This window comes from Schistocerca nitens, chromosome 1 (genome assembly GCF_023898315.1).
Source record: "Schistocerca nitens isolate TAMUIC-IGC-003100 chromosome 1, iqSchNite1.1, whole genome shotgun sequence".
Lineage (NCBI taxonomy): Eukaryota > Metazoa > Arthropoda > Insecta > Orthoptera > Acrididae > Schistocerca > Schistocerca nitens.
Window position 1 is genome coordinate 328,944,578 of NC_064614.1, and position 288,358 is coordinate 329,232,935.

Below are 288,358 nucleotides of genomic sequence, written 5' to 3' on the forward strand. Positions count from 1 at the left end.
TCTCTAAGGATCATTTTTTTACATAAGTATTTCGTTTATATATCAATACCTAAGTTTGGTCGAATAAAATAAATTCATTAAATTTTTTGATTTACTGTTTAAGATTAAAGTATCATAACATCAGTATTTTTTTGCGTCTTGGGTTAGTTCGAGCATATGGAACAAAATAGGATTGTTAATGGATGACAATTCTTTTTATATTTTCTTATTTCAGCGAATAAAATGTAAAAAAGCGTCTAGGAGTTTTAAAAGGTCCGTGCATATAGCGCGTCTGGATTCTTATGCGAACAATCACAGATAAAGATATCGCAAAGTACACGATCTCAATCAGGCACAAACGCAATCCACATTAGATACATCACAGTAGGTCCTGCCGAATGAAAACGTAGCCGGAAGAGTAGCTACAATAGATGAGTAACTGGCGCATCGGATAGTAGGATCCCTTATCGTTCGTCGATGTCAGACTATCATGGGCCCTATTTCATTCCAAGTGAGCATCCCCCCGCCCAGTGAGGACACCTCCACAACTCAGCGGTATATATCGTGTCTAGTAGTGCCCTGCCACCGATGTGTTTAATCGCGTGACGGTTTACCCACCGCTATCTTTTGGGTACCTGTAATACTTGTGCTGCATCATCAGTCAGTTGCAGGTACACTATGTGATCAAAAGTGTCTGGACACCACGAAAAAACATACATTTTTTCATATTAGGTGCATTGTGCTGCCACCTACTGCCAGGTACTCCACATCAGTGAGCTCAGTAGTCATTAGACATCGTGAGAGAGCAGAATGAGCAGAATGGGAAATAGCGGAAATGTCTGGGAAGAAGGCCAGTGTTCACTCTGTCTGCTTGCCGTGGGTGCGACAGAGAGCACTGGGTGCACCCGACTGCAAATTGTTGCTCATGATTCCAATGATTCCAGCTGTCTGGGTTCAGAGGTCATCCTCGGTTCATACAGGCGGTTGGCGGTGTTGGTGAAGGGCGAAAGTCTCGCTCGCGGGGTGGAATCTGAGCTATTTGTAGTGCCGTTCTCAGAACCGATAGCGGTCCTCTTGTTTGGAGCCGAGTGGAAGACTTAAACAAGAGGCTCAGACGATTCTGCGGAGATCTGGGGTGCAAATTTCTCGACCTCCGCTATCGGGTGGAGAAATGTAGGGTCCCCCTGAATAGGTCAGGCGTGCACTACACGCACGAAGCGGCTACAAGTGTAGCGGAGTACGTGTGGAGTCCACATGTGGGTTATTTTAGGTTAGAGAATTCCCTCCCTAGGCCCGACCAGACACCTCCTGAGACGCGACAAGGTGTCAGTAGGCAAAACGCAACAGGGAATAACAATATTAATGTGGTAATAGTAAACTACAGGAGCGTCTATGCAAAGGTCCCAGAACTGCTCTCATTAATAAAAGGTCACAATACCCACCATAGTACTAGGGACGGAAAGTTGGCTGGAACCAGATGTAAACAGTAATGAAATTCTAAACTCAGATTGGAATGTATACCGCAGAGACAGGCTGGACAGTGAATGGGGAGGCTTGTTTATAGCAATAAAAAGTGCAATAGTATCGAAGGAAATTGACGGAGATCCGAAATGTGAAATAATTTGGGTGAAGGTCACGGTTAAAGCAGGCTCAAACGTGGTAATTGGATGTCTCTATAGGCCCCCTGTCTCAGCAGCTGTTGTGGCAGAACACTGGAAGGAAAATTTGGAAAATATTTCGAGTAGATTTCCCGACCATGTTATAGTTTTGGGTGGAGATTTTAATTTACCAGATATAGACTGGGAGACTCAAACGTTTATAACGGGTGGCAGGGACTAAGAATCCAGTGAAATTTTTTTTAAGTGCATTGTCTGAAAACTACCTTGAGCAGTGAAACAGAGAACCAACTCGTGGCGATAACATATTAGACCTTCTGGTGACAAATAGACCCGAACTATTAGAAGCAGTTAACGCAGAACAGGGAATCAGCGATCCTAAAGCGGTTACAGCATCGGTGATTTCAGCCGTAAACAGAAATATTAAAGAAGGTAGGATGATTTTTCTGTTTAGGAAAAGTGACAAAAAGCAGATTTCAGGGTACTTGACGGCTCAACAAAAACGTTTTATCTCAAGTACAGATAGAGTTAAGGATCAGTGGACAAAGTTCAAAACCATCGTACAATATGCACTAGATGAGTATGTGCTGAGCAAGGTCGTAAGAGATGGAAAAGAGCCACCGTGGTACAACAACCGAGTTAGAAAACTGCTACGGAAGCAAAGGGAACTACACAGCAAACATAAACATAGCCAAAGCCTTCCAGACAATCAAAAATTACACGAAGCGAAATTTAGTGTGAGGAGGGCTATGGGAGAGGCGTTCAACGAATTCGAAAGTAAAGTTCCATGTACTGACTTGGCGGAAAATCCTAAGAAATTTTGATTTTATGTCAAAGCGGTAGTGGATCAGAACAAATTGTCCAGACATTCTGTGACAAAAATGGTACTGAAACAGAGGATGACAGACTAAAGGCTGAAATACTAAATGTCTTTTTCCGAAGCTGTTTCACAGAGGAAGACTGCACTGTAGTTGCTTCTCTAGATTGTCGCACAGATGGCAAAATGGTAGATATCGAAACAGATGACAGATGGATAGAAAAACAATTAAACTCGCTCAAAAGAGGAAAGGCCGCTGGACATGATGAGATACCAATTCGATTTTACACAGAGTATGCGCAGGAACTTGCCCCCCTTCTTGCTGCGGTGTACCGTAGGTCTCTAGGAGAGCATAGCCTTCCAAAAGATTGAAAAAGGGTTACAGGTAACCCCGTTTTCAAGACGGGTCGTCGAACAGATGTGCAGAACTATAGACCTATATCTCTAACGTCGATCAGTTGTAGCATTTAGGAACATGTATTATGTTCGAGTATAATGACTTTTCTAGAGACTAGAAATCTACTATGTACGAATCAGCGTGGGTTTCGAAAAATACGATCGTGTGAAAACCAGCTCGCGCTGTTTGTCCACGAGACTCAGAGGGCCATAGACAAGGGTTCCCAGGTAGATCCCGTGTTTCTTGACTTCCGCAAGGCGTTTGATACAGTTCCCCATAGTCGTTTAATGAACAAAGTAAGAGCATATGGACTATCAGACCAATTGTGTGATTGGATTGATTAGTTCCTAGATAACAGAACGCAGCATGTCTTTCTCAATGGAGAGAAGTCTTCCGAAGTAAGAGTGATTTCATGTGTGTCGCAGGGGAGTGTCGTAGGACCGTTGCTATTCACAATGTATATAACCTCGTGGATAACATCGGAAGTTCACTGAGGTTATTTGCGGAAGATGCTGTAGTATATCGAGAGGTTGTAAGAGTGGAAAATTGTAATGAAATGCAGGAGGATCTGCAACGAATTGACGCATGGTGCATGGAATGGTAATTGAATCTAAATGTGGCCAAGTGTAATGTGCTGCGAATACATAGAAAGAAAGCTACAATATAGCAGGTCAGCAAATGGAAGCAGTTAATTCCACAAATTATTTGGGAGTAGGCATTAGGAGTGATTTAAAATGGAATGACCTTATAAAATTAATTGTCGGTAAATCAGATGACAGACTGAGATTCATTGGAAGAATTCTAAGGAAATGCAGTCCGAAAACACAGGAAGTAGGTTACAGTACACTTGTTCGCCCACTGCATCCGTACCAGATAGGGTTGATAGAAGAGATAGAGAAGATCCAACGGAGAGCAGCGCGCTTCGTTACAGGACCAATTAGTAATCGCGAAAGCGTAACGGAGATGATAGACAAACTCCAGTGGAGGACTGCAAGAGAGACGCTCCGTAGGTACGGGCTTTTGTTGAAGTTTCGAGAACACACCTTCACCGAGGAATCAAGCAGTATATTGCTCCCTCCTACGCATATATCTCGCGAAGAGACCATGAGGATAAAATCGGAAGATTAGAGCCCACACAGAGGCATACCGACAATCTTTCTTTCCACGGACAATACGAGACTGGAATAGAAGGGAGAACCGATAGAGGTACTCAAGGTACCGGCCGCGCGGGATTAGCCGAGCGGTCTGAGGCGCTGCAGTTATGGACTGTGCGGCTGGTCCCGGCGATGGTTCGAGTCCTCCCTCGGGTATGGGTGTGTGTGTTTCTCCTTAGGATAATTTAGATTAAGTAGTATGTAAGCTTAGGGACTGATGACCTTAGCAGTTAAGTCCCATAAGATTTCACGCACATTTGAACAACTCAAGGTACCTTCCGCCACACACCGTCAGGTGGCTTGCGGAGTATGGGTGTAGAAGTAGAATGGGGCTCTCCGCGGCACTCACAGACTTCTAGCGTGGTCAGGTGATTGGTTGTCATCTGTGTCACACCTTTGTACGCGAGATTTCCACACACCTAAACATCCCTAGGTCCACTGGTTCCAACTTGATAGTGAAGTGGAAACTTGAAGGGATACGTACAGCACAAAAACGTACAGGCCGACCTCGTCTGTTGACTGACAGAGGCCGCCGACAGTTGAAGAGGGTTGGAATGTGTAATAGGCAAACATCTATCCAGACCATTACACAGGAATTCCAAACTTCATCAGGATACACTGCAAGTACTATGACAGTTAGGCTGGATGTGAGAAAACTTGGATTTCATGGTCGAGCGGCTGTTCATAAGTCACACATCACACCTATAAATGCCAAACGACGCGTCGCTTGGTATAAGGAGCGTATATATTAGGCGATAGAACAGTGGTAAAACGTTGTGTGGAGTGACGAATCATAGTACACAATGTGGCGATCCGATGGCAGGTTGTGGGTATGGCGAATTCCCGGTGAACGTCGTCTGCCAGCGTGTGGAGTGCCAACAGTAAACTTCGGAGGCGTTGGTGTTATGGCGTGGTCGTGATTTTCATGGAGGGGGCCTACAGCCCTTGTTTTGCGTGACACTATAACAACACAGGCCTACATTGATGTTTTAAGCGCCTTCTTGCTTCCCACTGTTGAAGAGCAATTCGAGGATGGCGATTGCATATTTCAACACGATCGAGCACCTGTTCGTAATGCACGGCCTGTGGCGGAGTGGTTACAAGACAATAACATCCGTGTAGTGGACAGGCCTGCACAGAGTCCTGACCTGAATCCTATAGAACACCTTTGGGATGTTTTGGAACGCCGACTTCGTGCCAGGCCTCACCGACCGACACCGGTACCTCTCCTCAGTTCAGCACTCCGTGAAGAATGGGCTGCCATTCCCCAAGAAACCTTCCAGAATGTGATTGAACATATACTTGCGAGAGTGGAAGTTGTCATCAAAGCTAAGGGTGGGCCAACACCATACTGAATTCCAGTTTTACCGATGGAGGGTGCCACGAACTTGTAAGTCATTTTCAGCCAGGTGTCTGAATACTTTTGATCACATAGTGTAGAAACTCAGCTACACGTCTGGACTTAACAGGCGAAAGTGATTTACATCTAATAAATCTTGGATATACTTTTCCGTTTTTTCTGCACATTATTCTTGTGAGCAACATGAGTGTGAGAGCAGTGAAGCTGATTGCACGTAAGTTCTCACACTTATCTGACTTCATTTCTTTCAGGATTATGTGGATTACATTCTTTCGACAGTCATATAAAATGTCTCCAGTCTCATAGTTTCCACTCAATAACCTTAAAAAAATGTCTCAAAAGCACAGAAGGAAAGTTATCCTTTCATTAGTTGTTCATTCTAAAGTCTTCCAAAGCACTTTCGCACTATGAGTTTAATATTAGATCCCCTATGTCACCAAATCGACATCCATTTCTTCTCCTATGATATGAGCGGACATTTTGCATCGAGTAGAGGCCATCAATAAAATCTCTACACCTATGTTGTAACAAATGGTTGAAATGGCTCTGAGCACTATGGGACTTAACATCTGAGGTCATCGGTCCCCTAGAACTTAGAACTACTTAAACCTAACCAACCTAAGGACACCAGACACATCCATGCCCGAGGCAGGATTCGAATCTGCGACCGTAGCGTTCGCGCGGTTCCAGACCGAAGCGCCTAGAACCGCTCGGCCACTACGGCCGGCTATGTAACAAATGTGTACATGTTAATCATGCTCTGCCAGCTCTGTATAGAACAGGTGCTGTATGTGTGGAAATTTCTTCATTAACAAAAAGGTAGGAGGACCACAACGTTTCACCAAAATCCCCCAATGTTTTGACAGGCATATCGTATACTGCGACAAGAGGAGTCTCTCCATCACTGTCTAGTGGGAGACAATATTTGCACTGATTTACATAATATGTACGATGTTGTAGGTTCATTTATTTTTTTGTCTGTTAGTCTTGTTTCGTCGTGAAAAAATTGCTTTTCGTACACGCTGAGATGGATCTACAGGATCGTCAGAAACATTGTGAAAAGCTTGTAAGGGTTTTCAGGTTGTGTTGAGCCGAGAAGTAATAGCTAAGAAAAAAATTCGATACGATGTGCCGTTTCAGAGTAAATTAGCATTAAAGTTACCCTATCAGGCCGTTGTACGCGCAAATTCAAGTGGCCCGCCAGGGACAATATCGTCAAATGTGTTCTTCGTCTGGTTTCCTAAAAGAGGACGGGAGAGCGATACAAAAATTGGAAATGGGACGATAGTAAGGATCGAACCCGAGCCAAAGGCTGAGCAGTCTCGGGCGCTATCATCTACAATTCTACGCTATGAGAACAACGGACAATGCGTCTGGCGGGTCGCTTGAAATTGTGTACGCAACAGCCTGGCAGACTAACATCAATGCTAATTAACTTGGAAACGGGCAACGTATAGAATTCTCATATTGTATTGAAATACATTCTCATTTTATGGTTTTTGTTAACGCATTTAATAATAAAATCGAATTATGTCCCATTAACAATTTTTTCTGAGCACATCCTACCTGCAACATCCTTACAAGGTTTTCAGACTGTTTTCTGACCACCCATATACAGGAATACCTAAACAGCTCTCCTGAATCCGTTCTCAGCTGCAGGTTGCCTAACTAATGGCTTCTAGGAATAAAAAAAAATGATTTTCACTATTTCGCGTCATTATTGGCCCAATTTAATAATTTGAAATGCTGTCGTAATCTGCACTTTGAGAGGTATAACTTTAAGTTAAAATTTTAACATAATAAGACAAGTGTTCCAACGTGTGTTTTTCTTCAGTAGCATAACTGACTGCGCGCAAATACCATGAATACGTACATCCAGTATTTGAGAATGAGAGCACTTAGCGGATTTCAAACAAATTAACAAGTAATTTCGAACCTTTACAAAAAATTTTGTACCTGACACCCCCACAGAATGGTGAAAGTAAAAATGTTTACCGCTTACTACGTTTTCGCTGTCCATACAGTCAATTTCACCATTTTACTCTATTCATAAAACAATTTACAGACACCATCCACACATAACACTAAATGTACTTGCAAAATATGTCATTGCTTGACACATACTTCAAGAGGCACGACGTTATAAACATTTGTGGCACGAAATGCTAGATTTTGTTAAAAATGTTGCGCAGGAAAATTTCAACATCACGCATAACGTTTTAATTCATTACTTCTTTGCTACTAACTCTATTCGTAGCACACTTTTTGTACACAGTATTTATCTATATCACTGAATGTACCTACAAAATTACACTGAAGAGTCAAAGAAACTCGTACACCTGCCTAATATCGTCTAGGGCCCCCTCGAGCACGCAGAAATGCCGCAACACGACATGGAATGGACTCGACTAACGTCTGGGGTAGTGCTGCAGAAAACTGATGCCATAAATCCTGGAGGGCTGTCCATATATCCGTAATACAAGCAAGTGGAGATCTCTTCTGAACAACAGCCGGCAAGGCACTCCAAATATGCTCAATAGTGCAATAGTGTTCATGTCTGGACAGTTTGGTGGCCAGCGGAAGTGTTTAAACTCATAAGAGTGTTCCTGGAGCCATTCTGTAGCAATTCTGGACGTGTGAGGTGTCGCATTTTCCTGCCGGAGTTGCCCAAGTCCGTCGCAATGGACAATGGACATGAATGTATGCAAGTGATGAGACAGGATGCTTACGTACTGTCATTGTAGTACCTAGACGTATCAGGGGTCCCATATTACTCCAACTGCACACATCCCATACCATTACACAGCCTCCACCAACTTGAACAGTTCCCCGCTGACCTGCGGATTCCATGGATTCATGAGGTTGTCTCAGTACCTGTACACGTCCACCCGTTCGATACAATTTTAAACGAGACTCGCCCGACCAGGCAACATGTTTCCAGCCATCAACAGTCCAATATCGGTGTTGACGGGTCGAAGCGAGGTGTGAAGCTTTGTGACGTACAGTCAGAAAGGGTACACGAGTGGGCCTTTGGATCCGAAATCCCATATTGGTGATTTTTCGTTGAATGGTTCAAACGCTGACACTTGTTGATGGTTCAGCACTGAAATCTGCAGAAATTTGTGGAGAGGTTGCACTTCTGTCATCATGAACGATTTTCTTCAGTCGTTGTTGGTCCCGTCGTTCCAGGATCTTTTTCCGGACGCAGCGATGTTGGGGATTTGATGTTTTACCGGATTCCTGATATTGACGGTACACTCATGAAATGGTCCTACGGGAAAATCTGCACTTCATCATTACCTCGGAGATGCTGTGTCCCATTGCTCGTGCGCCGACTATAACACCACGTTCAAACTCACTTATATCTTGATAACCTGCCATTGTAGCAGCAGTAACCGATCTAACAACTGCGTCAGAACTTGTCGTAGATAGTCGTTGCCGACCGCAATGCTGTATTCTTCCTGTTTACTGTTTCTTCAAATGGTTCAAATGGCTCTGAGCACTATGGGACTCAACATCGTAGGTCATAAGTCCCCTAGAACTTAGAACTACTTAAACCTAACTAACCTAAGGACATCACACACACCCATGCCCGAGGCAGGATTCGAACCTGCGACCGTAGCAGTCGCGCGGTTCCGGATACTGTTTCTTTGGCAGTTCAGTATACGACGTATATTTTAGGAGATATGACTTCATAAACATTGAGAAGCGCAAAAAACTACTTTTTGCTTAAAATGTAGCCCCAATTACCCAGCTATGTTTACCCGTGTTTCATAATGAGAGCAGATAGCGACTTCCAAGAAATTTTAAGCATGATTTCAGATTTTTCATAAACTTTTTTCGCTTACGTATCTGTAGATACGACATTTCTGATCTACATTTCTGAGGGGCCTGTCTCGTAGTGAACCTCCGATGTAATTGAACAGACCTGATTCTTTTCAAATTTTTATCCTACGACCACTACGAAGATCCCACGTTTATTTATAAAATACATTTATATCAAACAGCTAACAGTTTTGAGTAACGTTTTCCAAACATTTCTCAAATTGAATTGACATGCATCCTCATTTTTATGGTTTTTGTTAACGCACTTAATAATAAAATCGAATTGAATAGTACCAAGATATTTTAAATAACTCGAATGTATGCACGCTTGCAGAATGGAACTGGAAAACTTCTAAACGCCATTTTTTTCAAGAACACCATGCGTATTCGATACTCTGTTTCATGTTCTTGTTCTTCTTCTAAATGTCAAATCACGGAGGAAATTTTTCAATCATTACCAGAATTAAAGCAGCGGAGTGGTCGGTGATATAAAACTTCCTGGCAGTTTAAAATTGTGTGCCTGACTGAGACTCGAACCATTGCCATTTGCGGGCAAGTGATACACAGACCTACCTACACAGAAGAACGACTCACACCCAACCCTCACAGCTTTATTTCTGCCAGTATTTGTAAAGTTTGGAACGTAGGAGACGATCTAGAGTCGGTAGAGCACTTGCCCACGAAAGGCGAAAGGCCCGAGTTCGAGTCTCCGTCTCGTACACAGTCTAAATCTTCCAGGAAGCTTCAATAATTATAAGTCGTACTGAGAGATTGGTTTGTGAATTTAATTTTGTTATTCTCTTGTAAAAAAGAAGGTAAAAGAAATGAAAAATGGTTTCTGCTGACTACACACTTACCAGTTAAAATATTTCTGCTGTATCTCTGCACTTATAGTACCACAAACAAAGCATAGTTCTTCTGTATTAATGGCACTTGGAACAAGAACTTCCTTAGTTGCACCTGTCAGTTTCTTGGTATGACACTTAGAACGTTATTTTCTAACGCGTCTTTCTTTTTGCAATGATGGGGTGTACAGCATAATTCTATAGTACCAAAGTAGCTTTTCAATTTTTGAATACAAATAAGTTATGTAGAAAGAAATACATTGTTTTTCGATTCTCCTCCCAAATGTGAGATTTAGCACTTACAACGTTTGCAACTTCCACCCATCAATTGTCTTTCCTCGGTATTAATTTAGTAGACATTCACGTAACACATAACTTGAATGTCATATCCAAACATAGCCGCATGTTTCAACACAATACAATATTAAGCGGGCCAAACGTCTGCATTGCTGTTTAACGATTTTTTTTATGTGGGAAGCGGTACCTCGGTACGGAAAAAATTGGTCTCTTTGTGCAACGAAAAGGAACTGAATGCAGTCGCTTGGATTAAGATTACAGTATAGAACATAATCATAAAAATTGTTTTTTGATTAGTAAATAACGACTGATGTATTGCTAAAAAGCGAAAATATATTGCCATGCTACATTAATCAACAAAACAAAACTGATTACAGTATCAGCGGCAGTTCTTGGTACCATTATTTGTATAAGGTGACGGTAAAAGCGTCACATTGATACAATGATTGTAAAGATACACGATGGGTATCTTTTCAACCCAACAGTAATATCTCGTGTTCTTAATAGGTTAAAAGATACATTTATAAGTTGCTGCAGGTATGGTAATGGACAGATCAACGTACGCTTTGACGACTTTCGCTGCTTGTTCCAAGGCCTAGATCCGGGAAAGCTAAAATAAAAGCAGGAGAAGGTCTGGGTGCTAGGCGCTGCACGAGGCACAGTGACTAGCCTAGCCCATTGTCTTCTAAGCGCTTCGTCACGCCTCCGTCACAGTTCGTGACTGTCTAGGCTCTTTTCACAGCATCTGAAGGACGCCAACCACGCGGTTGGTTCGTGCTCAGTATGAGCCAAGAGAATTTCTTGAAATTGTCTAGCATGTTACAAGCTCTGTATAGTCTCCAACCGAGATAGCAACGTCTTTATTCTATGTTGTTACCAAAACTCTCGTAAGTACTTGATCGATTTGCTTCCTATTTTTACACAGTACTCTAATGAACATTCGGGCGGACATAGACAAAATACCGGGTGATCAAAAAGTCAGTATAAATTTGAAAACTTCATAAATGTAGGTAGAGAGGTAAAAATTGACACACATGCTTGGAATGACATGGGGTTTTATTAGAACAAAAAAAAAGTTTTGCTAGAGGCGTGAAACATCTCTTGCGCGCGTCGTTTGGTGACGATCGTGTGCTCAGCCGCCACTTTCGTCATGCTTGGCCTCCCAGGTCCCCAGACCTCTTTGGGGTTACCTGAAGTCGCAAGTGTATCGTGATCGACCGACATCTCTAGGGATGCTGAAAGACAACATCCGACGCCATTGCCTCACCATAACTCCGGACATGCTTTACACTGCTGTTCACAACATTATTCCTCGACTACAGCTATTGTCGAGGAATGATGGTGGACATATTGAGCATTTCCTGTAAAGAACATCGTCTTATTTATTTATTTTATACATTTATTTATTTATTGTTCCGTGGGACCAAATTAAGGAGAAGTCTCCATGGTCATGGAACGATTCAATACATGAAATTATAACACGATAGTAGAAACAGATAAAATTAAAATACGGAAACGTATTCGGGCGACAATTCTTAAATTTAAATAAAGAAAATCAACAATGTAACACTGGAATTTGCTTAATTTTTCAGCTCCTCCAGGAGCTCCTCGACAGAATAGAAGGAGTGAGCCATGAGGAAACTCTTCAGTTTAGACTTAAAAGCGTTTGGGCTACTGCTAAGATTTTTGAGTTCTTGTGGTAGCTTATTGAAAATGGATGCAGCAGAATAGGGCACTCCTTTCTGCACAAGAGTCAAGGAAGTGCATTCCACATGCATTAACTGAGTGAAAGCTGATAACTCTTGGGAATAAGCTAATATTGCTAACAAAAGACGACATTAAGGAAAATATGTACTGTGGGGCAATGTCAGGATTCCCAGATTATTGAATAGGGTGGGTCGGCAAGAGGTTCTCGAACTTACACCACATATAGCTCGAACAGCCCGTTTTTGAGCCAAAAATACCCTTTTTGACTCAGAAGAATTACCCAAAAAAATAATACCATACGACATAAGCGTATTAAAATATGCGAAGTAGACTACTTTTCCTGTTGAACTGTCACTTATTTCAGATACTGTTCTAATGGTAAATAAAGCAGCATTTAGTTTCTGAACAAGATCCTGAAATTGGGCTTTCCATAACAGTTTACTATCTATCCGAACGCCTAGAAACTTGAACTATTCCGTCTTGCTTATAATATGCCCATTCTGTCTGATCAAAATATCAGTTCTTGTTGAATTGAGAGTTAGAAACTGTCAAAACTGAGTCTTACTGTGATTTAGCATCAAATTATTTTCCACAAGGCACGAACTTATTTCATGAACTACATTATTTGATAATGTTTCAATATTACACAAAAGATCCTTCACTACCAAGCTGGTGTCATCAGCAAACATAAATATTTTTGAATCACCTGTAATACCAGAAGGCATATCATTTATACACTCCTGGAAATTGAAATAAGAACACCGTGAATTCATTGTCCCAGGAAGGGGAAACTTTATTAACACATTCCTGGGGTCAGATACATCACATGATCACACTGACAGAACCACAGGCACATAGACACAGGCAACAGAGCATGCACAATGTCGGCACTAGTACAGTGTATATCCACCTTTCGCAGCAATGCAGGCTGCTATTCTCCCATGGAGACGATCGTAGAGATGCTGGATGTAGTCCTGTGGAACGGCTTGCCATGCCATTTCCACCTGCCGCCTCAGTTGGACCAGCGTTCGTGCTGGACGTGCAGACCGCGTGAGACGACGCTTCATCCAGTCCCAAACATGCTCAATGGGGGACAGATCCGGAGATCTTGCTGGCCAGGGTAGTTGACTTACACCTTCTAGAGCACGTTGGGTGGCACGGGATACATGCGGACGTGCATTGTCCTGTTGGAACAGCAAGTTCCCTTGCCGGTCTAGGAATGGTAGAACGATGGGTTCGATGACGGTTTGGATGTACCGTGCACTATTCAGTGTCCCCTCGACGACCACCAGTGGTGTACGGCCAGTGTAGGAGATCGCTCCCCACACCATGATGCCGGGTGTTGGCCCTGTGTGCCTCGGTCGTATGCAGTCCTGATTGTGGCGCTCACCTGCACGGCGCCAAACACGCATACGACCATCATTGGCACCAAGGCAGAAGCGACTCTCATCGCTGAAGACGACACGTCTCCATTCGTCCCTCCATTCACTCCTGTCGCGACACCACTGGAGGCGGGCTGCACGATGTTGGGGCGTGAGCGGAAGACGGCCTAACGGTGTGCGGGACCGTAGCCCAGCTTCATGGAGACGGTTGCGAATGGTCCTCGCCGATACCCCAGGAGCAACAGTGTCCCTAATTTGCTGGGAAGTGGCGGTGTGGTCCCCTACGGCACTGCGTAGGATCCTACGGTCTTGGCGTGCATCCGTGCGTCGCTGCGGTCCGGTCCCAGGTCGACGGGCACGTGCACCTTCCGCCGACCACTGGCGACAACATCGATGTACTGTGGAGACCTCACGCCCCACGTGTTGAGCAATTCGGCGGTACGTCCACCCGACCTCCCGCATGCCCACTATACGCCCTCGCTCAAAGTCCGTCAACTGCACATACGGTTCATGTCCACGCTGTCGCGGCATGCTACCAGTGTTAAAGACTGCGATGGAGCTCCGTATGCCACGGCAAACTGGCTGACACTGACGGCGGCGGTGCACAAATGCTGCGCAGCTAGCGCCATTCGACGGCCAACACCGCGGTTCCTGGTGTGTCCGCTGTGCCGTGCGTGTGATCATTGCTTGTACAGCCCTCTCGCAGTGTCCGGAGCAAGTATGGTGGGTCTGACACACCGGTGTCAATGTGTTCTTTTTTCCATTTCCAGGAGTGTATAAAGAAGAAACAGTAGTGGCCCCAGCACCGACCCTTGGGGAACGCCCCACTTAACAGTGCCCCATTGGGACTGAACATCACTACCACTCTCAGTATTGCGTAGAATTACCTTCTGCTTTCTGTTCTTAAAGTAAGAGGCGAACCAATTGTAAGCTACTCCTCTTACTCCATAATGGTCCAACTTCTGCAGTAATATTTTGTGGTCAACACAGTCAAAAGCCTTCGTTAAATCAAAGAAAACACCTAGCGTTTGCAACCTTTTATTTAATTCGTCCTAAACCTCACATAGAAAAGAGAATATAGCATTTTCAGTTGTTAAACCGTTTCTAAAACCAACCTGTACATTTGACAGCAAATTATGTGAATTTAAATGCTCCAGTAACCTTGTATATACAACCTTCTAGATAAATTTAGCAAACACCGATGGCATAGAAATAGGTCTATAATTGTCAACATTATCTCTTTTATAAAGTGGCTTCACTACCAAGTACTTTAATCGGTCAGGAAACTGACCACTCCTAAAGGAAAAGTTACAGATATGGCTAAGTACTGAGCTAACATACATAGAACAATACTTCGGTATTCTGCTAGATACCCCGTCATATCTATGAGAGTTCTTGTTTTTTAGCGATTTAATTATTAACTCAATCTCCCTCTTGTCAGTATCATGGAGGAGCATTTCAGGTAACAGTCTCGGAACACTTTTTTCTACGAGCGCTTTATGATTCCCTGTTGGGAGTATTTTCTGTTTAGTTCACCTGCTATATTCAGAAAGTGATTATTAAATACTGTACATGTATGCGACTTATCAGTAACACGGACATTCCCACTACGCACTGATTCTATATCCTCGACCTGTCTCTGCAGACCAGCCACTTCCTTTACGACTGACCATACGGTTTTAATTTTATCCTGAGACTTAGCTATTCTATCTGCATACCACACACTTTTTGCCTTCCTAATAACTTTTTAAGCACTTTACAATACTGTTTGTAATGTGCTGCTGCATTTAGATTTTGACTGTTTCTAACGTTTTGATATAACTGCCACTTTGCTCTACAGGATATTCTTATCCCTCTTGTCAGCCACCCAGGCTGCCTGTTTGTGCTAGTACCCTGTTTTGAACGTTCTAACGGAAAGCAACTTTCAAAGAGCACGAGAAAAGTCTTGAGGAAAGCATTATATTTATCGTCTACTGTATCAGCACTATAAACATCTTGCCACTCTTGTTCCTTGATAAGGTTTAAAAAGGTCTCTACAGCAACTGGATCAGAGTTCCCAAAAAGTTTATAACTATATTTAACATATGTTGCAGCAAAAAAATCTTTTAGAGTTAAAACTTGTGCATCATGATCTGAAAGGCCATTCACTTTTTTTCTAACAGAATGCCCTTCTAGTAATGAGGAATGGTCAAAAATGTTGTCTATGGTTGTTCTACTGTTCCCTTGCACTCTCGTTGGAAAGAATACGGTTTGCATAAGATTATATGAATTAATGAGCTCTACCAGCATCCTTTTCCTTGCACAATCACTTATACAATTAATATTGAAGTCACCATATATAACTAACATTTTGTATTTCCTATAAAGTGAACCGAGAACCTCCTCTAGCTTTCGCAAAAATGATGTGAAATCGGAGTCTGGGGATCTATAAATAACAACAGTTAGAAGTTTAACTCCATTAAATTTAACCACACCTGCACAACATTCAAACACCATTTCAGTGCAGTACTTTGAAACATCAATTGACTCAAATGGGATACCGTTTTTCACATACATGGCTACTCCCCCACACCGCAAAGAGCTCCTAGAAAAGCTGCCAGCCAACCTGTATCCTGGTAAAGGAAGCCTCTGAATTATCTCCTTATTTAAGAAGTGTTCAGATATACCAATAATTTCAGAGTCAACATCTATAAGCAGTTCACTAACTTTATCTCTAATACCTTGTATATTTTGATGAAATATACTAATTCCCTCATTAGTCGGATACCTAAGCTTTGTCGAAAGTGGTTTCTTAGAGACTTCCCTTAAGCAGGAATACCTATCATCTGACTTCAATCTAAAAGAGGTGCAGCTCTAACACCCACTAGTACAGGAATTTTACCATGAGTAATCCCACCACCCCCACCTATGCTGTCACCTGTAAGCTTTGCAAACCTCCCCTTTCCATACCTGTTGAAGTGCAGGCCATGTCTAGTGAAACCCGTCCTGCTGATAGACTCCACCGACACCACTGAAATGTGAGTCATGCCTTCTGTCATCAGCGCACTCTCAAGTCTCATGTCACATCTTTGCTTTGACTTACTTTGTTATGCTAATTATTGCTATTCTGATAAGATGAAGCACCATATCTCGGACATTTTTTGAACTTTTGTATTTTTTTGGTTCTAATAAAACCCCATGTCATTCCAAGCATGTATATCAATTTGTACCTCTCATTCTATATTATTCCGTGATTTATTCAGTTTTCAAATTTATACTGACTTTTTGATCACCCGGTATTTTTAACGCACATAAAGAAAAATATAATATATAAAGAGGAAACTTCAAACAAATCTTTGGAAAGGTTCTTGACCGATTTAAATCGAATTTTTACACGATACTCTAATGAACATTCGAATTGACATGGGCTGTATGTTTTTAATATGTGTAATGTATAAATACGTATGTAACATTTAAGGGGGGAACGTTGTTACCAAAGATCTAGAAAAGTTCTTGACCAGTATACTTGAGTTTTTTATGCGACACTGTAATGTACATTCAGACATATAGAGGCTACATATATTTAATACAATTAATATATTAAAAATATATGTAATGTAATTCGAAGGCATTGCTACCAAAAACCCCGAAAATTTTTGACAAATATACTTTAAACTGTTACACAGTACTCAAATGTACAGTGATATGGAGATGGGCTATATATTTTTATTGTGTATTATGTATAAATATATACATAATATATATAAAGGATAAACGGCGTTATGAAAAATCTCGAAAAGTTCTTGACCGATTTACCTCACATTTTTACATGATATTCAAGGAAACATTCAGGACACAGGATTTTTCTCACTCCCTTCCCAACCACTGCTTCCCTTTCATGTCCCTCGAGTCTTATAACTGCCATCTGGTTTCTGTACAAATTGTAAAGAGCCTTTCGCTCCCTGTATTTTACTCCTGCCACCTTCAGAATTTGAAAGAGACTATTCCAATCAACATTGTCAAAAGCTTTCTCTAAGTCTTCAAATGCTAGAAACGTAGGTTTGCCTTTCCTTGATCTACTTTCTAAGATAAGTCGTGGGGTCATTACTGCCTCACGTGTTCCAACATTTCTACGGAATCCCAACTGATCTTCCCCGAGGTCGGCTTCTACCAGTTTTTCCATTCGTCTGTAAAGAATTCGTGTTAGAATTTTGCAGCTGTGGCTTATTAAACTGATAGTTCGGTAATTTTCACACCTGTCAACGCCTGCTTTCTTTGGGATTGGAACTATTATATTCTTGAAGTCTATTTCGCGTGTCTCGTACATCTTACTCACCAGATGGTAGAGTTTTGTCAGGACTGGCTCTCCCAAGGCTATAAGTAGTTCTAATGGAAAGTTGTCTACTCCCGGGGCCTTGTTTCGATTTAGGTCTTTGAGTGCTCTGTCAAACTCTTCACTCAGTATCATATCTCCCATTTCATATTCATCTTCATCCTCTTCCATTTCCATAATATTGTCCTCAAGAACATCGCCCTTGTACAGACCCTCTAAACACTCCTTCCACCTTTCTGCTTTCCCTTCTTTGTATGGAACTGGGTTTCCATATGAGCTCTTGATATTCATGCAAGTGGTTCTCTTTTCTCCAAAGGTCTCATTAATTTTCCTGTAGGCAATATCTATCTTACCCCTAGTGATATACGACTCTACATCCTTACATTTGTCCTCTAGCCATCCCTGATTACCCATTTTGCACTTCCTGTCGATCTCATTTTTGAGACTTTGTTTTCATTTTTGTCTGCTTCATTTACTGTGTTTTTGTATTTTCTCCATTCGTCAATTAAATTCAGTAATTCTTCTGTTACCCAAGGAATTCTATTAGCCCTTGTCTTTTTACCTACTTGATCCTCTGCTGCCTTCACTATTTCATCTCTCAAAGCTACCCATTCTCCTTCCCATTGTATTTCTCTCCCCTGTACCTGTCAATCGTTCCCAAATGCTCTCTCTCTTTCAGTTTATCCAGGTCTCATCTCCATAAATTCCCACCTCTTTGCAGTTTACTCACTTTTAATCTACATTATATAACCAATAGATTGTGGTCGGAGTACACATCTGCCCCTGGAAATGTCTTACAATTTAAAACCGGGTTCCTAAATCTCTGTCTTACCATTATATAATCTGCCTGCAACATTCCATTGTCTCCAGGCTTCTTCCATGTATACAACCTTCTATTATGATTCTTGAACAAAGTGTTAGCTATGATTAAATTATGCTCTGTGCAAATTTCTACCAATCGGCTTCCTCTTTCATTCCTTACCCCCATTCCATATTCACCTACTACGTTTCCTTCTCTTTCTTTATCTACTATCGAATTCTAGTCACCCATGACTATTAAATTTTCGTCTCCCATCACTATCTGAATAATTTCTTTTACCTCATCATACATTTTATCAATCTCTTCGTCACCTGCGGAGCTAGTCGGCGTATAAGCTTGTACTACTGTAGTAGGCGTGGGCTTCGTATCTACGTTGGCCACAATTATGTGTTCACTATGCTGTTTGTAGTAGCTTACCCGCATTCCTATCTTTTATTCATTATTAAACCTACTCCTGCATTACCCCTATTTGATTTTGTACTTATAACCCTGTATTCACCTGACCAGGAGTCTTGTTCCTCCTGCCATCGAACTTTACTAATTCCCACTACATCTAACTTTAACCTATCCATTTCCCTTTTTAAAGTTTCTAACCTACCTGCCCGATTAAGGGATCTGACACTCCACGCTCCGATCCGTAGAACGCCAGTTTTCTTTCTCCTGGTAACAACGTCCTCCTGAGTAGTCCCTCCCGGAGATCCGAATGGGGGACTATTTTACTTCCGGAATATTTTACCCAAGAAGACTCCATCATCATTTAACCATACAGTAAAGCTGCATGCTCTCGGGAAAAATTACGGCTGTAGTTTCCCCTTGCTTTCAGCCGTTCGCAGTACCAGCACAGCAAGGCCGTTTTGGTTAATGTTACAAGGCCAGATCAGTCAATCATCCAGACTGTTGCCCCTGCAACTACTGAAAAGGCTGCTTCCCCTCTGCAGGAACCACTCGTTTGTCTGGCCTCTCAACAGATACCCCTCCATTGTGGTTGCACCTACGGTACGGCTATCTGTATCGCTGAGGCACGCAAGCCTCCCCACCAACGGCAAGGTCCGTGGTTCATGGCCGGGGTTGTGTTGTTATGATCACTTTTTCCCAATCCCCATATATATGTTGCCTTTATGAGTGATTTTTATACAACAATTTTGAAGTGTAATTAGAACAGTGATGCATTTTTTTTCATCGGTTCTGATAGTATGTATAGGCTTTCATTACTTGGGCTGCAGGAAGATAGTCGAGCAGGTGTCTGCAGCGAGAGATACAGTTCTTAGCTGAATGATTACAGGTAATACACTTATTAATCTCCTGTTCGACACGAGCATCTCGTCATTGAATATAATTCCCAACAAGAAGAAATGAAGGTATTTCCTTACATCCCAGCCTTTTTTCTCGCCAGTTTGTTGATGAAGGGTACAGTTTCAGTGCGCCTGTCACTACTTTCGAGTGGCATTGTGAAACGTTTCCCAGCAAGATAACACTAGTTGTATGGCATCATCAATTTTGAGCTGTATTGCGATTTTAGCCAGTCCTTGTGTAGCGCTATGCACATGGTTGTGTCATTAGGACCAATCCGTATGATTAATTATGTAATTAGGACCGATTTTTACATGAGTTTCCCAACCAAAATAAATAAAGTACACTAACCTAACTTTCCTCTCCTGCTTCTGGGCAGTTTCCATGTGTTGGTGGGTACACTTGAAATCTCCGTCCAGAAGCACCAGGGTTCAAGTTCCAAAAAGGGTACCACCATTTTTAATTTGCCGCCAATTCCAAGCGCCTCCGGTGGTATAATTATGTCAGTGAACTTGCGCTTGCTCTCCAGGAGGATCAGGTTCGAGTCCCAGAAAGGGCACCCCATTTTTAATTTCCCGCCAATTCCTGGGTGGGAGGTGCGGTTGGGCGTCAATATCAAATTGATATCAATTAGATACCAACACCAGCACCGCCAGTACCCTACTAAAAACGTCAATATTGGTTAAGAACGTCATGTGACTTGCAAATTGACAGTTGGAATATAAACTTCATTAAATAAAAAGTGAATATTTAGAGTTAATTATGTCAATAACTGAACACATGCAGCCGAACCTGAATTTTGGTACACAATAACATTGTGCAACTCTTATAAATTAATAGCTGGGATACATATTTCATTGAATTGGAAGTGCAAAATGAGTGTTGATTATATGCCTGTCAATACATGGACACAGCTGTAAAAACACAAAAATATCAATAAAATCCGGATATCTGCTGCCAGAGCTAGAATCTGAGCGCACCCTACGTGAAACATCATGATCGTACTGTGGTTTGAGATTAGAGAGCTAGAAAGTAGCATCGATTGAAAACTGAGGCTTCTGACGACAAACCAGTGTCATAAACTGCCGTGGTATCCCCTGTGCTGCACTTCCATATGATAAGTGATTGTTGCAAATCTGTATGGATGATAAAAAAATTTCTCGTGCCGCACTGCATCTGACATTATCACTGTGTTTTTAATATATATTTTGCATAATAACTACCCTACTTTATTTCCCGATGCCTCACATCTGGAGAGGCCACGAAATCAATGAATTGCCCACTGATTTTAGGAAATAATCTTTTCTGGTGGTAGAGGATCCTAGAAGGAATACTTAAAGATTAAGAACTAAAGATCGGAAATGAACACTTCTTTGTTACCATTTACATTTTAGAAGAAAATTTTGTAACAACTGTTCAAAGCAACGGCCATCAGTCTCAACGCACGCTTTACAACGCCTTATGTAGCATTTTGCTGCACTTTGCCAAACATTTCTTTTGTCTGCTGTACAACCATACAGCCAACTAAAAATCCCACCAACCATTTCTTTATTTTCCTCTCGGATTTCCATTGATTACCTATAGTGAAACTTTCATCTTTACATTCGTTTGGTTTCCCAGACAGTTCATCTGCTCCATTATAGATTAAATGCATACCTATAATTTTGGTATCAGTTTATGCTCTACTTCTTTAGCAACCGGCCATGAGCTGTAGACAGTGGTAAACTGACTGTAGACGTATGTCAGTCGCTTGAGTATTGCTATACACAGTAACAAAATAGGAAGACGGACCTCCGGACAAAGGATGATACGCAGGCTTCCCCCCGACTGCAGACATCAGGCCCAACTTGAGGACGGGGAAACAGGTCACACGCACCATACTCTGCACAACTAGCCCCGTCTACCCCACATAATCCCCTTCCTTCCACCAGAAGATTGTGATTTTCAGATTTGACTTGTGGCGGACATAACGCCCGTCATGATCTTCACAGGATAGGTATCACACACACCCCACCTTGTTCACATGTTTTAAATCATACGTAAATAGTACACTACGTGCAGGAAGATAAACAATCGTCAATTTCCGGCTAATATCATCTGTTGCATCAGGAAATGAAACAACGTAAAGAATCAACAAGAGCTTTTTGAGGTATTTTAACTTGTTGTCTTTTAACTTGTCCATATAGCTGAGAGTATTTCTATGGGGAACTTTTGTCCTATATAGTCTGTACATAAACATCATTCTTTCAAATAACAGACTTACTGCCTATGTACAATAATATGCTGTAGCTACATGCTATGACCACCAAAGACGTCTCCACTCTTATTGCTCGTTCACAACCTGTACCGCGTTAAACATTTTACGACAATGGGTTGTGTATCTCAACACACTCGGTTAAGTTCCCCTATTGCCTGCATAAATTGTTTGTTACTTTTGAGGTTTAGGACACCCTGTGTACAAACTGTGAAAGATACTTTATTTATTTTCGGCATGACTACGTGAAGAGACTCAGAGGAGAGGCAGCACTTATAATAGGCAAATTATAAAACGTACTCATATTCTATCATGTCAAGCGGAAAATGTCCAACGTAAATAGAAGACACAGCTCCTGAGACGAAAAGACTTCTCGAAAACAAAAGTGAAATTAAGTGAACATGTCACGTTTCTGATGGTGATGGAAGCAAATCATTTTTTATCATTCACTTATTTCTTCTTTGAATCACTAGTTCTTCCCAAAATACATCTTTCCGCTACTTATAATTTATTTTGCCTAGTGCGTGAAACCGTACATTATTTGAGAATGCAATACCAGTAGCTTGTAGTGACTTCTTCCGGTCGCTCTGCAATACTGCTTTGCATACACACACACACACACACACACACACACACACACACACATCACGCACACACACAGCCGCAGGTAATAGTCTGCCGTGACGTTAGCCTCGTACCACATCCGTTCCTAACCTCCGGTAGCTGATGTCAACGCAGCAGCTTTTTTCCGTACTGTTGGTTTTGCCAACGCTACGCATGCGTTGACTGTTTGACTTTAATCCCAGGTATTTGCTAGAGGGCACAAATTCAAATTCCCTCTCATTAATGCAGGAAAGAGATAATTGATCTCGCGCGTAATTTACGTTTGCTAGTTAGGGCTCCGCTTCATTTCAAACGATTTATGAACAACTGTGTAACACGTGCAGAGATTTTTTTGCTATGGTGGGAAAATGGTACTTTTAAATTAATAACGGAAAACACTTTCGCAGTTCTTTAGCTATGATTCCGCGGGTGCCACAGCCACAAATTTATTGAAACACATTTCCATTTTACAGACTTGACTGTATTACGGTCACAGATGTACGTTTGACACCATCAGCCGATTCAGCGATGTACCATTTTCAAATGCTTATTTATATTATATCCTTGTAACTGAACACGGCCACCCTGTGCGGCTGTATGCAATGTACGTGCTGGCGTCATATAAGTACGTACACCGCCTCAAACGTGACTGTGTATAGGTACAAGGACGCAATATAATTAAGCGCTTGGAAACGGCTCATCGCGGAAGTCGAACAGGTGACTGTGATCATAAAACAACCATAGCGTAAAATTAAATAGTCGTTTAATGTTCTGAAAACCTTGATCATTCTTGTCGTCACTACGTGTATTAAAAATACATTTGACCGGCACATGTCGGACTGTAGATATAGTAGCTGTGAAACATCGCTTGTGGTATTACAGCTGTATTCTCTTCGCACAAATATTTCAATGTTATAAGACTGTACTGTGTGACTGGCTATGTTAGTGCCATCCTCCTAAGACTGCATCCTTCTTTAGAGAATGGATATAGACGTATGAGAATAATATGTGTTGGCTAAATACGTACACTGATAACCGCCTAGAAAATTCCCTGACAACAAGTTTCCCTTCTAGTAATTTGGCCTTTTCGTGTTTGCTGTTCAGTTAATGCCCATCATCAACGAACGTCCGTTAAAAGTACGCAGAAGCAGCTGCATTTCCATAAATAGCGTACAGACAATGATGTTCAAGATCGGAGACTGCTACTTTGATGTTGTGAATATAATTACCTGGGGAATTTAGACTGAAACCCAGTAATTAACGTTCTTTACTTGATAGATCAGTTACAGTTCCGGAAAGAGCAGATTGCTTTTTGTCACGATCATTAGTTGATATACTGGTTATTTTTTTCATAATGAAAGATTGACAAATACTTGTTGTTGGTTTCTTGACTTTTAAAAAATTATACAAATGAAGTGAACGATAAAAGAAGCAAACAAATGGTTCTGTTAGGTAAAGACCTGCCCCAACCAACATACCATATATTTCTCTTGTAATATGTGAAAGGTGTCTGTTATATGTTTTTTATTGCTACTAAATAACTGGCAGTACAATGTACAAGACGCGTGTGTGCACCCAGGCCTGAACTACCTATCACGTGAAAACTGCATTTGGGCAATTAATTAGGCTCACCAAGATCAAGCCGTATTGAGGTTGTTGTAGCTGGCAGAAGAGCCAACACCGTGTTAGGAATGGAGGCCGAAATGCACGCGTTTTAGCTCACGCAGGCTGGCGTGAGGAGCGAAGAACTATACTGACGTGAGGTCTGGAATATGCCACGGAATTAGAATTCAGAAATCGGACGTAATTAGTTTCATACTTAACTTTAATCCATTAATGATGAACGTCGGTTTCGACGGTACATGATTCACAATATTATCTGTTCGGAATAGTAACTGAATATGGCGCCTTGCTAGCTCGTAGCAAATGACGCAGCTGGAGGCTATGCTAAAATGTCGTCTCTGCAAATGAGAGCGTATTTTGTCAGTGAACCATCGCTAGCAAAGTCGGCTGTACAACTGGGGCGAGTGCTAGGAAGGCTCTCTAGACCTGCCGTGTGGCGGCGCTCGGTCTGCAATCACTGATAGTGGCGACACGCGGGTCCGACGTATACTAACGGACCGCGGCCGATTTAAAGGCTACCACCTAGCAAGTGTGTTGTCGCGGTGACACCACAGAGGTAATCCCTTCTGTTATAACTAGTGTACAACCATGAATGTTGGGTTAAGATCACAATAATCTGTACAAAGTTGTACACATAGATATTAGAATAAAACAGAGTGACTGTCTCCGGAACCTCCCTAAAAGCATGTATCATATCTTGCAAGTCTGAAAGTGGATTCAACCTATTTCTGAACATGAATAATGTCTACGATACCTAATGTAGAGATAATAAAAATTCATGAAATCGAGGCTTTGCCTTGCATTAATTTAAATTAAAAAGCCTACCAATCAATTCGCCCTTTCCTGACTGCAACAACTGCATCGCAATGCTACAATACGATTATCTTTTAACTGAAAGATATGGATATATCAAACATATCAGTTTAAAGTAAGCTGACGATGTAATGGAAATAGTAGCAGCGGATATCTGGAAAGATTTCCATCTACGGCCATAGTTATCCTGCTGAATGTTTTTTATTACGCCGTTCCAAGCTGGGATGAAAGCCGCAACCTGTGTCTATTTTCATGGATTCTTATTTCTGTCGCTTCCTTGATCGTAGAATCGCGGAAGTATCTAGCCCGACATACCTCTTTGCTTCTTCAAAGATGAAAGCGTGTCTTTCGAAGGTACAAATTTGCATTACTGCGAGAGCGTTCCTCGCCATTTCTTCACCACTCTGTGAGATGCAACGTTCCGTTTGCCCAATGTCGGTAGCCACACTTTTGTGTAATTCTGTACAGCTCAATTATTCTTACTCCGAAAGTATCTTTTATGGAACTTAGCACGTCCCTTAATAAGGCATGCAGAGCGGAATACCGTCTTACGTTAAGTTTGTTCAGGATCGTGGAAAATTTCTCTTGGGCTGTCCAGTGTATGTCAGGGAATCTAGCACCTTACTGACATCTTCTGGTCATCTTGCCTGGGAGCACGTTTTATTTATTCAGAAGACTCGGGCTCTGTGCATTAGTTTGCACAGCAGCGCAGCTCGGCACTCTCCCAATGGTGTACGGAGCCATCTACAAGAAGAGGCGTCCGTCCTATGAGCCACAACTCCTAAGTGAAAGATTCTACATCTACATCTACATGGATACTCTGCAAATCACATTTAAGTGCCTGGCAGAGGGTTCATCGAATCACCTTCACAATTCTCTATTATTCCAATCTCGTATAGCGCGCGGAAAGAATGAACACCTATATCTTTCCGTACGTGCTCTGATTTCCCTTATTTTATCTTGGTGATCGTTCTTCCCTATGTTCGTGTCAATAAAATATTTTTGCATTCGAAGGAGAAAGTTGGCGATTGGAATTTAGTGAGAAGATTCCGTCGCAACGAAAAACGGATTTCTTTTAATGACGTGCAGCCCAAATCCTGTATCATTTCTGTGACACTCTCTCCCATATTTCACGATAAAACAAAACGTGCTGCCCTTCTTAGAACTTTTTCGATGTACTCCGTCAGTCCTATCTGGTAAGGATCCCACACCGTACAGCAGTATTGTAAAAGAGGACTGACACTTGTAGTGTAGGCAGTCTTCTTAGTAGATCCGTTACATTTTCTAAGTGTCCTGCCAATAAAACGCAGTCTTTGGTTAGCCTTCCCCACATTTTCTATGTGTTCCTTCCAATTTAAGTTGTTCGTAATTTTAATACCTCAGTAACTAGAATAATTTCTGATCTACTGTGCATAACTGAATATGCCATGATTAGATATGAGAAATGTGACATATCACAGCTATACAATGCTAACTAGAATAATATTTTAAAAAACCTTAAAAAGTACCGTATTTTAGGGACAATAAAAGCATCTTAAATTTTAAGCATTTCTTTTAAACAACGTTTTTTACCATTTTCATAGTTAAATTGCAAAGCAAGACTTAAAATTTTTTTGCAAAAGCAGACATAATGTCTTATGGGATAACAGCAATCAGTGATTTTATAATGTTACTTAAAATCCGTCTTAATTGCAAAATTTTTTTTATTCATATGACCGGTTTCGGTTCAACCAGAACCATCTTCAGATCTGATATTTAAGTTACAAGAGTAACCCGTCCAAATCCAGCAACTTTCACATGCTACGTCACATGTAGCATGTGAAAGTTGCTGGATTTGGACGGGTTACTCTTGTAACTTAAATATCAGATCTGAAGATGGTTCTTATTGAACCGAAACCGGTCATAAGAACAAAAAAATTTTGCAATCAAGACGGATTTTAAGTAACATTATAACTTAAAAAAATTTCTTAGTTTATAAAACCAAACTGACCTTTAACATCCCTGAAAATCTGAACTTTCTTCTTCTTCATCTCCTTCTTTTTCCTCTTCGTCATCATCGTTATCCTCCTCATTTACAAGACGGTATTCACTGCTATCGAGAGAGTTACTTGTGCAGCGCTCCCTGAAAGATTTAGCAATAATGTCTCCTCTCACTCTAGTCCACGACTGGTTTATCCACTGACACACTTCTTTGAGTGTAGGTCGTTTTAAAGCTCCCTTCGGCGTGAATTCATATTAGGTTTCATCCACCATTTGCTCCATTCCTCTCTCACATACACCTAGAATGGTTTATTTATCGAGACGTCAAGAGGTTCAGCTGTGAAGTAAGTCCTCTCGGAATAACAGCAAGCTCTGTAGGTTTCTCACTGGCGTCGAATATATGGTCATTTTTAAGACTGGCGGGATTTTAAATCAAACACTGAACATTTTCATATTAATTTCGAGTATCAGCCGCACATGAATTTAGGAGGCAATTTTTCGAAGAAAATAGTCCGTCATATGCTCCCTAAAATACGGTAGAAATTTATGAATACTTATAAATGTTATCAATAATGATCCACCGTTCTATAATGGAAGAAATAATATTAAAAAAGCTGGACACCCTTAGGTAATTTTTATTGTGAAACATCGAATATTAAGTTCGAAACCAGAGGAGAATGTCGCCTGAGTCGTCAGAAGCACTGCGCGAGATGTCCATCGCTCTTGTGAGACGTACGCGGGCGCCGTACTCGAGAGGCGCTGATGCACAAAGAGCCTCTAGAGTCTAGACTGTCACGGGAGCTCCCTCTGTGGTGGACACACGGTGCAAGGCGGAAGCGAGGAGCTCCCTGTCGGCTCTTTGACTTGGTGCCAGTTAAACCCTCTCGTTTTGATCGCGTAAATAGAGTTGTGCGGCACGGACACAATAGGGCAAAGGGTTAATGGTTGGAGTATGTGGTCACGTCGTTAATTTGCGGCTTTTGCGACTGTCAATTCCACATGGCTTGTCTGAGTCGTCGGTTTCAAAGGATTGTATTACAATGCTATGTGCAACGGTAAACATAAGTTGTTTTGTGAGTATTAAAGTGATGAACGTCATGAAACTGCACACTCTAAAAGGCTGAGGTCAGGACACAAAGCAGGAGTTTGCGAAAATCTTGGATAGTTTCATCCTGTATCAAGTCACGAGAAACAGAAAATGAAGCCACTGTACGTCAAGTTTTCTTATTTGCTCCTAGTGTGCTCCTTATTCGTCACTTATTTTTACGGTGAGTAAGCCCCAGGGAGGTGTTAGGCGCGTAGTTGATTATAGAGAACTGAACAAGAAGATTATTCTACGTTCCATTCCCCAGCCCGATGTCTGTTCATCTTTTCCTGGTACGGGGATGCTAGAACAGTTAGTACATTACATTTGAACCAGGCATATTACAAGATAACACTCGAGGAGACTTCCAAACTTTAACTGGTTGGTGGCTGGTGTTACCGCAGTCACAATGAACTGTCTGCTTTAGCCTTCACCAGTACTCAAACTTCCGCGAATGAAAGTTTCAATAAACGATATTCAGCGGAACCCCGTCAATTAACAAACCTCTAAAAGTTCGGTCTTTGCTTGAAAGTCGATTGAGATTGAGCTTGTAAGTTAAAACTTGTATTGTAATACGTTCTGATATATTTCAGTATGGGTGCCCGAACGGTATGATATCCACATCTACTCAAAGATGGTGAACTGCGATATCAACTACATATTCGAGGAAACGATTGTGAGGGTGCAGTACCAAAACAACTTAATATGCTTAAGTCATTAATATGCTTAAGTCATTAATATGTTTAAGTCATTGATGTGCTGGTGATGATAACGGCTTGCAGCAGTAAAATGTTGAGTAACACACTGGTGCCTATAAAAGCAGGTAGTCCTATTAGCGAAGTTCCTGAGGTTGGGCCACCATCATTACGCCAGAAGTGAAGGCTGAAGGCCAGTGTGTTGTGCTATCAGAATAGGTTGAGATTGAGAGATGTAAGTGAGTCTACTGGAGGCAAGAAGCTATATCAACAACTGGAACAAATAGAGGATTACTTACGTGACTTAATGGAGTGGCTAGGATCGGGTAGCGGAGAAAGTAGTACCAGAGCTGACATGGGGAAATCCAGACTCAACCCAGTTATACCAATGCAACAGACTGAGAAGGTTAACGTTTTTGCTAAAGTGCCAAATCCGATGTGGGAGTTTGTCGCGATAACTCGATTAATGATGCGAAATTTTTGTTTGAATTAGAAGATACGGGTGAACTTTTGGCATTAGTGCCAAAGATTTACTACCCTTGATTGCAGCTAATGCTGAAGGGAGTTGTTACAATTTCTTAAGGGCGCTATATTCTAGGCCAAATGTTAGAGCAAGTGAATAAACAGATTGTTTTGACATGATACCCGGACACGCCATACAGAAATTAATCCACGTACATCATGGGAGGGAAGAGGAGGTCGATGAGACAATGGGTGATAATGTGTTCATAGTGGAAACGAATTGTAACGCCACTTAGATTAAATTATGTGGAACAACAGGTGATTAGTCACATTGCAGAAGGCCACGGTCTTTCTTATATCAAATGCTCGGAAAGTACCAACAGTCAGGCAAGTTAACCATATATATTAAAGGCGCGACGTATATGGGCTGCAACGTTACGACAGAAAATTTTGGTGCCAGATAGAACATTATGATCTCTGCAGAAAAACGGTAGATATGTTAAGGTTGATCTCGTTTTGTCAAATTCTATCTTTACTTTTAGGTTGAATAGAGCTTCAGCAGTTGGGAGTATTTCCGTTCATTATTTAATAATAAACATTCAAGTGAAGAAACTGGTGAACAAGATTATTATTTTCCTGCGTCCTACAGCATCTTCTACCGTGGAGAAGAAGACGGAGTTTAGCGGCTCTTCGACGCTGTAAAAGGAGGTAAGTAAAACACATTAATTCCTGGCTGGCTTAGACTCTGTCAGAATGGCCACTGGCGCGGTACGAAAAGAATTAAGCACGTATAACTCTTATCCTTTTCAAGAGCTTGGAGCCTTCAGCTTTCCGATTTCAGGTTCAAAACATAAAACGAATAATAGCTTGCTCCAAGTCAGCTTATCAGAGAAGCCCTCAGTCTCCTGCATATCGATCTAAAGCGAAACAGGTATTATTTTTAGATGGTAAAACTAACCATAAATATAAAATACGACACTTGGAAATAACCCGATCGCACCTCTCTCTGTGTGCTAGGACTAACGATTCCATCGAGAATCATCCCCAGATTGCGCGTGTATCTTATTTTTAAAATTATTAAATTGTTTTTCTGTCAATGAGCAGTCAACAACTTTTCTATTCCCATCAGTAAACGCAACTCACACAGAAGAAACTTACACTGGCTGCCCTTTTACACAACGTAAATATACACATATTTATGATATTTCTTATATACACATGTTACATATATGTTTGTTTGTTTCATGCTATATGCAACTGACCGCATGACGCTGATCAAACTGCAGTAACAAGGTAATAATTCCCAAAATTCTGAGACGGTAACATCAGAACAGAAAAATTTGGAAAACAGCCGATTTTGAAATTTTTTGTTGACAGCAGCAAAAGAGCACGTCAGGTAAAGAACATTAGCACTCATTCGTGGTGTTTGTCAAGGTTAAATGAGTCATAAGTTTTGATTTTTTTTTTTTCGAGACCCCCGTGTGCTACGCAAAGAATTAGTTTTCTTGTCTAGTAGTTTCAAAAATTATTATTATTATTGCATTAATTTTTCTTAACGTAAATGTTTCACAACATTGCACAAACATTCTTGCAGGTGCGAGCAAATACGCTTAGCATGACACAATTGATTTGCAAAGAAATGTTCTTCAGCAGTAGAGGTAAGTTACAGCTAAGCATCGTCTGTGTACTCTTTGCTCGGGTGATGTAAGACTAATAAGAAAGATAGGATTACTTAATTTCGGGGATTCATAGACGTTGTTATGGTTAAAACTAAGTTTGAAACAACAATCATGGAAAGTTCATGGGGAGAGAATACTTCAGATACTACACCCGAGACTAGTGTTGGAAATGTTCAAAGTAATGGTAACGATGTCGCACCACCAAGTAACGCAACGTCACAGTCGGTGAGCAATATTAGTTCCGAAATAGCAAACCCTGCACCTGACCCTTCTGTACAGCTAATGCAAATTAAATAAGCTTTACTCAGTCGAAAACTTTATGGAAACATTCAAAAACATTATAAAAGAATTGACGAAAACAAAGACTTGACAACATTTCAGTAAGATTAGAAGCTTTGACTAACGATGTTAGTAATCTTACTCAGATGCAGAACACTTTGAAAACATACGTTGCGAATCACGTCACTAAAGTAGATTAGATTAGATTGGATTAATACTTGTTCCATAGGCCATGAATACGACGCTTCGTAATGATGTGGAACGTGTCAGGTTAATAAAATATGTCTGTGCAAGATATTACATTACACAAAATATTGCATGACACTAATGTTTAAGTTCTTGTTTTTTTTCCCTTAATTTATATCTAAAAATTCAGCCAATGAGTAGAAGGAGTTGTCATCTAGAAATTCTTTTAATTTATTTTTAAATGTTAGTTGGCTATCTGTCATCTTTTGATGCTGTTTGGTAGGTGACCAAAGACTTTTGTGGCAGCAGAATTTACCCCTTTTTGTGCCAATGTCAGATTTAACCCTGCATAGTGAAGATCATCCTTTCTCCTGGTGTTATAGCTATGCACGCTGCTATTACTTTTGAACTGGGTTGGATTATTAATAAAAAATTTCATAAGTGAATATATATACTGTGAGATTACTTTGAGGATCCCTAGATCCTTAAATAGATGTCTGCAGAATGACCGTGAGTGGGCTCCAGCAATTATTCTGATTACACGTTTTTGAGCAATGAAGACTTTTCTTCTCAATGATGAATTACCACAGAATATGATGCCATACGAAAGCAGTGAATGAAAGTAGGCATAGTAAGCAAATTTACTGACATTCTTATCACCAAAATTTGCAATAACCCTAATAGCATACGTAACTGAACTCAGACGTTTCAGCAGACCATCAATGTGTTGCTCTCATCAATGGACACACCTAAAAATTTTGAAAATTCTACCTTAGCTACAGACTTCTGTTCAAAGTCTATATTTATTACTGGAGTTGTGCCATTTACTGTACGGAACTGATATACTGTGATTTATCAGAATTTAAAGAGAGTCCGTTTGCTGAGAACCACTTAATAATTTTGTGAAAAACCTCATTTACAATTACATCACTTAGTTCTTCGTTTTTGGATGTTATTACTATACTTGTATCATCAGCAAAAAGAACTAACTTTCCATCTTCATTAATGTGGAATGGTAAGTCATTAACGTATATCAAGAACAGTAAAGGACCTAAGACCGAACCCTGTGGGACCCCGTACTTGATAGCCCCCCCCAGTTCAAGGAATCAGCTGTTGTTTTAACATTACATGAACCACTTATTTCAACTTTCTGAGTTCTTCCAGTTAAGTATGGATTAAACCATTTGTGCACTGCCCCCCTCAAACCATAATGATTTAGCTTATCTAAAAGAATTCCATAAAGTGATACTCAGCCGCTTAGAAGGAATAACTAATGACATTTCAACACTGAAAACTACAGTAAAAGACATGCCAGAAAAGATTAAAAAAACTGATTATAATTTTGACTCAGTTCGGTTAGAACACACAACACTTCAGTCCACAGTTCAACAGTTAGTCAAAGAGTACATGACATAGCAACCAAACATGGAAAACAAGTTCATGATTTCTACGAGGAAAAGCTACTTTAGCTGCTAACAAGTTAGAGACAGAGCTACAGAAGGCTGCTGAGCAAACGATTACTGATGCGCACGCAGAGCAGAATACGTCATTAAAAATGCAAGATACAAAGAACACCTACACAGGATCTACCTAACTAGAAGGATCATGTGCAAACACAAATAGGAACACAACCGTAGAAATTAGTTGAAGTACGGAACAAGCAACAAATGACAGTAGCTTTACAGATAAGAGTAATGATGAATGCCATAGTCCAGTTTCTCATGCAAATGCCTGTCCGTAAAGAACAATAGCTTTCACAAATATAGTACCACGAAACGCTGTTATACGAAATGTGGGGGGAGAAACCACACTCCCATCAGTTATACTAGAAGGAAGTCTTCCTCAAAACCCACAATCCCAGGTGTTCATCAGATAAAAGAAATCTGTTCATACAATTACTTTCTTCTAAGCTTTTACAAGTATGTTGCCTACAGCTTGGTCTGAACAACAAAAGATCCAGTATGTTTTAGGTTTTATACAAGGTGAGGACGTTCTTCGGGCATCCGGGAGGGCAGACAGCTGTCATGCCTTAGCACAATTTGGAAATGCATTAATTGTGAAATATTGGCAGCGCTGTCTGCAGGAAAGATTAAGAAAACAAGTACTTAGTTTAGTGCCACACAACAGAAGTACATAAATATGACTCGTTTCCCCGATGAACCAAATGGTTCAAATGGCTCTGAGCACTATGGGACTCAACTGCTGAGGTCATTAGTCCCCTAGAACTTAGAACTAGTTAAACCTAACTAACCTAAGGATATCACAAACATCCATGCCCGAGGCAGGATTCGAACCTGCGACCGTAGCGGTCTTGCGGTTCCAGACTGCAGCGCCTTTAACCGCACGGCCACTTCGGCCGGCCCCGATGAACCAGCGGCCGTGGTAATGTTTGTAACACTGTTATCGATACTAACTGTAATGGTCTTATCTAACTTCTTTGTCTGCTTTTACTTAATGCTCTTTGATGTAACATCCATGTAAATGTTTTATGACTAGTTATGAAATTTTATGTAATTGTAATTAATCTGTAGACATAATACAAAAAGTAATGTTCTGTAAAAGGATGAAAATATTAAAACTTTACTTGTAATATTGGTTTATGCATAGGAAAAGTTGGCTTGTAATCATGTAAAACATGGAGGGAAACCTCTGAAACGAAAGTTTGACAGGAATAGAAAATGTGGATCTGGAGGCCAAATTCCAAAGCACCTTTCTGGCGTGATTCAGTCGGTTGCTAGTAGGCAAAGTGTGCGTATCTTGTGAACGGACGAGGTGAGAAGAACTGCAAGAGTATATAATATAGCCGCGGATGTCGACATAATTTGGCCGGCTCTGTACTAAGAAAACTCGACACCTATAAGAGAATTTTCAGAGCGAGTTTCACAGCAAGAGCTATGGATATTTTTACCGCCTTTTTTAAATAGCAAGGTAGCACGACATCGCTACCACCTTCATCGCAAATTACCAGTTGAGTACTGTATAACTGCGTGGACCAGTTATGCAGTTACTTTTTCAATAATAAGTTTGTGTTGTGTAAACTTTGTGTTGAGCACCCGTATTTTATCCTAAGTCGTTTACCTAGACAGGATTCTATCCCAAGCGCTATTATATTTCCGACTATCCTGTATCATTGAATTGAAAAGTCGTTTCCGAAATCTTTGAGTAGTCAGTTTCATAATTATTCAGTGAGCATAAGTTTTGAAGTATTCCGCGTAATTTTCAGAAAAGGTCAGTGAGTTTCATCGAAGTACAGTCACTAAGGGAAGATTCTTCTTATTGAAATAACTGTGTTTATTATTTCATGTATTGTACAGTTAACATTGTTTCTGATACTGTGTTGTGTCTAAAATGTTCACCCTAGATCCGAGTGTTATGCTGGATTATTTTCTGGGTCGGTAATAATTCCTAGTAACTAAACTGACAATAGAACCCCTTGCCCAAATTAGTATTGCTACACCATTAGTATTCACTTACCTATAATGATCAATAGCATAGTACTGAAATGTACAGATAGTAAGCGTTAATGAGAGCCAGTTGTTGCCTAAACGTATTAATACTCCTCCTGTGTAGTTCGTGTCAAGCCACTAGGACATTACTTCCTAAACTGCGCTACTACCTTGTATCTTATTACCATAACAGAATTGCAATGTCAAGTAAAGTCTATCTTAGTAGTTAACTTGCTTTATGAACAGTGCTAGTACTTGGCACAGCTTCGCCTAATTAGGCTGACGACCGTTCGCTTTTACGTAGTTACAGGTTACTTTATTACAAATAGAACCTTCATTCGATTACCGTTTGTTTTGCTATTGTTTTCTCTCAATAGGAAACTTTCCAGGCCGCATGGTGTAGCCGTCTGTTGTCCTTAGCCTAAGTTACTTTAAGTAGTGCGTAAGCCGAGGGGCAGATGACCTCAACAGTTTGGTCCCATAGTCCTAATCACAAATTTCCAAAAAAATCTTTACAGAGACGAAAAACAAACCGATACCTTTTCGTTAGACACAGTCACTGTCACAAAATAAAAATTCTTTCACAGGGGGAACATTATCGGTGTAAAGTATCCGGTACTGTTATATGTTCTACGCATTTCGAAAGAAAACCTTCCATTTCACATTAGAGAAAAACTGGTGCTGGTCCCAGAAACTAACTAAGAAAACTTTTTGTCTGTCTTCGATTCTGTTGACTTTATAAACGAAGATATGAAGGCTAGTAATAACAGTAATAACCAGAACAGGTATTGCGATGGTGGGGGCGGAGGACTGGTTACGCCCACCCGGCCGCGGTATAATGGCAACTGTCACAGGCGAGCACCTGACGCACCTCCCGCGTTTGTTGACACAGAACAAGCTGCGCCGATGTCAGTGCCTGGCACAGCCGGCGGCATCCCTCCGAATCATAAAAGGAGAAGAAGGAAAGATGGCAGGTACAACCCTGGCTATTCGAAACATGGTAACGGCAATTGGAACGACCAGAAGTAGGTGGGGATCACCGACAAATAGTCGCTCACAGTACAGTACGAAGAGGAGTTTTCAGAATGCAGAGTGGCAATACTACGAGGGAAACCAGCCACAGTTTAATCAGGAACGAAACACTTGCCACAATCGAATCCGACCCCGAATCCGCACGGCGAGCCTCAATGGGGAATTCCAAATGCAGCAGCGAATATAATCGAAGTCACCGATAATTCACATTCGGTGGCAACGAATGCACCAAATTAGGCGTGTTTAAGCAGATCGTTAACGACATTCCGTTGTGTAATACACCACATGTACCATCCGGTCTAATACACGAAAACAAGGAAGACAAAGATGGGTTACACTGACTTTGCGTATACCTAGCGAGGAAGTATCTCTTAAAGAAAAGGTAAGGCAAGGCAAATATAATAACAGAAAGTGCCAAGGTACAAAAAATTCACTATGACAAGGAGTGGGAAGATAAAAGTGTTATATGTATATCAAGACCTGAAGCAGTATTTCCAGTTGGAAAACGTAAAGAAAACAAACAGCAGAGACAATGTTTATGTAGATAATATTAAGACCAAAAAAATAGTAAAAAAAAAGAAAGGCTGTACATCGGAGCCCAAGATTATAGGACAAAATCGCAATAACACAGACTTCCTGACGCTATTCTATCTTTTTCACAGAGTCTATGGGCATGGAACCTGCAAAGTATTTTACTACAGGTTGATCAAGATGAGTGGATAAAGGATGGGACAAAAAATTGACCTCCTTAAAGTAATGGTATACATAAATGCATACAAGTAGATTTTTCTTTGTATTTGCATAAATAGCAAATCTTCCTCCATGAACCATAGACCTTGCCGTTGGTGGGGAGGCTTGTGTGCCTCAGCGATACAGATGGCCGTACCGTAGGTGCAACCACAACGGAGGGGTATCTGTTGAGAGGCCAGACAAACATGTGGTTCCTGAAGAGGGGCAGCAGCCTTTTCAATAGTTGCAGGGGCAACAGTCTGGATGATTGACTGATCTGGCCTTGTAACATTAACCAAAACGGCCTTGCTGTGCTGGTACTGCGAACGGCTGAAAGCAAGGGGAAACTACAGCCATAATTTTTCCCGAGGACATGCAGCTTTACTGTATGATTAAATGATGATGGCGTCCTCTTGGGTAAAATATTCCGGAGGTAAAATAGTCCCCCATTCGGATCTCCGGGCGGGGACTACTCAAGAGGACGTCGTTATCAGGAGAAAGAAAACTGGCATTCTACGGATCGGAGCGTGCAATGTCAGATCCCTTAATCGGGCAGGTAGGTTACAAAATTTAAAAAGGGAAATGGATAGGTTAAAGTTAGATATAGTGGGAATTAGTGAAGTTCGGTGGCAGGAGGAACAAGACTTTTGGTCAGGTGATTACAGATTTATAAATACAAAATCAAATAGGGGTAATGCAGGAGTAGGTTTAATAATGAATAAAAAATAGGAGTGCGGGTTAGCTACTACAAACAGCATAGTGAACGCATTATTGTGGCCAAGATAGACACAAAGCCCATGCCTACTACAGTAGTACAAGTTTATATGCCAACTAGCTCTGCAGATGATGAAGAAATTGATGAAATGTATCACGAGATAAAAGAAATTATTCTGGTAGTGAAGGGTAACGAAAATTTAAGAGTCATGGGTGACTGGAATTCATCAGTAGGAAAAGGGAGAGAAGGAAACATAGTAGGTGAATATGGATTGGAGGGAAGAAATGAAAGAGGAAGCCGCCTTGTAGAATTTTGCACAGAGCATAACTTAATCATAGCTAACACTTGGTTCAACAATCAAAAAAAAACGTTGTATACCTGGAAGAACACTGGAGATACTAAAAGGTATCAGATAGATTATACACTCCTGGAAATGGAAAAAAGAACACATTGACACCGGTGTGTCAGACCCACCATACTTGCTCCGGACACTGCGAGAGGGCTGTACAAGCAATGATCACACGCACGGCACAGCGGACACACCAGGAACCGCGGTGTTGGCCGTCGAATGGCGCTAGCTGCGCAGCATTTGTGCACCGCCGCCGTCAGTGTCAGCCAGTTTGCCGTGACATACGGAGCTCCATCGCAGTCTTTAACACTGGTAGCATGCCGCGACAGCGTGGACGTGAACCGTATGTGCAGTTGACGGACTTTGAGCGATGGCGTATAGTGGGCATGCGGGAGGCCGGGTGGACGTACCGCCGAATTGCTCAACACGTGGGGCGTGAGGTCTCCACAGTACATCGATGTTGTCGCCAGTGGTCGGCGGAAGGTGCATGTGCCCGTCGACCTGGGACCGGACCGCAGCGACGCACGGATGCACGCCAAGACCGTAGGACCCTACGCAGTGCCGTAGGGGACCGCACCGCCACTTCCCAGCAAATTAGGGACACTGTTGCTCCTGGGGTATCGGCGAGGACCATTCGCAACCGTCTCCATGAAGCTGGGATACGGTCCCGCACACCGTTAGGCCGTCTTCCGCTTGTAAGGGGTCCGCAGGCCCTTACTGCTAAGTTTGCGCTCACACAGGTCGACAGGACAACCATCGAGTAGTGTGTGCAGGGCGCGAGAGCTAGAGGGGATTCACCGGAGTGCCGAGTGCTGCTTGGGGAGATTGCCGCGAGGCGGGAAGAACTGGGCGGAGAGCAGTCAGAGTGGAGAGTGCGTAGTCAGGGTGTGGTAGGTTCCCGCGAGGCGGGCAGAGCTGTGCAGAAGCCAGCAGTTGAATTAATGCAAATTATCGACAAAGGGAGTGGCCATCGCCGCGGTTTAACCCCTTTGTGTTAGTATTATACGGGAAAGTGAGAAAGTTTAATTATAGAGTGATTTCAGTGATATTAAGTGCCGATATTGAACTTCCGCGTCTACCGCGCCGGCATTACTTGGATTACAGTGATTGGATGTTGCGTGTGACGATTAAGAATAACTAGAGAAACCTGTGCTGAGATTAGCCGTCATTAACAGTGTATTGACGAAGGCAGTGGCTGTCTCCTTATTTTGTGCTTTTGCTAAGAATATAGATCTTGTTTGTGAAACTGTGTTGTGTCCTTCTTACCACCAAACAGTACTTATTACAGTATTTGCGAAGGACAATACGGAATGTAACATCCCCTGAGCAGTCCAATCCGATTGCCAGCCCATTAGGTACACGGTCACATTAATCAATTATCTAATTTTGGGCTGCTATTCCGATCCCGAACGAGCGGATAAATAAAAGGGCGTGTTACACGCTCACGCCCCAACATCGTGCAGCCCGCCTCCAGTGGTGTCGCGACAGGCGTGAATGGAGGAACGAATGGAGACGTGTCGTCTTCAGCGATGAGAGTCGCGTCTGCCTTGGTGCCAATGATGGTCGTATGCGTGTTTGGCGCCGTGCAGGTGAGCGCCACAATCAGGACTGCATACGACCGAGGCACACAGGGCCAACACCCGGCATCATGGTGTGGGGAGCGATCTCCTACACTGGCCGTACACCACTGGTGATCGTCGAGGGGACACTGAATAGTGCACGGTACATCCAAACCGTCATCGAACCCATCGTTCTACCATTCCTAGACCGGCAAGGGAAATTGCTGTTCCAACAGGACAATGCACGTCCGCATGTATCCCGTGCCACCCAACGTGCTCTAGAAGGTGTAAGTCAACTACCCTGGCCAGCAAGATCTCCGGACCTGTCCCCCATTGAGCATGTTTGGGACTGGATGAAGCGTCGTCTCACGCGGTCTGCACGTCCAGCACGAACGCTGGTCCAACTGAGGCGCCAGGTGGAAATGGCATGGCAAGCCGTTCCGCAGGACTACATCCAGCATCTCTACGATCGTCTCCATGGGAGAATAGCAGCCTGCATTGCTGCGAAAGGTGGATATACACTGTACTAGTGCCGACATTGTGCATGCTCTGTTGCCTGTGTCTATGTGCCTGTGGTTCTGTCAGTGTGATCATGTGATGTATCTGACATCAGGAATGTGTCAATAAAGTTTCCCCTTCCTGGGACAATGAATTCACGGTGTTCTTATTTCAATTTCCAGGAGTGTATAATGGTAAGACAGATATTTAGGAACCTGGTTTTAAATTGTAAGACATTTCCAGGGGCAGATGTGGATTCTGACCACAATCTATTGGTTATGAACTGCAGATTGAAACTGAAGAAACTGCAAAAAGGTGGGAATTTAAGGAGATGGGACATGGATAAACTGAAAGAACCAGAGGTTGTAGAGAGTTTCAGGGAGAGCATAAGGGAACAATTGACAGGAATGGGGGAAAGAAATACAGTAGAAGAAGAATGGGTAGCTCTGAGGGATGAAGTAGTGAAGGCAGCAGAGGATCAAGTAGGTAAAAAGACGAGGGCTAATAGAAATCCTTGGGTAACAGAAGAAATATTGAATTTAATTCATGAAAGGAGAAAATATAAAAATGCAGTAAATGAAGCTGGCAAAAAGGAATACAAACGTCTCAAAAATGAAATCGACAGGAAGTGCAAAATGGCTAAGCAGGGATGGCTAGAGGACAAATGTATGGATGTAGAGGCTTGTCTCACTAGGGGTAAGATAGATACTGCCTACAGGAAAATTAAAGAGACCTTTGGAGAGAAGAGAACCACTTGTATGATTATCAAGAGCTCAGATGGCAACCCAGTTCTAAGCAAAGAATGGAAGGCAGAAAGGTGGAAGGAGTATATAGAGGGTTTATACAAGGGCGATGTACTTGAGGACAATATTATGGAAATGGAAGAGGATGTAGATGAAGATGAAATGGGAGATAAGATACTGCGTGAAGAGTTTGACAGAGCACTGAAAGACCTGAGTCAAAACAAGTCCCCGGGAGTAGACAACTTTCCATTAGAACTACTGATGGCCTTGGGAGAGCCAGTCATTACAAAACTCTACCATCTGGTGAGCAAGATGTATGAGACAGGCGAAATACCCACAGACTTCAAGAAGAATATAATAATTCCAATCCCAAAGAAAGCAGGTGTTGACAGATGTGAAAATTACCGAACTATCAGTTTAATAAGTCACAGCTGCGAAATATTAACGCGAAGGGAAGCAGTGGTTGGGAAAGGAGTGAGACAGGGTTGTAGTCTCTCCCCGATGTTATTCAATCTGTATATTGAGCAAGCAGTAAAGGAAACAAAAGAAAAATTCGGAGTAGGTATTAAAAGCCGTGGAGAAGAAGTAAAAACTTTGCGGTTCGCCGATGACGTTGTAATTCTGTCAGAGACAGCAAAGGACTTGGAAGAGCAGTTGAACGGAATGAACAGTGTCTTGAAAGGAGGATATAAGATGAACATCAACAAAAGCAAAACGAGGATAATGGAATGTAGTCAAATTAAATCGGGTGATGCTGAGGGGATTAGATTAGGAAATGAGACATTTAAAGTAGTAAAGGAGTTTTGCTATTTAGGGAGTAAAATAACTGATGATGGTCGAAGTAGAGAGGATATAAAATGTAGACTGGCAATGGCAAGGAAATCGTTTTTGAAGAAGAGAAATTTGTTAACATCGAGTATAGATTTAAGTGTCAGGAAGTCGTTTCTGAAAGTATTTGTATGGAGTGTAGCCATGTATGGAAGTGAAACATGGACGATAAATAGTTTGGACAAGAAGAGAATAGAAGCTTTAGAAATGTGGTGCTACAGAGGAAAGCTGAAGATAAGGTGGGTAGATCACGTAACTAATGAGGAGGTATTGAATAGAATTTTGGAGAAGAGACGTTTGTGGCACAACTTGACTAGAACAAGGGATCGGTTGGTTGGACATGTTTTGAGACATCAAGGGATCACAAATTTAGCATTGGAGGGCAGCGTGAAGGGTAAAAATCGTAGAGGGAGACCAAGAGATCAATACACTAAGCAGATTCAGAAGGATGTAGGTTGCAGTAGGTACTGGGAGATGAAGAAGCTTGCACAGGATAGAGTAGCATGGAGAGCTGCATCAAACCAGTCTCAGGACTGAAGACCACAACAACAACAAATAGCAAATTACTCTTGACGCCCATACGTGTTAACTGTTCGGAATATGTAACACCATAGCTCTAATGCTGTACTGATTTATTTTGCCTTTGTTTCATTTAATGTTACATCATTGAGCTTCTGTAAAGGTGTTTGTTTGAATCGATAACATAAAATTGAATACTCATTTCTTTGTACAAACTTTGATATCATGATTTGATTGTATGCTGTGTAGCATATCTCTCGTTTAAATGCTTTGACCCATTTGGAGGGAACAAAGCTTACTGTATATGATTGTAATTTTGTGTGAATAATTTTTTGTAGATATGTTAATATGTGCAAATATTCTGTGTTATTCAATGCATTTGTTTGCTGTTATGTAAACTGCTGATCCTCACTTAGGAATCTTAGTAATTTTGTGTATAAGAGGTAGTGTGGTTCCCCTCGGGAACGGAACTGTGTAGCGCGCGCAAATTGTGGTTGGCCTAGGTGGAAAAAGTGGAACTGATAGTCAGTTGGGGACGAGCCAGCAGTCGGGGACGAGCCAGCAGTCGGAGACGAGCTACGAGTCCGTGCACTGCCATGTAAAAGGTGCATATGGTGCTAGTTCTGAGAGAGGTTTTTCCTGCTACTTTCCAATGCCTCGGATGGATGGATAAATAGCTGGAACTATTCTGGAATTTGTATCTGTCGTCGCCACCAAGAAATGACAGAGTCCAGCAATTCGGTCTGCGAATCCACCTACCAACATGCAGTTGCCACTACGTTGCGCAATCACTGTAACGTAATAGTATAATGATGTACAGTGAAGGATCGGCTTAATGGAAGTGTTATTGTGCTCAAATATAAGGTAATTTATATCTGAATTTATGTACCAACCTTGATTTTTCTCCTCATCATAACACCTCTCAGGTTCCTTTCCGTTTGAACTAAAGTAATCACCGAGTGTCCATACTGAAAGAACTTTTAGGACCAATGTTATGCTAATTAATGCCTCTTGAACTTAGTAAAAAGAAAGTTAAAGTTAATGTGGCAAGAGAGTGAGTTAAAGTAAATGTTGTTTGCTGGAAATAATTTTCCTATTAAAACTGTTTATTAAAGTGCTGTTGCTAACTGCAAAATTAAAAGTTCTTAAGACTGAGGCTTCTAAAGTTTTGCTTAGCTAATGATCACCTTGATATCTGTACTAAATTCTAAAAGGTGAGCCAGTTTCTTGCAATTTTGTTAACATTGTGTTTCTACACTCCTGGAAATTGAAATAAGAACACCGTGAATTCATTGTCCCAGGAAGGGGAAACTTTATTGACACATTCCTGATGTCAGATACATCACATGATCACACTGACAGAACCACAGGCACATAGACACAGGCAACAGAGCATGCACAATGTCGGCACTAGTACAGTGTATATCCACCTTTCGCAGCAATGCAGGCTGCTATTCTCCCATGGAGACGATCGTAGAGATGCTGGATGTAGTCCTGTGGAACGGCTTGCCATACCATTTCCACCTGGCGCCTCAGTTGGACCAGCGTTCGTGCTGGACGTGCAGACCGCGTGAGACGACGCTTCATCCAGTCCCAAACATGCTCAATGGGGGACAGGTCCGGAGATCTTGCTGGCCAGGGTAGTTGACTTACACCTTCTAGAGCACGTTGGGTGGCACGGGATACATACGGATGTGCATTGTCCTGTTGGAACAGCAAGTTCCCTTGCCAGTCTAGGAATGGTAGAACGATGGGTTCGATGACGGTTTGGATGTACCGTGCACTATTCAGTGTCCCCTCGACGATCACCAGTGGTGTACGGCCAGTGTAGGAGATCGCTCCCCACACCATGATGCCGGGTGTTGGCCCTGTGTGCCTCGGTCGTATGCAGTCCTGATTTTGGCGCTCACCTGCACGGCGCCAAACACGCATACGACCATCATTGGCACCAAGGCAGACGCGACTCTCATCGCTGAAGACGACACGTCTCCATTCGTTCCTCCATTCACGCCTGTCGCGACACCACTGGAGGCGGGCTGCACGATGTTGGGGCGTGAGCGGAAGACGGCCTAACGGTGTGCGGGACCGTAGCCCAGCTTCATGGAGACGGTTGCGAATGGTCCTCGCCGATACCCCAGGAGCAACAGTGTCCCTAATTTGCTGGGAAGTGGCGGTGCGGTCCCCTACGGCACTGCGTAGGATCCTACGGTCTTGGCGTGCATCCGTGCGTCGCTGCGGTCCGGTCCCAGGTCGACGGGTACGTGCACCTTCCGCCGACCACTGGCGACAACATCGATGTACTGTGGAGACCTCACGCCCCACGTGTTGAGCAATTCGGCGGTACGTCCACCCGGCCTCCCGCATGCCCACTATACGCCATCGCTCAAAGTCCGTCAACTGCACATACGGTTCACGTCCACGCTGTCGCGGCATGCTACCAGTGTTAAAGACTGCGATGGAGCTCCGTATGTCACGGCAAACTGGCTGACACTGACGGCGGCGGTGCACAAATGCTGCGCAGCTAGCGCCATTCGACGGCCAACACCGCGGTTCCTGGTGTGTCCGCTGTGCCTTGCGTGTGATCATTGCTTGTACAGCCCTCTCGCAGTGTCCGGAGCAAGTATGGTGGGTCTGACACACCGGTGTCAATGTGTTCTTTTTTCCATTTCCAGGAGTGTATGTAGTAAAAGTGAGAAAGCTACTGTTGTGAAACGTTATACACTCTTGTTTGCTAAGTGTTTGTCTCTCTTGTGTTCATATTAACAGTATAAAGACCACTCAGTTTGTGTAAGCCCTGAAAGTGATAGTGTTTTTCTGTACCTGTTATAATTTTGCAAATAGTTTGTGCTGCTCCAACTGTTAGTTTCACTCTCACCGTAAACATATGAGTGTGTCAGAGTTCATTGCACTCGCTTGTGGTCAAGTATAGGTTGTGTTTACCCATTAGAGTTACTAATAACTATTTTCTTGAACGAGAATGTTAACCATTCTCTTGCCTAGTTAGGCTGGCGACCGTTGTCCATTATCAATTAAACAGTGCAGATAGGAAATATTTTGTTTATCACCGTTTAATTATTTACGTAATTCTGACTTTCACTTCCGGTAAGCCACCCCCATTAGGAATAACACAGTCAACACAACAAAATTCCTCTCAGAGGGTAACACTGCTCTGTGCTTTATACCATAATTACTATAAAAAAAATAATTCTGTTTTGCAAACTGCCTCCAGCTTCGAGGTTATGGTATAGCAGTAGCAGACGGAAGTGTTATACGTGGCGACCGTGACAGGACTATTTGTTCTGTTGGGGCATACTACGTAATGAACCAAACTTGGTATTTCATAGTATAAGCTACGTAAATACGCTGTTGTAGTGTTATAAATGTATAGAGAAGTACGAATACTATTAAGTACAGTAGTTTAATTTTACATTTATTTCGAAGAGAAATATCTGAGTGCTCAAGTCTAAATTGTGAAACTGGAAGGAAAAACCACTTCTAACCTACAGAAGAGTAGAAGTAGAAACTACTTGAGAAGAACCAGGAAGGTATTACGTTTTGTATAGACGGGCAGGACCGAAACGTTTGCAAATTTTTAGCATAAACTGGTGCCCTGACAGAAGTATAGAAATGAATGAAAAAAATATAAATCTATGTAGCAGCGCGGGAAGAGCTCACTTTTAGCAGTCACTAATTTCATTCAATAGGTACGATCTACGCAGCAAGTCGCGGAAAGCTAGTTATTATAAAGGTAAGTAACAGACACAAGGAAATGAACATGAACCACAAAAATAACTGACTCGACCAGATCAGTGGATATGGTGAAACAACTAGGAGAATAACACTTTGATACAAAACTATCTATGTGAAGATGTCACTAACTAAACAGGAACAAGAAAAGAATAGTTAAAAAATCTTCTCTTCTAGAGTTGTCTATTGTATATATTTTTAAATTATTATTAGTATAAGTTACTACCGCGAAAGTAGCCAAACAATCAAGCAAAGTGCATTTGTGACTAGAAAAATTACTACTGTAACTTTACAAGGTGTGTTTTCCAGACGACCCGCGTTTACACACGATTTGCGTTTCAGTACGGTGTAAGCACAAAGCAGTCTCATGTAATCCATTTTTGCTAACTCCCTGAATAATAGTGACAGGAAGCAATAATTTAAGTAATTGTCTTGTTAATAATCAATTACAATTAAATGAGTATGCGGCTGTATGACGTTCTCAAAAAAATAAGGACTGTGCTCATGAACGAGGGGGATTTGAATGAAGATTGCTATGAAGTTACGTTAAGAAATGACTGTGCCGTTGCGAAGGAAAAGTTGTTCCCGACTTTCAGTGGTGGACAGTAATAGTGTCTAAAGAAAGCATGGCTCATGCAAATAAACGTCAAGTGTTTTACTTACCGGGGTCTGGTAGTAAGGAAAGGACTCTCGACTTCTTCAAGAACCCTGTTACTATTCTCTAGGTGTGATGGAGCCCAGTACTCGTATACCACGATGCAAGAAAACATTCGGCAACCCACGTGCGGTTATAAAGTATGCTGCACCGCTCAACTATGATGGATAGAAAGACCAGTTGAAGCGCCGTGGTACCGTACTGGTTGTTGTGTATGCACTCATGTATGCACCAGCAAATTTGCCGCTCAAAGGACATAGAGACACTGCGAATTCAAAAATAGGGAGAGCACATCACAAAGACAATTAAGAAAGTGCATATGGAGGGAATTTGTGCAGGAAAGAATAAATGTATCCACACAACAGCTCTTGTGTTAACAGGAAAGGAAAAAATTCTCGAGACACCCCAGACAGATTACCGAGAATGAAATGATACAAGAGAACGTAGTTATTTTATGTGGTACACGATGTTATCTAATTTGTATTAAAATATTTGTATCATGTCAACTACCATTTGAGAAAGAGGTAGACATTCCTCAAATGTATTGGGAACAATAGGACGTCTCGGATATGCTTTGAAGGCCTTTTCAGGGATGGATCAAAGGGCATATTCCTGACGGGGCAGTCCAATTAACCAACCTATTTCTAACTCATTCTATGACTTCAACATCCAACAAGTCACCCAAAGAGAACATGTATCTATGTAGGAAACTTGCATTTTTTTTTCTTGTCTCCATTTGAGGTGTAAGAAACCGTAACGGTTTTACTTTACAATTATTTTATTGTATTATTGAAATATGAATGTATGAAATATGTACAAAGAGAGAAATCACCTTGTATGAAGATAATGTGATAAGAGGTAAGTTAAGCCATGTAATTTCTGTGTGTAAAGACAATATTGTGTGTGTTACTATAGCTGAAAGAGCACAATGAAAGACCATTCCCTATCACTGCTGAATAGGGTGCCAACTGGGGGTTTTTAACGGACCACAAGTCCACTAAAGAGACCTGCTGGATGGTGAGAGAGCGAGAGAGAGAGAGAGAGACTTCTCTCACTCTGACAAACAAGTGTGACATCACAGACCACACCGCCTTACAGTCAAACATTGTGTTCTGGAACTTTTGGTCAAATTTTGAATCTCACTGGTTCCTGTTGAGGTCCAGACTCCTGTAGAAAACGCACAGCCAGGCGTGCCTTGTAAGCACAAAAAAATTTTCGTAACAGTATCGTAATTTGTTCTTGTAGTAGTAGTAGTAGTAGCAACAATAGTAGTAGTAGCGGTGTTTTGACGTTTATAATTTTATTTCATGCTTGTCCTTGTTACAGCTTACACACAAGGAAAGCAAGCTCGGCTTCAGGCAATGCTGGAGACTGAAAGACACCACCAACAACAGCAACATGCTGTGGAACAGCCTCCAGCAGATAAAACACAGCAACAACAGTCATGTCATCATTAGTGTTGTGCCAAAAGGCAGGTTTTCACAAGGTAGTTCTCCAGGCTGTCCGGTCTTCTGACATCCTCTCCAGGTCCGCATAATTTTCTCGTCCCCTTATGTCTTCTTTCATCTTGTATCTCCTTCTTCCTCTCAGTCTTTTCCCACAGTCATGTAAGTATAAAAAAGGTATCTCTGTAGTATCTGTGTAATCTTTCTTCGTGTTTAATTCAAAGTTCTAAAAAACAATCGTTTCATATTGTTATAGCAACCATTCTAGAGGTTCTTGACTTTATAGACAGGCAGCTACAGACTGTTCACCAACAACAGGAGCTGGAACAGCTTCCAGTATACAATGAGACATCAGAGCAGCCTTGTAAGTAGATAAAAATATTTCTGTAGTGCTAAAATATATTTCCTTTATCGTCCATAGTATAAGAAAAAGCCAGCACCTCTAACAAATCATTACATTGTTACAGCCCACGATTTCGGCATAGTTGACCAGTGGCTGCAGGGTAACTTGGACTCTGAGATCTCGAGATTAGCCGAAAGCCAGGGTGAAACAGCAATCAACCTGCTGCTACCTGAATGGGACCATGCAGTGCCTGAGGATTTGGGGAAGACCATCGCCTCCTGGCACCAGAACGACGACTTTAGCTGCGCTGTTGACTCAAGTAAATTACTATATTCACCCGTTCTCTCTGTTTGCGATATCTGCGTTTTGTTAATGAATGTATTTTTCTTCCTCCGCCTACAGCCTATGTGTTTAATTAATACACTTTTCATTTTACACCTAGACCACCAGCAATATCTGGTGGCGAGGTACATACACAGTTGCGGTTGCCACATGCGCTGCCTGCGAAAAAGCCTGCAGTACCCATAAATGACCGGCCCACTCGTCGCCATCCAGGGAAACAGTTGCGCCACAACCTTCTGATGCAGCTGCAACAGCCAGCATCTCCCGACCCTGGCTGTTCGTTCTGGCAACGGCGTCCTCAGCCACCGCCACCACCATCGCCTTCGGTTAGTTCTAGTAGTAGTAACAGTGGCAGCGAAATGGCTAGTAGCAGCCTCATCCCTGGTGACATTAGAGGACATCAGATAACAAACGTCATGCTAGAACTAGTCTACGTAGTGATTGACAAAGTGGTTGATCAGCACATCTTGTTTACAGGGATCGAGAATCCGGTAGGGTGGTGCAGGGTTGCTACAAGTTTCCTGTTGACGTGCCATCCTATCACGGAGAAAGATGTGAAGGTGTTCCTGCAGCCTCACATTCGACCGTCAACGAGAAACACGTACTGTATGTGCTGATGTACCAGGTGGTATGTGTGGTGTGCGTACTGTAAGACCTTCGGTACACACACCATCAGAATATTTGACTTGTCGCTCTAACGAAGTAGGCGAGTGTCAGCAATAGGTCTCGTGATCTTATCGTGGCGTGTTTATCTTCTGCCATTAGGTCAGACGATAGAAATGCTACTTGCACGCTTAGAGTAGCAGATTGACGGTGACCAACTTTAACCAGAGCTTGATTAATTTTCACACGCATTTATGAAAATAATAACGAGTATAAAAATTACTTAACTTGGTTCTGGATGCTATTTACAATTGACAATCTGAAGATCCTTTGGTATTGGTACATTAATCTTATTCTCACATGTATCTCTGATACTTGACAAAAGTGTCTATACATTTATCTTCATAGCTATGTACAGGAATCTGGTAATCTTATTAGGCGCAGACGGAAACTTGACTATAGACTGGTACAGACAAGTGCAGACTGGTACAGACTGGTGCAGACAAATGCATACTGGTAGAGACTGATGCAGACTAACTAATCGGAGGTCTGTACACTCGTTATAATACATCGCGCGTTCATGTATCACTGCGCGAGTGTGATCCACGAGGAGAAAAGGTTCTACGTTAGCAGCAATCTCATTGGCTGCGTTACATAGTAATACGCGGATCGGCGGAAGCAGAATTTGGTCCATCTCTATGGCAGCACCATCTCGTAGTGCGGAGATGGACGAGCGCTGCTCCTGCGCTGTTATGCTTAGCGGGGAGCGCTCTAGTGAGAAAGTTGTGTACGCACTGACTACGCGGAACTATGTACACAACAGTATGTAACGCTGATTCCAGTCTCAGCGACCACAGTTCATATGCAGAGGATAATCCTGCAATTTGGTTGGTCGCTGAGCTCAAGAAACTTTCATGAGAGGTTGATAACCTTTACAGCGCTAACATTAACAAGATCAAATTATTGAAGAGTATTTTCTGTACAACAAAGTGGTTGACTATCATATTTATGTGCCATTAGATTCGGAAGTGGAAACTCCTCGTAGGGACCATTGTCATCTTACGGGAAAATTTCGAGGTGCAGTTCACAATGCATGCAACGTGAAGTATCAGACAGATACCCGTTCTCTTCCATAAAATGAGGAGGTATCATGCTCACTTTCATGTCGAGCACTTGGCTAAATTCGTTGTGAAGAATGATCAGGTCATTTTCCTGCTTGAGAGCGTTGAGGAATATGTCTCATTCTCCAAATGAATGACGCCTAGAATTTTGCTCCAGTTCCTCGACTCGCTACGTTTTATGCAACCACCACCCCAGAAACTTGTTGAAACTCTACCTCCAAAGGATATGCATATGACACAATCAACATTTGTTGTTGTTGTTATTGTTGCTGTGGTCTTCAGTCCAGAGATGGGTTTGATGCAGCTCTCCATGCTACTCTATCCTGTGCAAGCTTCTTCATCTCCAGGTAACTACTGCAACCTACATCCTTGTGAATATGCTTAGTGTATTCAACTCTTGGTCTCCCTCTATGATTTTTATCCTCCACATTTCCCTCCAATACTAAACTGGTTATCCCTTGATGCCTCAGAATGTGTCCTACCAACTGATCCCTCCTTCTAGTCAAAGTGTGCCACAAATTTCTCTTCTCCTTAATTTTGTTCACTACCTCCTCATTAGTTACGTGATCTACCCAACTAATTTTCAGCATTCTTCTGTAGTACCACATGTTGAAAGCTTCTGTTCTCTTTTGTTTAAACTATTTATCGTCCATGTTTCACTTCCATACATGGCTACACTCCATACAAGACTTCCTGACACTTAAATCTACACTCGATGTTAACAGAGTTCTCTTCTTCAGAAATATTGTCTCCTTGCCGTTGCCAGTCTACATTTTATATCCTCTCTACTTCGACCATCATCAGTTATTTTGCTCCCAAAGAGCATAACTGATCTACGACTTTGAGTGTCTCATTTCCTAATCTGATTCCCTCAGCATCACCTGATTTAATTCGACTACATTCTATTATCCTCGTTTTGCTTTTGTTGGTGTTCATCTTATATCCTCATTTCAAGCCCCTGTCCATTCCGTTCAGCTGCTCTTCTAAGTCCTTCGCCGTTTCTAACAGAATTATAGTGTCATCGGCAAACCTCAAACTTTTTATCTTCTCCATGGATTTCAATTCCTACTCAGAATTTTTCTTTTGTTTCCTTTACTGCTTGATCAGTATACAGATTGAATAACATCAGGGATAGGCTACAACTCTGTCTCACACCCTTCCTAACCACTGCTTCCCTTTCACGCCCCTCGACTCTTATAACTGCCATCTAGTTTCTGTACAAATTGTAAATAGCATTTCGCTCTCTGTATTTGACCCCTGCCACGTTCAGAATTTGAAAGAGAGTATTCCAGTCAACGTTGTCAAAAGCTTTCTCTAAGTCTAGATATGCTAGAAAAGTAAGTTTTCCTTTCCTTAATCTACCTTCTGAAATAAGTCATAGGGTTTGTATCGTCTCGCGTGTTCCAACATTTCTATGTAATCCAAGCTGTTCTTCCCCGAGGTTGGCTTCTACGTTTTTTCATTCTTCTGTATAGAATTCGTGATAGTATTTTGCAGCTGTGACTTATCAGATTGATACTTCGGTAATTTTCGCATCTGTCAACATCTGCTTTCTTTGGAATTATCATATTCCTCTTGAAGTCTCAGGGTATTTTGCTGCCTGCCTGCTTCATACATCTTGTTCACCAGATGGTAGAGTTTTGTCATGCCTGGGTCTCCCAAGGCTAGCAGTAGTTCTAATGGAATGTTTTCTACTCCGAGGGCCTTGTTTCGATTTAGGTCTTTGTCAAATTCTTGACGCAGTGTCATATCTCCCATTTCATCTTCATCTACGTCCCCTTCCATTTCCATAGTACTGCCCTCAAGTACATCGCCCTTGTACATACCCTTTATACAGGGTGGTCCATTCATCATGACCGGGCCAAATACTTCACAAAATAAGCGTCAAACAAAAAAACTACAAAGATCGAAACTTGTCTAGCTTGAAGGGGGAAACCAGATGGCGCTATGGTTGGTCCGCTAGATGGCGCTGCCACAGGTCAAACGGATATCAACTGCGTTTTCTTAAATAGGAACCCTCATTTTTTATTACATATTCATGTAGTACGTAAAGAAATAAGAATGTTTTAGTTGGACCACGTTTTTACTTTGTGATAGATGCCACTGTAATCGTCACAAACGTCACTATCAGTGGACCATCCTGTATACTGTGATAAGGAATACCACAGTAGTCAGTTCACTTGAAGAGGAGTGGACATCTCTAATAAGATTAATCGCAGACGTAGGAAAGACATACATACAGTAGGTTCTAGGTCTGAAACTGTGAAGAAAAATCGGATAGAATAAGAAATACTTCAATTGATAGACAAAATAAGTAGGTACAAAAATGTTCAGAAAGAACAAGGATACAGCAAGATAAATCACATAGAAATGAAATAAATAGGAAGGGCGGAGAAGCCATGACAAAATAGGAGCAGGAAAGGACTGACTCACAATCGAGGAAAGACAAAACAATCTTTGTTGAAATTAATAACAAGGGTGGCAACATTAACAGTGCATTGGCAATTTCACTATAAAAAGCAGAGGGAAGAGCGGTTAGGTGGAAAGAGTACTTTGAAGGCCTCTATGAGGGAGACGAGTTGTTTGATGACTTGACAGATGAATTTGGAGTCCATATGGAAGGGACAGTTGATCCTGTTTGTTGGCTTTCAAATAAAAATGCAGTCCTTAACTATGTACCCTCAGACTATGTACCCTCAACTATGTACCCTCAGACACCGCGTAACATGGAATTCCCAACAACGCAGTCTGCCTGGACCAGGCACCAGGGCTACCTGTCTACCCATCTTGCTCTGGCCGATGCTCGGCACCACGTGGGGGGCCTGCCGAGCGGCCCGCGTGGCCGCGTGGCCACGCCAAATCCAAACTTAGAATATTTTCAGGGTACCACAACCCGTCTGTTACCTCATAAGTATTAGAGACAGAATTTAAAAGAGGTTTGGAAGACTTATGATCAAATAAGGCAGAAGAGGCAGATAACATTCCATCAGAATTTCTAAAATAACCACCAAACGTCTATTCAAGTAGGTGTATATAATCATTAAGACTGGTGAAATACCATCAGACTTCCGGGAGACCATCGTCCACATCCAAATAGCAAGAGCTGAAAAGTGCGACTGATAGTAGAAGCAAGTCTTAAGGAACATCAAGACACGTTCACAGATTTGTGGACCAAGGAAGTGTGCTCGACGTCGTAAACTGGTGCAAGATGTTGAAATTGTTTGAATAATTGGGGTAAGCTATAGGGAAAGATGAATAAAATAAAACATTTACGACAGCCAAGAGGGGACAGTAAGATTGGAAGACCAAAAACGAAGTGCTCTGATTAAAAAGCGTTTAAGACAGGTATGCAGTCTTTCGCCCCTACTGTTCAATCTACATCGGAAAGCAATGACGGAAATAGAGAAAATGTTTGTTGGTGAAATTAAAATTCATGGTCGTAGGATATCAATTATTAGATTCGCTGATGACATTGTTATCCTCACTGGAAGTGAAGAAGAATTACAAGACCAGTTTGAATGGAATGAACACTCCAATGTGTATAGAATATATATTGAGAGTAAACTGAAGAAAGACTAAAGAAATGAGGAATATCCGAAACGAGCTTAGCGTAACATCAAAATTGGGGATCATGAAGTATGAGAAATTAAGGTATTCCACTACCTTAAAAACAAAATACCATACGGTGGACCAACCAATCACGATATGAAAAGCACATTAGCACAGGCGAAGAGAGCGTTCTTGTCCAAGAGAAGTCTGCTTGTCAAACATCGGCTTTAATCTGATGAAGATACTGTAAGGCAACGAATAATGGACTGTAGGAGAACAGGGAAAGAAGAGAACCCAAGCTTCTGAGATGTTAAAGGATTTTGAAAATTAGGTGGACTGTAGAGGATGTACGCCGCAGAATCGGAGAAGAAAGGAAAATATGGAAAAGACTGAAAAGGAGTTTGAACAAAAAGTTGGGGTATGTGTTAAGACATCGGGAAAAACTTCCAACTGAAGGGAAGGAAGTCAAAGATTTGAATATATCCAACAAATAATTGCGTAAGTTCTGTTCAACTGGTAGTCTGAGATGAAAAGCTTGTCACAGGAGTGAAATTCGTGCCGGGCTGCATGAAACCATTCACAAGACTGATGACTCAAAACAAAACAAAATATCGTTAATTGGTAAATCCTCGGCGAATCAACACTATTTATGAAGCAGATAACTTCTCAAAAAATGAGTAAAGTGTTACAACGACTCAGCCTTACAACTATTAGTATCTTAGAATAAATAGATGAAATTTTACAATATCTGTTTGCCATTGTCTCTCACTGCTGGCCTTTTGTAAACTGTGAGCCTGAAAGCGTTTTTACTCTCGTTTTAGCTGGTTGAATACGTCCTACGTATTACTCGTGCTTCAATTAGCACTGTACTTTTTACGCACACGTTCTTCTACATTTGCTCTTTCTGTTTCTTTCATAATGCCACCGCCTGTTTCTTACTACAATCTTGGTCTGAAAAGTCACTTTAACCCTGTAGGAATTAAATATTTTCTTCGACTTTTGCGAATTCCTGCCATAATATGGCATAGCGACAACTTTCATTCTATCACAGACTGATCCCATTTTCTTTTCTCTTCTTCTTTCGTATAATATGGTTATCTACCACTATTTTCTAAATGTTTTGTTCTGTTTAACTTGATTAACCATTTGTACGTTTACTGTTACCGACTAATAGGTTTCTAAATGAAATTACTTTATAAGAACAACGGCGGCGTGAATAAAGTTTGCTTTAAACATTAATTATATGCTAGCAGTATGCCTTTTGATGTTGAGATTGAGTAACTGTTAATGGCGTTTTCTAAGATATCTTAGATTTTTCTGTGTAATGCATTAAATATCTTCACTATTTCGTTGAATCTTCATTCCTACCTACAAGAAAGAGTTTATCGTCCAAGTAATGTTTAGAATAAAAAATTTTCTTGATTTTATACTGGCCAGACTTTAAAATATTTTACTGCACGCTATTAATACCAACATCAGCCATAGTCCTGAGTGTAGCCTTAAGGACAAGACATTCTTATGATTACAAAACTTGTCATTAGGAGCGAAATAAATGAAACTTGTGATCAGGCGCAAAAGTTCGTGCATTCAATTAGCTCTTGCCTTTATCTGAGCTGTTGTTGGAGACGATTAGGCATCTTCTCTTTTCGACGTCCAATAGCAGAAAACACGTAGCTTTTTGCTACGTTTATAAACTTGCCATTACACACCTTGGGCTCTCTGTGACGTCAGTGTCAGCCGAAGAGAAAGCTAAAGTTTTCTCTTCGAGAATCTTATCTACCTTGATAAAAATGATATGTCCATCAGCACGATTTTCCTTACTTGATCTCTTGCCTATCTGATCATTTTTAACTGCCTAGTCACTGTCACTCCTACTCCTTAAAATAGAATAAAACTAAAGTATTTTATTTAATTTTTTCCTTGCAATTCTGACAACTTTGGGTGATTTGTGACCTACGTAATCTATTTCGTTACGATTTAATTTGCTAAGCCTGCTGTTATTTTTGTGGGAACAACCAATTCCTCAAAAGTTCTTTAATTAATTGCTGGATCGTTGTAGAACCTAACACGTACAACATTTAATACATATAACATTTAACATATCCTTTATCGTTACTCTGAACGTAATGGCAGTTAGGTTATCAAATCCTGGATGCAAACTGAAATACGTGGACTGTCGTATCTCGCTTTCACGCTGTTACTAGTTACCTGTTCTATAAAGTTTCTTATCCTGAGGTATTGAATAGAATTGGAGAGAAAAGAAATTTGTGGCACAACTTGGCTAGAAGAAGGGATAGGTTAGTAGGGCATATTCTGAGGCATCAGGGGATCACCAATTTAGTATTGGAGGGCAGCGTGGAGGATAAAAATCGTAGAGGAAGACCAAGAGATGGATGTAGGTTGCAGTAGGTACTGGGAGATGAAGAAGCTTGCACAGGATAGAGTAGTATGAAGAGCTGCATCAAACCAGTCTCAGGACTGAAAACCACAACAACAACATCCTGTTTCACTTTCCTCTCAAGAAACACCTTCCGCAACGCTTGCTTTATACATTTGCTTTATACATTTGCTCCCGAACCACATTTTTAATTCCAGTCTGCGCTTGGGATAATTTTCATTTAATTAAAGTCTTCTTTTTACGTTGCAGTTTCATTTCAGTGAGCACTCAACTTTGTTTTCTTCTTTTTCAGCCTGAAGATGACTTAGGAACACACAATTTTAGCTGAATGTAATTTTGCACGCAACATTCCTTGCACAATTCAGATTTCAGAATTTTTTATTCTTTTTTATCTTTTTTTTGTACACTAACCTTAATGCCCTCCCTTTGACTTACACTTTAAAGTTATACATTTTCCGAATGTTAGGTAAAGTTTGTTTTACGCAAAACAGCGTTTAGGAGTAAGGCTGCAAGAACTTCGATAACATTAAAAACCTATCATGGTCCAAAAGTAAAACTAGCACTGAACTCAAGTTACTCGTGTAACTTTTAAAAACTTTCGCCCCGATCTCACTGGAAGCTCAGCAGTATTATGACCCCTTACTTCCCCTCTAGCACAGAAGGGCCAAGTGCATGTTTACTTAGCCTTTCTCCAGGCATCCTTTTGTCACTCCACGCCGTTACGCTATGTCGGAGCTTATAGCTATACATTCGCAGCCACTCGCCTGCGTTTTAATTCAGTTGTTCAGCCTTCATTTCTTTGCGTAAGAGCTCCCGTTGTACGTATCCCAAAGAGAACTATGAGCATGTGGACATGTAAGAACCTTGACATCACACTTACGTCCTTGGTTCCAGTTTCTAAAGTGATTCGATATCTAGTCTGAAAGTTTTTCCCTATGTTGGAGGCAGAGTGGTACTGAATCGAGAACCTTAAAGAAGATAGAGCCATGGGGAATGTCAATTTTATTCCAGACAGATTTTTAGTATGAACAGGGGGTAGTTTTTTGCTTCAGTTCTGTTTCCATCTGATGATGTAGCTACACGGATGTCTTCAGAGCAGCTTAGAACCCAGTCTTGCTCGATGATGTAAGGAGCGTAGCGTGGAACTGTGGAGGTTTAAGTGAGAATCATCTGTCGAGAACTTCGCTGCCTTTCGGATAACAAAGGCAAAATTCCTTTGTATTATGAGGAAGATGAGGTTACTGCAATAGTTTCTAAAGCTTTACACCTAACCAACATGTTTACGGTGAGCCATTATGGGGATCTGTAGTACAACGCTGTAGCTGATTCATTTCAGATACTCATTTTCATACTCATTTTTACGTTTTAATATAGTTCTGCATCATTGAGATTTATTTTTTTCAACATGTGCGCCATATCTGTATAAGCAAAGGGATGAACTCGTGCATAACACTCGGCAACATGACTTCTGGGGCAGCAGCATCCTTCTCGGCCGTCATCACTCCAGGGTGAATGGCGGACAGTGGTGGGCTCGCGCGAGCCTGGCCGAAAGGCGAAGGTGGGATCTGGCCGCGTGGCAGCTGCCTTACCCCTTTCCAACAGGTACGGGGTGCTTCCTAGTGGTGATGACATCGTTTCCGAGCCACCACAGGATGCCTCGCCTGTTGGGCCAGTGGCCGATTCTCCGGCAAGGTCCCGACAGTCACAGAGGGCGGGCCTATTAGTTATAGGGAGCTCCAACGTTAGGCGGGTTATGGAGCCCCTCAGGAAAATAGCGGGTAGGTCGGGGAAGAATGCCAGTGTGCACTCGGTGTGCTTGCCGGGGGGTCTCGTCCGTAATGTGGAGGAGGCCCTTCCGGCAGCTATTGAACGCACTGGGTGTGACCGGCTGCAGATAGTAGCACATGTCGGAACGAATGACGCCTGCCGCTTGGGTTCTGAGGCCATCCTTGGTTCCTTCCGGCGGCTGGCTGATTTGGTGAAGACAACCAGCATCGCGCGCGGAGTGCAAGCTGAGCTTAATATCTGCAGCATAGTGCCCAGAGTCGATCGCGGTCCTCTGGTTTGGAGCCGTGTGGAGGGTCTAAACCAGAGGCTCAGACGACTCTGCGACTATAATGGTTGCAAATTCATCGACCTCCGTTATTGGGTGGAGAGCTGTAGGGCCCCCCTAGACAGGTCAGGCGTGCACTACACACCGGAAGCAGCTACTAGGGTAGCAGAGTACGTGTGGCGTGCACACGGCGGTTTTTTAGGTTAGAGGGACCCCCCCTTGGGCGAAACGATAAAATACCTGACGGCTTACCAGGGAGAACATTATCATCGTTGATAAAGAACGTCCGTCCTCAGAGACCAAAAACAGGAAAAGTTAACGTAATATTGGTAAACTGCAGCAGTATCCAGGGCAAGGTTCCTGAATTAGTATCTCTTATTGAAGGAAATAGTGCGCATATAGTATTAGGAACGGAAAGTTGGTTAAAACCGGAAGTGAACAGTAACGAAATCCTAGACACAGAATGGAATATATACCGCAAGGATAGGATAAACGCCAATGGTGGAGGAGTATTTATAGCAGTAAAGAATTCAATAATATCCAGTGAAGTTATTAGCGAATGCGAATGTGAAATAATCTGGGTTAAGTATCAAAGGTGGGTCAGATATGATAGTCGGATGCTTCTATAGACCACCTGCATCAGCAACCGTAGTAGTTGAGCGCCTCAGAGAGAACCTGCAGAACGTCGTGAAGAAGTTTCGTGATCATACTATTGTAATAGGGGGAGACTTCAATCTACCAGGTATAGAATGGGATAGTCACACAATCAGAACTGGAGCCAGGGACAGAGACTCTTGTGACATTATCCTGACTGCCTTGTCCGAGAATTACTTCGAGCAGATAGTTAGAGAACCAACTCGTGAAGCTAACGTTTTAGACCTCATAGCAACAAATAGACCGGAACTTTTCGACTCCGTGAATGTAGAAGCGGGTATCACTGATCATAAGTCAGTGGTTGCATCAATGACTACAAGTGTAATAAGAAATGCCAAGAAAGGAAGGAAAATATATTTGCTTAACAAGAGTGATAGGGCACAAATCGCAGAATATCTGAGTGACCACCATCAAACGTTCATTTCTGAGGAAGAGGATGTGGAACAAAAATGGAAAAAATTCAGAAACATCGTCCAGTACGCCTTAGATAAGTTCGTACCGACTAAGGTCCAAAGCGAGGGGAAAGATCCACCGTGGTATAACAATCATGTACGAAAGGTACTACGGAAACAAAGAAAGCTTCATCATAGGTTTAAGAGTAGTCGAATCATAGCTGATAAGGAAAAGCTGAACGAAGCGAAAAAGAGCGTAAAGAGAGCAATGAGAAAAGCATTCAACGAATTCGAACATAAAACACTGGCAAACAATCTAAACAAGAACCCTAAAAAGTTTTGGTCATATGTAAAATCGGTAAGCGGATCTAAATCCCCTATTCAGTCACTCGTTGACCACGATGGCACCGAAACAGAGGACGACCGAAGAAAGGCAGAAATACTGAATTCAGTGTTCCGAAACTGTTTCACTGCGGAAAATCGTAACACGGTCCCTGACTTCAGCCGTCGCACGGACACCAAAATGGAAAATATTGAAATAAACGATATCGGAATTGAAAAACAACTGCTATCACTTAGTAGCGGAAAAGCATCCGGACCAGACGAGATACCCTTAAGATTCTACAGTGATTATGCTAAAGAACTTGCCCCCTTTCTATCAGCAATTTATCGTAGATCTCTGGAAGAACGTAAAGTACCTAGCGACTGGAAGAAAGCGCAGGTCGTTCCCATTTTCAAGAAGGGTCATAAATCAGATGCGAATAATTATAGGCCTATTTCGCTTACGTCAATCTGTTGTAGAATAATGGAACATGTTTTGTGTTCTCGTATTATGACGTTCTTAGATAATGCAAAACTCCTTCATCATAACCAACATGGATTCCGCAAACAGAGATCATGTGAAACTCAGCTCGCCCTATTTGCCCAAGAAATTCACAGTGCCGTAGACACTGGCGAGCAGATTGATGCCGTATTCCTGGACTTCAGGAAGGCATTTGATACGGTTCCGCACTTACGTTTAGTGAAAAAAATACGAGCTTACGGAATATCGGACCAGGTTTGTGATTGGATTCAGGATTTCCTAGAAGAAAGAACACAACATGTCATTCTTAACGGTTCAAAATCTGCAGATGTAGAGGTAATTTCGGGAGTACCGCAAGGAAGCGTGATAGGACCTTTATTGTTTACAATATACATAAATGACTTAGTTGACAACATCGGTAGCTCCGTGAGGCTATTTGCAGATGACACGGTTGTCTACAAGAAAGTAGCAACATCAGAAGACTCGTACGTACTCCAGGAAGACCTGCAGAGGATTAATGAATGGTGCGACAGCTGGCAGCTTTCCCTAAACGTAGATAAATGTAATATAATGCGCATACATAGGGGCAGAAATCCATTCCAGTACGATTATGCCATAGGTGGTAAATCATTGGAAGCGGTAACGACCGTAAAATACTTAGGAGTTACTATCCGGAGCGATCTGAAGTGGAATGATCACATAAAACAAATAGTGGGAAAAGCAGGCGCCAGGTTGAGATTCATAGGAAGAATTCTAAGAAAATGTGACTCATCGACGAAAGAAGTAGCTTACAAAACGCTTGTTCGTCCGATTCTTGAGTATTGCTCATCAGTATGGGACCCTTACCAGGTTGGATTAATAGAAGAGATAGACATGATCCAGCGAAAAGCAGCGCGATTCGTTCTGGGGACATTTAGTCAGCGCGAGAGCGTTACGGAGATGCTGAACAAGCTCCAGTGGCGGACACTTCAAGAAAGGCGTTACGCAATACGGAGAGGTTTATTATCGAAATTACGAGAGAGCACATTCCGGGAAGAGATGGGCAACATATTACTACCGCCCACACATATCTCGCGTAATGATCACAACGAAAAGATCCGAGAAATTAGAGCAAATACGGAGACTTACAAGCAGTCGTTCTTCCCACGCACAATTCGTGAATGGAACAGGGAAGGGGGGATCAGATAGTGGTACAATAAGTACCCTCCGCCACAAACCGTAAGGTGGCTCGCGGAGTATAGATGTAGATGTAGATGTAGATGTAGTAGAAGAGGACACGGCCTGGAGACGTGATGCATGGAAGATTGGCAGATACTTTTAAAGTAAGACAAATAAGGTAGTAGTGACTTTTAATGGCGTGATATAAGCGCCGTCAACCTCATATAATGTAAAGTGAATGATATTTTACAGAATGGCCGAATGCTACAACATTATTACTGTCTGAACAGTATGTGTATAACCAACGATTCTAGGTTGTGGAATGAAATTCAACACAGTATTTATTTGCCATCAGCTGGAAATTATTTTCTTCCGGATGGCAAAAGATCAACCGAGAAGAACCGTGTAGTTACATGATTTATCCCGAACAGAATCATGAAAGTAGGCAGAAAAAGACTATCGCTATGAAAAATGCGACATGAGCAGAGCAATGTTTTGAAACAAACACGAACAAAACAAACTATGTGGAGGAAGCTAGTTCCAGTTGTCTATATCTTTCGGTACTAAATTTTCCACCAATAAGCACACGCTGCTTTGGCATTTCTAAGTATTCTCCACCTGTGCGGCGTACGTAATACGCCAGGAACTTCTCTTTGCGAGGGGTCTAAGCTAGGGATAAGCCCGGTTATCTGGTACAATTTGTATTCTGTTTTATGCTTTTCGTGCAATTGTAAAGCTGAATGCAAGTTAACATTCACAACGTCGAAAACACACAGATTTCAACTCCGTAAGTAGAAAGGTTGGTAATATAATGAGTTATCAGTTTTTATTCAACTGCGAAGTACTTCATGAATATACACTAGGGTGGTTTTTTCTCGTTCAAGAAGAGTATCTGGTTAAAGAATTCATCAGTTCAAGAAGAAATAAAATGTCTCTGTCTGTCCGCGGGGAGGTCGTACCAGTCAGCTCTCTAATCCACTGACGGAGAAAAATCGCAAGAAGGGCCTGTGCGACACAAACGAAAGTTGATAGGCGTGTTTCGACATTTGAAAGATGACGTCAGTCGCGTAAGAGTGACACTAGAAGCGCCGCTTTGAGGATGGTGAACAGGTTTGCCTTAAACGCACGCTGTAACGGTCGTAAGCGTTAGTGCTACAGAAGAATGCTGAAGATTAGATGGGTAGATCACATAACTAATGAGGAGGTATTGAATAGAATTGGGGAGAAGAGAAGTTTGTGGCACAACTTGACTAGAAGAAGGGATCGGTTGGTAGGACATGTTCTGAGGCATCAAGGGATCACCAATTTAGTATTGGAGGGCAGCGTGGAGGGTAAAAATCGTAGAGGGAGACCAATAGATGAGTACACTGATTCAGAGGGATGTAGGTTGCAGTAGGTACTGGGAGAAGAAGAAGCTTGCACAGAATAGAGTAGCATGGAGAGCTGCACCTAACCAGTCTCAGGACTGAAGACCACAACAACAACAATAAAAACCTTTGAGATTGGACGTGGTGAGTTGAAGTTAGTCAAGAATGCTTTTAAGGTGACGAAGACGTCATTATCAACGCCTCAGAGTGTTTGAACGAGGTCGTGTGATAGGGCTATCAGAAGCCGGATGTTTCTTCTGTGATGTTGCAGAAAGACTTGGTAGGAATGTAGCCACTGTACATGATTGCTGTCAACGGTGGTCACCAGACTGTATGGTCATAAGAAGACATGGCCCCGGACGGCCTCGTGGGACTATCAAGAGGGAAGACCATTGCGTTCGGCGTAGACTCTGGTTCGTCATAATGCATCTGCAGCAACAGTCTTAGAAGCAGTTGCCACCACACTGACGCAACGAACTGTTACAAATCGGTTACTTCAAGCGCAACATCGAGCCAGACGCCCTGTATCGTGCATTCGACTGACCCCAAACCAACGCCATTTGCGACTTCAGTGGTGTCAATGGAGGGTTCTGCCTTGGTGCCAGTGATGGTTGTGTGCTGATTAGAAGGACGCCTGCAACCAATTTGTCTGCGTGCTACACGCACTGGATCTACATATGAAGTTATGGCCTGCGTGCAAGACACACTGGGTCGACACCTGGAGTTATGGTCTGGGGTGCGATTTCGTATGACAGCAGGAGCACTCCCGTGGTCATCCCACTCGCTCTGACTGCAAGTCTATACATCCATCTGGTGATTCGGTCTGTTGTGCTGTCATTCATGAACATCATTTCAGGAGGTGTTTTTCCAACAGGATAACGCTCACATATCGCTGTCGTAGTCCAACATGCTCTACAGAGTATCGATATGTTGCCTTGGTATGGTAGATCATCATATCTGTCTCCAGCCTAACACATATGGAACATCATCGGACAACACCACCAGCATCATTCACAGCCAGCATAAATCATCCCTGTATTGACGCCGACCTTGTGGCCGAGCGGTTCAGTCTGGAACCGTGTTGCTACTACGGTCGCAGGTTCCAATCCTGCCTCGGGCATGGCTGTGTGTGATGTCCTTAGATTAGTTAGGTTTAAGTAGTTCTAAGTCTAGGGGACTGATGACATCAGATGTTAAGTCCCATAGGGCTTAGAGCCATTTGAACCATTTTACCCCCGTATTGACCAACTAAGTGCCACTGGCATGGAACGCTATCCTACAAACTGACGTCCGCCGCCTGCACATCACAACGCATGCACATTTGTATGCTTACATTCAACATTGTTGTGGTTACAACGGTTTTTAATGTACCAGCATTTCACATTTTCAATGACTTACCTCTTGCTTACATAAGCCTGTGATCTAGCAATTTTAATCACTTAAATGTCTTATCTAGACAACTGTATTCCAGATATTTCATTACTCTAATTATTTTTTGGTGTTGCAGTTTTTTCCCGTCAATGTATCTTATACAATTCCTAATACAGTTGCTGAGTTCCGGAGGATATGAAACAGTTTAATAAAGAGCCATTTTCTACGTATTTTACGTGGTGTTCCTCAAAGTCAGCAGGCAACATTTTTCCCTGAACAAAGCGAATGACATATAAATCACTCGGGACTGCTTTCGTCGCCAAGTCCAACATGTGATCATGAAAGTCTTAACAGAATCTCTATCTATCAGTGCTCCTCAGTAGTACTTTACTGTTTCTAAACTACATTTTATAAAAGATTCATTTCTTATTTCATCATTTAGACCTAACAACAGTAATTCTACTGTGGGGTCATAACATAAATGTTTCCCTGTCATTCTCAGTGTTCGCTATCATTGCCTCGCCAGTCGAAAACGCTGAAGAGTAAAACTCGGACTGATATTACATCTATGCTGTTTGGGTAGTTTATTCGCTGGTTCAGAAGGAAACTCCGTTTCTCTTTAAACATACATTCACAGCTGCAGAACTATATATAGTAGATAAAAACGTCCTGCATTTCAGCCCATCATTTTACAACCAATTAGCTCATACAAGTATATCTGTCTCAAATAGCCCAGACACAGTTTCGCGATACAATTTAGTCCTCCGCTACGCCTTCAAACGAGAAGTACTATCACTTCACCCTAGTGTATCCCTCTTGCAGCTAGCCAAGTGTCTTCACAATTATATTTGACTCTTCTCATCTGCTCATATCCTTGTCAATGGCATAGGTACAATGAACACGTAGAACAAGTCATCGACGTATATATTCTCGAACAAACTATGGTTATACATTTTCTCAACCCACTATTAAAAGTAGATTCCATTCACCGGTTCTGACCAAGTATTCGGGAAATTTCCCTTTGTTATAATGTAAACAATGGAACTGGCAATCTCTTCCCAAGTGTTCCTAACTGGAACTCCCTTCACTTCACTAACAGTTTGTCTGCAAAGTCCTTATTTTTCTATTTTCCAAACAAAATAAGAAAGCCGGATGCAGCAAAAGGCATTGACTATGGTTAAGAACAAGGAGTCCGATTTGTAGAACATGGACTGCACAAAGGTTAGCGGGAAAAATTGAGAATGTAATTAAATAAATGGAAGGCCTAAAATGGATGTCTTGGCAATGAAAGAAACAGAAAAGAATGGATGTGGACAAAAAGTGGTTGGCGACTATGTTCTGTTTTGGAGTGGAGTGGAAAAACTGAAAGAGCGAAATCAGAGGTAACAGTTCTTATAAGAAGAAAATGGAATAATCAATTGGAAGTGAAAAGGGTAATCAGTCTCATAATAAAATTGGAGTTAACAGGAGCGTATGGTCATAACGAAGAAATCCCTGATTTAAAAAACGGAACTTCTTCGGTAACCGACAAAAAGTGGTTGATGAATGCCCAGAGTGATTCCGATCATTTTATAGTTGCTTCATAAACTTATTTTCCTATTAAGACCGAGATAAAACAGAAGGGGAAAGAGGAGGATGCTGAAATTACAACTATAGAGGATCCAAAGTAAAGGATACAAGAAGAAAGTGCGGAAAGATTGTATCAGCGAAGGTTAAATCTGAGATTGGATGAAGTGGAGGCGAACTGGAGTTCCCGTGAACTATATGGTTTCCTGAAACAGTCGATAACGGAAGCAGTGGAGAAGGTTTTAGGAAGAAAAAGAGATAGAATAGTAAGTACTTAATGGGTGACCACTGAGGTTTTGGAGATGGCTAAGGGAAAAAGGAAATTGTATAACATTTGTTGAAGCTTTGGGAGTGAAGCAGATCGAGGAGGTACAAGTTACATAAGTGATGGCTAAGAAATTTACAATAAAGATTAACGAAGAATCATGGGAAGTATTATCTGAAGAAATAAACCATTCTCTTGGATGTAGGAGATTGACAGAGGAGTGAAGGATGGTAAGGAAGATGAAAATGGCTAGCTAACCCGCACCACCAACACAAATTATATTGATAGTGGAAAAAACACTTTGAAGAAATCGTGGTGAAAAGAAGAGACCACATAATAGAAGTCTACAACAAAAGCAGTCCATTACGTAATACAGAACCTATACTAGAGCAAGAAGTAAAAGAGATGCTGAAAAAGGCAACAAACAGAAAGACAAGTGGACTGGGAGTAACTGTGATGGAATTATGGAAATATGGGCCCCGTTAAATGGTGGGATTTATATGTAAACTTTTCATTCGGATTGTGGAGTGAGGGGAAATACCAAGAGAAACGTTTGTGTCGTCCACATCTGCTATCTATAAGAAAGGAAACATGAAGCCCCCAAGTAATTATAGAAGAATTAGTGTTACAGCATTTATCAGAAGACATTTTATCGCCATCCTGAAAAATAGGTTGGAGACTGAGATTGAGGGAAATATACGAGAGGACCAGGTAGGTTTCGCTATATGATCTTGTATGAATCGTATTTTTAACCTTTGTCAAAGGAGTGAGAAGACTGATATTTGTGGATTTAAAAAAAGTGTATGATTCTGTACCCATCAACGTAGTATGAGAAGCGATGGAGTATATAGATATAAATGGACAGCAAATATTCCTAATTCTGGAACATATCAGCAATCGCACGCAACAGGTAAAGTAGGGGGACAGACAAGTCAGATACTCAAACTCCCAAAGGACTTATACAGGGCTGCAGCTGTTCAACATATATATGCAGTTCATATTGGAACGGTGGAATCAGTCGCGTGGGGTGTTGGAATTCGTTTTTAGCATCGTGCTAGCTACTCATTATCATTTTCGGATAATCAAGTACTGGTAGCACAAAGTAGGAAGGGTGTCAAGTTTATGATACGAAAGTTAATGGAAGCATCTGAACGAGGTGGACTTAGTATAAATGTGAGCAAAATAGAACATCTGTTAGTGGGAGGAGATAGAATGTAGTGCTGCCTCAAGGAACTATTAAAGGTATAAAGCGGTTTAAATGCTTAGGATGGATTATCCATTCCTCGGGAAACTGTGAAGCGAATGTGGAACACAGGATCCAGCAGGCAAGAGGAGCAATTAAGATGCTAGATGGAGTTCTGTGGAGCAGGGAATATCAAAAGGAACAAAGAAGAAGTTTATGCAAACTGTAGTGAAAAGTATACTAACATACGGTCCAGAAGGATGGATGACGGGGGTGTGGCAGAGTAGCAGAGAACAGGCACTAGGGTGGACGGAATAAGAAAGCAAGAGAGGATATGAAGAACAGAGCGGAGAAGTAATGAGGAAATTAGGAAGATGATGGGTATGGAACAACTAGTCGTGCAAAGAATTAAGAATAGAGCTCTTCAATGGTATGGTCATGAAAGGCGAATGGAGCAAGAACGACGTCCAAATGCAATCCTAGAACGGTCGCCGCCGGTAAGGGGGAAGCGCGGAGGGCAGAGAATAACACGGAATGCGAGAATGATTTGAATGATGACAAAGAGCGATCTGAAAGAGGAAGACTGCCATGACCGTCGAAGTTGGAGAATGGGAATGTAGGACAACTACTCAAGAGTGGAAAAGTCTTTCAAATTAAAAGTACCAAAGTAATTCTCTAATGGGTCATAACTCGTACAACCTGCCCTATCCTTTGGGTTAGAAAATAAAAAATACTTAAGAAAATCATTCTTCGCTAGCAACACATACATTCACACATTACTTTAATTTTCGTCTGGGACACCTAATGATGTTGTCCCAGAATAAATTAAAATAGTTCCAGTAACGCAGTTCCAATCAAGGCTTTGGTTATCGGATAACTACCGAAGCTGGTAAGCCTCTCCCATTTATTTCCAATTGGGAAACCCCCTCTGATCCACTACCAACCAGTACGACCACTATTTTCAGAAGCTTTCGTTGGGCTTCAAGCGATTATCCTAACTAAATATCCTCTCGCAAAGATTTTAGCCATGTTCTCACGAGCTGCGAATGAAAGGTGTAAAATAAAATAGAAAAGAGACAGAGAAAGACAGACATGAATTAAACACGAAACATTCTAATCCAAAACATTGAGTTAAGCACTCACATATAAAACACACTTATATTCATACATATACGAGGGTTGTCCAGAAAGTAAGTTCCGATCGGTCACGAAATGGAAACCACAGTGAAAACCAGTAACGTTTTATTTGCGACAGTTAGGAACAGCTTCCACCAACTTCTCTAGATAGTCGCCGCTCCAACATCGAGAGTTGTCGTAGTGTTGTATCAACTTTCCAATATCCTCGTCATAGAAAGCAGCCGCCTGTGCTTTCGGCCAGTTATCTGCACTGGTCTGCAGCTCGTAGTCTGTGAAAAAATTTTGTCTTCATAGCCAGCGGTTCTTGTGAGCATAAATGAGACTCAGGGGGAGCCAATTACAGACTGTATTGTGGGTGATCAAACACTTCTCATCAGAAACGCTGCAGGAGTGTCTTCATTGCCCCTGCAGTCTGTGGCCGAGAATTGGCATGAAGAAGTTACTGCTCGACGGTTGTGTTATGTGGGCTGCATGTCACAGGCGAAATCTCTAACCAGGCCCTGAGCGGGAGACGCTACTCCCTACGCATCTTTCCGTGCTCACTGTTCACTTGTAACCTCCCCACAAAATATAATAATATTATGAATAATATCCTAATTTAGTGTATTCTCCCAAAAAATAAATTCAGTAACCTGCTAATAATACAATGTGAGTAACCTCTCAATTAAATTATTGTCGCTCACATATAACCTTTCAATAACTGACTGTGAATTTAAACTGGTATATTTTGGACGTCAGCAGTGCTGCGTCATGGCCCTGAAAGATCATTCTGAAAAAATTGAAAATTCTTACCTCAATTAGGTCGCCGGATAACGCATATATATCTGCTCTCACAATAAATTTTTCTGGCACAGCCCTGTGCAATGCTGGCCGATAGATTTGTCATTTATAAAAGGAAACAACTGATTTTTATTTTCAATAATCGGGATGACCAAGGATTGGAGAAATTAGTAAATTCTTTAAATTGAAATGAATGATGGTCAAAAGTTACTTTTTATGAGAAAGATTATTATTAAGAGATTTTTTTAAACATTTACTTGGGACTTCATATAACAATACTACATATGCGCGAGGCTGCTTTTACCTTATACAATAATGCTCAGGCTCCGCCATCGCTCCACCACGACCGGCCCAGCCAACACGATACACCAGACTGCTCGCTAGCAACAACTTACTGCTACTGCTACACAGTTCCTACTGCAGTCAACACTGCTCTTTGGTCTCAGATTCTCTTATAGCTTACATATCGCAGGCAGCGCGTGAGCAATCCATCGAAATTACATCTGCTCGAGTGCGCTAGCAACAAATTCTTTAATCGTGGACCTCTTACATAACCCTCCACTGGGGGGCAAAAATTTGGCAGCGATGGTGAGTCAATTGGACTTGCCATGAGCAACAAATTTTTCTATAATCTAATTAATTAACTAAGTCTACAGTCACAGAGTATATACATATATATAAGTGCAGAACATAAAATGAAATAGAGTGCACATGCACTGAGTACAGAACATATCAAGAAATGACGAAATGTATACCCAATAAGTACAAAACATATTAACAAATGACATAAAGTGCACACGCACTGTATATGTCTTTAGCATACTTAGGACTACTGATCATATTAACAAATGAAATGAAGTGCACACGCACTGTAAAAGTCTTCAGCATATTTAGGACAACTGATCATATTAACAAATGAAGTAAAGTGAACACGCACTCTAAAAGTCTTTAGCATATTTACATAACATACCATGGAGTGAAATAAAGTGCACACGCACTGTAGAAGTCTTTAGCATTTTTACATAACATATCATGGAGTGAAATAAAGTGCACACGCACTGTAGAAGTCTTTAGCATTTTTACATAACATATCATGGAGTGAAATAAAGTGCACACGCACTGTAGACGTCTTTAGCATTTTACAAGAACTAGGAAAGGAATGGGAAGGATTGCATCATGGTTGTAGCACAGTAGGTTGCACATAGCTGCACTGAAAGTCCATATCTTTCTACAGAAGCGCAACACCAAGTGAAACACTCTGAAGTTCTCTTCTCTGAAGTATTTATCAGTGTAGCCAAGACACTGAAATGTTGTATTAATATTCAATGTTATCATTTTGGTAGTACATTAGGTACACCAAACAGTAGGACCATAATAACATCTCCATCGTTCAAGGTGGTGGACAGCTTGGATTCTTGTAGAATCCATACTCTCACATCAACAGAGAATTAGTGCAAAAACCAAATATAGTGCTCCATGATCATGAGGATGGACAGGACAAACGGATATTGCAGTAATTTCCAGTAATTAGGTCAGAAGGTGAAGCACATTACGCCTTATGCTAGTCATCATAGAATTACACTAGTGTATCAAACGATTTGAATAATTATTGGCATTGATTGGCTATTTACACAGAATTTAAGTAGTATGTATGGAGTATTACAGAACATTATTCATAAGTCATCTCAATATAGTAATTATTGGCACTCATTGGCCAGTTACAAAGCATTGTTTTATGCATTATTCAGAAGTCATCATTCAAAAAAATGGTTCAAACGGCTCTGAGCACTATGCGACTTAACTTCGGAGGTCAAAGTCGCCTAGAACTTAGAACTAATTAAACCTAACTAACCTAAGGACATCACACACATCCATGCCCGAGGCAGGATTCGAACCCACGACCGTAGCGGTCGCTCGGCTCCAGACTGTAGCGCCCAGAACCGCACGACCACTCCGGTTGGCAAAGTCATCATTCAAAATGAGTTAATTATTGGCATAGCATTTATACATAATTCATCTAATTATAATAATCATTGGCATTCATTGGCCAGTTACTAAACATGTAGCAAGTATTGAATATTACAAAACACTATTCATAACTCATCTGATTGCGGTAATTATTGGCACTCATTGGCCAGTTACAAAGAATTCATATAGTTTTACAAAACATTATTCAATATTATTCAGAAGTCATCATCCAAAACAAGAGTTAATTATTTGCTGGGCCATGAAAATATTTGCTTTTGACTTATTGCTGGAAATAAGGATTAATAACGTCATGAGTCATGAGTCAGCTGTAGCAAGGTTATGAAAAAAGTAGAGTATATGTGATCACATTCATGAATGATACACACAAATGGCTAAAAAAAATGCAAGTACTAGAACAGATTTAATGACTAACTGCTGATAGCACATTAATTTAATGAATAGCTTCTCCTGGAAAAAATACAAAATGGATTATTGAGCTGAAAGAAGAAACGCATATTATGCTGAAAAGTAGTGAACTTCGAATTAACAGGTAATGAAACGTCTACTCAATATGTATGTACTCTAGCTGTCTTTTCCAAAACATTCAGTCATTATACCATGCGACATAAGACATACTGTCAAAACGAATTGTAACAAATACTTAAATAACTACATAGCATCTCTTAACTAACAGTAAATATATAAACGTCACCATTATCATCATCTGCAAACAAAAACTTCATTATTCATATTACCATAACTTCATCACTATCATCACCCGCAAAGAAAAACTTCATTATTCATATTAGCATATTCTCCATATAACTATTCATCATCATTTATTATCATCTGCAAAAAAATAGACACTTCATTATTCATTATTCATATTACCATTTACTTCATACAACTATTCATAGTATAGAGTTTCTTATTCCTAGCATATTTCATCACTAAAACTAAGATGTGTAGTTCTGTCTGACAGCTTGCTCAATCACCTCGTATTCTGAAAGAAAAATAATTAGTCAAGACTGCTGTCATATGATGTGTATAGTATATTCTGGTTAATGCTTGTTAATTCTGATCCATTTACTCTTCATGACAAGGTATTGCATTTTCTTTCGTTCATTCCGAAGGTGAAATTCCATTTCATAGTAAACCACTGTGGTTTGTTTAATTTATTTCTTGTACACGTTATTGCTTTCTGAAAATGATGAATAAGGATTAATATCTTGCATTTAAATCATATACCCATTAGATAAAAACTTATTTCTAGTGATACAATTAAACATACAGCATAGCATGACAGAAAACGTAATATGTCAAAAACATAGACAGCTTTCAAGTGCAAAAAATGTACACAGAGTATCATAATGTAGTAGCAAAAGAAATACAAATAGTCACGATGTTGAGATATCATAAGGCAAAATGTCAAAGTCAACTGTTCTTTGTTATATCTTAAAGATTACACAGTGCATACAAACAAAAATTCTACTTTCGATAGGAAAACAATCATATATACACAAAAAATGGAAAATGTGCACGGTCTGATGTGTAACGACAAGAAAAGCGACCTGCTAACCTTACCTTGCCGGGCACTTGCCAGGAAAAAATATGATAATCATCAGTAAGTGTTCATATAAATATCTGCAAATAGGATTACAGTGTGATAAATCATAAAGTTTGTTCATTCAATAAAGGGTTTAATATTGGAGACATGGTGATTGCCCTTGCTTTTTCTGGTTCTCAAAGTTTCGACGTGTACTACATTGGGGTGAGGAATGCTGCGAATTCGATATGGACCTGCGTATAGAAGCTCAAATTTACTGCATCTACTCTTTCCTCTGTTGGATAAATAGTGTGTACGTACTAATATCTTCTGTCCTATGTGAAAGTCACGGCGTGTACAAACCTGTTTTTGCTGTCACCTCCGACGCTCTGCGGCACATTTGATGTTTTTGAGTGCAATGTCAATTATTTCATGGTGGCGTAGTCGACGAAATGTAGGAAAAGATACTAGTTCCTTAATTTTGTTGGGTGGTTCAACATTTTTCAGTATAACAGTCGGAGATAGCATAGTAGATTCATTTGGTATGGAGTTAATTACATCCTGGAATGAGAGTATGTATGTGTCCCAAACAAAATGTTTTTTATGGCAGTATATTCTACATAGATTACCAATTTCTTTCATTAGTCGTTCACAAGGTTTCGAAGAAGCGTGATACCTGGTTATATAGATCGGAGAAATGTTTCTTGTTCGTAACATACGTGTCCATATAGCAGATCGATACTGTGGTCCATTGTCGGAAATTACTTTCAATACATGCCCTACATGAAATAAAAAATGTTTTACAAATGCATTCGAAATCGATTTAGTAGTAGCTTTGCGTAACGGACTGAAGGTAACAAATTTCGAAGTGAGTTCAACAGCGACAAAGATGTAGCAAAAACCTCTATTAGATCTGGGAATCGGACCAAAAAATGTCTACAGCGGCCATTTGTCTCAATTTAACGGGTACAATGGGATGTAACGGAGAAATATGTGAAGTCGTGTCTGAGCTTTCTGGCAGATTTTACATGACGCTAAAACTCGTCGAATACGTTTCTCCATGTTCGCAAAATAACAGTTCTGTCTAAGTATAAGAAAACATTTTCTGGCTCCATAATTTGCGTAACTTAAATGAGTATACCAAATTAATTTGTTAAAAAGCTCGTCAGGAATGCATAGTAACCAATTGTTGCTGTCAGGGTGAGAGCGGCGAAACAATGTTATTGCGTACAGTGTAATGGTTTCTGATGATAACATTATTCCTATATTGCCAAAGGTGTTTAATTTCTTTCCACACGTTATCTTTGCTCTGCTCTTGTGCTATGTCTCGTAATGACGTTGAAATGAAATTTTCAAATGCGACTTGTTGAATATACATGACGCTAGAATTTGCTTGGCAGAAGTTGGTTGCAATGTCTTGCTGATTGTTGCTGAGAGAACTGGATAGTGCGTCTGCTACAATATTTTGTGTACCGGGAATGTGAACAATTGTAAAATTAAATTCCTGTAAAAAAAAAAATCCATATGCTTAATCTGTCGTGTGTAAATTTTGCTGAAAGTAAAAACTGGATAGCTCTATGGTCTGTGTAAACGGTAGTATGTCTTCCATAAAGAAAATGCCTAAATCTGGTAAATGCCCATACAACACATAATGTTTCAAGTTCTGGGACAGAATAATTGCGTTCAGCAGGTGACAGAATGCGACTTGCAAAGGCGATGTTTTTAATTACTGTATTACCGTCTTCTTCAATTTCCTGAAAAATGTGTACGCCTAAAGCGGTGTTAGAACTGTCGGTGACAATGGAAAAATTTCTAGTTAGATCTGGGTGTGATAAAAGTGGTGCATTCAACAAATCATGTTTCATATTATCAAATTCAGACTGTGCTTGGCTATCCCAGGACCAAATAGCGTTTTTACCCGTCAATTGGCATAATCTAGGGGTGTCTAAAGCAGAGTAATGAATAAATTTACGGAAAAAGTTAATTAATCCCAAAAAGCTTCGTAGTTGTTTCTTCGTCGTTGGAACAGTAATGTCACGTAAAGTTTGAAGTTTTTCCGGGTCAGGTGCAATGCCTTCTGCTGAAATTACATGTCCAAGAAATTTTATCGAAGTTTGGCCAAAGTGCGATTTGCTAAGATTAACTGTGAGTCCTCGTGCACGAAAAGTTTGCAACAGTTGTTCAAGAATCAAATTGTGTTCAGACCAGTTAGCTTCTGCATTAAGAATGTCGTCTACATACGTTGTGATTCCGTCTTTTAGTTCTGTCGGAAGTATAGTATTCAAACCGCGAATAAATGCCGCTGAAGAAATTGTTAAACCGAACGGTAATTTACAGAATTAGTTCAGTCACCAAAACAGAGAAATGCTGTGTACGTTCTGCAGTTCGGATGAAGCTGAATTTTCCAAAATCCCGATTTCAAATCTAATGTGGAATAAACAGCAGTACCATGAAATTTCTGTAGAAGTTCTTCTAGTGTTTGGGGGCGATCTGTTTCATTAATAATAATGTCGTTAATGTGACGCGAATCAAGTACGAACCGAAGTGAGCCATCCTTTTTCTTAACAATATGGAGCGGGTTTATGTACGGACTAACTGCCGGTTCAATAATTCCTTGGTTAAGCATAGCTTGCAATTCTTTCTTAACTTGTTCTCTGTGAATATACGAAATGGGATAATGTTTGGCTTTAAACGTGTCGTGCTGTTTAACTTGAAATTCACACATAAAACCGGACATAGTAGCAGGGACGTTGTCAAAAACTGGAGCTTCCTGTAAAAGAATATTGCGTAGTTGAGTACGTTCATCGTCTGTATTTGCACTGCTCTGTTTAACTTTATCAGAAATCATTTGCATAACGTCAGAGTCGGCTTCGTCTGGTGTATTGTAGTTGTGAACATACGTATCTCTGAACAATGTGGAATGACAGTCTATGTTACGCGATGTAGAAATGACCTCTGTCCGATAATTTTTTGTTCTTCTGCAGATAAAGAGTGCTGAAATTCTAATGCGAGTTGTACATTTTCATCCTTTAACATTAAATAGGAATTTTGAAAGTCAATAATTGCGTCGTGTTGTACCAGAAAATTCGTATCTAAAATAACGTCTGTTGTCAATAAGGGAACAATCGAAAAATTTGAGTGGAGCGTATGACCCGCAATACAAAATGATAAGTGTGTCTGTAATTTTATATCTACTCCTTTACCAGATACTGCACCTTTTACTTTAGTTTTGCCTAATGGTAACGTAGGATAAATATTCTCTTTGTTACATTCCTTGAAGGTTTCTTCGTTTATAACTGACATAGGTGATCCAGAATCGATTACTGCTGAAAACGTGGATGATACAATCTTTACTTCAATGACAGGGTGGGAAATGGTTTTTTGAATAACTGTTTTTTCCTGCAAAAGAGTGTCTCGGATGTCGTCAAAAGTAATAACATTTTCGTGAACAAGATCCTCTGTGTCAAAAGTATTGTTTGCGTTGCTGGAAGATGCAACCTGTACTGTATCTAGTCAAATTCTTTCTGACGTGCTGTTATTTGCGGGAGGATGCTGTGGCATTTCAACTATTTGTACTGTTCTGTTATTTCTTCCTGACGTATTACGTTCGGGATCATACCTACTGTATGGTTCATTCATGATAATCTGTTGTTGCGGATGATTTTGCTTCTGCTAAGACCGACTGTTATTAAACGTACGCTGAAAATTGTGCTCATTACTTTTACGTCTGTCATGATAGTCATTTCTATACGGCGTGTTGCGATAGGAGTTGAAATGATGTGTTTTCTGTACATACTGATTTCCTTGTTGCTGTGCGTTACTATTTGGTGGAGCCGACGCTATACGTGTAGGCGGCGAAAGATTAAAGCTTGGTTGACCTTGCACATTACATTGTTGGTTAGGTATGCTAACCGGCTCGTTTTGTTGATGTTGTGGGGAAATACCTCTATTGTTACCAAAATTTGTTTCCTGTTGCTGATAATTTTGTCGATACTGATAACTAAAATTTTGTCTGTTATTAAAGTTCTGGTGGTTGACATTCCTGGACCGTCTATCACCTTTGCTATTAAAATAGCGTGGCTGATCGTAATTTCCGTATGCTTGTTTGCCTTGGTTACGATGTGAAAAATTTTTGTTAATGAAGGAATAGTCTGATTGCTGAACTTCCAAAAGCTGTAACAGATCTCTGAATGCCGAAATATTTTCTTTCTGCTGACCCGTTAAAAGTGATACTCTTAATGATCGTGGTAATTTAGAAATACATAATTGGATAAGTGCTGATTCACTGTATGGCTCATTTAAGTATTGGTTTTGTTGTACCATGTGTTCAAAAAATTGCGTGACAGTGGGAAAATTGGAGTTCTCATAATTCGGTAAGCTAATTAATTGATCCTTGATTCCGCGCTGTGTCGTCTTCGACCAATACGCTGACAGAAAAGCATTCTGAAATTCTTCTACCGAGTAGCATTGTCTCGCGATCGGTCTCATACGAGTTGCCGGTTCGCCTTCCAAAAAACTGCAAATAAATTCAAGTTTGTGTGTTACGGGCCAAGTTGGTGGAAAAGCAAAGCTAAATTGTTGTATCCAATCCAAAGGGTGAATCTGTGTTCTGTCATTTTTAAATACCTTAAATTTCCTAATGGATAGAAAGTGCTTGTAATCAAAATTATCGTTTCTGTATGTCTGAACAGGTTCAGGATTGAATGATAATCTGTTTGTGTGTGACTGTTCGGAATCTAAGTCACGTACTCTCTGCAAATTACCTAAATTATACTGGCTGTGTGAGTGTGAGAAATGTTCGGAATGTGGCGTCTGCTGTGCCATGTTAGAGGCTGAAGCATTTTTCATGTCTGTCACTTCTTGCTGTAAAGATAACAATTTTCTACGTAATGTATTATTGGACGAACCTATCTCACTGATCGTCTGCTGTAAATTTTGGAATTCGGGTGTTTGATTAAACGAAACTGGTGACGTATCGTCTGATTTGGTGTCATTATTTTCGATAACATCAATACGACTGGCCAATTCATCATATTTTTCAGTCAGTGCTTTTACCGGATCATCGTTTTTAGTATCACAAGCATTAATTTGTTTTTGTATTTTACGTATGGTTTTGATAAATTTTTTTACGTCTGCTCTGATGACATCGGGATCCTGTATTAGTTCCAACTTTTCAAGTCTGTTGGTCATTGTCTGAAAGTCTAATGTGTGTGTGTCTGTTTTTGTTTTAAGATCGGAGATTTCATCATGCAGTTCGGTGTTCAACTGTTTGATTTCGTCTGATACTGTAGCAATGTTGTTGTCTACGTATGTTTTTGCTTTCGTAAACAACTTTCGCTTATCTTCTTGTCTCTGTGCAGTAATTGTTTCCATGACTTGTTTCTTTACTTTATTCTGTTCCTGTATAAATTTAAGGTAACGCATTTCACTGTTTTGTAGGTGCTGAGTAAAACGTTCGTCAATTTGGCTATTCTGTTGGTCAAATTTCGTGTCTACTTTCGCATCCAGTGTGCGTGAAAGTTCTGATGACATTAATTTAAACTCGTCGCGTAACTGTGTTACGTTTTCAGAACATTGTTTAGCGACTGCGCAAATTTCATCTCTAAGTAATTTCGTTGTGGCTGCATGTGTATTACTTAATTCTTGTGCCACAGATCTAATTTCTTCACTACTGTTCCTAGCACAAGCCTTAATTTCCTCGCGTAATTGTTCTTTAGTATCATGACATTGCACGGCAACGGCTGTAATCTGTTCACTAAGTTGTTTGTTCTGTTCATTAAGTTGTTTGAAATTGTTGTCTTGTTTTTCATTGAATTGTAGCAATAATGCTACAACGTGATCCAAGTCAAAATTACCGACTCTATTCTCTGTACTGTGTGATGGTGTATCTGCATTTGTCACGTTTTGTGAAACCATTTGGTCATTGTCTGATTCACGAAAAGATTTGCTAATTGGATGTGCACTGTGGGTCACTACCTCGGAATCAAATAAATCTGACGTATTTTGACTACATTGTTCATCTAGGTGAGAAAAATTTATCTGTTCACTATGCAAATTTTGCAAATCAGGCTTGTCAAACTGGGCAGCGTTCATTGTATCGGAACGTGCCGCGTCATCAATTGTTAAATTTACTGTGGACATAATTGAATTTGTTTGCCCATCATTAGGAGTTAACTCAATACTAGTGATCGGCAGGCACTGATTATCTGTAATTAGAGGATTATCACTATTACACTGAATGTCGCTAGTATTATCGGTCAAATTATTCGAGTCGGCTTTTTCACTCATTGCACATCGCGATGTACTGTTAGCAGTTTTTCGCGGCATTTTCACAAATCAAAGTTAATCACAAAATGAAACAAAGACAAAGCAAAAATGGAACAAACACAATTACAACAAAGAGCAATAAATTGCCGATGATCTGTGAAAGAAAGAGTGACAAATTAGTAAATGCGTTGCGCCAGATGCAAACTACATTTAAGTAAATAAGAGCAGATATATGACTGACTACTACTCAGAAATTCACAAAGAAATACGATCCTGGCCTGTTGTCGCCAAGTGTAACCTCCCCACAAAATATAATAATATTATGAATAATATCCTAATTTAGTGTATTCTCCCAAAAAATAAATTCAGTAACCGGCTAATAATAGCCGGCCGAAGTGGCCGCGCGGTTCTGGCGCTGCAGACCGCTACGGTCGCAGGTTCGAATCCTGCCTCGGGCATGGATGTGTGTGATGTCCTTAGGTTAGTTAGGTTTAAGTAGTTCTAAGTTCTAGGGGACTAATGACCTCAGCAGTTGAGTCCCATAGTGCTCAGAGCCATTTGAACCATTTTTTTTGCTAATAATACAATGTGAGTAACCACTCAATTAAATTATTGTCGCTCACATATAACCTTTCAATAACTGACTGTGAATTTAAACTGGTATATTTTGGACGTCAGCAGTGCTGCGTCATGGCCCTGAAAGATCATTCTGAAAAAATTGAAAATTCTTACCTCAATTAGGTCGCCGGATAACGCATATATATCTGCTCTCACAATAAATTTTTCTGGCACAGCCCTGTGCAATGCTGGCCGATAGATTTGTCATTTATAAAAGGAAACAACTGATTTTTATTTTCAATAATCGGGATGACCAAGGATTGGAGAAATTAGTAAATTCTTTAAATTGAAATGAATGATGGTCAAAAGTTACTTTTTATGAGAAAGATTATTATTAAGAGATTTTTTTTAAACATTTACTTGGGACTTCATATAACAATACTACATATGCGCGAGGCTGCTTTTACCTTATACAATAATGCTCAGGCTCCGCCATCGCTGCACCACGACCGGCCCAGCCAACACGATACACCAGACTGCTCGCTAGCAACAACTTACTGCTACTGCTACACTGTTCCTACTGCAGTCAACACTGCTCTTTGGTCTCAGATTCTCTTATAGCTTACATATCGCAGGCAGCGCGTGAGCAATCCATCGAAATTACATCTGCTCGAGTGCGCTAGCAACAAATTCTTTAATCATGGACCTCTTACACACTCAAAACTGAAAAGAGCGACGCGACACGATCGACGGGAATACAAGAGACAATGCCCAACACAGCTGTGCAAAGCTTTACCGGATTTTTACGTTGGTTTCCATTTCGCGACCGATCGGAACTTACTTTCTGGACAACCCACGTTCACCAAGTTTCATTTTTGGTGAGAGATAATGTACAACATTGTTCCAGCTATAAATTAAAATAGTTCCCGTTTTCCCGTTCAGGCAAAGATTTTCGGGATGTTTCCCTTGGTTGTTAGGCGAATTCCGGAGTTGGTAAACACTTCGACGCATTACCAGCTCGCCAGATACCTTTAGCTGAAAAGAATAAAGTGCTACAGTAGCTTTCCCTACTCTCATGGGTAGGGAGTTAAAGATGTGAAAAAAGCACGCAGTACAGTCATACATATTATTACACACTTATTTCGTTTTGTGTGGGACAGTGGACAACACTGAAATTGAGATTTTTTCGGAAATTTTCCCTTACCGTTCATTATCAATGGGAAATCGCGCAGTCATACTACCAGTCTGCTTGATGTCGCTGAAACACGTGTGATATTTGGCTGAAACGAAATGAATATATTAATGTCCAGATCTCCAACAGCAAGCTCTACCTCTTTGAGCAGAGAATGAAAAGTATAAAGAAAGCCTAATATTTGTTCGGCACTTATTTTCAAACCAGTTTTAATTATTTGATCTAATACCAACGGGTGCGGGTTTGTGTGTTTCACGATTACGTTAAATGATCAATCGTCGACAGCTAGTTAAACGTTTTTAACGACACATTTTTCAATGCAAGTTTTACTTAAGAAATTTATGTTCGGCGCATTTATTTTGAGAGCCCTAATTCTGTAATCTTCATCGGATATCGTAGTGAGGTAGGACATAAAATTTCAAGTATTATGCAAGCTAATTTCAAGTATTGTGCATGCTAATTATCAGATCCTGACATCCACTGGAATCACACACGGAAGTTAACACAAGTAGGTGAAACGCACAATGGGTGTTTGATATGGACGCTGTACTTACTACTGCTACGTGTCGTCGTTTATGCGATTATCACTGGCTGATGCCCAGAAGAGCTGAGTTTATTGGGAGGCGTTCATAACGCTATTTGCACATTAAGAGGTTTACGAGGTAAGATTAATGCATCTACTTTTGTCACAGAGTGATGTACTTCTCGCAAGTGAGAGACTGTTTGTTTACTCTTAGGACAATGTATCTTTGACTTGTTTTATGGTATGTTCTGTGACTATTTAATAAAGTGTTGTTGGACTGCTAATCGCTGCTCTACTGTGATTCACGACATAAGAGTTTGGTGCCGAAACCCGGGAAAGACTTTGCCCGAGACAATTCCACGATTGTGTCTTTGGTGTGACGTCATAAGCGCGTGACTGCGTGTGAGATCGCTCTCTAAATTTTCATCTATTTTTAGGTTTCAGATACATATTTTAACTGTTTTTGTGATAATATTTACTATATAAGTGACTTATTAGTGGTTTCTTCATTCACCTCTGCATTTCTTGTGTTGTGGCCTGATATTTGTGAGTGTTTCGGATCGAGCAACTTAACCTCTTACCCGTGTTTACATTCCGCGCTGACCAGTTGCAGCTGTAGCAGCGCATCGAAAGCTAAGTACTAATTAATTGTTTGTGTATAGTAGTTTATTTAGGAACTTTAGTAGTCTTCAACCGGTGTTCTTGGTGTTTTCCGGTGAAATAACTTCAGAAGAAATTTTTGCGAACTACTTTCAGTTTCGTTACTGTCATTAGACGTTTGATTTTCTTTCTGTGTTTGTAATAGATATGACCAACTGTCAGAGTCTAGTGGAGAGGAATCTCTAGTAGCTGTAGATGTAGGAAGTATGCAGCAGACCTCAGCAGTTACGGTGGCTAGGACAGTTTCAAAGTCTAAGAGAAAGAAGAAGGTTCTGCTGTTAGGTAGTTCTCATGGTAGAGGTGTAGGCCAGCAGTTGCAGGAAGTTTTGGGGAGTGAGTACCAGGTCACCAGCATTGTGAAGCCTAATGCAGGATTGGCTCAGGTGACTTTTAACATAGGGGGGTTATGTAGGGATTTTACTAAAGAGGATCAGGTAGTGATTGTGGGTGGGGCTGGTAATAGTATTGATAGGGATGGGGAGTATGACATAGATGGTGACCTGGAAAAGATAGCCACTCAGACTGGCAACACGAATGTGCATTTCGTGGAACTGTTTCAGCGTCACGATCGGCCTCATCTTAATACAGCCGTCAGGCGTAATAACATGAGACTTGGGGGTGCGCTGATGACAGAAGGCATGAGTCACATTTCAGTGGTGTCGGTGGAGTCTATCGGCAGGACGGGTTTCACTAGACATGGCCTACACCTCAACAGGTATGGGAAGGGGAGGTTGGCAAAACTTATAGGTGACAGCATAGGTGGGGGTGGTGGGATCACTCATGGGAAAATTCCGGTAGTTGTGGGTGTTAGAGCTGTAACTTTTTTAGATTGAAGTCAGATGATAGGTATTCCTGCTTAAGGGAAGTCTCTCTAACAAAGAAACCACTTTCTACAAAGCTTGGGTATCCGATTAATGAGGGAATTAGTATATTTCATCAAAATATACAAGGTATTAGAGATAAAGTTAGTGAACTGCTTATAGATGTTGACTCTGAAATTATTGGTATATCTGAACACTTCTTAAATAAGGAGATAATTCACAGGCTTCCTTTACCAGGATACAGGTTGGCTGGCAGCTTTTCTAGGAGCTCTTTGCGGTGTGGGAGAGTAGCCATGTATGTGAAAAACGGTATCCCATTTGAGTCAATTGACGTTTCAAAGTACTGCACTGAAAAGGTGTTTGAATGTTGTGCAGGTGTGGTTAAATTTAGTGGAGCTAAACTTCTTACTGTTGTTATTTATAGATCCCCAGACTCCGATTTCACAACATTTTTGCTAAAGCTAGAGGAGGTTCTTGGTTCACTTTATAGGAAATACAAAAAGTTAGTTATATGTGGTGACTTCAATATTAATTGTATAAGTGATTGTGCAAGGAAAAGGATGCTGGTAGACCTCCTTAATTCATATAATCTTATGCAAACCGTATTCTTTCCAACGAGAGTGCAAGGGAACAGTAGAACAACCATAGACAATATTTTTGTTCATTCGTCATTATTAGAAGGGCATTCTGTTAGCAAAAAGGTGAATGGCCTTTCAGATCATGATGCACAAATTTTAAGTCTAAAAGATTTTTGTGCTGCAACACATGTTAAATATAGTTACCAACTTTTTAGGAAAGCTGATCCAGTTGCTGTACAGACTTTTGTAAACCTTATCAAGGAACAAGAGTGGCAAGATGTTTATAGTGCTGATACAGTAGACGATAAATATAATGCTTTCCTCAAGACTTTTCTCGTGCTCTTTGAAAGTTGCTTTCCGTTAGAACGTTCAAAACAGGGTACTAGCACAAACAGGCAGCCTGGGTGGCTGACTAAAGGGATAAGAATATCTTGTAGAACAAAGTGGCAATTATATCAAAACGTTAGAAACAGTCACAATCTAAATGCAGCAGCCCATTACAAACAGTATTGTAAGGTGCTTAAAAAAGTTATTAGGAAGGCAAAAAGTATGTGGTATGCAGATAGAATAGCTAAGTCTCAGGATAAAATTAAAACCATATGGTCAGTCGTAAAGGAAGTGGCTGGTCTGCAGAGACAGGTCGAGAATATAGAATCAGTGCGTAGTGGGGATGTCCGTGTTACTGATAAGTCGCATATATGTACAGTACTTAATAATCACTTTCTGAATATAGCAGGTGAACTAAATAGAAACCTAGTCCCAACAGGGAATCATATAGTGCTCTTAGAAAAAAGTGTTCCGAGACTGTTACCTGAAATGCTCCTCCATGATACTGACAAGAGGGAGATTGAGTGAATAATTAAATCACTAAAGACCAAGAACTCTCATGGATATGACGGGGTATCTAGCAGAATACTGAAGTATTGTTCCACGTATGTTAGCTCAGTACTTAGCCATATCTGTAACTTTTCCTTTAGGAGTGGTCGGTTTCCTGACCGATTAAAGTACTCGGTAGTGAAGCCACTTTATAAAAAGGGAGACAGGGATAATGTTGACAACTATAGACCTATTTCTATGCCATCGGTGTTTGCTAAAGTTATCGAGAAGGTTGTATATACAAGGTTACTGCAGCATTTAAATTCACATAATTTGCTGTCAAATGTACAGTTTGGTTTTAGAAATGGCTTAACAACTGAAAATGCTATAGTCTCTTTTCTCTGTGAGGTTTTGGACGGATTAAATAAAAGGTTGCGAACGTTAGGTGTTTTCTTTGATTTAACGAAGGCTTTTGACTGTGTTGACCACAAAATATTACTGCAGAAGTTGGAACATTATGGAGTAAGGGGAGTAGCTTACAATTGGTTCGCCTCCTACTTTAAGAACAGAAAGCAGAAGGTAATCCTCCGCAATATTGAGAGTGGTAATGATGTTCAGTCCCAATGGGGCACTGTTAAATGGGGCGTTCCCCAAGGGTTGGTGCTGGGGCCACTGCTGTTTCTTATTTATATAAATGATATGCCTTCTAGTATTACAGGTGATTCAAAAATATTTATGTTTGCTGATGACACCACCTTGGTAGTGAAGGATCTTGTGTGTAATATTGAAACATTATCAAATAATGTAGTTCATGATATAAGTTCGTGGCTTGTGGGAAATAATTTGATGCTAAATCACAGTAAGACTCAGTTTTTACAGTTTCTAACTCACAATTCAACAAGAACTGACATTTTAATCAGACAGAATGGGCATGTTATAAGCGAGACGGAACAGTTCAAGTTCCTAGGCGTATGGATAGATAGTAAGTTGTTGTGGAAAGCCCATGTTCAGGATCTTGTTCAGAAACTAAATGCCGCTTTATTTACCATTAGAACAGTATCTGAAATAAGTGACATTTCAACACGAAAAGTAGTATACTTCGCATATTTTCATACGCTTATGTCATATGGTATTATTTTTTGGGGTAATTCTTCTGATTCAAAAAGGGTATTTTTGGCTCAAAAACGGGCTGTTCGAGCTATGTATGGTGTAAGTTCGAAAACCTCTTGTCGACCCCTATTCAACAGTCTGGGAATTTTGACATTGCCCTCACAGTATGTATTTTCTTTAATGTCGTTTGTTAGCAATATTAGCTTATTCCCAAGAGTTAGCAGCTTTCACTCAGTTAATACCAGGCAGAAATCAAATCTGCATGTGGAATGCACTTCCTTGACTCTTGTGCAGAAAGGAGTGCAGTATTCTGCTGCATCCATTTTCAATAAGCTACCACAAGAACTCAAAAACCTTAGCAGTAGCCCAAACACTTTTAAGTCTAAACTGAAGAGTTTCCTCATGGCTCACTCCTTCTATTCTGTCGAGGAGCTCATGGAAGAGCTAAAAAATTAAGCAAATTCCAGTGTTACTTTCTTGATTTTCTTTATTTAAACTAACGACTTGTCGCCTGAATATGTTTCTTATATTTCATTTCATTCTGTTTCTACAATCGTGTTATAATTTCATGTATTGACTCGTTCCATGACCATGGAGACTTCTCCTAAATGTGGTCCCACGGAACAATAAATAAATAAATAAAAAATAAAAATAAATTGTCGTAGTGAACCGAATTCTGGACGCACGTCACGCGGCAATACTACGACGGGGTTTACTGCAGCGATTTGTTACACCACGCAACAAGCTCTTCGACGACAACCGCCATCATACACAGCTAAGTTGAATTGAATTATCACGCAACATGTTTTGTAGTGCTATTTGTAAAGGCAACTGATTACATTATTGCCGCTGTGTACTGCTATTGTAGCTGTTCGATTAGCGCTTTAACGAATTATCGGATCCTACGCTACGCCTGTAGATTGTTTATGACCAGTGCTGCCATCTAGCGACCATCAATTGAACTACTTCGCCTAGCGATCCAAAGATAACGCCTTACTAGGACCAGCTGATCGCTAGCCGACACTGCTTTAAACTTTCGAGTAATCGGACGGAATGGACGTGCCAGACCACAAACCAGAAGCGCAATTACACTCTCTAAAGAGAAAACGTATGAGAGAAAGAGCAAACATTACGCGACTCGTGGCGGAAGTTGCAAGGTTGCCCGACACATCGGAAATCGCGGACTATAAATATTACAATGACAGATTGGGAAGCGTTCTGGACCGCCTCGTTAAATTAGATGAGGATATTCACGAGTTGTTAGACGATGGCGAATACGAAGAAGATGTTCCAAAATGCGAAGATTATATAGACACCACGAAACTCACAATTTCCCGATTGTCTCACGAAATAGAGAAACAGCTTGCGTAATCGGTAGCAGACACAAAGATTCCCGACAATCCGCCGGCACAATCTGTAACAATGAGTGTTCCCACAGCTTCAGTAAAACTTCCGCCGATCAAACTTGAGCCTTTTTCAGGCGATATTGAGACATGGGCGCGATTCTGGGAGCAGTTTGAGCAGTCGGTTGACAAAGATCCGACGGTAACTACAATCAATAAACACATTTTTCTTCGCGGCTATCTCTCGGGAGAACCAAAGCATGTAGTGGACGGTATTGTAGTGACGGCCGAGACGTACGCAGAAACGAAGAGGATTCTCCGAGCGCGTTATGGCAACAAGGATCGAATAATTCAAGCCCACTTAGATTATCTCGAAGCCGTAAAACCAATTAAGCTGTCCACCCCAGAGGAACTTAATTCAACATTCATTCAATGCCAGCGACGTATTCAAGCTCTCCGGGCACTTGGGGAAGACGTGAACGGATACGGTCGAGTCCTCGCGCCGAAAATTTTACGCGCTTTTCCGGATGATATATGCCGCCGCTGGATAATTCACGCCAAGCGTACAGGAATATCCGAAGGGGACATTTTGCAACTGATGGAGTTTCTGAACGAGGAAGTCGACGGGGCGCTTACCACGCAGAAGATACGCGGTGAATTTTCTAGCACTTCTAGTAACCTTCCCACAGCGTCCACACTTCACGTACACGCGAAATCTAAAAGATCGACTCCGAAGGATACCAGCGTAAAGGAACCATTCTGCGTCTTTTGTGAATCTGACGGTCATTGGGCGCAAGACTGTAAGATCGTACGCGTTAATGATCGAATAGATAAATTGAAACTAGCAAACAGATGCTTTCTTTGTCTTCAACGTGGCCACAAAGTGTCAAATTGCAAAAAGAAGGAAAAGGCTCGGTGTGTTAACTGTAAAAGACTGCATCATAAGTCCATTTGTGAGGAACGAAAGGATATTAGGGGTCCTGCGGGTCAGACAAACGTTACTTCCGTTGGAAAGGTATCTGTCGCTCCCCACGGTTACACGTACCTTCAGACAGCCCAAGTATGCGTCTCAGGACCTACAGGATTGAGCAGGACAACGCGATGTCTACTGGACGCAGGTAGTCCGTCCAGCTTCATAGCAAAATCGCTGATTGATGATCTGAAACTGCAAACGGTAGACCGACAAGAACTAACCGTTTGTTCCTTTGAATCAAACCCTACACGCCCACGCCACCGCAGGCTTGTTCAGTTTAGTATGAAGGGGCTTTGGCAGAATTCTTCAGTGCCACTTACTGCCTTAAAGTACTCACGTTATTTCTCACCAGCCTTCGGTTCCACAACATATAAAGAGTTTACCAGATGCCCGTAAGATTACGCTAGCAGATCCGAAAACCGATTCAACAGAAGATCTTCCCGTGGAGATTCTTGTAGGAGGCGATTTTTATTGGAAGATAGTGAAGCACAATTCGCCCATACGCATCTCTGAAACCTTAGTGTTAGTTCCTTCTCTGTTTGGCTGGATACTTAGTGGTAACAAGTCACAAGCCTGTGTGCATGCAACCGTGGTAAATTTTGCTCAGACTGACCGATCGCCTCTGCACTCTGACAATGATTTCAGACGCTTTTGGGACTTGGAAACTATAGGGATTACTGCCGATCAGGATCTACCTGTGAACAACAAGGATACGAGACTTCTTGAAGAGTTTAGAGCATCTTTCTCTATAAAGGATCATCGAGCAGTCGTTACACTTCCCAAAATGCAACATAAAGTGCTTTCGAGTAACAGACCTATCGCGGAAAAACGATTCAAGCACCGCAGGGAAAGATTTCAACGTCAAGAGACATTTAAGCAAATGTATTTCGATCTTATGCTAGACTACATTACGAAGGGGCAAGTAGAGGTCGCTCCCACCCCACTCTCAGGAAAGGAGCTATTTTATCTCCCTCATCATGCAGTGAGGAAGGAGAAATACGGAACCACTAAGTGGAGAATAGTCTTTGACGCCTCATCTCGCGAAAACAATGCACCTTCTCTGAATGAGGTATTAGAAGTAGGACCGAACCTATTACCAGAGATTCTGGAAATTTTACTGCGTTTCAGATTATATTCTACGGGTATCGTCGCGGACATCACACAAGCTTTCCTTAAATTAACCTTGAACGAAAAGGACAAAGACTTGACCAGATTTTTCTGGTTCAAGATTAGCCAGGATCAAACAGGAAATCTTCAAACGACGGACGAACTAACAGAATACCGTTTTAACAGACTCCCATTCGGCCTGACCTGCAGCCCATTTTTACTTTCTGCAACACTAAGAGAACTTGCCGACAAGTGTATGACAGCATTTCCCACCGTAGCGCCACTTATAAACAAGACTGCATACATGGACGATTTTGTGATCTCAGTAGAAGGTGATAATTTGGTGATAACTATATACTATGAACTTGTAACCCTAATGAAATTGATCAGTCTCCCCTTATCAAAATGGGCTACCAACTGTGAACAACTCCACACTATCTGGAGGGCAGAAGGGCGAGAACTCCACACCCAGACTCAAGTTTTAGGTGTAGACTGGAACACCGCAGGTGACTACTTCTGTATCGATCCTAGCGAAATCATCAGAAGGTCGTCAGAAGAGCCAGCCACCGAACGACTCCTTTTACAATGTACGGCTAAATTCTATGACCCACTCGGACTGTTTTCCCCAGTTTCTCTTGTTGGGAAATTGCTATTCCAGGACACATGGTGCCGAGGAATTGGCTGGGATGAACTTATGCCCTGGGACTTAGGGGCACGATGGCGCACTTGGATATCTAGCTTACCTTCATTGTCACATATACGTGTCCCTAGATGGATAGCTACAGCTCATGGAAGAGACTCTCAGCTGCACGTATTCTGTGACGCCTCGGAAAAGGCATATGGAGCAGCTTTGTACATTCGTACTGTCTTAGATGATGACGTCGTAACCCATTTAGTCTGTAGCAAGAACAGACTTGCTCCTATTAAGAAGGTGACATTGCCTCGACTCGAACTTTTAGCAGCAGTAGTTGGGACCAGACTATTGTGTTACTTTTGCCGCGCAACAGGATTTAAAATTGCCCGTGCGATACTGTGGACGGATTCTACAATAACACTAAGTTGGATTCGCTGTGATCCTAACAGATGGAAGACCTTCGTTTGTAATCGTGTAACTGAGGTACAAACACACACGACTCCCACGCAATGGAAACACTGCCCAGGACCAGACAATCCTGCTGACCACCTCTCACGTGGACTCCTCGGCTATCAGATGAATTCTTTGGACATTTGGTGGCATGGGCAGCCTTGGCTTACACGCCCCCCTGAATGCTGGCCAAACAACGATACTCCAACGATGGTACGACTTCCTCCCGAAGAAAAGAGGAAGAAAACACAGAGCCAAGTTTTGTCGATATCTACGCCAACCAGCCTTTTGAACTTACTTAAATTCAGCTCATACTGGAAGCTCATTCGTATCACAGCATGGACTCTTCGTTTCTTACACAACATTCGTCAGAAGAATAAATCTTCAGGAGAACTTACAGCCACCGAATTATCAGCTGCCAAAATGTATTGGATGCGAGTGGGCCAGAGAGATTCCTTCCCCAACAAATTACATGCACTTCAGAATAACTTACCACTGCCAAGAGAGTCAAAAATCGCACGATACAATCCTTTCCTAGAAGATGGACTGATACGTCTAGGAGGTCGACTGCAGTGCACTAGCCTAAATAGGGAACAAAAACATCTTGTACTCCTTGACGGTTCCCACCACTTCACACAATTGGTTATTCGAGAGACACACATCCGCCTTCATCACTTTGGTGTTCGTTCCGTACTATCCGAACTGCGAACCGAATTTTGGATCCTTAGAGCTCGTCAGGCCATCAAAAGAATCCTATACTCATGCCTCGCATGCAAGATCTAGAAGAATCCACGAGGGCAACAGATCGAAGCACCGCTGCCACCTGAACGAGTTTCACCTGCCAAACCATTTGCTGTAACCGGAATAGACTTTGCTGGCCCACTATTCATCAAAGTGGGGAAGGAAACGCACAAGTCATATATCACTCTTTTCACATGTGCTACCACACGAGCTGTACACCTCGAACTCTGTACAGACTTGTCAACGGACAAGTTTCTTATGGCACTTCAGCGATTCGCCGGAAGACGCGGACTACCCCACACGATATATACAGATAACGCGAAAACATTCCACGCCACGAATATGGAACTAGCCCAACTTTGGAAGGCATTAACCACCACAAAAACTTATCAGTTCCTCGCCCACCACGGTATTACTTGGAAATTCATTGTCTCCCGTGCGGCTTGGTGGGGAGGATGGCGGGAAAGAATGGTGGGCACTGTAAAGCGTTGCCTACGGAAGGTACTGGGACTCGCAAAGCTCACTGAGGAACAACTTAACACCACCTTGATCAGTATTGAAGCCGCGGTGAACTCCAGGCCCATCACACCAGGAGATGATTGTGATGCACTCACACCATCCCATTTTCTGGCGGGAGAAAAACTTACGACTATTCCGACGGGACCAGAGCCTTCAGCGAGCACGAATTTAACAAAGGAATTCCGACTGAGACAGCAACTCTGTGACAGTTTTTGGAACCGTTGGGTTAAAGAATACCTATTGGAGCTCCGGAACTACCATGAAGTTAAACGCCCATCGGGATGAGTCATCCCCTTTCGCCCTGGCGACATCGTGCTGATCCAAGAGGACCTTCGTCCGCGACATATGTGGAAGAAGGCCAGGATAGAAAAGATACTACCAGGAAGAGACGGCAGGGTAAGGACGATAATACTTCGGACACCAGAAGGTCACATCATTAGTCGTCCTGTGCAGCTGGCCGTACCTTTGGAGGTCGACCAGGGTGGGGAGGATGTCACAGAGTGATGTACTTCTCGCAAGTGAGAGACTGTTTGTTTACTCTTAGGACAATGTATCTTTGACTTGTTTTATGGTATGTTCTGTGACTATGTAATAAAGTGTTGTTGGACTGCTAATCGCTGCTCTACTGTGATTCACGACAACTTTCTTTCAAACAGCTAACAGTTAACAGGCTTGGCATGACGCCAGACGTGGGGTGCTATTAAGCGTCAGGAAACTGGATGCAAATTTCAATGGATTAGTGCTAGTTTTTAGTACATTTTTTCGGCTGAGTGCAGCTGCTTTCAATAGTGGTCTTTTGAGCATCCTCACTCCCACTGCTGAATGCCTGCGTAATACAGATCTACATGAAGATGATTAAAATCTAATCAATCTTAATTGCAAATTAATTAAAAATTAAGAGTCATGCTTCAAAATGGTAACCGGTTTCGATTTTATCAAAAATCATCTTCGGACGATATCTCACCTCATGGTGAACAGAGAGTTCAGCTGGAGCGTTGGTAAGTGTCGAAGGATGCCCCTGGTAATTGTCCTCCAAAACTTACCAAGACTCCAGTCGACGTCTCTGTTCACCGTAGTCTGAGGATGATTATTGGGTTATCATTTTCACGTGTAATAATTAATTTTAATAAATCCTTGCGATCAAGACTGGTTAATATCTTTAATATTGCTGTTATTTTCCAGAAAATTTTTCAAAATTATTACTTGAAGGTAGATGTGTTTTACGTATATCGGCAGTCAGCAGTGGCGTCTTGAATACCAGCAACACCATTTGCTTGGAGATCTATAAATGGCAAGTGATTTTGGCCATACATCAGAGCTTTCAAGTTTTCTCTTACAGCATGAAAGGATCAGCTGACAAATGAAACACGTTCTGTTGTCTCGCTTGAAAAGATCCAGCATACAAGTGGTTATCGTGAACGTGTGCTACATAGACATAATGAGCAGCACCAAAAGACCCATTGATCATGTTTGCGACAGCCAGCTACAACTCTTCACCATTTGTATTCGTGGATGAAAAGAAAAAATAATGAACAGTTTTACATTAACAATGGGTATTGAAGGCGGAGCTTTAGAGATCTTTTTAAGGAAATTCCTCGGTAATCCAGTGGTTGACCTAGACGAACCACTAAAAAAAAATACAGTGCTGTCATAAACCCAAAGGTTAGATCGAACATCACAGTGCTTCACTAGCCGTGGAACTCTTGTAAGCAGTGTGCCGTTCCGTTCCTCCGACCTTCGAAGTAACTTACCTAGCCCGTTATATGGCAACCTACAGTTTAAAGTGGTCTCTGAACCACAACGCAACTCGGAATTTTTCGCGCTAACAAATAAAGATCTGCTCTGTCCAGCAAAATCCTCAGACCTCGCTCTGTGTGAACACGCATCTATGTGATGCAGTCAGTCACCATCGGACGAGACAGTGCAAAGATATTTTCATTAGGTTTTCATGATATTTTGACATAAGGCATTTGGTAAGTAATTATTATTGGATGCTTTAATTTTCTGCAACTCTGCTTGTGGGCTGCAGGTTAAAAAAACTGACTACCATTGTCATCTCGAGTTATAGTCTGAGATGCGATTTCGTATGACAGCAGGTGCAGTGTCGTGATTACCCCATGCATCCTGACTGCAGTCTGGTGATTCGACATGTTGTGCTGTCATTCGCGTAAAGTATTCCGGGGGGGGGGGGGGGGGCATGTTGTTGTTACCCAACAAGGTAAACAGAGTCTACATGTTGCCTTGGCCTCTCAATCACCAGATCTGTCTCCAATCGAGCACGTGTGGGACATCATCGCACTACGACACCAGCATCCTCCACAAACAGCATTAACCGTCCCTGCATTGACCGACCAAGTGTAATGGACATGGAACTCCATTCCAGAAATTGACATCTTGCACCTGTATAACACAATGATGACTCATTTGCGTACATGCATGTAACATTCTACTGGTTACACCGGTTATTAATGGATCAGTTTTCAGATTTGATGGGACATCAGCAGAATATGTATGTTTTAATTTGTGTTATTTTACTTGTGACATGCTCATGTTCCCTGTCACGTTTTATTTGACGCAACATCACTATGTGATTTCAATATTGTAACAAGCATGTACAACTAATAGCGTTACAAGATCCGATGATGACAGCATAGACCTGTCGAACCCAGTCATTGTGATAAAGTGAACTGCTAGCAATCTAAGGTAGTTTGTTCCTTCAGGAATAAATAACATATGAATGAAATAAATAGGAAGTGCTGAATAGCCAAAGCGAAATGCCTACAGGAAAACTGGGGAAGAATCGAAAAAGATATGTTTTTCGGAAGGACGGATTCAGCATTACAAAGACGAAACAACCTTCGATTAAATTAAAAGCAAGGGCATCAGCATTATGTGTGCGACGGGAATTCCACTGATAAGCGCAGAGGAGAGAGCGTATAGGTAGAAAGGGTATTTTGAAGACCTCTGTGAGGCGGGAAGATTGTTTGACGACGTGATAGATTAAGATATTGGTGATCCAGTATTAGAGTCAGAAGTAAGAGAGCTTTGGAAGATTTAAGATCAGATAAGGCCGCAGGGTTAAAAAACATTGCATCTGAATTTCTAAAATCTTTTGGGGGAAATGGCGAGCAAACGACTACTAGGGTTGGTTAGAATCTGTGAGACTCTCCGATAAGAGCTACTAAATGCGATCACTATCACACAATTAGGCTAACAGTTCATGCATCTAAGTTGCTGACGAGAATAAAAAACAGATGAATGGAAAAGAAAATTGAGGATCTGTTAGACGACGATTAGTTTGGCATTAGGAAAGATAAAGTGACCAGAGAGGAAGCCCTGTAGTTGCACTTCATGATGGAAGCAAGACTGAAGATTGGTCGACAAGGGAAAGCGTTGACAGTGCAAAATGTTGCGAGATGTTCGAAATTCTGAGAAAAATTGGTGTAAGCTACTGGTAAAGGATAATACAATATGTACAAGAACCAAGAGGGAAGAGTAAGACTGAGAGACCAAGAAAGAGGTGTTCCGATTAGAAAGGGTGTAAGACTGATATTCAGTCTTTCGGTCCTATTGTTCAATTTATACATCGAAGAAGCAATTACGGAAATAAAAGAACATTTTGAAAGTGAGATGAAAATTCAAGGTGAAAGGACATCAATGATAAGATTCGCTGATAACAAGTGAAGAAGAATTACCTTGTGAATAAAATGAACAATCTAACGAGTACAGAATATCTATTGAGAGTAAAACGAAGACAAACAAAAGAAATGAGGAGTATGACAAATGAGATTAGCTTAACATCGAAATTAGGGACCACAAAGTAGACGAAGTTAAAAAATACTGCTACCATGGAAGTAAAATAACATGTGCACAGCCGAAGAAAGGAGGAATTAAAAAGTAGACTATCATACGGAAAGAGGTCATTCCTAGCCAAAAAAAAAAAAAATCTGATAGTACCAGGAATTGGTCTTAATTTATTTAAGATGGTATTTCAAAGTGTGCGTTTGGATTACAGCAATGTGTAGAAGTGAATAATAAAGTGTATGAAAACCGGAAAAGAAGCATATCGATGTGATACTATAGAATAATGTTCAATATTTGGTGAACTGCTATGGAATGAGGAGGATCTTCGCAGAATTGGCGAAGAAAGGATCGTGGGGAAGACATTAACAAGATGAAGTGATAGGATATTAGAACGTATGTTAAGACATCAGGACGTCAGTTAAGACATCAGGGAATAACGGCCGTGATATTAGAGAGTAAAAACTGTAAGGGAAGAGAAAGACTGAAATAAATCCAACAAGTAATTTCTACATCTACATCTACATCTACATGATTACTCTGCAATTCACATTTAAGTGTTTGGCAGAGGGTTCATCGAACCACAATCATACTATCTCTCTACCATTCCACTCCCGAACAGCGCGCGGGAAAAACGAACACTTAAACCTTTCTGTTCGAGCTCTGATTCCTCTTATTTTATTTTGATGATCATTCCTACCTATGTAGGTTGGGCTCAACAAAATATTTTCGCATTCGGAAGAGAAAGTTGGTGACTGAAATTTCGTAAATAGATCTGGTTCAAATGGCTCTGAGCACTATCTGACTTAACTTCTGAGGTCATCAGTCGCCTAGAACTTAGAACTAATTAAACCTAACTAACCTAAGGACATCACACACATCCATGCCCGAGGTATGATTCGAACCTGCGACAGTAGCGGTCGCCCGGCTCCAGACTGTAGCGCCTAGAACCGCACGGCCACTCCGGCCGGCGTAAATAGTTCTCGCCGCAACGAAAAACGTCTTTGCTTTAATGACTTCCATCCCAACTCGCGTTTCATATCTGCCACACTCTCTCCCCTATTACGTGATAATACAAAACGAGCTGCCCTTTTTGCAGCCTTTCGATGTCCTCCGCCAATCCCACCTGCTAAGGATCCCAAACTGCGCAGCAATATTCTAACAGAGGACGAACGAGTGTAGTGTAATCTGTCTCTTTAGTGGACTTGTTGCATCTTCTAAGTGTCCTGCCAATGAAACGCAACCTTTGGCTCGCCTTCCCCACAATATTATCTATGTGGTCTTTCCAACTGAAGTTGTTCGTAATTTTAACACACAGGTACTTAGTTGAATTGACAGCCTTGAGAATTGTACTATTTATCGAGTAATCGAATTCCAACGGATTTCTTTTGGAACTCGTGTGGATCACCTCACACTTTTAGTTATTTAGAGTCAACTGCCACCTGCCACACCATACAGCAATCTTTTCTAAATCGCTTTGCTACTGATACTGGTCTTCGGATGACCTTACTAGACGGTAAATTACAGCATAATCTGCGAACAACCTAAGAGAACTGCTCATATTGTCACCCAGGTCATTTATATAGATCAGGAACAGCAGAGGTCCCAGGACGCTTCCCTGGGGAACACCTGATATCACTTCAGTTTTACTCTATGATTTGCCGTCTATTACTACGAACTGCGACCTTCCTGACAGGAAATCACGAATCTAGTCGCACAACTGAGACGATACCCCATAGGCCCGCAGCTTGATTAGAAGTCGCTTGTGAGAACGGTATCAAAAGCTTTCCGGAAATCTAGAAATACGGAATCAACTTGAGATCCCCTGTCGATAGCGGCCATTACTTCGTGCGAATAAAGAGCTAGCTGCGTCGCACAAGAACGATGTCTTCTGAAACCATGCTGATTACGTATCAACAGATCGTTCCCTTCGAGGTGATTCATAATGTTTGAATACAGAATGTAGAGTGCAAATGCTGCTCGAAGATATAGAGGTTTAGAAATGACAGGAATTCGTGGCGGGGCTTATCCAACCTGTCAGAAGATTGATGACCCAAAAACATGCTATACCGATAGATTATGCTTCATGCTCACAGTCATTTAATGGAGCTTACTGTAAAACCACCACACCCCAGCCGCAGTGTAGTCATCAAAGCTCTTCCCTGGTAAGGAGTGTCATGCAAATTGTCCCGTAGCGACACGCGTGCGCGAAGCGGTAAATGGTGCTAGCGTGTCTCGTCGAAGGGGTCGTTGCCCCCACGTTCTGCACGTCACCTGGCCACTAAGGACGGCGCTGCCCTGTCAGCGCCCTTCGGACAGTGGCAGAGCCTGTCTCGTATCCCAGTCCGCGGCGTCAGCGCTGACGAGTGCTGACAGAAATTCTCACGCGTAGTCTGCCTGATCTTCGTAAATACCTGCAGTCTGAAATGCTTTTATAGTGAACTGACAAGTGGCTGTGTTTACAGTAACGCATTCGTCAAGATTATCTTATTACATTCTTTTAAGCACAAAGAAAGGTTGCGAGTACGTGTGTGTTATTACACAATACAATCAATAAACTGTTACTCTACTGTCGGCAATGTTCACATCAGTCCCCACTTCTTTCGATCCCTCCGGCAGCCATTAAACTGCTATCGTTATTGAAAGGAACTCTCATTCTTTCCACTCAAGATCTACCTCTCCTCAATCCTCCCTCAGCCGTTGTGATATCATCAACCTTCGAGTGTTTCAGGGGGGGGGGGGGGGGGGAGTGGCGGGGGTGTAAAGCTAGGTTGGTTGGTTCAAATGGTTCTGAGCACTATGGGACTTAACATCTGAGATCATCAGTCCCCTAGATCATAGAGATACTTAAACCTAACTAACCTAAGGACATCACACATATCCATGCCCGAGGCAGGATTCGAACCTGCGACCGTAGCGGTCGCGTGGTTCCAGACTGAAGCACCTAGAACCGCTCGGCCACACCGACCGGCTGTAAAACTAGAGATAGAACAATCAATCTAATGCACCGTAATTTCACGGCATTACCTTTTTTGGTCTCTCAGTCGATTAGGGTCTTCTATTGAGTTTTATTTGTGTAACAGGGATACATGAATGATGATAAAATTTTACTACCTTAAAAAACTAAAGAAACATCACATTTCTGCTCTGATTGTGTTACTGGGTGGACACACATAATACAGATAACACGCTGTTTATGTGGTTGCAAGATTAATAACATCGCTGTAGGTCCGTTCTATCTAGTTACCATTTAATTCGTATTTGAGTAAGAGAAAATTTTCGGTGGCTGCGAATTCAAGGAGGACATTTTAACATCTAGTCGCTCGTAAGATAACAATATATAAAGGGTTTTTTTACTGGCTTGGCGTGGCGGGAAAGACTGTTAAACCATCTATTGTACTTCTTGCTCCGGCCATCTTTCTTCTCCCGTCGTCGTTATGTACTCATATCATGCTACTTCCTCTGTTTCAATCTTCTCCAGACTGCTGTACGTGACATCTTTAATCTATTCATTGGGCAGTATATCAAGCTTAGATATATAGCCACTATTTAATTCATGTCTGGCACATTCCTTTCTCCTTTTTTTCGTTTCCTAAACTTTGACAAACGTGTCGAAACGACGCTCTGAAGTTTGTCGCCGTCGTACTTAGCTGTCGCGTTTCGCCATATCAGTAAACTGAATCCAACAATTGTTTTGGTCTTGTACCGTCCAGTGGTGGTCATCTCTTCTAAATACACTTCTCGTGCTGTAATTAATAGATTTCCTGATTTGTAGGCTTATGTTTTCTTTTTTCCTCGTTTGTCTTAGATTTTCATTTTCATTCATCGACAGAGTCCTTCCGCCCACTCTCTCCCAGTGTTCTGATTACGCGAGCTGCATCCTCCTAATCGTTAGCGAAGATATTCCGCTCATCAGAAAAGTGAAGAGCTGTTGGGCAGTGCCGCTACATCTACTGATAGCCATTTTTTCTACAAAAATAACAGCTGCTTGAACATATATTAACTTTGGAACTACACCTAATTAGGAAATAAATAATCTACCGTAATTACCAATAGTAGTGGAGTGGCCGAGCGGTTGTAGGCGCTACAGTCTGGAACCGCGCGACCGCTACTGTCGCAGGTTCGAATCCTACCTCGGGCATGGATGTGTGTGATGTCCTTAGGTTAGTTAGATTTAAGTAGTTCTAAGTTCTAGGGGACTGATGACCTTAGCCGTTAAGTCCCATAGTGCTCAGAGCCATTTGAACCATTTTTGAACCAATAGTATAGAAAAATTAAGAATGTAGCTCAGTGGCTCAGCGTCAGACCACAAACTCGGAAGTCCTTAGTTCAGTTCTTTGTCGTAGTGCTTTTCCTCTCATCACTTCTTTCATATCTGCAAATTATTTGCATGTGCGTAAAATGCAAAGTTGCACCGTCTCGGTAGACCCTGTTAAACTGCATGGCACCTCTAACTGGCTGGAGAAGTCATTTCAAATATCGGAGGAGGACAAGATCATACAGTTTCCAATAGGATCATGCACTGCTATGTTAACAGCATTCTTCAGGTTGAGAACAGCTTCGCCTTAAGAAAAATAAAACACATTTTCCCTTATAAGACTATCTGTTAACGAGCTGTTTAAAACGAAAAGAATACTATTCGTTGTGCTCAGTCATTACATACAGCTGGAAGCAGTAGTGATACTCAAGGATTGTAATGAGAGAACAATTTGGAGCAACCGATCAGAAATTTTGTGAACCTGTGCGTAATTCAGTAGAGGTTAGATTTCCGAGCTACGACGAAATGCTCTCCTGTAAGTTGCCTGAGATTTCTCATGTCTGCAGCGAAGAAGAGGTAAAAATAAATTTGACGATAAACGAAAAATAAAATGAAGTTTGTTCCCATATTTGTCAGTATACTGTACGAAGGCTTTGCAGTAGTATCTGGTTCCTTCTCAGGAGGAGAAAATATTCTTCTGTATCAACTGGTAAAACACGTGAAATAAGTTTCGATTGAGGTTTAGTTAAATTTCTTCTGCTCTTATTTGATTTAAATGAGCCTGCAGAAGGAGTGCACCAAATCTATCAAAGTAAAAGAGGGCACAGTTTGAGTAAGTTAGTTATATAAAGAGCGAGTGAATGATCACGCGAAAAATAAGCTGCAAATCTGTTTCAGGTAGGAACGATGGGACTCTCGTTCATAGTTGCAAGGAAACTTGTTCTTAAAATTGTAGGGAATGCTAAAAGTATGGGAAGCATGTTTTCAGCAAGCAGCTGCCCGACTATTTGTTCAGATGTTTATGGATGCTAAATTGTGCTACTCCGAAAGTCTGAGCGTGCGTACGTGGCTTTTCTTATGACTTTCGTGTTCTGTAAATTTCAATAAATAACAAACTCCACCTTATAAGACCTCTCGAATATAACTAAACATAGATTTGAAATTCTGAACTGCTTCTGATACATTACCGGTCTTTATACAATCTGGTGATCGCAACGTAACATACATCTCATAGAAAAAAGAGAACTGAAGGATTGCCAGCAGTATGACGACTAGAGCTAGGAATTTTATGAGGGGACATATACGAGGGGCGTCCAATAAGTAGTGCAGCACTTTTTTTCTAAAACCAGGTTGATTTTATTCAGAATCAAAATATATCCTATTGAAACTTCCTGGCAGATTAAAACTGTGTGCCGGACCGAGACACAAACTCAGGACCTTTGCCTTTCGCTGGCAAATGCTCTACCGACTGAGCTACCCAAGCACGACTCACAACCCGTCCTCACAGCTCTACTTCTGCCAGTACCTCGGCTCCTACCTTCCAAACTTCACAAATGCTCTTCTGTGAACTTAGCAGAACTAGCACTCCTGGAAGAAAGATATTGCGGAGACATGGCTTAGCCACAGCCTGGGGGGTGTTTGCAGAAAGAGAATTTTACATTTCAGCGGTGTGGATGTGCGCTGTTATGAAACTTCCTGGCAGATTAAAACAGTTTTAATGTGCCAGTAAGTTTCCGCTGCAGAGTGAAATACTCATTCTGGATACATCCTGTTATTCCCCGCTCTTTGGGCTCATCATCATCATCAGTTATCTGCTATATTAGCAGGTCCTTTGCCTCTCCATTTTCTGCGATCCATTGCTTCCTTCTTAAGGCTGCTGTATGTTGTACCGTCCATAACGTCATCCAGTATCTGGAATCTCTTCCTTCCTCGCTTCCTTTTCCCTTCTACATAACCTACTAAAACTGTTTTTATCAGTCCGTCGTTCTTTCTTAATATATGCCCAATCCAATTTCTTTTTCTTCTCTTTATTACATCTAGTAACTGTCTTTTTTCTCCCTCTCTTCTCAGTACCTCTTCATTTTTTACTCTGTCCATCCAACTTATTCTTTCCATCCTCCGCCATGTGCAGATCTCAAAAGCCTCCAGCCTTTCTCTGTCTTTTTTCCTCATAGTCCATGTTTCAGCGCCATATAGAGGAACACTCAATACAAGACATTTTATGAGTCTCTTTCTGAGTTCTCTGTCCAGACCGCTGCAGAAAATTCTCCGTTTCTTATAAAACGCCTCTTTTGCCATTGCTATCCTTGTTTTAATTTCTGTGGTGCACTTCCAGTCGGTGTCTATCCTGCTTCCAAGATATTTAAAATTTTGCACCTGTTCTAGTATTTCTCCATTCAGCATAATTTTTATTTCCTTATTTCCTCTTAGTGCCAGTACTTTTGTTTTATTTGCGTTAATTTTCATTCCATATTTTATTGCGTTAGTTGCAATGGTGTCCACCAAATGCTGTAATTCTTTTTCCCCCCTTGGCTAATAGGACCATGTCATCAGCAAACCTCAAACACCCTACTCTTTTTCCTCCAGTTTCTACTCCTTTGTCATCTAATGAGCATTGGTCGATCATATTTTCCAAGTAGAGGTTGAAAAGAGTAGGTGATAGACAGCATCCTTGTCTTACTCCTTTTCCTAGCCTGATCCAGTTTGTTCTTCCTCCTCTCACTTTAACTAAAACTTTTTGATTAAGATATAATGAGTTTATTAGTCTTCTGGTTTTCCTGTCCACTCTCTTTTCCCTCATTTTAGTCGCCAGCTTGTCGCAAACCACATTGTCAAATGCCTCTTCTAGATCTATGAAGCACATATACAGGTCTCTTCCTTTTTCAATAAACCTTTTTTGGGCTACACAACCCTATTTATCAGCATAACCTCAATTCACTGCGATGCTCGTACGCCACCCTATTGGGAGGTCCTATATGCCCGCGTGGTACCACTCTGCTGGTCGATGTACGAGCCAACGTCTTGCTGCAGCAGTAACCTCCCGATCACCCATGTACTGCTTTCCCGCGGAGTGCATCCTTTATTAGGCCAAACAGATGGGAGTCCTCTCGGGTGCGCGCACTTGAGTGAGGTCTTACGTTGTCATGGAGAAGAATGCACAATAGCATAAAAACATGAATAACAGTATTTTGCCGAGGAACACGCTTAAGCCGTTTCTTTAATTTCCTCAAGGTAGCACAAAACACTTCAATGTTGATCGTTGCACCATGAGGGAGGACATCAAACAGAATAACCCCTTCACAGTCCCAGAACACCTCAATCGTGACCGACTGAGGATGCGGCTTTAAAGGTATTTCTCGGAGGTCAGGTGGCGTGGTGCCACTCCATGGATTGCCGTTTTGTTTCCAGTTGCATGTGATGAAGCCACGTTTCGTCGCGTGTGACGATGTTCGACACACATTTGTCACCATCAGCCTCGTAAGATGCAAGCAATGCAGCACAGGTGGTGTGTTGCTCTTTGTGGTCTTCTGTTAGGCGGCAAGGAACCCAACGGACGCCTATGAGTATCTGCGAAGGTTTCCACTAAAAGAAATTCAGTGACAGCTGTATGCTTGGAACGAAACTCCGCTACAGACGCCTACCTGGTGGCTACGTATAGCTCTGCAACCAGTCGAAACTTCATAAAATTATAGTGGCTGAAGCGAGAATATTCCACGATGTCGCACAACAGATTCCGCATTTTTTTTTCAACTGAAATGGGCCGAGAGAAAAAAAGTGTTGCATTTCTTACAGAGCGCCCCTCGCACTTTGTGGTAAGACTGACATCTTCCTGAAATACATATAAGTGCTTGTTATGAAAAACCTAAATGAATTGCTTTATTTAATAAGTCATATTTATGCATACATGGCCATTTCTCTCTGATAGAGCATATTTTAGTGAGTAGGTGGCAATATTCGTTACACCTTTACTCTTACAAGAAGAACTTTCCTCGTGCAACTTCTTTCTTCCGTGTTACATTTCTGCCGGTCGGAGTGGCCGAGCGGTTTTAGGCGCTACAGTCTGGAACCGCGCGACTGCTACGGTCGCAGGTTCGAATCCTGCCTCTGGCATGGATGTGTGTGATGTCCTTAGGTTAGTTAGGTATAAGTAGTTCTAAGTTCTAGGGGACTGATGACCTCAGAAGTTAAGTCCCATAGTGCTCAGAGCCATTTGAACCATTTTTTTTTTTTACATTTCTCAGAGTTGCACATTTCGTTTTTTTTTTTTTTCTGGAAAATGATAAAAATCTACCTTCTTCTCCTATTTCGTTTTAACACACAATATGCACTTCACCCTTACGTAACTGCGATTTTCTGTAACCTATAGTTACTCTATTAACTGCTTTTTCCATTCTGGACTCTGGACTGCAGACAACTATTTTGTTGTGTTACTGGGTTGGTGCCTGCAACTATTACCATCAGACCTTCAGCGTTGTGAAACGGTTGTGAGCTGTGAGGAAGCCGCTTTAATTGGACTAACACAAGAATTAATCCATAACGCTGAAATTTCAGGCAAACTTTCGTACCTAACAACAAATTTCGGATTTATTTCTGCTGCCATAACAGCTCTTGAGCATTCAGAAGTACCACTAGTGAAGCGGACAGAAAAAAATTGTGAATAAATTAGAAGCTGTTCATCGTAAAGTGAGAAAATAAGATGGGAAAGGCGTTAGAAAAAAATATCGATTATCATACACTGTGTTCCATTTCAGTGATTTTGTTAGGTGAAACATTCTCTTTTAATCATTTATATTTAGATTAAAACGATACTGTCCATTCTAATTATGCTCTTCTTGTGTCAACTGAAGTAAAAGTGATTTTTTTTTTTTACATACATGGCTTTCTTAGCTGACAATAGGGAAGACTTTTATTCAAAAATTTGCAGAAATTATTCATTGTACATTCCAAATCACAGCTCATAAGTTGAAGTAAAAATGAGGATGTACGAAAAACACTTCATAGGTTAACTATTTTCTGATAATGTCAAAAAAAGCGTACTAGAACATCAAATTCAGTAGTTCAGTTTGCTTTCTCCTTCGCATTTTATTTTTAAATATATAGTTCATTAATATAAACCGACTTAATTATTTACTTTACAACAGAAAAATGATCTCGTTTTAATACTGTTAAGTCATGTTTTTATTTTGTAAATATTTGGTCTTAAGATCATGTTCTTTGTGCATATTATGGAGATTTTTAGGTCATTAAAATACTAACCCTAATTACGACACATTTATAGAGAGGGTCAGAAGTAAACGACATTAATTTTAATAACAAGAAAATTAATTTTCAGAATAGTCTTTTTTTCAGCTGCAAGTGGCTCTTCAGTCATCAGCAGTTTATAGAATGACGTCTTACTATTCGGTGGTAAAACTATAGAGTGCCGTCAGCCTCATATTCAGATTGTGACAAAAGTTGTCATTTGAAGATTTATTAGCATCGGTTCATTTGCAAGTTCTATTTAAAAGGCTCTCCACCAGCCTCCAAGGCAGCTGTTCGTTTCATACCAGCGCTATCGCTGTGTAATTCTTATCTCACATGCCGGAGAATGCTTTCACCGCTACGCACATGCTTTCTACTTGCTGCTTCAGTTTCTACTATTAGCAGAGTACTGCCGTGCACTAAGGAAATTTTAGCAACAACCACTGAAACGGGCTTGTTACCCTAATTATTATCATCGCGTCTAATTATGATAGCTTTTTTCACTGTACAGCCGTACATTTCGCTTCAACGAAGCAGAATTGTATAATTCAACGACCACAGAAAGACATTGTTGTTGGACTACACTAATGACAATAATCTATTCACTACTACGAGAACTATACAATACTTTGAAGTATCCGTCCTAGGTGACAAAGTGGAATACCCACATAAAACAGATGTAGGCGAAGTAGATGCTAGTCTGACATTAACTGGTCGAATTCTAAGGCACTATAATTGACCCACGAGGAAACAGTCAACAAAAAGCTCGTTCGATCGATTTTTAATTTTACATGTTAGTCTGGGACCTTTACCGAGTAGCATTAATAATGGAGCTGGAGAAAATCGAAAGAAGAGCAGAGGGTCTCCGGGCGGGATCATATAGCAAGCCCGTGAACGTCGCGAATCAACTAATCAGACTCGTGAAGCAGAGTCTGCCAAGAAGCGTTACGCGGCGCGGAGAATTTTATTTTTGTCATTCCCACAACGTACGTTCCATGAAGAGTCAAGCAACATATTACCTCATCTCATATACATCATGAAATGAGGTGACGAGAAAATCAAAGAAACCCGAGGTCTTAATATGACTCTCTAATGGAACAGTAAGAGGCAGTAACACCAAATTATTCCTTCCCAGCGCCATAAGTTAGTTCGCTGATCACAGACGCAGATGTAGGTTAGAAAACTCGTTTTTAGGAGACAGCGGGAAATAGTATTTTAATAAGACTGTCATGTTGGCATTAAAGCCTATAGGATGCTAGGAGTAAGTCCCATATATAAATTTTGAGCAACTGCGACAGTTAGAAAGATACATTATTTTCGGAATACGTTTTTTTATTTCTATCATTTTTCATGTGTAGTTCTGTCTCTTTTTGTGACTAACATACGATCCAGATACTTCTTTTGACAAATCAACGCTTTTTCCTGTGTCCACGAAACCATTCTTACCGAAAACCTAATGTACATAACCAGTCAATCCAGACCTCTCAAACGAAGCATGGACCTCACCAAGGTGGTATAGCTTTCTTGCCTCAACGACACATACAGCTTCATCAGTTGAAGCTCGTGTAGAAGCATAAAACTATGAGATCCGAGGTTTTGTCAGAGTTGCCAAATGACTTGAATGATCAATTTAACGGAATAGAGACTGTCTTGAAAAGAGATTATAAGGTGAATATCAACAAAAGCAAAACAAGGGTAATGGAATTTAGTCGAACGAAATCAGGTGATGCTGGGTTAAATTAGGAAATGAGATGCTAAGAGTTTTTTTTATTTTTGTAGCAAAATAACTGTTGATAGAAGAAGAAGAAGAGGGTATATAAAACGGATCTTGGCAATAACAAGAAAATCATGTCTGAAAAACAAAAGTTTGTTCTCGTCCAATATCAATTTTACCGTCACGAAGTATTTGCCGAAGGCACCAGTCTGGAGTTTAGTCTTCTACAGAAGTGAAAAATGGACGATAAACAGTCCAGGCAAGAAGAGAATAAAAATGTAGTGTTACAGCGAACTCTAAAGATTAGATGGTTGGATCGGACAACTAATGAAGAAGTAATACACTGACTTAATAAATATGTAGCATAAAATGGCTAAATGAAGGAACTGGTTGGTGGGACATATCCTATGACATTAAGGAATTGTCGATTTGGTAATGGCGGAAGTGTGGGAGTGGGGGGAGGAGGGGGGGGGAGAAGGGGAAACTAATGTTTGTCTGTAACGAGCAGATTCAAATAGGCCGCTTACTCTATTTATCCGTAAAGGAGGAGGAGAGACTAACATGGAGAGCTGCAGCAGTACAAACTCGGACTAAAGATCACAATAAAATAAAAGACATCCGGAGGTAACATTAAGTACACACTTGAGGAGAAGGTGTCGAAACTGTGACGTGGTGGGGAAAGTTGACGTATTTGTGATGTCTTCAATATTTGAGATACTGAGAGCGGACACTTGGACTTCCGGCAATAGGTTAAACACGGACCTGGCTTGGCCACGCGGCTGTTCTTGCGACTGCGAATTTCACTGCATAAAGCGCCGTTGCGGGAGCAGTGACCGACCCGCGGACACTGGGACAACGCCCGATGTCGTCAGCAAGGCCGCCCAATGCGAGCAGCGTGGCGCCAGGGTCCGCTGCCCGGTCCAGCGCCTCGGGCGCAGAACGTGCACGTGCGATGCGTAAAGCCCCTTTAACACGACAGACTTTCTGGTGTCAGCTGACTACTCGAGACAAGAGTGTCTACTTCAGTGGCCCTGGCTTTTTATTCCTGTACTGAGTCTCGCCTGTTTCGAACGGTCTGCCAAAAGCAGAGTTCGTACACTGCCAGAAGCAGAGTTCGTTTTGTTTGCAGATGACACAAGTATTGCAATAAATAGTATGTCGAGTGTATTTCTAGAAAGATCTGCTAATGATATTTTATGGTTTAAAGCCAACTCACTGAGATTAAACTTCGAAAAGACTCACTATATGCAATTCAGAACCTGTAAGAGGTTTCCACCCAGCAAATGCATAAAGTATGAAGAAGAGCAGATAGAAGAGGTCGACAGTCTTAAATTCCTGGGATTACAATTTGATAATAAATTCAGTTGGGAGGAGCACACCACAGAACTGCAGAAACGCCTTAACAAATCTGTATTTTCAATTCGAGTGTTAGCAGACATAGGCGACATAAAAATGAAAAAGCTTGCATACTTTGCCTACTTTCATTCCATAATGTCATATGGTATAATATTTTGGGGTAACTCTACAAGTCAACTAAAAGTTTTCAGAGTCCAAAAGCGTGTAATACGTATTATTTGTGGAGTAAATTCAAAGACGTCCTGTAGAAACCTCTTCAAAGAACTGGGTATACTAACTACTGCCTTTCAGTATATTTACTCCTTAATGAAATTTGTCCTAAATAATATATCTCTTTTTCCAACAAACAGCAAACAGCTCAGTTCATACATACGATACAAGGAACAAAAATGATCTGCACAAGGACTTAAAAGCACTTACTTTAGTTCAAAAAGGGGTCCACTACTCAGGAACACTTATCTTCAATAATTTGCCAGCACACATAAAAAATTTTGTTGCAAATAAAGATCAGTTTAAAAGGAGTCTGAAAGACTTAATAGTGGCCAACTCCTTCTACTCCACTGACGAATTTTTTAATAGAAACAAATGATGTATTGTATATACTCATACCATTAGTATCGTTATTTCAGCTTAAAAATGATGTATTGTATATACTCATACTATTAGTATTGTTGTTTCAGCTTTAAAAAAAATTGACATGTTCCACATCCACGAGGATCTCCTCAGCACGCATCTATGGAACGAAAAAGTAATCTAATCTAATCTAATCTAATCTTCGTTTACACGCCAGCGCCAAAATCTCGTGTGTTGTGAGAGCTGTCCGCTGTACAGTATGGCACCGTAAAGGTGAAACTGAATTTATGTGAGATTATCCTGTTTACAAATATATAGAAATGCAGTAACAAAATATTGAAACAAGCAACCACAGTAGAGTTTATCAATGTGCACAGCGGAATTCATAGTGTAAGTTCTTGTAAAATGGCGTGTGGTAAATTCCTTAGACTCCAGAGCAGTGAAAGACTAGGAAATGTGTCATTCAGATATTTATGAACGTACCGGTGTACGTTTATTTCCCCAAGAAAATATATAATTGCAAAATGGAAACACATCAAACAATATCCGGAACGCAATAAACAGCGTCTTTCTGCTTTATCCTTTACATCTTGATGTCTTGCTGGCCGGCTGGGGTGGCCGAGCGGTTCTAGGAGCTACAGTCTGGAACCGCACGACCCCTACGGTCTCAGGTTCGAATCCTGCCTCGGGTATGGATGTGTGTAATGTCCTTAAGTTAGTTAGGTTTAAGTAGTTCTAAGTTCTAGGGGACTGGAGACCTCAGAAGTTAAGTCCCATAGTGCTCAGAGCCATTTGAACCATTTTTTTTAGGTCTTGCTAAGTGCCAAATAATATCGAAAATTTTTCTCTGTAATACGTAGAGACGTTTTTGGTTTCAGATATTCCGTCTTTTTTTTTTCTTTCTTTTGCTGGTGCCTTGTCCCGCGGATTCGCAAGGTCGGCACTGTTAGGAACGGATTGGGCAAGGTTAGTTTAAGGGGTGGCCGGATGCCCTTCCTGCCGCCACCCCGTACTCCCCGGGACAGAATTAGTGTACCCCAGCCGTCTGCGTCTAGTGTAACCTATGGAATAGTGCGAACGTGTTCAGATGGCTGCGAGTCGTGTAAATCAAGCGGAACGTGGGGACCAGCCCGGTATTCGCCTAGCGGGATGTGGAAAACCGCGTAAAAACCTCATCCAGGCTGGCCGACACAGCGGCCGACGTCGGTAATCCGCCAGGCGGATTCGATCCGGGGCCGGCGCGCCTAACCGAGTCCAGGAAGCAGCGCATTAGCGCTCTCGGCTAACCTGGCGGGTGGTTTCAGATATTTCATCTATCTTGTAACTTTTCAGTATGTTACCAAAACAAAGGAAACAACACAATAAAGATTAATTAACGTAACACGAAAGTACAAAAGCCATTTCTATAACAGGAGTGAGCACAAGCAGAATTGGTTAACTTTTGATTTTAGTAGATGCCGCCAAAGGCCTTTGTTTCTAAGCACGAGGAGTGTGCAGCATACTCGGAAATGTACAGGGCTATTGTAATTAAAGTTAAACTTTCTGTGGAAACAGCACCACTGGTCAGAATGACGTCAAATTGCAAAGGAAAATTATGGGAGAAGAGGGAAAATGCATGGCAGAAGAAAAAGAAATAGTTACAAAATATACCAATAGATGGCGCTGTAAGCATTATAATATAATAGTGGTCGACTAAAAATGACAAATGTATCATACAACTACGTATAAGGTGTACGATTGACGTTAAACAAACTGTACTACTCAGTGTGCATGGGTGTACAGGTGTGATACTGTTAGTTACGTAAGCCCATCCACCACGGAAAGGTCATATCAAATCAGAAGCGAAAAATCGCTTTTTAATTGTCCTGATGCATAAAAAGCGTCAGTCACATCGGTTTTTAACTGTCCTGAGGCCAAAAACCGCATAAAAAGCATCAATCAAAATCAAATCGGATTATTAATTTCCGTGTGACTCGTGCAAAACATGTTCAAAATGCTGTCCACCGTTTTCTACAAATTGAAATCGAGAAACAGCATGTTCCACAACTGATCGAAATGTTTCCGGGGTCACGTTCAGAATGTGTTGCGCAATTCGTGCCTTCAATGCAGCTAAGTTTGCAATGGAAACAGTGAACACAACATCTTTCATATAGCCCCACAACCAGAAGCCACACGGATTAACATCCGGTGACCGGGAGGACCAGGCTGTAGAGAAATGGCGGCTGATAAGTCTAGCATTTCCGACATGGCGCTTCAGCAGCTGCTTCACTGGATTTCCAATGTGCGGAGGTGTGCCATCTTGCATAAAAATGATCCCAGCCACACATCCATGCTGTTGGAGAGCTAGAATGACGTGGTTGCGCAAAAGACACACATAGCGCTCACGAGTGACGGTACAAGTAACAGGACCGGAAGCACCTACCTCTTCAAAAAAATATGGCCCTATGATAAATAATGCCGAAAAACCTGCACCACACAGTGACAGGATGAAGTGTTACTGGTTGATTTGCGTAAGGATTTTCCGTTGCCCATATTCGACAATTCTGTGTATTAGCATATCCTGTCAGATGGAAGTGCGCTTCGTCTGTCCACAAAATCATTTTCCACTTCCATGGGAGCAAGAAATTCTGAAGTAAAGGTCTCTCTTGCTGGCAGGTCAACAGGAAGCAGCACGTGCACGTGGGTAATTTTGAGTGGCTAGGATGTTTCGTAGGATTATACTCACCGTGCTCACAGGTATGTCCAATGTTTGGGCTGTCCTCCGTGCGCTACACGTTTGCACACCACCACTCGTCTCCTCCTCCATTGCTGTGGCCACTACTTCCACTGACGTCGAATCAGTTTGTTTCCTCCCTCTACCAGGTTGCACACAAAAACAACCAATCTTTTCGAATTTCCGAATATTTTCTCTCCAGACCCAAGGCAGTCATCGGACCAACGCCTTTTTTCCAACCCTTCAGTGTCCGGAACTTCTACAGAGCGACGTGCGTACAGTCATCATTCTTGTAATACAGCTTTACAAGCAGAGCGCGATCCTGCATTGAGACAGTCATGGCGAACTTCGCAGACACAAAAGGAGGAAAACCGTTTACCCGGTGTGTTTATACCAACTTTAATGGGTCGCGCGCATTTGTTTCCATTTACGTGCGCAGTGTTTTCATTTACGTATTCTGACACATACGGCGCCATTTATTGATAAATTTTCACATTTTTTTAATTCTGCCATGCTTTTTCCCCTTCTCCGATAGTATTTCGTTGCAATTTGACGTCATTCTGACCAGTGGTGTTATTGCTACAGCGTTTCGAAAGTTTAATTTAATTATAATCACCCTGTAGAACTTCACACTCAGCACAATCTATAGATCGTTGACGACATAGACACACTAGGGCCGTGGTTGGTTACTGACTTGCAAGTAGGCACAACAAGTGCACGCACTGTGAGTTGTCGTTTTGACCAGAAAGTCGCTCGGGTAGAACGGGCTTCAGAAAGAGTACCTTAATAGTGGCCAGCTCGTCAAGTGCTTAAAATATACTCAGAATCTGTAGCAATTACAGGAGAGGCATCAAAGAGAGAAAGCGCTCCCACACTGCAAGACTAGAACTGCCAAGTGATCTACGTACTTACACGCTAGTGCTGCTTGGAGGGGGAGGAGAGGGGTTACTGTTGAGTGGCTGATGATGGTACAGCAATTCTCAAGGAACTGTCAACAAACAGTAATACTTTGACAACGCTGTGTTAATGAGTTTTGGAGGCTGCAGCTATGTGAAACCAAACACTAATCATGAAAATTAAAAGGTGTTGAAATAGAAAGTAGTACATTAAAGCGCACAGCTGCTATATCCAGCAAGCAAATATTGTGACCAAACGATTTAAAAAGTCTTCGAGAGATTGTTTCATAGAAAGCGTCATTCAAAATAAGTAAACTGGATGCGAATCGACTACCTCTAGCCGCTTCTACCAAAATTCGCCTTTGACTCTTTCGACATATGAAAAGGATCGCTGCGAATCATAGTCTCGCCAGTATTACAAAACTCCAACTTAAGATAACATTTTCGTTGCTACCATGACGTAGACTGCCCGACACTCGAAAATTATCAATGTTATAGAAACGGCATTCGTATTAGACGTACCCGACAAAAGTGTAGCTTTACAGAGTGGTAAAAATAATCTGCCAGGAAGTTTCATATCAGCGCACACTCCGCTGCAGAGTGAAAATCTCATTCTGGAAAATTCTGGAAATAATGTTGGCTTACAAAATAATCGTTTTTAATTATAAGGTAACACTAAACTAGTAAATACATTCCTAAACAATAAATTTCTCCATAAGATCAGAGAATGTAGCAAGAACGCTTTCGCATTTGTACATTCTATCGCTCTATGGACAAATGCCATAATCTTTTATTGATATCATGTAGGGTAAAGAGACACAGACTTAAGTACAGACTTGTACTGCTGTAAACTAGAAGATTCGGTTGAGTTAAAAGATTGTTCACTTATCTGTGAGAGGGTAATTAATTTGTTCCTTCTCTCTCTCCCTCTCTCTCTCTCTCTCCCTCTCTGTGCGTGTGTGTGTGTGTGTGTGTGTGTGTGTGTGTGTGTGTGTGGGTGGGTGGGTGGGTGGGTGGGTGGTGGGAGTCTGGAGTGGGGGGGGGGGGAGGAAGGTGCAGTGGTGATATTGACTGTGTGCTTATGCTAGAAAGAAAAGAAGACATAGAGAGAGAAAGAGAGAATGTGGGAAGGAGGGAGAGGGAGAGAGAGAGAATCGAGGCAGTTTACGGAAAACTCTGGACTTATTTTGTCTAGGAATATCACACGGTGGCATTCTGTTCAAAAATGGTTCAAATGACTCTAAGCACTATGGGACTTAACATCTGAGGTCATCAGTCTCCTAGACTTAGAACTACTTAAACCTAAATAACCTAAGGATATCACACACATCCATGCCCGAGGCAGGATTCGAACCTGCGACCGTAGCAGCAACGCGGTTCCGGACTGAAGCGCCTAGAACCGCTCTGCCACAAATTCCGGTGGCATTCTGTCAGTAACTTGCAATACGTATTATACCGTATAACATAGCCAGTCAGATAAGTGACGAAGAGTGATCGTTTTGATATCAGATTCCTCACTTTTTTTCTTTTCCTTATAATCTATTTACAATATAGCAACATAGACATGAATATCCTTATGTGGCACAACGCTTCGAAGTGGAAAGTATAGTCAGTATACAAAGCCAGGTCCAAATATTGGCTAACAATCTCTAATGTGTGATGGAAGCAGCTGTGACACAGTGGGTACTATTAGCCTGTTCCCCGCATTTGCAATAACTGTGAAACGCCGAGAAAAGGATAAACAGGTGTCCCAGGAACTCCTTCAACAACACATTGCGAGACGTCTAGGAATGTGTTTTTCTCTGTCTCTCACATTACACTAATTTACTAAGAAACGGTGTGTTTCTTAATAAATTAGTGTAATGTGGCGAAAAATAGTAATTTTAATAAAGTCATATTTGTTTATATCAGATCATTATATGAGTATAATATTTTTTTTAAAAAAAACTCTGTTTTAAAACGGATTTAAGGTATAAAGTAATCTCTCCTCGGCGCAATCGAATTACTGATTGCAGTCCAGAAAATTTGTGTTTGTCAATTTTTAATAGCTTTCACAATACTTGTAAAATTTGAAACGAAAAACGTGGGGCGTATCAACAGATATTTGATGCATGAATGGTTCACCTGAGTCACTAATAATTTTTATTGCAATGTAAATTATATGAATTATTGTGTGATTTATCTCAACGACAGCTACTCTCTACACTCCTTACTGTTAGCTACTGCATGCGCCCCACATTTTTAGTGTTAAATTTATGTAAGTAACTATTTTCTGCTTTTTATTCTTGTGTGTGCAATTAACAGGTTAATTTAGGATTTTCATTCAGTTCTGAGCTGGTTCATCGAGAAGCTAGTTTAAAATCAATTGTAAAATTTGTACCGAACAGATAAACAAACAAGAAAGCGACCTAATAAAAATGTATTAATGTTGCAAGCTTATACAGCCGAAAAATCTCCTTTCTGAACCTTGACAGACGCGATAAGTAAGGACAAGTACACAGACATGCAGAACGCTAGCGCAATTCATGATCTTTATAGCGCAAGGCCCTTTTCTGCGAGGCCAAAAGGAGCGCGACAAGGTCAAACATTCTGAAAGAAGCTTAAGATATCAAGAGCTTTGCTTCATGAAAGTATATTCTTAGCGCGGACGAAGCCGTGTCTGTCCAAGTAAATACAAAGAAACGGTGTAGAATCTGTTATACTCCATCGTAACATGAAAAATTCGTGCCATAATTAGACATACTAACAAATCAGCTTACATCCAATATCCAATTTAAATGCATTAATATTCTCCTAATGTAGAAGCTATCAAGTCATGAATTTACCAGGCCGTATACCTCGGCTTCGACAACAGTTCGAGTAGCACTACAGCACCGCCAGTTGATGATCGCTGATTTGATGAAGAATGGCAATCCATTTTTTAGTCTTACACAAACCAATTTTTTTCGCTATGTGGTGGAGTCGACATTTTAACTCTGTAACGACCACGGCCGTATATTCATTATGTGTAAAATCAGTATACCGGCTAAGGAAAAAACTTCAAACTTTCCATGTGGATGACACTTGTGATTACACAAAATCTGAATATTTTCAGCAGGTTTGCTAATATATATGGTTCGCTCTTTCGAGTAAAGACTTCATTTGGGAATCGTTCTTTTAGTTGATGTCAAAGCAAGTTATTATGACATAATTCGTCAGTGAATTAAAAAATCAAGAAACTGTATTGGATCTCCTTTACATATTAGTAATATGCCTTCCGGATTAGAATACAGATTCATCATAGAGCTACAATCTGCAACAACAGCCTACAGAGGCACACGGCGAAAGATTCATTTCAAAAACGGCCCATAAATTGTGTCTAACTCATTTTCCGCTATATCGTTTCTCGAGATTATAGTGTCAAATACAGGTTCTGTGGTATTTTGAAGAATAGGAGAGAGATACATGGAAGTTTTTGCGTAATTGAGATACATCATGAACAGAGAACCCTCGAAGTCAAATGTTTTGGTTGCAGTTCCGATTCGGCAGCTAGACATTATAAAGTTTCGAACTATTCTCCTCGACAGCAAGACTGGGGAAAAGCTACGGTGTTAGTATGTTTACATGTTAGTAATGTTCCTTCTGCATTAGAATCCAGATCCATCACAGAGCTACACCACCTTAACGTTGGTGGGGAGGTTTGCGTGTCTTAGTAATCCACTATGCTATGCTGGCGGGAGCTACGCTCCTGGTAGGATCACCCATGTCAGACAGGTCAGCTGTTGAGATTCCAGACAAATAGTAGTTTCCCCAAGGGGGCCCCCGCCTTGGGAGTATGTGGGTGGCAATCACATGGGTCCTTAGCTAAGTCTGACATTACTTCCACTTACTTGTGTCAGTCCGGAACAGCGCTGCTGCTGCGGTCGCATGTTCGAATCCTGCCTCGGGCATGGATGCTTGTGATGTCCTTAGGTTAGTTAGGTTTAAGTAGTTCTAAGTCTAGGGGACTGATGATCTCAGATGTTAAGTCCCATAGTGCTTAGAGCCATTTGAACCATTTACTTGTGTCAGGCTTCTTCTGTTTTCTTTCCTATCCGCCTCCCTTGGCCAGCTCTTACCTTTTGGACCCCAACTGTATTAGGTTTAGAGGCCCGAGGGTGTCTTTTTCTTTTATGTCTCCAGCGAAGACAGCAGGGAAGGCTCTAGAGGCGCAGTGAATCCTGAAAAGAAATCCTGCCCACTAAGGGCAGAACAGTGGCAGCCCCACTAGTGGGCTAACCCTGCGCAACACCTGTAACGTGGCCAGGGGACATTTTACCCCCACAAAAAATCTCACAAATGTGCCGCAGAATAGGATGGAGCCCCATAAGTCGAAAATGGCTAGCTACACTGGTTTAAGAGTTGGCACGTGGAATATTAAAAGTCTGTATAGACCTGGAGCTGTTAAGACAGTAGTCTCTGAACTACAAGAGTATAAAAATGGACGTTACTGCATTACAAGAAACAAGATGGCTAGGGGAAGGGATATTACGTGAGAAGAAATCGGTAATCTTTTATGGAGGTTGTGAAGAAAATGGTAAGCATGAACATGGAACGGGATTTGTGGTGAGTGAGCGAGTGATAGGGCTAGTGAAGGCATTCAGTGCAGTCAGCAACAGGATATTGTGTCTAACTATTAGACATAGGTATGGCATCTCACCATTGTGAATACATGAGCACCAACAAACGTAAGTGATGAAGAGGAGAAGAGTGAAATCTATGAAGAACTGGAGAACAGTGGAGAACATTAGCAGCAGAACTCTTAAGATTATTCTGGGAGACGTCAATGCCAAAGTGGGACAAGAAGAGATGTATAGACCAACAATTGGAAAAGAGAGTTTAATGCGAAAACAAATGAAAATGGCCTGCTGTAAATCAGTTTTGCGTTAAGTCAGAATCTTGTGGTGAGCTCAACATCTTTGCCCCACAAAAAGACCCACAAAGGCACCTGGATTTCCCCAGGTGGTAGCACCGTCCGTGAGATAGATCATCTGCTGATAGATGAGAGGCACAAGAAGTGTGTGATGGATGTGAGATCGTACAGAGGAGCAGCTGCGGACACAGACCACTTCCTAGTCGTAGCCAAATTACGGTTACAACTGTGCTACAAAATGAAAAAGAAAACATGGCCAAAAGACAGTTTGATATTGAGAAGCTTAAGGATCCAGAGATATGACATCAGTATAACATTAAAGTGCGTAAAAGTTTAAAGTATTGGCATCAAACCACGCTGATGAAATAAGTGGTAGCAAGCGATGGGAAGAAATAAGAACCTCTGTAACTGAAGCAGCGTAAGAAATTGTAGGATAGAAAAAGGTAACAATTAGGAAGAAATGGTTCAGTGAAACTTCTGAACAAGCTGTGAAGGCCAGGAAGAGAGCAAGGGCGGTGCACATGCTGGACAGACAACGTGCGGAACAACAAGGAGCACTCAAGACCGTAACAAGAGAAACAAATGGGATCATGAAAACAGAAAAAAGAAAGGTCAAGAACAATATGACGGATGCAATCAAAAAGGAAAATACAATATCAGACAGCAGGTAAACGTTGCAGATGTTGAAACATGTGAGGAATGGTCACAGAAACGTAGCTTTAGTTATTAATGATGAGGATGGAAATGTGCTAACAGACAAGAAAAAATTCTGAATATTTTGAAGAGTTATTAAATGCTGAAGATCCATAGTGTCTTTCCACATGAGAATAATACAGAGGATGAAGGAGAAGCCGCAAAAATTCAAGTGACTCAACAAGATATAGAAAGAGCAATGAGAAGACTAAAGAATAATAAGGCACCAGGAGAAGATAGGATGACGGCAGAGATGTTGAAGGCAGGAGGAGAAACACTTCAGAAAGAGCTATACAATATCATAAAAAAAATATGGGAAAAAGAGTAAATCCCAGAAGAGTGGAAATCAGCCGTCATTATCCCACTGCATAAAAAGAACAGTAATACGAATTGTAACAACTACAGAGGCATTTCTCTGCTAAGTGTACCTTATAAAGTTCTGCCTTTAATAATACTTGAAAAACTTAGACCATTTGCAAAAAATATCGAAGGAGAGTACGAGGTAGGCTTCCAGGAAGGACGATCGATCATCGATCAAATTTTCACCATGAGGAAAATCTGGGAAAAGTGCTGGGATTTCAACCATAGGTTTCTGGTGGCGTTCGTGGACTTATGAAAGGCCTATGACAGTATCCACAGATTAAGTGTGTACAACATCCCGAGAGAGCTTGGTATACCAATGAAGTTAATAAATATGGTCAAGGTGCGCACAGCGGAGACAAAAGTCAATGTCAAATACTAAGGGTAGATGTCCAAGGAGTTCCATATCATAACGGGTGTGAGACAAGGTGATGTTATTTCACGACTGATATTTAATCTGGTGCTAGAGAAAGTAATCCGATAAATGAAAAGAGATAACGAAGGGATGACGCTAAGTGGTAGGACAGAATTATTGGGTTATGCAGACGACATAGCAGAGGAAGAGCTGGCAGAAACTCTAGATGACCTTGCGCAAAATGCATGTAAGATCGGGTTATGGGTCAATGCGGAAAAGACTGAGGTAATGGAGGTATCAAGAGAAGCCCCAAATGACATCCCATTACAGATAGGAATATGGAAATTTGCTAAAGTGCAAAATTTTAAATACCTTGGTACATGGTTCAACAGGCGAAATAATTAAAACAGGAAACAAACCAACGTATTGTGAATAGGTCTAAAACTTATTTCAGTCTAAAGCAGATAATGCCATCCAAGAATCTGACCGTGATAGTGCCAGGATTGTTGTATGGGGCTGAAACGCTGACCACAACAAAGAAGGATTAAGAAAACTTGTTGGTCTAAAGAAAAATTGTGAGAAGGATCTTTGGGCCTGTCCAGCATGGGAGCTCGTGGAGACGTAGAAAAAATACGAGAATTATATGAGCTGATGAGGCAACCGAACATCGTTAAAAAACTGAAAGCGTGGAGAATATGCTTGGCAGGCCACATTGCTAGTCCAGCCACCTCTCTGGCAAAAGCCGTAATATGAGAAAACCTGATGGTACACGTCCTAAACGGAAGACCCAGGAAGCCATGGGAGGATGAGCTACAGAAAGAGTCCGTGACAACTGGACCCAAAGTGCACAAGATTGCCATCTGTGGAGGAGCATTGTGAGGTCGGCGCATGATCTACAGGGTCCTCGATCGCCGATTTCATTATGATGTTCGTATGTTGTACCCAGCATTCAAATGTCCATCACGAAAAGACTTTGCTACAGGCAGAGGCTTCGATTTTTTATTTATTTATTTATTTTTTTTTTTTTACAATCCGCACACACCTACTCCACCGGCAAACAATGCAACGTGAGAATGAAACAAACTAGAACCTGTAATTGGCGTTGACTAGTAACAAGTATACCCAGAGCAATTTGTCATGAATTAGTTGAACACTTCTGTAATTCACCGTGAAACTAACGTGTGTCGTCCTGCTCCCCGTTTCTAGCTTATTGCCTGGGTACTTTGTTGCGAAGTAATGTATGAGCGCGCGCACATGTATATGTGTGTTGGTGGGTAGGAAGGTGGATGGGTGAGAGGGAGAAGCTGCTTGCTACTTGCATTCTTTTCTAATAAATGGAAACACAGCCTGAACACAATTTCACTACCGGTTTAGATCTGCCATGTAGATCATCTTCAGGTCTGGTGCAGTTTGCAGTAGTAGTAAAACTAACACAAAATTTGTTTTTTTGTCTGTTACAGCAACTGACAAGAAGGCATTTTTTTCTGTCTCTTATCTGAGGAACGTATATGGCAAGACACAAGAATCAGCTTCACAAGTGTGAAGAAAGCTTCAAGCTCGAGCCTCGTATACAAGTGCAAGGTAGCTAATTGTGTCATTCGATAGATTCCTCGTTCACTTCCAGGTTTAGTAAGATAATACTCATACAATAGGCAACCCACTATTCTATAAAACTCAGTGGAAAGATACGAGGCGTATTTTTTTTAAGTAAGTACCGTTTTGAACTTAAAAAAGACGTGCTAAGATATCCCAATAATGTTATTTTTACATGAAAGCCTCTACCTTAGCCGGCCGCGGTGGTCTAGCGGTTCTAGGCGCTCAGTCCGGAACCGCGCGACTGCTACGGTCGCAGGTTCGAATCCTGCCTCGGGCATGGATGTGTGTGATGTCCTTAGGTTAGTTAGGTTTAAGTAGTTCTAAGTTGTAGGGGACTGATGACCACAGATGTTAAGTCCCATAGTGCTCAGAGCCATTTGAACCATTTTTGAACCTCTACCTTAATCGAGTCATTGACCCCATTACAACCTGATTCTTCCTTGTTTACGTTGTGTACTGAGTGTTTAAGATGCCTCCGGTAATCGTGAGTCCCGCCGACTGTGAAGTACGGACTGTTATAAGATTTCTTAGTGCTGAAGGCCCAAAAGCGATCGATATTCATCGTGAGATCTCTGCAGTTTACGGAGAAAACATTATGAGTGATGGAATGGTAAGAAAGTGGGTGAGAGCATTAAAAGATGGCCGCACAAATGTGCACGATGAACAACGGAGTGGGCGTCCTTCGGTCGTTAATGAAAGTTTGGTGAAGGAAGTCGACAATAATGTGAGAGAAAACAGACGCTTTACGATTTCCTCCTTGCGGGATGACTTTCCTAATGTTTCTCGTAGTGTTTTGTATGGCATTGTGACCGAGCACTTGAATTACCGAAAATTGTGCGCACGTTTGGTACCGAAAATGTTGACGGATGTACAAAAAACCAAAGGTTTAGACAGTGATTGACTTTCCTTGAGCGGTACCACAACGACGGTGATGATTTCTTAAGCCAAATTGTTACGGGCGATGAAACATAGGTGGCCTACGCCACATCAGAATCAAAGCAACAGTCCATGGAAGTTGTGCAAGGGCATCGTTTTGCTGCAAGACAATGCCCGTCCGCATGCGGCGAATCAGACCAAAGATCTCATCACACCTTTTCGATGGGAAACTCCAGATCATCCTCCAGGATGATCTTGCGCCCAGTGACTACCATTTGTTCCTGCACTTGAAGAAACACCTGGGCGGTCAGCGTCTTCAAGACGACGACGAAGTCAAAACAGTGATGATGCAGTGGTTAAGAAGTCAGGCGGCAGACTTCTATGAGGAGGGTATTCAGAAACTGGTAGAACGTTATGACAAGTGCCTCAATATTGACGGAAATTATGTAGAAAAGTAGGTTAAGGTACACGCTTTCATGTAAAAATAAAATTATTGAGATATATTAGCACGTCTTTCTTTTTTAATTTCAAAACGGTACTTACTTAAAAAACACGCCTCGCATTATTTTTTAATAAAATCTTGCATTTCTTTTGCGGTTTCTGTTAACTCTCAACGATTTTACAGCAGGTAACGTTGCTCGTAACTCAAATGGCACGATAGTGATCTACGATAACAAGTGGAGTGGTACTTTTATCTTCAAGCACACCCGCTGCAGTAGTCACGCCAGCGGTCATTGACCCCGCGAGGGCTCAGGCGGTCCCCTCGCACGGGCCGATATCAGCAGTATCGGGACGATCATCTATGACGAGGACGGCGGATGAGATAACCGTGGCGGCGTCCTCGCACTTCCCCTTCCCTGTCACAGCGGCAGCGCCGTCCCTCGCATCGCTCCTAGCGGCTAACGTCCGAGTCGCAGGCTGCACTGCTGGCGGTGAACTCGTGTTTATAAAAGGCTGACACCGGTGACAGGGGGCAGGTAGGTGCCGACTCTGCAGTCGGCGAGCACGCGAGCGAGCGAACGTGGGTGGCACAGCCTTCCCCAGTCCGTAGCATGGCCGATGCGGAACAGCAGCTGCCGCAGCAACAAGTGCCCGGGGAAGGGCAAGAGGAGGAGGTGGACCAGCCGCTTCCTGCTATCGACGAACCCTTCCTCCAGGGTGTGCTGCGGAGCCACCTCCGGGACGACGGACTCGTCGTGGACAAAGTCGATGTCGGTCCGGGTAGCGGACCCGGGGACAACTACATGAGCACTGTGTACAGTGCCGTAGTGCGTGGCAAGACGGGACGACTAGAGGGTGAGTGGCCGAACGCAGCGACGCACCTGTCGATCGCCTGAGCTGTGTGTGTGTCTGTGTGTGTGTGTGTGTTTCTTTGCACACGCATTGCCTATAGATTTGCTCTGTGTTAGACTTGCGCAAATAAGACACCAGATGGTGGGCGGAAGTCCGAAATGTTCATTGCTGTGCACATTTAGCTAACAAAACCATTTGTATTAAAAATATTATGTGGCTGTCTCCAGCCATTTACATACAGCTACAGTCACGGATAAGTAAGAGCCAATATGGCTCACAGTGTTGCTCGTCCTGAACTGTCAAACATCCTGACTGTACCTCTTGTCAAACAGTCGTAGCTTACGTGTCCCATTTACAGGCCAAGTGAAACACAAAATTCAATAAAATTACAAAACCGTCAAAGTTGCATCGAAGTTTGTTTTTATTTAAATAGCGACAAGTTTCGGACTTTAGTCCATTATCAACCCATCTACATAAGTCCTACCGTAACACCATAATGTACGTACGATGCGCACATTGCTTCTATGAGTGGCTAAGTGCAACGCACCGCTGGACTGTGGTGTTTAAACAGTACGTTGCACTTAGCCTTCACACAAGCAATGTGCCAGCGTACACACATTGTCTTATGGTAAGACTAATTTGGATGGCTTTATAATGGACGTAAGCCCGGAACTGGTCGCAATTTAAAGAAAAACGAATTTCTGTACGACTTTGACGGTTTTTTAATTTCATTGAATTATTGTGAGTTGCTGCCTGTTGCCATCCAGCATACTGGAAGTGAGTGAAAACAAAATTATTCTCGAGGAACCGTGCAAGGAAGTTGTTGCTGTTTAAACACCAAACCTGAGAGCAACAGTGCCCTCTTAGATGTACGATTTTGCGCTTCCGCGTTACTCGTGCCTCTCGTGTGTCAGGCGCTATCTGCAAACTAGCTCCACCACATTCTCATGTAACACGTAGTTTGACGTCAGCTAACCTATGCGGGCTGAAGCAGGTCAGAATAGTATAGAAACAGGTCTGACGGTGGCTAACAGCACTTAAAGCCAACCGTAAAAAGTTGTTATAGCCATAAAGAGTGGCAATTTTGTTAGACTGCTGCAGACAGTCCTCCTTTATTTCGCCTTAAAACATCGGGAATGTCAAAAACTGCTTTCCATTTATTCACTTTCTCGTAAATACAGTGAACGACCTGACTTCTGTAGGCTAAAAAACGGTTATTTACCTGCACGGGAGTTGTCGTGCATTTGCAATAGCAGCATGACAAGAAATTGTCAACGGTTCCCAGTTAGAGGGGTCAGAAACCGCTCTCTTGCCGACAGTGTTTCAGACATTTTCATTTCTCGTTATCAGGTATCAAACAGTATCAGTTAAAGTAGTAATCAATTGATTACATTCCGTTTTTCTATCGCCTCGAGACTGAATATTTCTCCGTGCATGGGAACGCATGACGTAGTGCAACTGACATTGTCGTGCCAAGACTGCACTTAGAACGATAGTGCGTTTCCTGCGGAAGCCAAAGTTATAGATTAAATTCCCGCTAGCGTACACACTTATTATCGCAGGCGTCTTCTCTGTAACATCTCATGAGCGTAAGTGTTAAATATGAAATGCCTGAAACTATGAAACTCGCCTGCCTCGTCTGTTCTAATAGCATCTACCAAGTACGGTCTAAAACTGTACATCCGATTTTATCAATGGAGAGGAATATACCCACAGATATTTTGTAATGAATTTATGTGTCCTGAGTGCCGTAAACTAGAAGTTCAAAAATAGTCATATACAGTAACGTAAATTGATCATTTCTGGTTGCAGATTATTCATACCAAAATATTACCCTTGAACTAAACGTTAGATTTTTATGCGACAGCTGTAACAGAGTAAACAAGTATCTTACCCTAAATCTACTCGGACGAAGATTATTGTTGCCAGCACGGGCCTGCTGGGAATGCAATACCATCATAAACGAACATCCTAAGGGTATGTTGTTATATGTACTAAATAAACATACCTGAAACGCGAGATACTGACCATTATTTGTCACAGAGACTAAAGTATCATTCTTCTTACTGTGGTAATTCGGAAAGTATAACTTGTCACCGAACGGGGTGCCATTTACGTTATAATGAAGTACGGTAGTATCATTCCTTTTCCTACTGAACATCATGATATTTGCATAATTGTATATTATCTTTAATTTAAGATCTGATAAGTCATAATGTTTGCACAGACTGATGTGTACGGAATCGTCAACAATCTTGTACTTCGCATGTTAAGAGCAAGGCGTGGCAAATGGTAATATGTATGTGGACTATCGTAATTCTTTGGTTATCGCAGAACGATTTTGTAATAAAATTTCTGGCTTATTGCTGACTAATAAAGTCTGATTGACATGTCCTTTTCTTACAAAGTTTCTTTTCATGAAAATTTTACTAACGACATTGTAAACGCTTAGGCGGCTAGAATTTGTAGAGAAAATTAGTGATTAGTTCCAGGGGTGACCGTATCAGAAATTCTGTAACACAACACTGAAACACTGGCGATTTCGGTTTTCGTTCCAGTTTGGATGGAATTTCAGCAATGTACTTATTACAACAGCTACCAGAAACGTCTCTTTTTGACAGGAGTGGCTTTACAGCACGGCCACACTCAACTTACAGAAATGTTGTCTATGATGTTGTCTATGCAAGTGAACCTTCTTCCGTCTTTTTTCTGAATCTAAAATTACATCTGTTTAACTAAATCGGAAACTTGATATGTTATGTTTAACAAGTAGCAGAGTGTTGCAAAATCATGTGGTTAAGACTCAAGGTAATAATAATTACTAGACATACAATGATATAGAATGTTCAACCATATTGTCTTCTGAACAGAGAAGAACGTTCCGCTCAGTTTTTAGAGTATAGGTTGCGACTTTTAAACTTCACTCACGGCCGTGTTATGGAAAAAAATTGAAAATATTTTAAGAAATAAAAAATTAAAGCATTGGCAGACGTAACATTTGACGGAAACTCTTTTTAATCTGTATCATATTTCATAACTTAGAAGTCTGGAAACTGGGCAAAGGTTACCGGCTCTGCGTAACCTTCAGCATTTCACTACTTTCATTTTAATAAAATGGTTTAGCCAGTTGCATATGATTTCAGAGCATCGCAGTTAGTGCATCGAATGAGCTGTAAATCGTTCCACACCGCTGGGTCTACAGTAGCCGCGAGCACTGTTGTTTGTGCGATGGATCTGATTAGTTATTTCATAGCAGGCAACCCCAAATCAGCTGAACTAAGAGTACTTTCAACGTAAATTCTATTCGCCATAAAGAAACTAATGAAAAGTAATAGTTACTGAGTATGAAAATTTTGTGAATAAGACTTTTCCGCGACCTTTTCTTTAATTTAAATCATAACGTGTACCTTAGAAAGATGTACACATGCGGTAGAAAATGTCGTAAAACTTTCCACTTAAACAAGATTGTGTTAGTGTCCATACCACACATACTGGAATTCAGGAAAGAAAAATCAGCTCTTAAACTTTGTTTTAAGCGCGGAAGAGCGACGGTACGGTAGTATTACGAATTAATTCTTCCTATAACTCCTCATTCACTTTGGCAACTAAGATTTTTCATATAAACTTTGTCGTGGCAATACGACAATAACAGCGGAGTCATACAGTGTCTATATACTTGTATTCTAAAAATCGAGTAATTGAACATCGAACAAAGACTAAATCTCGAGCTTTTCATTAGATAGTCTCATACACCGATCCATAAGTGTGTGGTCCTGCTTAGCTACTTTTAATGGTTTCTTAAACGAAATTTCAGCATCATACATAGGATCTGACAATGCAGCCAGAAATTATTTAGACAAAGATCAAAGTAAAAAAAGAATGTATATGTAATGAGTACTAGGCACCATGATTACATACATAGTGTTGTTTTTTTTTTAGTATGTGTTAGATTACAGTAAAGTTTATATAGGTTGAGGCACGGGTCTGAGAAATCTTTCTTAATTAGTCATCTTATAAATATATATATATTCTTTTCAAGAGCTATTTTACGATCCGGTTCTTGTTACATAACATGGAACGCGAAAAGTTTCATTCTCATTTCAAACTTTATTTGCTAGAATTTTCTTTAGAGAAGGAACTACAATTTGTCGTATGCTCTATGCGATGCGAGGTAACTGCGCCGTAGTATGGGGACGCTACACCGTAACAAACATCGAAATACACGACGTCAGTCGACTACAGCGCACGGAAGAGAGAGTATTCCTGCTAACGAGGCTCCCTGGCTGGCAGTTGACTGTGCGCTACTTTGGACGAGAGTGCATTAAATACGTAAGATGTATTCCGTGGGCAATATGAATCCAACAAATATAGCTCGCGACTTCAATAACAAGGTCAATGAATATTTTCCGAACTGTAAAGAATCGGAAAGTTCCTTAAGGGATCGAACGATTGTCGAACATTTGTATGATTATTTCCTACATTTGTTGATAATTTAACGAACGGACAGATCATAACTTTGCGAAAATAAGAAAGTAAACTTTTCACTCGAGGGAAGACTTGAACCAAGGACCTCTCGTTCCGCAGCTGCTCATGCTAACCACGGGACCACAGCGGTCCTGAGCTCACGTTTTACTTGATGTTGCCTATCTTGCACATGGACTACTCAGTTTGTATATTTTGCTTATTTTTTTCATAGTTCCACACAACTTCTTCCTGTTTTCTCGATTGATCTGTGTTCAGTTTTTCAAGGCCTATCCACTGTGCCAACTTATAACTAAATCTGAGAGGGGTGCGATGGGGAGGTTCCCTTGTAAGATAGCGTTCCCAAGTGTGCCGTTAAGGAAAGTTCACTTGTCACTACTCACCACAAGTAATTTCATGTAAATACATGTTCCGACGCTGTGCAGAACGCGAAAATCTCTTCGTCAAGAAAATTAACAGTAAATTCTTCTTATTTGCTGTAGATACAAATAGTACAAATACAATTTTCAAACTATGTTATGCGTCATGTTTGGAGATACATATAAATTTAGAATAAAATGTAGCTCAAGGGAAAGTGTACACATTTTCATATGTCGCCCAAAAATTATACTCTAGGGAACAGGTATCCTGTCAGTGGAGAGACTGAGTTGCCCATCTCAAAGTAAGCGATAAGTGTGGATCTTTAACGTAGCACGTAGTTTGTCATGCATGGTCTTCCTGAACTGACCTTCTGTTTTCTGTCATTCGAACATGCAGAAGAAAATTCTACTATATTTCATGCTCTTTCCGTTTCTTCTGCTGTTAACTCTCTGTGCTCATAAAGGCCGTTATCGAAAATGTATTCGAAACGACTGAGAGAAGTGCACTGAACAAGAATACCGGACCTCAATATTTACGTGCACAGAGGATTAAATCCGCTGAAGTTCTCCCTAAAATTATGCCGGTTAGTCAGTACACGACTTTGTACATTGCGAAGAATTTCCCATTATTGGACCGAAAGCAATTCCATATGCAAACCAACGTGTGTTGGTTAAGACGATTTGCAGCAGCCAGGAGATACTTAACATACCAGATATGTTTTATACAATTTTCATGTTCTCTCAGAAGGTTCAAACTGTTTGCAAGTGAGTAGCACGTGTTTAAGGAGGTGCTAGAAAATGACACATTTAACAGCTACAATGAATTTGACTGATCTTTAGTGTTAGCCCACGTGCTGTTCCTTGTTTCCCAACTCAGCAAGTGACTTTCGTAATAATTGTGGCTGTTCCCTCCTTGTTTCCCGACTTGTATCATCAAATCATAAATATACGTATGTTAGTCCCACATATCACTTCCAGGGTGACGTGAGTGAGCACCTGAGAATTATTACTGCACCTATGAAAGAGAGTAACGTGATGCTGGCGCGATCACCTGTTCTCACAGCCACCAACAAATTGACCGTGTAGTTTCTCTGAAACACCTGTTTTCCTTTATTCTTTGTAATTGATTTCGCAACCATTTAGTTACACGCCAGAGGTTCATATTCGTGCTACTGACAGAATTGTCTTCGGCCTCAGCTCCGCTTCACTGTCGGAGCAAATGAAAATATTTCTTTTCGAAGATGCGTTATCGGTAGAAAATCTTAGTAAAGTTTGAAATACTGGCTGTCAGAATAACAAACTCCAGGACAAAAAAATTCAAAAACATAATTTCGAACCGATTGTCTGAAAATTTCTAACTGACCCCGGTTTCGCAGTTAATGTGTATCATAAAAATTTCCTATATTAAATCATAACACACACACTACAATAGCAGTAGGATGAAAATGGTATATGAATTATTATTATTATTATTATTGTAGTAAACATAGTAAATGACTACTACACTGGATTTACCATTTTACCACTAGTCGAGCACTGTGTGATGCTTCGGTGGATAATTCGTACAGAACCCAGTAAGTCGGCTTTTTGTAGTTGTCAGATGTGTATTTTATCAGTGTCAACGCATTTCAAGTATCCATTAACATTTTTAGCAGTGCTTCCAGTGTGCCGAGAACCAATGGGAGCACTTTCATTGGTTTACACCATCATCTCTGTTGTTCGATTTTTCAAGTCCCGTACCTGAAATTTTTGAAGCTATTTCTCGTGGACTCTGCTGCTACCTGGGATCGCAATGTCAGTGATCTACATTTCATTATTGCATACAATTATGATGTCAGCTGTATTGTGTTCCAGAATTCGCTCTATCTAAATTCGGATGTACCTTCTCCGTGTTACCTAAATAATCCTTTACTGTTCGAAGAAAACTGATAACAGATGCATTGTGTCATTTCCCGTATGACACGTACTTTCACCTCAAAACTGGTTTTCTAAATCCGGTAAAATGTTAACGTTGTGTGTCCTCACTGAATATTCTAGTCGTTCACTTAACTATAACGTCCAGGCGTTCGAAGACAACTGCATAGCTTAAGAATAGGACTACGTATGGTGTTATATCGCGATTTTGAGTAGAGTTTACCATTTTCTCGAGTAGCTCACTTGGTGGCGGGCATTTTCTTCTCTGATATACAGTTGAACTTGTCACGTTTAACTTACAGTGTAATCTTGAAAAATAAAATGTTTTTCAAACACGGATGGAGTTAACACTGAAAACGTTGCTACGTTTAGTCCACTGCATCAAATAATATGCCATTCAGCGGGATTCCAAAAGACTTTCACTAAAATTTGTGATTGTATCTATGGTATGTTGCTTAGAGAATACCTATTTGCGACTTGTTGTTTCATCACTAGAAGAACTGCCTCTAGTACACTCTATAGAGTAACTATAGGAGGACGAGAGAATTAAAGGGAATGGCATAAAATTCCAGTATAAAGCATCCACTTTAGTTTGCCACAGATATCATGTGCGCTCTATAAAATGAATCCTTTATCTCATCAAATGCTACTCTCGCAAAATACATAAATGGCAAAGATTTCAAAAGTTTCGTGAAGCTGTTCCGTGACCTGTACAACGTAAGACAGAAAAATGTGGGCTAGAAAGACTTGTTTACGTTTAATCTGCTAATGAAACACTGATAAAAATAATTATTTTCAGAAATCCACCGTAATCCCATTTTAACGATTCTGAGGATTCGTGACTGTCGAAACATTTTAGTATTTCCGTATTTGGTACGCGAAAAAGAGAAACGCAACGTTTAACATCCGAAAGTTCGAAGTACTTGGTGTCAGTCAGATGCGTAGACTAAGCGGAGGTAGTTATCGAACGACCCAACAAATTAATTCGTCTTTCAGTCTCCTGCCGCGGCATCGATCCACATGAAGCATAATTTGTCATTAATTTACATGAATAGTCCTAAAACACTTCCTGTTATTAACAAAAAACATAGTATTGATAAATGATACGCCGCGCACATACACACCGGGCTTTTTCCAGAGTAAAGTATGTCTCTAAGCACTTATTGTTGATAGATGATATTCTTAATTGCTGAAGGAGCATTAGAAACACAGACAGAATAGACAGAAAGGACAACGACAAGTTCAAGATCCTGCTTTTAGAATCCAGTAGGCATTCTAATTGCTCATCAAAAATGATTGATTCATCTACTAAAGGAAACATCGGCTTATCGGAGACAGATATGTGCCGTAAATCTCTAAGATTTTTCCAAAAAATTATTAATGGTACTCGTTACCAAGGTCTATCTCGTTATATTGCTGCAACGAAGGACAAGCTACATCACAATATTTAATCTGTGGATGCATTTTGATTTAATCCCTAGCAGATATTTATTCCTATTTTTATAGTATTTAACAAGACTATACTTTTGTCAGGATTTATTATGTTTTTTTCTCACTTTGGTACTCTACCCAGTGCTCTGACCGCAAATAGAAATGTCGAAAATGAAACGAAACGTGGCCTCATTGTTAATTTCGTATTTCTATAGAAGTACAGTAAAATACGTGAGATTTCTACAGTGATTAATTAAATAAGAGCTGGTTTTCGGTCTAAAAAAAAACAAGTCGTACAGACTAAAAATGGCTCTATAATGCGGAAAGCAGTTTTTGAACAAGTGGTTCAAATGGCTCTCAGCACTATGGGACTTAACATCTGAGGTCATCAGTTCCCTAGAACTTAGAACTACTTAAACCTAACTAACCTAAGGACATCACACACATCCATGCCCGAGGCAGGATTCGAACCTGCGACCGTAGCAGACAAGCGGTTCCGGACTGAAGCGCCTAGAGCCGCTCGGCCACAGCGGCCGGTAGTTTTTAAATAAATAACTGCTTTTCACAACTTGCAGTCGATTTTAGGCGATCATGTTTCTGCACAGATTGAAATCAGCTAACGTGGCTTAACTGGAATGTTTTATTTGTAAACTAACTCTTATATACCGGTAAAATTAACTACTAAAGACGTTGCATATCTACTTCGCAACAAAAATGTTCCCTGCACTAAGCGTACACAGCAGCGGATAAACGTTGTTGCGAGGTAAGAGCGGCAGCACCGCTTTGGCTACGTTAACGCTGCCTCCGACGTGCTTTGGACGCAGCGTAAGGCGATACATCACTTTAATATGTTAATGCGGCCAAGCCTTGAACAAAATGCGGCAGGAGGTCTCACGCTGTCTCTGCCACGTGTATCCGTTTCGCAATGTTATGGTACGTGCCGACACGTCCGCACTACGTGGACTGAAAAGCGTTATTATTCTCTATCTCTCTCTCAATACAGTAAAATGCCAACAATATTTTTGTAAAAGTAGTGGATTCCACACTATTGTTCTCTCTACAGAGAGAGGCGCCTTGTTTCCTTTATCAAACACATTAACCCAAACAATATTTTGTGCAAGGTATGACCTTATATCGTATACTTGAGGCTCCTTCCTCCACTGACAGTCTACATCGTGTTGCGCCACCACTACAACTACATTCGTAGTGGTAATTGTGGTCATTAACATAATCCATTCGAGTAGAGTCCCAGAGAAAATCTTTACACTGATATGACAACAAGTATCAGTGATATTTAGTGACGCGTCATGAAAGTTTTTCATTCCCCAGATGAATTCTCAAGTGGACAATATTTCACTTAGCTGCTTCCATAGGCGTATCTCTATGGAAATCATCGTTTTTACTCAGTTGGCGTCATTTAACTTTCTAACTTTAGATGTATGTAATGACGTGTCTAACGACATGGTTATAAATAATCTAATGACAGAAACAAAAGCATTTAAAGTCTGTCGGTGGCGTCCCATGTAGCGAGAACTGACTTCGACACCGATAAGTGAATACATTTTATTCCCCTGTTACTGACTTCATAGTGAGATGGTTCGATAGTTGGAAGTGTTGCATGTTGTTTATTCCCTTGGTGTGTACCACAGCTGGCTAATGCAAGCTTTTCTTGGAGTAAGAAAGGCTCTTCGTGGACACCAGGTGCATGGTACGTATCAGTCTAAGTTGACCTGATCTGCTCAGTAAGCTTAAAGTACCCATATGATATGATGGAAGACTATCTGAAATTGTCACCTTAAAAAAAAATAGTTGACCAGCAGCTGCACCTCCACTTGAGGAAAGTGTTTAAGGCAAGACAGACTGGCTAGAATCCACAATAGGCCAATATCTCATAACATCAACGTCGAAACGAGTCATGGATCTAAAGATCTACTACTGCGGCTGAAAATTGTAATAAGCCTGTTCTAAACTTCTAATATTTCAATTGTAACAAAATTTTAGCATAGGAAGCAGAAAGCGGACGATACTACCATACTAATAATCTAACGGGTTCATATGTTTAAAAACACCTAATAGGTGATTTAATATCCTAAAAGACTCACTCTTTGTAAACAACTAACAAGCCACCTCTAAGTCGTAGTTAATATGCGATAAGCGCGTCTCTGAGCGTAGCGTTGGACGCTTTTGGATAGGCCCTTCTGCCTCGTTTGCTTTTAAAAAGATCTCTGCTACCGAAAAGCAATGAGCATCAGATTTATTCGGAAATGTCCGTGTCCCGCCCTCACATATTCATACATTGTTTTTTGCTAAATTCCTCTTATAAGCACCTCAGACATGTAGAGAACACCGAATAGCAACTGGTGTGAAGAGGTACGTAGCCAGAACATGCGCCGATTGTACAACAAACAATTTAATCGTTCCCAGCGTTAACGTGATAGGAAGCGTCAGAGGAACAAGAAAATCTTTCCAGAATGAAATCAGCCGAGTGTGCGCTGATATGAAACTCCCAGACTGATTAAAACTGTGTGCCGAACCGAGACCCGAACTCGGGGCCTAGCCTTTCGCGGGCAAGTGCTCTACCAACCAACAAGCTATTCTTAGGTAGCACAGTTGGTAGGGCACTTTCCCGAGAAAGGCAAAGGCCTTAAATTCGAGTCTTGGTCCGGCACACAGTTTTTAATCTGCCTAGAAGTTTTAAGAAACAATGTGTAGAATTACAGTTTCCATGTAGATTTCAGGAGTGAGCTTTGTTACTACATTAGTTCAATGTACAGATGTACTAACTACGCGAGACACTGCAGTTATTTTGCCCATAGCACCGCACGCGTGGAGCGTTGCGTGTCCGTTCAAATAATTGTTTACCAATGACATACACGCCCGTTAAAGATATATAATGCAAATTAAGAAATACTGTGTGTTCATGACACAAAACTATTCTGTGATAGGAATAAAACATAATCGTTTCTGGATGACATTTTATTTTCAGGTTTCTACAGACTCAGAAACAGAAAATGTGAAATTAGGAAGGGCTTATGTACAGATAATAAATAAGCGGCTAGTTAGACAAAAACAAGTTTATAGCATTTTTCCACTATCCAATCCATTTGCTTAAATTTTCCTCCCGTGAAATCGATGATGAATTCTATTATTGTAGTTAACATAACTATCATAAAATTTATGGGGAAAGCGGTAGCTATCATTTATAGTGGGGAGCGTCTGAAATGCTGCGAGGCCTCAATTACCCCAGTAATCGAAAGAGAAACAATATTGCCACACACTATTAGTTAAAACGTATTTTGTCTCACCACTCGGTCGCTCTCAAAATATGACTTAATAAAGTGTCAAAATGAAAACAGGCTCTTAAAAAAAAAGAGGCGCATCACGAAGAAGTTATGTAAATAGGTCACAAATTGGCTTTCATACAAGTTTCGAAAGAAAATGCAAATCCATAATCTTCGGCAGACGATGGTAGTAAAGAGGGGAGATGTAATACCAGAGCATAAAGTATCTGCGAATTTCATGAACAGCCCGACGTGCAAATAGTGCGTAAGTGAGCACTGAGCACTGTGGACTCACCTCACCGTGCTATCATGTAGTTACGCACGGATGCCCCTCTAACTATACACATTAGAACATGGAGTATCATTAATGACTTGAGAATGTGACTACATTGTTTTTGTACGTTTGATGTTAAATGAATAATCCGAAATAACCACTGTCCCCCAAAGCGACTAATACCAATTGTGCTCGTGCACAAACGCCATATTGAAATTCTGATAGCAATTATAATTTATTAATTTAAAAGATTCGTGTTTCTTGCCACACAAAATAGCTTACTTCGATCAAAACAAAATAACATTGTATAGATTTCTTCGTTTAGTGTGATATAAGCAGCTGTTAAACAAGATTTGCTCTGCCAAAATGGGAGGTTAAAGGAATGCGTTCCGCATCTTCTGATGAATATGGTCGGGTTTGTTTTCCAGGAACAAGATTGCGTAACCACTTCACTGTGGGTGATTATTGGCTTTGCGGTTAACCCTCTTCCCTGAAGCTCACACGTGATACTCTGTGCTGTTGCACGCAACGTGACGTACACGTGATTATGATTGAGTAACCACCACAGCAGTAAAAATTTGTAGCGGAATTAATGTGTATTCAACATTTTTCATTTCTGACGAGTGGCAGTTTTTCAGAGTGTTATTTTGAAATTCCGCTTTTTACTTCAGGGTAACGGTTATGCGCATGTCTTTCAAAGCAATAATATTTAACTCTAAGATTAAATTTGATGTGGTTGTATACAAATTGCTGTAACTGGAGGACTCATTATGATATTAATAGTTGTTAAGATAAGAGCTGTGATGACAACAATCAATTTTGGACTTTCTCCACTCTCTCGTTTCGCGGCACCAGTCTTCTTTTTACGGCATCCACGAGAAAGTATTTTTATTGTCCAGCACTGAATAAATCTGGCACCGTACTACTTAGATGTCTCCTACAATCTGACCCGTTGCAGTGCACGAACATTCAAGAACGGGCCACACAATTAACCTTCTTGATAGATGTGCTATGCTTTCCGAGACGTATCCCAACAAACCGATGGCGGATATTCTATTGAATGCCGTCTGCAACGTTACAATCGGATATTTAATCTGCGTGACAGAAGCAAGCTATTCCATTAATACAGTATTGGAACATTACAGAAATGTCACCAACGGCATCGACATAAATACACAACTGGCCATTAAAATTGCTACACCAAGAAGAAATGCAGATGATAAACGGGTATTCGTTGAACAAATATATTATACCAGAACTGACAGGTGATTACATTTTCACGCAGTTTGGGACCTTAGATCCTGAGAAATCAGTACCCAGAACAACCACCTCTGGCCGTAATAACGGCCAAGATACGCTTGGGCATAGAGTAAAACAGAGTTTGGATGGCGTGTACAGGTACAGCTGCCCATGCAGCTACAACACGATAACACAGTTCATCAAGAGTAGTGACTGGCGTATTGAGACGAGCCAGTTGCTCGGCCACCATTGACCAGACGTTTTCAATTGGTGAAAGATCTGGAGAATGAGCTGGCCAGGGCAGCAGTTGAACATTTTCTGTATTCAGCAAGGCCCGTACAGGACCTGCAACATGCGCTCGTGCATTATCCTGCTGAAATGCCGGGTTTCGCCCGCAGGGATCGAATGAAGGGTAGAGCCACGGGTCGTAACACATCTGAAATGTAACGTCCACTGTTCAAAGTGCCGTCAGTGCGACCAAGAGGTGACCAAGACGTGTAACCAATAGCACCCCATACCATCACGCCGGGTGATACGTCAGTATGACGATGACGAATACACGCTTCCAATGTGCGTTCACCGCGATGCCGCCAAACACGGATGCGACCATCATGATGCTGTAAACAGAATCTGGATTCATCCGAAAAAATGACGTTTTTTCCATTCGTGCACCAAGGTTCGTCATTGAGTACACCATCGCAGGCGCTCCTGTCTGTGATGCAGCGTCAAGGGTAACCGCAGCCATGGTCTCCGAGCTGATAGTCCATGCTGCTGCAAACGTCGTCGAACTGTTCGTGCAGATGGTTGTTGTCTTGTGAACGTCCCCATCTGTTGACTCAGGAATCGAGACGTGGCTGCACGATCCGTTACAGCCATGGGGAAAATATGCCTGTCATCTCGACTGCTAGTGATACGAGGCCGTTGGGATCCAGCACGGCGTTCCGTATTACCCTCCTGAACCCACCGATTCCATGTTCTGCTAACAGTCATTGGATCTCGACCAACGCGAGCAGCAATGTCGCGATACGATAAACCGCAATCGCGATAGGCTACAATCCGACCTTTATAAAAGTCGGAAACGTGATGGTACGCATTTCTCCTCCTTACACGAGGCATCACAACAACGTTTCACCAGGCAACGCCGGTCAACTACTGTTCGTGTATGAGAAATCGGTTGGAAACTTTCCTCAAGTCAGCACGTTGTAGGTGTCGGCAACGGCGTCAACCTTGTGTGAATGCTCTGTAAAGCTAATTATTTGCATATCACAGCAACTTCTTCCTGTTCGTTAAATTTTGCGTCTGTAGCACGTCATCTTCGTGGTGTAGAAATTTTAATGGCCAGTAGTGAATATCCATCCACACAGTTCCGAAGATTGCGACAGCCAAAATGTTAGAATTATAGCACCATCAACTCAACGGATCATTCAAACAAGCTGCGGACAAGAATAATATACAGAAGAATGGAAAAGGAAATTGAGAATCTGTTAGTGACTATCAGTTTGGCTTTAGGAAAGGTAAAGGCACCAGAGAGGCAGTACTGACGTTGCGGTTGATCACGGAAGCGAGACGGAAGAATAATAAAGACGCGTTCAAAGGGATTATCGACGTGCAAAACGCGTTAGACAGCATAAACTGGTGCAATATGTTAGAAATACTCAGGAAAATAGGGATAAGCTATAGGGAAAGACGGATAATACACAACTTGTAAAAGAACCAAGAGAAAACAATGAAAGTGGAAGATCAAGAAGGAAGTTTTCAAGAATGGTCGTCGAGCAGCTGCGCAAAACTATAGGCCTATATCTCTGACATCGATCTGTTGTTGAATTTTAGAACACGATTTTTGATCGCGTATCATGTCATTTCTGGAAACACAGAATCTGCTCTGTGGGAATCAACATGGATTCCGGAAATATCGATCGTGTGAGACCCAACGCGCTTTATTTGTTCATGTGACCAAGAAAATATTAGATACTGGCTCCCAGGTAGATGCCATTTTCCTTGACTTCCGGAAGGCGTTCGATACAGTTCCGCACTGTCGCCTGATAAACAAAGTAAGACCCTACGGAATATCAGACCAGCTGTGTGGCTGGATTGAAGAGTTTTTAGCGAACAGAACACAGCATGTTGTCCTCAATGGACAGACGTCTACAGACGTTAAAGAAACCTCTGGCGTGCCACAAGGGAGTGTTATGGGACCATTGTTTTTCACAATATATATATAAATGACCTAGTAGATAGTGTCGGAAGTTCCATGCGGCTTTTCGCGGATAATGCTGTAGTATACAGAGAAGTTGCAGCATTATAAAATTGCAGCGAAATGCAGGAAGATCTGCAGCGGATAAGCTCTTGGTGCAGGGAATGGCAACTGACCCTTAACATAAACAAATGTAATGTATTGCGAATACATAGAAAGAAGGATCCTTTATTGTATGATTAAATGATAACGGAACAAACACTGGTAGCAGTTACTTCTGTAAAATATCTGGGAGTATGCGTACGGAACGATTTGAAGTGGAATTATCATATAAAATTAATTGTTGGTAAGGTGGGTGCCAGGTTGAGATTTCTTACAAAATGTAGTCCATCAACAAAGGAGGTGGCTTACAAAACACTCGTTCGACCTATACTTGAGTATTGCTCATCAGTGTGGGATCCGTACGAGGTCGGGTTGACAGAGGAGACAGAGAAGATCCAAAGAAGAGCGGCGCGTTTCGTCACAGGGTTATTTGGTAAGCGTGATAGCGTTACGGAGATGTTCAGCAAACTCAAGTGGCAGACTCTGCAAGAGAGGCGCTCTGCATCGCGGTTTAGCTTGCTGTCCAGGTTTCGAGAGGGTGCGTTTCTGGATGAGGTATTGAATATATTGTTTCCCCGTACTTATACCTCCAGAGGAGATCACGAATGTAAAATTAGAGAGACTCGAGCGGGCACGGAGGCTTTCCGGCAGTCGTTCTTCCCGCGGACCATACGCGACTGGAACAGGAAAGGGAGGTAATGACAGCGGCACGTAAAGTGCCCTCCGTCACACACCGCTGGGTGGCTTGCGGAGTATAAATGTAGATGTAGATATACATGAAGTGCTCGGATTAGAATGGGTGTAAGACAGGGAGGTAGCCTTTCGCCCCTACTGTTCAATCTATACATCGAAGAAGCAATAACGGAAGGTTCAAGAGGGTGATTAAAATTCAGGGTGAAAGGATATCACTCATAAGATCCGCTGGTGACATTTCTATCCTCAGTGAAAGTTAAGAAGAATTACAGGATATGCTGAACGCAGTGAACGGTCTAATGAGTACAGAATATGTACGTACAGTAAATCAAAGAAAGACGAATGTAATGAGAAGTAGCAGATATGGGAAAAGCGGTAAACGTAACATCAGTGTTGGTGACAACGAAGTAGACGAAGTGCTGTGGTAAAACATCATTGAACATTCCCGCCGTAGCCCCTATAGTGTCATGAAGTTCCGATATGTGGCGGTGCTATACGTGGCCTTCAAAATGACGTCTGTAATGAAGGTGCGCTGCAAGCATAGAGCTCTAGCAGTGAGTTTCTTTCGGCAGAAAACCAGAGTATCACAGATATTCATAATCGCTTGCACACCTGGCAGTGAACAAAAGCATGGTGAGTCATTGGGCGAGGCGTCTGCCAAAATCGTAACAAGGTTCCGCAAACATGTCCGATTTCCCGCGTGCGGGCCGGCCGCACACAGCTGTGACTCCTGCAACGTTGGAACGTGCGGACACTCTCACTGTAGGTGACAGACGGATCACAATCAAACACCTCGCTACACAACTGGACGTCTCTGCTAGTAGTGGTTCAAATGGCTCTGAGCACTATGCGACTTAACTTCTGAGGTCATCAGTCGCCTGGAACTTAGAACTAATTAAACCTAACTAACCTAAGGACATCACACACATCCATGCCCGAGGCAGGATTCGAACCTGCGACCGGAACGGTCGCTCGGCTCCAGACTGTAGCGCCTAGAACCGCACGGCCACTCCGGCCGGCTCTGCTGGTAGTGCTGACACACTCGTCCACCAGTTGAAGCACCGAAAGTGGTGTGCCCGCTGTGTTTCTCGCCGCACAACAAAAGACCATAAAGAACAACGAAAGACCATCTGTGAGAACTTGCTTGTGCGTTACGAGGCGGCTGGTGACAATTTTGTTGTGTTGGCAGAAGAGCCAACACCGTGTTACTAGAGGAGGCCAAAATGCATGCGTTTTAGCTCACTCAGGCTGGCGTGAGGAGGGAAGGACTATACTGACGTGAGGTCTGGAACATGACAATGAATTAGAATTCAGAAAGCGGACATAATTAGTTTCATACTTAACTTTAATCCATTAATGATGAACGTCGCTCTTGACGTTACATGATTCACAATATTATCTGTTCAGAATAGTAACTGAATATGTCGCCTTGCTAGCTCGTAGCAAATGACGCAGCTGAAGGTTACGCTAAACTGTCGTCTCGGCAAATGAGAGCGTATGTAGACAGTGAACCATCGCTAGCAAAGTCGGCTGTACAACTGAGCGAGTGCTAGGGAGTCTCTCTAGACTAGACCAGCCGTGTGGCGGCGCTCGGTCTGCAATCACCGATAGTGGCGACACGCTGGTCCGACGTATACTAACGGACCGCGGCCGATTTAAAGGCTACCACCTAGCAAATGTGGTGTCTGTTGGTGACACCACAAATTTTTAGTCGAACATTGTCACAGACGATGAAATATGGATTCATCACTTCGAACCGGAAAGAAAACGGCAATCCATGTTGTGGCGCCATACCACCTCTACTCCGAAGAAGTAGAAAGAATAAAAAGTCCAAAGCTGCACCCTCAGCCGATAAAATCATGACGACAGTCTTCTGGGGCTCTGAAGGGGTTATTCTAAAGGCTCGCCTCCCTCACGGTGCACCACTCACATCTGAAGTGTACTGTGCTGCCGGCCCGGTTGGCCGAGCGGTTCTAGGCGTTATAGTCTCGAACCGCGCGACCGCTACGGTCGTAGGTTCGAATCCTGCCTGGGGCATGGATGTGCGTGATGTCCTTAGGTTAGTTAGGTTTAAGTAGTTTTAAGTTCTAGGGGACTGATAACGTCAGAAGTTAAGTCCCATAGTGCTCAGAGCCATTTGAACCATTTGTACTGTGCTACCCTCAGGAAATTGACGAAACGACTTCAGTGTGTTCGTCGCCATAAAACTGCAGACGAACGTTTGCTTCTCCACGATAACGGAAAGCCTCACACAAATCTGCGCACCCGAGAGGAGTTCGTTCATGCGTACGAACATTCTAGTCTTGACCACTCCAGAACTCAAGTTGTATTGATAGAAGTAATTGAGGTCACGAGGCAGAGACGTGCGCGCAATTATCGGCAAAAGTCAACAGTGTGTGTGAAACATGTAGCACAGAGTTATCTGGCGTCCCCGAGGACGCGGGACCGCCTCAAGTGACAGTGCGCAAGCTGTTGGGCGGCGGGCCACGAGATAGCGGCTTGCGTCAGCCGCCGGCGAGTCGTTGACCGCGGGCGCATGCGCATGCGCATGCACCGCTCTGCCGTCCAGGCAGTGGGTCAGTGGGCCTCGCACCGCGCAACCGCCTTATCAACCGGCTGCCGCGTCTGTCCCCTGTACCGGACAGTGCGCTCTCCATCAGGACACGCCCCTCACGCTGCGTGTCTGCTAGCCGCGCCAGCTTCTCGTTATAAAACGCAGTGTTCCGGCGTAAAAAATGGTTCAAATGGCTCTGAGCACTATGGGACTTAACTTCTGAGGTCATCAGTCCCCTAGAACTTAGAACTACTTAAACCTAACTAACCTAAGGACATCACATACATCCATGCCCGAGGCAGCATTCGACCCTGCGACCGTAGCAGTCGTGCGGTTCCAGACTGTAGCGCCTAGATCCGCTCGGGCACTCCGGCCGGCCCGGCGTAAAACGAAGCACTGTTATACGAATAGCAGCCGCTGTGAAACGAAGCCCTCTCGTCAGAAAGGCAGTCTCGTGTAGTTGCTGGTTTGCCCTATTTCGTATTTTTTATTATGATTTATTATGATTGTCTTGTAAACGTCCCCATCTGTTGATTCAGGGATCGAGACGTGGCTGCACGATCCGTCACAGCCATGCAGATAAGATACCTGTCATAATTTATAATTTTTTTTTTATTATAAATCATAATAAAAAATACGAAATAGGGCAAGATTTTCCCAAGATTTATGGATGGGACATAAATCTTGGGAAAATCTTGCCCTATTTCGTATTTTTTATTATGATTTATAAATTTAAGCCAAAAGACAGTATCCTGAAATCATGAAAGAAAGATTCTATTATAAAATACAAAATACTATGTGCTCTGAGATGACAAGTAGAGTCTTCGGATAGCGATACATACATATACAGCCGTAGCTTCGCGTACACAAGATATACACTACTGGCCATTAAAACTGCTACACCAAGAAGAAATGCAGCTGATAAACGGATATTCATTGGACAAATATATTATACTAGAACTGACATGTGATTACATTTTCACGCAATTTGGGTGCATAGATCCTGAGGAATCAGTACCCAGAACAACCACCTCCCGCTGTAATAACCGTCTTGATACGCCTGGGTATTGAGTCAAACAGAGCGTGGATGGCGTGTATAGGCACAGCTGCCCATGCAGCTTCAACACAGTAAGAGGTTCATCAAGAGTAGTCACTGGCGTATTGTGACGAGCCAGTTGCTCGGCCATCATTGACCAGACGTTTTCAATTGGTGATAGATCTGGAGAATGTGCTGGCCAAGGCAGCAGTCGAACATTTTCTGTGTCCAGAAAGGCCCGTACAGGACCTACAACATGTGGTCATGCATTATCCAGCTGAAATGTGGGGTTTCGCAGAAATCGAATGAAGGGTAGAGCCACGAGTCGTAACACATCTGAAATGTAACGTCCACTGTTCAAAGTGCCGTCAATGCGAACAAGAGATGACCGAGACGTGTAACCAATGGCATCCGTACCATCACGCCGGGTGATAATGGTTCAAATGGCTCTGAGCACTATGGGACTTAACATCTGAGGTCCTCCGTCCCCTAGAACTTAGAACTACTTAAACCTAACTAACCTAAGGACATCACACACATCCATGCCCAAGGCAGGATTCGAACCTGCGACCTTAGCAGTTGCGCGGCTCCGGACTGAAGCGCCTAGAACTGCTCGACCACGCCGGGTGACATGCCAGTATGGCGCATACGAGTACAGGCTTCCAATGTGCGTTCTCCGCGATGTCGCCAAACACGGATGCGACCATCATGATGCTGTAAACAGAACCTGAATTCGTCGGAAAAAACTAAGTTTTGTCATTAGTGCACCCAGGTTCGTCATTGAGTACAACATCGCAGGCGCTCCTGTCTCTGATGGAGCGTCAAGTGTAACAGCAGCCACGGTCTCCGAGCTGATAGTCCATGCTGCTGCAAACGTCGTCGAACTGTTCGTGCAGATGGTTATTGTCTTGTAAACGTCCCCATCTGTTGATTCAGGGATCGAGACGTGGCTGCACGATCCGTCACAGCCATGCAGATAAGATACCTGTCATCTCGGCCCGCGCGGGATTAGCCGAGCGGTCTAGGGCGCTGCAGTCATGGACTGTGCGGCTGGTCCCGGCGGAGGTTCGAGTCCTCCCTCGGACATGGGTGTGTGTGTTTGTCCTTAGGATACTTTAGGTTAAGTAGTGTGTAAGCTTACGGACTGATGACCTTAGCAGTTAAGTCCCGTAAGATTTCACACATAATTTTTTTTGTCATCTCGACTGCTAGTGATACGAGGCCGTTGGGATCCAGCATGGCGTTCCGTATTACCCTCCTGAACCCAGCGATTCCATATTCTGCTAAAAGTCATCGGATCTCGACCAACGCGAGCAGCAATGTCGCGATACGAGGAACCGCAATCGTGATGGGCTACAATCCGACCTTTATCAAAGTCGGAAACGTGATGGTACGCATTTCTCCTCCTTACACGAGGCATCACAACAACGTTTCACCAGCAACGCCGGTCAACTGCTGTTTGTTTATGAGAAATCGGTTGGAAACTTTCCTCATGTCAGCACGTTGTAGGTGTCGCCACCGACGCCAACCTTGTGTGAATGCATATCACTGCATCGTCTTCCTGTTGGTTAGATTTCGCGTCTGTAGCACTTCATCTTCGTCGTGTAGCTATTTTAATGTTCAGTAGTGTAAAAAGGCTCTGTATTGGCGGAGCTGTCATTTGCGGTAAGGTGATTCATGTGAAAAGGTATCCAGCGTGATTAAGGGCGCACGACGGGAATTAAGACTTTGCGCGCGGAGTGGTAGTTGGACCTAGACACGAGGGGCATTCCATTTCTGAAATCGTTAGGGAATTCAGTGTTCCGAGACCCACAGTGTCACGAGTGTGCCGAGAACACCTAATTTCAGGCATTGCCTCTCACTAGGGACAACGCAGTAGCCCATGGCCTTTACTTAACGACAGAGAACAGCGGCGTTTGCGTAGAGTTGTCAGACCAACAGACAAACAAGTGCGTGAAATAACAGCAGAAATCAATATGGGACGTACGACGGAAGTATACGTTAGGACAGTGCGGCGCAGTTTGGTGTTAATGGGCTATGGCAGCAGACGACCGACGCGAGGGCCTTTGCTAACAGCACGACATCAGCTGCAGCGCCTCTCAAGGGCTCGTGGCCATTTCGATTGGACCCTAGACAACTGGATAACCGTGGCCTTATCAGATGAACCCCGATTTCAGTTGGTAAGAGCTATGGTAACGTTCGAGAGTGATTCTGACCCCAGGAAGTCTTGGATCCAAGTTGTCTGCTAACTGGTGATGGCTGCATAATGATGTGGACTCTGTCTACATGGAATGGACTGAGGCCTGTGGTCCAACCGAACCGATAGTTGACTGGAAAAATGCTTATGATCGGCTACTTCCTGACCTTTTGCACCTATTAATGGATTTCATGTTGCCAGACAACGAATCCAGGTCCCGTCGTGACAACTCAGCAACAGAGTGGACGATGTATTGCATAACCTTTCTGAATGAAGATAATCGGACAATGGTACGGTGTAACTAGTCTACAAGCTACATAAATCTAACTGTACCATTACAATAAAAACCACAGACTCCAAAATATACGCTCCTTAAATTTTAAAATTCCCGTTTCCAAAGACGGAAGAAATGGAAAATATACTAGGCAAAGGACATATTCATGAAGAGCTACTCTATGAGAAAAATAATCCTTACTTTTTAATATGTTGTAAGCATAATTGTTTTTGCATGAATGTATTTGTCAGCATATTTGGAATGAGACAGTAATCTGAACTGACAATATATTAATTTTAGGATAAATTTCCTTTATTTTAGTCTGTGATGGCAGAACTGTTGGGTCAGACTGCTAGTTTCTACCAGCGAGGACCATCTTCAGATATGTTTTAAAACACGACCTAGTACAATGAAGCCATGGTGCCATCTTAAAAAGACGGTTTTAACAAACGTCTCATTTTATGAGTATTCACCTGATCTGTTCTTAGTCTCTTAATACACTGACGGAAAAAATCACAACATCAAAAAATAAAGAATGAGGAACAACGAAATTCTGTGGAATACAGATGTCTAGATAACATATTTAATTGAGTCACATTGTAAGGTCACATGTTAATGTAAACGCGAGATAAACCACTGCAAATGAGAAATGCTCGTACATCAGTAATCCGCGTAACCGCCAGAATGTTGAACGCAAGCATGCAAGCAAGCAAACGTGCTTACGTTGATTTGTTGTACTGGTGCCGGATGTCAGTTTGTGTGATGGAGTTGTACTTGGTGTGTCAACACAGGGTTGTGGACGACACTGGAGTTGTCGTCTGATGATGTTCCATACGTGCTTGATTGGAGAGAGATCTTGTGATCCACCAGGCCAAGGCAGCATGTCGATTCTTTGTAGAGCGTGTTAGGTTGCAACATCGGTATGTGTCCGAGCGTTATCCTGTTGGAAAACATCCCTGAAATTCTGTTTGTCAATGGAGGCACAACAGGTCGAATCACCAGGCGTACACAATTGCAGTCGTGGCGTGTGGAATAACCACGAGAGTGCTCCTGCTGTCAAACGGAATCACACCCCGGACCATAACTCCAGGTGTAGCTCCAGTTGAGTTGTTTGCAGGCTCTCAACTAGCCTCCTCCTAACCAACACATGGCCGTCACTGGCACGGAGGCAGAAGCAGCTTTCATCAAAACACACCAGAGACCTCCAAGGTGCCCTCCAGTGAGCTCTTACTTGGCACCAGAGGAGTTGCAAATAGCGGTGGTTGGGAGTCGGTGTAATGCAGCTACAGTGCTTCTGTCTCGGCGCTCTCCTTGAAGTAACAGTTCGTTGTGTCACTGTGGTGCCAAATGATGCTCAGACTGCTGCTGCAGATGCAGTACCATGAGCCAGAAAAAAAGAGATGGGGCCCCTCCACGTCCGCATCAACGTTGTGACCAAACCAAAAGTTCTACTGTCACCTCCGTCAACATGTTAGTTATCTAGTAGGTGGATCACAGGATGCTGGGCTGTGATGTTATCCGTGGGGTCCCTCCACGTCCGCACCAACGTTGTGACCAAACCATAAGTTCTACTGTCACCTCCGTCAACATGTTAGTTACCTAGTAGGTGGATCACAGGATGCTGGGCTATGATGTTATTCGTGCGTCTGGGTAAGACTACGCGTTAACACGGTCCACCAGGTGATAGATAGTGGACGAAACGCGAATGAGGGTAGCAATTTGAAGAGCAGAGGGAAAAAAGTGCCAAGGCTTGTACCGTGGGAAAAAAAACTCTGCGACAGTGGGATGGGTAGTAAGAGCAGTAGTGGCTTACTAGCTGCGATAGTTCATGAAAGGTTGGGTTTGTTAGTATGGGTATCTTACATCATTACCGTGGCAGGCGATGGCGATGTATCCGACTTTGCTGCAGCTGCTGCATTCCTGGAACAATCAGGATCGTTATATATTAGTGGGAGATCGGCTATAGATCATCTCACTGCGTGTGTGTGTGTGGGGGGGGGGGGGGGGGAGGGATGGATGGAGCTTGCCTTCATGTAGTGTACGGTACGGCTTCCCTGCGTGGTGCCAGTTATTCGGCAAGTGCGTTCCAACTGGATATCCAGTAATGGCAGCTGATTAACAGGGGCTCACCTGTACCGTTGTGTTTGCGTGTACTTGGCCATAGACGTTAGGTCCTTACAAGTATGTCTTTTGGTCTTCTATGTTTCCATCTATGGTTGTGGTCGTAGTTCCTTAGATTCAGAATAAACGGGTTCTGCGAATGTCTGGAATTTCTGTAAAGTCTTGTGGTGAGTTTGTGGATTACCTTCGTGAGAGTCTCAAGTCGGTATTCCTGGTGAAGGTCCGCGATGCGTGTGTATCGTGGAGCATTGCTTATGATTTTGAGTACTTTGTTTTCTATGATCTGCAGACGGCGCAGGCATGAACCAGAGTTACAGGCCGAACACGATGGTCTTCGCTCTCAGTAGCGACAAGTGGACATCCGGAGCCTCGCCTTCTTGTGAATGTGCATTCTCGTGACCGCCGCTGCCAGCAGTACTGTAGAGGGTCTACATTCCTGAAATGTCTTTCTGCAATATCGCAGACGAAACATCCAGCTCCTCGTAGCCCTGTTACACGACCTCGTTCAAACACAGTGAAGTTCTGATGATGACGTCTTTGCCACCTTAATAGCGTTCGTGACTCACATCAACTCACTACGCCCAATCTTAAAAGTAACTAACGCATATGCCGGCACAGAGTGTATTTAAAGCAAATCTGATTTGCATCCTCGTTGTGACGCTACTTCCGCTACTGTTATGCAAGTGGTGCGAATTTACGAATAGACATTATCTTTCAAATGTAGAAAGACCCCTACAAACTTTCGTTTACGTCGCATAACCCCTCCTTGACGTTGAATTTTTTTTCCGTCGGTGTAGTTACAACTTACACTACTGGACATTAAAATTGCTACACCACGAAGATGACGTGCTACTGACGCGAAATTTAACCGACAGGAAGAAGATGCTGTGATATGCAAATGATTAGCTTTTCAGAGCATTCACACAAGATTGACGCCGATAGCGACACCTACGACGTGCTGACACGAGGAAAGTTTCCAACCGATTTCTCATACAGAAACAGCAGTTTACCGGCGTTGCTTGGTGAAACGTTGTTGTGATGCCTCGTGTAAGGAGGAGAAATGCGTACCATCACGTTTCCGACTTTGATAAACGTCGGATTGTACCTATCGCGACTACGGTTTATCGTATTGCGACATTACTGCTCGCGTTGGTCGAGATCCAATGACTGTTAGCAGAATATGGAATGGGTGCGTTCAGGAGGGTAATACGGAACGCCGTGCTGGATCCCGACGGCCTCGTATCGCTAGCAGTCGAGATGACAGGCATCTTATCCGCATGGCTGTGACGGATCGTGCAGCTACGTCTCGATCCCTAAGTCAACAGATGGGGACGTTTGCAAGACAACAACCATCTGCACGAACAGTTCGACGACGTTTGCAGCAGCATGGACTATCAGCTCTGAGACCATGGCTGCGGTTACCCTTGACGCTGCATCACAGACAGGAGCGCCTGCAATGGTGTACTCAACGACGAACCTGGGTGCACGAATGGCAAAACGTCATATTTCTGATGAATCCAGGTTATGTTTACAGTATCATGATGGTCGCATCCGAGTTTGGCGACATTGCGGTGAACGCACATTGGGAGCGTGTATTCGTCATCACCATACTGGCGTATCACCCAGCTTGATGGTATGGGATGCCATTGGTTACACGTCTCGGTCACCTCTTGTTCACAGTGACGGCACTTTGAACAGTGGACGTTACATTTCAGATGTGTTACGACCCGTGACTCTACCCTTCATTCGATCCCTGCGGGCGAAACCCTGCATTTCAGCAGGATAATGCACGAGCGCATGTTGCAGGTCCAGTGCAGGACTTTCTGGATACAGAAAATGTTCGACTACTGCCCTGGCCAGCACATTCTCCAGATCTATCACCAATTGAAAACGTCTGGTCAATGGTGGCCGAGCAACTGGCTCGTCACAATACGTCGGTGACTACTCTTGATGACCTGTGGTATCGTGTTGAAGCTGTATGGGCAGCTGTACCTGTACACGCCATCCACGCTCTGTTTGACTCAATACCCAGGCGTATCAAGGCGGTTATTACGGCGAGAGGTGGTTGTTCTGGGTACTGATTTCTCAGGATCTATGCACCCAAACTGCGTGAAAATGTAATCACATGTCAGTTCTAGTATAATATAGTTGTCCAATGAATATCCGTTTATCAGCTGCATTTCTTCTTGATGTAGCAATTTTAATGGCCAGTAGTGTATTTTCTCGTGAGCTACGAGCTGAGAAAACAAGGGTAGCTTGGAATCTGTTCCTGAATCGCCCAATACGATCTGCCTTTGATATTATGAGCCATGTCCACTAACACCGTCCATTCCGTTTTTGCTTGGTCCGTACTTTCGTTGCCTGCTTCATAACAACAAGCCCAGTAACCTTTATATACGACTGAGTTGACGCACTTGCTACGCTCTATTGAAGTCTACGTGTACTGTGTGCATTTCGCACTTCTGAAAAGTGCTAAACAGCAATCTAACTTCAAGTTGGTAAAACCATTCATGAAATAGAGCTTACACTAACATTTTCCTTTCTCGAATGTTTTGTAGAATATAAAAATGTGCCCTTCCAGATTCAATCACATGATATTACGGACAAAACGCCGTCTAGCGAGTACTATTGTAATGACCGGTTTAGGCCGAATTAGCCATTTTAGTTTAAAATGCAGAGACCTGCCATGAGCGTTGCCTTCAGCCTTCCGTAATTTAGGAATCTCAAATTCACCAAAAGCTGCTCTTTGCAGTAAAAAAGTAATTTATTATGTGCTTTATTAATTAAACTATGAAACAAGTTCGCCGTTTCCTCGTGGCGAGACACAATACTACCTTTCTGTGACGAATGGAAGTTTGCTTTAAATTTGCAAAAATCAAAGTTAGTGCAGGTCAAAAGGAAAAACAGCACTGTAATGGTCGAATACAGCAATGGTGGTGTGCTGCTTGAATACAGTAACGTTGTAAGACGCATCGAGCACAGACGTGCCGACAAGCCTCATAACTTGACAGATTAAGCTCCTCCATATGGTAAAAGCCAAAGAGTTACATATAACTGGGGAAATGACTGAGAGTTTAGTACATTTGGAAACCTGTTCCCCATTCGTATTTAGTACATTTGGAATCCTGTTCCGCATTCCATCTGGTGGTAGTCCTCTTAACGACTAGTGATACTCCCGCCGACTTTTAAACGAAATTGGGTAGGGTATCTTCGATCTCGTTGTTGCACGCTGAAGTCTTCGGCCAGAGAAGTTGGTGAATCTGTAGAAGCCCTTTCTACCGAAGTTGACAATAACAAGGTAACGGTAAAACCACGCAGGCGGGAACCGCTAAGGGAGCGAGAGGTTTCGCCAGCGGTCAAACGACACTTCCACTTTGGTGGCAGTTAAGATCGGACACAAGTCCAGTTAGTCTCCACAGGTAAACTTTGGTCCAGCTTGAGGAGCTGGTATATATCTTCCATATAGAGCTCTGAGTGCCTTTTGACTGTTCAAAGTATCGCGGCAGTGTTTTGACTATCGATTTCGTATAGATTCCGATTTGATTACGTAAACTGATGTTGTTTTATGTAAGTCTGCAGGCTTTCGTGGCCGTTGTCACTGAAGTTAAAATCTTCTGGGTTATTAGGCCGACTCATATTTCCTCTAAAATGAGCGATGTTTCGACCCCGCTGCAGTTTTCTAGCAGTAGTAAACACCGGATGATCCTGAGGAAGATCCCAGCAGAGGGGTCGAAACGTCGTTCATCTTACAATAAATATGACGTTGCCTAATAACACAGAAGATTTTAACTTCAGTGGTGTTTTCTTTGCAGATTGAACCACATGGATATAAGTTAGCCTGTTCATATCGTAACAGCAGTAAATAACTCCTGACTGGTTTCATTCATTATTTAAAACATCACAGGAGTATTTGCTTAATAATTTCATGTATATTACGCTTAATTACGACAGTTTTCGTTCTGTGCTGATAAATGTGACTTCAGTTCCATTAGGATCTGCTAGTATACGACTGCAAGCTTCGTAACGCTTGTGTTGCAATGCATTCTGTTTCGCAAGGTTCCACGTTATTCAGTAGCAAACAGTGATTTCTCCAAGCTCTTCCACCTGAATAAGAAGTCCAACCGAGAAATATGTAACTTTTCCTTTCGACTTTTTAGACGTGTGTTGTATTCAATTGGTAAGTACGATGTCCCTCCAAATATGTTTTTTATTACTAATAGTACGTTTTCTGTCGTCTGAATGAATGTCATTGAATTTATGTTCTCGGTATATTCTGTCTCACCTTAAGGTAAGTGACTTAAGATCCTCGTACAATAAATGTCATAAAATTTCATTACTCTTTTGATATACAACCAGTACGGTACGAATTAATTAAAACTTAATTGTTGAGTGGCCCGCCTGTCATTCTCGATTCTCATGAAGAATATCTCTAAAAGTTTTAAGAGGCCTCTTGAATAAAATGGCAACTTTTGCTATGATTTTGCAATGAATTAAGACCACCAAGTTTAGGCTTTTGCATATAATGGCTATTCCACCTAGGATTTTGTTTAGGCTTCTTCAAACGTCAATTAAGTATCGTGATTTAAGCGACGTGAAATAGAACGAGCGCTTATGGTCAGTTACAGGGAAGGGGAACGATTGACTTCAGTTTACTCGGAGAATTCTAGGAAAGTATTGTTCTTCTTTAAAGGAGACAGCATAAACAGTGCTTGTGCGACCCATTCTTGAGTTCTGCTCAATTGTTTGGGATCCCCACTAGATCGAATTAGAGGAGGACATCGAAGAAATTAAAGCGCATAGGTGTGATAAAACGCAAGTACTACGAAATGATCCGTAGAAAGGGAATAACAAGTATTACTACAAAGTAAGTTCCTCCACCATATGCCATATAGTGGCTAGCGGAATACATATGAGTCTACATGCAGTTATAACAAGAACTATTTGTTGCAAAATCTCGCAGTTATTTAATCATTCTCCTAGAAACTGAGCAGTGTCTCCATCCTCATACACACCCCATCCCCACTCTTCCTGCTCCTCAAGTGGTCCTCTCCCCTCCCCCGCCCCCCCCCCCCCAAACACACACAATACATAAAACGGGGATGGGCTTCTTCCCATTCGTTTTTGTGCGCCCCAAGAGTAAACGAGAGTGGAATAGATATGGAGAGATAAAGTCGTAACAGCCTAATCCCCTATTAAGTGTACCTGGGCTACTATCAGATACTATTTACAAAAAATGTTCAAATGTGTGTGAAATCTTATGGGACTTAACTGCTAAGGTCATCAGTCCCTAATCTTACACACTACTTAACCTAAATTATCTTAAGGACAAACACACAAACCTATGCCCAAGAGAGGACTCGAACCTCCGCCGGGACCAGCCGCACAGTCCATGACCGTAGTGCTGTAGATCGCTCGGCTAAGCCCGAGCGGCTTTACTATTTACAATATTGACAGATGGTACCATTCTTCCACCAGGAGAGCGTATTTCCTGGAAAAAATTTTTGAATTCTATGGTACAGTCACTGGCCCGTTTAGACTGGAGGTCACATAAATATGACGTTCGAAATCAGTTCGCTGAGTGCGAGGATCTTGGCATCTGCTATGTTAGGTGTAGGTGTACTATCTATTAGTGACATATAAAAATTTGTGCCAAACCAGGACTTGAATCATCCGTAAACGCCTCCTGGACCGACCCAAGCTTTTGTATGTCATACTGCCTACATCCTTAGGGGTTAGAGTCCCAAACCGGAACAAATTTTTATGTCACTTAGAGGAAGCGTAACTGTATTAACACAGCCGATGCCTAGATATTCGTACTCAGGTAATATATTTTGAACCAATTTGGTAAGGCTGTTGATCGTCAATGATGTCTGTTCTTGTTGACATGTAAGTAAATATATATCTGACGGCTGCTTGATGTGTCATCAGTTGATGTATCTCTAAGTCAATGACAGTCTACGTTTTGGGTCATTATGACCGTACCGTACATGTATGTGTACGTGTTTTCCTTGAATATGGCCTTCAGGACAGAGACTGGCCAACAGTGTAGTAATAAAACTCAAAATGTTGTAATAATCCAGAGTGAAATTTTCACTTTGCTACAGAGTGTGCGCTGATATGAAACTTCCTCGCAGATTAAAACTGTGTGCCGGACCGAGACTTTAACTCGGGAGCTTTGCATTTAGCGGGTAAGTGCACAAGTTCCGAAGGTAGCTGAGGTAATGGCCGAAGTGAAGCTGTGAGCACGGGTCATGTGTGATGATTGGGTATCTGAGTGTGTAGAACATTTGCCCGCGAAAGGCGAAGGTTCCGGGCCCGAGTTTCAGTCCGGCACACAGTTTCAATTTGCTATGAAGTTTCGTAAAGTAATATTTTTTATTGCAGAAATGGTTTAATCAGCAATGTTTGTGGAAGCAAGTATACAGAAAGTGATTAAATTATTGACAATGCTAGAATTAAATATTCGAAGATAATAACACATGATAAGACTTCTAAACAAGGATGTGAAATTGCCCAACCGTCAGAAGCAGAGGCAACCAGATACCTTTTGCAGTAGCATGTAACATGTAGCTGTCTCATATTACAATACGTCCTTACAGATAATATATTATGAGTCAATGGAAATGATTATAAGCTCACGGTGGTTACGGGCCCTGCTTTTGTGCTCTAATATAGCCGCATTTGTTTCCATAAATGCCAGCGGTAAGCAACAAATTAACGTTACGGTCGGGTGAGATATTGTTGGCAATGATAAATTACGCTTTTGTCAGAAAATTAATGTCACGCTGGAATTTGGGGAAAGGCAAGGCAATTACTGCGGTGTGAATGATGTAATGCCTACATTACAAAATAGGAACTATTACACAAGTCGCTATTTTGTCATTAAAAGCCATGCGATTGTAATTCATTGTTCAGAATCATCGTTTAGGATCCTCGCTCATTAAATAATTTTTGTGTGCATGTGGTATATGCTCATTTGTGACATACAGCGTTGCTGATATCAGTAACAAACACTGTTTCCGAATTAGCTCCCTCTTTAAAGACAGAAAGATGTCTACCAAATATCGCCGGCCGAAGTGGCCGTGCGGTTAAAGGCGCTGCAGTCTGGAACCGCAAGACCGCTACGGTCGCAGGTTCGAATCCTGCCTCGGGCATGGATGTTTGTGATGTCCTTAGGTTAGTTAGGTTTAACTAGTTCTAAGTTCTAGGGGACTAATAACCTCAGCAGTTGAGTCCCATAGTGCTCAGAGCCATTTGAACCATCTACCAAATATCGCTCTAGGCATGCTAAATTCTCTTATCTCACAGCCTTCGATCGTTGCACCGCCATACGACGATTGTGACAGAACGCTTTTAGTTTGTCTGTAACAGCATCCCTTCACATTTTCCCGACATTCCGTACGGGAGGAATTGATCTGTTGCTTCCATAACGCTTGGTGTTGCTAACTATGTTATTGCTATCAATGTAAAGGATCCGACCAGCAACTGAACACATAACAGAAAACTATTATAAGAAATTATTGTCTATATCGTACTATTCGTAATCACGCATTTTATATCTGATCATGGAGCTTGAACAAGTCATACGTTTAAAAAAATACTTTCTATGGAGACAAAAATAATAACATTTGATCGATACAATCCAGTAATAGCACCGTGTAAAATATGGCTATTGTATTGTTCCTGAACGTTCCGTCGCATTTCTGAAGATGTCAGCAGACGATATTGGAAATTTGCTACACTAATCTGTATCCTCCGGCGTGAAGAAACAAGAAAAACCTACAGAATCGACAATGACAAGAGGGTCAAACTGTGCCTATCCAAGTAGTGTAAATATGATTCGTAATTCGGTCTCTTTTTCCAAAATACCTGAGTGAAAGTGAATGTAAAGCTGAATCGTATGATACATTGTATAACGGGCTTTTTGACACAAATTTAAGTGTACTACATACATTGCTTTCCGGTATTGTCATTGTCTTCTTTAAATACACTCCTGGAAATGGAAAAAAGAACACATTGACACCGGTGTGTCAGACCCACCATACTTGCTCCGGACACTGCGAGAGGGCTGTACAAGCAATGATCACACGCACGGCACAGCGGACACACCAGGAACCGCGGTGTTGGCCGTCGAATGGCGCTAGCTGCGCAGCATTTGTGCACCGCCGCCGTCAGTGTCAGCCAGTTTGCCGTGGCATACGGAGCTCCATCGCAGTCTTCAACACTGGTAGCATGCCGCGACAGCGTGGACGTGAACCGTATGTGCAGTTGACGGACTTTGAGCGAGGGCGTATAGTGGGCATGCGGGAGGCCGGGTGGACGTACCGCCGAATTGCTCAACACGTGGGGCGTGAGGTCTCCACAGTACATCGATGTTGTCGCCAGTGGTCGGCGGAAGGTGCACGTGCCCGTCGACCTGGGACCGGACCGCAACGACGCACGGATGCACGCCAAGACCGTAGGATCGTACGCAGTGCCGTAGGGGACCGCACCGCCACTTCCCAGCAAATTAGGGACACTGTTGCTCCTGGGGTATCGGCGAGGACCATTCGCAACCGTCTCCATGAAGCTGGGCTACGGTCCCGCACACCGTTAGACCGTCTTCCGCTCACGCCCCAACATCGTGCAGCCCGCCTCCAGTGGTGTCGCGACAGGCGTGAATGGAGGGACGAATGGAGACGTGTCGTCTTCAGCGATGAGAGTCGCTTCTGCCTTGGTGCCAATGATGGTCGTATGCGTGTTTGGCGCCGTGCAGGTGAGCGCCACAATCAGGACTGCATACGACCGAGGCACACAGGGCCAACACCCGGCATCATGGTGTGGGGAGCGATCTCCTACACTGGCCGTACACCACTGGTGATCGTCGAGGGGACACTGAATAGTGCACGGTACATCCAAACCGTCATCGAACCCATCGTTCTACCATTCCTAGACCGGCAAGGGAACTTGCTGTTCCAACAGGACAATGCACGTCCGCATGTATCCCGTGCCACCCAACGTGCTCTAGAAGGTGTAAGTCAACTACCCTGGCCAGCAAGATCTCCGGATCTGTCCCCCATTGAGCATGTTTGGGACTGGATGAAGCGTCGTCTCACGCGGTCTGCACGTCCAGGACGAACGCTGGTCCAACTGAGGCGCCAGGTGGAAATGGCATGGCAAGCCGTTCCACAGGACTACATCCAGCATCTCTACGATCGTCTCCATGGGAGAATAGCAGCCTGCATTGCTGCGAAAGGTGGATATACACTGTACTAGTGCCGACATTGTGCATGCCCTGTTGCCTGTGTCTATGTGCCTGTGGTTCTGTCAGTGTGATCATGTGATGTATCTGACCCCAGGAATGTGTCAATAAAGTTTCCCCTTCCTGGAACAATGGATTCATGGTGTTCTTATTTCAATTTCCAGGAGTGTATTTTTTTTCTAACATGAAGAGATACGTATGAATGATAAGAGAAATGCTTATTTTCTCAGTGTTTTGATGTTGCGGTTAAGTGAAAATATGGCGTGTCTGGGTGTTTGTGTTGAGTGTGCGTGTGCGTGACAGAGAGACAGGAAGGGAAAGCGAGAGGAGGAGGGGAGGGGACGACTTCAATAGAAAATAATCTTACACTTCTGTTGCTGTTGTACGGTTCGTTAACAGGACACATTTGAATGTCGTGTATAGTGAATGAGAAGAGTGGTCTGAACCTGTTAAAAATATGTAGTCTGTTCCTGATGAAAGGCTGCTGTCGAGCTCACAGTGTTCCTCTTGTGGTTTGTGCCAACATACCGACAGAAGCGTATTGTAACAAACAGTTCCACAATGTTCGGTAAAATAATATTTACAATGGTAAGTTGGAGAGTACATTAGGCGAAGACAACGAATAGGCTGAGGACTGATAGAGAAAACTCCATCATGGTCTACCTAAGAATAGATGTGATCGGAATCTTTGACGGGAGATTCATGACTGGTATTTTCTAGAGTTCTTAATCAGGAGGGCATGTCATGGCTATTTCTTTCGTGGGGTATAGCTGATCAGTATTGGGAGAAAAACCTGTTTGCAGAAATCATCAATATTTTCATTTAATACATGAAACCTTCAGATTTAAATATTTGTACCTTGAATTTAATTGATGAAAGGAGAAAATATAAAAATGCAGTAAATGAAGCAGGCAAAAATGAATACAAACGTCTCAAAAATGAGATCGACAGGAAGTGCAAAATGGCTATCAGGGATGGCTAGAGGACAAATGTAAGGATTTAGAGGCTTATCTCACTAGGGATAAGATATATATTGCCTACAGGAAATATAGAGGATCCATACAAGGGCGATGTACTTGAGGACAATATTATGGAAATGGAAGAGGATGTAGATGAACATGAAATGGGAGATACGATACTGCGTGAAGAGTTTGACAGAGCAGTGAAAGACCTGAGTCGATGAAAGACCTGAGTCGAAACAAGGCCCCGGGAGAGCCAGTCATGACTAAACTCTACCATCTGGTGAGCAAGGTGTATGAGACAGGCGAAATACCCTCAGACTTCAAGAAGAATATAATAATTCCAATCCCAAAGAACGAAGGTGTTGACAGATGTGAAAATTACCGAACTATCAGTTTAATAAGTCACAGCTGCAAAATACCAACGCGAATTCGTTACAGACGAATGGAAAAACTGATAGAAGTCGACCTAGGAGAAGGTCAGTATGGATTCCGTAGAAATGTTGGAACACGTGAGGCAATACTGACCTTAGGACTTATCTTAGAAGAAAGATTAAGCAAAGGCAAACCTACGTTTCTAGCATTTCTAGCATTTAGAGAAAGCTTTTGACAATGTTGACTGGAATACTCTCTTTCAAATTCTGATGGTGGCAGGGGTAAAATACAGGGAGCGAAAGGCTATTTACAATTTGTACAAGAACCAGATGGTGGTTATAAGAGTCGACGGGCATGAAAGGGAAGCAGTGGTTGGGAAGGGAGCGACACAGGGTTGTAGACTCTCCCCGATGTTATTCAATCTGTATATTGAGCAAGCAGTAAAGGAAACAAAAGAAAAATTCGAAGTAGGTATTAAAATCCATGGAGAAGAAATAAAAACTTTGAGGTTCGACGATGACATTGTAATTCTGTCAGAGACAGCAAAGGACTTGGAAGAGCAGTTGAACGGAATGGACAGTGTCTTGAGAGGTGGATATAAGATGAACATCAACAAAAGCAAAACGAGGATTATGGAATGTAGTCGAATTAAGTCGGGTGATGCTGAGGGAATTGGATTAGGAAATGAGACAACGTAGTAAAGGAGTTTTGCTACTTGGGGAGCAAAATAACTAATGATGGTCGAAGTAGAGAGGATATAAAATGTAGACTGGCAATTGCAAGGAAAGCGTTTCTAAAAAAAATGGTTCAAATGGCTCTGAGCACTATGGGACTTAACATCTATGGTCATCAGTCCCCTAGAACTTAGAACTACTTAAACCTAACTAACCTAAGGACATCACACAACACCCAGCCATCACGAGGCAGAGAAAATCCCTGACCCCGCCGGGAATCGAACCCGGGAACCCGGGCGTTGGAAGCGAGAACGCTACCGCACGACCACGAGATGCGGGCGGAAAGGGTTTCTGAAGAAGAGAAAGTTGTTAACATCGAGTATAGATTTAAGTGTCAGGAAGTCGTTCCTGAAAAATATTTGTATGGAGTGTAGCCATGTATGGAAGTGAAACATGGACGATAAATAGCTTGGACAAGAAGAGAATAAAAGCTTTCGAAATGTGGTGCTACAGAAGAATGCTGAAGATTAGATGGGTAGATCACATAACTAATGTGGAGGTATTGAATAGAATTGGTGAGAAGAGGAGTTTGTGGCACAACTTGACAAGACAAGAAGAAGGGACCGGTTAGTAGGACATGTTCTGAGGCATCAAGGGATCACAAATTTAGCATTGGAGGGCAGCGTGGGGGGTAAAAATCGTAGAGGGAGACCAAGAGATGACTACACTAAGCAGATTCGAAAGGATGTAGGTTGCAGTAAGTACTGGGAGATGAAGAAACTTGAAAAGGATACAGTAGCATGGAGAGCTGCATCAAACCAGTCTCAGGACTGAAGACTACTACAACAACAACCTGATCCCCGATCTATCGTAGGAATATAGAGTACAATATACAGTAATACATTTCACGGACTGAAACTGTTTGCTTTTTAAAAAATTTGCTTCCCTCTGGTTGTTTTCAATGAGCTTTTTGTTGAATTTGTAACCTCTGTGGAAACTATTCCATTCTGTGTTCGCAGAGACTTTCAGGCTGGATTCAACATCCATTATCAGATCGACCAGTTTAACATGACCCTGCACACGTACATCTATACGTCCCTTGTTAGTAGAGTTGACTCAGCCAGCATTTCACATTGATATATATGCCCTCATTCTCGTAAGCTGTTTAATTTCTTTGTATTTCCGAACGGTGAGGAGTCGTTTCGTTCAAGAGTATTTCCTTGTCATTCACTTGCCTACTGTCTTGAAATTCCAGTACTTGACTTACGTTGCAAGCGTTTGTTTCTTAAAAACGTGAGATTGGGCACCAGCTACTGCATTTTTCCATATTTTTAATTATCCATAGTTGATTGTCTCGTGTGCGCACATTGTCGTGACTCGTAAATCCAGATTCCGAGTCTGATGACCGTTCAATTTAGAAAGTCCTTAATAGTTTAATGGCGGATCAGTGGACCATTTTAGTACAACGAGCTTGCTTCTTTATCTGTTTCTTGTAATATGTGTGTTAAGATGAAAACACTCACATAAGAAGCTATTTTTTGCTAACAGCGAAGCATACTGACAAAACGTTGAACTTCTTAATAGTGATGTAATAACCAGTACTTCGAGTTGTCTCATTGCCACTCTATCGGTATAGACTTTCTGAAGCCAATGTTGTCTCAAAAATAAAAGTTACCTTGCAAAATAATTATAGGTCGTAATAAAGATACATTAATTAGACGAATTCTTTGGTAGTAATATATTACATTCCCTTCTATTTGTATAATAAGTGAAACTCCTATGGATTTGTTGCACTTGCTTGAAGGCTTGTCCCTGAACCCTGATGGATTGCAGAATGTCTCTTACTGCCTCACGTTTGACAATCACTGCTGTTGGTCGCACTTGCGTTCCTAGGTGTTGAAGCATTTATTATCTTCGTAAATGATATGCTTTCTTAGGTAAATTTTTTCGCCTGCGATGCGACAGGAAGAGCGGGACTTTATTCCCACAACACAGTTTCCGCGATAGTCTCTGTGCCGGATACGGTTTCTGTTCCCAGCCGCCTCCGCTTAATGTACCACGTGAAGGGAGATAGCAGTGTCGACGGAAGGACTTTTCGAAGGAACCATCTCTGCTTTCAGCATTTGGGGACAACCACCAGTAACCTACGTTTGGGTGCACGTATTCCTCCCATACACCAGCCGAGTGTGCTAACTGGAGAAGGAAGGGAGTAAAACATGGTGGCATCCTGTAGCCATATCATAAATAAACCAAAGGTGATGGCCTAGCTTAATGCTATAATCCGTAAAATTCATTCCAGGAAACAGCAGAGAGGCTTAGAAGTTCAGACAGAGCAAGGAAGTGAATTCTGGTGGTCAGGAATGTTGTCACCTTGTCTCCTTCCTCTTGCTCGCCACTTTTCGTCCGGCTTATTTTTTTAAATATCACAATTCTGAGGCTACCCTATTCTACGTTAATAGCCAGTTTCCTCCTCCCTTCCCCCCTTCCCTGTCCCCTCTAGATGACTGAGCAAGTCAGTTCACTTTAGAAACACCTGTAACACTGGGGTGTGGTATTCTCGTCCTTCTTCGAACTTTTTTCGCTTTACCCAGAGGTAAAGACCCAGAAAAATCATCGACGCTTCCTGATATCGACTACTTCCGTCTCGATATCAGTATTGTTACACTCGATACTTTTCAACTGATACTTTTACTCAGTACTTTATAACAGGTATCGTAGGAACGCTAGTAGTTATGATTTATTTCGTTTTCATTATTTATCCAAAATTTTGGCCTCATGACCCAGTTCCAACACTTTCAACAATTGAACAAGCTAGCTGCAAAGGCTAGCATTTGAACGAACGCTATTGGTGTAAGTGCAAGAATTATTGATTCAGCTGACGGAATGGCACCTATCAAAAATGAAACTTGGCAGTATTTTGATAAACTGGGTAATAATGGAGTGAGGTGAAAAATCCGTTTCAAAAGTGGGAAGTCTTCAGGAAATACTTAATACATGGAAAATCATTAAACTAATTTAGTATTATCCATTTAGGAATGTGAGGTAGCGGTTGTTATATTTTACAGAGAAAAGCTAGCACTGAACCGTTTTATGTATTACATACAACTCAACAATGCATTTCGAGAGACAATGCTTTCATTAGCAGGTCGTCAAATTCAACTCATGGAGTTAAAACCGTAAAAAATCTACCAATAGTATTGCAAAACACACTGGACTTGGGTGCTCGTCTTACAATAGAATCGCCGATTTCCGCTGAAGTCGTGCCATTCAGATAGTACCACGCATCCCACCATGACAGCAAGGTAAAGTTAGTTGCTTAACAAGATAATAAGAGTGAATGGAGCACTATATAGGGGTTACTTTAAACACATGAGGACATCAGTGGATGAATTGTGTTATTAAAAACTGTGATTTTGAGATAGTGGATGTCCAAACACCTATTTTTTTTAAAAAAAAGCTATCCTAGCAAATCAATCTTAGCAGCGCAACCTTCCATGATAAGTTTGAGTATCCATAAAAATTCACTTTAAATGCTTCTATAAATCCGGGACTTATCAGATGTGTTTCGATTCTGAGTTATGCCCTTCTGCCATAAACGGACACATTTTGTACCATTTAACAAAAGATAAATATATAAAAAACGATCACAGGCAGAAAAGTGTGTGTGTGTACAGTTCCTAAAATATCAGTCTGTTGATAATACGCCCAAATGAAACCTCAAAGCTGCGATCACGGTTTCTTAATTTTTCACATATTTAAATAATGTTGGAATCTCAAAACTCATAAAATATCTAAAGCATATGAATGAAATTTCGTGTACTGGTAGCTCTCCAATCTTTTAATCAACGATAGTCAGTGATACCTCAAAGTATCGATAGTTTGCTTTCGAAAAAATGTTCAAATGTGTGTGAAATCTTATGGGACTTAACTGCTAAGGTCATCAGTCCCTAAGCTTACTCACTACTTAACCTAAATTATCCCAAGGACAAACACACACATCCATGCCCGAGGGAGGACTCGAACCTCCGCCGGGACCAGCCGCACAATCCATGACTGCAGCACAAAGACCGCTCGGCTAATCCCGCGTGGCATTGCTGTCGATCTTTTATAAGTTCCATACTTTTCGTAAAACACTACTCGTCTAAAGTAAAGACTCTTGTCGTTCGATATCGTGTAATAACCTAGAATATGAAAGGCAGGAGGAGGGAAGAAGCTTGTTTCTCCGAGACCTAACAGGACTGTTCCTTCGTCTCTGTACGAAGCTTGTAAGTGAACTTGAGGGAAAATAAATATTTATGCAAAACTTAAGGATGAAATAGATAAAGTAATACAACGCATTAACAACTAGGCGCGAATGAGTGGAAGTGCGGGCACATGTTGCCCGAGGTCTCCCTGTCGTGCACTGAAAGGCGGACGTCGCATGGCGTGAGATCAGCATGACTAGAGAGCCGATGCGGCTGGCAACGCGAGGCAGTTGAAAGAAAGAGAAAACACAGTATTCGTCAATCATCGAGCAGTTTCGGTGCACTCTTACGGTATTCATCATTACAATATGGCTCTCAGACATCTGCATTTCATGGGTGGGTGGAGGGGAGGGGAGGGGGGGGGGGGGGTACGGAAGATTCACAGAGTCACGAGTGTAGCCCAGCTGTTTGGTATTGTCCGCAGAATTCTTTCACGTGCATGGAGAGCGTTCCGCACCATAAGCACTGCTGCCCGAAGGCCAAGAGATGGTCAGTCAGGGTCAACTCCGGCAGCAAATGATACCCACATTATGGAACAGGCAAGTAGGGACCCACCTCAAACAGTGTGTGCAGTTCCAATCAGGTTTAACAGGGCTCCGAATCAAGGAATATCACGCTGCACAATTGCACTGCGACTACATGGGTTTCGTCGCTTTGCCCGATGACCAGTACTTACAACCTACATCCTCAATTATTTGCTGGATTTAATCCAGTCTCTGTCAGTCTGCAGTTTTTCCCTCTACAGCTGCCTCTAGTACCCTGGAAGTCATTCCATGATGTCTCAACAGATGTTCTATCATCATGTCCCTTCTCCATGTCAGTGTTTACCACATATTCCTTTCCTCTCCGATTCTGTGCAGAACCTTCTTATTCCTTACCTTATCAGTCCACCTAATTTTCAACATTCGTCTGTAACACCACATCTCAGATGCTAAGACTATCGTCTTTTCCGGTTTTCTCACAGTCCATGTTTCACTAATGCAGTGCTGTACTCCAAACGTACATCCGCAGAAATTTCTTCATCAGATTAACGTCTATGTTTCATACCAGTAGACTTCTCTTGGCCAGGCATGCCTTTCTGCCAGTGCTGGACTGCTTTTGATGTCCTCCTTGCTCCGTCCATCATTGGATTTTGCTGCTTAGGTAGTACAATGCCTTAACTTCATCTACTTCGTGACCGTCAATCCTGATGTTATGTTTCTCGCTGTTCCCATTTCTACTACTTCTCATTACTTTCGTCTTTGTTCGATTTACTCTAAATCCATATTCTGTACTCATTAGACTATCCATTCCATTCAGGGGATCATGTAATTCTTCACTTTCACTCAGGGTAGCAATGTCATCAGAGAGTCGTATCATTGATATCATTTCACCTTGAATTTTATCCCACTCCTGAATCTTTCTTTTATTTCCACAACCGCTTCTTCGAAATGTAGATTGAGTGGTAGAGGAGGAAGACTGCACCCCTGTCTTACAGCCTTTTTAATCCGAGCACTTCGTTCTGGGTCGTCCACTCTTACTTGGCTCTTGTACATATTGTAAATTAGCCGTCTCTCCGTATAGCTTACCCCTATTTTCCTCAGAATTTCGAATATGTTGCACCATTTTACAGCGCTGAACGCTTTTCCCAGGTCGACAAATAGTATGAAGCTGTCTTGATTTTTTTTTTTTTTTTTTTTTTTTTTTTTTTGAGACTTGGTTCCATTATCAACCGCAGCGTCAGAATTGCCTCTCTGGTGCCTTTATGTTTCCTAAAGTCAAACAGATCGTCATCTAACACATCCTGAATTTTCTTTCCCGTTCTTGTGTATATTATTCTTGTCAGCAACTTGGAAGCCAGGGCTGTTTAGCCGATTGTGAGATAATTCTCGCGTTTGTCAGCTCTTGCAGTCTTCAGAATTGTGTGGATGATATTTTTCCGAAAATCAGATGGTATGTCGCCAGAATCATACATTCTACACACTAGCGTGAATAGTCGTTTTATTGCCATTTCCCTCAATGGATAAGCGCACTGAAAAAATCTGTGAACTTGCCACACTCACCGGTCAACGCAATTGTGACGCTGTTATCCTTTCCAATATGCGTCTTTTCATGACCGCATTCGGCAGTGACTAAATTTTTATGGATGAGAATGCGCGATCGTATCGAACGGCACGTGGGACGTCTTGGAATGACAAGCTATTCGGCGAATTGACTGGCCAGCCCATTGCCCAGACTTGAATCACATAGAGGCAAATTTTGGGATGCGTTGGGCAGACATATTGCAGAACGTCCACATGCAACCTTGTAGCACGTTGCACAGCACGAAACGCCGTCCGTCGTGAGCACACATCCTATTAGGAACCATGTGTCGCTTTCTGTAATGTCCAGGGTACCATAATAAATCACCGTAATTCAGTGGAGTTATTGTCTTTGAGTAAAGGTGTCATTTCTGTTCGCCTCATTGAATATTTCTTTCAGTTACCTTCTGTACGGTACTATACTCTACATGACTATACTATACTATAACAGTTCTATGTATGATCTAACAAGGGGGTCCACGACGTTTGGAACGCGGATTTACTGCAAACTTCGTACACTCGTAGTCCTCCATGACGGCAACAAAATGTGTAAGCAATAGCGCGTACTTCTCAAGCGTTGCTGAGAAAATCGCAAGATAATTTCGGTCGTCAAATATATATATATCTGTGCGTGGCCTTTTTTACTAGGAAGCAGCGGCAGCCGAGTGGTGTAAAAAAAAACTGAGTGGAAGGCACAACAAACGAACTTGAACCGATGTCATGTGATGTCCGAAACGACCAAACACAATGATCAACAACGGACCCTTTAAAAAAAAAGAAAAAAAGAAAAAAAAAGTGGTTAGCGTTCAAGTCCCGTAGTCGCTGGATCGAGTATCCTTCGTCAGTTTTTTTTTTTTTTTTTAGTTTCTAACACAGTCATTTTCTTTACCATTTATATCGCAGTTGATATAATGGGAAAAATACGTGTAATGGGATGAACTTATACTAAATTTACAGTGTTATTTTGCGGTCTACAAATTTTTATTATCACAAATAATATAATATTCATAACTGTCGACAAGTAGACGAGCAAACGAATAAAGTGGTACAGAAAATGTATGCTTGTCCGTGATTTGAGAAATCCCTTATACCTGGAAGGAGCCCGATACGACTTGTTACCTCCACGTTTTGACCGCCACAGACGGCTTTCGAAAGATGTACAATCAATCGTCGCTTTCGACATTACGACTACAAGTTGCAGAATGGTATTTTTCGCAAAAAACATGGAAAACAAAGTTACACGTCACCAACTGCATTGAATAAGTGCTGTGTTTCTGCATACGTAAGCTCTTTTGAGGTTTTCGGTGGAAAAGCAAACCTCGTTAACATTTTCAAAAACTTCTCTTTCAGCCGATAATTTGGAAGCAAACGATGCATAACGCAGAATTTCCTTAAGTATCGGAGCTGATAACTGGTCATGCAGTATCGAGTGTATTTTAATAGCGTCTTCACGAGAAGTAATTTCTCATTCACTTTCGATTAAATACGAACAATTTTGAAGACACGGACAAGCATACAATTTCAGTATCACTTTATTCGTTTCGTCGTTTACTAGTCGATAGTTATGAATATTATGTTACTTCTGATATAAAAATTTCTAGACCGCAAAATAGCATTGTAAATTTAATAAAATTTCATCCGATTACACGTATTTTTCCCATTATATCAATTGTAATATAAATAGCAAAGAAAATGACTGTGTTAGAAATAAAAAAAACTGACGCCCGGGACTCGATCCAGCGACTACAGGGCTTGAACCCTAACCACTTTTTTTTTAATCTCATTTTGATCGTTTTCGTTCGTTGTATCTGCTCGGGGCGGCCGTCGTAAGACACCCGTTTAAGTTCGTCGTTGATCCATTAACTCCGGTTTTTTTTTTTATTACAAAGGGCAGCTACCTCTCTGACCGAACACGGTGAGCTACCGTGCCGACTACCACTCGGCTGCTGCCGCTTCCTGGTAAAAATGGCCACGCACAGGTATGTATTTGACGACCGAAATTATCTTGCAATTTTCTCAGCAACGCTTGAGAAGTACTCGCTACTGCTTACACATTTTGTTGTCCTCATGGAGTACTACGAGTGTACGAAGTTTGAAGTAAATCAGCGTTCCAAACATCGTGGCCTCCCGTTGTAAGTTCATCGAGCTTTGTTACTTGACAGTGACACATCAATGCGAAAGCTACTTTCGTCCTTAAAACTTTGCACAGCATGGTGTTAGAGCGCGTTGCGCTGCCGGAACGGCGTGTAGCAAAAGCCCACACAGCGCGGGTGCAGCTCTGAGCCCATTAGCAGCAGTGGAGTGGACAGCGGCGGTCGCGGCGGCCTTGAGCGAGCGTCCCGGCTCTAGCGCCGGAAATGCAATTGCAGGTTGCGCAAGTGCGCGCGCAGCGGCCTTGGCTGTGCAACTGCGCAGCTAGCGCGGCCGCGCGGAGCGCATTCATAACAGGGGATAGGAGATGCCCGTCGCACGTGGCTAACGCTGAGCCTGCCGCATAATCGCCCGGCCCCGTTGCGCCACAGCCGCTTCTGAGAGTCCCGGTGCACGTGTCGCGCGTCGAAGGCCTGCCATTCAGCTAACGCGACGGGCGGCTGCTTTCGTGCTGCGAGCAGGAAGTGCAATCGCTGTGACTGCACGGTCGCGGTGCGGCGAAGTCCCATAAAGGAGCCACGTGCACATGTTACACAACATCCTCATCCGAATACTGTCAGACCGAGTCAAGATAAACGTAGCGAAATTACAGAACGCAGTCTTTGCTTGCGTATAATACCGCTAAAAAAAACCTCGGTTTTCCCGCCTGGTGGCCGTGTTTACTGAACCCGCAACATTGTGACGGGTATTTTACTTTTCATCGTCATATGGCGATATTGTCTTCTTCGTCATAAGACAATGGTTATGACATCCGTCGGAGACTGATGGTATCACAACGCTCATGCCCAGCTGGAAACCCAAGCTTTCACCAGGAAAGCTGTAGTTCGGTGTCGTATTCACGTCGGAGGGATAGGCTTTGCGCCTGTGACTAGAGAGCAGGTAAATTCCGTAACAGTAGAGACATTCTACACTACTGGCCATTAAAATTGCTACACCAAGGAGAAATGCAGATGATAAACGGGTATCCATTGGACAAATATATTATACTAAAATTGACATGTGATGACAAAAAAAAAAAGAAAAAAAAGAAAAAAATGGCTCTGAGCACTATGGGACTTATCTTCTGAGGTCATCAGTCCGCTAGAACTCAGAACTACTTAAACCTAACAAACCTAAGGACCTCACACACATCCATCATGCCCGAGGCAGGATTCGAACCTGCGACCGTAGCGGTTCATCGAGCTGCGAGCATAGATCCTGAGATATCAGTACCCAGAACAACCACCTCTGGCCATAATAAAGGCCTTGATACGCATGGGCATTGAGTCAAACAGAGCTTGGGTGGCGTGTACAGGTACAGGTGCCCATACAGCTTCAACTCGATACCACAGTTCATCAAGAACGCTCGGCCACCATTGACCAGACATTTTCAATTGGTGAGAGATCTGGAGAATATGCTGTCCAGGGCAGCAGTCGAACATTTTCTCTATCCAGAAAGGCCCGTACAGGACCTGCAACATGCGGTAGTGCATTATCCTGCTGAAATGTAGGGTTTCGCATGGATCGAATGAAGGGTAGAGCCATGGGTCGTAACACATCTGAAATGTAACGTCCACCGTTTGAAGTGCCGTCAATGCGAACAAGAGGTGACCGAGACGTGAAACCAATGGCACCCCATACCATCACGCCGGGTGATACACCAGTATGGCGATGACGAATACACGCTTCCAATGTGCGTTCACCACGATGTCGCCAAACACGGATGCGACCATCATGATGCTGTAAACAGAACCTGGATTCATCCGAAAAAATGACGTTTTGCCATTCGTGCACCCTGGTTCGTCGTTCAGTACACGTTAAACCGTAATCGCGATAGGCTACAATCCGACCTTTATCAAAGTCGGACACGTTATGGTACTCATTTCTCCTCCTTACACGAGGCATCACAACACCGTTTCACCAGGATACGCCGGTCAACTGCTGTTTGTGTATGAGATATCGATTGGAAACTTTCCTCATGTCAGCACGTTCTAGCTGTCGCCACCGGCGCCAACCTTGTGTAAATGCTCTAAAAAGCCAATTATTTGCATATCACAGCATCTTCTTCCCGTCGGTTAAATTTCGCGTCTGTAACACGTCATCTTTGTGGTGTAGCAATTTTAATGGCCAGTAGTGTACATCTACATACCTACACTGGGGAGCCTGTTGAGTTAGTAGTTACGTGTCAAGTTTTTCATTGGTACACGCGTATACGGTGACAGCCAAAATCAGGTGCGTCTTTCACGTGGAACTGCAATTGAAATTGAACGACTTAAGGAGTGCCTAAACCGCACCTCTAAAGCTACATTCCTCTTCAGTGCAACAAAGAACTAATTTAGAATCCATATCCTGAAAACTCAGCTAATACCTGTAACTACGGGACATCGTTGTGACCATGAAGAAGTCGCTGTCTTTTGGAAGCCCCGTGAAAATGTGCACGGACAATTATTTCCATCTTAACCATGAGCGGCTCCTATGTTGTACAATGAATACCACAATTGTTACATTACACAACCATCTATAATCTCCCGATTGTGCTATGAGTATCTAAGGAGGGAAAGTCGAGGTCTCTCTCAAGAATTGATCAGATGCTGGTGACAGAGACCAAGCTTCGAAAAACCTACTTCCATAAAGTCTCAGTTATTTGTTTTAAATCCTGCACTGCAGATACAAGTAGACGAGGTTGCATCAACTGCACAAAAATAGTGCACAACACGTTTGGGGACATTAGACACCACCTAGTACCTGAGTGATAGAAAGCTGACGTAAGAGACTGTCACCTAACTTTGGACGATCGAAGTTTAACTCGGATAGTACAAGCGAGTAATTGAGAATCTAACTGTGAGTGGATTAACTGAACAATGTGAATGCGATACAAATAATTTCAAAGTGAGAATCAAGAACGAGGATGTCAAAGTTTCAACTAAAATGTGTTATTTGGTAAGTATCGAGGGAAGAAGGAAGAACACTCATATTAAGAGTGTGACATTATGATCAAAGGCAAGTCCCCGCTGTCAGAAACAAAGACAAATAAAATTCAGAGAGGTACTAAATATGAAGAGAACAGAGGGTCGTGACTGCGGTCACACAACCACTCCAGGTAACATTGTTTGGTAACAGTGTTTGTGCTTGCTCAGGGGGGTGCAGCAGTTTTTGTATTCTTCATTTATTCTCTATGATGATCGCGTAGAGATAAATGTTCTAGCGAACGTAATAAGATTTAATGTAACGTATCTACGTAATGCAAATAAGAAAACCCATGTTCATCAGTATCACACATGTGGATTTCCATTCGGAGAATTAATCATATCCACTTAAACATCACCCTCTACTCCTCTTTGTTTGCGATTTTAAACGTGAGCGGACAGCTATCACTTACATACAGGGTGGAGAGAACGCATGGTCGGTATTGAGCGATATGACAGAAACGATCATCTGAAGCAAAAAAACTTCATATGGACTTATGGTGGACGAATGGTTGCGGGGTAAATAACAATTTGCTTTAAATGTATTTTCTGTATTATTCAAAACTTTGTCAGATTTACATGCTCACAACAAATGGTTCAAATGGCTTTGAGCACTATGGGACTTAACTTCTGAGGCCATCAGTCCCCTAGAACTTAGAACTACTTAAACCTAACTAACCTAAGGACATCACACACATTCATGCCCGGGGCAGGATTCGAACCTGCGACCGTAGCGGTCGCGCGGTTCCAGACTGTAGCGCCTAGAACCGCTCGGCCGGCCGCTCACAACAGTAAAACATTACAATATGCGTGTTACATGATATCAAATAAAAATACCTTTTTCACACAATCACCTCTAAACATGATCCTACACGATCATTACACATGCTGCACAGTTCACATTAAATGCTCGACTATCCCACCGTCAACTTCAGTGCGTTGGTATACTATTGGAAATAAAGTCCCATTCTTCTTGACAGATCGTAGGAGAACGAAGCGCGAGACGCGCACCGCCGTACCAGGCAAGGCCCTAATGGAGGTGGTTTGCCGTTGCTTTCCTCCGACCGTAGTGCGAATGAATAATGATGGTGAAGACGTCCCAACAACACCCAGTCATCTCGGGGCAGGTAAAAATCCCTCACCCCGCCAGGAATCGAAACCGGGATCCCATGCTCGGGAAGCGGGAACGCTACCACGAGCTGTGGACTAGTATACTACACTACCTAGTATACTATTAGGAGAATAATTTGCATTGCTTGTCTGAGCGCCTCTGCTCGTTCCCTAATAAGGGCAACAGTGTCCATGATGCAACCAAGGTGTTCATCTCGCCTATTCAACTTTCGTTTCTACACCTCAGACTTCATCCAACGCCATAAACATCTGGTGGTATTGGTGACTTTTCAATTGTACGGGTTTGGGCAAATAAAAGTGACCCCGAGACCAGAGTTCCATCGAACAACGAAACACAGCACAGAAAAGGAAACACAGTACTAACCTGACTGTAGTAGATGTTGAAAGTGACCACCATTCATCTCTTGGCATTTCTGGGCCCTCTTCAGCATGCTGCTGACGGCCAGTCGAAGCTGGACTGTTGGAATTGCAGCAGTCTCATCCGAAATATTCTGCTGTAGTTCTTGAAGACTATGGAGGTTGTTGTGATACACCTTAGACCTGAGGGCTCGACACACGACGTAACCGCACACAGCCTCAACTAGTGACATGAGTGGCCAGTTGGGGCAGCGACCAGATTGACCTGTACTAACAACTCTGTCAGGCTGAAAATTGTGTAAATGTGCTTCAAGGTTCTGTCGGCTGCGTGGGCAGCTGCTCCATCCTGTTGGAAGTAACAGGCTCTGGTTATGAGCATACCTTCACGTCAAATCGTATCAAGTCATTCGGGCCACTTTTATTTGTCACACATCGTACTGCCACGACCAGTCCAGCGATTTGAGTAAGTGCGGTGATCCCTTACACGTCTGGTAAAATAAAATAGAGGAACTCTGTAATCCTGGAAGTAGTAGTACATTGCACCAAAGGAACGTCCTCTAGACGTTCAACAAACCAATTTTCCAGAATGTTCCAGCAATTCTGTCCAGACATTCTTCTAAAATGACTAAACCGTTTCAAAATGATACCTAACATGACGCGTGACACTGATCGTAAAACGCACTTAGAAATCTGTTTCCACTATAGCATGTGAATTTTCCTGCTACCATCGATGATTATCACGTGTATTGTCGATTCCATTCCGTGTAAACGTGACTTCTTCAGCGAATAGTATTAATCGGAAAAAATGGCGACTTTCATTTAACCAGTGACAAAATTGAAGTCGTGTGGCGTTGTCGACAGCGTGAAGATTGTAGACGCGCTGCATGTGAAATAAGTAAAAGTTTTCCGCATGCAGTGCCCGCCGTACTGATATGTGCAGAGAGTCGCCGTGTGCTGGTAGGAGGACTACGCTGTACTATTTCAATAACTTGTTGCTGTTGCTGCACAGATTGTTCAACTAGTCGTTCAGAAGAAAAATGAGAACTTGGAAGAATGTGCAGCGTGCTGAAAACTCTGCTAAACATTCTGCGATGAGAAACTCGGCCTGTCGGAAACTGCCACCGGTATTATTACACAGCAGCAGGAGGAATACCATCACAGAAGCTGTAAACATTCACCGTACCTTCATATTCTTAATTAGTGGCATTTTAGCTAGCGTGAGTACACACATGGTTAACCGATGTTTCTTTCTGATAGACTCTGAGCCCCTCATACTACTTCACTCACAACACATCATGGACTACAGTGCTTTAGATGAGTTAGTTTAATGGCAGAAATACATCCATAGCGAAGATGTTGAAATCAATAAGGCCAATAAGATGTTGAAATCAATAAGGTCGGCTGGGCTAGAATGAAACGTAAGATTTTTATTTCTTTTATTTATCGGATTTCTGTATGTGCTTACACAGCCATCTCAACAGTGGAATGTCAGGTACGACGATACAAGCGTAAGGACAACACAACACCCAGTACCCGAGCGGAGAAAATCTCCGACCCTGCCGGGAATCGAACCATGGCTTCCTCCGTTAGCATTCTGTCACAGTAACTAAGTAGCTTCCGAGGCAAATGCTAAAGTATTTGGATGGGTAAGACACTACTAGACCAAAAATTAAATGGAGATTAAATGTGTTTTATCACGGAAACCATTCGGAATAGGACATACGTCAATGTCAATATTTTGATTATAATGAACGTTACTGTTATATCCATGAATATTGAACATTTCTCCTAAGACACCCTGTATAGTGCTGCACTACGGATCTCCTGATAAATTTAAGCAATCGTACGGAGACAGACCATACTGACATCCAAAATATCAGACGTGCATCTATACACCAATGCAGGTCAAACGTCTGCAGTAAGCGAAACATTAAACGGTTTGGCTGCCATTCTTTGACTACCACATTGTTTCGGGTGTAGATATAAAAGTTAGGGAAATAGTAAAAAAGTGGTCAAGTGCGAAGCCTCTCGCTCGGAGGGTCACGTAAAAATATAATTATGTATACAGATAATTCGTCCAACATCCACTAATTGAGAATCTCGACGGATTTTACCTGTTATCGATATCGGTAAAATATCGGTTCCGGTATAAAGTACTGGCTGCGTTTTTATTTGTTGGTAAACAAGTGATCTTAATCTGTATTACTGGTCAAAAATAGACAGAATTGGAATTTGAATACATTTAACTGCTAATCCCTATTGTATTTTTTCTCATCCACTGATGATCCCTCGCACGATCCGCGAGTGGGACAGAAGGGGGAAAATATGACTTTGGCGCGAATTGTGCCCTCCGCCACACATCACTTGGTGGCTAGCGGAGTTTATATGTAGATGTAGATGTAGAAACTGTCGTACCCCATAAGTGCAATGGGCGCACAGTGGTGAACTAAAGTAGGAGGAATTTCTGCACTAAAAACAAGTAAAACAATTTCTTTATCGTGACGCAACAGAAACGAGCAGCACAGTGTGGCATTATGGAGACACGAACCCAGTGGATAGCTGCACTTCACATATATTTTTTAATCCATTGCCTCATGGATCTGAAAATGACCTGGAAGGCTTGAAGTAAAAGACTGAATTTAAACCTTTGGATTTATTGTAGTTACTTTTTACATGGAGGAAGTTTAATTGCAAATACTGACTTGAGAATAACTTAGCAGACGAACTGATTGGCATGGAGCGTGCCTCTATGGGAACATAGGAAAGGATTTTACAAGCTTGTGCCTGATCAAATGTGTGTGAATTCCTAAGGGACAGAACTGCTGAGGTTATCGGTCTCTAGGCCTACACACTTCTTAAACTAACTTATGCTAAGATCAACACACCCACCAATGCCCTAGGGAGGCCTCGAACCTTCGGTGGGAAGGGCCGCGCAATCCGTGACATGGCGCCTTAACCGAGCGGTTTTGTACCTGATCCAACATGCTGCAACAGAGATAAGTATTACTAATGGCAAAGAACAAGAGGAAAAGTTCTTACTACTTACTCACAGAAACTCGCGGTGCTGATAAAGTTAAAATTTCGTTAATCGATTTGCTCGGTACAAGAGCAGGACGAGAAGAATATGAATGTCGAATATAGTCGCTGAAAAAAGAGAACGAGCACACTGTTCAACGAAAAACAGGGCAGTGCAAAAAATTTAGCTTGGGAGTGGCTAAAACTTTAGCAATTCTGCAAGAGTTTGGTACAAAGAATTGGGAGTACTAGCCAGCCCTGACCACGAACTAACTAACGGTGTGCTGGCAAGCAGTCCCAATGCGTCTCACCGCCAACGCCTCGCCGTACAGCAGCACAGCCTGTCCCCACTGACCAACAGTATCTGCGACGCCCGCAGCCTGTACCAGGTCCCGTCCTCAACTACCACGTTCGCTCCGCTACTTGCTAGAGAACGCACTTTTTGGCGCACCTCCTGACCAATCATAGCTCTAGTTTTTGGGCGCAACACAACGGTCCAATTAGCGCGTGTCGAAAGCGCGTCGTATGGATTCACTTTTCGCCCTTTTCGACGGACACTCTCTCAAAAGTTCTCGAGAATTCTACTGCGAATTTCCAGTAACCAGTGGGAACTCAAGCCCATGAAATCACCGGAAAGATCGTCCCACCTACGTGCCTCAAGTCTCGTACTCCTTTGCCAGCATCTCTCTCCTTATTCTATGCCCCCCCCCCTTCCCCTCCACCCACTCAAATTCGTCTTCACCCACAGCCAAACAGAATGGATTTCATTCATGATGGTGTTCATGAAACAGAGGCTGCCGATCATAAAGGGAAAGTTACAAATAAAATAAAACACTTACCTCATACATCACTTGTCACAGGTGTTGTTCCGTGTAGAAAATAATACAAATGGCATATGAAAATGATAAAATACCGTGTCTAGTTGATAGGCTATACTCTAATGAAAAAGTACTCAAACAAACGGACGTCTATCACTGGGAATTCAGAGAATGTTTTAATTTTAGGCTTGAAATTAAAATTTTTTGTGTAATTTTGCATTTTTTTGTAATTTTTAATATACCCTATTAGTTCTGGAGTTACATTAACTTGCTGTCATAACTGGCAATGGCAATTATTTAATCAATTTTAAAACTCGTTATTGAGTAATAATGTTAGCGTTAGCTGAATCAGAGTTTAAAGACCAGTGAGCTTAATTTTTTCCAGTCCTATGTGCTGAGGCATCATTAAAGTTTTTAAATTATTATAATTAAAGTATGGTAATTATGACATAAATTGACTAAGAGATACTGAAGTCTGATACTTCAAGCCATAGGCAGTTTCAAAATTTAGTCCAGGAATTTAAATTCCCATCAGAACTAGAAGCAGATATTTTTCTAATAAATTTTTCGAAAAGCATGGCCCCCGAAACGTATAACTCAAATATCGGTATATTTAAGGAGAGAGTGATTAGATATTTACTAGACAGGAGCGTCTTCAGCCTTATCTTCTCATAATCAGGGGAGACTGCGGTCAAAGGCGGGTTAAGTCGTTCGTATCAAAATCGGAAATTAAATTAAAATGAATGCTAAATCGCACACTATATCAAACGAATCTAGAAAAAAGGTCTATAATCGTGTTAGCTCTTCAGTTGCCTTGGGTTATTAATGATAACATTCCTTTGGAGGAGAAATATAGTGAAAACGTATTTTGCGCTTTGGTTTTAAAATCTGTTGTGAAATCTCTCACAAAAACCAGACGAGAAATGCAGTTGCCGTTGTTACCGTGTATCACGTTATCTATGCGTTCTATAACAACAATGATTAGATACCTAAAATATTTTACAGCTTTATACACACCAGTGCCGATGTTCTCCCTCTTCCCCAACGGTGGTTGATGGTTGGACTGATAGATTTACCTTTCTGACCGAACTGAAGAGTCGTCTCCTGTGTACGAAGAGGTTTCAACAGAACTTCTACTACATGATTTTTATTTGTGCTTACTGTATAATGTATCCTGCAGCTTGTCTCTGGTGGATCTTTCTGTAGCCACTTCATCTCTACAGAAATTTCAAACAGTAATTTTTTCCTCTGTCATAAGGTTTCTGTCAAATTGTTAAACAGATATTTGCGCTCCATTCTCACAAAAACTACTTTCAAATACAGATGAAGATAAAGTACTTGTTAGTCTTTTGTTTCAAGCTATTATCACTGATTTCCTAATTTTTCCCTACAAGGATAAACGTCTAGCTTTCTTAGAGTAAAGTTTGTCGATGAAACAAAAATGAATCCACAGACTACCGTATCGGCAACACATCAACAAGTTATTGGGAAACGATGCCTGCACCTGTGCAAGACAGCAAAACAACAAATCTTTAGACGTGAGTCCTGTAATATCTTGCCGTAGATAAGAACACAATGCCACTGTTTGCTTCTGCGATGGAATTACTGAACGTAGCACCATTGCCAAACCCAACTCCCATTGTCATCAAACAAGCGTTGGACCATTGTTCCACAAATGTCGTAATTAGTCGTGAGCCGGAACCGTCTACGAAGTATGAGATTCTATTCATCCAGACTGGCAGAAGGTAGTAACGCACAGACAAACAAAGCTACTGTATACGTTGCGTTCTGAGAATTGCCTTTGCTGGTGTTTGTTTCTCCAAGTGTAATTGCCAAGTTCAGCAGAGGTCCTTCATAGATTAATCGCTAGCTCTTAATAGAAAACGATGCGAAACTGATATCCTACTGAAGAAAAGAGATTAAATTTTCGCCACACAAGATGTTTGTAAATAATGAACACAGGTGTAAGTATGGTTGAAGTCTTGCCTGGAAGGAAAATGGACGAAATTCACAACCAACCATACTGACACACGGCTGCTTGTGAATTTGAACCGTGTTCCGCCCACATAAGAATTTAGTGTCTCAAACACGTATTTCTCTGCGATGTCTTCATAAATCTGCAGATCACTTGAAACTGGAAGCAAGTAGTGGCCTTGCTCGTTTCAGATACTTATTGTGTATAACTGTACACAAACATTTTGAAAAAAAAAATCCCTTTGAGCTGCGTCATTTCGAAACAGCAACATTTCTGCCGACGTTCCAGCGGTTCTCTCCCGAGGGATTAACATGCTTGTTTTCTGGGCATAGTATTTCCTACGTACGGCCTAGTTCGCTGACAACATGAGACTGTCGTCAAGACATGCCTTTGACCAGTTCAAAGCCATGATGCCTGTGGAGGTTGCTTATACAGAATGCTGTTGCTGTGCCTCTCTAGCGGATGATCGGCAAAAAGAGAATCCTTACACTTAAGGGCTATGTTTACTTGCAGCAGGGCGTCGACACAGCATGACACTTCTCTAGTGACCATTTGTTTCTGCTCGTGGACACGGGTCTTGCGGAGCAGCTGGCCGAGGAAAATATTGGATTGGGACAGGCCATCGGCATCTTGCAGCTATCCTTCATATTCATGCACAGCAATCCATTCAAGCAACAGGAAAACAGAAAAATTATACTGTGAAATGGGTAGAATATTACCATACTACATGCTGCATTCCTCCTCCTCAATGGAATATCTCGTTCTATAGGGAAATGAGTCATTCATAAGTGCGACTGTCTCACAAGTCGTTGTTATGTCATCAGGCGATATTCGCGTAAGTGTTTCATCCATAACAGACAATCCTAATCATAACGGCTGGTTGATGCTTTGCAAAAACAAATCTTACGAAGCATTTGTTGTTCGCTTCACAATAAAACTTCCTGGCAGATTAAAACTGTGTGCCGGACCGAGACTCGAACTCGAGACCTTTGCCTTTCGCGGGCAAGTGCTCTACCAACTGAGCTAACTAAGCATGACTCACGCCCCGGCCTCACAGCTTTAATTCCGCCAGTACCTCGTCTCCTACTTTCCAAACTTCACAGAAGCTCTTCTGCGAACCTAGCAGAACTAGCACTCCTGGAAGAAAGAATATTGCGGAGACATGGCTTAGCCACAGACTGGGGGATGTTCCCAGAATGAGATTTTCACTCTGCAACGGAGTGTGCGCTGATATGAAACTTCCTAGCAGATTAAAACTGTGTGCCGCACCGAGACTCGAACTCGGGACCTTTGCCTTTCACGGGCAACTGTTCTGCCAATTGAGCTACCCAAGCACGACTCACGCCCGTCCTCACAGCTTTAATTCCGCCAGTAAGTCGTCTCCTAATTTCCAAACTTCACAGAGTGAGAGCACTTGCCCGCGAAAGGCAAAGGTCCCGAGTTCGAGTCTCGATCCAGCACACAGTTTTAATCTGCCAGGAAGTTTCATATCAGCGCACACTCCGCTGCAGAGTGAAAATCTCATTCTCGAAACGTCCCCCTGGCTGTCTCCGCAATATCCTTTCTTCCATGAGTGCTAGTTGTGCAAGGTTCGCAGAAGAGCTTCTGTGAAGTTCAGAAAGCAGGAGACGAGGTACTGGTGAAATGAAAGCTGTGAGGACGGGGCGTGAGTCGTGCTTGGGTAGCTCAGTTGGTAGAGCACTTGCTCGTGAACGGCAAAGGTCCCGAGTTCGAGTCCCGGTCCGGCACACAGTTTTAATCTTCCAGGAAGTTTCATATCAGCGGGCACTCCGCTGCAGAGTGAAAATCTCATTATCCCTCCACAATATTTCGGACACAAGGGATACGTACAAGAACTTGGTCTTATGGGCAGTAACGAAACAGTGAAATTCAGTTGCAGTAATAAGCAACGTTATGATACATGAAATAAAACTGAAAAATAGTTCAATAAATAAATATATACAAGGAAAAAATTAAGTTACATAAAGAGGTTTTCTAAAACACTCACCGGGGATGTTTACGTTATAAATCATCAAGGGACGGAAAGAGAGTTCCTGTAATCTTGCACTACAAATAAATGTAACGTCATTGGTTGGCAGTCCCAACGCCTTAAGAATTTTGCTGAGCGTTCAGCTAGCAGGATGTGAATGTATTACGTGCTCAGGAGACTTACATAAAGAACAGAGCGTCACCTGATCCCAGTAATAGCTTCAGTGATTAGGGAGCAACCTGACGCTAGAGGTTAGTTATTAAAAGGGTGGCATAATTATGTTACGAAGGTAACACTAATAATGTATTACCCTTGACAGTTGTATTACTTATGGTACAATTATGTGTACTAATACATAGATATAAATACTACTTCATTTGGATAGAATGGAAACAGTTGTACTTTATGAAGCAGGTGAATAATACTATAACCGGCGAGTACCATCTTTTGGCGGAACTCTATGACTTAGCAATGTATTTTTGTCCTACGAGATGTGATAGAACAGAAGTCATTCGTGGTTTGGCTTATAAAACGAACATTACAATTGGAAACAATGGTATTACTGGATGATAATCTTCACCGAGATATACATTCTGACAAAAAAGCTGCCGCATCGCGAAAGAATTATAAGAATGAGATGGAAGCTGGTAGATGACATGTACATGCACACAAACAAATGATTACAATTTCAGAATACTGAATGATTCATTCTAAAGAAAGGGGTTCGCAAACTGAGCAACACGCAAACAGTGCAAACAGTTATTCAGCTTGACAATGAATTATAGCGTCGTTGGATGTCCTCTTGAAGGATACTGCGCCAAATTCTGTCCAATTGGCGCGTTAGATCGTCAAAATCCCGAGATGGTTCGAGGGCCCTGCCCATAATGTTACAGACGTTCTCAGCTACGGAGAGATCCGGCCAAGGTGCTGTGTGGCGAGCACGAAGACAAGCAGTAGACACTCTCGCCTTGTGCGGGCAAGCATTATCTTTTTGAAATGTAAGGCCTGGATGCCTTGTCATGAACGGCAACAAAATGGGGCGTAGAATATCACCGACCTTCTGCTGAGCTTCAAGGGCGACACGGATAACAACCAAAGGAATTCTGCTATGAAATGGTATTCCAAGACCACCACTTGTGGTTGTCGGACCGTATGATGGAGTGAGTATCCCACCGCTGCCCGGGGCGTCTGCAAACGCGTCTTCGCTAGACATAGGGACTCATTTCGAAACGGAACTCATCACTTAAGACTTGCTCGAGTCAATGAGATTCCAGGACGTAGATGTGCTGGAGTCGAAGACCACCTCCCCCCCCCCCCCCTCCCCGCAATAGCGGTCTCCCATGTGGCCCGATAATCAGGAGATATGGTCTGGAGTGCCATTTTATTACATAGCAGGACACCTTTGGGTGTCCGCGTCATCCTTAAAGCACAGCGGTACGTCAGAGGTATCCTACGTCCACCTTTTCTTGTCCTTCAAGGCAGGCCATCCTAGGCTTACATTTCAGTAAGGTAATGGCCTGCCGCACACGACGAGAGGTTCTACTCCTTGTCTGTTGCTTGCGAAGCTGTATGTTGGTTAGCAAGGTCGTCGGATCTCTCCCTAGTTGAGAACGTTTGGAGCACTATGGGCAGGGCCCTCCTACCATCTCGTGATTTTGACGATCTAACGCGCCAATTGGACAGAATTTGGAGCGTATCCCACAAGAGGACATCCAACAAAGCTGTCAATCAATGACAAGCCGAATAATGGTTGTACTGCTTGCACGTTACTGACTTTCTCAGTTTGCGAAGCTCTTTGTCTGGAATAAATAATTCAGTTCTTCTGAATCTGTAATCATTTGTTTGTGTGTACTTGTAAATCTCATCTCCGATTTCCATCCCATTCGCATAATTCTTTCGCGATGTGTCGCTTTTTTTATTTATTTTAGTGTATATTTCGCACGGAGGTTTCTAATTTATTACCAAATACGAGAAATCAGCGCCGTGGATAAGGCTATCTTTTATAACGAAAACTAAATGTGATCCTGTGTGTGTGTGTGTGTGTGTGTGTGTGTGTGTAACGTTACTGTGTTGAATTTCTCTTTAATAAAGAGTACTGTACTGACCTGTGGTGTAGGTGTCTAGGAGTCGCGTTCTCGATCCCGGGGTTCGAAACCCCCCACCGCTTAAATTTTGATTAATAATCAGCAATGGCGGACGAAGACTTCCGGCATAAGAAGTTACCCTTAATCTGCCAATGGACTTGTCAAAAAGGAGGGAGAAGCGGACACATGTTCAGGGCACTCTCTTGCCGATATGGTGGGAAACTGCCCCTGAACGGGGAAGAATCAGCAGTGATCAAAAGCATGAGGATGCAGAGAGCAATGGAAACTATTGCATTAAAGACACATAACGTGTATCCACAGGACATGCGCCTGTAATTGGAAATGTGTCATGATGATCTCTCCACTGACAAAAGATTCTGGTATAGTCCCCCATTTGGATCTCCGGGAGGAACTGCCAATGGAGAGGTGACCATGAGAGAAAACATGAATAATCAACGAAAGGATAACGTTCTACGAGTCGGCTCGTGGAATGTCAGCAGCTTGAATGTGGTAAGGAAGCTATAAAATCTGAGAAGGGAAATGCAAAGGCTCAGTCTAGATATAATAGGGTTCAGTGAAGTGAAATGGAAAGGAGACAAGAACATCTGGTCGGAATAATATAGGATAATATCAACAGCAGAAAAAAATGGTATAACCGGCGTAGGATTTGTTAGGAACAGGAAGGCAGGGCAGAGTGTGTGTTACTGTGAAGAGTTCAGTGACACAGTTGTTCTTATGAGAATCGACAGCAAACCAACACCGACAACGATAGTTCAGGTATACATGCCGCCGTCACAATCTGAAGATGAAGAGATAGGGAAGGTATATGAGGATACTGAAACGTTAATACAGGACATAAAAGATGAAAGTCAAATAGTAAGAAGAAGAAAAGGCTATAGCAGAACATGGGCTTGGGATAATGAATAAGAAAGGAGAACGACTAATTGAGTTCTGGAATAAATTTAAGGTAGTAATAACGAATATTCTGTTCAAGAATCACAAGAGGAGGAATTATACTTAGAAAACGCCAGGTGATACGAGAAGATTTCAGTTATATTAATTACATCATGGTCACACAGAGATTCCGAAATCAGATACTGCATTGTAAGGGGTACCCATTAGCAGATATAGACTCAGATCACAATCTAGCTGTGATGAAGAGTAGCCTGAAGTTTAAGAGGTTAGTCAGGTAGAATCAGTACGCCAGGAAGTGGGACACAGAAGTCGTAAGGAATGAAGGAGATATACCTGAAGTTCTCTAAAGCTATGGATACAGAAACCCTAAGTGAAGCTCAATAGGCAGTACAGTTGAAGAGAAATTGAAGTGTCTAAAAAGGTCAGTCACAGAGGTTAGAAAGAAAAATATAGGTACAAAGGAGGTAACTGCGAAGAAACCGTGGGTAACAAGAAATCCTTCAGTTGATCGATGAAAGAAGAAAGTGCAAAAATGTTCAAGAAACTTCAGGAATACATAAGTATAAGGCACTGAGCCTTAATTAAATAAATAGGAAGTGCAGGGAAGCTAAGACGAAATGGCTGCATGACAAATGTGAAGAAGAACTGACTCAGCATTTAGGAAAGTCAATACAACTCTCGGTGACATTAAAAGCAACGGTGGTAACATTAAGATTGCAACGGGAATTCCACCCTTAAATGCAGAGGAGAGAGTGGATAAATGGAAAGAATTCATTGGAAACCTCTATGAAGGGAAAGATTTGTCTGATGTGATAGAAAAAGAAACAGGAGTCGATTTCGAAGAGATAGGGGATCCGGTATTAGAATTAAAAAGAGCTTTGGTGGACTTCAGGTCAAATAGGGCAGAGGGAATAGATAACATTCCAGCAGAATGTCTAAAATCATTGGAGAAGTGGAAACAAAACAACTGTTCACGTTGTTGTGTGGAATGTATGATTCTGGGAACATGCCATCTGACTTTCGGAAAATATCATCCACACAATTCCGAAGACTACGAGAGTTGACTAGTGCGAGAATTATCCCACAATCAGCGTAACAGCTCTGGGATCCACGTTGCTGATAATAATAATATACATAAGAATGGAAAAGAAAATTGAGGATTGATAGATGACTGTGTGTTTGGCTTTAGGAGAGGTAAAGCCACCAGGGAGGCAATTCTGACGTTGCAGTTGATAACGGAAGCAAGACTACAGAAAAATCAAGACACGCTCATAGGATGTCTACCTAAAAAAACGTTCGACAATATCAAGTGGTGCAAGATGCTCGAAATTATGGGAGAAATGGGAGTAAGCTATAGGGAGAGACGTGTAATATACCATACAATACGTACGAGAGCCAAGAAGGAATAATAAGACTGGACACCAAGAGCAAAGTGCTTGGATTAAAAAGGGTGTAAGACAGGTATGTAGTCCGCAGCTTGTGCTCGTGCGTTAGCGTTCTTGCTTCCCGCGCCCGGGTTCCCGGGTTCGATTCCCGGCGGGGTCAGGGATTTTCTCTGCCTCGTGATGACTGGGTGTTGTGTGATGTCCGTAGGTTAGTTAGGTTTAAGTAGTTCTAAGTTCTAGGGGACTGATGACCATAGTTGTTAAGTCCAATAGTGCTCAGAGCCATTTGAACAGGTATGTAATCTTTCTCCCCTACTGTTCAATCTCTACATCGAAGAATGAATGATGGAAATAAAAGAAATGTTCAGGAGTGGGATTAAAATTCAAGGTGAAAAGATATCGGTGATAGGATTCGCTGATGATATTGATATCCTGAGTGAAAGCGAAGAAGAATTGTATGGTCTGCTGAATGTAATGAAGAGTCTAGTGAGTACAGAATATTGGTTGAGAGTAGATCGAAGAAAGACGAAAGTAATGTGAAGCAGCAGAAATGAGAACAGTGAGAAACTTATGAGGATTGATGGTCATGAAGGAGATGAATTTAAGGAATTCTACTACCTAGGCAGTAAAATAACCATCGACGGGTGGAGGTAGGAGGACATCGAAAGCAGACTAGCACTGGCAAAAAGGGCATTTCTGGCCAAGAGAAGTCTGTAGATCTTAATTTGAGGAAGAATATTTTGAGAATGTACGTTTGGAGCACATTGTTGTATGGTAATGAAACGTGGACAGTGAGAAAACCAGAACAGAAGAGAATCGAGGCATTTGAGATGTGGTGCTACAGACAAATGTTGAAAACTGGGTGGACAGATAAGTTAAAGAATGAGGCGCTTCTGCGCAGAATCGGAGAGCAAAGGAATATGTGGAAAACATCTACAAGGAACAGGAACAGGATGATAGCACAGCTGTTAAGACATCGGGGAATGACTTATATGATGCTAGAGGGAGCTATAGAGGAACGAAAACCGTAGAGGAAGAAAGATATTGGAATACATCCAGCAAATAATAGGTTGAAAATGCTTCTCTGAGATGGAGGTTGTCACAGAAGAGGAATTCGTGGTGGGCTCCATCAAACCAGTCACAATACTGATGACTCAAAATTAAAAAAAAAAAAGGAGCAGCGTCGCAGGAATCACATGACTCAAATGGAGAGTATTAGCGGACTTGTAAATTATTCGAATTTCGTTTCTTTAAATTTATGAGGAAGAGAAGCCTGTTATGAGCATAAAATGACATAATTAACCATTTAAGCCGATTTCCAGAAAACAAATGCCGTGCTGTGGGAACATAGGTAATCTAACGACGAGCATGTAATATGGTACTATTTTGTATAAAGGAAAGAGACCTAGCTTGGAAAACGTATTTGATATAGTAAAATGCATCTATATTGCCTTAACACTGAAACTAGTCCGTAAAAGAGCGACCTGCCTTTATCGCATTTACTAATGTATTTGAATTCGAATAATGAAAAAAGTTAGGTAGCGATATTCACAAGTGTGCGCAAAGAAAATGAGGACGAAAGAGAATAAACTACAGTGGGCCCACCAAATTTAGTCGTGGAATGATACACAAAGCGTAAGGTTTTGTAGACCATAACGAAAATCCACTCAACCCAAGCAACGAACTCTCACCTTACTGCTTAATAGACTATAACCATTCAAAACTAATGGAACAGTTGGATTTCGTGGACTGAAACTGCATGACTCACTTCGACAACAGATAATGTAACTGATACATAGCCCACTGACATGCAGTCGATACATGAGACGCTACATCCATGTTTTTCTCCCTTCTATGAAGCGTGCAATAGCATTTCACCATTGACATTTAATTTGTTCAGAGATTTCTAATGGGGATGAGGGGGTGGCGGCCAACGTCTTACCAGTTCATTCACCTTGACAGTTTTCTTTTAAAAATCACTATTTACCTCCACATTTGCTTAAACAATAAATATACTAGAGTATTCCGTATCGATCAGAACACAGTATTGCTCAAGGTGTAATCCTTATATTTAAACTGCTTATAATGTACTGAGATATTGTACTGCTTAGGTCAGGGGCTAATAAACTGTTTTACGTTGCATCACGCAACACAAAATGTCGTTGTACACCTACACGTGGACGTCTCCGTCCTTCTTGAAGTAGAAAATATTTTCTTAGCTAGTGCATCTGACGTGTGAGCTTACGTGAGCGGGTATGGAAAGATTTACAAGGCCGTTCACAATCACGCATGCGTAATTATTCGTGGAAATTGCCTAAGCGACCGAGCTGCATCGTCATTGTCTTAAGGTAGTAACCAATCTACCAGCTCAGTTCTTATATACTTAAAATTTTAAGTACTATGATAAACTGACACTTAGTTTCGTTCAGCATATACACTACTGGCCATTAAAATTGCTACACCAAGAAGAAATGCAGACGATAAACGGGTATTCATTGGACAAATATATTATACTAGAACTGACATGTAATTACGTTTTCACGCAATTTGGGTACATATTTCCTGAGAAATCAGTACCCAAAACAACCACCTCTGGCACTAATAACGGCCTTGATACGCCTGGGCATTGAGTCGAACAGAGCTTGGATAGCCTGTGCAGGTACAGCGGCCCATGCAGCTTCAACACGATACCACAGTTCATCAAAAGTAGTGACTGGCGTATTGTGGCGAGCCAGTTACTTGGCCACCATTGACCAGACCTTTTCAATTGGTGAGAGATCTGGAGAATGTGCTGGCCAGGGCAGCAGTCGAACATTTTCTGTATCCAGAAAGGCCCGTACAGGACCTGCAACATGCGGTCGTGCATTATCCTGTTGAAATTTAGGGTTTCGCAGGGATCGAATGAAGGGTAGAACCACGGGTCGTAACACATCTGGAATGTAATGTCCACTGTTAAAAGTGCCGTCAATGCGAACAAGAGGTGACCGAGACGTGTAACCAAAGGCACCCCATACCATCACGCCGGGTGATACGCCAGTATGGCGATGACGAATACACGCTTCCAATGTGCGTTCACCGCGATGTCGCCAAAAACGGATGCGACCATCGTGATGCTGTAAACAGAACTTGAATTCATCCGAATAAATGACTTTTACCATTCGTGCACCCAGGTTCGTCGTTGAGTACACTATCGCAGGCGCTCCTGTCTGTGATGCAGCGTCAAGGGTAACCGCAGCCATGGTCTCTGAGCTGATAGTCCATGCGGCTGCAAACGTCGTCGAACTGTTCGTGCAGATGGTTGTTGTCTTGTGAACGTCCCCATCTGTTGACTCAGGAATCGAGACGTGGCTGCACGATCCGTTACAGCCATGGGGAAAATATGCCTGTCATCTCGACTGCTAGTGATACGAGGCCGTTGGGATCCAGCACGGCGTTCCGTATTACCCTCCTGAACCCACCGATTCCATGTTCTGCTAACAGTCATTGGATCTCGACCAACGCGAGCAGCAATGTCGCGATACGATAAACCGCAATCGCGATAGGCTACAATCCGACCTTTATAAAAGTCGGAAACGTGATGGTACGCATTTCTCCTCCTTACACGAGGCATCACAACAACGTTTCACCAGGCAACGCCGGTCAACTACTGTTCGTGTATGAGAAATCGGTTGGAAACTTTCCTCACGTCAGCACGTTGTAGGTGTCGCCACCGCCGCCAACCTTGTGTGAATGCTCTGAAAAGCGAATCATTTGCATATCACAGCATCTTCTTCCTGTCGGTTAAATTTCGCGTCTGTAGCACGTCATCTTCGTGGTGTAGAAATTTTAATGGCCACTAGTGTAGTACTTATATCTGCCCAAAATGCCATTCCGATCTAATATTGGGCATTTGTAAGTGCTGTGCTCTCTTCCGGAGGAGATACTTTCTCCGCAGATCTCCACCAGTGCGTCGACATACTGATAATTCGAAAGGCCTCTGGGAATGTGCTTGTCTATAACGCATTGGTTTAGAAGTGTTAGTAACTGGCACTGATATAGGTCCATTTTCAGTGAATAAAGGACTAACAATATTCTAAAATTTGCCTTCTACTGTTGCCAAGAGGGAACAATACGAGTGGACGACCAAGAACGAAGTGCTCGAATTAAAAAGGGTCTAAGACAGGGACATAGTCTTTGACCCCTACTGTTCAATCTATAAGTGGAAGAATCAATGACGAAAATGAAAGACTATTTATGGTGGTGTGTAGAATATAAGTCTGGCGATATATGAGTAGTATCACGATTTAGCAGCGATGAAGAGTAGGCTGAAGTTTAAGAGACTAGCCAGGAGGAATCATTCCGCAAAGAAGTGGAAGGAATGACGAGGTACGCTTGAAGTTCTCTGAGGCTATAGAGGAAAGAGCGAATAGGTTGAAGGAGTACACTGAGAGTTTTTACGAGAATGATGAACAGCATGATGGGACACAAGTGGAATGGGAGCCGATATGGAAGATACAGGAGATCTGGTGTTAGAGTTCAACAGAGCTTTGGAAGACCTGAGATCAAATAAGGCAGGCGGAATACTTAATAATCCGTCAGAATTTCTTAGAGCATTTGGAGAATTGGCAAACAAGCGACTTTTCAAGCTGGTACATTGCATCCATGATACCGGAGACATTCCGAAAAATATCAACCGCACAATCCCCAAGATGTGTAGGGCAGATAACAACGAGAACTATCGCATAATCAGTTCTCGTTCACCCGAGTTTCTGACGTGAATAATACACAGAAGAATGAAAAAGGTAAAAAGACGATCAGTTTGGCTTCAGGAAAGTAAAAGCTTCAGAGAGGCAGTTATAACGCTCACCTTGAAAATGGAAACAAGACTGAAGAAAAATAAAAATGTGTTCATAGAATTACTCGACCTGGAAAATGCGTTCGACGGTGTAAAATGGTGCATGTTGTTTGAAATTCTCTGAGAAATAAGCGTGAGGTATATGTACGGACGAATAATGTACAGCAGGACGATAAGAGAAACAGAATTAGGAGTGGAATTAAAATTTAGGGTGAAAGCATATCAATGATAAGACGCGCTGATGACATAACGATCGTCAGTTATAGTGAAGAACAACTACAATACATCTTGAACGAAATGAACAATCTAATCAGCACACACTGTAAGTTAAGAGAAATTCGAAATAAGACGAAAGTAACGAGATATAGGAGATATGAGATTACCGGTAAACTTCAAATCAAAATAGGACTGGAGAGTCGTCGAAGTGAAGGAATTCTGCTACCTTAGGAGCAAAGTCAGACGAAACAAGGAGGACATAAGAACTAGACTAGCACAGGCAAAGAGGGAATTCTTTACCAAAAGAAATGTATTACTATCAAATATGCCTTAATTTGAGGAAGAAATTTCTGAAAATGTATTTTTATTGCACATCATTGTTTGGTAGTGAATCATGAACTGTGGGAAAACTAGAAATGAAGGGAATCAAAGTGTTTCAGATGTGGTGCGATAGAAGAATATTAAAAATTAGGTGGACTAATTAGGAATCAGGTGGTTCTCTGTAGGATCGGTGAGGAAAGGAATACATGGAAAGCAGTGACTAGGAGAATGGACAGGATGGTAGGACACCTTTAAGACATCTGGGAATAACTTCTGTAGTATTAGAGGGAGCTGTAGAGGAAGACAGAGAATTGAATATGTTTCAAAAATAATTGAGGTTGTTCCTGTGCAAGTGCTACTCTGAAATGAAAAGGTTTGCAAACGAGTGAATGTTGTGACGGGTCGCAGCAAATCAGTCAGAAGGTGGATGGAGGAAAAAAGGAAAAGAACACAACGACTTACTTCAAACATGTTATGGTTGTTAAGCAACATTGTTATTTCACTTCGCAGCTTCTAGACACTATGTTACTGCCTGAACTGAATGAATTGACAGAGAGAAAAGGAGAAATCTTCATCCACACGATTAGTCTGCAATCCACCGTTAAGTTGTTAAGAGTGTGCATATAATCACTTCAAAATTATTTCTTTACCGTTTGTCTCGACTAGCATACGGGAAAAAGAGAACACTCACATGTTTCTGTGTGAACTCTGATGTCTTATTTCATCGTGATGGCCATTTCTCCCTACTTAGGTGGGAGTAAAATATCTTGGTCTTTGGAGGAGAAAGTTGACATTGGCATTTTCTTGAAAAGTCAACGAATAACAGCTTTATTTTAATGATTTCTATCACAACTCTCTCGCCACATACGTCACACTCTCCCCTGTTTGTTGAAAACACGAAACGAAACGCACTTCTTTGAACTTTGTCTATATTCCCCGCAAAACCAATTCGGCAAAAGTTTCATACCGCGCTGCAGTGCTTCAGAAAAGGACGGACAATGGGACTTCAGGCAGTCTCTTAAGAAGATTTCGAGCATCTTCTCTAAGTGTTGCGCCAATGAAACGTACCATTCGTTCGATTTGGCAACAAAATTTTCTATTTCACCGTTCCGATTTGAGTTGTTAATAGTTGTAATCCCTAGGTATTTAGTTGAATCAGCTGACAACGTTTCGATAAAAAAAAGAAATTATTCCCATAGCTCATGTATTACAGAGCGATAAACCACTTCCTGTTTTCTGAAAATCTGAACTTTCTATTTTGAAACGTTACCCATATCTAATTTATTATTAATTTCGAGTTCTTTTTCCTTTTTTGTGTCACAGATGCGAAGAAGCTTTCTTTTATCATCCAGAAGCAGAACAGTATCATCACATTGAATAAAAACCTGTAGAAAATTTGCAAATTTATTGCCTTTTTTAAAACTGACACGACTTGTACAAGAAAATCACTTTTAAATTTCGGTAAGCGCTAATTTCCCTGCTATCCCCTGTAGGTAACAGCACAAAGTACAAAAGAAAGAGAATTCACTTACAATTTAAAAGTCATGAATGATGGATGAGTGGACCAGTCTAAAAACACTAAAGTTGAAGGTTCTAAATCTGCTTGATCCAAGAATGTTGTTTGTATTGTGTACGCATTATGCATGTTCGGGTGTGTTGGTGTGACAGTTAGTGTGTTTAGACACCTGTGTCTTATGGAAATAGAAAATGCACATTGCACCCTGAGGACTAACATATTCACTAAGCGATAATTCCTTGTACGTCAGATAAAACTGGTAAGTTTTCTTTGGTTTTAAAGAATGACGAATATTTTAGAAAATTATTATTTATATTGTATTATTTAAACATTGCTTTATGTAAGTAATGTACACTTCCCATGCTCACTGATACTCTCTCTGTTAAGATCGTACACTCAATGGCAATTCTTCTGCAATAGATTTCTTTTTCTTTATTGACGTTCGTGGCAGTAGGCTACTCATCTCATAGTGAAGAAGACATGAAAACAATGTCACTAACTGCGAGACTTTGAACAAAAGCGCAAATTAAGCTCATACCTCATTAACTTGATAACAAACGGTATTTGATCATCATTATAACCCCGGAAACTACATTTTCATGTGGCGCTTACATATTTAAGCCACATAATTGCAGCTGCTGCACGCTGATGAACTTCGGTACAGCTATCAGCTGGAATACAAATTAATGATCATGTATTAATTTGACTTAATCTGGAATACGATGAGTGTCACACTAAAGCTTAAGTTGTAAATTAAATGCTCTCGGGTTTATATCACATTTTCCACGCTGTTTTAACGCGACACAAAATGAAAGGTGTAACAAACGATACTTGTAAGTTTTGTTTTCAAACTTATGGAAAGAATTTGTGCACATGTTCGATTCTATCGAGTTAGTGTTGCAAGTATCTGTTAAAGTTTTGTGCGCAATTAGACCGTAAATAGAGGTTTGCCTTTATGAAGAAAACATTAAATTATGTATGCCGTTCGCTTAGAGTACATCACCTGTTGATATACATTAACCTTTTAGTTGCGGAATTATGCCTCGTTATACCTTTAAAAATCCTGTCATCACTAACTGAAACTGGAAAACTTACATGTATCAGCTACAGAAATACATACAGCATCTCAAAGAAATCGTCGTCAGTGAGGTTTTTCTAATTAATATGAAAATTGTTCATTCATTCTAGAGGTTAAATATCTAATGCTTTGCATCTTCAGCGGTAGATGATATTGTTTCTGGCCGCTGGATATCGCTCGTTAAACGTCCTAGCACGCAAATTGTGAAGGCAACAGAGTTTCCAGTTTTCATCATACGCAGAACGAGTGACTGCAGAGAGTTCTGTTTCACATCTGCTAGAAATAAAGCACATTTCTAGAGAGCAGAAATCCTTTTTGACTTGGCGACAATGTAATCAAAAGGAAGCCATTGAAATGCAAATCGTGTCTTCAGTATTTGCAGCTCAGTACATGCGAGTGAGTCTGAGAATACAGACATTCGACCACTTCTCTAATGAAAATTGCCTGCAGCAGTACTCAGACTGGAAGTAAACATTGTTCTCGGTTACAGACAAAACACAAATCTGCAATGCATGTAAGGAAAACAAAATATGCAAGCTACCGTAATTAATGTTCCACGTTACCTATCTCGTCTGCATAGAGCTACATAGGTATGTACATTTTCTCTCTTTTAAATTTAAAGCTGCATACGTATTTAAAATGCATAAATACAGTTTTTTTCCAAATTTCATTATTGGATTATTATATTCAAAACAGCAACATAACACTCATATTATTCTATGTATGTTTCAGTGATACTATGGGAATTACGTCTCCTAATATCATACCCGTGGTCTTGGGGTGGCGTCTTTGATTCGTAATCAGAACGTCTTCGGTCCCCGGGTTCGATCCCGGCCAATGCTTAACTTTTGATAAATAATCAGCATTAGCGGCCAAAGACTTCCGGCTTAAGAAGTCAGCCTCATTCTGCCAACGGCCTTGTCAAAGAGGGTGGAGGAGCGGGTAGAGGTTCAGGGCACTCTCTTGTCCTAGGGGTGGGAAATTGCCCCTAAAGGCGGAAGAATCAGCAATGATCAACGACATGAGGATGCAGAAGGCAATGGAAACCACTGCGTTAAAGACACGTAACGTGTATCCACAGGACATGTGGCCTGTAATTGAAGAAGTGTCATGATGATCTCTCCATTGGCAAAATATTCCGGAATAGTCCCCCATTCGGATCTCCGAGAGGGGACTGCCAAGGGGGAGGTTACCATGACAAAAAGATTGAATAATCAACGAAAGGATAACGTTCTACGAGTCGGGGCGTGGAATGTCAGAAGCTTGAACGTGGTAGGGAAACTAGAAAATCTGAAAAGGGAAATGCAAAGGCTCAATCTAGATATAGTAGGGGTCAGTGAAGTGAAGTGGAAGGAAGACAAGGATTTCTGGTCAGATGAGTATCGGGTAATATCAACAGCAGCAGAAAATGGTATAACAGGTGTAGGATTCGTTATGAATAGGAAGGTAGGGCAGAGGGTGTGTTACTGTGAACAGTTCAGTGACCGGGTTGTTCTAATCAGAATCGACAGCAGACCAACACCGACAACGATAGTTCAGGTATACATGCCGACGTCGCAAGCTGAAGATGAACAGATAGAGAAAGTGTATGAGGATATTGAAATGGTAATGCAGTATGTAAAGGGGGACGAAAATCTAATAGTCATGGGCGACTGGAATGCAGTTGTAGGGGAAGGAGTAGAAGAAAAGGTTACAGGAGAATATGGGCTTGGGACAAGGAATGAAAGAGTAGAAAGACTAATTGAGTTCTGTAACACGTTTCAGTTAGTAATAGCGAATACCCTGTTCAAGAATCACAAGAGGAGGAGGTATACTTGGAAAAGGCCGAGAGATACGGGAAGATTTCAATTAGATTACATCATGGTCAGACAGAGATTCCGATATCAGATACTGGATTGTAAGGTGTACCCAGGAGCAGATATAGTCTCAGATCACAATATAGTAGTGATGAAGAGTAGGCTGAAGTTCAAGACATTAGTCAGGAAGAATCAATACGCAAAGAAGTGGGATACGGAAGTACTAAGGAATGGCGAGATACGTTTGAAGTTCTCTAACGCTGTAGATACAGCAATAAGGAATAGTGCAGTAGGCAGTACAGATGAAGTGGAATGGACATCTCTAAAAAGGGCCATCACAGAAGTTGGGAAGGAAAACATAGGTACAAAGAAGGTAGCTGCGAAGAAACCATGGGTAACAGAAGAAATTCTTCAGTTGAGTGATGAAAGGAGGAAGTACAAACATGTTCCGGGAAAATCAGGAATACAGAAATACAAGTCGCTGAGGAATGAAATAAATAGGAAGTGTAGGGAAGCTAAGACGAAATGGCTGCAGGAAAAATGTGAAGACATCGAAAAAGATATGATTGTCGGAAGGACAGACTCAGCATACAGGAAAGTCAAAACAACCTTTGGTGACATTAAAAGCAACGGTGGTAACATTAAGAGTGCAACGGGAATTCCACTGTTAAATGCAGAGGAGAGAGCAGATAGGTGGAAAGAATACATTGAAAGCCTCTATGAGGGTGAAGATTTGTCTGATGTGATAGAAGAAGAAACAGGAGTCGATTTAGAAGAGATAGGGGATCCAGTACTAGAATCGGAATTTGGGGTACTTACGGTCAAATAAGGCAGAAGGCATAGATAACATTCCATCAGAGTTTCTAAACTCATTGGGGGAAGTGGCAACAAAACGACTATTCACGTTGGTGTGTAGAATATATGAGTCTGGCGATATACCATCTGACTTTCGGAAAAGCATCATCCACACAATTCCGAAGACGGCAAGAGCTGACAAGTGCGAGAATTATCGGACAATCAGCTTAACAAAATGGTTCAAATGGCTCTGAGCACTATGGGACTCAACTGCAGTGGTCATCAGTCCCCTAGAACTTAGAACTACTTAAACCTAACTAACCTAAGGACATCACACACACCCATGCCCCAGGCAGGATTCGAACCTGCGACCGCAGCAGCAGCGCGGCTCCGGACTGGAGCGCCTAGAACCGCACGGCCACCGCGGCCGGCTCAGCTTAACAGCTCATGCATCGAAGCTGCTTACAAGAATAATATACAGAAGAATGGAAAAGAAAATTGAGAATGCACTAGGTGACGATCAGTTTGGCTTTAGGAAAAGTAAAGGGACGAGAGAGGCAATTCTGACGTTACGGCTAATAATGGAAGCAAGACTAAAGAAAAATCAAGACACTTTCACAGGATTTGTCGACCTGGAAAAAGCGTTCGACAATATAAAATGGTGCAAGCTGTTCGAGATTCTGAAAAAAAGTAGGGGTAAGCTATAGGGAGAGACTGGTCATATACAATATGTACAACAACCAAGAGGGAATGATAAGAGTGGCCGAATAAGAACGAAGTGCTCGTATTAAGAAGGGTATAAGACAAGGCTGTAGCCTTTCGCCATTACTCTTCAATCTGTACATCGAGGAAGCAATGATGGAAATAAAAGAAAGGTTCAGGAGTGGAATTAAAATACAAGGTGAAAGGATATCAATGATACGATTCGCTGATGACATTGCTATCCTGAGTGAAAGTGAAGAAGAATTAAATGATCTGCTGAACGGAATGAACAGTCTAATGAGTACACAGTATGGTTTGAGAGTAAATCGGAGAAAGACGAAGGTAATGAGAAGTAGTAGAAATAAGAACAGCGAGAAACGTAACATCAGATTTGATGGTCACGAAGTCAATGAAGTTAAGGAATTCTGCTACCTAGGCAGTAAAATAACCAATGACGGACGGAACAAGGAGGACATCAAAAGCAGACTCGCTATGGCAAAAAAGGCATTTCTGGCCAAGAGAAGTCTACTAATATCAAATACCGGCCTTAATTTGAGGAAGAAATTTCTGAGGATGTACATCTGGAGTACAGCATTGTATGGTAGTGAAACATGGACTGTGGGAAAACCGGAACAGAAGAGATCGAAGCATTTGAGATGTGGTGTTATAGACGAATGTTGAAAATTAGGTGGACTGATAAGGTAAGGAATGAGGAGGTTCTACGCAGAATCGGAGAGGAAAGGAATATGTGGAAAACACTGATAAGGAGAAGGGACAGGATGATAGGACATCTGCTAAGACATGAGGGAATGACTTCCATGGTACTAGAGGGAGCTGTAGAGGGCAAAAATTGTAGAGGAAGACAGAGATTGGAATACGTCAAGCAAATAATTGAGGACGTAGGTTGCAAGTGCTACTCTGAGATGAAGAGGTTAGCACAGGAAAGGAATTCGTGGCGGGCAGCATCAAACCAGTCAGTAGACTGATGACCAAAAAAAAAAAAAAATATCGCTCACAAACATTATTACCGTGTCTTCATACTGAACTGTCCGCCCTGATAGCTAAGTGGTCAGCGTGACGGATTGTCGTCCTACGGGCCCGGGTTCGATACCCGGCTGGGTCGGGGATTTTTCTCCTCTCAGGGACTGGGTGTTGTGCTGTTTTCATCATCATTTCATCCCCATCCGGCGCACAGGTCGACCAATGTGGCGTCGAATGTAATAAGACCTGCACCAAGGCTGCCAGACCAGCTTCGCAAGGGCCTCCCGGTCAATGACGCCAAACGATCATTTCCATTTCCATACTGCACTTGTGAAGAAAATAGTTACTCAGTTTTTTATAGTTTCAAAAGACCAGGCAAATATTCCATCGACATTTTTCAGAAGTTGTAAGTTGTTTTACTCTGACAATGCTTTTGTTTTCTTTTTTATCGTTCGGAGAATATTTTGATAATATGCAGACTTAATATTTCAACAGTTCTAAGACACGTCATACAAGTAACGTGAATCTTGACAACGTACTGTTAGAGCTGTTTTTATCAGAACTCCTAAAAATAGAGTAGCACGTTAGTTTGAGGTAACAATTATTTTAACTCAGAGCTGCATGAATTTTGGGTGATGATTATTAAGGAAAATTGTTCCAGAGAGCGAAATTAGGGTGAATTCTACTTGCAGTGCTTGCTAAGATCTTTTATGGCCTTGGAGTATTATGTGTGTGCTACCTTTATTCCTCTTTTCAGAGGATTCACACAAGGTTGGCGCCGGTGCTGACACCTACAACGTGCTGACATGAGGAAAGTTTCCAATCGATTTCTCATACACAAACAGCAGTTGACAGGCGTTGCTTGGTGAAAAGTTGTTGTGATGCCTCGTGTAAGGAGGAGAAATGCATACCACCACGTTTGCGACTTTGATAAAGGTCGGATTGTAGCCTATCGCGATTGCGGTTTATCGTATCGCGACATTGCTGCTCGCGTTGCTCGAGATCCAATGACTGTTAGCAGAACATGGAATCGGTGGGTTCAGGAGGGTAATACGGAACGTCGTGCTGGATCCCAACGGCCTCATATCACTAGCAGCCGAGATGACATGCATCTTATCCGCATCGCTGTAACGGATCGTGCAGCCACGTCTCGGTCCCTAAGTCAACAGATGGGGTAGTTTGCAAGACAACAACCGTCTTCACGAACAGTTCGACGACGTTTGCAGCAGCATGGACTATCAGCTCAGAGACCATGGCTGCGGTTACCCTTGACGCTGCATCACAGACAGGAGCGCCTGCGATGGTGTACTCAACGACGAACCTGGGTGCACGAATGGAAAAAACGTCATTTTGTCGGATGAATCCAGGTTCTGTTTTCAGCATCATGATGGTTGCATCCGTGTTTGGCGACATCGCGGTGAACACACATTGGAAGCGTGTATTCGTCGTCGCCACACTGGCGTATCACCCGGCGTGATGGTATGCGGTGCCATTGGTTACACGTCTCGGTCACCTCTTGTTCGCATTGACGGCACTTTGAACAGAGGAGCTTACGTTTCAAATGTGTTACGACTCGTGGCTCTACCCTTCATTCGATCCCTGCGAAACCCTAAATTTCAGCAGGATAATGCACGACCGCATATTGCAGGTCCTGTACGGGCCTTTCTGGATAGAGAAAATGTTCGACTACTGCCCTGGCCAGCACATTCTCCAGATCTCTCACCAATTGAAAACGTCTGGTCAATGGCGGCCATAGCAACTGGCTCGTCACAATACGCCAGTCACTACTCTTTATGAACTGTGGTATCGTGTTGAAGCTGCATGGGCCGCTGTAACTGCACAGACTATCCCAGATCTGTTTGACTCAATGTCCAGGCGTATCAAGGCCGTTATTACGGCCAGAGGTGGTTGTTCTGGGTACTGATTTCTCAGGATCTATGCAACCGAAGTGCGTGAAAATGTAATCACACGTCAGTCTAGTATAATACTGTACATCTGTCCAATGAATACCTGTTTATCACCTGCATTTCTTCTTGGTGTAGGAATTTTAATTGCCAGTAGTGTATGTTACCAGTTTCTCCCTATTTTTCTAAGAATTAGGAAGATATTGCACTATTTTACGTTTTTTTTCCAGGTCGACAAATCCTATGATTTTGAAATATGCGAAAAGCAGTGTGCTTCCCGCGATTAGTGAATTCGCCTAACAACGTAAGGTGATGGTTACAATGTTCTCTAGCAGTAAAACGCTGTTACGTTGAGAAATCCCTCGACTCAGTTCCTTAGAAACACAATGATGTATCTTCCCTTCAACTCTGAGACACAAAACAGAATTTTCAAAAAGAGTGACTTACGGAGCTTTGATACTAACCGATTCAGTTAACAGTGCGAGTGTGAATTGTTTGCACGATTCTTGTGGCCGGCCTGCGGGATTTTCGAGTGGTCAGAGGGTGCTCTTCGGCTGCCGACAGCGTTCGAGGAGCAGCTGGTGGTGAAGCTGTGGCCGGCGGACGCGAAGCGGCGTCGGCTGTTCCGCTGCGCTCAGGCGTTCAGCCGCGAGGCGTGCGGCTACGGCGAGGTGGTGCCGCGGCTGGGCGCCGCCGCTGCCGCGCTCTTCCCGCGCTGCCTCTACGCCTCGCCCGCCGGCGTCGTCGTGCTGCAGGACCTGCGCCCGCTCGGCTTCCGCATGGCGGACCGCCGCGTCGGCCTCGACCTGCCGCACGCCGAGCTCGCGATCAGGGTGAGTAGCGGGGACTCCGCCGGTCTCGTCTTGTTCCTCTGATGGTAAAGGCCATTTACCAAAATTCACAACAACAAAGCAAACAACGAAAACTGAAGCTTGTGTCTTACCACCGGTAAGAATACGATTCTGACCACGAGTCACACTGAAAACATGGCACAAATGCCATTCCTGCCCAAATACAAGTGTCACCTGCAGGCTTCGATACCATCTGCATTTATGTTTTTTCATCATTTTCTAACATTTTTTTTCTGTTTTCCGTCTTTCCCTTAGCTGCTTTAAATTCGTGGAGGTATGTACCAGATACGCAGCTAACTGAAGGCAGTTTGTTTATTGCCAGACGCGTTTCTCTTCTTTTATTTTGGGAAACATCATCAGTGGCGATTTCCAGCGCTGTTAACTCGTGTGTGGTCCTGGAGATGTATTCATTAATTTCCATACTCCAGCTGGCCGATTTCTGGAGTTCTTTCACCCACGTTTGTCATAATATGTGTGTGGATTCCTCAGGGACCAAACTGATGAGGTCATCGATCCCTAGACTTACACACTACTTAAACTAACTTACGCGAAGAACAACACATACACCCATGCCCGAGGGAGTACTCGAACCTCCAGTAAGAGGTGCCGCGCAATACGTGACATTTCCCCTCAAACCGGGCGGCCACTCCGCGTGGCCACATTTGTCACCTCGCATAGATCACTTGCAATTTCCATTTTGTGATAAGCAAGTGAGACATGCGATGTGACAAATGTGGGTGAAAGAACGCCGGAAATCTGCCAGCTGTAGCATGGTAACTAACTAATACATCTGCAGGACTGCACACATCAGTTAACAGAGCTGGAAATCACCACTGATGATGCCTCCCAAATAAAAGAAACACAACGCATATGGCAATAAACAAATTGCCTTCAATTAGTTGCATAGATTAGATTAGATTAGATTTACTTTCATTCCATTTGATCCGTAGTGAGGAGGTCCTCCAGGATGTGGAACATGTCAGAAAAACAATAACACATGACAAATATTTACATCTAAAACCAATAAGCTAATGTGCCATTCCACAGGTCCCAAGTGGAATGATCGTCATTTTTTAATGAACACTATATGAAAGAGTCATTTTACAAATACTAATGCACTGAATTTAAAATAATAAAGTTTTATTTATTTATAAGGTAATAAATGTGTAATACAACTACTATAATACTTATTTACAATGAACACATTACTGCACTGAAATTGTGCAGAAGTCATATTGTACTTATCTATATACATACACACACAAATCAGTTTGTTTTACTGACAAATTCATCAATGGAGTAGAAGGAGTTTAGGCTTCTCTTAAACTGAATTTCATTGGCTGTTAAGCTTTTTATGGCTGCTGGCAAGTTATTGAAAATGTGTGTTCCTGAATAATGCACACCTCTTTGTACAAGTCTAAGTGACTTCAAATCCTTGTGAAGATTATTCTTATTTCTAGTATTGATTCCATGGATTGAGCTGTTGGTTTGAAAAAGTGATATATTTTTAATGGCAAATTTCATTAAGGCGGTACATATCTCCACGAAAAGCGTTTTTTCTTGACAAAAATGCAGTCGCCAGCCAAGCTTGCAGATGGCGCTGTTGCATTTGGCCACGAACGGCACCTGTGCAATATCCTCAGCACTTTGCAAGTGTCAGTAGCTATCAGAACAGACTTCTGTGTAGCTGCGAGTGCCTCACACCAGAGCTAAGTGAAGTTGAACGTTAGCAAATTGTTGGGACTTCTGCATACAGGGAAAGCGGAGGAACATAATACGCAAAAATTATTATTAAAATTATATTCCACAGTCGCTGCACAGAAAGGGAACCTTACGGAGCCCAACATTCAAAATAATACGTAAAGTCACAGCGCGAACGAAAGTGTCTATTGAATGATCATGACAGACAGTCATTGAGCAGGATTTTGACGAAAAATAAGACAACGACACCTGCAAAAGCTGTGCTCGCGAAGCCTGTCAGAAACAAAATAAGACATTTGGTCGGAGGACTCTTATTTAGCACTATTCCCAATTTCTGATAGAGTTTTTACGTAAGAAGAGTGAAAGCTGGCGAGGGGTGGGAGTGGGGGGAGGGGGAGGGGGAGACGGTGATTTTGGCAGCGATATCGTGGAATTCCATGGGACATATGGTTACTATTCACGATCGCATTACTGCCAAGGATCAAGTGACCATTTTGGTTCAAAAATGGTTCAGATGGCTCTGAGCACTATGGGACTTAACATCTGAGGTCATCAGTTCCCTAGAACTACTTAAACCTAACGAACCTAAGGACATCACGCACATCCATGCCCGAGGCAGGATTCGAACCTGCGACCGTAGCGGTTGCGCGGTTCCAGACTGAAGCGCCTAGCACCGCTCGGCCACGACCATTTTGGCTGAGAAGGTCGACCCCATTATACTATGTTCGTTCCTCAATGGCGGTGCTGTGTTCCAAGACGAGATACCCCATGTCCAAACAGCTCACATCGTCCAGGAGTATATTTTTGCGCACGAGAACGAGCAGTCCCATCTCCCCTGGCCACCTCAGTCACCAGATCTCAATTTTATTGAGCCTTTTAGGGTCTACTTTGGAGAGAAGTGTGCGTGATCGATACCCACCGCTTTCATAGTTATCCGAACTTGCCACTTTTTAGCAGGAAGAATAGTATAAAGTTACCTTGAAGACTATACGAGGCCTGTATATATCCATTACGAGCAGTCAGGAAGCAGCTTTGAGTGTCAACGCTCCGAAAGACTTAAGTGTTCGCTTTTATCACGTGCTATTCGAGACTGGAACGGCAGAGAAGCAGTGTGAAAGTACTTATACCAAGCACTTATGTGTGAATTGTGAATTGCAGAGTAGTCATATAGATGTACAAGTAGATAACCTATGATGTTTAATACGTGTAGAATGCCTCTGATAAGCACTGAAGACATAATGGTGAAAATATTATACTGACGCACTATCCATCTTCAGCTTTATGAAACTGGATTTTCCATTTATGGAAGATTTCGAGGATCGTGTCGGCGGCATTGAAACCTGCATGCATCTTTTTTAGGTAGTAATTGCAGCTCCAATAAATTATTTACTTACAGTAATCACTGTCATTAACATCATCACGAATGTCGCAGACATCTGATACTTCCGATGACTCTGTTGCGTCTTCCTTATTTCTGGTTTTGATTCTCTTCTTTCGTGGCTACTCGGTAGAGAGCGAGGTGGCGCAGTGGCTAGCACACTGGACTCGCATTCGGGAGAACGACGGTTCAATCCCGCGTCCGGCCATCCAGATTTAGGTTTTCCGTGATTTCCCTAAATCACTCCAGGCAAATGCCGGGATGGTTCCTTTGAAAGGGCACGGCCGACTTCCTTCCCCGTCCTTCGCTAATCCTATGAGACCGATGACCTCGCTGTCTGGTCTCCTCTTCCAAAAAACCAATCAACCAACCTACTCGGTAGAACACCCACGTGCAGCATTCCTAATGTCGTTCTTCAACCCAGTCTGTTGTTTCTTTTCATTCACTATTTTCTTTTTCATCTTAGCGTCTTCCACTTATTTTTCACATAGCTGACCCAGAGATCAACTCGGAGAAGCGACGCCGTTGTTTGTTTTCTACTGTGCATAGTCTTACATGACTTCACCCCTTCCGGCACTACGAGGGCTATGTTGCTCACAGCTCACAGCGTACTGTGCGAGCATAAAGTATGAGCGATTTTTAAAGACCTGTTCTCATGACTTCACCGTGGGCGATTCGCAATCAACCATCAAATGTGAAGGCAACCTGGTATATAGCAGTTAACAGAAAAGAACAGACTAACTTAAGACGTTACGGTGTCACCTAGAAGACCCACCGTCACGTCCATCTTTTAATTTAAGCGACAGTGAATACCAAAGATCTGTACGGAAAAAGTAACTGAAATTTGGCAAGCTGTCAGACAGAAATAATCGAGGTACAAAAGGGACTGCTCCCAAATATAATACACCTTCAGATTTTCTAAACCCCGATGACATTCCATACCCAATCACAAAACGCAATGCTGTGAACTTGTTCAGAGGACATACAATACACTACATACCGACAGAAGAAAAGGTTTTTGGCTGTATATCACTACACAGCCTCACAGCCTAGGGAAATCCAAAAAATGTAAATACTAATGCACCAAGCGAGGTGACGCAGTGATCAGCACACTGGACTCGCATTCAGCATGACGACGATTCGAATCCCCGGCCTGCCATCCAGATCTAAGTTTTCCGTGATTTTCCGAAATCACTATAAGCACATGCGGGCTGGTTTCTTCGAAAGAGCGCAGGCAATTTCCTTCCCCACCCGTATCCAACTTGTGGTGCTTCTCTGATGACCACGTTAACGACGGGAAGTTAAATTACACACTTCTTTTCATCCTTACAGAACTACCACGAACAGGTTACATTTAGAAAGCAAATCCGTGTGGTGATTCAGTGGATTACAGGTTTTGATAACATGTTCAGCTACAAGTAAATAAATATTCCAGAATGAAATTTTTCACTCTGCAGTGGAGTGTGCGCTGATTTTTGAAACTTCCTGGCAGATTAAAAATGTGTGCCGGACCGAGACTCAAACTCGGGACCTTTGCCTTTCGCGGGCAAGTGCTCTATCAACTGAGCTACTCAAGCACGACTCACGCTTACCGATACCTTGTTACTTCCTGTCTGCTGCAGATAACAAGGAACTGTTCTGCTATGTTTGTCTTACATTACACAGCTCAAATATCGTCTTTATTTTTGTTCCTCTTAGTTTCTTTCGGGAATTAGAAAGGCGCAGAAACAGTCTCACTTGGTCAACATTAAATTGAGTTTCAAATGTGGAATGTCATTAGAGCTGGAGGACAAGTCCGGACTGTGTCAAGAATGGGGAATTAAATCTGGTAGGTATCGAGTGCGCGGAAAAAAATGGTTCAAATGGCTCTGAGCACTATGGGACTTAACTTCTATGGTCATCAGTCCCCTAGAACTTAGAACTACTTAAACCTAACTAACAAAGGACATCACACACATCCATGCCCGAGGCAGGATTCGAACCTGCGACCGTAGCGGTCACGCGGCTTCAGACTGTAGCGCCTAGAACCGCTTGGCCACCTCGGCCGGCTGCGCGGAAAAGCTTTACTGTTTGCTCTACTGGACGAGAGCAGATTCAGCATTACCTCAGCAAACAGACAGACTACGCGGAAGTGTATTATTTGCATTGAACTGCTGGCACCACTTACCGTCAGTCATTTTCTCAGTGTGTGTAAAATGGTATGCCGTATGTTCCAGTGCTTACTCCTCGTATGTGACTAATAGATTAGAAATGGTTTGTGACATTCCTGTGAAGCATATCGCAAGTGAAAGCACTAAATTTCGGGAAGATAGAGAAACACAACGTGGAGGTGTACAGTAAAACCATGTAAGTCAGGCATTTACTTAAATGATTCTTCAGCTCTATTCTGTATATTAATCATAACTATGAAGCCACTGATAACTTAAACAGACAAATAACTTCCAATAGTGTAAAATGAAAGGCTACCAGTGAATTACGTGAAAGACCATACACATGACTGGTCCAGCATAGCAGCGATAGAGTCCTAAGACTGCGAAAATAGGAAAGTCCGCGCGTAGTTGACATGACTCAAAAATTGATCACCTAGTGCAATTGACCTGTTTCGGAAAGTGACAGCTTAGAGAGTACGTAAAATATCGGGTCTGCGTGCAGTCGGCATCACCCCATCAAATCCGCCGTAACCTTTCAAAGAAACCATCCTGGCATTTTCTTGGAGCAATTTAAGTAAATCACGGAAAAGCTAAATCTTGGTGGTCGGAACCGGATTTGGACCATCGCCGAGTACTGAAAGCGTAAGATTGCCCGTTGCAGACAGTTCTTCACTGACTCTCCCTTATTTGGTCTGCACAGAAACTGGCCCAGTTCCACGCGACAACGTTGGTTCTGAAGAGGGACAGCCCGGAGACGGCGGAGCGGCTGAGGCGGATGCTGCAGCCGGACCTGACGTTCGCGACGGCGGCGCGCCTCCTGACGAGCGACTCGGTGGACAACGCGGTCCTCATGGCCGTGGAGTCGCTGAGCGACGAGCGCCAGTGGGACGAGCCGCTGCGCGCCGCCGTCGCCGCCGTGCGCCCGCTGCGCGACCAGCTGTACGACCGGCTGCGGCGGCTGCTCGCCGACGTCGACGAGGCCACCGCCGTCGTCTGCCACGGCGACAGCAGCGCCAACAACATGCTCTTCCAGTACGACGACCAGCTGCGGCCGCAGGACCTGCGCTTCCTCGACATGCAGGTGGGCTAGGCCGAAGTTCAGTGGGTACAATATGCCGGCCTATACCTCCTTCCTTACAGTGATAGTAATCGCAACTAATTAAATCTCAAGTTAACATTCTGCAAATTTCATCTAAACGATCATCGTTTCGGCCCCTCTGCTGGCATCTTCTTCAGGACCTTGTGGCGTCCACTGCAGATTGAGCACAACACAAAATCCTGATGGAGACCCCAGCAAAGGGGTCGAAACTTAGATCATTTAGAGAAGTATGACGTGGTGCAACAACACAAAAGATTTTAACTTCAGTGACATCCACCATGAAAGCCTACAGATTCAAATAAATTGAACATACTAATTTTACGTACATAAATGGAACTGTTTAGACATATTTAAATTTTATAATTATAAGTTTAACATTGCGAGGAACAAAAAATTTAAAAAAAATGTTAGTATCGGCGGGAATCGAACTGGGGTCCACTTACTGTTCTGTGCTGTAGGTCACTTTTTTCCAAAACTTCATCTAACGGAATAACGTTACACAGTAATATAACAACCAAGTGAATTTATGAATTCAAGCTGAAATGATCAAGGTAGTGTTGTAGGTATGGAAACCCTGTAGCGATTGATGGTACCTAAGAACACATTCACTGCTTGCATTTGACTGTGTTAGATGGTATAAAACCACTGATTTGTAATCTAGGTAATCAATATGTACCTAGAAAGTGTTTCTTGGTCATGATAAAATCTTGAATGGAAGCTTTAATTGTCTGATTTAGTGTCGTTCACGTAACATAGTTTTTATAAGATCTGTTAGGGGCTCTGTAATTACTTTGAGTGATGGTATTAATGGCGGTTAAAGTGCTTCAGACTATGTAACATGCAATGTCAAAAGACATGAGAGACAGTGTTCGAAAACGTGTGTGAAATCTTATGGGACTTAACTGCTAAGGTCATCAGTCCCTAAGCTTACACACTACTTAACCTAAATTATCCTAAGTACAAACATACACACCCATGCCCGAGGGAGGATTCGAACCTCCGCCGGGAGTAATATATGTCCAGAAATGTTTTCCTCTGACAGTATGTAGTGTACTGTATGTCATTTGATCTAGTTGCCAGCACTGCGATTTGTTATTGCGTACAGAACAAAATTTGTGTTTATAAAATATGCTGGTGTAATATATTTAGGAGCTGTCCTTTTTGTACTCGATAGTCTCTACCTGACGACATTCCAAATGTCAGTTGCTTTTCTTATACAATTCTGGGGTCTTCGCTGTCGATTAAATTAAAAGATGGACGTGACTGTGAGTCTGCTAGGTGTACATAATAAAGTCTTAAGCTGGTAGATTCTTATACCCCAGGTTGCCTTCACATTTGACGAAGGATTCCGAATCACCCACGGTGGAGACGTAATCCTTCATACTCTGCGCTTTGACAGTTCGCTACGCGCAGTTCCAAAGCAAACAACTGACCTGGTGTTGTGAGGAACGTACCACTCGTAGTACTGGAAGGGATGAAGTCACATCAGAGTATGCACGGTAGAAAACGAACAACGGCGTCGCTACTCTGAGTTGATCGTAGCACGGCTGGACGTCATTTCAGCACTCGATACTGGTGTCTAGTTCTTGTGGAGAGAGCGCTGCAAAACACGTTTTTGTCCATATTCTTTGCATACCAGTATGCATTCTAAAATGGATGGCCGTTTTAGTGTGATTTCTGGGTCGCAGTCGAAGCGAAATTGTGTAGGCTTAGTGTGATATTTATAGTGCGCTGTAGCACATGATAACCGGCCACCACTGCCAAAGTCCAGAGTCTGCTGGAAGTCTTAGGCGCAGTTCACACTGAGGCCATACGACGTGCGACGCTACTCACGATTCCCGGGTTCGATTCCCGGCGGGGTCAGGGATTTTCTCTGCCTCGTGATGGCTGGGTGTTGTGTGATGTCCTTAGGTTAGTTAGGTTTAAGTAGTTCTAAGTTCTAGGGGACTGATGACCTAAGATGTTAAGTCCCATAGTGCTCAGAGCCATTTGAACCATTGCTACTCACGATACAAAGCCGAGGCAACCCGCTTCGGCGGAGCGCTTAGAAACAGTGGAAGCGCTTGGCTGGTACACAATGGGGCGGCAGTGTAACAACCGACTCTATCGCTTTGCCCGGCGCAACATGGTGTGCCAGTCGCTCCGCGTGATGGTAAGTTCCTATGGGACCAAACTGCTGAGGTCATAGGTCCCTAGGCTTACACACTACCTAATCTCATTTAAACTAACTTACCCTAAGGACAACACACACACACGTGCGCTGTCGCGAATGCCCCGAGGAAAAACTCGAGCGTCCGACGGGAAGATCGCTTGACGTAGCTCGTATCATACCATACACGGAGTGTGTAATTATAAGTCATTATCTTTGGCTTTAAAAATGTTTTATTTAGATGACGTAAAGGTACTTCCATCTCCGTAGTTAGTTTCTTACAACCAAACCTCCAGATGTCAGACACTACCAAATGTTGTGTATCGATAGAGATTCACTCAAAATTTCCATACAGTTTGTGCTATGCGCTGTCGTCCATGAGAAGGTGCGTAAGTTGTAAATAATAAATACCACATGACCTACGGAGCACAGGAAAAGCATAACTGTGATCTTCTGCTTTCTGGTACTCCCTTGGGTAATTCGGTGGTGCGTTAGTTAGTCGAACCAAGGGTCCCAGGTGTGAGCACTGGTCATGCCAGTTTTTGTAGTTATATGGGAAAACATGTTGCTGATGTAAAAGGACTGTTCGGAGTTTATAAATGAACGGCGGTGCTGACATGTGATGCAAGTGTTTGTTTATTCTTCTGCTCCAGTTGTTTGTATTTATTCTGCTGAACTACAAATTTGCTCTATAGATTTGCTACTTTAAAATAAACGAAGCGTAAGCGGACTGCCAATAGTGCCTATAATTATTTGAACATCAGCGTTTTCTATTAGCGCTTGGAGCTCTGGTAATTTCCCAACGCAGCTTCGACAATTTGAAACGACTAGGCAATATGTTTCCAGTCAACAACAGTCCAATGTTGGTGTTGACGGGCCCAAGCGAGACGTAAAGCTTTGTGTCGTGCAGTCATAAAGGGTACAGGAGTGGGCCTTCGGATCAGAAAGCCCATATGGACAATGTTTCGTTGAATGGTTCGCACGCTGACACTTGTTGATGATCCAGTACTAAAATCTGCAGCAGTTTACGGAAGAGTTGCACTTCTGTCACGTTGAACGATTCTCTTCAGTCGTCGTTGGTCCCGTTCTTGCAGGATCTTTCTCCGGCATTAGCGATGTTGGAGATTTTGTTTCCCGGTTTCCTGTTGACTGACAGAGACCGCCTACAGTTGAAGAGGGTCGTAATGTGTAATAGGCAGACATCTATCCAGACCCTCACACAGGAATTCCAAACTGCATCAGGTTCCACTGCAAGTGTGAGGTGAGAAAACTTGGATTTCATGGTCGAGCGGCTGCTCATAAGCCACACATCACGCCGGTAAATGCCAAACGACGCCTCGTTTGGTGAATGGAGCGTAAACACTGGACGACTGAACAGTGGAAAACGTTGTTTGGAGTGACGAATCGTGGTACACAATGTGGCGATCCTATGGCAGTGTGTGGATATGGCGAATGCTTTGTGAACATCATCTGCCAGCGTGTGTGGTCCCAGCAGTAAAATTCGAAGGCGGTGATGTCATGGTGTGGTCATGATTCTCGTGGAGGGGGCTTGCACCCCTTGTTGTTTTGCGTGCCACTACCACTGCACAGGCCTACATTGATGTTTTAAGCACCTTCTTTCCTCCCACTGTTGAAGAGCAATTCGAGGACAGCGACTGCATCTTTCAACACGATCGAGCACATGTTCATAATGCACTGCCTGTGGCGGAGTGGTTACACGCCAATAACATCACGCCCGGGTTCCCGGGTTCGATTCCCGGCGGGGTCAGGGATTCTCTCTGCCTCGTGATGGCTGGGTGTTGTGTGCTGTCCTTAGGTTAGTTAGGTTTAAGTAGTTCTAAGTTCTAGGGGACTTATGACCACAGCAGTTGAGTCCCATAGTGCTCAGAGCCATTTGAACCATTTTGAACCAATAACATCCGTGTAGTGGACTGGCCTGCACAGAGCCCTGACCTGAATCCTACAGAACACCTTTGGAATGTTTTGGAACGCCGACTTCGTGCCAGGCCTCACCGCCCGACATCGATACCTCTCCTCGGTGAAGAATGGGCTACCACTCCCCAAGAAACCTTCCAGCACCTAATTGAACGCATGCTTGCGAGAGTGGAAGCTGTCATCAAGGCTAAGGGTGGGCCAACACCACATTGAATTCCATCATTATCGATGGAGGGCGCCACGAACTTGTGAGTCGTTTTCAGCCAGGTGTCCGCATACTTTTGAACACAGTGTAGGTACTGGCGAGTTGTGAGCTGTCTGTCCAACTGTCACTTGTCCCACGGCAAAGGCGGCATCGTCGTTCATCGTTTTCACGTTTTATGCTCACGGAGACCGTTTCTAGGTGGCAGTGTCTCAAAATGTCCCACTTCTTACTGTCAAAAGCAATATAATGACCATTTTGGGTTAAAAAAATTACATCTGTCTAAGGTGTTAATGTACTGGCAACTAACCCCATTAACAGTGCTGTGATATTTTTTGTATTAAATGGGATCAGACCCAGTTTCCTCTAACATTCAAAAGAATTTTCACGAAATTTGCCGTGGAGAGATTGGTAGTGTCAGCTTTAATAGAGAGAACTATCATTGCCAAATGCCTTACAAAAAAATTAAACTAACGAATCTTGTCTATTTACTAGAGGTCTCAAATGAAAATTATTTTGATTGTGGGAGAAATAACACATTCAAGTCGGCTAAGGTAGTTCGAGACAGCCTTTGCTGCATCTTAAAACTAAATTAGAATGATCTCCGCGCAGAGCCGTTGTCAGATTTCAGGTCTGATAACTGTCATCCCATCTTCGGAGGGCATTGAAATTTTAAGGAATTGTTTAACGTTATAAATGCTTTTCAATGTAGGAATGCTATTTTCTGATAAAAATCCACGAATGTAAAAGAATAGAATGTTATATTCTGTGCATGTTTTTTCCACAACGGTTTGCTGAAACCTGATGCCTCGGAATTTTTTTATATGAAAACTCCGAAAGCTTCTTAAATAAAGCAGATTATTTTGGCATTCTGCCTGTTTATTCTTCATGTCTACAAATTTACTTCTCAACTTACTCAGCTTGGCGACAAACATATTTCTCCCAACGAGAGACCAATTTGTTGATACCGTCGCTGTACAATGTTTAACGTTTTTGACGTAGCGACATCCTCACCTCTGTTTGCACTGTTTCATTGCAATCAAAGTGAAGTCCTCGAAGGCGTTGTTTATGTTCTGGAACCAGATGAAAAGCCCGCATCTCGTGGTCGTGCGGTAGAGTTCTCGCTTCCCACGCCCGGGTTCCCGGGTTCGATTCCCGGCGGGGTCAGGGATTTTCTCTGCCTCGTGATGGCTGGGTGTTGTGTGATGTCCTTAGGTTAGTTAGGTTTAAGTAGTTCTAAGTTCTAGGGGACTCATGACCATAGATGTTAAGTCCCATAGTGCTCACAGCCATTTGAACCATTTTGAGCCAGATGAAAACCGGATGGTGCCAAGTCGGAACTGTGTGGAGGATGATCGATGACGTCACATTGTTGCAGATGTTGCAACACTCATATGACGTCTGGCATTGATATGCACCCACGATGCACAGTTTTCTGTTCCGCAGTTCTACAATGATGGCGTGTACACGCTCCAGTGAAATGGCACAGTTACCTGATAGCTATTTGTGTGTTACCCGACGATTTTCTTTGACCATCAACCAGATCCCGATTAATCTTGTCGATACTCGTACGCGCTTGTCCACTCAGAGATCGTTCACACATGTTGAGGATAGTGCCACCGTTACACTCTTTTTTCTTTTTTTCTTCTTTTGAGTCATCTGCTTCCTGACTGGTTTGATGCGGACCACCACGAGTGCCTGCTCTGTGCCAACCTCTTCATCTCAGAGTAGACCTTGCAACCTATGTCCCAAATTACACTCAAGAGTCAAAAAACTGGTACACCTGCCTAAAATCATGTAGGGCCCCGCGAGTACGCAGAAGTGCCGCGACACGACGTGGCATGAACTCGACTAATGTCTGAAGTAGTGCTGGAGGAAATGGACACCATGAATCCTGCAACGCTGTCCACAAATCTGTAAGAGTACGAGGGGGTGGAGGTCTCTTCTGAACAGCACGTTGCAAGGCATCCCAAGTACGCTCAATAATGTTGACTTCTGAGGAATTTGGTGGCCAGCGGAAGTGTTTAAACTCAGAAGAGTGTTCCTGGTGCCACTCTGTAGCAATTCTGGACGTATGGGGTGTCGCATTGTACTACTGGAATTGTCCAAGTCTATCGGAATGCACAGTGGACATGACTGAATGCAGGTGATCAGACAGGATGCTTACGTACGTGTCACCTGTCAGTCGTATCTAAACATCAAGGGGTCCAATATCACTCCAACTGCACACGCTCCACACCATTAAAGAGCGCCCACCAGCTAGAATGGTCCTCTGTTGACATGCAGAGTCCATGGATTCATGAAATTGTCTCCACACCAGTACACGTCCATCCATTTGATACAGTTTGAAACGAGGCTCATTCGACCAGGCAACATGTTTCCATTCATCAACAGTCAAGTGTTAACAGGCCCAGGCGAGGCGATAACTTTGTGTCGTGCAGTCATCAGGGGAACACGATTGCGCCTTCGGCGCCAAGCGCATGTCGATGATGTCTCGTTGAATGGTTCCCACGCTGACACTTATTGATGGCCCAGCATTGAAATCTGCAGCATTTTGCGGAAAGGTTGCACTTCTGTCACATTGCACGATTCTCTTCACTCGTCGTTGGTCCCGTTCTTGCAGAATCTTTGTACGGCCGAAGCGATGTCAGAGTTTGTTTTACTGGATTCCTGACACTCCACCCGTGAAATGGTCGTGCGAGAAAGTCTCCACTTCATCGGTACCTCGGAGATCCTGTGTCCCATCCCTGGTGCGCCGACTGTAACACCAAGTTCAAACTTACTTAAATCTTGGCACTGTAGCAGCAGTAACAATTGCGCCGGACACTTGTCTTACATAGGCACTGCCGACCGCAGCGCCGTATTCTGCCTGTTTGCATATCGCTGTATTTGAACACGCATGCCTGTTTCAGTGTCTTCAGCGCTTCAGTGTATTTGCTGTATGTATTCCAATCTCCGTCTTCCTCTACAGTTTTTGCCTTCTACAGCTCCCTCTAGTACCATGGAAGTCATTCACTGATGCCTTAACAGATGTCCTATCATCCTGTCACTTCTCCTTGTCACTTTTTTACACATACTCCCTTCCTCTCAGATTCTGCGCAGAACCTCCTCATTCCTTACCTTTTCAGTCCACCTATTTTTCAACACTATTCTGTAGCACCACACCTCAAATGCTTCGGTTCTCTTCTATTACGGTTTTCCTACAGTCCATGTCTCACTACCATACAATGCTGTGCTCCAAACGTAAATTCTCAGAAATTTATTCCTCAAATTAAGGCCTATGTTTGATACTAGTGAACTTATTTCGGCCAGGAATGCCCTTTTTTGCCAGCGCTACTCTGCTTTTGATGTTCTCCTTGCTCTTATCCGTTATTGATTATTTTGAAGTAGAATTCCTTAACTTCATCTCCTTCGTGACCATCAATCTTGATATTAAGTTTATCGCTGTTCTCATTTCTGTTACTTCTCATTACCTTCATCTTTTTTCGATTTGCTCTCAATTCATGTTAGACAGTTCATTGCATTCAGCAGGTCATGTTATTCTTATTCACTTTCACTCAGGATAGGAATGTCACCAGCGAACCGTATTGTTGATATCCTTTCACTCTGCATTTTAATCCCATTCATGAACTTTTCTTTTATTTCATCATTGCTTCTTCGAAATACAGATTGAACAGTGGGGATGAAAGGCTAGATTCCTGTCTTACACCCTCTGTGATCGGAGCATTTTCGTTCTTGGTCGTCGTCTCCTATTATTCCTCTTGGCTCTTGCACATACTGTACTTTATCCGTCTCTCTCTATAGCGTACCCCTATTTTTCTCAGAATTTCGAACATATTGCACCATTTTACATAGTCGAATACATTTTTCCAGGTCGACAAATCCTATGAACGTGCCTTGATTCTTCTTTAGTCTTGCTTCAGTTATCAACCGGAAAGACAGAAACGATTCTCTGTTGCCTTTACCTTTGCTAAAGCGAAACTGGTGGCCATCTAACACCACAATTTTCTTTTCCAGTCTTCTGTATATTATTCTTATCAGCAACTTATATGCATGAGCTGTTAAGCTGATCGTGCTATAATTCTCGTACTTGTCAGCACTTGCAGTCTTCGGAATTGTGTGGATGACATTTTCCCGAAAGTCAGATGATATGTCGCCAGACACATACATTCTACATACCAGCGTGAATAGTTGCTTAGTTGCCACTAATTAAATACTTTATCCCTAGACCTTTATTACGGGCATGGAAAACCCCAACGACGCACATTACTGCTGTCTACAGAATCATCACCGTATGCAACTTTTGCTCTTTTATGGATTTCAATTGTTGGCACGTTAGCTGCGGTTAGAAACGCGATTGGAACACGCTTTGTCACACACGTAGTTCCAAGCTACAATTCGGAGACCTCTAGTGACAGAGGTTTCCTGCTGGCGTCAGTGAAGCGGGACAGTCCACAGAGTATTATGCCTGACACGTGATACCTCAACTGATACTGAGTACAGATTAAAAACTTCGAAGGCATTGCTTTTCAGCACGATTGCGTACATACAATACATAAGGAGAGTTTAAATGATACAGCGCTGCATGCAGCTGTCATTTTTCCTTTGTTGGTTACACTATTGCACATTCGATCTTAGTCCATTAACGAGTATTTTCTAAATATTCATCAATGGCACGTGTAAATTATTTATTGAAACGCAGGTAGAATCGTATTTTAGACGATAATAACAAAAATTATATTCTAGAATTATCTTAGATTCACATTTAAAGACTTAAAAATATAGCAGAAAGCTGGAAAAACCTGTTTTTATGGAATAAGGGATGCTATTCAATACTGTGATGATACGTGCTTTTATACAAGTAGGCAGCAGAACGTCAGGGTAGAGAAGTTCCGTTTCCAGTTCGGCATTTCTTACAATCGTGTCATACGACAAAGCCTACGATTCTCAGTTAAACAATTTTAAATTTCATCTACGTTCACATGAATCTATAAGCAGTTATAAATCTTTATATTGTCTTCTTTTTCATTTATTTAAAAAAAAACTTTAAATCGAAGCGAAAGTGTGCCGACAGCTCACCCTCTAAGCTCAAATGTCGAAGATAACAATCTTCCGATAACTTCCTTCAAGTGCTCACAGAGCAAATGTGTACGCTGCACAATCTGTGTGTATATGTGCATTCATAGGTAATCTCAAAAACAAATATTCCTGTGTAAATCGGTGAACAGGATGAAAGAGCCCAGAGGGAATATTGGAGCTGTTTCTTACTGCTTCATCATCGTTTGTTCTTACATTGCATTTAGGTAGTTTACTGTGGCTCAACGATAATAATAGTCATCTTCTTCCTAGGAGCAAGGTGAGCAATAAACGTATTTGTAGTAGCCACTAGAAGTTGCCTCATCGAATATATCTGCGAAATTTCAGTGCAATTAACACAATACCAAGCTAAAGAAGCGACACAGATACTTCACCGCAACGTTGCCATTCGTTGGATGAGTTACAGCAACAACTCGCAAATCCATATTGTAATGTTATGGAATAAAACCGTATATTTCACCAAATGAATTTACTTTTTTAACACCCTGTTTCAGCTGCTGCCATCATCAGGTATAAAAATCTTTGATCTTGGGAAACGAGGTCTAGTGTCAATTTAAAACCTATGCGTAATCAAGGTGGGGTTCTATCGGTTGTTACCCAGATTCAGCATATACGCGTATTTTAATATTGGCATTGAACCTTGTTTCGCTAGTTTTTTGATGCCTTATGGTGGCAGTAGCCGAAACATGTAATAAAGAAAGAAATTTGTTCAGCGAGCTAGACAGTTTTGTTCACAAAACACAATAATCGACGACTCTTAGAGTATATTTATTACCTTTATCGATATTGTAATGTTGCTGAAACCGTGTAATTAGTCTAGTTTATAAACTGCGTATGATAATATTACAAAGAGAAGACATCTGGTACATGGATTGAAAATTTTCTTTCTGAGCTCCTGATTTCACTTCCTTCAACACGTAGTTCATTTATAATTCTGAAGATGCATTTGTTCATGACCGCTCTACGGGAGACTCGTTGATAAGAGATTCTGTGTTCAGTTTCCAGATATTCGTGTTAATTTTATAGTATCATTAAACAAGATGGTGCTGTGGGTAATACAATAGCAGCAACAATTAGATAAGAATAATAGAAGTAGAAAATGTGCAGAGTTCGTTGTGTGTCAGTTAAGCAATGTAGATAGTGAATTAAAATATTAAAACAAGTGATTAGGAGAAATAAAGGGAACCGAAAGTGTAGGAGAATGAATGACTTCTTAACTCCAAGACAGAAGGTATGGAGTCGTGTAATAATTTTACGAGCTAAGGAGAGAAAGAAAAACACAAGCAGATTATTCATCTCCATTGACGCAGACTTAAGCAATTTTTTTCTGAAACAGTTGCTTGAGAGCATAGTATCTTAAGAAAATAAGTGACCATTGGAAAAATAAACTGAAGACATTTTAAAAATTGAACCTTCAAAACTAATCTGACAGTTTCAGCTCGGAATAGAGAGAGACGACAAAGAATAGACGAGGGTGGAGCATGTCTGTTACGAGGAGGGCAGGATTTACAGCGCGAGGTGGCTAAGACGGTCCGAACTTATCATGTAATTACATCGAGGAGTGGGCGCTGATAAGTTGCAGCGGTAATGGTGGTCGATTTTTTGACATAAGCAAGTAATTTGTAACGTTTATCGCTGTCGATATATTAACTCTGTTTTTGGGGTAGTCTGTCAACCCCCCCCCCCCCCTCCCCGGTATAGGTGCTAGGAAGTCCCTAAATTTTCCTGATATTAGGAGTGAAATTATTTTATAAGGGGATGAGCAAAATGTTTCTGTTTGAAGGCCTTAAATCCAGAATCGATATGCTAGTCACATAAAATCCCAAAGGCAATCATCCTACCGACGCAACAGTTTGAAGACACCCGTTTGATAAGACTCGTGCCCTGCTACGTGAATCGGTCCGTAACTGCTTGCTTCACATCCTCCTCCCACTGCAATCGTCAACACTTTAAAGCTACGAGGGTCGCCCACAAAGTAAGTTCCGTTTCTATTTCTATCCGCGGCGGCGCTACGATCGCAGTTCCGAGCATGCATGGCAGTAACTCTGACTCAAGGAGAAGACATGCACGCCATTTTCAGATCGCTGCTGCCGACGTGTGCTTTGTAGTGCTTCTGTATAATGTCAGGCGTAATTAAAAATGCCGCCGCGTGTGAAATCAGATCTGTGATTCGTTTTGTAAATGCAAAGAAAGTTAAACCAAAGGAAATTCATCGGCAGATCTGCGAGGTTTACAGACAAAATGCTATGAGTGATTCAATGATTAGAAGATGGGTCAGACTGTTCAATGAAGGAATTGATCGAGTGTACGATGAAGAACGAAGTGGACAGCCGTCTGTGTTTACTGATGAACTGATTCACACAATTGAGGGAAAGATTAAGCGCAACCGTAAGTTTACACTTAGTGCCCTTGCTACGGAAGTTCCGCAAATCTCACGACCACTAATTCATGAAATTGTTACTGAGAAACTGAAATTTCGAGAACTTGGCTCACTTTGGGTACCCAAAATTCTTACTGACAACACGAAAAACAACGGATGACACTTCAGTTTTTGACACGCTACATTGAAGGAGGCAATGGTTTTCTTTCTCGGATAGTCACGCGGGATGAAACTTGGGTATCGTACGACACCCCTGAAAGAAAACAGCAATCAATGGAATGGAGGCATTCTTCATCCCCAACGAAGGTTAAGCCTAACACCTCGAAAAGTCATGTGCACCGTTTTTTGGAACAGAAGAGGCATTTTGCTGATTGATTTCTTACCACAAGGCCAAACAATCAATGCACATGGTTATTGCGAGACCATTAAGAATTCGCGCCGTGCGGCGGCATTTTCAGTTACGGCTGACATTATAAAGAAGAGCACACGTCGGCAGCAACGATCTGAAATTGGCGTACATGTCTTCTCCTTGAGTCAGAGTAACTGCCGCGCGTGCTCGGAACTGCGATCGTATCCCGCCGCAGATAAAAATAGAAACGGAACTTACTTCGTGGTCGACCCTCGTATTTTTAAGGGGCCGATAATCAAATGGGGAGAGAGCAGGGCTGTAGAGTGGGTACTCTAATGACTCCCACTTGTATTGGCGCAACTTCTGCGTTGCGACATTTGCGATATGGGGATATGCGTTATCATGAAGTAGCAGCACACCACACGGAACTTGGCGCACCATTCCAAAACAGTGGTTTCTGACATACTTGCCACCCCATACACACTCTTCATTCTCCGATGGATGTCTGCCGCTATTTGTCCTTCGGAAGCCCACAAAATAATGACACCACATTAGTCCTCACATTAGTCCCGTTTGGACACATTTGGTAATAACGTCGCCTAGGTTCATGTTTTCGCATTTACTGCTCGCCTTCGAAAGGACACGAATGTCACTAATCACTTGTCTATTTGTCAGTGTTGATATACCTTCATAGGAGTCGAGCTACTTTGTGTATCGGTTCCAGCAACGCCCGCATACTGAAATTTGTTGATCGTCACTGATGGCTGTACTAATGTATATGTACCGTTATATATTGTTGAGGATGTGGAGTAAGATAGATGAGGTGGGGGAAACATTGGCACAAAACAGTAGAGAAAATGATGATAGAATCAAACTAGTACGAAGATTAAAAATCACTCGCCTCCCACTACGCTTGAGATCCCGAGTGTACTTCCATGGTTCCTTCCTTACCACAAGCATACCCAGTTCGATGGATTTTACATTAGCTGTTCCGCCCCACTGACCTTCCCAGGATTACCAAGTTTATTGTACTGTGTTGAGCCTGTTGTACCCTCTTACAAATGATGTGGGTGACGTGGCAGGTGCTGCGGTACGCATCGGCCGCTACCGACGTCATGTACCTGCTGTTCACGACCGTGCAGAGTGCCGTCCTCAGCGAACACCTGCAGGACCTGGTGGGCGCCTATCACGAGCAGCTGCAGCACGAGGCGGCCGGCGCCGCGGACCACATCACTCTGGACCATCTGCACTCGGAGGTACTTTCATGGACTACTTACCGCTCACGAGGGGAGCATACATCTAATGGGTTACCGATTTCGTTCATCTTTCGCTCCATTGTAGTACATACACTGCCAGAAACAAAAGTAAAGCACACAGACGGATAGGGTGAAACTAAGTGAAATTTAACGCATTGATAGGATAGGTGAATTTCTTCCCCTCTTTGCAAAATCGAGTCAGATTTACGAAGAAATAGACAGAATAAGCCCACTGGCTGATTCGATTGGGAAGGGTGTCAAAACTGTTGTATGCACTCCTAAGACAAGCTGACGCACAACTGTTGCAACTGGTCGTCGGTGTCCTGAATATTGACACTGGGACGCAGTTGATGTCCGAGCTGTTCCCACAAGTGTTCAGTCGCGGTCATATCTGTGGATCTTGCTAGTACGGGTACCTCAGCATTATGAAGAATGTTCATAGAGACATGTGCCATGTGTAGACCAAGCGTTGTACTATTGGAAAATGACACCCCGCTACTGTCGCATGAGGACACAGGACATCTGTGACATACCATTGTGCCATCAGAGTTCCGTCAATCACTACCAGTCCTGACCTGAAGTCATACCCAATCTCTCCCGGCACGATGAAGTCAGGATTTATACCGCTTCGCCTCCCCAAAACATTAGAAAACTAGGATCCCTCACGGGTCACTGCCAGATTCGCAGACAATGGTCATTCGGGACAGCGCAAAACTGTGAACTGTCGCTGAACGTAATGCGACGCCGTTCTTTAGCAGTCCACGCTTCATGGTTATGGCACCACTCGAAACAGAGCTATTTGTGTTGTAGCACTAACAGCAGCCAATGCACGACACAGTAGTTCCCCACTCCAGTAGCTGCTAGTCTCAGACTAACGGTGAGACATGACCCAATGCTACAGGGTGTTCATTGTTATCGGAGATGTTTTGAAGGGGGTTAGATGTGCTTGGTGTACAATAAGGCGATCCTACCTCGTAGTCGTCACGCGTAGTCGACCGGAACCCTGACAACGAATATTCCCACCCGAATGTTCCAATGTTGTCCAACATCAGGCTACTATCACATCCGACAACCCCACAAATCTGGAAGCACAATTTGACCATCCGATCAAATGGTGACCCACAATGGGGCCCCTTCCATACTCTGCAGGAGCTAATAACATTGTCTCCCACGAGTATGCTGAATCTATTTTTCCTTTAGTGAGCACTCAACGTCTGATACTACTCAAAGCCCGTTTCGACCCCACCACACTTGGTAACAACACTAAACACTAACTAAACTAATGCACTCTGGCAGCCATTCTACAGAGAACTGCAACTACAATCGTTTACATACCCGCCGACAGTGTGTACGTGTACAAATTTTCATTTTCGTATGACCTTGTCTCCTGGGTGCTTCATTTTTTTTTAACAATCAGTGTAGTTTCAGTAGGCTAGTAAGTTTCAAATAACAGCATACTCTCTCCTGCAGTTAAAATTCAGTACCACAACAATCCCGTAGGCTGTGGTTATGCCGTTTCTCCACAGTATCCTTATTTCAAGGAGTATGGAGGATAACTTCACTGAAACTGTAAAGTAGGAGAAGACGTATTGTCGAAGATAAAGCTGTGAGAGTGGGTTATGAGTCTCGGTTGGCTAGCTCAATCAGCAGAGCACTTGCTGGCGGAAGGCAAAGGTCCCAGTCAGGCAGACAGTCTTAATCTTCCAGGAAAATTCAATCTGCACCTTATTTGTGTCGCTTTTGCGACAGAATGCACCTGTGTGCCCCGCTCGTGGAATGAGGCAGGGTTGCCTGCTCGCCTACTTTCGATCCTACAGTTTATGTAGCCGTTAGCCAACAGTACAGTTCAAGAGTCATCAGAAGAATGGAGAAGCAGGCTCATGAAACATTGAATATCAATTTTTCTAAGCGCATCGTACCCGAGCACCATTTATAACCAGAATGAAATTCTTTTTCACTCTCCAGCGCAGTGTCCTCGGGTAGGGTCGGGACTCGAACCCGGGACCTTTTCTTAAAAAAAATCTCATTTTGTTCGTTGAGCTCGTTCAAGTTCATCGTTGATCCATTCCCTCAGTTTCTTTTATTACAGAGGGCAGCTATCCCTCTGACCGAACACGCTGAGCTATCATGCCACCTAAGCTTTCAGAGGCAGGTGCTCTACCAACTCAGCTACCCCAGCATCGTGATACAGTAAATCAATTGATAGAGCACTTGCCCACGAAAGGCAAAGGCTGTAGGGTTCTTTTCCCGGTCCGGCACACAGTTTTAATCAGCCAGGAAGTTTCAGCGTTTGTAATAGTACTGTATGTACTACAGTAATGCGAAATAAGAACAAATTCGGAGCCCCTTGGGTGTATGTTTTCCCTGAAAGTTAAATTATGTATCAAATGCTGACATTTGTCTTTTCAACATCTTGTATCAGTCCTACTATGTAATATAAGAACCTAGTGTGTAATAAACCTGTGCTCCCATCTCCTCCCAAATCTTTCGATACAGCGATCATGCCGCTGAAGCTATGAAGTGAGATTAGCAATCGATGTGATAGTTTCACAAAGCTGGAATAGACAGAGGCACTTTAAGTATTGCAGTAATACTGTCGGTAAAAGAAAATCACGACGATGACGTCAAGGCTTAGGCCAATTGGCCTGTTACGCCTCAAAAAGTTGACGCTTTTTGAGGAGTGGCCATACTTCGTTTCCCTTTGTGATTAGACTGCTACAAGAACAGGATGAGGGAACGTCATAAACACCATAATGAGGTGTTGTTTGAATAAAGATGTTTCGTGGAGTACCAGTTACGGCTTCAGACGTCATCAGATCCATCGTTTCACATATGTGACCGACGTCTTTTAACCATTATAACTATGATACCATAGAACGGAATATGATTGTAAAAGAATCACTCAGATTACACTTTATTATTGTCATTACCGTAAGTGTATTAGACTCAGTTATGATGACATTGGATATCGAAGCTGGTATACTCAAGAAAACCTCTATACTAACTACCAGCTTATCATGGTGAACTATTTACAAGCTGCGGCGCACCACCTGCATGAAATTCACTGAAACTAGAGACGGTTGCGATCAAAATCGTTCATCTTTTTTCGTTCTATGGAAGTTATATTATGATACATAGGCATTACATACCATACTTTCACAAAGCGAAAAAGTGGCCCAACTAAAACATTCATATTTCTTTACGTACTACACGAATATGTAATAAAAAATGGGGGTTCCTATTTTTAAAACAACGCAATTGATATCCGTTTGACCTATGGCAGTGCCATCTAGCGGGCCAACCGTAGCGGCATCTGGTTTCCTCCTTCAAACCGCCGGCCGGAGTGGCCGTGCGGTTCAAGGCGCTACAGTCTGGAACCGAGCGACCGCTACGGTCGCAGGTTCGAATCCTGCCTCGGGCATAGATGTGTGTGATGTCCTTAGATTAGTTAGGTTTAATTAGTTCTAAGTTCTAGGCGACTGATGACCACAGAAGTTAAGTCGCATAGTGCTCAGAGCCAGCCCTTCAAGCTAGACAAGTTTCGTTCTTCGTAGTTTTTTCGTTTGACGCTTATTTCGTAAGATATTTGGCCCGGTCACGATCAATGGACCACCTTGTATATTCTAAGGCCTTGGGCAGTACAGGAGGAACCCAAATAGGTCGGCAATCAGAGGGTGCTGTGGCAGCGTCCTTTTTACGTAATGGCTTAACTGGTCCACGTTTCTATGCCTCGGTGAAACTACCTATGGTTACGGAGTAGTTGAAGATACATGTGATTGTGGGCAGAAGTGGATCAATAATAAGCTTCATCATTGGGACTGTGACGTCATCGTGTCCATTAGATGCTGATGACTTTTTTGTAGGTGCTGCAAGTAACATGGCTTAAACAGAATTTTTCGTGGCTATAGTCATTTACCCACACGAAGTAATCAATGACTGCGTTTCGTTTGTTGTTCAATTGTCGTTGGTAATGTGAAGTATCGGTTCTGTTCTTGGCTGGGACAATGGGATCAGCTGCAGCTCTTACTTTGCCTATACCAAAACCACGCAGGTTTTTCCTTAACACAGCTGGTCTTTTCCTATCTTAAGTTAATATATGGGCATGTCTGAGTTTTTCATTTCTCTGAGGTTCATGAAGTGTTTTATTTGTTCAGTTAGCCAAGGTGTTAGTTTCCTCCGTACTTTTAGCGTCTTTAAGGGGCATATTCGCTATGAGAAAGTTTGTTAGTAAAACCATGAAGTTTTCTTCCAACTAATAAATGTTCACAAGGTATCATTAATCAAATTTTTCGTCATTTTCGTCATTGTCGGGCTCTCTAGATGCTAGGTTAAGAACAATTTGTCCACTCTGAGACATTTTTGTGCTGTTAGTGTGCAGATAATTGTTCTGTGGTGTCCAAAAACTTTTCGCCCTGTGCATATTTTCAGCAGAAAATGGACGTCAGAGGTAGGAAATTTGACAAGAATCTTCAAACAGCTCTCAGTAGTTATGCTGTCGAGTGTGCACAATGGCTGCGGTTCTCCGTTTGAAAACTTGAATTCGAGAGTAGTTTCGGGTCAAGGTGTGTTAGAGGATTTTTTTTTTTTGTCTTTCTTTATCTGACCAATATTGCTGCAGAAATTTTTTTCTCAAATACACACATTGATGTATAGTTCATTTTTAACAATAAACATGAAAATATTGGTAGATATATCAGAAATAGTCAGTAAGGAAATAAATTTACTTTTCATAGGACACCATAACTACAAAACCTATAAATGTGGAGACATTCTGCATGTTTTATACCTTCTTTTTGCATTGGTAGAAGGGAGATAGGTGAACAAAACAGAAGCAGTACAGGCAATGGACCGGAAAGTGTGGCTGGGCTTCAGAATGAAATTTTCATTTCGCAGTGATGTGTATGGTGAGATGTAACTTCCTGGAAGATTAAAACTGTGCACCAGACAGATACTCGGAATCGGGACTTTCGCCTTTCACGGGCAAGTGCTCTACGGACTTTTTTTCTTCTTTTATCTTCATTTTGTCCGTCATGGTTCTCGTAATCTGGCGTGGGTGGACGTCATACGACGACCCTAAAAGTACCTCATCTCTCACCTACCAAGAGCACTTGCCCGGGAGCCGGCCGGAGTGGCCGAGCGGTTCTAGGCGCTACAGTCTGGAACCGCGCGACCGCTACGGTCGCAGGTTCGAATCCTGCCTCGGGCATGGATATGTGTGATGTCCTTAAGTTAGTTAGGTTTAAGTAGTTCTAAGTTCTAGGGGACTGGTGACCTCAGCAGTTAAGTCCCATAGTGCTCAGAGCCATTTGAACCATTTTAACTTGTCCGCGAAAAGCAAAGCTCCCGATTTCGAGTCTCGGTCCGGCACACGGTTTCAGTCTGTCAGGAAGTTTCATGGAGGTGCTTCCTTGACACATGTTTTCAACCTAAAATATGCACGGAACTAAATTTTGTTACAGATATCTTTGTACTGTTAGCACACAACGAATCGCTCTGTGGCGTTAGAGTGCGCGAATTTTCATTCACAATGCACATTTACTCTATGATATTACTGCTTCCACACGGTTAAATACTTACGTGCAATGCATATTTCGCTTCGCAGGTGTTTGTGGTGATAACATGTGAGAGTCCACGAGCACGATTACCCTGCATTTCTATTTTGCAACAAATTTGAGGTCAAGAGATGACCTACAAGTGAGATGTGTGAAACATTGCAGGTGCAACGCCACGCGCTCTGGGGACTGCTGATGGGCTTCTGGCTGATGCCAGCGATGATGATCAGTCCGCAGAACGTGCCCAGCATGGAGGGCAGCGAGTCGCTGTCCAAGCAGCGCATCAGCGAGTGGGCTCGCAAGCTGGGCCCCGACTACCGCGTGCGCATCGAGAGCATCATGCGCAGCTACATCACACTCCTGAGGTCTCGGCCAGGCGCCGAAACTGCCTAGGGGCCGGTGGCGGGGGCGGGGGCGGGCCTCTCAGACCTTGTCGTGCACGATCGTTAAACTATAGTTTTAAAATCAACATTTTAATTTTAGGGAAGACGGTGTGTCGCCACGAACTGTCGCGGAAATGAACATTTTAATAAGTAGTAGTGTTTAGGAAAGGGAGCTGCCTCTGACAAACTGACGTATACTATTACTGTCTTACGTAAAACGTAGTTTTTACATCACTGACTCCTGCAATATTTTATCGATGACACTGTCTTACCTACTCACTTGTAATCGAAGGGCACTATTACATTATACAAACGTGGATGAAATTCGTTTCTACTTTTAGTCCAAAGGTACGCCAACAAATGCAAAAAAAGTTTTTTAATAGTATTTTCTTGTATGCGTCATCTTGTTATTACTGAATTGTATGTAATGATACCCATTCAGCTACCAATGTTCACAACGAAGATCGCGTTACCAGTCATTTGAAAGGTTCTTCTCCGATGACTTCATCGTGACTGAAAATCATTGTCTTTAACGTTTTATTGTCCTCAGAGTCAAGATGTTTTGTTTTGTTTCCTTCCCTTTTATGTTTTCTTTAAATGAATGCGGTATAAAATGAAAAGCAATTTATTGTACATATTGTAAAGAGCCTAGAATAAATATTCTTCACTATTTCCATAATAAATCGCGTCAAAAATACTTGCTCATATGGAGTAACACCAAGTGGGTAAGTTTGTCAGAAAGGTAAGTAAAAAAGACCGAACAGAAACTACCAACTAGTTCAACAACCAATCTCTAATAATTTCGGTCTCACTTGCACATTGAAAGTGTTGCAGAGACGCCCTGCTGAACCCGCAGGACAGGACAGGTAGTTTAAGTTGCGGAAAGGGGCCAAAATAAGTAACTGTCAGTTACACTCGAACATACAACCTTCTTTTTGATGAAACATTACAAGAACCAAGAAATTAAAAAAAAAAAGCAGCTCTTGTTTTGAAACTTAATTAGCGGTGAATGCGCAGCACAATCTCATGCTTTAAGGGCAAGACCACTTTAATTTAAAAATGGCTGCAACCCTATAACTTAAAGCTCAGCCAAAATCAGAAATTTAAAAGGCAAAGCCTTATCTTAAAACAGTTCCTTAAGTAGGCTGAAGGCCCAAAGAATCTGACACCTTAAAAGCAAACAGCTTAAATTTAAAATTGGCTGAAGGCCCAACACTTAAAGCTCAATAAAATTAATTTTAAAAATGCCAAAGGCTTTATGTAAAACAGTTCTTAAGTTAGGCTGAAGGCCCAAACCATCTGACGCCTTAAGGGCAAAACAGACTTAACATAAAAGTCGGCTAGAAGCCATAGAAGTACAAACAACAAGAACAAACAAGCAAAGGCAGTACACCCAAGGGCGCTCTGAAATTCCGAGGGTCCGCCTGGAATTCAAACACTGACACTCGCATAGGTGAGACAGGCAGTCGGCCCAACCATTGTCGATCCGACGACAACCCAACCGACAGACAGTCAACGGACCCACCGACAAGATAACCTCCACTTCACCCGACCAGCACACAACAGGGAGTTCAATGGAACAACGTAGAAGGTATTGGCGCCCACAACCAATTATACGCCGGCCGGGGTCGCCGAGCGGTTCTAGGCGCTACAGTTTGGAAACGCGCTACCGCTACGGTCGCAGGTTCGATTCCTGCCTCGGGCATGGATGTGTGTGATGTCCTTAGGTTAGTTAGATTTAAGTAGTTCTAAGTTCTAGGGGACTGATGACCTCAGAAGTTAAGTCCCACAGTGCTCAGAGCCATTTCAACCATTTTGAATCATTGTGCAAAAACAGACATAATGTCTTATAGGATAACAGCAATCATTGATTTTATAATGTTACTTAAAATCCGTCTTGATTGCAATTTTTTTTTATTCATATGTCCGGTTTCGGTTCATTCAGAACCATCTTCAGATCTGATATTTCAGTTACAGGAGTAACCCGTCCAAATTCAGCAACTTTCACATGCTACGTCACATGACGTAGCATGTGAAAGTCCTGTAACTGAAATATCAGATCTGAAGATGGTTCTGAATGAACAGAAACCGGTCATATGAATAAAAAAAATTTGCAATCAAGACGGACTTTAAGTAACCTTTTGAATCAGTTATACATTGAGCTGTGAAACTACACACCATGCTGGACAATGACAACACGATGTGCAAAATACACTGCCTGAATTTACGTCAAGGCCAGGGCAGGTAACCGGAACATTAACGGCCACAAGGCAGAAGATTCCGCTGGTGCACTTCAACTCAAATAACCAAGAACAGTTAAACTCCACCGGAGGGTGCCTAAAATTTGCCAACTTGAAAACACATGTTGTTGCTCACAGGAATATCCCAACAGCTGACAACGAACTCCAAACGACACATTGTGAACAGTCGTGAATTGCTGGCAGATTAAGTCAAAACTCAAGCTTTTATGTCCAGGATCGGTGAGCCACAAACCTCGTACCAATGGGGACAGCGCCACACATTATGACACTGCATAGAGGCCGCCAGCGGGCCCGGCCTAACTACGTGTCGCGGAGATTTCCTCGCTGCTCCACGCCAACCGACCAACTGCCAGGCCCAGAAACAGTGAAAGAACCAAGTATACGGTCGTCCACTGCGGTCGTAATCTTCAACATTCGTTCTGCCTTCACTAAACATCTTATGCCAACGAAAAACTTAAGCTCTTGACATAAGCCAAAAGCCTTCTGAAGCTTATCGTAAGCTGTCGTCACGTTTTCACCCAATGTAACGCAAAAAGAAATGGCATACCGTTGCGCAATATTATGAGGTTCCATTTCCGTGACGAGAGAAACAAACACGTTTTAACTTATTACAGCACAACTCGCGACTGAGCAGTTGCATCGATGTGCCACTTGGACTAGAAGCAGCTTATAGACCAAAGTCAAAGATATTGTGCTTACGCAAGCCTGCAGGGTTGCCACATCTTGCAAAGAAAACCAGTCTCATTACTTTATTCTCGCACCTCGTACATTCGACATCGTCATGTCAGCGACATTAATATGGTTTGTCAAACCAACATTAGCATCTAGTCCTCTAAATCACAATGCAACAGCTGTCGCATTTGACTGTATCTTGTGTAATAGGGAACCAGTGTAGATATGACATAACCTTTCGATAGTCGTGACGTATGCTACGGCAAGTGCTTCGACTGATTACCATAGCATAATAATGAATTGCCCGAAACTGGCTATAGAGCAAAAGTTGTATTTTGTACAAAAGAACAGAATAGGTTAACGGATGAACGTGTCATCACTTTGAGGACACCGATCTCGTTGCCCTCAATGCCACAAGTAATATAAAGGTGCAGATATTTCCTGCGGCTTACTCTCCAGACAAACTTTTAAAGTTGACTGCATGTTGCTGGCATTCGCGCCAAATGAACTGCTAACTGTTTCACTTAAGAGGACTGTGATAAAACTGTCTAGAATGTTGCGCCATACTTGGGTCAATGACGATAAGAGAATGGAGGGGCCGCAGCCTACTTTCGAGAAATGGATCAAGGACGACTCCGATTTAAACGTACCTGTTCGGCAGATCGCCATCAGCAATGTTGGAGTCCCTCTCTCTCCGTAAGTTAATGCAGAGTTTTGGAATTTAACCCACGACACAGTTTACACCGTCTGTTTGTAACCGCAGGCCACCACCTCTGATCCCTCAAACAAACAAACAATAATTTTTGTTCCACCAATTGGATTCGAGTAAACTACGTAACAGCTGAGCGCTACCATGAGAACGTCGGATTCAGGAGGTAAGTATACGAACACAAACCCAACGAGACTGACGTGAGTCTAATGGGCTGAAAGTTTACACAAGGAGACGTCTAATGATGTACCTAAATAAACACGAACGGAAATTTATCTTTACAGTAGGCTGAGCAATAAATTACAACAGCCCTTGTATCTCGGCGGTCACAGTACTCGTAATGTCTTTATTCCAGAGAAACGTCGGCCTCACCTTTGCACGCTGTGGACCCTAGAGCGTAACGCTGGACTCGCATTCGGGAGAACGACGGTTCAATCCCGCGTCCGGCCATCCTGATTTAGGTTTTCCGTGATTTCCCTAAATCGCTCCAGGAAAATGCCGGGATGGTTCCTTTCAAAGGGCACGGCCGACTTCCTTCCCCGTCCTTCCCTTATCCGATGAGACCGATGACCTCGCTGTCTGGTCCCCTTCCCCAAAACAACCCAACCCAACCAACCCTAGAGCATATGCGGACATTTTTCCTTGGCTGGGACATCATAACATCACAGCCCATAACTAACATCGCTATCAGATCCTTTCTTTTTCTCCGCTCTCGTAAATCTCCGGTCCTCCCAAAGTGTCGAGTGCTACAGAGTTTTGTGAGAAGTTTCATAACAAAGGACACTAGCCAGATTTAAAAACATTTGAATTTAAAAGGCTGCGGTGGCACTCTCTAAAAAAAGAAAAAAAAAACATTTTTCACTCACCCTAGTGAGCGTCTTGACGTATGATGTGAAAAACTTGTTTACGTAATAGGTTGCATTATAGGTTTCAGCTGGGTGCATGATACGCTCTAGTTCTTGCTGGAAAGGGGCTTCATTCTGTCAAATCTGAATAAGGCTACTAAATAAAACTAGTTATTGTCTAAAAGTCTGTTATTTTAACATTTTAACAGTATGCATGCTGCTACCACGTTCGCCCGAACAAACAATTCTTGCAGTAAAGACAAATTCTTGCTCGTCGTTTCTACTAATACGTTCACCCACATAGCGCATTCTACCACTAGTAGCCACCATAAGTACAGAACTCGCGACTTTCTGTCCGACGAACCACAGTTTTTGTAACAATCGAACTGCAGCAAAGGTCACGTAACGTTTAGAAGTTTTGTATGCTCGCTAAATGCTACGTAGGTCATCCATATTCAATTATCACAACTTCCTGCGCTAAGACTGTAAAGCGCGCGACGGCAATTTTTCCAGCCTATCGGAAGAAAGTCACAAAATTATCTATAAATATCTAACCTTCGGGAGACTGCTTGCAGCTAATCTCATATGATCCTAACTACTCAGTTTCTCAGAGATAACGAATTAGTTATTTATTTACTTACATACATATTTTACTAGCTGACAAATCCGGCAATGCCCGTGTGTTCATTTTGCCAATTTGCTATTAGAATCGGAAACACAAAATAAAGTATGTTTGTAGTGTAATATCGAGAAAATTCGTTTATATGTTTTGCATAATGTAACGTTAAGAAGTAACGTTTAGAAGAGAAAAAAATTTAGAGTACAGAAGCGTTTAATAAGAGTAATGAGTAGTGTAAATCCAAGAACATCATGTCGAAACCTATTCAAAGAATTGGGCATATTAACCATAGCTTCTCAGTATATTTATTCCTTAATGAAGTTTGTTGTAAATAATACATCTCTTTTTCCAACTAACTGCTCAGTACACAGTAGCAATACTAGGAATAAGAACAATATACATAAAGATTTAAAATCACTTTCTCTTGCCCAGAAAGGAATCCAGTATTCAGCAACGCATATTTTCAATAAGTTAGCAGCAACCATTAAGAGTTTAGTTTCAGACAAGGCACAATTTAAACATAATTTAAAAGAATGTTTGGTGGCCAACTCCTTCTGTTCCATCCATAAGTTTCTCAACAAGTGCAGCAGACCATTTTAATGAAAATTTATTATACTTTAATTTTTGGCAATACTTGGTTGTAACAGCCAAGTAACTACCTACTGTGTGAATGATGGATGTATGGAAAGCAGATGTAAGTCTTAAGTCTGTAAATAGTGTTCTTAACTGAGGATCACTGTAATGAAAAATTTTCTTTAATTTTTGACAATACTTGGTTGTAATAGCCAAGAAACTAGCAAATGTCTGAATGATGGATTTAATGAAAGCAGATGTAAATATTCAACCTGTAAATATTAGAAGGTTAAATTTAATTCATGTACATAATTTTACTGTTTATTGACTGAGGATCATTAAAATTAATGAAACTAAAGTTTTTCTAATTACATTTTTGTAATGAGTTTATGTTCCACACCCAGGAGGATTCCCTCTTTTATGGGTCTATGGAATGAATAATTAATTTAACCTAATCTAATCTAATCTACGAATGTGTACGTAGAGTTACTTCATGTGTCTACAACGCGATTTTGTAGACGTCTCTACGCATCACTATACATGTGGTGATGGTGCTGCTCTATGGCAAAGCCTGTTAACAGTTCTATAGCTGGATACTGTTTTCGCCTAAATCTGTTTGCGCTTCGCAGTTGAAACATGTCAAAAGTGCTGAGAGGTGTCAGGGATTTCCGTATGTTAATTCGATCGCAGGAGTGTCTTAGCAATAAAGAATAAATGTATTAAAACTTCATGCACGATGCGTCAGTGTTTCACGTATCTCATTGTTTATGACGTCGTATCTCCTGAAGAATGGTACATAGGTTCTTACCCCAACAGCGATCGTTTCCTGACAGTAAACGATATATGTACCAAGTTGGTTAATTCCCCACTGGTTTAGAAGATGATGTGGAGAAAACACACACACTCGTTTTGATAACATGTACGTACGGATTTATTTATTTGATCTGGTTAGGGCCATCAGGCTCTGTCTTAAATCATACCTCAGATTCTCATGTAAACAACATTTTTTCACGTCTTATTTACCTAAGAAATAAATTTAGTACGAAAAAATGTTAAAATGATTTGAGTGTCTCTAGTGACAATTTGATTGAATAAAACAAACCATGAACAATTAATATTAATGCTGCCAATACTTCTATGATTGCTGTTGCTCCCACTAATAATAGTAGTCGTAATAATAATGGCAATAGTAAAAATAATGATACTTGCAAGTATAAAAAGAACTTGTAGGTGTACAAAATATATGATTTCTGGTGTAGCGGGTTGGGGGAAAAAAATTCAAGTAGACTGCATCAGCTAAGAATACTGGGAAAAAGAGGAAGATCTGGTTGGAAAGAAGTATGTTCAAGGATAACGAATGTGTACAGGTAAAATAATATTCACTATTGTTGATTTAGTAGATTTTTAATTAACTGTTTCTGAAGCTGGAGATGTTATTCAGTTCTCTGATGTAATGCAGGAAATTATTCCAGAGTCTGTTAAATGATACTAGAAGGACATGAAAAAAGTAGCTGAAAGGTGGAATGGGAGAGGAAGGATTTGGCTCTGATGGGAATGTGCGTTTCTGCCATGTTGTTCAAACAAGAGCGTCAAGATCGAAGAGAGAGATGAGGGACAGCGTAGTTGATAAGGCAGAAGACAGAGGGTATGAAAATCTACGTGCTTATCTGCAGCAGCCAAGACAGCTGTGTGTATGAAGGTGAAATATTGTCGAAGAGTCGAAAGCCACAGATATTAAGAACACAAGCACTCGTAACCAGTTCCTGGCGCCGTGGGCTTTTCTGAGAAAGACCTTGATGGATATCACTGATGTAATCAACAACTGGAAGTAGAAGTGTACAAGCTTCTTTTTCAGGTCAAGAGGGAAGACCTTGTTATGTTTTTGTGGGGCGCAAAGGGACGCTGATGCCTTCTTGTATATTGTAGTTAAGTGCTCAGTTCAGTTTAGATTTTAATCTGTTGTAACTCCTAGACCCCTCGCAGAGAATTACAACACTTTTCTGCAAAATTACAACGAAACGTAGGTCCTCCCACTACTGAAGCTAATGCGTGTCGAGACGAGAGTGCAGAAATCTCTCACTTTCTCTTCTGTAATCGACTGGAACATACTAAAGCCAACCAGCTACATAGATTTTTGTGCACAGCAGGGATTTTCTTCCTTAAAGAGCGTCAAACCTGCATTTATTTTAATCATTTTCCATATTTAGTATTTACTGAAAAGTAAGTAAACTGAAAACAATCGAACTTCATTTGTCTTAAAATAGCGATAAAGAATTTATTTTTAGAATCCTTTAATTAGTTACGGTATATTAAGGGTATCGTAACCTGTATATGATCTACTGTTTGATTACACAGTTTGATTCAGACGCTCATTCTTCAACTATTATTAACAAATTTCAAGATTTATGCGTCAGCCCCTCCCCTCACCCATCTCGACAGCATGACAAATGAAAATAATGGTATCAGGCAACTCAAAATAGTAGTAACTGTCATGCACAAAAATAGTGTTCACTTAACTGTATAATGAATTAATAAGCAACCAGCTGCATAAAAGAAGTTTAGTTTCTTTACCCGTTCTTCAGAATTTCACAACTGCGATAGGTATAATCTTCTGAAGAAGAGCACTAAGTTCCCGAAATCGGTAAAGAAATTAAATTTCTTTTTTCGGCTCGTAGTTTATTATTTCGTTATGTTCAACTAGAGTTTCTGATGATGGATAAAATAAAAAAACTGATCATTCAGTGACAAGGTCTTTAGATGAAGCTGTCCTTTAATGTGACTTCCTGGCTTATTTACACCATGTGCCGAACAGGGCTCGAACCTGGGATATTTGCCTTTCCCCGGGCAACTGCAGTACCGACTGAGATATCCAAGCACTACTCACGACCCGGCCTCACAGCTTCATATGCTTCCAGAGGTACATCACCTCCTATCTTCCCGCGGAGGGCAAATGTCCCAGATTCGAGCCCCGGTGCGACAGTTTTAATCTGCCAGGGAGGTATTAATCTGAACACTCTCCACTACAGAATGACATTTATTCTAACATTCTACGCTGTATTTACAAAAGCGTTTTAACGTGACATGGTGCTGCCTTTAATGGAAATTTTTCCACTCAGTTTTTAGGTAATAGTGAATATCTCCAAAAATGTAGAAATGAATTTCTTACAGCAGTTAGCTATTGTCATTCTAAAAGGTATGTACAATTTCATGACAACTTGCATACAGAAAGTGACTTGACTAATACACCGGTTGGTGTGTGGCTGAAATGCATACTGTGCCGGCACTTGACTGGCCCTGCAACGCGTGGGCACAAGACTACATGGGGCGACTTCGCAGAGTGGGAACGCATTCTGTAGGGTACGAGGCCACTCAACCAATCTTACAGCTTCTTAATCGTCAATGCATATCGCTACACCGCAAGGCTAGATAAGCTTGAATCCGAATACACTCCAGGTCAACGGGTACATGGAAGGGAAACCACTGAGACAACTGTCATGACAACGCACAAGTCCAAATCGTATTTCGTAAAAGTAAATTGTTAGTACTTCCAATTGTAGTTACCCCAAAAATATTCACACACGGGAAATTATCGTTTGGCACAAGAAGTGCATCTTCCTGAAAGTAATAAAATATGTAAGCTACGCTTCATTCCGCATCTTCCAAACAAAATAAATTTCATACTACGTCGCAGAGATGGTAACGTGCCAGGGCACGTTCTTGCACAGCCCTGAAGTAACTGAAGAATAACAAACGTAAATCACTGCATGTTCTGTAAATAAGTGTGTGTTTCTATTTTCAATACAGCCTTTTAAAATTATTTTATGATAAAATTTTCCGCTGCAGAAAAATTTCAGAGGTAAGATAATGCCTCGTTCGGCTTACGTATTTGACTGCCCTGTGAACGTTACCAGGGGAAAAAGACGAGTAATGACATTCTACACACCCATACTGGAATATCTTTTCTCTTTGGGGAACCCTTACCTGGTGAGATTGGTAAGTAGGGAAGATCCAGAAGAGCAGCACGTTTCGTCACTGCGTAAAAGCTGTACGGGGATGATTATCCAATTGCCCAACACGATGTCGTATACTATTAAAATTCCCAGATAAGTTTGCCAACATCTTACTTTCTCCCACATATATCTTTCAAAAGGACAACGAAGAAGAAATCAGGGAGCTCATGTAGAGGATCTCTTTCTTACCAGGCACCATTCACGACTGTAACAGGTGAGAAAAGGGCAGGAGGGGGGGGGGGGGCACAGTGGCACATGAAGTAACCTTCTCCAGGAGCAGTATAGATGTAGCTGAAACGAAGCATGAAAGTGAAACTGAATTTATAGGAAAAATCTGAACAGATAGATGAATAATTGAAGTTAAACTTAGTGGTGATTAGTGAACCGATTTGGAAAGAGACCAAGGATTTTAAACATGGACGCAACAGTGTAGTAAAACATGTCAATGGAATGTTTAAATACCGTGTACATTGTGAGTATGAAAGGAAGGAAAGGTAATTATAACCAACGCTTTGGTGTAATTATTAGTCTGATTTGTTGAAGGCTGCCAGTACTGTTCACTATTTTATAGGTGCACAAGCCTACCTCACAAACTGAAGATGGAATAGTAAGAATCGAAGCAAGAACTAATAAAATAGAAAGATATTAAAAATCCGATGTGTGAATGCTGCTACAGGGGAGAGAAAGAACTTCTGAGTTTGTTTGAAGAACAAGAACAGGCGGCGGCTTCAGAGTCATGTGATGGATTCGAATTGATTATTGCGAACTAATATTTCCAACATCGTAAACGACACAGATGTATCGGATAAAGGCAGTGAACACAAGAAGATGTCAGGACTAACGATCGTCATACAAATATTTACTGATGAAGTAAAAGACTACAAAGCACACGGAAGTATGCCTACTGATTACGACTTTTCACTAGTGACGAAAACTCTGAAATAATGTAAAAGTAGTCCACAAGGAAGTACTACTGTCTCTAGTATTACAATAGTGTAGGTAAATTATGTAATCTATAGATTGATGAACAGAAGACGGACTAGAAGAAAAGGGGAAAGATTAGCGTAAAAATTACAAGTGTACCCAAGAATAAATCATTTGTAGAGGACCACATAGTCGGAGAGATATATTGTAGGGACAAACAAACATTTAACAAATAAGCATTTTACACATGACATGGGTGAATAAGGTATGTAGGTACGAAAGAAGTAGCACTAGCTGATTGAAAAGTCAAGTCAGTCGTAAGACTAACTTTTAAGAGAAACTAATACTACGTCAGTCTTGTTACGGTACATTAATAATTTTTACTTATGGACCGTCTGACAGCAACTGAATGAAACACAATTTTAGTGCCATACGCGTTTCGTCCATAAGTAAAAGTTATTAATATATCGTAATATTACACGCAACTGAGGAAGACAGGACTATAAAAGTTGATTACGTCAGTCTTGTTTCTATGTTCGTACTGGAAGTTAGCTTATGTAGAACAATTCACCGTAATATCAATCTAAAGGATTTTAAGTTACATCTACATCTATATGGTTAATCTGTAATCCACAATTAAGTGCCTGCAGATGGTTCAGCGAAACTACTTCCATTCTCGAACAGCGTTCAGGAAAAACGAACACAAACCTTTCCGTGCGATCTTGGCGCGATGCAGTCTTCATCACTATGCACTACACAGTAAGTTAAATACGGACGTCATTCACAAATAGATCAGCGAAACGTGCAACATATGGAGTACGACGAGCAAAGAAGGACGTTGTTAATCCACTTAACTCTTTTCACTCTCCAAATGGGAAACTTTTTGGGATTTGTTTCGCTAAGTAGTTTCTGTGTTCTTGCAAACGTATACATTACTAGACCAACTGGCCGCGGCTCGTGGTCTTGCGGTGGTGTTCTCGCTTCCCGCGCACGGGGTCCCGGGTTCGATTCCCGGCTGGGTCAGGGATTTTTCTCAGCCTCGAGATGACTGGGTGTTGTGTGTCTTTCATAATCATTTCATTCTCATTCACTCGCAAGTCGCCGTAGTGGCGTTAACGAACTTGTGGAGCGGGGGCCGAACCGCCCCACGAGGGGTCTCCCCGCCACCATTGCCATACGCTCATTATTATACTAGACCAACTGGAATTTCTAGGCTGTGACGCCATCGCGACTTGGTCGACTGACGACTAGCTTTCAGATATTGTTGTACTTGTAGGAGTAACCAATGGTGTGTAAGTGCATAGCGTTAAGGTCTCTAAATCTCATTACAAAAATTCTCCTTGTGGCTACCTGAAGGTGATTTGCTTATGAATAGGCTAAAGAATTTGCTGATGCAGTTTGCGAGGTATTTTTTTACAGGGTGGTTATAATTAAAGTGCAACTACTCACAGAGGTTAATTGTGGGCTCTAATTATCGTATAGGAGCGTAACTTTGTAGATATACTAATGCGTTAATGTGCGAATGATTCACACTGAAAAAATTAGTTGCAATTGTAGCCACTAGTGCATGCTGTTTGTATGACGGTATGACATCTCTGCTGTCATTTGACAAGCCATAACTAGAGTGAACAGTATGGCTAGCGAGAAGAGAGACCACGCACTGTTCGTGAAACTGTTTTATGTGAACGACGCAAATACAGCACTGCATTGAGAGAGCATTCGCAACTGAAAGGTCTGCGGAGATACTCGATGTCATTAAAAGGTTTAAAGAAGATGGTAATGTAATTCTAAAAAACGAGTGAGGGTCGTGTGGCACCAGGAAGGAGAAGGCTTCCTATCCCGATGGAAGGTATTGACGTCGTAGTTATTGCTGTTAATTGACAATTCATCACGTGTCCTGTGCAATGTCACGAGAATTGTGAATTCCCTGCTCAACAATATGGAAAGTTTTGTGGTGTATTTTATGTTAGTACCAGTACAAGATCCAGACGATGTAGCAACTGAAACATCATGATCCGCAGTAACGTTTTGAATTTGCTTTTCGGTTTGTGGCACGGATAGAGCTTGATGAAATCTGGTCAGGCACTATTCTATGGAGTGACGAGACACATTTAATGCTACAGTGTGCAGCGAATACACAGAACTGCCGAATTCAGGGTATTGATAAACCACGTGCTGTGCACTAAGAGCCATTGTACTCGCCGTAACTGTTGTGTTGGTTCAGAAGCACCTTTATTCTCAGTCCTTTCCTCTTTCAAGAGAATTCACCCAGAGGATCTATCAGGTGTACCGTGACGTCTGCATGTTATCGATATCTCCTTGTATAGCATATGATTCCTGATATGGAAGAGGGCAGCCGTGTGTAAAATACTGTTTTCATGCAAGACGAGGCAACGCCTCATGTCACCCGTCCAGTGAACGATCTTCTTAATGCAACCTTCCACGAACGTGTTATCTCGAGACATTTTACAGACGCGTGGCTTGCAAGATCATCTGACCTGATTGCGAGACTTTTGGCTCTGGGGATATCTAAAAAGGACGCGTTTGCCAAGGGCAAGTTCGGTTTCTACCTGATCTGACGCCCAGTATACAGGAACAAGTTACTCAGAACTGCCGCGCGTAAATGTTTACGACGTCGGTTTATAGGTGCAGCATCTCGTCGACGTCTCCGAAGCTCATATTGAACAAACTTTGTAAGCACTCCATCTTCAGGCCTACCGGGACCATCCGACCGCCGTGTCGTCCTCATAGAGGATGCGGATAGGAGGGGCGTGGGGTCAGCGCACCGCTCTCCCGGTCGTTATGACGGTATTCTTGACCGAAGCCGCTATTATTCCGTCGAGTAGCTCCTCAATTGGCATCACGAGGATGAGTGCACCCCTAAAAATGGCAACAGCGCATGGCGACCTGGATGGGCGGCCTGGATGGTCACCCATCCAAGTGCCGACCACGCCCGACAGCGCTTAACTTCGGTGATCTCACGGGAACCGGTGTATCCACTGCGGCAAGGCCGTTGCCCACAAACTGTGTAAGTGGCAGTTAATAATATAATCAACATTATGCCTCTCTCATTTGGTTGACTGTTTCTGCCCACGCCCCGTTTCTAATCCATCAAATATGGTAACATTTGTATACGTCTTTCTTGCATTCACATCATCAGATTTTTCACCTGGTAACCAATACTGAAACTAATTTTTTCCAGCGTAAATCGGTTTTGAATCAACGCGTTAGTATATGTTTGTTATCTTACGATAATTACAGCTCACATTGGACGTCCTTGAGTGGGTGCACTGGCATTATCATGCTGGAGGAGAGTGTGTCCCATGTGTGAATGCACCCTTCAAATTAGAAATTCGATTACAGCACGCTTTTTCTCACGCACCGACAAAGCTACGTTACGAGCGGCTATCATACATGCTACAATTCACAGCCCTCTAGCGACAGAGAACTGAAAGTAAATAACAAAGAATAAAGATGTAGAATGCTCATAACGTTTATTTTATTTCATTTGAAAAGATGTTTCTCATTAAAAAATCGGAGGCATTACTTTTCAGCACACCTTTGTCTGCACAGTTTTTCAACAAAAAACAAATTTCGTACGCCACGTCGTTTAAACTATTTTGTCACGAAAAATAGGCTGCTTAATCACGAAAACAGAACTAAGTATCCTAGAGTTTAATTGCTACACATTGTGCACGCTTACATCGTTGGTTCGTCACAAAAACGAAAACGGACTGCTAATAGTAACCAGCTGGCTGCACACCCTGAATAACAGATCAGATTTATTGAAAATAATTGATACGGGCTATATTGCGCAGCCGAATTACCCTGACAAGATACCATACATCACAACTATCTGCCTCCAAACCACTTTCCAAGCACGTATATTTTAGCTACTCTATCCTTTATCATACGTGACCGTAAAACAGATTTTATCTCAATAAAGTAAAATATGACATGCCCCGCAGAACCGAAGTGTTTTTCACGATTCATTTTTCTACATATTTTTGGATTCGTAGCACGATCTGTTGACTCATTTGCTCTTTCTACTGAGTCCCTGGGTTCAGTTTTGTGTTACAATCTGTTCGGTGACTTCTTAGACTATAGCTGGAACCCGTAGGTGCTCCAATCCTTTTTAAAGATATATGCCGGAGGTCACTTCTCATTACCCCGTATTTCGTGCTAAAGTAGTCACAATTAAAAGCATAGTTCATTGTATTTTTAAAATGCACGCACTGATTTGTGTACATTAGGTAATTGGAAAATTTCGATGGTTTTGAAACATTATATCACCCAAGTGTGAAACGTTCAATCCAGAATAGTCGTACCAAGACATCCGTACTTCCGACACTGGTGGTGGTCTGTGGTACGGGCTGTACTGCGCAGATGAATTACACTGAGAAGATGCCATAGAGAAAATCACTCATCATTGAATCCAGCAAGTCTTTCGTCATGAAAACCGTAGCACAGCAAGGTATTAACCGAGGAAAAAGTATTGACCTTTAGGTCCAGCAACAAAGAAACTCGTTCTTGTAGTCGTGGGAACATTTACTTATGTAGATAAAGAAAAAAATCACTCATCATTGAATCCAGCAAGTCTTTCGTCATGAAAACCGTAGCACAGCAAGGTATTAACCGAGGAAAAAGTATTGACCTTTGGGTCTAGCAACAAAGAAACTCATTCTTGTAGTCGTGGGAACATTTACTTATGTAGATAAAGAAAAAAATCACTCATCACTGAATCCAGCAAGTCTCTCGTCATGAAAACCGTAGCACAGCAAGGTATTAACCGAGGAAAAAGTATTGACCTTTGGGTCTAGCAACAAAGAAACTCATTCTTGTAGTCGTGGGAACATTTACTTATGTAGATAAAGAAAAAAATCACTCATCACTGAATCCAGCAAGTCTTTCGTCATGAAAACCGTAGCACAGCAAGGTATTAACCCAGGAAAATGTATTGACCTTTGGGTCTAGCAACAAAGAAACTCATTCTTGTAGTCGTGGGAACATTTACTTATGTAGATAAAGAAAAAAATCACTCATCATTGAATCCAGCAAGTCTTTCGTCATGAAAACCGTAGCACAGCAAGATATTAACCGAGGAAAAAGTATTGACCTTTGGGTCTAGCAACAAAGAAACTCATTCTTGTAGTCGTGGGAACATTTACTTATGTAGATAAAGAAAAAAATCACTCATCATTGAATCCAGCAAGTCTTTCGTCATGAAAACCGTAGCACAGCAAGATATTAACCGAGGAAAAAGTATTGACCTTTGGGTCTAGCAACAAAGAAACTCATTCTTGTAGTCGTGGGAACATTTACTTATGTAGATAAAGAAAAAAATCACTCATCACTGAATCCAGCAAGTCTTTCGTCATGAAAACCGTAGCACAGCAAGATATTAACCGAGGAAAAAGTATTGACCTTTGGGTCTAGCAACAAAGAAACTCATTCTTGTAGTCGTGGGAACGTTTACTTATGTAGATAAAGAAAAAAATCACTCATCATTGAATCCAGCAAGTCTTTCGTCATGAAAACCGTAGCACAGCAAGATATTAACCGAGGAAAAAGTATTGACCTTTGGGTCTAGCAACAAAGAAACTCATTCTTGTAGTCGTGGGAACATTTACTTATGTAGATAAAGAAAAAAATCACTCATCATTGAATCCAGCAAGTCTTTCGTCATGAAAACCGTAGCACAGCAAGATATTAACCGAGGAAAAAGTATTGACCTTTGGGTCTAGCAACAAAGAAACTCATTCTTGTAGTCGTGGGAACATTTACTTATGTAGATAAAGAAAAAAATCACTCATCACTGAATCCAGCAAGTCTTTCGTCATGAAAACCGTAGCACAGCAAGATATTAACCGAGGAAAAAGTATTGACCTTTGGGTCTAGCAACAAAGAAACTCATTCTTGTAGTCGTGGGAACATTTACTTATGTAGATAAAGAAAAAAATCACTCATCACTGAATCCAGCAAGTCTTTCGTCATGAAAACCGTAGCACAGTAAGGTATTAACCGAGGCAAAAGTATTGACCTTTGGGTCTAGCAACAAAGAAACTCATTCTTGTAGTCGTGGGAACATTTACTTATGTAGATAAAGAAAAAAATCACTCATCACTGAATCCAGCAAGTCTTTCGTCATGAAAACCGTAGCACAGCAAGGTATTAACCGAGCAAAAAGTATTGACCTTTGGGTCTAGCAACAAAGAAACTCATTCTTGTAGTCGTGGGAACATTTACTTACGTAGATAAAGAAATCAATGCTCAGTGACGTGCTATCTTTTCGCATTTGCTTCTAAAATTTGTTATGAATACAGTTGTGGCAGAGAAAAATCATTTCGCAAGAAGTTTAAAACTGAAGAAGCCGCGAAGGCACGTACGCAAGGAAACAGCAGTTTTTGTTAATGCCCGTACTGATGGACAACCCACAGCACCGTCATGTTTCTCGGTCGTAGTTCAGGGGGCCGTGAGTTCACTCAGGGCGAGGAAGAAGCTTCGTGTTTTCACAGATACCATGCATTGCACTGTACCTTTCTACGTTTTAACATCCTTTTGGCAATGGAATCAATGATGGAGCACTAACTAATTTTGGAATGAGCGGAACAACTGGTCATATGTTAGATCAGGGAGAAAAAAAACTCGAATTAACGGATTTCAGGGCAGAAACTAAGGATATTCTTCGTTCCCCTAGATGTTAATCCCACAGCGATTGTGCAGATAAAATTAGGCAAACAGTAGGTCGCACACAGCCATATATATAATCATTGTCCCATTCTCAGGGACATATGTTAATAAACGATATAACGGAAAATTACTCTTTGCCACACACTTAACAGTGAATCTAAGAATTTGTTTCTTTAGCTTTATACTAACAGCCGTCCCGGCGAAGTGAATAGTTAATAATTAATGAACAAACCTACATTATTGAATTACATTCAAATGTAAAATGTGAGAAGTGATTCGAATAACAGTGTAATCATTGCAGATAAAGTACATGATAGTGGTTGAGTCTGAATGTCATGAAAGGGGCTAAAGTCAAATGTAAATACAAATGAAATACGTAAAACAAAGAGATCAAAGAACAGAATTTTGTGGATTTCAAAGGTTTTGTTCTGAAATATAACGTGTCTTTCATTCCATGTGTAGCTTTCACTACGTTGCTTCATGAATCTCAAGTAAAGGGACACTACTTACAGAAGAACTAAGCCACTTAGGAAACTTGAATCTTCATTCCTCCCATGTAGGTGAAAAAAAGAAGCAAATTAATAGCAGGGGGATCGAGAGAAGGGTTATTTGCACATGAACAGTATTCGATGAGGCACGAATCGACGCTTATTAGACCAGAATAACATAAAATAAATTTTCAGTAGAGATAAACAATAACAAGTGCAGCACCATTTCTAAGCATCGTATCGATCGACTGAATGCTAGCTGTAAATAACAGAGTAGCGGTTATCATGCTGTCGATATTCATATTCTCCTGTTAACAGTATGGATTAACACTGTGCTCTCGAGCTCCAGTGCCTATACTAATTTGTTGGTTCCGCAAGCCAAAGGGCCAATTTCGAGTATCAGTCCAGTATATAGTTACGGTGTAACATAAAGTCCACTTCAGCATCGTCTTTCCGTACAGAAGAGCTTACTGCAGAGCCAGCCTCTTGATAAATTGAGACCACAATACCCTGCCCCTGTCTGGGTGCCCTGTAACGTTTGAATATGGCAGTACTAGACAGAATTATGGCACAACGCAAGTCATGTCATTCTTTCATCCGTGCTTTGACTGCTGAATTGCTATACGCGTAGTTAGAAGAAAGCTAAGTTTAATGATCAGCACATCACCCATGTTTTCATTAAATTCTGGGTGCATGTTGTGAATGTAGGATGACATTAACAGAAAACGCAGTTGACCTTTTTCACTGAACTAAGCCACCAGCCACTGCAACATATTTAGGGAAACCACAAAGAACCTCAAAGGGTCGCTGAAGGAATATTTTAACCCTTCTCCTCTTAATATGATACTTGTTTCCCAACACGATTCCATATTGTTCATTGTACTCTTCATCGCGGTCAGATGCAAATTAAAGTTCGCGTATTACCCACAAAATTCTCTAATTCCCACTTTTGATCAATAGCAGAGTGTGTACAACTCAGGTAGCAAAATGTTAATAATTAAATAACGGAGAATATTTTCACTGTGCAGCTGCCAAAAGAATAAAACGAAGAACGCAGCTACGGGCTCACGCATTCTGTTGCAAACGCTCAAGTTGAAATTATTAAACATCGCAAATGTGTTTGTGATATACGACAAAGTAAGTTTGCTAGAAAGCGTTCGATATATCAAAAGCGCCACAGTTTAATTTAACGAGGTCCCCTTGTTTAAATTAAATCCACAGCAATTGTTCTTGGAATAGTGCGAATATTCAGCGTTGGGAATGTACACAGTGTTGCGTACATCGATCTGTGGCATATATTATGAAACAGGACAACGGGCTTGTTAGCATGCTAAATGGGCCTACACTGGGCGCTCCAATACCTAATCGCTAATCCAGCCAGACGAGCCGAACGCATACATGTTAATGGCGAAACACAGCACGCAATGCAACACAGCAATTCCTGTGTGGAAAAAGATAGTTTTTAGGTCTTATACACTTTACTGAGCTTCTGAGAACATCAACAGTCGTTGAAAAAAATGGTTCAAATGGCTCTGAGCACTATGGGACTTAACATCTGTGGTCATCAGTCCCCTAGAACTTAGAACTACTTAAGCCTAACTAACCTAAGGACATCACACACATCCATGCACGAGGCAGGATTCGAACCTGCGGCCGTAGCGGTCGCGCGGTTCCAGACTGTAGTGCCTATAACCGCTCGGCCACTCTGGCCGGCGATGACTTTGTAATTCTGTCAGAGACAGCAAAGGACCTGGAAGGGCAGTTGAACGGAATGTTCAGTGTCTTGAACGGAGGATATAAGATGAACATCAGCAAAGGAAAACGAGGATAATGGAATGTAGTCGAATTAAATCAGGTGACGCTGAGGTAATAAGATTTGGAAATGAGGCACTTAAAAGAGTAAATTAGTTTTGCTATCTGAGGAGCAAATAACTGATTTTTTTCTTTAACAGTGCAGAGAACTTTGAAACCAAACAAACACTTTGAATTCTATGTACAACTTTAGAAAATGACCTCAGAGGCACTTATAGGGTTTCACAGTAGTTTTGGCTACTTGAAAATCAATATTACTAAGACCGCAATGTACATGCAGTTTAATTATTAACAAAAATTTCAAGATAACAGAATAAGAAAGACAACGAATACTCCTTTACACGATTTGAATAAGAAAGTGATCGATATGAAATCAACCAGCATGAGCAATTATTCACAGGAGCAACCAAGCTATGAACATGGAGCTGCGCCCACCATACAGAAACTGTTTCATGATTTCAAAGGTGTTTTTCCGAATACATGGAATGAAAATTATCGATATTACTCCACAAACACAGTTCATTTTTTTGTTTTAGTTTCTAATATAAAATTGACAAAATGATACCCGGTCAGGGCCGGGTTCGTCAGTTAGTTAATAATAATAGTTCTGTGTATAACACTATGGTAGCGATTATGTAATCACTCTTAGTTTTTTCTGTCAATTAGTTCATTTATCTGTTTAAAAGTGAATAAAGAAACAATTTCTTATCCATTGCACTGCAATTTTTAAAAGAAATTTTCATTAGACTTTTAGCATTTTTCACTTATCTCACTGTTACTGTCAGAGCTGCAAGGCACAAAGCACAATTCATATTTGTAGTGGGTGGATGTGTGAAGAAGTTGATGTTCATACACTCGTTTCAGTATCTGTAACCACCAAAACATCGTGTCACCCATTAATGATAGAAGTAGGGAAAAAAGTAATTATTGCTGTCATGAAATTAATTTAGGGTCTTACAATTTTTGTAATAATACTGATCTTCTAAGGACAGTTCCGCCAACGGCTTTTTAGCAGTGGTACCTCTGGTTTCCATCAGATCATCATACTTAACCGCTTTTGTGCTTGGCTAGCACTTGGAGGGGAGACCGTACGGGTCTCCTGACTGGTCTTGGCAAACGAGATGCGCTCAGCTTCTGTGAGGCCAACAGAGGAGGTACTTGACTGAAAAGTAGCGGCTCCGGTCACGAAAGCTGACAAGGGCCAGGAGAGCAGTGTGCTTAACCTGTGCCACTCCATATCTACATCCACCTATCGGTTGAGGATGACGCGGCGGTCGGTCGGTACCGTTGGGCCTACCGAGGTCTATTCCGACAGAGAGAGAGAGACTTCTGTGAATAAGACACACTCAAATTCATTTGGTTTCCACCCCACTAAAAATTTCATTTTACTCAGTTACCTCATGGAGTAATTAGCTCCAGTTGGGATGTAGAGACGGTAGCGTATCATCTGTGTCCACATAGTACTACCAGTTGCCCTCGGAGAAGGCAGTACACAGTTCTGTTTCAACTCGTTGGATTACCTACGAAACAAAAGTTGGTAATCAGCTGGTGTTGTTCACTGCAGTGTTGAATATTTTAATGACGTCGCTGTAGTGTTCGCTTGTTCGGAAGCCAAATTCCCGTGCTGACAATTCTTCTTGTCTTGGACTGAGTGGATGTTTGATTGCTTGGAGACGATTTTCAGATATTGATGGACTTCATGTTCCCAAACAATGATGCGCCATTTCACTGGGCTACAATTGTTCGCGAGTGGTTTGAAGAACATTCTGGACAGTTCGAACCACTGGTTTGGCCACTGTGATCGCCCGACATGAATACCATCAAACATCTATGGGACATAATCAAGAGATCAGTTCGTGTACAAAATTCTGCACCTGTAACACTTTCGTAATTATGGACGGCTATGGAGGCAGCATGGCTTCGCATTTCTCCAGGGGACTCCCGACAACTTGTTGGGTCCACGCCACGACGAGTTGCTGGAAAACACTGAGAAAAAGCAAATCCGAGAAGATATTAGGAGGTATCCCACGACCTTTGTCACCTCAGTGTATCTTAGAATAATGTTTCTAGACTGAACGTCGTGCACAAGCCCTATCGTCCGGTTAACGATTGTAATCGCACTCTACAATCTGTACTGCACTGACAAATGAGCGTTTACTTTTACATGCATTACAAAGGTGATGGCTTACGTCGCAATTTCACATAGTCAGCTATGTGTCAAAGGAGAGATTTTCTTTTTTTTTTTTTTTTTTTAAGAAAAAGGTTCTACTATAGCTAATAAGGTGGTGCAAAACCTTTGTGGAAAAGTTCACATATGCTCTCACTATTGTAAAGGTAAGGTGGTCACCGGCGCGATAGAATAATTCATCGTTGCTGACTCTACGGTTGATGCAAACGACGTACAGCCTTTCTGGATACAACGTGAGTTGCATTCGTGATAAAAGCTACGCTGAAGAACGAGAGAAACTAGTACACCTGCTTAATGCCGTATAGGGCCCCTGCGAGCACTCAGGAAGTGTCCCAACACGACATGGAATGGACTCTGCTAATGTCTGAGGTAGTGATGGAGGGAACTGACATCATGAATCCCGCAAGGCTGTTCATAAATCTATAAGAATACAAGGGGGTGGAGATCTCTTCTGAACTTCATGTTGCAAGGCATCCCAGGTACGCTCAATAATGTTTATTTCTGGGAAGTTTTGTGGCCAACGGAAGTGTTTAAATTCGGAAGAGTGTTCCTGGTGCCACTCTGTAGCAATTCTGGACGTGTGGGGTGTTTCATTGTCCTGCTGGAATTCCCCAAGTCCGTCGGAATGCACAATGGACATGAATGGGCGCAGGTGATCAGACATGATGCTTACGTACGTGTCACCTGTCAGACTCGTATCTAGACGTATCAGGGGCCTCGTACCACTCCAACTACACACGCTCCACACCGTTATAGAGCCTCTACCAGCTTGAACCGCCCTCGTTACATGCAGGGTCCATCCGCTCGATACAATTATAAACGAGACTCGTCCTTACCAAGAACCATGTTTCCAATCATCAACAGTCCAGTGTCGGTGTAGACGGGCCCAGGTGAGGCGCAAAGATATGTGTCGTGCAGTCATCAAGGGTACATGAGGGGGTCTTCGGCTCTGAAAGCCCATATCGGTGATGTTTCGTTGAATGGTTCGCACGCTGACACTTGCTGCTGGCCCATTGTTGAAATCTGCAGCAGTTTGCGGAAAGGTTGCACTTCCGTCACGTTGGACGATTGTCTTCGGTCGTCGTTGGTCCCGTTCTTAAAAGATCTTTTTCCGGCCGCAGCGACGTCTGAGATTTGATGCTTTACCGGATTCCTGATATTCACAGTACAATCGGAAATGGTACAGGAAAACTCCCACTTTATCGCTACCTCAGAGCTGCTGTGTCCCATCGCTCGTGTCTCGGCTATAACACCACGTTCAACCTGATCTAAATCTTGATAACCTGCCACTGTAGCAATAGTACCCGAGCTAACAACTGCGCCAGACACTTGTTGTCTTATATAGGCGTTGCCTATTTAGAAATTCACTTGCTAATCTAATCTCGACTGCTTCCTTAATTACGCTATTCCAATAGGTGCTGGAAGCGCATGCCAGAATCGCTGTGTTGTTATATTGCATATCTCTCTCTGAATTATCAGTTTTGTCCGTGGAAGACTGATATACACGCAGAAAAACTTACCACGAAAGAAATTACCCGAATGGGACGGAAAACGGTAGATAGTGTGATATACAAGTCAGTACCGCGTTGGTCAACCTCAATCCCTTATGCAAGTAGTTATTTAGCTTGACAAAGACTGATAGAGTAATCGTGGCAAATTCTGTTCAGCTGGTGCATTCAACCGTTAATATTCAGTGCTGTCTGGAGGGCCCTGCCCATAATGGTCCAAACGTTGGGGAGAGACTCGGCGACATTGCTGGCAAAGGTAGAGTTTGACAAGCACAAAGACAAGCATTAGAAACTCTCGCCCTGTGCGGGCGGGAATTATCTTGCTGAAATGTAAGCCTGGGTGACTTGTCATGATGAGCATCAAAATGGGGCTTAGAATCTCGTGGACATATCGCCGTGCTATAAGACTGTCGTCATGATAACCAAAGGGGTCCTGATATCCTGATATATAAAGAAGTGGCAACCTGGTCCTGGTCGTAGAGCCGTTTGGCGGGCGACAGTGAGGTTGGTATACCACTGCTATCTGGGACGTCTCCAGACACGTCTTCGGCCTGGACGCTCAATGACTGGGGTAGAATTGTCTCGCTTCGAACTGAGCCTCGATGACTAACGAAGACGCTCTGGGCAGCAGTGGTATAGCAACCTGACTGTGCTCCACCACACGGTCCGACAGCCAGGAGTGATGGTCTGGAGTACCATTTCTCTTGGTAGCAGAATCATTTTGGTTGTCATCCGCGGCAACCTTACAACACAGCGGCATGTCGACGATATTCTATGCCCCATTTTGTTGCTCTTCATGGCAACACAACCTGGGCTTATATTTCAGCAAGATAATGCCCGTCCGCACACGGTCAGAATTTCTACTGCTTGTCTTCGTGCTTGCCAAACTCTACCTTTGCCAGCAATGTAGCTGGATCTCTCCCCAATTGACAACTTTTGGTATAATATGGGCAGGGCCCTTCAGCCATATCGGGATTTTGACTTTCTAAGGCACAGATTGGACAGAATTTTCCACAGTAACTCTCAGGAAGACATGCAACCACACTATGTATCAGTACCAAGTCGAAGGACCACTTGTATAAGGGCCGGAGATGAACCAGCGCGTTATTGACTAGCTCAATTTCTAAAGCTCTTTCTCTTGAATAAATCATCCAATTTTTCTGAAATTGTTTGTCTGTACATGTACATTATATCTACCGATTTTCATCCCATTCGATGGAATATAACAAAACAGAGATTCTGGCATCCACTTGCAGTTGCTGAGATAGTGTCATTAAGGAAACTGTCGAGATTAAATTAGCAAGTGACATTATTAATAGTGAACCGTGATTTATTTTCAAAGAATATTCTTAAGCATTTATTTTATTTACTAGCGATTCATCAAGAACATTAACACTTTTAATCACACTATGTGAGCGTGGAAGTAGTTGCCAGGGAGTAACTGATGAAATCATAATTTATTCACTTTAATGGTGCCTAACGCATTTTTTAAAAGAAACATATTTAAAATTATGATCAGAAAGCACCCTCTGAATATGAACTTACAGTTTATTCAGAGGCAGAAAGAAACAAATTTTTGACGGTATGAGCTTTCGGGCTGAGAACCTTGCTGCTCCCTTTTGACACGGCCGTAGTTGCGACCGCTCACAACAACCTCTGAAAGACTACACTGATGCAAATCTGCAACACACCAGATTACTTTAAACTAAAAGTTTTAACAATTCACACAAGCACACAAACTATGCACCCTGTAGGAGGGATGGAAATGGTACAAAACACTAAAATTAAAATATTAACTTTGCCACCGAAGGTGCAACTTGATTTTAACTTCTAAGAAAAGCCTTGCCGTGGAAGGGTGGCAACTTTATATACTAAAATGACCATTTAAATAAAACCCCATGAAATGTAATCTTATATAAAATTATACAAGGTTGGCCAAACAAAATAACATGCTTTACAGTACACAGATACCGCCTCTCAAGATGATAGGCAAGATCAAAACATATTTCAGGAATTAGGCCGTTACACTTCAAGCAATAAATTCGTTAACACACCGAATCCGACAAACATGACAGAGGCAACTATTAACGTACGGCAGATCGATAGGGAGATTACCGAACAACCCGAACCGCAGATTGCTCTAACCCGCCCCTACTCCACAAGGAAAAAACGGACCACCCAATTCATAAATAACCACCTTCCCGCGGGTGGGAAAACGGAGAAGAATGGTGGGACGACCCCAAAACAAAGCGGCTGGTGACATCAAGAAAACAAGTAGAATTTAACAAGTAAATGAAACAACATATCACCAATAACTTCTAATAAACTGCGATTTCTGGATAAGACCTGGCGCAGCACCCCCAAACCGCTCTCCCGAACCGTCCGCTGCCAGCCGCTTCAACGGACGCAGGAAGGCGCGCCGATCTCCCGCCTCACGGCGTCGCAGCTCGCACCGGCCAGACCGATGTCGCGGGTTGACTCCTGTTGCTCTTGTGTCGACCGCGAAGCCACTACCCCTCGCTATACGGCGCGTCCCACTGGACTCACATGGCGACCTCACATGCGCCGACGCTCAAGGCGGAAAAGTCATCTTGTGTCTCAGGGCGCGACCGACCAACCGATCGATCCAACCGCCAATGTCCATTGCCTGGGCAACTCGAGCATACTGGCGGCCCACCGCGCAGACTCAGATGCAGGAATTAAGCCCCGACCGGGCGACCACTCGCTGAGTTCTCTTACTGGCGGAAAGGCTCTCATTTATCCGGTTTTAAAGATTGATCCGAACGAAAGACATACAAGCACTCTGGACGACAGGCAGACACTAACTGACTCACAAATTCGGACGAGAGACAACTAGCAAGCTGGGGACGAGAGATTGACCCAGAATGACTCCGACTGACCGACTGGCGAGCTCATAGCGCCACTAAAATGCACGTGAACCGGCAACCTTTCCCCTCTCCCACCAGAGGGAGACACCAAAGCTGAGATTGCCACAGCGGCGCCAACGCCAGAAACGGAGGGCGACTGCTTCACACTACGCGCTGCGGCGCGCTCTTCAAAACAAATAGAGAAAGAGGTTTTTACTTAAATTGTGCTGTGAATACTGCTCTCTGCTTGGTCAAGCAACGGGAAGACAGACGTAGTACTACTTCCTCAGACGTTGGTAATTAATATTCACTATCGATGATGACATCTTTCTTCATGTGGTGCCGTTATTTGTTTACAGCGTATGAGTTGCCTTTCTGCATATGCCGTATTATGATTCTTGATCGACGTAAGCTCACCTACCTACTTTTTAAATTCTCTTGTGCAGCACTCTGCTGTTGCAGTTGTGTCTTGAAATTGATTAATTCTTCGTCTGTCGAAATGTCGGCTGGTGTAAAAGACGTCAGCGGGCTGCATTCCCGCAAGCTAACATTTCGTACACTGGATGAAATTCAGGTATCACATACGCTTTAATTAACGGCTAGTGGAGTGGATGTTTTCTTACATCTACAATTTGCAAGCCACCTTAAGATTTGTGGTAAGGGCCAATTCTGGTAACACTGTCCTGTTCTCCTTTTTTTCTTGATATACTCAGAACATCTGTCGATAAGCACCATATGAATCCTAATTTTTCTGATTTTGTGATCATTCAAAATTCGGATATAAAGATGGTAATAGGTCGCTGAAGTTCTCTTAGATTGTGCACTGTCGGTGTTGTAACAGATACACTTCCTGTAACAAACAACACCTGTCTTGTAGCGCCTACCACAGGAGCTTGATGAGGATCTCTGTAACACCCTCCCCCTACTAAAAGGACCAATGATGAATGTGTCGATCTTTGGTGGAGCTTCCTCCGCCTCGTCTATTAATTCTTATTTTTAAGGATCCCACAATGGAGAGCAGTACTGGAATTGATAGAACGAGTGTTTTGTATGTTTTTTGTCGTAGACATTGTAACACCTACATCGATCAGAAGAAGGTTTATGTTGTGTAACTGTGTATATGCAATTATGGAGTGTGTATTCTCTGTTAGTTAAAGTCCTTGATTTGTGACAGGAAAGTAGTGTTTTGGAATGTATATATGGAAAAAGCATAATGCATTGTTAAACGGATAAATTATTACGAGTATAATATTGTTTAAAGCTGGTTCATGCTTAGGGCACTTGTATTTGTAATACATAAAAGACGTACGGAAGTCCCTCCGTAATGGAAGTGGCATGGCGCGATGGAAAAGGTGGTTTTGGCGATCGAAATGGGCGGCAACTTGGTGTGAACAGTACACGTATGTGGCTAGCCGTAGCACGGTACACTTCGACGGTGCTAAGAGAGGCCATTGGATGCTGCTTTACAAAGGATTTTTGCCTCGGATGTGGATCTGCCTATTATTTGGTATTCTCGGCAAAAAGGAATGGCTCTAATACGTTGAAAATCCGACGCCAAGAAGAAATTTTGTAGAGCATTGGAACATTAAGAGCCGTGAGTACAGTTAGCCGGCATGTCGCTTGCCACCAAAACTTCGCCTCTGCTTTACTAACTTCATACATGCAGCGATGTATATGGACATGGACCAGTTAATTTGAGTGTGGTTTTAATAATAATCGAAATACTATAAATCTGTGTCCAGAACTATATCTTCTATGCTGATCACGAACCTATGCAGGTGTCTCACCTACGTGCTACTAAAACCGAGTATCCTGTATTAAATGAACAATTCTTGTATTCAAGTGTTTCAAAGTGATTTTTTCTCAAACGTAAAAGAGTAGTAAAAGTTAAAGTTAAAACGACAAAAGTGAAGTTAGATAGGATTTTGCGAACGTACGCTTAGTTTACTGAAAAGTATAGTTTCGCAGGAATACAGTGCCAGATTGTGTAAATGTTATTGTCTAAAATACCTGCCTCACAGGTGATAAAAAAGGGCAAATAAGTTAAGTTCATTTTAAAAATAATGTGGTCTTGATTTCTATCATGAATGACTCATTTTTAGAAGTTAATTAAGCTTAGTGTTGATTTATTTTGCCTTGCAAAGACTGCTCCAAGTGAAATGAAGGATTAGCTTTGTTTTAATTAGTCTTGTCTATGAAATAATCATAATGCTTGACTAGTGACACTATACTAGTTTATGGATCCCCATCATCTTCTCCACATATTAGAAAGATAATTGGACTATTACTTGCTGCTAAGGAGAACTGATATGTGTAGAGGAGTATAAACAGTGTATTTATGGTATTATTTATCTTTATTTGCGTTTTTTATATCAGTTAACTTAGAAGCCCCTCATGTCCAAATATAGTTCTGCACTTCATGCAGTAATATTTCAGTACTGGTTTAAGTAGTGATCTTGAGTGTAGCTGTCATTAGTGTAAGCTTAGGGCAAGTTTGCTTTCCATAACTACTGGTGTGTGCGTTATTGATAACTGCTGCTACACACAGCTCAGAGTGCCCTGTGTCATTTTGTATCCTGTGCGCTATTCAAAGGGAAATATGAACGAAAGTAACTTTAATAACCAATGTTCAATTTTCTCAAACATATGTATCCAAGTTAATGTGCCTAATTGGCCTGACGACCGTTCATTTTTTCATTCACATATGATTTTTTACCACTTTCATTAACTCCCAAGGTTGAAGTCGTTTAGTTTTTCTGTTAATTTCACCATATTCAAAATTATAGTCCGATCCCTTTGTCCATTAGATACACACGCGGTCAAAATTCGAAATCCTCTACAGGATAACGTCAGCTTGTTTCACGGTACGTTGTGCCTCATACATGGCAAGTTAGCGTTATAACGTGACACTTCTTTTGTATTCTTCCGAAGTAACCAGACTCGCATCGGCTTTTACTACAGCCAGTTTCATATGGTCATCCTAATGTACTCCCAGATATTTTACGTTTTTCACTGTTCCCAGTGACTGACTGCCTGTCACGTAACCCAACATAACATTAATCTACTAACATCAAGTGCACTCAGAGTCTATCTTCTACATGCATTCCTGCTCGCCGTTACAGTTTCCTATCAATGCCGTGTCCCTAAATGCAACAGCATCTTCCATAAACGGCATTACTGAACTTTCGACGTTATCCAGCAGATCATCATCTGTCAGTTGCGAACACTAACTTCCCTATAAAATTCCTGTGGCTTACTCAGTATTTTTTCATTTTTATACCTGCCAATTTTGTGCCATCAAGAACGATATATTCAGTTCTATTTTCTAGAAAGATCTGAGTCCAGTCACAAAAATGATCCGATTTTCTGAACGCTTGGCACGCTTTTATTCACCAAACTCCAGTGTGTAATCATATGGCATGCCTTCCAGAAGTCAAGGAACATGGCACCAACTTGGGTGCTGTTATCCACGGAGCTCTGCATCCCGTGGACGAACAGAGAAAGCTTAGTTACTCAAAATCTTTTCACGGAATGTTGATTTCTGCACAGGAGATCTCCATCCTCCAAAAACGTCGAAAATGCGAGCGTGAAATCTACTTCATAGTACACCGAATTGGCGTTAGTAATATGGTTGTATTATAAAGTCCATCTGTCTGACGACTCGTTTGAAAACGGGAAAATCTGAAACCCTTCATCGTTCCAGTGATGAAATAGACTTTTGCTGGAAAGGCAATAGGAGTAACAATTTCAGTTTGTAGAGGTGTGAAAAGTTGCTAAATTGCCAGGAGGCTCAACGGTACCGACCGACCGCCTCGTCATCCTCAGCCCTTAGGCGTGGTCGGATGCGGATGCAGAGGGGCACGTGGTCAGCACACTGCTCTACCGGCCATTGTCAGTTTGCCTGACCGCAGCCACTACTTCTCAATCAAGTGGCTCCTCAATTGGCCTCAAAAGGGCTGAGTGTACCCCACCTGCCAACAGCACTCGACAGACCATGACGGTGACCCATCCAAGTGGTAGCCAAGCCCAACACCGATTAACTTCGGTGATCTGAGGGGAACCGGTGTTACCACTGCGGCAAGGCCATTGACACAGAGATAAAGCATTGTCAAAAAGTGTTTTCCTGGGACTATTGCAGGCTGAGCGCTTTTTAACAATGGGCGGTTTTCAACGACTGTGCCGGCCGCGGTGGTCTAGCGGATCTAGGCGCTCAGTCCGGAGCCGCGCGACTGCTACGGTCGCAGGTTCGAATCCTGCCTCGGGCATGGATGTGTGTGATGTCCTTAGGTTAGTTAGTCAGTCTAGGAGACTGATGATCTCAGAAGTTAAGTCCCATAGTACTCAGAGCCATTTGAACCATTTTACAATGTCATCGGCGAACCTCAAAGTTTTTATTTCTTCTCCATGGATTTTAATTCCTACTCCGAATTATTCTTTTGTTTCCTTTACTGCTTGCTCAATATACAGATTGAACAACATCTGGGATAGGCTACAACCCTGTCTTACTCCCTTGCCAACCACTGCTTCCCTTTCATGCCCCTCGACTCTTATAACTGCCATCTGGTTTCTGTACAAATAGTAAATAGCCTTTCACTCCCTGTATTTTACACCTGCCACCTTCAGAATTTGAAAGAGTGTTTTCCAGTCAACATTATCAAAAGATTTCTCTAAGTCTACAAATGCTAGAAAGGTAGGTTTGCCTCTCCTTAATCTATCTTCTAAGGTAAGTCGTAGGTTTAGTACTGACTCGCGTGTTCCAACATTTCTACAGAATCCAGACTGATCTTCCCTGAGGTCGGCTTCTACCAGTTTTTCCATTCGTATCTGAAGAATTCGTGTTATTATTTTGCAGCCATGACTTATTAAACTGACAGTTCGATAATTTTCAGACCTGTGAACACCTACATTCTTTGGGATTGAAATTATAATATTCTTCTTGAAGTGTGAGGGTATTTCACCTGTCTCACACATCTTGCTCGCCAGCTGGCAAGAGTTTTGTCATAGCTGGCTCTCCTAAGGGTATCAGTAATTGTAAAGGAATGTTGTCTACTCCTGGGACTTTTGACTTCGGTCTTTCAGTGCTGTGTCAAATTTTTCACGCAGTATCATATTTCCCATTTCATCGTCATCTACGTCCCCTCCCATTTCCATAATATTGTCCTCAAGAACATTTCCGTTTTATTGACCCTCTATGTACTCCTTCGACCTCTCTGCTTTCCTTTCTTTGCTTAGGACTGGTTTTCCATCTGCGCTCTTGATATTCATACATTTCCTCCAAAGGTCTCTTTAATTTTCCTCCAGGCGGTATCTATCTTACCCCTAGTGATATATTGCTCTATATCCTTACATGTGTCCTCTAGCCATCCTTGCTTAACCATTTTGCACTTCCTGTCGATCTCATTACTTTCATCAGTTAAATTCAGTTTCACTTCTGTTACCCAATGATTTCTACCAGCCATCACTTTTTACCTACTTGATCATCTGCTGCCTTCACTATTTCATCTCTAAAGCTACCATTTCTTCCACTGTATTTCTTTCCCCTGTATTTGTCAATCGTTCCCTAATGCTCTCTCTGAAACTCTCTACAACTTCTGGTTCTTTCAGTTTATCCAGGTCTCATCACCTTAAGTTCCTACCTTTTTGCAGTTTCCTCAGTTTTGGGCTTCAGTTCATAACCAATGAATTGCGGTCAGAGTCCACACATGCCCCTGGAAATGTCTTACAATTTAAAACCTGGTTCCTAAATCTCTGTCTAACCATTATATAATCTATCTGAAATCTTCCAGTGTTTGCAGGTCTCTTCCACATATACAAATTTCCTTCATGATTCTTAAACGAAGTGTTAGCTATGATTAAGTTATGCTCTCCGCGGCTTCCCCTTTCATTTCTTACCCACGGTCCATATTTACCTACTAGTTTTCCTTCTCTTCCTTTCCTTACTATCCAAATCTAGTCCCCCATGACTATTAAATTTTCGTCCTCCTACCTGTATAATTTATTTTATAGTATCATATATTTCTTCAATCTCTTCATCATCTGCTGAACTAGTTCGCATATTAACTTGTACTACTGTGATAGGCATGGGCTTCGTGCCTATCTTGGCTACAATAATGTGTTCACTATGCTGTTTGTAGTATTTTTTCCGCGCTCCTATTTTTTAATTCGTTATTAAATCTACTCCTGTATTACCCCAATACCCTATTCGATTTTGTATTTATAACCCTGTATTCACCTGACCAGAAGTCTTGATCCTCCTGTCACCGAAAGTCACTAATTCCCACTATGTTAAACTTTAACCTATCCATTTCCCTTTTTAAATTTTCTAACCTACCTGCCCGATTAAGGGATCTGACATTCCACGCTCCGATCCTTAGAACGCCAGTTTACTTTCTCCTGATAACGTCGTCCTCCTGAGTAGTCCCTGCCGGGAGATCCGATTGGGGGATTATTTTACCTCCGGAATATTTTAACGAAGATGACGCCTTCATCATTTAACCATACACTAAAGCTACATGCTCTCGGCAAACATTACGGCTGTAGTTTCCCCTTGCTTTCAGCCGTTCGCAGTACCAGTGTTACAAGGCCAGATCAGTCAATCATCCAGACTGTTGCCCCTGCAACTACTAAAATGGCTGCTGCCCTTCTTTAGGAACCACACGTTTGTCTAGCCTCCAAACAGATACCCCTCTGTTGTGGTTGCACCTACGATACGGTTATCTGTATCGCTGAGTCGCGCAATCTTCCCCACCAATGGCAAGGTCCATGGTTCATTGGGTAGTTATATGATACCCATCAGCAAATTTTGAGTTCACAAGTGTGCGTTTTCGGACTGTTTCCTTTAAAAGTAAATTTATTTTTCTAGTTTAATGACCACAAATTGATTGTAAGTACTATATTCACCAAACATTTAATAGATTGATCCGACTTGTTGTGATATAAGGAATTCCTTCTTTCTGCTGTGTCTCTAATAGTTGAAAACTTCGGTATGTTAATTAAGTTATGTTTGTTACTAGTATGCACTGAGATTTCTTCACCCTATTGCAAATTCCTGTACCTTGTGTTGTGGTTTTTAAAGAACACGTTCCAATTGATATTTGATACACACTATTTATAATGTGTCAGCCAACATGGTCAATATTCGAACAGCACAAGAGGTCCGCAAGATTCAGTATAAGAAGGGATAAATCGTACAGTATTTTTATCATTGCCGTCAACATTCTGAACAGCTTCTGCAAACATGTCCAGATATTTTTAGTACCATACATCTACAGAGGCAACCGAGATACCAAACGAAACGAATTATTCTTTAACAAATCACTGAAGTCAGTATCGTAGTTCTTGGTGAACAACATTCATTAATTTTTGAAATTTTGTCGCCAGAGTTGGAACATACCCATCACGTACCATTCTACTGATCAGTAATTTATTGTTTTTCGCTCTACTTCTTTCGCATCAGTCATATACCCATGTGTTCGAGCCATTACCACAAGATAAATATATCTGGAAATCATTAATAACAAATAATAATGTAATAAGGACATCTAAAAAGTTCCCAAGTTATGGTCAAATCAAGAGAGCCCATACTTTTATTATCTAGGCCAGATTCTGGTCTCTATTGGAGGACAAATGTCATACAGACAATTCATCCACAGAAATTCAAGAGGGCGTCCAGAAAAACTAACATCTATAACAAGAAATGTCTCTACAAACACAACAACCAGTTACTAAAACACAGTTATTAAACCAGAAGCTTCGTATGTTAACGAAACTCACCTAAAAGGCGACGTGGAACACATTCTGAACGAGGAATGCGAAATTATGAGAAAGGTAATTGGCCCAAACAGGATAGAAGGTGGGTCATCACCGTTAAAGTCTTCACCAAAATTTTTTTGAAAAGATGTTACTCCAACACGTCCTTCCCCGTTACCTGCGACATGGGGCCCTGGGCTCGCCATTGGAATAGCGAAGAAATAGGTACAGACTAAAATTCCGTAGAACCGTAGGAAAACTACCCTGAAGAGGACCGCCGCAAGTCGTCGAAAAGTCGGAAACTTAGTTAATTTTAGAAGTTACAATGACGCAGCCTAATACCCAAACATATTTTATCCGTAGGATAAGTATCCAAGTAAGTGGTGAACATCCAAAGAAAAGGTAATATATTTATGGACACATCCACAGACTCTGAGAGACAGCACTTACCCACTAAAATTTTGAAATGCGTGGAACGATTGACAACTACACTGAGAACTGAGCAAGAACTAGATATAGCCCAGATAAAATCCTCGGAAATTTCAGACAAAAACTCATACGGCCAAAGAAAACTGATAGATGAGAAATGCTGTCGGACAATGCCAAGAAAAGAGGAACAAAACGCACCGAGGAAAAAAAGGAATTCACGGAGAAAGAATGAAAGCTACGCGAAATCTCGTAAAACAATCGTACATCTCTTTGCCTGATCGAGTAGAGTCCAATCGTACGTAATAATAACAACATGTAACATCATCTATGCAGTTTGCAGCCACAGTCCTCCTCATGTGAAGCTTGACACGTTCTCTGAACACATGACCGAGCGAGGGGGGCCATGGTATAAAGCAGTTCGCACATTCTTGAGGACGACAGTTTAAATCCCCACCTCGCCATCACGATTTAGGTTCCGAACTATATCTGTCACTCTGCAGTGAAGTGGTCTGCTCGGGCAGCCGTGTGCGGTAGCATAGCGAGGCCGTCCAACCCGAATCGAATCCGCCCGATAGATTAACGCCGAATGCGGGTGTGCTAGGCAGCCTGGATGTGGTTATCCGGTGGTGTCCAACGTATCACTAGATGAATACCGGGCTAATATCCATATCGTCCGTCAGTTTACGATTCGCAAACATTTTGGAAACATTCTCGCTTGGGATAACTTGACGCAGAATTATGGGGTATACAAATTCCATTCGGAGAGGGGGGGAGGGGAGCAGGAGGGGAGAAAGAAGGGGTAGTGACAGGAAAGGTATCCGACCTCTCTCTACCACTAACATTGCCAAATTCAGATTAACATGCCGACACCGAGAACGTAACGTAAGGCCACAGAAAGGAACATGAAAAAGACTCTCAGATTAAAACTGTGTGCCGGATGGGGCTCGAAGCTAGCATCTTACCTTTCATTGTCAGTGTTGCCGATTAAGATTTCGTACACAATTGGTTGGTTGGTTTAAAGAAGCGGTTGAAGGGACCAAACTGCGAGGTCATCGGTCCCTTGTTACCGGTAAAATAATTACACAAGGGAAAGAAGAAAAGAAAGGAGACGTACAGCACAATAAAACGAGAACGGAAGAACCAGAAGATCGACAGAAGGACAACCAACACTACTGTGGACAAAACAGGAAAATCAAACCGCAGAGAGAAGCAAGAAATAGGAAGAAGGGATAAAAACAAGAGAGCAGATGACCGTGGCTGGCCGACCACGAGAATAAAAAGGAAAAGCCAGCCGCTCCGGGACACATTAAAACATCCAGCCTAAAAGCATTAGAGCGGAGAACACAAAGGGACAAAGGACATGCATTAAAACTTATATAGAATGATAAAATCCACCGTCAAGTATAAGAAGTAAAACTAAATTAGCCGAAGAGGCGTTGTCAGCTAAAATTAATGGCAACGAGTCGCAGGGCAGCCAAAGAAGGACAGCTCACCATGATATGGTCCACTGTCAGCCGGGCGCCACACCGTCATTAAGGTAAAGTTCTGGTTCCAGATGAACGGTACGACGCCAACAGAAGTGCATAACACACGACTTTGCGGCCGAGAACTGGAAACCGTGTGCTACATCCCATGACTGCACCTTGTGGATGGCTCCCTGTAGGCGCCGCTCAGCAACACCAGTACTGGTGGAGCATTAAGAAATACAGAAGTCGTCTGCATACAGAGAAGGTGTGGCGGACTGCCCTTCAGCTGCTGCTGGACCATTAATGGCCACTAAAAATAGAGATACTCTCAATACAGAGCCCTGTGGGACACCATTCTCCTGGATATGGGGGGAACTATGGGAGGCACCAACTTTGGCTTGGAAAGTACGAAGCAAAAGGAAATTTTGGATAAAAACCGGGAGCGGGCCTCGGAGAACTCACTCGTATATTGTGGCAAGGATATGACGTCGCCAGGTCGTGTCATACAGTCATACGCTTTTCGTAAATCAAAAAGGCTATTCCGATGGCAGACTCGAGGGACACAAGATTACTGGTAGAGCGATTAATGGCATTGAATGATTTTTTATCTTTCTCTTGCTAATTCGTAACGATTTGGGGTATTTTGCCTTAAGAAGGCATACTTTTTTGTACCATTATCATGATAAGTTGTAAACAATTTTTATTACTATATTTTATACTGCATATCGTCTTTTCGGTAGTTTATTAAGCACGACACACAAAAATGAGGGAGATATTAATCAGCAGCAATGAAACTCCCATATGATTCACAACAGTCTGACCAAGTCAACTGTAAAGCAAATACTTGATATTTACGGCAGACCTTAACATCCCTGCATTTTGAATAGTGTTTTACCTCCAGATTCCGAATTTTACAAGCATCGTTGCTAAGAGCAAATAAATAAAGAAAAGCAACACCATGTCTGCTCTCAAATAATGGTTCCAGCAATTAATTTAATTTTAATGTGACTAACGAAGAATTGGAGATTTCCGACATTAAATCGAAAAGTACTTCTTATACATGGAAGGAACTGCATAATTACTACATTTGGGCAGATGGTTCTAAAAATGATCAAAGAACATACACCTTTCCTTCAGTCACATGTGTAGCACCAGCATAATGAAGATAATAATAGCAATCATGACAATAATCATCGAATTATCTAGTAACCTCACGCGCTGCAGTTGTATTTCTCTAGCTAAAACATTAGTTGTCATAGAAAAAATTCCATATTGGCATCAAATCGGAGCTATGAAGACTAGAATGGTCCTTATATCACACAGTAATGAGAGTAGAATAATATCCGCATTAGAAACTATCAGCTAATTAACCAGTTAATCGAGAGAGCCGGATTTTTTCATAGCTTCTAGGCGCATCGTCGGACACAACAACACAATCAGGACGTTGCCAACTGTGAATTGCAGTGGTTTGCTGGGTTTATCGTAGTTTAATAATTGCGTGGTATAGGTTCGATTCTCACTCAAGGTGTCCATTTTTAACATTCATGAAAAGATCTAATTCACCTATGGTAACGCCAAGTCCAGAATGTTAGGTCACGCAGTGGTTCAGAATCCGCATTAAACACAATATCCCTCACTAGCAACAGCGTCAGAGCCTAATAAAGGCGGCACTCGCCGAAGGCACAAACTCTGTCGACAGTAAACTAGCACTAAAAACTTTATTTCATTTAATTTAGGAATTTTATTTCGTTCACAGTGTTCATATTTAATTTGAACTTGAGGCGTTGCAATTTTTGGTACTCGATTTGGTATTCGAATTCGGATCTCTAGGAATGGAATATATCTGGGTTGCAATCCTGGTCCAGCACAAACATATTCATAATTTTACGCCCTAGCATGTGCACACTGACCTACCACCGAAAAATAATTTGCATATTTAATGACTGTTCATGAATAGTCAACAATAACGATAGGTACCGTTATTTCTAATGAAACATGCGAGCATCTCACTACTGGTGAGCAAGCAGTTGATACTTAACGTCTATTTATGGACGGGAAACAGTGACAGTACGCGCCGGACAAGCAAAACAAATTGAACCCTCATCTCATATTGATGCAGCTCGCTGCTGGTAAATAAATTGGATTTCTAACGTCTGATTTTTACTTAGTTAACAATCCGATAACGTGCTGGGTAGAAAATCCCGTCACAACATTTTAAATCATAGCATTCCAATTTTCAGTACATGCATACTGTGAAGGAGAGTATATTAAACGTCTTTCGTGGTTAGTTAATAGGGTGATAATGGTTTTGATGTAGTAGAAATAATTTCGTCGTTTCGTTTCAGTTTCAGATGTGTTAACTAATACTGGTGAAAACCTTTATACTTCACGTGTCTTTACTGCTAGTCAGCATTGATGACTGTTGCCTTGATCAAGTCCCGGGCGAAAGCGTATTTTAGTTAGTAGTGGCTACGTCTGCTGGGCTTCTGTCCAGATCCAGAACAAAAAATTTCGTCTTGTCATTTATAGTTCAAACATGTGGGCAAATAATTATTCATGAATAATTACTACAGTGACGTTACTGATTATGCAACATTAGTATTGCGGTTTCAATAGAGAGTTTACCGCTGTTTATCTTGTTTTCTTTAACTAGTTCCTTAACGACCAGTTTGTACAAAAACCAATCATCACTGGGACATTTAGCAGGTGCAGTAAAACCTTACAGAGGAAAAATACATTATTAGTCCAGACATTGTCTCAGAATATCTTGTTCATGCAAACATTTACTTTGTTTAATGGTTGCTACATAGTTTATGTGCCATAGTTAGTTGTTTCAGATTGTAATGAGATGGTAACGCTTTTGAAAATCATTGTAACCTGTACATGCTTTAGGGACTAACTCATCTCTGATTACGTGTTCTTCTAGTTTTTGGAGTATCAAGGTGTGATGTTTACATCGCACTGATTGTCTTAAAGAACAGTATTGTCAAGCGGTCTCTCGTGGTATCCATTTTGTATAGTCAAACGACTGTACCGCAAAGTGATTAGAGGACCCGCTAGATAGGTACGTTATGTTGGTTGCATGCAAATCAGGCGGATCACAATTCAGGTCGTTAGGATACTTTTGAGCATGATAGTACATCTTTACTGTTGTCCATTTGTTCATCTCATTAGATAATTCATTAAATCATGACAATGCCTGTAGTTCCCATAGAACCACCTTTGAACTACTTCATGCTATCCCTTCCCACAAACCAAATACATGCTCTACAGAACATAACTACAATAATCTCCATTATCTTATATACTCCCAAATTCTGTAGTGTCATGAAAATGGTAACACTAACTTATCTATAACTATTATACACTATACAGTACACACATATATGGATCTAGGAAATTGTCTTTTATTCCCAGGACTATATATTGTCCCACCAATTACCTCCTGAACATCATCACAGGTTCATAAAGCTAATAACATGCACAGAAAAGGTAAACATTACTTACTAATACAGATTGTCCACAGAGTGTGATGGCCAGCAAGTAGTTTCTTACCAACACTTACAATACTTATTATACACGTAGTACACACTTTAACCTGTTATCATCCTTATCTCTTTGTAGAGATAAGGATGATAACAGGTTAAAGCTGTCATAACTTTCTCACCATGTTTTACACAACTCATTTCTCATGAACTAGTTTTAAAATGTCCTTTTCACTTATGTTTGTGTTATAGTAGTAACTATGGTCTGAAATTCTTAAAGAATCATTATTTACACATCTTTAGAGTTACAAAATAATTATAAGTTATTGGCCAATCACTACTGTAAGAAAGTCAAATTTAGTACACAGTTTACAGTTTCAAATTATTCCTCAAATAATGTCACTTAATAGTCATATTACATACAGAAAACTTATACTACAGAGAATGGATGGTATTTTCAGAAAGAGATAACTTCATTACATGTTTATAGATGAGTAAAACATGTAACATCCGAAAACGAAAAGAATAAAAATAGAATGTTACATATCTCGGAGACCTAGTGCTCGCCACGCACTTGACACAAAGATGTCTCCTCCTGGGGGCTTTTACATCATCTTATTTCTTCTTGATGTTTGACACTTACTGCATACGGTTTGACAGAAGTTGGTTCTTGAGGTTTTAGATTAAGTCTACATTCACAGTTTTTTCACTTTCCCGGGTTTCTCTTTAAACATATCTGTGTACTCTCATAACAAACTACCTAATAGATCTGCCTGTTCTTCATCTAGACTCCCAGATTCTTTTAATTTGGTGGCCACTAAGTCGACATACTTGTCTTCACTGCAGTCTTCTTCTTCATGCAACAAATCATCCTCAAGTTGTTTATACCGTTTTTGCCTGCACAATACCTCTTGTTTGTCTGAATTAAACTTACGTTAGAGCTATATCAGATGACTGCTTGATGTCATGTCCCTCTTTTACATTCTGTCTACTTTTCCCGGAACTGATCTCACAGTAAGCATGCTGATTGGTTCTACCTTCCCAGTTGGAATGCAATTCTCCACAAATAATCTTGATGATCCTTTTTACTTCGTCACTGTCGCTGTCACTGTAATCCTTGTAAGTATCCCACAAAGTTAAGTCTTAATGTCTGTCCACATGTTCCTTATCTGATGATACCTTCCCAGTTTCCACTGGTACAATCTAGTTCTCATATTCTTCACAAATACTACTGACATCATTTTCTTCAGCATTAATTAAATCTTCTTTAACCTCCATATACACCATACCATCTGATCCTCCCTCCGATTCATCATTATTACTGGCACTTTCACTATTAATATTACCACACATGCTCATTATCATCATCTTGGACAGTTTACAGCCACTGGCTGGGTCTGTCGGGAACACAAGCCTCTCCATCGTGTTCTGTCTTTCCACCATTCCCCCTCTTCCACCTTCGTCCAGTTATCCCCTCTTCTCGTCACACATTCCTTCACTCCCTTCACCCATCTATCTCTTGGTCTTCCTCTGGGCCTCTTCCCCTCCAGTTGCAGATCAAACATCCTCTTTGGAATTCTTCCCTCATCCATTCTCTTCATGTGTCCATACCACTGCAGTCTTGATTTTTCTATCCTGTCCTGTACTGGTTCCTCCTTTAGTCTTTCCCTCACATACACATTTCGCAATCTGTCTCGTCTTGTTACACTCAACCTGCTCCTCTGGAACTTCATTTCACTAGCCTGTATTCTACTTTTGTCGCTTTTGTGCATTACCCATGTCTCACTTCCGCATGTCAATATGGGGACAAAGTAGGTTCGGTATATAATTCCCTTGGATTTCTGTGGCACGTCCTTGCTCCAAATAAGCCCCCTAATGCATTTGTAGAACTGCCCTGCTTTTCTGCACCTTTCATTTATTTCCATTGCGTTTCCCCCCTTACTTTCAATCATGCTTCCCAGGTACTTGAAGTTCTCTACCACTTGTAGTTTTTCCCCTCCACAAGTTATATCCACATTTGGCCTATTCTTCATCCTTGTTGTGACAATTATTTCACTTTTCTTTGCAGAGAAATGCATTCCATATTGTGCTGCCGTTGCCTCCCATACATCTAACTGCTCTTGCACCTCCTTCTCGCAATTTCCCCATAACATCAGGTCATCGGCAAAAAGCACTGCTTTCATTTTATGATCTCCAATTGCATCTGATACTTGCTGTAGGATTTCATCCATAACAATAATAAACAATAAGGGCGAAAGTGCACTTCCCTGTCGCAGCCCATTTTCCAGCTTGAACCATGCAGTACGTTCCCTCCCCACTTTCACACAACTCTCACTTCCCTCATACATTTTTCTGACTTTTCGTGTTATCTCTTCATCTATCCCTTTTGCGTTCAGCACATCCCAGAGCTTGTCCCTACAGATACTGTCATACGCCTTCTCAATATCTAAAACGGCCATGATTAAGTCCTTCCCGTACTCATAGTGCCTTTCCTGCAGTTGCCTTGCCGCAAATATGAGGTCCGTTGTTGATCTTCCCGGTCTGAAACCGTACTGCGCCTCTTGCAGTCTACTTTCAATACTGCTTCTTATTCTCTTCTCCAGGATCTTTTCATAGATTTTTCCACAGTGGCATAGCAGGGTGATTCCTCTGTAGTTCTCACATCTCCTTTTATCCCCTTTCTTGAAGATCGGGACTATAATTCCTCTCTTCCAATCCTCAGGAATTCTGTTCTCCTTCCACACCACCCTCAGCACTCTGTATAGCCACTGGGTTCCTACTACTCCTGCTGCTCGTATCATATCCACTGTTACTTCGTCCCAACCTGGTGCCTTGCCCCCTTTCATCCTCTTTATGGCTTCTTCCACTTCATTCCAAGTTAGATCATCAATTTCCCCACTATTATAATCGTCTGCTGCCTTAGGCTCTCCATCGCTGTTAGTTACCCCCTTGGCGGCATTCAACAGATCTTCAAAGTACTCCTTCCAAATCTTTTTGAGCTCATGCATTTCCTCCACAACTCTTACATTATTATCCATGATCCTCAGGCACTCGCTTCTGTCGTTCCTCTTATTTCTTACCATGGTGTAAAGTACTTTTTTGTTCCCTTCACTGTCCTCTTCTAACATTCTTGTCCATTTTTCCATCCACTTCTTCTTCTCCGCCCTTACTATGGTCTGTGCCGCTTTCTTGCTTTCCTTATATTTTACCCTAGCTTCCTCTGTTCGGGTCTGGAACCATTCTCTGAAGGCTTTGTTCTTTCGAAGTACTGCCTCTTTACATATGTTGTTCCACCATGGGGTTTCCTTACTTCTCCTCTTTGTGCTAGTTCTTCCGCACACAGTCTCAGCTGCCTCAACTAGAGCCCTCTTAAAATCTCCCCATTCTTCTTCCACTGTTCTCTGATCTTCCTTTGGCAGCTTCTTCCTGATCAGTGTCTGGTACTGGGTCCTCCGTTCATCCTCGTTCAGCATCCATGTCTTCAACCTTTTCTCCTGTATATCTGTTGCCCTCCTATCTTTTTCTCTCTCAGGGTGGCTACCAACAGCCGGTGGTCACTGTCTAAGGCCTCAGATGGAATGACCTTAACATCTGTGAGGCTGCTCATCATCTGCCTATCCACTAGTACATAGTCTACTACTGAAGTTTGGGACCTGTCTCCACTGTACCAAGTTATTTTGTGGCTACTTCTCTTCTTGTACCAGGAATTTGCAATCGCCAGCCCATTCCTCTTGCAGAATTCCAGCAACAATTTTCCTTCTCTATTTCGGTTCCCCCAGCCCTCTGGTCCCATTATCTCCTCGAACCCTTTCCTGTCTGTGCCAACATGTGCATTGAGGTCCCCTATTATAATCTGATTACCTCCATTTAGCTGCTTTTGCATGTCATCTTCGAATTCCTCCTTCTCCTTTTTTGTACACCCCACCTGTGGGGCATATACTCGGATGATTTCAATGCTTTTTCCTTTCACTCGTACTCTGGCTTTTATCATTCGATCAATGATACCTTCCACCTCCTCCTGCAGACCCTCTCTGACCACTATTGCCACTCCATTTCTTCCCCTCTCATTCCCTATCCAGTACAGTTTACAGTTTACAGTACAGTTTACAGTAACTTCCCAGTTAGAGTCCTTACGTTTAAGGTGCCCAGTCGTAAACCATCTCGTAATCCTTTTCCATTGCTTGGTCGGTTTCCTTTAAATCCGTTCCGTGATCCGAGGCATGTTCCCTTTTTAAAAGCAGTTGACTTATCCACTACTGGCTATCACACATGCTACCATCTCCAATACTAGACACTTCTACAACATCTTTACAATGATCATCAGAATTGTTGACAGGTACATTAGTACAGGTATCATCACTTAAGTGCTTAACAGGGTTAGATCCTTCCTCTATTAATTTACTTAATCCAAACTCATCAATATTACTATCAGAACCAACATTATCTTCACCAATTTCTTCACCACACTGATTATATAGATGTGATATAGTTTCCTCCTGTAACAGAACCTCTTCAACATTCTTGCAGATGTTAATACTTGTATCTTCCACACTTTCTTTCATACTTTTCCAGAGGTTACTGTCAAACTGTAATTTGCTAATCTTATGTGCTCTTCTTACATTAATTCTGAAATTTCCACTCCAATATCTTCGATTACTCTTCTTTAATTATTTTCGATATCCCTAGGCCGATGGTGTTTAGCCTGACTTCGGTACACATTTCTCGCCCCAAACTGACAGGCTCCCAATGAGGCGTCCATCAGTTTAAATTGCCTTGTCTTGATTGGTGATTATCTAATTGTCTGTTACTATTCTCCCAAGGTCCATCCCTGTTGTCATGTCCTCTGTTTCCATTCCCATTATTACAGTTGATCCATCTATTATCACTTCTATTGTAACCACTAATACTACTGTGATTTTCATTATTACTCTTGCCTTGATTCCTGCTTTGATTCCACCCCCAAGATGGTTGATTGTCAAAACTGCCATTATTTAACCTCTTATTTCTCTCAAAGGCTCTATCCAACTTATCTTAAGAACTGGTCTACAGAGTCGTCTGGTCCATAAATCAATTCCCACTTTACTCTTTTCGGTAATCTCCTTTTTAAGGCATCTATTTGTATTAGTTCGTCAAAAGGTTTGTCTAAGTTTACTAATTTTCTCAGTTGGCTTTCACAAAAACACGAAAAGCTACTATCACCTTCCCTATTCATTCGACCATTCAAAAAACTCACATTTAATCCTAACTTGCTCAGATTCTGACCAAAACTTATTTAAGAACTTTCTCTCAGATTCATCATATGACATGGAAGAATTTACATTCTGATTGGCCCATGAGATTGCTTCTCCATCCAAAAATCGTTAACTAATTTAATTTTACTATTGTCTGTCATGTCATGTCATTACTAAAATTATCCTGACAATGCTGTAAAAAATCAACAGGATGTAATTTCCCATTTCCTAGAAAGCATTTAAGAGGTATGCCACCCCATACACAATTAAAATTGCTAACAAAATTTCTTTGGGCTCCACCCCCTTGTAATTCTACAACTTTCTGACTTAAATCTAGAACATTATTTTTCACAAATCCATTTTTTCCATCACACTTTAGATCTACATTACTTATTTAATTGGAAATGTCTGTAAGTTTTAGCTCAGAGTTCCTTTTGTAAGGTTCTACTTTTTCTTCTAAGATACTCCTAGACAGAACAACCTCTACTTTTAGTTTAGAATTTTCTACTTCAACATGCTCATCTAGTTTTTGAATCTCTCCTCGTTTTTGAACAACTCTTGTGTGAAATTAGTTTCTAATACATCAACCTGTTCCTCCACTACTCCTACACGAGTATTGAGTTCACCCTGCCCTGTCTCAACAGTTATTTTAGTGCTACCAAACCCTCCTGGAGCTCCCTTATCTGATTAGTATTTTCAGTAACAGTATTCTTTAATTCTGCCATTTGTTAACTGAAATGCTGACTCAACTGTAGACCTTGCTGACCAATATCTTGCCTAATCTGTCCCATCTGTCTCTTTGCTTCTTGCCTAAGTTGTCCCATCTGTTCCTTCGCTACTTTTATATGCTGCATTAATAACATTAACAAATTATCTCAACCTACTTTTTCCTGTGTAACTGGAGTACTCGTGGCGACATTTTCACTGGAACCCTCTCCTCCAAAACATTGATCTACGCTTAGTTCACTGATACTTGATTCTAAGTCCGAAGTATTTTCCATTGGTTCACCGCCTGCACACTTTTTATCAGCCATAGTAAAAAAATTTCCCACACAAATGTTCGTCACTTTCACAAAAACACTAATTAAGAAAATAAACTGTTACTCATCTGAATTCCAGCGGCGGAGTCCGAGAATTTGGTCCATTATCATCAGGTAGTGATATTCACCAGATGATATGCGATCCTCCTACAGCAAGTAATGGTTTTTTTTCCTTCGTTTTTACCATAGACTGTCACCACAAATAACTATCTGGACAAAAGCTGTCGTCGTTTCTCTCTTCTACTGGTTTTTTACATAGCCTGAAACAATCACTCATTAAACACAGTTCCAATCTCAATCATCAAATCCCATCTCTACTCCACCAATTATAACGATGCTACATTGTTCTTGATCCTTACTTAAAATTACTTCTCATTATTTGTTGAAAACAGAACGGCATTCTCGACACACTTCAGCAAAGCACTTCACTGACATCACTGATGGCTTGACTCTGAGCACTATGCGACTTAACTTCTGAGGTCATCAGTCGCCTAGAACTCAGAACTAATTAAACCTAACTAACCTAAGGACATCACACACATCCATGCACGAGGCAGGATTCGAACAGACTCTCAAGCAGACTCAGCAACAACAACTGACTCACAGCCTTGGTGCTTTCCCTTACATAGAGTTTCAACAATTGCTCACAAAATATTCCTTTATTAATTTTGTACAATTTTAATGATCAATTAAAATTTACAAACCGAAAAGAAACTGATGTTACAGCCGAATAAGGTATAAAATACAAAATTTGAATAACAATCTTTTCTAGTAATATCTTTAGTTTGACATAAGAAAACCATTATGAACTTTAATTACCATAATGTCTCTCGTATAATTTTAGTTACGTAATTGATTACAGTTTGGATTTGGTTACTAACATGTAATGGTATTACAAATCTTGTGCTTTGTCCAACTGCATACCAGAAAGTTACAAATAAAGCCTCAAATTCTGAAGTTGCAAAATTGTGAGATGTAAACAATTGGAGAGTTAATTAAAAATGTAATTACAAGGACTATTAACTGCAGAGGAAGACATAAAAATAAATAACAAATGAAAATACATCGCTTGCTAATAACATTCAAGCCGTTTCTCAAGATAATGAGGTTCTTTGTGTTAACTCGTTACTCGATTGTAATTTTGGTAATTAGAGGTGCCGGCCACCTATGCCAGAACTTCCACAGAATTTTAATATTTTCTACCAAATATTTATCCCTTCAGTTTCTTTACTATACGAGGGTCGTTTGAAAAGGCCGTGCAAAAATAAAAACTAGTTACGTGTTTGAGGTAAACATTTTTATTGTTCGACATAGTCTCATTTTAGACTTATAAACTCCGTCCAACGCTGTTCTAATTTGTTGGTCCCTTCAGAATAATATGAATTGTCCAAGTCTACAAAACAGCTATTAGTTGCTGCAATCGCTTCCTCGTTTGAATAAAATCTTTGTCCTGCCAGTCATTTTTTTCAAATTGGGGAGTAAATAATATTCCGAGGAAGCCAAGTCTGGGGAACTGGGGGGATGTGAAACGAGTTGAAATCCTGTTTCCAATAATTTGCGACCACAACTGCTGAGGTGTGTGCTGGTGCATTGTCGTGATTGACTTCTTTGCTGCCCAATCGCCGGCGTTTTTCTTGCAGCTCTGTTTTCAAACGGTCCAATGACGATGAGTAATATGCATATGTAATAGTTTTACTCTTTTCCAGGTAGTCAATGAAGATTATCCCTTGCGAATCCAAAAAGACAGTCGTCATAACCTTTCCAGCCGAAGGAATGGTCTTCCCTTTTTTGGTGCAGATTCTCCCTTGGTAAACCATTGTTTAGATTGCTGTTTGTTCTCATGAGTATAGCAAGGTACCCATGTTTCATCCACGTTGACGAAACGACGCTTAAAGTCCTGCGGATTCTTCCTGGACAGCTGCATACCATCCTTGCAAACTTCACACGATTCCGTTTTTGGTCAAGCGTGAGCAAAACCGGAAACCATCTTGCGGATAGCTTTCTGATGCCCAAATGCTTATGTAAAATATTATGCACAGTTGGTTGTATACATGGAAGCAGCCTGGAGATACTGACAGGTTTCAGATAGATTATATAATGGTAAGACAGAGATTTAGGAACCAGGTTTTAAATTGCAAGACATTTCCAAGGGCAGATGCGGACTCTGACCACTATCTGTTGGTTATGAACTGTAGATTAAAATTGAAGAAACTGCAAAAAGTTGAGAATTTAAAGAGATGGGACCTGGATAAACTGACAGAACCAGACGATGTAGAGAGCTTCAGGGAGAGCATAAGGAAACAATTGAAAGGAATGGGGGAAAGAAATACAGTAGAAGAAGAATGGGTAGCTTTGAGAGATGAAATAATGAAAGCAGCAGAGGATCAAGTAGGTAAAAAGACGAGGGCTAATAGAAATCCTTGGGTAACAGAAGAGATACTGAATTCAATTGATGAAAGGAGAAAATACAAACATACAGTAAATGAAGCAGGCAAAAAGGAATACAAAAGTCTCAAAAATGAGATCGACAGGAAGTGCAAAATGGCTAAGCAGGGATGGCTAGAGGACAAATGTAAGGATGTAGAGTCGTATATCACTAGGGGTAAGATAGATACTGTCCACAGGAAAATTAAAGAGACCTTTGTCGAAAAGAGAACCACTTGCATTAATATCAAGAGCTCAGATGGAAACCCAGTTCCAAACAAAGAAAGGAAAGCAGAAAGGTGGAAGGAGTATATAGAGGGTCTATAGAGGGTCTATACAAGGGCGATCTTCTTGAGGACAATATTATAGAAATGTAAGAAAATGTAGATGAAGATGAAATGGGATATATGATACAGCGTGAAGAGTATGACAGAGCACTGAAAGATCTAAGTTGAAACAAGGCCCCTGTAGTAGAAAACATTCCATTAGAACTACTGATAGCCTTGGGGGAGCCAGCCCTGACAAACCTCTACCACATGGTGAGCACGATGTATGAGACAGGCTAAATACCCTCAGACTTCAAGAAGAATATAATAATTCCAATCCCAAAGAAAGCAGGTGTTCACAGGTCTGAAAATTACCGAACTATCAGTTTAATAAGCCACAGCTGCAGAATACTAACACGAATTCTTTACAGACGAATGGAAAAACTGGTAGAAGATCAGTTTGGATTCTGTAGAAATATTGGAACAGGTGAGGCAATACTGACCCTACGACTTAACTTAGAAAATAGATTAAGGAAAGGCAAACCTACGTCTCTAGCATTTGTAGACTTAGAGAAAGCTTTTGACAATGTTGACTGGAATACTCTCTTTTAAATTCTGAAAGTGTCAGTGGTAAAATACAGGGAGCGAAAGGCTATTTACAATTTGTACATAAACTAGATGGCAGTTATAAGAGTCGAGGGGCATGAAAGGGAAGCAGTGGTTGGGAAGGGAGTGAGACAGGGTTGTAGCCTTTCCTGATGTTATTCAATCTGTATATTGAACAATCAGTAAAAGAAACAAAAGAAAAATTCGGAGTAGTTATTAAAATCCATGGAGAAGAAATAAAAACTTTGAGGTTCGCTGATGACATTTAATAATAATGAGCGTATGGCATTGGTGGCTGGGAGACCCCTCGCGGGCCGGTTCGGCCGCCGCTACACAAGTTCTTTAACGCCACTACGGCGACTTGCGAGTGAATGAGGATGAAATGATGATGAAAGACACACAACATCCTGTAATCTCGAGGCAGAGAAAATCACTGCCCCCGTCGGAATTTTTTTTTGTTTTTTTTTTTTTTTTTTGTTCGTTATTGATCGTTGTGTTTCGTCGTTACGGACGTCGCAAGACATCCTGTTCAAGTTCTGTGGTTGATCTTTCCACTCAGTTTTTTATTACAGAGGCCAACCAGCTCTCTGACTGAACACGCTGAGCTACCGTGCCGGCATTGAACCCGGGACCACGTGCGTGCGAAGCGAGAACGCTACCACAAGACCATGAGCCACGGACGATGACATTGTAATTCTGTCAGAGACAGCAAAGGACTTGGAAGAGCTGTTGAACGGAATGGACAGTGTCTTGAAAAAAGGATATAAGATGAACACCAACAAAAGTAAAACGAGGATAATGGAATGTAGTCGAATTAAGTCGGGTGATGCTGAGGGAATTAGATTAGGAAATGAGACACTTAAAGTAGTAAAGGAGTTTTGCTATTTGGAGAGCAAAATAACTGATGATGGTTGAAGTAGAGAAGATATAAAATATAGATTGGGAATGGCAAGGAAAGCGTTTCTGAAGAAGAGAAATTTGTTAACATCTAGTATAGATTTAAGTGTCAGGAAGTCATTTCTGAAAGTATTTGTATGGAGTGTAGCCATGTATGGAAATGAAACATGGACGATAACTAGTTTGGACAGGAAGAGAATAGAAGCTTTCGAAACGTGAAGAATGCTGAAGATTGTTGGGTAATCACATAACTATTGAGGAGGTATTGAATAGAATTGGGGAGAAGAGGAGTTTGTGGCACAACTTGAATAGAAGAAGGGATAGGTTGGTACGAAATGTTCAGAGGTATCAAGGGATCACCAATTTAGTATTGGAGGGCAGAGTGGAGGGTAAAAGTCGTAGAGGGAGACCAAGAGATGAATATACTAAGCAGATTCAGAAGGATGTAGGTTGCAGTAGGTACTGGGAGATGAAAGAGCTTGCACAGGATAGAGTAGCATGGAGAGCTGCATCAAACCAGTCTATGGACTGAAGACCACATCAACAACAACAACATTATGCACCCGTTCATTCGAGGTTGCCACAGCACTAGCAATCTCCCGCACCTTAACTCTTCTGTCACCCATCACCATACCACGGATTTTATCAATGGCTTCTGGAGTCGTAACCTCAACAGGGCGTCCAGAACTTTCAGCATCACTTGTGCTCATATGGCCGCTCCGAAAATTTTGAAACCACTTATAAACTCTTCTAATCGAAGGTGCAGAGTCACCGTAATGTTTATCAAGCTTCTCTTTAGTCTCCTGAGGCGTTTTGCCTTTCATAAAGTAATGTTTAATCACCGCACGAAATTCTTTTTCGTCCATTTTCTGACAATCACTCGACTTCCTTGATTCACACGAATGTCAAACACAAAAAAATAGACCAATGTGGCTGAAAATTGATGTGCATTCTTTCCAAAGATGCTGCTAACTAAACATGACCTCGAACGCGCCTGTGGTGCCATCTCTCGGACTTTGCACGGACTTTTCAAACGCCCCTTGTACATTTAATCCAGCATTTGTACGTAATTTTGGTAATGACAACAATCTCTTGATAATGATGACAACTACAGTCTGGAACCGCGCGACCGCTACGGTCGCAGGTTCGAATCCTGCCTCGGGCATGGATGTTTGTGACGTCCTTAGGTTAGTTAGGTTTAAGTTGTTCTAAGTTCTAGGGGACTGATAACCTCAGATGTTAAGTCCCATAGTGCTCAGAGCCATTTGAACCATTTTTGAATGATGACAACGCAAGATCTTCTAGAACATTCCATACGCCTTTGCAATGAATATCAAGATTTGTATCAAATACGACAGAATGATATATATAAAGACATACATACAAGGCCTTAGGAAGCACTGAATTGTCCGATAACTATCCGCATGCATACAAAAGTAGGTGGTATCAGAAATTTCTTATGAATTTTCGGGAAGGCTGTATCGTTACAAGGGGAAAGTTTCCCAGTCCACATTGTTTAAAGCTCATCTGGGTAGGCGTCCGTGTGCCTGACGCCGGGACAGTGACAGGAAGATGGGGAAGTGGTCACTACCACACAGGTCGTCATGTGCTCTCCTGTGCACAGATGGGAAACGTCCTGGGCTGCAAATTGATAAATCAATGGCCGAGTAACTACCATGAGCCACACTGAAGTGTTTGGCAGACCCAGTATTTAAGAGGCACAGGTCGAACAGAGACAGTAAAGTTTCGACATCTCTGCCTCGGCCAGTTAACACGGTGCCACCCCACGAGGGGTTATGGCCGTTAAAATCTCCCAAAAGTAAGAAACGTTTAGGGAGTTGATCACTCAGTGCAGCTAATAAATTCAGGAGTACCGCACCATCTGATTCAGAATGTTCCAATGTGTGTGAAATCTTATGGGACTTAACTGCTAAGGTCATCAGTCCCTAAGCTTACACACTACTTAACCTAAACTATCCTAAGGACAAACACACACACTCATGCCCGAGGGAGGACTCGAACCTCCGCCGGGACCAGCCACACATTCCATGACTGCAGCACCTAGACCGCCCGGCTAATCCCGCCCGGCCACACCATCTGGAGGAAAATATACATTGCAGACAGTTATTTCCTGGAACGTCCTTATTGTGATAGCCACAGCTTCAAGAGGGGTTTGAAGGGGTACAGTGTCACTGCAGACTAAGTTTAGGATATAAACACAAACTCCACCTGACACTCGATTATAGTCGCTATAGTTCCTGTAATATCCCTTATAGCTGCGGAGGGCAGGCGTCTCATTGCTGGGAACCTGGTTTCCTGGAGGGAAATGCAAAAAGCAGATGCAAAGCTTAACAGTTGCCGTAACTCAGCCAGGCGGTGGAAAAAATCGCCGCAATTCCACTGGAATTGAGACAGTACTGGAAGTACAGCGGAAAGACATATGGCCGAACTTCCAGCATTTAAAGCACCGCATTGGAGGAGGTAAGATATATAGGGCTTTACACCACAATGGTAGACCATCAACTTGACCTTCTCGGGAAATGTGTCACCCACGAAGGCCAAAATGAAGGCACTGGTAGCAACCTAATTGAACGTCATCGTGAGACTGGGAAGGCATGGAACATTCAATGAGGCAGTTTACGCCTCAGGGTCACCTGCTGCCACCGATTTGTTGCCTGAGCAGTCTATATCCATTGTGTGTGAGGATCCAACGAGATCTAGGTCCTTAGCGGACGCCAGAATCTCCATCTCATCTGCAGACACAGAGCTTGTAGGTAGCGGTGGTGTGGGTGCCACTGCAATTCCCTTGGTCTTGGGGATCTTCTTTTTGGAATTCTCTCCCTGTTCCATGCTTTACCTGGCTGGGAAGGCTTCAATGATTCAGTCTCCAGGACTGAAGTTGAGCGTGAAGTCCTATGACCAGCTGCTTTTGGGCTCTTCAGCCACTGGCAGGTGTCATCTTTCCCACTAGCAGAACCCTGGGAAGGGAGTGACCCAAGAGGCCCCTTCCTAGCGAGAGGAGCCGAAGAAGACGTACGCTTCTCCAGTGCAGAAGTGGGGACTGATATGCCCGATGGTTGGGGAGGGGGAGGGGGATTGCTCCCAAAGTAGGTGATGCAGGAGCAACAGGGAGAGAAGTGTCCCCCACCATCAAGAGGGCAGGTGTAGTCTTCTGGCTCTGAATGGGGTTGGCGGAGCTGATGGGGCTAGAACGGTTGTAGCGGCAGCATAAGACGATGTCATACATACAAGAAGTAGGCGTTCAAATTACCTCTTAGCCTCAGTGTAGGTAAGTCGGTCCAGGGTCTCGTACTCCAGTACACCATGATTTTCCTTTCTTTCTGGAGAATCCTGCAGTCAGGGAAGCAAGGAGAATGGTGATCGCTGCAGTTGACACAGATGGGAGGCGGAGCACATGCAGTATTGGGATGTGATTAGCGTCCGCAATCTCGGCATGTGACACTGGAAGTACAGCGGAAAGACATATGGCCAAACTACCAGAATTTAAAGCACCGCATTGGAGGAGGTAAGGTATATAAGGCTTTACATCACAGTGGTAGACCATCACCTTGACCTTCTCAGGTAATGTGTCACCCTCGAAGGCCAAAATGAAGGCACTGGTAGCAACCTAATTATACTTCGGACCCTGGTGGACACGTCGAACGAAATGTACACCTCGTCACTCTAAATTGGTGCGCAGCTCATAGTCGGACTGCAAAAGAAGATCCCTGGACCATATTTAAGCTCTTATGGGGCATGATGGTTACAGAAGCATCCCCCAGCTTGTCACAAGCGAGTAACTCCCATGACTGGGCAGAGGATGTTGTTTTGATCAAGACTGACCCAGATCGCATTTTGGACAAGCCCTCCACCTTCCCAAACATGTCCTCTAAATGTTCGACAAAAAACTGAGGGTTCACAGTCATGAAAGATTCCCCATCATCTCTCGAACATACAAGGTGCTGGGGCGAATAAGAGTTGCAGTAATCCTTAGCCTGACGTTCCTCCCATGGTGTGGCCAGGGAGGGGAACGATTTGGGTTCGTACTTCTGTGCATTGTATTGAGCCCGTGAACACTTAGGGATTGCTGATGTTTGACCACCAGCATGAGATGATGTACTATGCTTCATCGCGTGTCACCCACCCTCATGCCAATGCCACCCACTCCAATCAGGGGCCCTCCCGATGGACGCCACTCAGGCGCAGCAAATGCCACTTGGCAGGATGGCCATTTCCGGGAGTCCCGATGCCCCACGGTGATCTACTCCTCAGCATACGTGGGGAGTTAACGGCGCAGGCATCAGCAGAGCGATCCCTGCGTGGTCAGGGGGCTACAACCAACAGGGTACATGGCGGCCCCACCACAACGGGCTGGCTACTGTGCTGGATATCAGGTGCTACCAAGCAAACAAGTCCATTATCATCGTCAGTGTAGAAATCGATACTGCACAGTTGTTGGAAAAAATACGCACCAAGGAGGGTGACCTCGCGCAAGAGTTGGAGAATGGGCATAAGTGCAGATCCATACTCCTTTTAGTCGCCTCTAACGGCAGGCAGGAATACCTCGGGCCTATTGTAACCCTCGGTTTTGCAGAGGGTAATCATACACGACTCCAGACACTTTTGCTAAGCTTTACCTCCACTACTGCATCTCCCCTACTTTCACAAACGTCACAGAAGTTCTCCTGTATAACTTGCTGGACTAGCACTAGTGGAAGAAAGAACTATGTGGGATAAATGGTTTAGCCGCAACTTGCTGGACTGTTTGCAGAAAGAAACTTCCACTCTGTAACGGAATGCGCAGTGTGCTACTATGTTTTCCGTGATTTCCTTAAAAGGCTTCAAGCAACGGTCAGGATGATTCCTTCGAAAAAGGCATGGCCAGTTTCCTTCCGTATTTTCCACCATTCACGCTTTTGCTACGTCTTTAACGCCACTTTCTTGCCGGCCCCAATGGCCGAGCGGTTCTAGGCGCTTCAGTCCGGAACCGCGCGACTGCTGTGGTCGCAGGTTCGAATCCTCCCTCGGGCATGGATGTGTGTGATGTCCTTAGGTTAGTTAGGTTTAAGTAGTTCTAAGTTCTAGGGGACTGATGACCTCAGATGTTAAGTCCCATAGTGCTCAGAACCATTTTTGAACCACATTCTTGTCTCAACCAAATGCTCGTGGTAACTGCTTCTACTGCAGCGCCCCGGCGTATGACTCCTGTACTGAATCTCGTCTGTCACAAGAGATCCTTTCCGTTTTCATTTTTGCGCCAAAATTGCGATTGTTGCAAGAGCTGTCTGTCGTGCAGTTTGCATCTAAACGGTGAACATGAGGTTATGGGACACCGACCTTCCTACAAAAAGACGAAATACGGTTACAGACTGCAGATACAGGCAGTGACAATAGTGTTTATTAATAACCAAAGCAAACAGTGCATGTTCTTGACGAAGGTCTATGGGAAAACTTTTCTAAAACTTAAATATTTATTTTCTCGTGAAAATATGAACATATTAACACATCAAACAATATTCAGAAGGCGGTAAATAGCACTTTTTTACTTTATTCTTCATATCTTGCTTTCTTCTCAACCGCCAAATAATATCGAATATTAATTTCCTCCTTCAGTAGATCCGATTTGTAGTTGTTATAAAATTTTTATTACAAAACGTTTATCTCTTACCTACCCCGTGTGGCTTGTCGGATGCCACGGTCGAGGCGTGCAATAACCCTCCTTCCTTCCCTCCCCCCCCCCCCCGCCCCCATCTCCTTCGCTCGTTCTTACAATCTTACCACAACTACTCAATACTGACCAGAAAATCGTCGGTGTAAAACTGGTCTAACGATATCGTAGAAGACGGCACATTAAATCCCAATCTTCCTCCCTTTATTGCAGTCACAGGGGACTCAAAGCACACTTATTTTTCGTTCCCACGTTTATGACGTTATACTCCACTACACTAAAACATCTGAAACAGGAACCACAGCCCGTTCTTTATTCTGCGATTGCAAGCTCAACCGCGATCATCCTTGTTGGCACGATTCTTCAGTTTCACCCTCCACATTAGTTTACGAATAGCCCACAGATTTAATGTCAATTCATATCGCCCAGCTGGTACAATGTTTCGGCGATCACACATGTCGCCATAGTCAGGTGCGCTGCCCAGCTGGCCTCCTAGGAGTGCAAGGGCCCTTACTTATCTACAGAACGACAACCAGCATGGCAGATTATTGTCACCCACCTACGTTAGTCTCAAATATTAATGGAACCGTGATCGCTGGTAAATGCTCGCCACTGTTTCTTATGGCTCATATTTAAGTTTAAGAATGTGATGAGCTGGGAGACCAATATAGAGGGCATGGCTCAGTTTCCGCAGCATTACCCGTGTGTATGTGGCAAATTAGCAGAATATTTCTTTATACCAACGAGGGCATTTCAACACCTACACTGATAGGTAATTCTAAGAATGGACGGCGAAATATCTGTAATAACTACGAATTTCACAGTTCAGGATATCGGGAAGAAGCGAGGGATCGTCGAACCCTACTCTTGTTTATTTGTAAGGCCTGCTTTAAATTGACTTACTCGTATCCTGGGTACTATTCCTGTTCACCAAAGATGCAGAACAAAATCGAACGTTTTCATTACAAAAACCAGTCATAAGTTCACAATACTTTATTTGAACTATACGGCTCCTTAACAGTGGACTGTAGAATTATTTCTCATTGGCCTAATACTTTTCCTGGTGCTCAAGTGACCAGGAAGCTCTATAAAGTAATCAAATGAGCGATGTGTGAAGCTTGTGCAGACATTCATGAACAAGATCGTTACGCGGCACGCAAATGAATTGTCATAGGTATTTCTCCAATGTCAGTACTCCGAATTTTGATAAATAATTTTAAAAGAAAGGAAGAAGTTATGCGAGACACCTGAATAAAATCAGAAAGCCTAGACATTGTAGCATTGCTGGAATGGAGACTGGACTTTTAACGTAAACCATTGTTGCTTCGAATTGTTGCTACCGACGAAACGTACCTTAGAGGTTTTCAGCCTGGATTTGAGATCGTAGTTCATTGTAGTTGCAATTTCACACGCTCACGTAAGTTTTTATGTGTTCAAAAGTGAGATAGTTGATGATATTCGGTTGTGATACCCGTGAAATCGCCCTGACAGGCACAGCCGTGTGTATAGCCGGATACTACAGTGACTTCGCCCACAAACTGCTCAGTAGGAGGCTCAACACACTATCTGTTGCTACAGGCTAACAACGTCGTGTAATGTAATAATTTGTGCGAATAAAACATACTTCAATGTAGTTCAAAAAAGTATATGTGGACGTAATTTCCCTATCTTAACCCACCATTGACAGAATTATTATGCAATAAACTAAAAGAATTATAAGTGCTACATTATATTTGGGATGTAAACGAGTGTCCGCCCCCCAGTAGCTGAGTGGTCAGCGCGACAGAATCAATCCTAAGGGCCGCTGTTCGATTCCCGACTGGATCAGAGATTTTCTCCGCTCAGGGACTGGATGTTGTGTTACCCTAATCATCATTATTTCATCCCCATCGCTGCGCAAGTCGCAGAAGTGGTGTCAAATCGAAAGACTTGCAGCCGGCGAACGGTCTACCCGACGGGAGGCCCTAGTCACACGACATTTATTTTATGTATACGAGTGCTCCCTGCCCGGTTAGGCAGTAAAGCTCCAGGCGTAATTCCCGTGTATAGAGCTACAGCCAATCTTGGATAGAGAACTGTAGAAACGCCAGTGTAAATAGAAGTGAGAAAGACAACTGTCGTTGAAAATTAATTAACTAAGCCAGCTGGAGATTATCGGATCATCAAGTTCCTAGAAAAACAGTTTTCCTAGAAAACAGTTTATCTGCAACTGCGGTATTACTACACCTCTTACGTATCGTATGTGAAATTTAACGTAATGGCTACGTAATAATTACAATGATGAAACTTCATTAATAAATACTTCAGACTCATTGGCTAATTCATCATATTTTAACGATGTAACACCATACCCTAGAAAATGTCGTTACTGCGATAACCTTTGCGAACGAGATATATGGTCCCCCTTTGAGCGAGAGGCGCATTAGGTCGGGCTTTATAGCCTCGGCACCGAACAAAGCAGGCATCACAAAAGATGGCAACAGGTACAGGCCTTTCGGCTTCTAGAGAACGGGAGCAACAGGCAGAGGGAACACAAGAGATAAAAGGACAATGTCAAAAGCCTGTAGCTCATCGATTTACACTGGAGTGCCGTTAGACCTTCGTTTTTACCCATTTACGCTCACTAAAAGCTAATGAGTTGTAACAGAATAGTTTCGAGGCTAGAATAGCAAAGACGTAGGAAATAAAGGAATAATTATTTTGGTAGGTCCTCCAATCTTTTGATGTCCAAGCTGCGTTTAGCAACGAAGATTTCGTGCAGGGTCAGCTCTAGGCATATACGTTTATTGGTGTCAGGTTTCGCTGTTTCTTTTGATATATTCTGGAAACGTCACCTATAAAAAATTATTTTCGAATCAACGAAATATAAAGTAATCCCAAATAACTAAAAATCGAAAATTTGTGTACATGCTTATCACAGATCTTAGCTTTTTTCGTAAATTTGGGATGCTGAAGCATACTGCGAAGTACAGTTCCAGGCGTTTCTTTAGCTAGGACTTTCTTTACTGTTGTGGTCTTCAGTCTGAAGAATACTTCGATGCCGCTCTCCATGATAGTCTAGTCTGTGCAATACTCTTCATCTGTGAAAAACTACAGCAACCTACGTTATCTGAACCATCTTACTGGGCACCCTGTACAGTTTGTGCCCCAAAACTGTCCTCCACTACTAAATTGACGAACCCTTAATGGCGCAGGATTTTAACAAAACTGTGCGATAAATTTTTTTTCCCCAATTCGATTCAGTATCTCTTCACTAGTTACTCGATCCACGCATCTAATCTGCAACATTCCCCTATAGTACCACGTTTCAGAAGTTCCTGGCTTTTTCTTGGTCGAACTGCTAATCGCCCACATTTCATTTCCGTGCAGCGCTACACTCCTGAGTCCAGACGATTCAAATGTCTTCAGAAAGGGCTTTCACACTTCAGTTCATATTAGTTAACTAATTTCTCTTTTACAGAAATGCCTTTCTTGCTACTGCCATTCTGCTCTCTACTTCGGTCATCATCAGTTCTTGCTACCCATCTACTATTAGTGTCTCATTTCCTCATCTAATTCCCTCAGCGTCGACTATATTCCATCACCCAAGTTTCCACCTTTTTTTTTGCTTTTGTTGATGGTCATATTGAACCTTTTTTTCAAGACACTATCCTTCCGTTTTGGTGTCGCTGCAGAAGCACAGGCATACCTACCAGCTGTCAACAACAAACCCGACAGCTTTCGTGAATCCACAGGTAGAGACAACAAACACAGGAAACTGAGTAAGGGGGGGGGGGGGGGGGGTGAAGACCATTAAGAGAAAAATAGCAAAACAATTCCATGACGTAGGCGAAAGTAAACTGAAAGAAACGGTTATGCCCTGATCTCCAAGCTCGAGTAGCCATAGCTCGCTGCAATTTTCACAATCGTAGTGCTTAGAGAAACGTCGATAACTGCGACTGCAAACTTCCATTTTATATTGGGTGAATTATGACACTCTCGATGTTACGAAAGTTGCTTGCTATTAAATTTCTTAAATTTATCACGTGTCACATGTAGTTCTCGAATTACCGGCTGTGTGCTTCTCAAAGACTATTTTTTCTGAATTTCTAGCACACCATACAAAAGCAAAGTATTATTCACTGTTGTTGTTGCCTTCAGTCCAGAAAATGGTTCAAATGGCTCTGAGCACTATGGGACTTAACATCTTAGGTCATCAGTCCCTTAGAACTTAGAACTAGTTAAACCTAACTAACCTAAGGACATCACACACATCCATGCCCGAGGCAGGATTCGAACCTGCGACCGTAGCAGTCGCGCGGTTCCGGACTGCGCGCCTAGAACTGCGAGACCACCGCGGCCGGCCTTCAGTCCAGAGACTGGTTTGATGCAGCTCTCGCATGCTACTCTATCCTGTGCAAGCTTCTTCATCTCTCAGTACCTACTGCAACCTACATCCTTCTGAATCTGCTTAGTGTATTCATCTCTTGGTCTTCCTCTTCGATTTTTGCCCTTCCACGCTGCCCTCCAATACTAAATTGGTGATCCCTTGCTGCCTCAGAACATGTCCTACCAACCGATCCCTTCTTCTAGTCAATTTGTACCACAAATTTCTCTTCTCCCCAATTCTATTCAATACCTCCTCATTAGTTATGTTATCTACCCATCTAATCTTCAGCATTCTTCTGTAGCATCACATTTCGATAGCTCACTCCCTTCCCAACCACTGCTTCCCTTTCATGCCCCTCGACTCTTATAACTGCCATCTGGTTTCTGTACAAGTCTTAAATAGCCTTTCGCTCCCTATATTTTACCCCTGCCGCCTTCAGAATTTGAAAGAGATTATTCCAGTCAATATTGTCGAAAGCTTTCTCTAAGTCTACGAATTCTTTCCTTAATCTACCTTCTAAGATAAGTCGTAGGGTCAGTATTGTCTCACATGTTCCAATATTTCTACGGAATCCAAATTGATCTTCCCCGAGGTCGCCTTCTACCAGTTTTTCCATTCGTCTGTAACTCCGGAATATTTTACCCAAGAGGACGCCTTCATCATTTAACCATACAGTAAAGCTGCATGCCCTCCGGAAAAATTACGGCTGTAGTTTCCCCTTGCTTTCAGCCGTTCGCAGTACCAGCACAGCAAGGCCGTTTTGGTTAGTGTTACAAGGCCAGATCAGTCAATCATCCAGACTGTTGCCCCTGCAACTACTGAAAAGGCTGCAGCCCCTCTTCAGGAACCACACGTTTGTCTAGCCTCTCAACAGATACCCCTCCGTTGTGTCTACACCTACGGTACGGCTATCTGCATCGCTGAGGCACGCAAGCCTCCCCACCCACGGCAAGGTCCATGGTTCATGGGGGGAGGGGGGGAGGGGGGATGGGGTACTATTCAGTAATGTAAACATTTATTATTATTACATTAATTTCTTTTGAACACTTCATACTTTTATCTTATAATACTTTACATTTTATTGTTATCATTATTAAAACCATACACATCTGTGGGGCGTTAATAGTAATGGCAACGGCAATTTATCTTCGGTAAAGGGGGAGAGGAGACAGAGACAGTGACAAATTGACATCCCCTCACTCCCCTTCTCCCAGCACTGGCGCCTGTCTCCGACTCTGAACTGCAGTCTGGTTTTGTACGGGTTGTAAATAACCTTTCTCTTCTTGTATTTCATTACTACTACCTTTAGGACTTCTGAGTGTTTTCGTATCAGTGTTGATAAAAGCTTTCACTAACACTACAAATGCTATTACCGTAGGTTTGCCTTTCTTAAACTATCTAAACTAAGTAGTAGGATCTGCATTGCCCACATGTTCTTACATTTCTCTGGAAGCCAAGCTGATGTTGCCCGAAATCTTCACAGTTCTTGGGACATTGAGGCGAAGTACCGCGGGGTAGCCTCGCGATCTAGGGCGCCATGCCACGGTTCGCGCGGCTCCCCCCGTCGGAGGTTCGAGTCCTACCTCGGGCAAGGGTGTGTGGGTTGTCCTTAGCTTAAGTGACATTAAGTAGTGTGTAGGCCTAGGGACCGATGACCTCAGTAGTTAGGTCCCATAGGAACTTACCACAAACGCAGGTGACAGTAGCAAAACTGGAATATCAAGAAACACAATTTCACATTAAGAGAGGTTAGAGGCAAGGTTTTAGAATATCACCATACCTGCTCAACATTTACTTAGACGAAGCCATGGTTACTATGAGATTCATACTATGAAAAGCTGAATTACAATAATCCTACATACTTGCTTTGGTACATGACATGGGTTACCAAGCTAAAGTTTCTGAAAATGAAGCCTTAGAACTTCTAAATCGCTCGCTTGTATTCAAAGAACAATAAAGACAGCCGAGTGAAGAAAATATTTACACAGTAAAGACTTTATTCCCCAGTAATAACATAAAACTTCTGTGCAAACTGTAAGGATGAAAGGAGTAACTTTCGCATGATGTGTCACTGCCAAGGGACGTACCTCAGTGAAATTTAGTCCATAATAAAAAGAACTACTGCACTATAGTACAGAAGGTAATTGAAGGAAATACGAAATAAGCCGAACAGAAATGACACTTTGAGAAAATAATTGCAATGAAGTGACCGCTATTTCTGATGATTCCCTGGACATTACAAAAGGTGGAACGTGATTCTTAATAGGGTATGCGACCAGCATGGAAGGTAATACATTCTCTGTAACTCGTTGACCACAAGACTGGTAAGGAGTTCTTGTGATCGAGCGTTCCATTCCTCCATTCCTGGATGGTCGTTGGTGCATGTGGACGTACAGCAATACATCTCCCTAACGAATTCCACAAGCTCTCGCTGAATGGTGAGTCAGTACGCCCATGCAGTATAATGCCTCACCACAGTAGAATACCTTGATGACCAAAACGATCATGTTCCACAATGTTTCTGCGTGCTTCACGTGTTTTCATCTCTCACCATATGAGGGTATGTCAAGAATCAAAAATCAGGCTGAATCTGCTCTCACCCGAGAAGACCACGTGACGGCACTGTTCGATGGTCCATCCCTATGCTCTTCCCATCATCTCAGTGGCGCCGCCAACGTGCGGCTGTCGACGGAACACAGTGCACTGGTCGTCGAGAGAGACCACCCCCATGCATTCGCCGTGTCACTGAGCAGCTTGAGATTGCCTGCCTTGCACCCGTATTAAGTGTGGTTGCAATTCTATCTGCTGTTTGAAGTGGGGCCCTTTCTGCCTCTTGTACAATGTAGCGATCTTCTATTGCTGTAGTTGACCGTGGTCGACCACCTCCTCTCCTTCGAACAACAGTATCTAGTATCTATGGTGCACATGAAACAATGCAGTGGACAATACCAAACACGTGGGCTTCACTCATCACACTTCGTCCTTCTTCCAGTTTGCAGCTGTTCGTCCTTATGAGAATTCATCCAGATGTTGTCTCCGGGCCATGCTGTAATGAAGAATACTACAACAGTGCACCGTAACTACCCACTAATTGACAGTGACTTTTCCCGCCCCTATAAGTGCCTCGTTTTGTGGGGGCAACTCTATTTGACGCTATAGTCACGCTGAGCTCATACCATGTGATGTCCAACAATCTGTGCACAACTGGAAGACCCTTGATAACAGGCTCCCGCACTTCCCTTCATTTCCACTGATTAGTTAATATTTTATGTAATTTCATCTCATTCTTCCTTAAGTTTCACAGAGTAGTGTATTTAACAGCTTATGTTCTCAATTCCAGCAGCAGTAGTGAAGCTGCAAGATTGTTATTGAGCCGCGCTGCGCCTCGCGTTGGTAGGTTGCATCATGTAATAAGGATAGTGGCGTTTTGTTTTCTTCTTGTGTCTACTAGCGCCACTACCTTTTCTAGCACTGTCTCTCCGCAAGTGGCAGCAGTAGCGGTTATCGATGTCTAGTATGGTGGTACTATCTTTGGAGGAATTTCAAGCGTTTTCCAGGTCGGAGTGTGTCGGTCCGGCACCACATGCCGGGACTGCTGGCGGCACGCAGGCACTACCGGATCGAGGGGCTGTAGTTGCGAGGGCCGCAACCTCGTTATCCACCGGTCCCAGGACGTTTGAGTTGAGTGAACATTAATCTAGTAGTGAAACCTCCACTATTTTGAGATCATGCCATTTGTTCGCTGAGACAAAGAGCAACGAGTGGAGTATTTGGAGTAGGCGAAATTAATTAGCCATCCTCCAATACTTATTATTATTAATCACTGAATTCCTTATGTTATTGTTGGTAAAGTTCAACCACCGGTATTTTTCTACCTAGTGGACGCTAACGCCCCAATTACCTGCCCTGGAGGTTAGTGTATTTTCGCGGCAGTGTACCTTTCCTCTCCTTGCCGCTGCTGTCCGTTAAGGCATGTAGTTCGACAGCCTCCTTGATTGTGGTTCGGGTATTTTGTTTCTTTTCGACTACTTTGGTCACAGTGGTTCCTTCTGCTTCTGGATGTTCTAAACACTGGAATCTGAAGACGCAGTACTGTCCGCCGGTTCCGCCTTGCCTGGGTTGTTCCATTGTTGTTAGGTAGTTTTGCAAGAGTTTTGGTCTGCGTTTAAACTGTCGCTAGTTTGAGCTGGCATCCGGTTAAGTGAATACAACTCTTGACTGCCCTGTAACCTCCCCACAAAATATAAAAATGAATTTGAACCATATGTAACCTCCCAACAAAATTATTATAATTAAATGAAAATGAACCAAGTTTAACCTCCCAACGGAAATAACAATTAAATGAATTTTTCTAATATTGTAACCTCTGAACAAAATTGACTCCCATTTATAGTCTGTGTGCAGAAATGCATTCACATTTAATGTTCCCACAAAATTCTTTTCTCATTTAATGTGAAGTTCGAAACAGAAAAATTCCTAAACACCAAAATAATAAAAAAGTTTAGTAACCTGATAAATTTTATGAGGACAGCAGCGCTGGCCTTCGGCCCTGTATTCTGAATAAAAAAAAGTAAAAATGCTTACCTCAATAAAAACTGCAAATATATCTGCTCTTAAGTAGAAATTTTTTGACACAGCTTCGTGCAATGCTGGCGTATATTTTTTTTTTTTTTTGATTCTTGGAAGGAATGATCAAGCATTGGAAATATTCTTTAAATTGAAATGAATGCTTTTCTTTAAAAAAGTTACTTTATATTATAAAAATTATTATTGGGGCATTTTTTGGAACAAATTAAATGACAATTAACATACATTATTAGATATGCGCAAGGCTGCTTCTTTACCTTCTACAACAACACTCATCCTCCAGAGTCCTGACCAGAGTCCCGAGCAGAGCACACAGCCGACACATGCCGACTCCCGCCGACTCACGCAGACTACTCCAGACTACTCAAGACTACTGTCGACTCGCGCAGACAAGCGCAGACTACTGAAGACTACTGTCGACTCGCGCAGACTAGCGCAGACTACCGACAAGCAACAACTAACGACAAACTACTCTCTGGTCAGAGACTCTGTCATGCCTCGCCCATCGCCGGCAAAGCATACGTCTTACAGCCTGTCTCATCGTTTACGAAGTTGAGCAACTTTCCCCAGTCGATCCTTGGAGCACTGTCTGAGGCACACCTCTCTCTTGAGAGAAGTGGGTTAAGCAACAACACAAACATTTTCAATAGGATAGGAACAGGAGAAGGTAATTATGATACTACACCTGAACTATGCTAAGTCTCTTAACTCCAAATTTAATCCAATGTGCCTACAACAGCCACAACAGAAAGATACTGAAAGGTACAAAACTTATCAAAAGAAACTGTTTTAGCACATAGTCAGGACTGGTTAATAATTCGTAACAAAGGGGACAGAATGAATTTTTTACCTGCATTCGGATCAGTCATCGTTATCAAAATATTCACTCTAACATCTGGGTTGGTTTTTTAATCCCTTCCTTCATACTCAATGTATAAAAATTCTTGTTAAGCTTTTTACGTTTCTGTAGCGTTGACCAAATGTTTCAGAAGCAATATCATTTAGATTCCACGTACTTTCTGTTCTCTGATATTTTAAAAATCGGTACAACGTTCCGCTTCATCCACGTGGATTTGCACTGTACCTGTGCACTCGGAGGTCCTGCACCCCTAATGAGGTATCCCAGTATGAGCAGGTGTGTAGTTACAGGGCAGTGTTAGAAGCGCCAGTTGATCTGCTCAGCTCCAGACCCGGTCCCGTCTTCCACGTGCATCTTACCTGGCTCGTAAAGGGTCAGTCCATTAAGATCTTGCTACGAAAGGGCCTTCGTCTCTGTTTTGCCAGAGCGCGCGTGACCATCTTCCTCTTTATGTCGTCCTGTATCCTGTACTGTGATAAGAATCCCTGCGAAGTTTTTCGTTTTATCTGCAACAAGCTGTTTTCATCGTCCCGTATGTTCCGTCCATTCATCCCTGCTGTTTCATTATTGGACTAGCTGTCTTCCTGACCATCCAACTATCCGGATCCGCTAAAACGGCTTGGCCGCAGACATGAAGTTGCTTGTTCCGTTTGCGTCTCTGCGGTACGTTCTACTGAATGCTGCTATGAACTAAAAGTCATAGTTTGTCGGCTCATTTGTTGTCAGGGTGCGGATTCTGGTTTGCAGCCAATTATGCCCGTAATCCGTTTAGCGAGACAATCCGCTTAACG

At 42.1% G+C, this 288,358-nt stretch overlaps 1 protein-coding gene across 1 annotated transcript; it reads left to right on the plus strand.

The window, feature by feature from the left end:
- The first annotated feature begins 120,819 nt into the window (after positions 1 to 120,819).
- LOC126235568 (uncharacterized) lies at positions 120,820 to 222,349 on the plus strand. Its single transcript, XM_049944289.1, has 5 exons — positions 120,820 to 121,233; positions 196,408 to 196,676; positions 202,624 to 203,004; positions 216,217 to 216,390; positions 222,108 to 222,349. Exons 1-5 carry the CDS (start codon positions 120,990 to 120,992, stop codon positions 222,333 to 222,335), a joined length of 1,296 nt encoding a protein of 431 aa, XP_049800246.1. The 5' UTR covers positions 120,820 to 120,989; the 3' UTR covers positions 222,336 to 222,349.
- Positions 222,350 to 288,358: the final 66,009 nt, after the last annotated feature.

Excerpts from the sequence above, each read along its gene's own strand:
- LOC126235568 (XM_049944289.1), top strand. The coding sequence starts at position 120,990 with ATGGCCGATGCGGAACAGCAGCTGCCGCAGCAACAAGTGCCCGGGGAA. Across the intron at positions 203,005-216,216 it reads TGCGCTTCCTCGACATGCAG|GTGCTGCGGTACGCATCGGC; the intron begins GTGGGCTAGGCC and ends GTGACGTGGCAG. Across the intron at positions 216,391-222,107 it reads TGGACCATCTGCACTCGGAG|GTGCAACGCCACGCGCTCTG; the intron begins GTACTTTCATGG and ends GAAACATTGCAG.